The following is a 288,358-nucleotide window of genomic DNA, read 5'->3' on the forward strand; positions in this document are numbered from 1 at the left end:
GAAAGACGAAGGTGTTAAAATGGATATAATCTGGATGTCAGTGTTGCATGGGAAGCGTGACGATTACTTTGAATCGAGAATGTTGGCATTACCAGATACAGTGTCATAGCCGACGCCACGTGATGGATAGTGACGCTCTCTGTACTGCCTATATAATCAGCGCTACCTCGAGTTCTGATAAGTTCGCCGCTTTAGCTCGAAGGATGTCTCCCGCTGTCGGAGACGAAACGTCAGGGGAGAGTTTTATACATCGACCACGGCCTGTCAGCCCGGAAACTTTAACTGAAGGCAATACCAGCCATGAAAGCCTACATTGTAGGATCGTTGACAGGGTTGTTGGATGGCCTCCTCAGGTATACCGTATCAAATTCTGTCTGATTGGTACGTTAGATCGTCAAAATCCCGAGCAGATTGTAGGGCCCTGCCCACGATGTTCCAAACTTTCTCAGTTGGGCAGAGATCCGGCGACCTTGCTGGTAAAGGCAGGGTCTGGCAGGCACGAAGAAGCAGTAGAAACTCTCACCGTCTGCAGTGGGCATTGACTTGATGTCCAGGGAGTCTTGCGATGAAGACAGTCGCTGTGGTGTGAGGGTGACGCGGATGACAACTAAAGAGGTCCCGCTGTTAAACGAAATGGCACCCCAGATCATAACTCCTGGTTGTCGAGCTGTATGGCGGGCAACAATCGGATTGGTATCCCACCACTGTCGAGGGCGTCTCCAGAGACGTCTTCGACGGTCATCGGGGCTCAGTCCAAAGAGGGACGTCACTGAAGACATTCTACTCCAGTCAGTGAGATTTCAGGCCGAAGACGTGTGTGGAGACAACTGTATCAATCAACGGCAAGTCGAAGAACTGCTTGCTTTGGGGCCGGAGGTGGACCAGCGCGTAATTGGCTTGCTGATTTTGTGAAGCTTTTTCTCCTGATTAAATCATCCAATTTTCCTGAAACTGTAATCATTTGTTGTCTGTATATGTACTTCATATCTACTGATTTTCTTCCCATTCGGATAATTCCTTCTTGGTACATCGTTTTCTTTTTCCTTTCTCTTTCTAAAACCATACTCAATGTTGTAAGCATTGCTAATTAATTAAAACGTCGATAAAGATAAAACCATAACTGTCGTAAAAGCTATCCTGGACAAAAACCAATTTCATTTTGTTGAACCTCTGACCAAACTGAAACGTTTGACGTACGTGACAATAAAAATCCCTTCTTTTTTATTTTACCATTTTTCTAGTGCATTTTGTCTTTGTACAGTGTGTTTTCAGTTCTTCCACTACCCTCCCCTTACAGCGCCATTCGATCAATACACTGTTATCACGTTTTGCATGCGAACAAAACTGATAGTTTGTGGGGGACTCCGAATGTCATTTAGATGCACTGAATTACCCCATATAACTGGCCGTCAGCATAGCTGAAAATGATTAATTTCAATCATTATGACACGTCGTACGCAGACTGGGCTTGCTTCATGCCACGAGATTGACATCAGAAACCACCAGAGTAAAAAGAGAGGTCTCCGCTGACGGTTGTGTGGACAGCTTCGGAAATTACTGAGTTGCTTAGGCCAGTGGTTTTGATTCTTAGATCTTATTACATCTCTACTCTGAAAAGTTCTGGAAAGTGCATGTCAGAGGGTAGGTCCCATTGTACCAGTTTTAACGACTGTCATTCGCATGAAGTGTGTGGTAGGAATGATTGTTCACATGCTTCTGCGCCTACTGAAATTTATCTACTCTTGTCCTCACGGTCTGTATTGGATCGATATGTAGGAGGGTGTATGATATTCCAAGAGTCATGATGTGAAACCGGTTCTTGAAACTTTGTAAGTAGGGTTTCTCGGTTTAGTTTGTTTCTATCTTCAAGTGTCTGCCAGTTCAGTTTTTTCAACGTCTCTGTGACACACTTCTGTGGGTCACACAAACCTGCGGTCATTCGTGCTTCCTTTTCCTGTATACGTTCAATATCTCCTGTTAGTCCTGTCTGGTAGTTGTCCCTCAAACTTGGGTAATATTCAAGGATGGGTCCCACGAGTGATTTGTAAACAATCTCCTTTGTGGAATGACTGCATTTTTTTCTGGTTTTCTACCAGTACACGGAAGTCTGCTACCTGCTTTGCCCACGACTGAGCCAGTTGATCATTCCATTTCATGTCGCTCTAGAGTGTTGCGCCTAGGTATTTGCAAGAGTTTACTAGTTCAGACTGTGACGTCTACATCTGTCGATGACTCTCCTTCCAAGATAACTTGCTGCGCCCTCTCTACCAAAACATCCTCAGCCCAGTCACAAGTTTCACTTGATATCTCATACGTTCGTACTTTTGATAATTAGCGTAGGTGTGGTACTGAGTCAAACGCTCTTCGAAAATTGAGATATACGGCATCTACTTGACTGTCTTGATTCATAGTTTTCACATGATCGATGTTTTCGAAATCCGTGGTAGTTGGTATGGAGGAGATCATCCTGTTCGAGACACCACATTGAGCCCAGGAGATGTTATAAGATTCTACAACAAATGAATGTCAAGGATAGTGCATGGTAGTTTTCTTTATCACTTCTGCTATACTTCTAGTACACGGGTGTCACGACATATGTTTCTTCCAGTTCTTGTGGACGGAATTTTGTTCAAGGGATCTGCCGTAGATACAGGCAACAGAATGGCTAACTCAGCCTCTGGCATTAGTATCTATTTCGCTCTTTCTTCAGTTGTACGAGAATTTAATCGGGACAATACTAACTGAGTTTCTCTTCGCAAAGGACCTTTTGAAAAAAAGAGTTAAGCATTTCTGCTTTCGATTTGCTATACACAACTTCACTTCCTGACTCGTCCATGAGTGACTGAGCAATAACTTGGGTGCACTAACTGCCTTTACATACGACCAAAATTTCTTTCGGTTTTGTAAAACATCTTTTGGCAATATTCTGGTATGATAGACATTGAAAGCTTTACGCGTTGCTCTGTTGAAGAGCAAGCGTTTCATTCAGCATCTCTATCTATACCTTGTTTTATACCTATTGCCGGCCGCGGTGGTCTAGAGGTTCTGCCGCTGCAGTCCGGAACCGCGGGGCTGCTACGTACGCAGGTTCGAATCCTGCCTCGGGCATGGGTGTGTGTGATGTCCTTAGGTTAGTTAGGTTTAAGTAGTTCTAAGTTCTAGGGGACTTATGACCTAAGATGTTGAGTCCCATAGTGCTCAGAGCCATTTGAACCATTATACCTATTATCCAGTAGATTCTGCTCCTTGCATACTGAATGGATGCCATGGAGAGACCCTCCCATGATGAACTCTTCTACTGAGTAGATATCTACACAGTGTATGGTCAAGTATTCTCTTAAACTTGATCCGTAGTTCCTCTATACGCTCCTATCAAGAGCTGAAAGATTCAAGTTCCTCAGTGAGATATGGCAATACTGCTTCTCTATCAAGTTTGTTGAACACATTATATAATATGCTGGTAAAACTGGCTAACCAGGTGCAAGGTTGTGCGTTTCTGCACTCAAGAATAATAGACAAGTAATCCCAAAGTTGTTATTCGTTATTTATAAAGTCACGTCAAACAAAAAATGAATTCGTGAACGCGCACGCCTCCACAAGCAATACCCACAAGATTTGTGGATTTGGCAATCTGCTGATGCTGGCTAGATTTTGTAAACTTAACAACTAAATGCGTGTAGATATCAATAGCAGCACTTGACGTCATGAAATTTAATTAGTGTGGCATTGATGGCTGCGAGACACAGACGGGTGCTTCAGTCGCCCAATTGCAAATATTTTCTTTCTTAACATACACCGAGGCCACAAAACTCATGAGTTAGTGAGTTGCACATCTGCAGATGGCGGTAGTGTCACGTACACAAGGTATAAAAGGGCAACGCATTGACGGACCTGTCATTTGTATTTAGGTGATTCATGTGAAAGATTACTGCACGATGGGATCCAACAGATATTAAACGGGAAATGGTAATTGGAACTAGATGCTTGGGTCATTCCATTTCAGAAGTGATTACGGAACTGAGTATTCCGCCATCCACATTGTCAAGAGTGTGCTGAAAATGCTAAAATTTCACGCATCACCTCTCACAACGGACAACGCAGTGGCCGACGGCTTTCACTTAATAACCGAGAACAGCGGCGTTTGCGTAGAGACGTCAGTGATAACAGACAAGCAACACCGCGTGAAATAACCACAGAAATCAGTCTGGGTCGCACGATGAACGTCTCCGTTGGGACAGTGCAGCTATGGCAGCAGACAACCAACACGAGTGCCTTTGCTAACAGCACGACTTCGCCTGCAGCGCCTCTCCTGGGCTCGTGCCCACAGAAATCAGTCTGGGTCGCACGATGAACGTCTCCGTTGGGACAGTGAGGCTACGGCAGCATACGACCAACACGAGAGCCTTTGCTAACAGCACGACTTCGCCTGCAGCGCCTCTCCTCAGGTCGTGACCACAGAAATCAGTCTGGGTCGCGCGATGAACGTCTCCGATGGGAAAGTGCAGCTATGGCAGCAGACGACCAACACGAGAAACTTTGCTAACAGCACGACTTCGCCTGCAGCGCCTCTCCTCGGCTCGTGACCACAGAAATCAGTCTGGGTCGCGTGATGAACGTCTCGGTTGGGACAGTGAGGCTATGGCAGCAGACGACCAACACGAGTGCCTTTGCTAACAGCAAGACTTCGCCTGCAGCGCCTCTCCTCAGGTCGTGACCACAGAAATCAGTCTGGATCGCGCGATGAACGTCTCCGATGGGAAAGTGCAGCTATGGCAGCAGACGACCAACACGAGAAACTTTGCTAACAGCACGACTTCGCCTGCAGCGCCTCTCCTCGGCTCGTGACCACAGAAATCAGTCTGGGTCGCGTGATGAACGTCTCGGTTGGGACAGTGAGGCTATGGCAGCAGACGACCAACACGAGTGCCTTTGCTAACAGCAAGACTTCGCCTGCAGCGCCTCTCCTCAGGTCGTGACCACAGAAATCAGTCTGGGTCGCGCGATGAACGTCTCGGTTGGGACAGTGAGGCTATGGCAGCAGACGACCAACACGAGAGCCTTTGCTAACAGCACGACTTCGCCTGCAGCGCCTCTCCTCGGCTCCTGACCACAGATATCAATCTGGGTCGCGTGATGAACGTCTCGGTTGGGAAAGTGAGGCTATGGCAGCAGACGACCAACACGAGTGCCTTTGCTAACAGCAAGACTTCGCCTGCAGCGCCTCTCCTCGGCTCGTGACCACAGAAATCACTCTGGGTCGCGCGATGAACGTCTCCGATGGGACAGTGCAGCTATGGCAGCAGACGACCAACACGAGTGCCTTTGCTAACAGCACGATTTCACCTGCAGCGCCTCTCCTCGGCTCGTGACCACAGAAATCAGTCTAGGTCGCGTGATGAACGTCTCGGTTGGGACAGTGAGGCTATGGCAGCAGACGACCAACACGAGTGCCTTTGCTAACAGCACGACTTCGCCTGCAGCGCCTCTCCTCAGCTCGTGACCACAGAAATCAGTCTGGGTCGCGTGATGAACGTCTCCGATGGGACAGTGCAGCTATGGCAGCAGACGACCAACACGAGAGCCTTTGCTAACAGCACGACTTCGCCTGCAGCGCCTCTCCTCGGCTCATGACCACAGAAATCAGTCTGGGTCGCGTGATGAACGTCTCGGTTGGGACAGTGAGGCTATGGCAGCAGACGACCAACACGAGAGCCTTTGCTAACAGCACGACGTCGCCTGCAGTGGCTCTCCTCAGCTTGTGACCACAGAAATCAGTCTGGGTCGCGTGATGAACGTCTCGGTTGGGACAGTGAGGCTATGGCAGCAGACGACCAACACGAGTGCCTTTGCTAACAGCACGACTTCACCTGCGGCGCCTCTCCTCAGCTTGTGACCACAGAAATCAGTCTAGGTCGCGTGATGAACGTCTCCGATGGGACAGTGCAGCTATGACAGCAGACGACAAACACGAGAGCCTTTTCTAACAGCACGACTTCGCCTGCAGCGCCTCTCCTCAGCTCGTGACCACAGATATCAGTCTGGGTCGTGCGATGAACGTCTCCAATGGGACAGTGCAGCTATGGCAGCAGACGACCAACACGAGTGCCTTTGCTAACAGTACGACTTCACCTGCAGCGCCTCTCCTCAGCTCGTGACCACAGATATCAGTCTGGGTCGTGCGATGAACGTCTCCGATGGGACAGTGCAGCTATGGCAGCAGACGACCAACACGAGTGCCTTTGCTAACAGCACAACTTCGCCTGCAGCGCCTCTCCTCGGCTCGTGACCACAGAAATCAGTCTGGGTCGCGTGATGAACGTCTCGGTTGGGACAGTGAGGCTATGGCAGCAGACGACCAACACGAGAGCCTTTGCTAACAGCACGACTTCGCCTGCAGTGCCTCTCCTCAGCTTGTGACCACAGAAATCAGTCTGGGTCGCGCAATGAACATCTCCGATGGGACAGTGCAGCTATGACAGCACACGACCAACACGAGAGCCTTTGCTAACAGCACGACTTCGCCTGCAGCGCCTCTCCTCGGCTCATGACCACAGAAATCAGTCTGGGTCGCGTGATGAACGTCTCGGTTGGGACAGTGAGGCTATGGCAGCAGACGACCAACACGAGAGCCTTTGCTAACAGCACGACTTCGCCTGCACTGCCTCTCCTCAGCTCGTGACCACAGAGATCAGTCTGGGTCGCGCGAGGAACGTCTCCGATGGGACAGTGCAGCTATGGCAGCAGACGACCAACACGAGTGCGTTTGCTAACGGCACGACTTCGCCTGCAGCGCCTCTCCTCGGCTCGTGACCACAGAAATCAGTCTGGGTCGCGTGATGAACGTCTCCGATGGGACAGTGAGGCTATGGCAGCAGACGACCAACACGAGAGCCTTTGCTAACAGCACAACTTCGCCTGCAGTGCCTCTCCTCAGCTCGTGACCACAGAAATCAGTCTGGGTCGCGCGATGAACGTCTCCGATGGGACAGTGCAGCTATGGCAGCAGACGACCAACACGAGTGCCTTTGCTAACAGCACGACTTCGCCTGCAGCGCCTCTCCTGGGCTCGTGACCACAGAAATCAGTCTGGGTCGCGCGATGAACGTCTCCGATGGGACAGTGCAGCTATGGCAGCAGACGACCAACACGAGTGCCTTTGCTAACAGCACGACTTCGCCTGCAGCGCCTCTCCTCGGCTCATGACCACAGAGATCAGTCTGGGTCGCGCGAGGAACGTCTCCGATGGGACAGTGCAGCTATGGCAGCAGACGACCAACACGAGTGCGTTTGCTAACGGCACGACTTCGCCTGCAGCGCCTCTCCTCGGCTCGTGACCACAGAAATCAGTCTGGGTCGCGTGATGAACGTCTCCGATGGGACAGTGAGGCTATGGCAGCAGACGACCAACACGAGAGCCTTTGCTAACAGCACAACTTCGCCTGCAGTGCCTCTCCTCAGCTCGTGACCACAGAAATCAGTCTGGGTCGCGTGATGAACGTCTCCGATGGGACAGTGAGGCTATGGCAGCAGACGACCAACACGAGAGCCTTTGCTAACAGCACAACTTCGCCTGCAGTGCCTCTCCTCAGCTCGTGACCACAGAAATCAGTCTGGGTCGCGCGAGGAACGTCTCCGATGGGACAGTGCAGCTATGGCAGCAGACGACCAACACGAGTGCGTTTGCTAACGGCACGACTTCGCCTGCAGCGCCTCTCCTCGGCTCGTGACCACAGAAATCAGTCTGGGTCGCGTGATGAACATCTCCGATGGGACAGTGAGGCTATGGCAGCAGACGACCAACACGAGAGCCTTTGCTAACAGCACAACTTCGCCTGCAGTGCCTCTCCTCAGCTCGTGACCACAGAAATCAGTCTGGGTCGCGCGAGGAACGTCTCCGATGGGACAGTGCAGCTATGACAGCACACGACCAACACGAGAGCCTTTGCTAACAGCACGACTTCGCCTGCAGCGCCTCTCCTCGGCTCATGACCACAGAGATCAGTCTGGGTCGCGCGAGGAACGTCTCCGATGGGACAGTGCAGCTATGGCAGCAGACGACCAACACGAGTGCGTTTGCTAACGGCACGACTTCGCCTGCAGCGCCTCTCCTCGGCTCGTGACCACAGAAATCAGTCTGGGTCGCGTGATTAACGTCTCCGATGGGACAGTGAGGCTATGGCAGCAGACGACCAACACGAGAGCCTTTGCTAACAGCACAACTTCGCCTGCAGTGCCTCTCCTCAGCTCGTGACCACAGAAATCAGTCTGGGTCGCGCGATGAACGTCTCCGATGGGACAGTGCAGCTATGGCAGCAGACGACCAACACGAGTGCCTTTGCTAACAGCACGACTTCGCCTGCAGCGCCTCTCCTGGGCTCGTGACCACAGAAATCAGTCTGGGTCGCGCGATGAACGTCTCCGATGGGACAGTGCAGCTATGGCAGCAGACGACCAACACGAGTGCCTTTGCTAACAGCACAACTTCGCCTGCAGTGCCTCTCCTCAGCTCGTGACCACAGAAATCAGTCTGGGTCGCGCGAGGAACGTCTCCGATGGGACAGTGCAGCTATGGCAGCAGACGACCAACACGAGTGCCTTTGCTAACAGTACGACTTCACCTGCAGCGCCTCTCCTCAGCTCGTGACCACAGAAATCAGTCTGGGTCGCGTGATGAACGGCTCCGTTGGGACAGTGCGGCAATGGCAGCAGACGACCAACACGAGAGCCTTTGCTAACAGCAAAACTTCGCCTGCAGTGCCTCTCCTCAGCTCGTGACCACAGAAATCAGTCTGGGTCGCGTGATGAACGTCTCGGTTGGGACAGTGAGGCTATGGCAGCAGACGACCAACACGAGTGCCTTTGCTAACAGCACGACTTCGCCTGCAGCGCCTCTCCTCAGCTCGTGACCACAGAAATCAGTCTGGGTCGCGCGATGAACGTCTCCGATGGGACAGTGCAGCTATGGCAGCAGACGACCAACACGAGAGCCTTTGCTAACAGCACGACTTCGCCTGCAGCGCCTCTCCTCGGCTCATGACCACAGAAATCAGTCTGGGTCGCCTGATGAACGTCTCGGTTGGGACAGTGAGGCTATGGCAGCAGACGACCAACACGAGAGCCTTTGCTAACAGCACGACGTCGCCTGCAGTGGCTCTCCTCAGCTTGTGACCACAGAAATCAGTCTGGGTCGCGTGATGAACGTCTCGGTTGGGACAGTGAGGCTATGGCAGCAGACGACCAACACGAGTGCCTTTGCTAACAGCACGACTTCACCTGCGGCGCCTCTCCTCAGCTTGTGACCACAGAAATCAGTCTGGGTCGCGTGATGAACGTCTCCGATGGGACAGTGAGGCTATGGCAGCAGACGACCAACACGAAAGCCTTTGCTAACAGCACGACTTCGACTGCAGTGCCTCTCCTCAGCTTGTGACCACAGAAATCAGTCTGGGTCGTGCGATGAACGTCTCCAATGGGACAGTGCAGCTATGGCAGCAGACGACCAACACGAGTGCCTTTGCTAACAGCACAACTTCGCCTGCAGCGCCTCTCCTCGGCTCGTGACCACAGAAATCAGTCTGGATCGCGCAATGAACGTCTCCGATGGGACAGTGAGGCTATGGCAGCAGACGACCAACACGAGTGCCTTTGCTAACAGCACGACTTCGCCTGCAGTGCCTCTCCTCAGCTTGTGACCACAGAAATCAGTCTGGGTCGCGTGATGAACGTCTCCGATGGGACAGTGAGGCTATGGCAGCAGACGACCAACACGAGTGCCTTTGCTAACAGCACGACTTCACCTGCGGCGCCTCTCCTCAGCTTGTGACCACAGAAATCAGTCTGGGTCGCGTGATGAACGTCTCCGATGGGACAGTGAGGCTATGGCAGCAGACGACCAACACGAGAGCCTTTGCTAACAGCACGACTTCGACTGCAGTGCCTCTCCTCAGCTTGTGACCACAGAAATCAGTCTGGGTCGTGCGATGAACGTCTCCAATGGGACAGTGCAGCTATGACAGCAGACGACAAACACGAGAGCCTTTTCTAACAGCACGACTTCGCCTGCAGCGCCTCTCCTCAGCTCGTGACCACAGATATCAGTCTGGGTCGTGCGATGAACGTCTCCAATGGGACAGTGCAGCTATGGCAGCAGACGACCAACACGAGTGCCTTTGCTAACAGTACGACTTCACCTGCAGCGCCTCTCCTCAGCTCGTGACCACAGATATCAGTCTGGGTCGTGCGATGAACGTCTCCGATGGGACATCGCAGCTATGGCAGCAGACGACCAACACGAGTGCCTTTGCTAACAGCACGACTTCGCCTGCAGCGCCTCTCCTCGGCTCGTGACCACAGAAATCAGTCTGGGTCGCGTGATGAACGTCTCGGTTGGGACAGTGAGGCTATGGCAGCAGACAACCAACACGAGAGCCTTTGCTAACAGCACGACTTCGCCTGCAGTGCCTCTCCTCTGCTTGTGACCACAGAAATCAGTCTGGGTCGCGCAATGAACATCTCCGATGGGACAGTGCAGCTATGACAGCACACGACCAACACGAGAGCCTTTGCTAACAGCACAACTTCGCCTGCAGCGCCTCTCCTCGGCTCATGACCACAGAAATCAGTCTGGGTCGCGTGATGAACGTCTCGGTTGGGACAGTGAGGCTATGGCAGCAGACGACCAACACGAGAGCCTTTGCTAACAGCACGACTTCGCCTGCACTGCCTCTCCTCAGCTCGTGACCACAGAGATCAGTCTGGGTCGCGCGAGGAACGTCTCCGATGGGACAGTGCAGCTATGGCAGCAGACGACCAACACGAGTGCGTTTGCTAACGGCACGACTTCGCCTGCAGCGCCTCTCCTCGGCTCGTGACCACAGAAATCAGTCTGGGTCGCGTGATGAACGTCTCCGATGGGACAGTGAGGCTATGGCAGCAGACGACCAACACGAGAGCCTTTGCTAACAGCACAACTTCGCCTGCAGTGCCTCTCCTCAGCTCGTGACCACAGAAATCAGTCTGGGTCGCGCGATGAACGTCTCCGATGGGACAGTGCAGCTATGGCAGCAGACGACCAACACGAGTGCCTATGCTAACAGCACGACTTCGCCTGCAGCGCCTCTCCTGGGCTCGTGACTACAGAAATCAGTCTGGGTCGCGCGATGAACGTCTCCGATGGGACAGTGCAGCTATGGCAGCAGACAACCAACACGAGTGCCTTTGCTAGCAGCACGACTTCGCCTGCAGCGCCTCTCCTCGGCTCGTGACCACAGAAATCAGTCTGGGTCGCGTGATGAACGTCTCCGTTGGGACAGTGAGGCTATGGCAGCAGACGACCAACACGAGAGCCTTTGCTAACAGCACAACTTCGCCTGCAGTGCCTCTCCTCAGCTCGTGACCACAGAAATCAGTCTGGGTCGCGCGAGGAACGTCTCCGATGGGACAGTGCAGCTATGGCAGCAGACGACCAACACGAGTGCCTTTGCTAACAGTACGACTTCACCTGCAGCGCCTCTCCTCAGCTCGTGACCACAGAAATCAGTCTGGGTCGCGTGATGAACGGCTCCGTTGGGACAGTGCGGCTATGGCAGCAGACGACCAACACGAGAGCCTTTGCTAACAGCAAAACTTCGCCTGCAGTGCCTCTCCTCAGCTCGTGACCACAGAAATCAGTCTGGGTCGCCTGATGAACGTCTCGGTTGGGACAGTGAGGCTATGGCAGCAGACGACCAACACGAGTGCCTTTGCTAACAGCACAACTTCGCCTGCAGTGCCTCTCCTCAGCTCGTGACCACAGAAATCAGTCTGGGTCGCGTGATGAACGTCTCGGTTGGGACAGTGAGGCTATGGCAGCAGACGACCAACACGAGGGCCTTTGCTATCAGCACAACTTCGCCTGCAGTGCCTCTCCTCAGCTCGTGACCACAGAAATCAGTCTGGGTCGCGCGATGAACGTCTCCGATGGGACAGTGCAGCTATGGCAGCAGACGACCAACACGAGAGCCTTTGCTAACAGCACGACTTCGCGTGCAGTGCCTCTCCTCAGCTCGTGACCACAGAATTCAGTCTGGGTCGCGTGATGAACGTCTCCGTTGGGACAGTGAGGCTATGGCAGCAGACGACCAACACGAGTGCCTTTGCTAACAGCACAACTTCGCCTGCAGTGCCTCTCCTCAGCTCGTGACCACAGAAATCAGTCTATGTCGCGCGATGAACGTCTCCGATGGTACAGTGCAGCTATGGCAGCAGAGGACCAACACGAGTGCCTTTGCTAACAGTACGACTTCACCTGCAGCGCCTCTCCTCGGCTCGTGACCACAGAAATCAGTCTGGGTCGCGTGATGAACGTCTCCGATGGGACAATGAGACTATGGCAGCAGACGACCAAGACGAGTGCCTTTGCTAACAGCACGACTTCGCCTGCAGCGCCTCTCCTCGGCTCGTGACCACAGAAATCAGTCTGGGTCGCGCGATGAACGTCTCGGTTGGGACAGTGAGGCTATGGCAGCAGACGACCAACACGAGATCCTTTGCTAACAGCACAACTTCGCCTGCAGTGCCTCTCCTCAGCTCTCGACCACAGAAATCAGTCTGGGTCGCGTGATGAACGTCTCCGATGGGACAATGAGGCTATGGCAGCAGACGACCAACACGAGATCCTTTGCTAACAGCACAACTTCGCCTGCAGTGCCTCTCCTCAGCTCGTGATCACAGAAATCAGTCTGAGTCGCGCGATGAACGTCTCCGATGGGACAGTGCAGCTATGGCAGCAGACGACCAACACGAGTGCCTTTGCTAACAGCACGACTTCACCTGCAGCGCCTCTCCTCGGCTCGTGACCACAGAAATCAGTCTGGGTCGCGCGATGAACGTCTCGGTTGGGACAGTGAGGGTATGGCAGCAGACGACCAACACGAGATCCTTTGCTAACAGCACAACTTCGCCTGCAGTGCCTCTCCTCAGCTCTCGACCACAGAAATCAGACTGGGTCGCGTGATGAACGTCTCCGATGGGACAATGAGGCTATGGCAGCAGACGACCAACACGAGATCCTTTGCTAACAGCACAACTTCACCTGCAGCGCCTCTCCTCGGCTCGTGACCACAGAAATCAGTCTGGGTCGCCTGATGAACGTCTCGGTTGGGACAGTGAGGCTATGGCAGCAGACGACCAACACGAGATCCTTTGCTAACAGCACGACTTCGCCTGCAGTGCCTCTCCTCAGCTCGTGACCACAGAAATCAGTCTGGGTCGCGTGATGAACGTCTCCGATGGGACAATGAGGCTATGGCAGCAGACGACCAACACGAGTGCCTTTGCTAACAGCACGACTTCGCCTGCAGCGCCTCTCCTGGGCTCGTGACCACAAAAATCAGTCTGGGTCGCGCGATGAATGTCTCCGTTGAGACAGTGAGGCTATGGCAGCAGACGACCAACACGAGTGCCTTTGTTAACAGCATGACTTCGCCTGCAGTGCCTCTCCTGAGCTCGTGACCATATGGGTTGGACTGTAGACGACTGGAAAACCGTGGCCTGGTCAGAAGAGTCCCGATTTGAGTTGGTAAGACTAGATGTAAGGTTAGAAGGTGGCGCATCCCCGAGAAAGCCATGGACCCATGTTGGCAACAAGGGACTGCGAAAGCTGACAGTATCTCCATAATAGTGTGAGCCGTGTTTACATGATATTGGGCTGGATCTTTTGGGTCAACTGCGCCGATCGTTGACTGGAAATGTATATATTCGTATACTTGGGGATTTTATGCAGCTATTCATGGACTTCATGTTCCCAAACAACGATGGAATTTTTATGAATGATAATGCGGCGCGTCACTGGGTCACAATCATTCGTGATTGGTTTGAAGAACATTCTGGACAATTCGAGTGTCTGATACGGCAACCCAGATCGCCCGACATGAATCTCATCGAGCATTTATGAGACATAATCGAGAAGTCAGTTCGTGCACACCATCCTGCACCGGCAACACTTTCGCAGTTATGAACGACTATGGAAGCAACATTACTCAGTATTTGTTGAGTCCACGCTGCCTGGAGTTGCTGCAACACGTCGGCTAAATGTGGGCCCGATACAACATTAGTAGATATCCAACGACTTTTCTCACCTCAGTGGACAATAACACCTGTACTTCGCGAACTGCAATAAGTGCTGTGTATTAACTGTATCTTTTGCGTGCATGTGACTGATGAGTGTGTGGGTTAGGAATTTCACCCACTAGAATGACACGTAGTGTGGAGGTTAGGAACTGTTCGCCACTATCGCTCGTCGCTCCAGTGACCAAACACACGTGACGATAACTGTTTTCAACGCCAACGTTTGAAAGACTAGTTCCAGATCGAGTGTCACAGCACAACCACACACTATGGCTCTCCGTTTTGGAAATGGGTTCTCACGCGTTGTCTTTCGCGATATCAGCACTGGACACTGACAGAAAATTTGAATGACACGAGGTCAATCTGTATGTGCTTGAAAAGGTGACTCTTAGTCATAATTTTCCGAATGTACATTTACTTCTGCAGCCTGTATAATGTCCTCGTAGTGTTTCTGCTGTTAAGAATATTGCATATTGAGAGACACCTTTGTACGAGGTTTGCCTTGAAAGTAATGCACCGCATTCTTTTTCTCAGTCGAAAACAATGCTACGAATGTGAAACGTTATGTATGTACACTACTGACCATTAAAATTTCTACACCAAGAAGGAATGCAGATGATAAATGGGTATTCATTGGACAAATATATTATAATAGAACTGACATGTGATTACATTTTCATGCAATTCGGGTGCATAGATCTGAGAAATCAGTACCCAGAACAACTACCTCTGGCCGTGATAACGTCCTTGATACGCCTGGGCATTGAGTCAAACAGAGGTTGGATGGCGTATACAGGTACAGTTGCCCATGCAGCTTCAACACGATACCACAGTTCATCAAGAGTAGTCACTGGTGTATTGTGACGAGCCAGTTGATCGGCCACCATTGACCAGACGTTTTCAATTGGTGAGAGATTTGGAGAATGTGCTGGCCAGGGCAGCAGTCGAACATTTTCTGTATCCCGAAAGGCCCGTTAGGACTTGCAACATGCGGTCGTGCATTATCCTGCTGAAATGTAGGATTTCGCAGGGATCGAATGAAGGGTAGAGCTACGGGTCATAACACACCTGAAATGTAACGTCCACTGTTCAAAGTACCGTCAATGGGAATAAGAGATGACCGAGACGTGTAACCAATGGCACCCCATACCACCACGCCTCGTGATACGCCAGTATGGCGATGACGAATACACGCTTCCAATATGCGTTCACCGCGATGTCGCCAAACACGGATGCGACCATCATGATGCTGTAAACAGAACCTGGATTCATCCGAAAAAATGACGTTTTGCCATTCGTGCACCCAGGTTCGTCGTTGAGTACACCATCGCAAGCGCTCCTATATGTGATGCAGCGTCAAGGGTAACCGTAGCGGTCGCTCGGCTCCAGACTGTAGCGTCTAGAACCGCACGGCCACTCCGGCCGGCGTGTAGACTCAGGGATCGAGACGTGGTTGCACGATCCGTTACTGCCATGCGGATAAGAATGCCTGTCATCTCGACTGCTAGTGATACGAGGCCGCTGGGATCCAGCACGGCGTTCCGTATTACCCTCCTGAACCCACCGATTCCATATTCTGCTAACAGTCATTGGATCTCGACCAACGCGAGCAGCAATATCGCGATACGATAAACCGCAATCGCGATAGGCTACAATCCGACCTTTATCGAAGTCGGAAACGTGATGGTACGCATTTCTCCTCCTTACACGAGGCATCACAACAACGTTTCACCTGGCAACGCCGGCCAACTGCTGTTTGTGTATGAGAAATCGGTTGGAAACTTTCCTCATGTCAGCACGTTGTAGGTGTCGCCACCGGCGCCAACCTTGTGTGAATGCTCTGACAAGCTAATCATTTGCATATCACAGGATCTTCTTCCCGCCAGTTAAATTTTTCGTCTGTAGCACGTCTTCTCCGTCGTGTAGCAATTTTAATGGCCAATAGTGTTTTATTTTAAGTCTGCTGAGTGACCGCGCCAAGTTTCCGTCACTTCCGACAGATAGCGTAACTTCAGGACAGTTTCAAAATGGCGTCTGCAGGTGATGTGCGATACAAGCAACGTGCCGTCATTGAATTTCTCACTGCAGAGAAAGTAACTGTGGAGAATATTCACAAACGCTTGTGTAAAGTATATGGAGCATCTGCTGTCTAAAGAAGTACAGATAGTCGATGGGCACGGAGGGTGAGGTCATCAGAAAGTGGTTCGGCGGCGCTACACGATTTGCAGCGGTCGGAGAGACCATCCACGTCTGTCACACCTGACATGTCGCAGCGAGCTGATGATGTCACTGGCTAGGACAGGTGCATTACGACTCGGCAGTTGGCGCTGCATCTGTCAATCAGCAAAGGACGTGTGGATGCAATTATCAGCACTCTTCGATATTCGAACGAAAGAACTATCAGTTTAATAGGCCACGGCTGCAAAATACTAACACGAATTCTTTACAGACGAATGGAAAAACTGGTAGCAGCCGACCTCGGGGAAGATTAGTCTGCATTACATAGAAATGTTGGAACACGTGAGGCAGTACTGACCTTACGACTTACCTTAGAAAATAGATTAAGAAAAGGAAAACTTACGCTTCTAGCATTTGTAGACATAGAGAAAGCTTTTGACAATTTTGACTGGAATACTCTCTTTCAAATTCTGAAGGTGGCAGTGGTAAAATACAGGGAGCGGAAGGCTATTTTCAATTTGTACAGCAACCAGAAGTCAATTATAAGAGTCGATGGACATGAAAGGGAAGCAGTGGTTGGGAAGGGAGTGAGACAGGGTTGTAGCTTATACCTGTTATTCAATCTGTATATTGAGCAAGCAGTATAGGAAACAAAAGAAAAATTCGGAGTAGGAATTAAAATCCATGGAGAAGAAATAAAAATTTTGAGGTTCGCCGAAGACATTGTAATTCTGTCAGAGACAGCAAAGGACCTGGAAGAGCAGGTGAACGGGATGGACAGTGTCTTGAAAGGAGCATATAAGATGAACATCAACAAAAGCAAAACGAGGATAATGGAATGTAGTCGAATTAAAATGGGTTATGCTGAGGGTATTAGATTAGGAAATGAGACGCTTAAAGTAGTAAATGAGTTTTGCTATTTGGGGAGCAAAATAACTGATGATGGTCGAAGTAGAGAGGATATAAAATGTAGACTGGCAATGGCAAGGAAAGCGTTTCTGAAGAAGAGAAATTTGTCAACATCGAGTATAGATTTAAGTGTCAGGAATCCGTTTATGAAAGTATTTATATCTAGTGTAGCCATATATGGAAGTGAAACGTGGACGATAAACAGTTTGGAGAAGAAGAGAATAGAAGCTTTCGAAATGTGGTGCTACAGAAGAATACAGAAGATTAGATGGGTAGATCATATAACTAATGAGGAGGTGCTGAATAGAATTAGGGAGAGGAGAAATTTGTGGCACACCTTGATTAGAAGAAGGGATCGGTTGGTAGGACATGTTCTGAGGCATCAAAGGATCACCAGTTTAGTATTGGAGGGCAGCGTGGAGGGTAAAAATAGTAGAGGAAGACCAAGATATGAATACACTAACCAGATTCAGAAGGATGTAGGTTGCAGTAGGTACTGGGAGATGGAGAAGCTTGCACAAGATAGAGTAGCATGGAGAGCTGCATCAAACCAGTCTCTGGACTGAAGACCACCACCACCACCGCCACCACCACCACCACCACAACAACAACAACAACAACAGCAACAACGGATATTCAAAGTTTCCGCAAGATGGTCCTGCGGTGTCTAACGGTGGATCACAAATTACGCAAAAAAAAAAACATTTGTCTTGATTTGTTGCATTGAAGCATGCCATTCGTGGAGACATTTTGAGGACGATGAGGAGGTGATTGACACGGTGAAGCACTGGCTCCGCTACCAGGACAAGGATTGGTAACGACAGGGCATACATGCCCTTGTTTCGCGCAGGAGGAAGGCCATAGAAGGGGACGGAGATTACGTAGAAAAATAGCGTTTTAGGTAAAACGCCATTCTTTTGTGTGTGTAATTCTCATCATGTTCAATAAAAAACTGTTAAAGAAAAAAAAGTGCCGTGCATTACTTTGTAGGCAACCGTCGCACCCTGACGTTCTCTTAAAATGTGTAAGTGACTATCTCAACAGATTGTTGGCATATAAGGGAATGATCGTTCTCAAACAGCTGCCCAGTGGGGATTTCCAGAGCGCGATCTTCTGGCTTTTGGTGGAGGCAGGGCCAGGCATTTTTGCCACCGCAAGGTGCCCCCTCCCCTTGCCCTGATCTAAAGATCAATGAGCAGGCATAACGGCTAGCAGAAAATGTTACTATTATTAACGCTAAATCATATAGGGGTGTTTTAGGTGCAACAGAAAGTATTTTAGGAGATGGTATTATAGACTAATTCGAATAAAACATTCTATATGACATGTGTGCAACCTTTATTGGTTATAGACACATAGCTGGTTACAGATTTAAGTTTTCATTTCGTGTGTTGCTAATACAGCTGCTATTGGTTTATTTATCGATTTCATTTTCGTTTTAAAGTCCAAGTTGTGATGTTGTGCTTCAGTTTACATAACTGAATTTTTCAGCTATAACTGTGATTGTGATTGATTATCCATCGTTTAAGTATCTCTTACCTACTTATAAATGCTGAGTATGCCTAGATGATATCAGTGTACGGGTGTCGCAATGGCAATGCTGAAACTGCTGCTTGTAGACAATAAGGCAGACGACTTCCTAAACGCTGAGTACCAGGCTTAGGATTATTTACTCGTATTTCCAACAAACTTCGACAGACTATTTCATACAATACACAGCTTCCGTCAATACATCATCAGCGATTGATAGTAATGGTCAAAAGATAATTCTTAGCGGTCGGGGTCGACAAATGCTCAGGAATAAATGGAAGTCTAGAGTTTAAAATGAAATGCCCTTCTTGGTATTTAGAGGTGTAGCTCATGTCCATTTCAGACACCTGAGAAGGAAACTAACCATAGCTTTCTTTAGAGGACTATTCTAGCATTTGCGGAATAAAGCAGTTGTGTAGCTGAAGATTGGTTTAGAGTTTTAGACACCTTACGAGATGAAACGACAGCGATTGCTTTGCTTCTTTGTGAAACTGTTTGGACATGGATAGTTTTTGTAGAAACATCCAATTTTCGAGCTGCAGTGAAATCGAAGAATAGTTGTTTTCACTGTATTTTAGTAATGAAAAATGGCTCTGAGCACTATGGGACTTAACTACTGTGGTTATCAGTCCCCTAGAACGTAGAACTACTTAAATCTAAGTAACCTAAGGACATCACACACGTCCATGCCCGAGGCAGGGTTCGAACCCGGGACCGTTAGTAATGCAAATAGTGTATATGTACCCTGGCTGTCAGAATGCGCCAAGACAATAAAAATGGAATAAAGTTGACAAGCGGAAAAAGCTCCTATCGGAGCACCAAAAAGACAAACCTGTTTAAAATACATTGACTGAAAAGTGCGATGCCCGCTACTGCATTTCACCATTCTCAGCACTTTTAAAAAAATTCCCAGAAATATAATTGGCTCTTATCTACTTCACTTTCACCTTCTCTTTATTCTTCTCCTACTGGCACTGTCTCCCTCACTCTTTTCCCAGTACTGTTCTGTCACTGTCAACTATGTTCCACTGCCCTCTCTTTCTCTGAGACTGCCATTGTCTCCTTCGCTTTTTCTATACCACTGCCTCTGTCTACTATTGTCCAATATTTATTGTCTTTTCATCTCTTTCCCGCTACTATTGCCTACTTCTTCCTGCAAATAAAAAAAAACGGGAATATTTTCACATGTAAATTTTTTTTGGGAAAATCTTAAAAGATGACGAGGAAGGTAGAATGAGATAGCTAGTACCCCACTTTTCTGTCATGTCAGAGTCTTTTAAACAGCTGCATAATCACCTTTCTTTTTTTTCTAACAGGAGCATTCTTCCGCTAGTTCCCTTCTTTTTCCTACCACAGCAAGATATGTCACTCATATAAGAAGCACTTTGTGGATCAGTAAAATTTTGATAGTTTGCTTATGTGAGATTGAGGTAACGCAAAACTAATTTTACACCTCAGATCGGATTTTAGGCGTACAAAAATTCTGCATATGCGTAAATACTACGACATGGTTTTCCAGGAAACCTTCATTTCTCCATGCTCAAGTGGTTCAAATGGCTCTGAGCACTATGGGACTTAACATCTGAGGTCATCAGTCCCCTAGAACTTAGAACTACTTAAACCTAACTAACCTAAGGACATCACACACATCCATGCCCGAGGCAGGATTCTAACCTGCGACCGTAGCAGTTTCGCGGTTCCGGACTGAAGCGCCTAGAACCGCTCGGCCACCGCGGACGGCTTCTCCGTGCTTCGTCACTTTATAAACTACGTTTCCACCTCGCATCGGATTTTACGTCTGTATTTTACGTGTACAGATGCGGTAACATAGAACCTCTATATCTCAGAAACGGATAAAGGTTTCAAGAAAATTTTCAAGGTTGTTCGAGATCGGGATCTTAGGAAAATAAAGTAAAAATTGCAGCTGTTTGCGGCAGTCGTGGAATCCGTGGCTTGGTTTTTGTACAAAAAGTTAAAAGCCCTTTCTTCTGGGTTTTCTAAAGAACCACCCATGGTCTAATGGTGCCTACGTAAGCCCCTTAAGGCAAACCGTAGACCACATGAAATGCGAAAACGACCAACTGGTTTGCTCTGTTAGCCTAAGCAGGAAGAAGTGTGGAATATTCGTGCTTTGAACCTGTACTGTAGGCTAGTGACACCCAGAGGACACTTCTGTTGGGCATACATATGGTCCCTAGCCTGAGGGCTATCCAAAGCAGTTGACCTACTTTTCTATCACCAACACAGCCGAAGATATGAGCCCCGGAAGAATCCTGTTTTCACGCGCGACGGTTTGGAATGTAATAACAAGGGAAACTCAGTATCGCACTCCACTCAGATTTAGTGGCAAAATGGCCCACCGGATAGCCCATCGAAAACGGAACACAGATCAAGCTTGAAAACAGGAAGAAGTCGTGCTGCTCTGCGAAAACAGAAGCAAAATAGAAACAGTGGACAATCCGAGCTTAAGATGTACAACATCAAGCGAATTTGTAAATTATAATCCACCCAGGGACTCACACCTAGTGAGTACGTGGCTGGCGACCACGGGGTCCCGAGCTGAGTACTGGCATTGCTTCCACTTACTTATGCCAGGCTCCTCACTTTTATCTTTCCTATCTGGCCACCCTCGGCCAACTCTTGTTCTTTTCCGACCCTGACGCTATTAGGTTTCGAGGGCTAGGGGTCTTCCATTTCCAACCTATACTTCTACTGAGTCGAATATCTCCCGGGATAAGGAGATTACCTTCTATCAAGTGTGCCCCCATCTCGTGGTCGTGCGGTAGCGTTCTCGCTTCCCACGCCCGGGTTCCCGGGTTCGATTCCCGGCGGGGTCAGGGATTTTCTCTGCCTCGTGATGGCTGGGTGTTGTGTGCTGTCCTTAGGTTAGTTAGGTTTAAGTAGTTCTAAGTTCTAGGGGACTGATGATCATAGCTGTTAAGTCCCATAGTGCTCAGAGCCATTTTCTATCAAGTGCCAACGGCCTTCTAGGAGGGCGGATGAGCGGCTAGAAGGAAGGGCACTCTCTTGCCCTTGGGGGGGAAACTGCTCCTAAAGGCGGAGGAGCCACAAGGTGACCAACGGTATAGAATGGAGAAGGCAACGGGAAACCACTCCATTAAAGACCCGGGCGGGTATCCGAAGTATCAACAGCTTATGATGGAAAGCTCTTTGGTTAAATTCTTCGGAGGTAAAATAGTCCCCCATTCGGATTTCCGGGCGGGGACAACTAAAGAGATACCAAAATCCAAAAGCATTAATGTAAGAAGGATAGCAACATGGAACGTCAACTCACTTCTTAAATGTGGTAAACTGGAAAACTTGAAAATGGAAATGAAAAGAATGGATACTGATGTACTGGGAGTCTCAGAAACGAGATGGCCAAACGCTGGCGACTTTTGGTCAGGGGATTACAGAATTATACACACTGGAACAGCACAAGACAGTCCCGGGATTGCAGGAGTGGGAATTATCCTCAATAAAGAGATGGGGTTAAGAGTAAAAGGATTTGTTCAACATAGTGAGAGGATAATTTATGTCCGATTGGAAACTAAACCAAGAGACACAATCATAATCCAAGTATACATGCCAACTACGAGGCACGAGGATGACGAAATCGACATGATGTATGACCACCTTGAAGAAGTAATTGGCAGAATTAAAGGAGCTGAAAACCTTGTCATCATGGGAGATATGAATGCCGTTGTTGGGGAAGGTAAAGAAGAGGATGTGGCAGGGAATTTTGGATTAGGATTAAGAAATGAAAGAGGGGACAAACTTGTAGAATTCTGCCAAAGAAATAAACTTTGCATTACAAATACCTTCTTTAATCATCACCCAAGAAGAAGATATACTTGGAAAATGCCTGGTGACATTAACAGATACCAAATTGACTTCATATTAGTGAAGCAAAGATTTAAAAACCAAGTTAAGGACAGCAGAGCATATCCGGGCTGTGATGTGGAAAGTGACCACATACTCGTTATGATGACGACTGAACTAAAATTCAAGAACATTAAAAGAAGAAGTACATGTAAATGGGATTTGATAAACCTGAAAAACGAAAATACACTGAAGCACTATCAACTAGAAACAGACAACAAAACAAATACACAGGGTTGCAATGACATCCAAAGCAGCTGGGAAAAAATAAAATCTGGTATTTTAGAAGCAGCAGAAGAAGTAATAGGAAAAGAAAGGACAGAGAAAAGGAAGGAATGGATCACTAATGACCTACTAAATATGATGGAAGAAAGAAGGAAATTAAAAAATTCTGTGAAGAAGGAAGACCAAGAGAAATACAAGAGTCTGAAAAACAGAATCAACAGAGAGGCAAAACAAGCAAGAGAAAAATACCTTGATGATCTCTGTATTTCAGTTGAGGACAATATGAGCAAGGGAAATATCGACAAGGCCTATAAATGTGTGAGACATTGCTTTGGAGACAGAAGAAACAAATGTAGGGCTGTGATGGATGAAAATGGCAATATGTTGGATGACGATGATGAAGTTGCAAGAAGATGGAAACAATATATAGGAAAACTGTACAGCGGACCAGACCTGTCTGAAAACACCATGGAAGAAGAAACAGAAGTAGATGCACACAACATAGGTGAACCTATATTAAAGGTAGAGTTTGAACTAGCTCTGAAAAAATTGAAAAACAACAAATTGCCTGGTATAGACAATATCCCAGCCGAACTTCTGAAATCTGGAGGAGCAAAACTGAATCAGGAGTTGTATAATCTTGTTTTCAACATGTACGAGCAGGGTAAAATTCCTACAGACTTTGAGAAAAACATTATGGTCCCCATTCCAAAGAAGGCAAATGCTACAAGATGTGAAAATTATAGGACACTCAGCTTAGTTACTCACGCCTCTAAAATATTAACCTCAATTATCCTGAAACGCATAGAACAAAAAGTCAAAGCTACACTCTCCGAAGACCAGTTTGGATTCCGGAAAGTTAGAGGAACCAGAGAAGCAATATTTGCTCTAAAACTAATAATAGAGAAACGACTAGATAAGAACCTGAAAACATACATAGCTTTCGTAGATGTAGAGGAAGCCTTTGATAATGTTAAATGGGATAAGATGTTTGAGGTACTCAAAAAAGTAGGAATAGACCATAAAGACAGAAAAATGATATGGAACCTGTACAAAAACGAGACAGCAGTTATCCGTGGACGGACAAAACAAGAAGAGGTGCAGATACGGAAAGGTGTCCGGCAAGGTTGCGCACTATCCCCTGTTACCTTTAACGTATACATTGGTTCAAAATGGTTCAAATGGCTCTGAGCACTATGGGACCCAACTGCCGAGGTCATTAGTCCCCTAGAACTTAGAACTAGTTAAACCTAACTAACCTAAGGACATCACAAACATCCATGCCCGAGGCAGGATTCGAACCTGCGACCGTAGCGGTCTTGCGGTTCCAGACTGCAGCGTCTTTGACCGCACGGCCACTTCGGCCGGCTAACGTATACATTGAAGAGGCGCTGAAAAAAGTAAGGGAAAATTCACAGACAGGTGTAGTAATTCATGGCCAACGAATAGATATGATAAGATATACCGATGATATAGCTGTCCTGGCTGAAGGTGAAGAAGATCTTGTAGTCCTATTGAATAGAATGGCTAAAGTCATGGGTGAAGAATATAATATGAGAATTAATAAAGCAAAAACAAAAGTAATGGCATGCGACAAAGAAGCTCAAGTGAAAGTCCAAGTTCATGTAGGCAATGAATTGCTTGAACAAGTTGATAAATTTGCTTATCTGGGCAGTAATATTACCAGGGATGGAAGGAGCAAGGCAGAAGTGACAAGTAGAATAGATCAAGCAAAGGCTGCTTTTAACAAGAAGAAAAACATATTAACATCTAAGAGCATCAGCCTTGAAACCAGGAAAAGATTTTTGAAATCATATGTATGGAGTGTGGCATGCTATGGGTGTGAAACATGGACTCTCGGGACAGAGGAACAGCAGAAGCTAAATTCTTTTGAAATGTGGTGCTATAGACGCATGCTCAAAATAAAATGGATCGACAAGGTCACAAACGAAGTGGTTCTGGAAAGAGCAGGTGAGAAGAGAAGCTTCTGGAGTTTCATTGTTAAAAGAAGAGTGCAATTTACAGGCCATCTATTAAGACATAAAGGACTCCTGAACACAATAATAGAGGGATATTTCGAGGGAAAAAGACCAAGAGGAAGACCACGACTGAGGTACATGGATCAAATCGTGAAAGATGTGGGATGTAACACCGATAAAAAAATGAAGAGAAAAGCTGAAAGACGCACAGAATGGAGACGAGCTGCCATTGTAGCTGTTGCAAACCAATCCTTGGATTGACCACTACAGAAGAAAGACTAATTTTTTATGTTGTATTTTTGCACAAATTTTTTTAGTTTTTATATAGACTCTGAAAGCAGGACAACGAAATCAGATTGTATTCTCAATAGCAAACTAATAAAAATTCCGGTTTGATTGCAAAATTTACATACGCTCATGCGTATACAGGGTGGTCCATTGACCGTGACCGGGCCAAATATCTCATGAAATAAGCATAAAATGAAAAACTACAAAGAACGAAACTTGTCTAGCTTGAAAGGGGAAGCCAGATGGCGCTATGGTTGGCCCGCTAGATGGCGCTGCCATAGGTCAAACGGATATCAACTGCGTTTTTTTGAATAGGAACCCACATTTTTTATTGCAAATTCGTGTAGTACGTAAAGAAATATCAGTATTGTAGTTGGACCACTTTTTTAGCTTTGTGATGGATCGCGCTGTAATAGTGACAAATATATGGCTCACAATTTTAGACGAACAGTTGGTAACAGGTAGGTTTTTAAATTGAAATACAGTACGTAGGTACGTTTGAACATTTTATTTCGGTTGTTCCAAGGTGATTCATGTACCATTGTGAACTTATCATTTCTGAGAACGCATGCTGTTACTGCGTAATTACCTGTAAATACCACATTAGTGCAATAAATGCTCAAAATAATGTCCGTCAACCTCAATGCATTTGGCAATACGTGTATCGACATTCCTCTCAACAGCGAGTAGTTCGCCTTCCGTAATGTTCGCACATCCATTGACAGTGCGCTGACACATGTTGTCAAGCGTTGTCGGTGGATCACGATAGCAAATATCCTTCAGCTTTCCCCACAGAAAGAAATCCGGGGACGTCAGATCCGATGAACGAGCGAGCCATGGTATGGTGCTCCGACGACCAGTCCACCTGTCATGAAATATGTTATTCAGTACCGCTTCAACCGCACGCGATCTATGTGCCGGACATCCATCATGTTAGAAGTACAGCGCCATTCTGTCATGCGGTGAAACATCTTGCAGTAACATCGGTAGAACATTATGTAAAATGGGGGCCAATTATCCTTCCTCTCATAATGCCGCACCATACATCAACCCGCCAACGTCGCTGATGTTCCGCTTGTCGCAGCCCTCGTGTATTTTCCGTAGCCCTACAGTGGATATTATGCCGGTTTACCTTACCGCTGTTGTTGAATGACGCTTCGTCGCTAAATAGAACGCGTGCAAAAAATTTGCCATCGTCCCGTAATTTCTCTTGTGCCCAGAGGCAGAACTGTACACGACGTTCAAAGTCATCGCCATGCAATTCCTGGTGTATAGAAATATGGTACGTGTGCAATCGATGCTGATGTAGCTTTCTCAACACCGACGTTTCTGAGATTCCCGATTCTCGCGCAATTTGTCTGCTACTGATGTGCGGATTAGCCGCGACAGCAGCTAAAACACCTACTTGGGCATCATCATTTGTTACAGGTCGTGGTCGACGTTTCACATGTGGCTGAACACTTCCTGTTTCCTTAAATTACGTAAGTATCCCGCGAACGGTCCGGACACTTGGATGATGTCCAGGATACCGAGCAGCATACATAGCACACGCCCGTTGGGCATTTTGATCACAATAGCCATACATCAACACGATATGGACCTTTTCCACATTTGGTAAACGGTCCATTTTAACAATGGTAATGTATCACGAAGCAAATACCGTCCGCACTGGCGGAATGTTACGTGGTACCACGTACGTATACGTTTGTGACTATTACAGCGCCATTATCACAAAGCGAAAAAAGTAGTCCAACTAAAACATTCATATTTCTTTACGTACTACACGAATATGTAATAAAAATGGGGGTTCCTATTTTTTAAAAACGCAGTTGATTTCCGTTTGACCTATGGCAGCGCCATCCAGCGGGCCAACCATAGCGCCATCTGGTCTCCCCCTTCAAACTAGACGAGTTTCGTTGTTTCTAGTTTTTTAGTTTGATCCTTATTTCGTGAGATATTTGGCCCGGTCACTATCAATGGAACACGCTGTATATACATCTACACAGAGGTCTGAGGCACCTAGTCACGATCCGCGCGGCTCCCCCCATCGGAGGTTCGAGTCCTCCCTCGGGCATGGGTGTGTGTGTTGTCCTTAGCGTAAGTTAGTTTAAGTTAGGTTAGGTAGTATGTAAGCCTAGGGCCCGATGACCTCATCAGTTTGGTCCCATAGGAACTTACCACAAACTTCGAAATTTCTACACACATTTTAGAATAGAACTGAAGCGATTCTGAGTCAAAACACAGAACAAAAGGAGCAAGGAACTAACACATCAAATGAGAACGTATATAGCAAAGAAATCACCTAACCAGAATAATGATATTAACCAACACCTTGCCGACGGATAACAAGATTCAACAGGTTGAAGAAGAGGTCTCAATCTTCGCAAGCATGTCCAATAAGCCGTGATCATGTGCTGCATGAAGTTCAGGTCATCTTCCCCCTAGCCTTCTACAACGCAATGAACTAAGTGTCCCATCAACCACATTGCGGTATAGGTTTTCGACCGTGGAAAGATAGAAGAATCTGGGCGCAGTATGATGTCCGTAGTGTATACAATCTCAGAAAATCGAGTAAGGAAGGCCGTTGTGTCCCAATCTGCCATATGACCTCCACGAGTAAAGCGATGTCATATCGTATCTGTAGACGTACAACGGCTACACAAATCTGTGTCGCTCGTTCGTTGGATCAATGTTATTTAGTACCTAATACCACGAGGTCGGAACGCGCATCGGCAAAATCGAAGACTGGTTGTTTACGGCTACTCTCTTTCAATGACGTTCGGGCAAGGGACTACTTCCCAATGAGTCCTTAAGAATTTCATGGTGAGGACGGAATTCCATAAAATGTCAGCCCCTAAATAACTCACCGCAAGATAGAAGTCACGAATGTATTTTAACTTGTAGTTTATACGACCAATATCAATAGGGGGTTCAGGACTAGCAGGACGGACACAGAGAAATAAACGAGACGAGAATGTGTGAATTTCTTGAGTCATCGTCAAAACAATATGTCACATACGTAGCATCTGCCTCCGTATATCAGCGATGCCCAACCTCCCAAAGGCTTCGTTACCACCTCTTACTGTAAGCGAAATACATGTCTTTTCCGTAAGAAAAGGGGGAAGCGGATAAACTTGGTCCACATAATAAGCTTTGCATAAGACATAAGTATCCAGGATTCGGAGTTTCTGGAGTAGAGTAAGAGAATGCCTTTCATGTTCTCGTATCGCTCCCTTAATTTTTTCTGTAACAGACTTCCAGCTGAGTGTTGCTATTTTGAGTGGATAACGATCAACGATGGTCCAGAGAGACGTATGCCGACCCATTGCAGTAGCCCACGGAAGAACCACGTCATCAAAACCTCGCAAAGTAAACAGCCTGCATTTACCTTCATTAAGTAGTGGACCTGAACTCTGACAATAATCATCGATTATAGTCCTCGGTCGAGGTATCCCCGCAGAATTGTGGAGTAGAACAATCTCGTCATCCGCGTATGCACGAATAGCTGTAGTCCCTCCGGAAAGCGTCCAATTTTTCAGCTGGGATGCTAGCATCCGAAGCAGCGGCTCCAGAATCAACACAAAGAAAGTCATTGACAGTGGGCTTCCTTGAGGCACTTCCTGACGAATATTTATCAGGGGCATCAGTTGGTCGTTAAAAAGCACCGAAGCTGCAGTACTCATAAACAGATTTGAGAGCACTCACCGTGTGTCAACATTAAACCAACTGCCTCCAGAATTGGAAGCAAAAAGTCGTGATTAATACGACCGAATGCCTTATCAAAGTCTAGAAAAGCAGGGGCACAAGGGACGGACGCTACAGGAACAACCGAAACCACGTCACGACACTTGACTATAGGGGTAAGAATGGTACGACCAGGTACGCAGGTTTGATGTTTTGCAACAATCCTCTCCATCAGAGCAGACATCCTTCCATTAATTGCCCTCGCCACCCCCTTATAATCAAAGTTCAACAAATTAGGCGAAAGCTATCAGAGGCAGCCGGCCCAGGGCGTTTCGGGATTAAAACAATTTTCCCCACTTTGAACGAGATAGGCTCTACTCTACCCTGTAACACTTCATTTAAAAAGACGTAAAGGTAGCACCCAACAGCAGCCAAAATCGCACGTAAACTTCCTTGGGAAGTCCATCCAGACCGGGGACGTTTGAGAAGGCGATCCCACAATAAGTTTGTAAACTTCCTCAGGCTGATAGGCAGCTGTGAGCATTTCGTTATGTTCATGTGTAATTGTCGTATCCAAGATGCTGACTAGTGGGTCGTAAAAGGTTTCGCTGGACTTATCGATGTCGTAGATGTCTGCGTTGTTTTGGTGTAAGACACGCACTATATCAACTTGCGCCAATACTATACGTCCATTATTTGACGTGAGGGAATGAATACAAACGCGTCGGCAACGGGTCTGATGCCGAAGCAAATGGTGTGAGGAAGTTAGTTATTTCGTCACCAATGTACGTGACTTGGATCGCATTTTCAAACTATTCATATGCATTCTCTTCAAGCTCAACAATTTTGTCTTTACACGCCTAACATCTGCAATTCGCAGAGGGGTGTGATTGGCAGCAGCATAAAGTTCACGCAGGGTGGAATAGTACTAATCGTACGTTCTCCGAAAGTCTCGCGCTTTGGCAGCAAAAAAGTATCAAAATTGGCCTGAGCCTCGGTTTTACCAGATGTGTCCACCAGTCAAGGCTGGAAGAGTACTTCGCAGTTGACCGTAGAGTACGCTCTCACACGGCTCGCGTCACGTCAGAGAGAGAGAGAGAGAGAGAGAGAGAGAGAGAGAGAGAGAGGGGTCAACTAGGTGAGCGACGTTTAACATCCACGGAGTGCGAAACAATTCGACTGGTTGCCGTTCAAGATTGAGAGATGAAATTACAGCACAGTGATCTGTAAAGGAAGTCGGTACGACGCCAACATTAAGAGTACTATCGCGCAGGTAGTGTGATAAGTAAACCCTATCTAACCTGCTCCTTGAAGTCGCAGTAAAGTGGGTAAATTTAACTGAAGTCGGGTATTTACACGTCCAGACGTCTTTCAGGCGTAAGGAGCTGACCAATTCATGTAATTCACGACAGAAATTAAAATTTGATCAATCTGCAGGAAGCAACACACAGTTAACATCACCGCCCAACAGAATATACGGAAGACTTACGCAACGGGTAAACAAGTTCCTCTTTATAAAAAACGCGAACGATGCTCTGTGCGATCAGTGCCTGAAGAGGCGTGTAAAAGAACCAAGGTAAGATTCCCCTGCCAGAATCCAACATTTCCACCTCAGCAATAGGAATGCCTTCGCGAAAGAATAAGGCGGTCCCCGTAGAATATTCGGGTGCTGCATTAAAGATCACACGGAAACCAGATAAGGAGAATCGCCTAAATAACACTTCCTGTAAGAATAGTATGTCCGCACATGAATCATAAATGAAATGGCGCAACGAAGCCAATCGTAGTTCTTATTCCACACGATTGACGTTTACGGAAAGGAACGTGTAAGCAGCTGAGCGTCAAGGTCCATTGGGGGGTCAACGGCATCGGGAGGCCAGAACCCCCGTCATCGCAACCCTTTTTTTTTTATTTCTTACTCGCCACCGCACGGTCACATTGTTTACGCTGTTTCTGTCGGCCAATAGCATAGCGGTCTCTGCAGACGGAGATGTGGGAGGGGTCATAGGCACAGCTTCTTCCCCTCAGAGCAAGGGTCATGTAATGCAGGACCAGTCACTAAGGCGGAAGCATTCTCTAGAACTACCAATGCAACAAGTGCTACGTGGTCGCTAATTTTATTCTCCTCTGTACGCAGCAAATTCAGGAAACAGTAGCCAGAGGACACTGCATCGTCTCGGACTGTAACGGGGACGCAAAGATGAAATTGGGGGGGGGGGGGCGGGGGGGGGGGGGGGGGGAAGAGAACTCTGCCCCTCTCCACACACACAGGCAGTTCTGAAGGAGCCCCTTCGCGAACGGGAGGGATGCTGGAGACTTCTTCGCCACTCACCGTACCACGGACGGGAGGTATCGCAGCACCGAGAGGAACAGAGGCTGCGGAGGAGGCTGGGGCAGAGGGAGCAGCCAAATCCTCACCATCTTAAGTGCGACGTCGCTTGTTAGTAACTGTTACAGGTTCTACCGTGAGGGCAATAGGATTCTGAACCTGTCGCGGAGGTAAAGACGGAAATTCTTTTACACGATTATCAGAACCGACGTCTTTTCCTTATGATTCGAAGCAGAAGTAGGTCCGACGTCGGGAGTGGAAGGAACAAGATCAGCAAACGTCAACTGGCGACGCTGCACTAATGACGGCTTTAATACAAAAACCCTCTGCCGGTTATCTGACCGAACGTGTCCACTTCCAATACATAGAAAGCAGGTTACCCCTTGACCGGTAGACATGTGAAACGTCCCCTTTGAAAAATTATGAATGACAGTGCTCGAAAAACTCTTACGTTATTTGATACAGAAACAGCTGAGTAACTGACAACGAATTCCCACAGTACTTCCTTTCCTTATTCTGATCATCACTAAACTGACACACAATATTTTTAGTACAACGCAATCTGACTTTCAATAATCCCTACAAAAGAATGGCTCTGACTATCAATAACCTATACCTTTCATGAATCACTTATCTCTCAAAAATCTTCGTTACTCGAACTACTGCAATACAGCGAGCGCCAATACTGCCAGCTAAATAAAAGAGTCTAACTACTGAAGGCACTAACTACTGATAGGCACAGTTAGCAAATGAGAGATTTTGATAGAGAACAAACAATGTATTTACCTTAACAGCGTTCAAAAGTCATAATATATATTATATAATTTTGTGACATCTAATTAAGCAAATTTCCTTTTTCTGACGGACACATGTCCAAATCGTCCGCTCAAAACTCGGGCATCACTCTCCCCACATCCACCACTGCTGGCGGATCACCTCCAACTGTTCAACGCTACGCGCTGTTCACATCCAACTGCCCAACACTACACAAGCGAATATTCCAACAATGAGTCCAACCAGCCACAGACTGCACACAGCGCAGTCAGTGATTTTCATACAGAGCGCTACGTGGCGTTACCAACATAAAAACCTAAACAGCCTACTTACACATGACCTCTTGACTACCCTTATGCGAATACATAGAAAGAAGGATCCTTTATTTTATGATTATATGATAGCGGAACAAACACTGGTAGCAGTTACTTCTGTAAAATATCTGGGAGTATGCGTGCGGAACGATTTGAAGTGGAATGTTCATATAAAATTAATTGTTGGTAAGGCGGGTACCAGGTTGAGATCCATTGGGAGAGTGCTTAGAAAATTTAGTCCATCAACAAAGGAGGTGGCTTACAAAACACTCGTTCGACCTATACTTGAGTATTGCTCATCAGTGTGGGATCCGTACCAGATCGGTCTGACGGAGGAGATAGAGAAGATCCAAAGAAGAGCGGCGCGTTTCGTCACAGGGTTATTTGGTAACCGTGAAAGCGTTACGGAGATGTTTAATAAACTCAAGTGGCAGACTCTGCAAGAGAGGCGCTCTGCATCGCGGTGTAGCTTGCTCGCCAGGTTTCGAGAGGGTGCGTTTCTGGATGAGGTATCGAATATATTGCTTCCCCCTACTTATACCTCCCGAGGAGATCACGAATGTAAAATTAGAGAGATTAGAGCGCGCACGGAGGCTTTCAGACAGTCGTTCTTCCCGCGAACCATACGCGACTGGAACAGGAAAGGGAGGTAATGACAGTGGCACGTAAAGTGCCCTCCGCCACACACCGTTGGGTGGCTTGCGGAGTATCAATGTAGATGTAGATGTAGACACGAAAACGATAAATACGCATTTGTAAATGTGATGGAATATTGCGTTTGACATGCATTTCCACGGAACTAATTTGACTATAATACTGTCATGTGTGTCGCATAGACCAACGTTCGCGACTGACGTTTTTCACGTTGCCATAAGGAGTCAGTATGTCCTTTAGAAAGTTGTCACCAACCTCCTGCCGGAGGTTGAACACGCGAACATTTGTATGATCAGTTTCGGCATCTGCGAGTGGCACCGCGCGAACAGAATTATCGCGATGCCTGAACGGGACTTGAGAACCGCGTCGCGACGGTAGTTTTTCAACGGAAATTTCACGTGAAACTCGTCGGCATCAAAATAAGCTGTGTGAACGTGATCAGAGTTCACATTAATTGTACCGATAAGCCAGTTGTGGATTTCTGGAGACCCGGGCTGCACGTGTCGCGTTGTTTTATCGAAAGTAAAATTCACTGTACCTTTCCGTGGAATACACGTGGAAACCATGGTAGCCACAGTAGCTATAGAGGAGCGTCCGACGCCGCTGCAAGTAGACGAACACAGAGAGTAAAGCGGAGCGGAGGCGCTACGATTCACTCGGCAGACAGAACAACACTAACGAGGAAAACTTCACAAAAGCAACGCTGCAGTAAGCGATATAAACAAGGAGCTGCCCACTCGGCGCTCCAAGCGGAACTATCCGTCGCAATCAAACACGCTGACAGCCTAACCACGACACCGTGGCTGTTCAAATTCGCTCGATGTTTCACATCTTGGCTTGGACCGTTCATTGTTTCGATTTTGGTTCTTTTTTCACAGTTCAGTACACCTTCTTCCTGTTTTCATGCTTGGTATGAGTTCAGTTTTTGAGAGGCCATCCAATGCGCCAAATGGTTCAAATGGCTCTAAGCACTATGGGACTTAACATCTGAGGTCATCAGTCCGCTAGACTTAGAACTACTTAAACCTAACTAACCTAACGACGCCACATACATCCATGCCCGAGAGAGGATTCGAACTTGCGACCGCAGCAGCAGCGCGGTTCCGGACTGAAGCGCCTAGAACCACTCGGCCGCAGCAGCCGGCTCCACTGGGTCATATTACCAATAAATGTAAGGAGGTGCGTTGGCGAGTTACTCTTGTAAGCAGCGCATGCTGCCACACACGTACCAATAAGAGTCGTTTTTGAAGTAAAGTCCTCATTTCACTCAATGTAGTCCAGGTCCTGAATCAAATATTTATTAATTGTATTTGTTCAAACATATCCACTGCTTGATACAGGAAGAAGTATAAATTTTGAAGAATCGATTGCAGCTTTTTGTGAAATTAAGATAACGATTCACGAAATTTATTTTCTTATGAAATAGTTCATTTTACGAACGGTGGGAACGAGGTCTTCCAGGATACATTCGGCACATATATTTTTACAGTTGTACGCCGTTACATTACAGACAAGGACGAAATGCAAAGCTGGCATCAGTCGAGTGCCTAGTAAACAAAAAGGTCTTTCGGAAATGTCGTTATGAATCGCGGGTCGACGTCTTCAGAGCATTAACCGGATGGAGGCGAATGACTTCCTGGACACTGCAAGTACTGACTAACGTATTATTACAATGTGTCACTTATTTCCTAATGTTGCGGCAGGTTGAACGCTAGAAAACAAATTAAGGGCTCCCACATCTTGAGGAGATTTTGTGGCAAGATTATGCAACTTGTGGTTGCCTCCAAGGTTATTCTGCATGGTATTTACTTCTGTCCATGACTATTTCTTTCGGTAAGCGAAGTTTACAGGAGACAAAATGTAACAGTGTACTGTTGTCAGAAGTTTCCTGGAGACTACGAACTTCATTCCTATTGCACTATCTTACACGAAAAACGTTGCGAGGCATCTGTCGACGTTGTAAAATATTGAAAACTGTTTATCTGGAACCTATTTAGATTACACTTTTCTTTATAGTCCATTTTGGCCTGCAAACCCATTACATACAGTTACATACAATTTCTAATTCTTAGTACTTAATTCCTTAAACTTCTTAATGATTCTATCTTTCATTGGTCACGGTGTCGGGGATCTACCGTCACTGCATAACGCGAATCCGTTGATTTGGCTACTACCTGCGCAAGTAGTGACAACCTCCTTGGTCAGCAGTTTCAGCATGGCAGATGACAGTTGGATAGCTCTAATTGTAAAAGTGGTCAGAAGAGCCGCACTAAATGATTTTCGAATTATTTCTGTACAACGACAATATTAGATCAACTGTACCATTCAGAAATATCTTCTGGCCATAGAATAATGAATCCACAGAAGACGCTCCATAACTATTGGTCCAAGTGCATAACGATTGACTTGAAACCGGAAACTATGCTATGAGATAGCCATGCCAAATTAGCCAACGCAACGAAAGTGTAAAGAATATATTTTTGCATTTTCTTCTTTTGTTTGTTGCGCCAATGCATAGCTCGGCAATGAAACACTTGAAATAGTGATTTCGTTATTGTTACAAGCAATTGGGTTATTTTGAACTGTATCATAAGGAAAGAATTATTAAAATATGTACTGTTTGCTTCATTGTAAAGTCACGTACGTGAAATTAAACACGGTCCCCAGTGAATCTAAATCTACATGGATACTCTGCAAATCACATTTAAGTGCAGAGGGTTCATGGAACCACGTTCACAATTCTTTATTATTTCAATCTCGTATAGCACGCGGAATGAACGAACAAATATATCTTTCCTAACGAGCTCTGATTTCCCTTATTTTATCGTAGTGATCGTTTCTCCCTATGTAGATTGGTGTCAGCAAAATATTTTCGGATTTGGAGGAGAAAGTTGGTGATTAGAATTTCGTGAGAAGATTCCGCCGCAACTAAAAACACCTTTCTCTTAATGATTTCCAACCCAAATTCTGTATCATTTCAGTGACATTCACTCTCCCCTATTTCGCGATAATACAAAACATGCTGCCTTTCTCTGACCTTTTCGATGTTCTCCGTCAATCGTATCTGGTAAGGATCCCTCGCCGCGAAGCAGTATTCTCAAAGAGGACGGGCAAGCGTGGTGTAGGCAGTCTCCTTAGTAGATCTGTTACATTTTCTAAGCGCCCTGCCATTGAAACGCAGTCTTTGGTTAGCCTTCCCCACAACATTTCTGTGTGCTCCTTCCACCATGAGGCCTCACGGACGAATGATGTATGATCATTGGCATACAACCCAAGAACCCGTTTGTCCCCTTTTGCACTAATCCATTGAATTCACACTTAACAAGATACAGAATTAAGTCCAGGCAATTGACGGAACACTCCATCGCTGCAGTGATAAGTGTCTAAATTCTCAAGCACAGTCGAACGCTCGTTTCTTATCTAGAGTATTGGTGTACTTTCAAGAGGAATTTGATCCTTTGTGACCACCCTACGTGCACTGTTACTTATTGTTAAGCAATCACAGATAAATACAGATAAATTATCCAAGGCTAAAAGGTTTCTATTCCAGAATTCAGGGCCGTTTTTATGATATTTTGACGCCTAGGCTCAACCTGTCAAGAAAAATTTTGTATGAAGTTTTCGTTTTATTCTTCCTGGAATTTATCCGGTGTCTCCTCGGGGTCGCAAACTTATTTCAGATTCCGCATAGTTAGTGGTAAGGGGTGTCCGGATGCGCTTCTTTAGGCCACCACTTCCCCTCTGGAACAGAATTTGTGCACCCCAACTATCTGCATCTAGTGTTATCTGACATGAAACTGTGAGATCATTTTCCAAAGGTGTACAGATCATGCAACCGAGACGGGACGAGGATACCAGCCCTGTATTACCTAGTGGGATGTGAGACACCTGCTGAAAACCACATTCCGGCTGCCCTCGTTTTTAATCCCCCAGAAAGAGTCGATCCAGGGCTGGGGCGCCTCCCTCTGTTTATTATGTAACTAGCTCTGTTTATTATTTCACGACCTGTGTTTATTATTTAACTTGCTGTTACCAGCAGCTACCCTCGTGTATTCATAATTATGTTATAATGTTTGACGGTAAGTACGTAAACTATTGTACAGGCAATAACGTCAGCTGCTCTCACGTGTCTGCCTGTTTGGGTAAGCGTAGCCTGATAAATGGATGCTTGGCCCCTCCAAATACCCCAACATACGATAACGTGGCATGTGCGCAGGATTGTTGCCGAGCAATACATGTGCATGGTGTGGACATGTGCATGCATCTATACAGCGTGCTACAACAAATTTCATCTAAAGTGATTCAGCGCTTTATTCCTGAAAACGACGGAGGTACTTTCGCACGTAGTATGTTATAGCATGGAGGTACGGATTAAACATGTTGAGTATTGTTCAAGCATTGCGTTAATTATGTTGAAACATATGATGTAGAATATATCAATCAATAACAGCATTTTCGCAAAATGACAAAGTTTAAAAATCAAAGAATAAATAAATTTTTAAAGAGTAAATATATTTCCCTAAATCGCGGAATATTCACTAAATCAATAAATACTTACGCTACAGACTTCTTAAAGTAGCCTGTGTTCTTCCTCGGTGTTCAAGCTCTCTCGATATCAAATTTCATCGACATTGGTGAAGCTGTTTAGGCTTGAATAGATAACAGACGAACACATTTTCGCATTTATAAAACTGTGATACAATTCTGACGAAATAAAGCTTGTTTGTTGCCCCAAGCTACGATCACGTTAGCCGTGAGAAGCCTGTGAAAGCCTATCTAGTAGTTTTGGAGATTAGGGTGCTCAAGCATACGACCGAACGAAGGTTTCATATAAAACTTAAAATTACGACATATTATTCGCCGTGATGCAATTGTAATGAAATAATGCGTATACGTTGTGCCAAGTGACGCTCAAGTTGCCTGTGCCAACCACATGAAAATTCGCCTGTTTGGTTTGGAGATTAGTGTGTTCAAACAGCGGAACAGATGGACACACCGGTTTTACAGTTTTATTATTAGTGTAGACTTGCTGTCACCCGCAGCTGCGCTCGCAAATCAGTAGTTTCGTTATGATGAGTAATGGCGAGGAAGTATGCTCTCTCTCTCTCTCTCTCTCTCTCTCTCCCCCCCCCCCCCTTCCCCCCGTACTCTCAAGCTGTCACACTGTCACAGTACACGATGTGTCGGCATGCGGAGCACCACTGCCGAGCAGAGCGTACAGAATGGAGCATGGGCAGGAATGCGCCTCTATGCATAGTGCTTAACTTCTGATCAGTTTGCGTTAGGACGTTCAAACTGTGCGGTTGGCCGCGGGGCATTATGGGAATTAGTATGCGCTGCATGGTTTGGTTTAGCGAGAAAGCCCACTTGCATTTGGATGATTTCGTCAATAAACAAAATTGGGGTATATGGGGGGGCTGAGAATCCATATTTCGCGATCAAGAAGTCTCTTCACCCTTAACGGATGAGTGTGTGGTGTGCAAATGTCCAGTTACGGAATAATCGGTGCGGTATTCCTTGATGGCACAGTGACCGCCGAAAGGCACGTGAAGGTTTTGGAAGATAATTTCATCGCCACTATCCAAAGTGACCCTGATTTCGACAAGATGTGGTTCATGCAATACGGAGCTCGATTCCATCGAATCAGGAGAGTGATGTCCTGGAGGAGCACTTTGGGGAACGCATTCTGTCTCTGGGGTACCCAGTGGCCAATAAGATGCGCCTCAATTGGCCGCCGTATTTTCCGGATATGAACACATACTTTACTTTACATGTGACAAGGGCATTATCGACCATACGCCTGTTCTATGAGCCTCTTCCACTTCTGTCTGTCCAGCGCGCTGTTTATCCAGTTGCTGTTGATGTTCATCCTAGTTGTGTCGTCCCGAACGTTATCCCGCCATCAGATTCTGGGTCTTCCTCTTCCTCTTGTTCCATCCATTGTTCTGCTGAATGCCATTGTAGGTAGTCTATTCTCTGTCGTTCTTGCTGTCTGGCTTGCCCAATTCAACCTTCTTCTCTTGAGCACTTCGACGATGTTACAGTGTTTCTATAGCCCTCTTAATTCTTCATTTCCTCTTATTCTCAATTCCATGTTATTTTCGTTGTATACAGGTCCAAAAATTTTCCTTAGTACTTCTTTCGAATATTAACAGTTTTTCTTCATCTTTCTTTCTAAATATTAATGTTTCACATGCATATAACATCACAGGTATAATGCTCAATTGATGTAAGCGGTTTTTGAAGTTACTGCTAAGTGATATTTATCTTAGAATTTTGATGAAACTGAAAAGTGTCTTGTTTGTTGTTGCTAAACGGGCATCTATTTCTATATCTGTTCTGTAGTTATTACTAAAAAGATTTCCTAGGTACCTGAAGTGGTCAACAGTCTTGAAATTGAATCTATCTACAGTCAAAGGTGCATCTTTTCTGGTTTCCTTACTTATGGACAGGTATTCTGCCTTTTCTTCATTAACATGTATTTCTGTTTTCTCAACAATTTTGTAGTAATTTTGCATCATTCTGATTAATTCTGTTTTGGAACTGCTTATCAGCGCTACATCAGCTGCATAGGCAAGTCTTGTAATGTTCATAACCTGTAGCTGGATCCCTTGCGGACTGGTTTTAGAAAATTCTCTATCGATCTTCTTTAGGAGAAGGTTAAATACATAGGTGAAATGGCATCCTGTTGTTTCAGTCCAGTGTACGCATTTAAACCTTCAGTTTCTCCTACTGGCGTCTTTATGCGACATAAAGTTTCTTCTACACACATTTTAACTAATCTGATTAATTTTGATCGTATTTTAAATTCCTTCATTATATTTAAGAGTGTCTGTCGGTGTATGCTATCATAGGCTTTTTTAAAATCTACGAATAATATGTGGACATCTGCATTGAATTCCCACGCCTTCTCAGTTACTTGTCTTAGGGTGAATAAGTGATTTAATGTGGATCTGTTTCTACGGAAACCGCATTGGTAGTCCCCACTCAGTTCTTCTGTTATTGGAATCAGCCTGTTTAATAGGCTGCTCGATAAGATTTTGTAGGTGACATCCAGTAAGGCAATTCCTCTGTAGTTATCACAAACAAGTGGATCATTCTTCTTAAATATGGGGGACACAACTACAGTTTTCCAATCTGCAGGTATGGTTTCTGTCTTCCAAAACCGGCCGCGGTGGTCTCGCGGTTCTAGGCGCTCAGTCCGGAACCGCGGGACTGCTACGGTCGCAGGTTCGAATCCTGCCTCGGGCATGGATGTGTGTGATGTCCTTAGGATAGTTAGGTTTAAGTAGTTCTAAGTTCTAGGGGACTGATGACCACAGATGTTAAGTCCCACAGTGCTCAGAGCCATTTTTTGTCTTCGAAATTGTTTCTATTAACACCTGTATTTCTAATTCCAGTTGTGGACCTCCATTCTTTAATAACTCAGCGTATATCTGGTCTTCGTCACAAGCCTTGTTATTCTTTACTTTCTTTATTGCTTGCTATATTTCATTTACTGATGGGTAGTAACTGTATCAGCTGTAGCAATTGTATCAGGTTCTTCCAATTTAATGTAAGAGTGTGGGTCATTGCAATCAGAAGTTGTGAGAAATATGTCTTCCATCTTTTTTGTATGTCACTTTTGTTGGTCAATATTTTCCCATACTGATCATTTATAAACTGTTCCCTTTAACTGAATTTACCAAAGGATTTTTTTAAATATTTTGAAACATCTGCCTTGTCCTGTGATGTTGGAAATCATCCTCTGCTTCTCTGATCATATTGTTATAGTATTCCCTTTTCTCTTGTCTTAGGGTTCTTTGCTTTTCTTGGCGGTGTTTCTAGTATCTTTCCTTCAATGTCATACTGTCCCTTTCTGTAATCCATGCATTTCTCGCATTTCCTCTTTCGAGCACTTTTTCATGGCACTTTGTGTTAAAGCAAATTTTATTAGGTCGTTTTCTTTTAACTATGATTTTGGAAACTGCTTCTTGAATACAGCCCTTCAGGTGTCTCCATCTGCTTTCGACATCCTGTGGTTCTGTATTGGTCAGTCTCGGTTTTGTTTGATTGCTCTCAATTTCGTTTGTAAAATTTTCTTTTATATTCGCTTTCGCCAGGTTTCCTGTGTTATATCTTGTAATTTGTTCTCTATTTCTATTTACTTTCCTTTTGAGTTCCCTTTCAATTTTGATATGGTTAACATGTGGTCTGTGTCACAATCCGCTCCTCTAAAGGTTCTGACATGTTACCACTGTATTGGAATCGTTTCTGGATAGCTGCAAGACCTATTTAATTGACTACCTTTCCATCTGGTGATATCCATGTTCCTAAATGAACGCGTTTATGTTGAAATTTTGTGCTGCTTATCGTGAGACCATTTGTCATTCCAAAGTTTATAAGTCGAATCCCGTTATTTGAACTTTCCTCGCGTAAGCTGAAATTGCCGATGGCTGGCGTGTAGATTTCTTCCTTTCCTACTTTGGCATTAAATTCTCCTAACACTATTTTCACATTGTGCCTACTTAATGAATTTTTCGTTTGTTCCAGTTGGCTGTAGTATTCTTCCTTCGTGTTGTCATCTCTATCTTCTGTGGGCGAGTGTGTATTCAGAAATCACTGCGTCTGAATAGTTACGTATGATATACGGCTATTAACATGTTTGAACTCCCTTATCGCGTCATCTATTGATTTATGAATGTAGAAACCGGTTCCAAATTCATGGCGCTGACCGTAGTCTCCATAAATTATTGTCCCGTCTGCTATTTTCAGTGGACCTGTTCCCTGCCAACTTATTTCTTGGAGAGCTACCAGTTGCGCTCTATATTTTCTTAATCAGTTTGCTAGTATTTGGGCAGTTCCAGGGCACACATATGTGACTTCATTTTTGTGGGGCTATATTAAAGATAACGTGTACAGCAATAACCCCAAAAACATTGCTGAGCCGGAAACAGCCATTCAGGAGGTCATCGACAGCGATGTTCCGACACTTCAGCGGGTGATGCAGAATTTCTCTATTCGTCTGCACCACGTCATCGCCAATGACGGCAGGAATATCGAGCATGTCATAACCGAAATACGAATATCTGTAGTGACGTTCACATGTTGAATAAAGTATGTGCACGCCGTAGTTTGTAACTGATTTAAGTTTTTTCCATGTAGTTCAATAATTGTCACCCTGTATCAACCAGTAACAGCTTTTTCACAAATATGATAAAGATCGAAAGTCGAAGAATAAGTAGCTTTTTCAAAGAGTGAATATTTTCCCTAATTCGAATAATATTCTTCAAATCAATAAATATCTCCTACTTCACAATTTAAGAAGTAGCTTATGTTCTTCCTCAGAGTTACTATTGCATTTATGTTATTAGTATAGATAAAACTTCCCAGTTACGGTATCATTCTCCCGGTGATCCGATTTTGATGAAATAAAGCCTGTAGTTTGCCCCAAGCTATAGTTTTGGAGTATGTTATTCAAACAGATAGACAGACAGACTGAACAATTACGCAGATTTAGTACTAGCACAGATCGAATACATTTTTACTATAAAATTTATTACATAACGAACTGAAGATATTAAGAAATGAAAATAATTTTCCTTCGACTCTTCTATTATTTGGTTCCTTTTGCCTTTCTACATCCTTTAGTTTGTGTTTATGGTGGACCATGATTACAGATTGTACCACAAAATGTCTTGTTGCAGTAATAGCTCTACTTCGTTGGTACATTCTCATTGGCTTACAGTCCTCTGTACAGCCAAAACACCAGTTCTTAGTGTTGCGCTGCAATGTCTGACTATATGGATGTTGAGAAATTTTGTTGTTTCCAGTTTGTGGCAATACAATTATTACAATAAAAATACATCTATAACAATACATTCGTATTTAAAATAAACGTATTTGTTTATTTCACTTTTGAATTTCTCACCAAAAGGCTCACAATAGCCGCGTGACGATGCTCTGGCGTCACGAGTCAAACTATACGTCATACTCTGTGCATCTGAAGACATCTTCCACGACAGCTCCCGAATGAATAAAATTATCTGAAATTAGTTCTTCCCAGTTTCATCACTTCGAGAATACGTGTCCAGCAACGGAAGAAATGAGTGATGGAAGAAATTACCTTTCTGAAAACTCGAACTCACTTCAGACCCCCCAGAATTCCGGTAATCCTTCTTTTAAAAGTCTTAGCGGTTTTCCCAATTCAAGTTCCACTTGTCTGAACTGCCAATATTGGTAATCTAACATGACATAATTCGAGAGTTGAATGCTGACTTAAGTTATCTCAGCTGTCCACTGAAGCATCAAAAATCCATATAGAATAGTTACGTCTGCGCCTTTTACTGTTGTAAGAGAGCGTGTGCCACAGTATTAAAACAAAGACATTTTTTATTTTAAATGTTTTAGTGTGGGCCTCTAGGCTGCGGCCTACATAGACTGCCTGTAAATACGGCCATGCTAGCAACTACTAAAAGACGTGTCACCACCGCTATCGGTAATGAACATCGGTATGAATTCATTCTATTACCTACTTTCATTAATATTTCCATTTGTCTCCAAGCTGAAAATGTTCTGTCAACCACACGAGCAAGAAACTGATCAAAATAACAAACCAGTTTTCATTAACGTATAATGCTTGTAATTTATAACAGCAACTTTTGTGACAAAGATAAAGCAGCTGTTTCTGATTTACTTCTGAAACTGTAATCTAGGTAAAGATGATTTCAGTTAAGATTTGCCGCGCGGTCTAAAGGCGCCTTGGCACGGTTAGCGCAGCTGCCCCAGTCGCATGTTTGAGTCCTCCGTCGGGCTTGTGTGTGTGTCTTGTCCTTAGCGTAAGTTGGTTTTAGTTAGATTAAGTAGTATGTGAGCCTATGGACGATGACCTCAGCAGTTTGGTCCCATAGGAACTTATCACAAATTTCCTAAAATATAGATTTAAAATTACGTTTGACATCATTCACAATTTTTATGTGAATATGTAATGAAAGAGTTCAATTGCCACTAGCAATGTTATTTTAAGAAAACGTTACACGTGGTACAGGCTCTCTTACAGTAGTAAAAGACGCAGGTGTAACTATTTTGTGTGAACTTTTTGTTGTCTCAGTGTGACTGCTCATAAGAATGAAGTCAGTATTCAGCTCTCAAACTATGTCACGTAAAATTCCCAATGGCGTCTCCGTTCAAACAAGTGGAACTTGAATTTTATGAAAACTTATGGCAACGGAAAATCCTGACTGAAGGAGGAGGAGGAGATCACATCACATAATAATATAGTGGATTCAGTCAGATTAGAAGAACAGCATGTAGTTTTACAAGATATGAAAAACAAGAAAGCATGTGGTCCAGATAGTAATAATATGGAACTTCTAAAATATACTGGTCCCTTTGGTGGTTTTAGAGTATTACATTTATCTAATAAATGTTGGCGCTGGTGTAAAATCCCAGTCTCTTGAAAAATATAAGAAGTTATATCAGTTTTTAAACAAGGCCAAAGAAACAGTTGTGAAAAATTAGTAATTAGTCTCCTAAAATCAGTATTAAAATTTTCAAAAATAATCACTAATCGTTTAAGAACCCTTATAGAGACACTCCTATTGGAAGAACAATGTGGATTCCAGAAAGGTTATTCATTGAGTGATAATATATTCACCGTAATTTTTTTTACAGAAACTACGAGAATTCAGTTTAAAGACACGCATAGTTTTTATTGGCTTCGGAAAAAGCTTTCGACACTGTGAACAGAAAAAATTATGGAACTTGATGATTAAAGCTGTATGTCCTAGACATCTTATTGAAGCTGTAAAAAGCGCGTACATGGACAGAAAAATAACAACAAAGTTCGTAATAATAAAAATGAATGAATTATTACCAATAAGTGACTCAAAGGCGGCTGCAGTTTGTTACCAACCTGATTTAATGTATACATAAATGATGTGATTAAGAACTTGAGACAAGAAGTAAATGTGGGATACACAGATTAAGAGAAATAAGTATGTCAATATCCTTATGTAGGCAGATGATGTTAACATTTTGGATGAAAGTGAAGATGAGCTACAGAAAGCAGTCTGTAATTTACACCGGTTAGGGAAAAGAGAATACAACCTTCTAATGTCAAAAAAGAAAAGCAAAATCATGATTCATCATGGGAAAGTCCGCGGCTCGTGGTGCTGCGGTAGCGTTTTTGCTTCCCGCGGGGTCAGGGATTTTCTCTGCCTCGAGATGACTGGGTGTTGTGTGTCTTTTATCATCATTTCATCCTCATTCACTCGCAAGTCGCCGTAGTGGCGTTAAAGAACTTGTGAAGCGGCGGCCGAATCGCCCCGCTCATTATTATCATGGGAAACACCCCACGCACAAAAAAAATGATAGATAATACACCGTCTGATTTTGTCCATCGTAAATGGTTTTGAGGATGCATGTGACTGTGAAAACAATGGATTTGTTTATAAACCCGCATACATAATATAGGCCACCCGTTTGGAAGAGTAGAACAAAAGGTCAAAGTACTACGTCGACTAAACAAAGATTATAAAATAGATTTGTTACAAGAACGGGAGATACATTCACATTACGAAAAATACGAGGGCAAAATGTCGATGAAAAACTTGAATGTGAATCGGTAGATTTCTTCAGATGTTTTGACAATATACTTAAATAAAAATGGTGACACTCAGAAATAAGCAACAGTGTAAAATAAGTACAGCAAATTATGATCTATATTGTTATGCATATCACACTCTGCGGAAGACCTGTAACCATCTCCGTTAACTACATCTAAAAACACTTTGAAACTCTTTATTTATGTAAGTTAGTCTCGATAAATACTGTGCACTGAAAGTGGTGTGTAATGTTTAACGCGTGTGAGGCTCCGCGCAAATCGACCATAAGGAAACTGTAAGTACAAGTTCTTCCAAATTTCGCCACTACATATAAAAATCGATAACTTACTAACAATGGCGCGTTTGTTTACGTATTGGAGTAAAGTCACCAAAACAAAGCAGAATCTCCCACATCGAAAGCAATACATAGAAATGACACAGAGCAAAGACAAAAAGCACTTGAAACTGGGAATCAATTGCCAAAGCGCAATATGAGTAAAAGAAAATTGTAACTGGTAGCAGAAAAGTTAGTTATAAACAAACTCAGATAATACGCCACTTGAGCACCTCTCTTACTTTAATTTTGTAGGATGCAATGTAGTATATGACATGAACAAGTGCGCAGAAAATAAGATTAACAAGTATCAGTCAATATTTAGAATGATAAAATATTCCAGAACAAAATAAGGAAGGAAACAAAGTTAAAAATTTATAAAATCATGGCTACATCTGTATTGCTATATGAAAGTGTGTCATGGGTCCCTAAAAAAGAGATAAAAGCAAACCACAGACAGCAGAAATGAGGCTTCTTAGGAAAGTGAGAGGTGTTACCAGAGAGTACCACAGAAGAAATGAAAATATAAAGAATGAACTAGATATTTGTAAGAGAGGGCCTGGAGGCCCTAATCTTGCCAGGTAAAATAAATGCATAAATACTTGTACTGGTAGTAAAAAGATTGAACAATATAAAACGTTATGGAGACGTCGCCCACAAATAATACGCAAAGAGAATCCCACATTTGGCCATAATGTACCTGCCAAGAGGAAGAATGGACTTAGGAAGACTGAGAATGAGGTGGTAGTGGAAAGTGAAGGCACAAATTCCTGCACCTTGAAGTGCAGAAGAAGAATAATAAGATGTTAAAGAAGATAACGAATTTACATAACAACCGGAGATGTTAGGGTCATACGTCAAATAATATGTAATAGTTATAGACATAGCTCTGTTGATATTTTTTGTTGCGACAACCAACATATTAATGTCCCAACGCATTGTGACGAAGTTAATTGAAAAATATCTTCAGCTAATCACGTAAACGAACCATTCGAAGTGGTTAGCCTATAGCAACTCATTTCACTGTATCGTGGGCATATGATGTAGTTAAAACAGATCTACTATAGGTAACACACACCACACACATGCAAGCTGACCCACAACCAGCAGTATTAACTACGTGAAATTTTTTTTCACCAGGCTACCTCAGTAACTGATTAAAATGTGCAAGTGTTAGTAACTTTGTGTAAATGTCCTTTGGATATTACTGTTTACGATTTCATTTATTTGTTCATTCCTTCGCTTTATCTGTGGCTATTGTACTAACTTTAGAACAGGTTCACCATACAAATATTCTCGTGTTGCTTCAATTGGCGTCATACCTTCTCTTGAATGTAGTAAATTGTTTAAAATAATCTCTGCATTTGTACGCTTCATGACCATGGAGTGACTTTTTCACTACACAGCGCACTAAGAACCTTCGTCACTCTCACTGCTGGATTCCCTTGTGGGTGAAATTTGTGTACTTGCTGTATTCCTCATCGAAACATAAATTCCTTAAACATTCGGGATGTAAATTGTGGTCCATTGTCTGATAAAAGTTTTCATGGTTTTCCCATGGTGTTGAAATTCTCATTGCCCATCATTCGCATCACAATATTGATTTTAGCCTTGACAATGGGGTGTAACTTCATGAATTTAGACCACACTTTCATAACCACTAGTATGTACTGAACTCCCCCAGGTCCTCTTGGTTGGTGGTCTATAGAAATCAGTTGTTGCCAGATGCCAAATTCGCTTTCCCACTACTAGGTTACAATTGTATCTAACTGCCCGAGTACTACATTTAGCTTTTACCCATAGTTCCACTCCGCCCTGGGTGAGTAGCCTTGCAACAGCCGCTGGCAGTCCCAAGCCCAGATGGAGGAAGAGATCTGGGCATTGGGCTAACAAACCAGACCAGTAAAAAGTTCTTTGATATGAAACACAAACTCGCTTCGGACACTGATGGATACAATGGATGACGAAAAGTGCGAAGGAAAAAGAACTGCAATTTGGACATTTGACTTGGCCTGACCAGCTTTTTTAGGTCTTGGAGAACCTATCTCAACCCATTGTGAAGACTGAACATTGGTCTCAGCATCCTAATCGTAGGCCCACGTCTCATCACCAGTTATGATTCTCTTAAGAAACATTTAGTTCTTATTTGCGCTATCCAAAACCTCTTCACAGACTGCGAGGCGAAAGTCTTTCTGGTCCTGACTCATGAGCCATAGGACGAATTTTACGGCATCACGATGCATTCCAAGATGCGGTGCCTAGGTTTCATTAAATGATCCAACTGAAATGTTACATTCTTTTACAATCTCTCGGACACTCAGTCTTCGATTGGCACGCACAATTTCGTTGACCTTCCGGACAACAGCGTAGTCGGTAGAGGTCGAAAAGCGTCCTGAGCGAGTGTCATCTTTAACTTCCCTCCGACCATTTTTAAACCGTGTGAACCAATTGTAACACCTAATACTGGTTAAGCCCTCATCACCGTAGGCCTCCTGCATCATTCGGTGTGTCTGTAAAGGTTTTCTTGAGTTTCACGCAAAATTTAATGCAGTCGCGGTGCTCCTCTAACTCTGCCACCTCGAAATTCGCGAACTGCACGACACAACGTTCTACTCAATTCAACACTGAGCAGACATACAACAATGAAATTTCCGGCAGTTGCACCCTATATGTAGGCATATGCAGGGATGCCAACCGCATTTCGCTCCAACACACATTGGCGCGAAAATTGAAATGTTCCGGAATTTTTTGAACGGACCTCGTAATATGTTAATTATGTGGCACCATGGATAGTTACAGCAGTTGTCGAAATCCTTCCGGAAGTTTTTCATTCTTCCACGAGTCACTATGCTACACTACTGGCCATTAAAATTGCTACGCCACGAAGATGACGTGCAACAGACGCGGAATTTAACCGACAGGAAGACGATGCTGTGATATGCAAATGATTAGCTTTTCAGAGCATTCACACAAGGTTGGCGCCGGTGGCGACACCTACAACCTGCTGACACGAGGAAACCGATTTCTTATACACAAACAGCAGTTGACCGGCGTTACCTGGTGGAACGCTGTTGTGATGCCTCGTATAAGGAGGAGAAATGCGTAACATCACGTTTCCGACTTTGATAAAGGTCGGATTGTAGCCTATCACGATTGCGGTTTATCGTATCGCGACATTGGTGCTCGCGTTGGTAGAGACCCAATGACTGTTAGCAGAATATAGAATCGGTGGGTTCAGGAGGGTAATACGGAACGCCGTGCTGGATCCCAAACAACAGCCTCGTATCACTAGCAGTCGAGATGACAGGCATCTTATCCGCATGGCTCTAACGGATCGTGCAGCCACGTCTGGATCCCTGAGTCAACAGATGGGGACGTTTGCAACACAACAACTAACTGCACGAACAGTTCGACGACGTCTGCAGCAGCATGGGCTATCAGCTCGGAGACCATGGCTGCGGGTACCCTTGACGCTGCATCACAGAGAGGAGCGCCTGCGATGGTGTACTCAACGACGAAACTGGGTGCACGGATGGCAAAACGTCATTTTCTCGGATGAATCCAGGTTCTGTTTACAGCATCATGATGGTCATATCCGTGTTTGGCGACATCGCGGTGAACGCACATTGGAAGCGTGTATTCGTCATCGCCATACTGGCGTATCACACGGCGTGATGGTATGGGGAGCCATTGGTTACATGTCTCGGTCACCTCTTGTTCGCACTGACGGCACTTTGAACAGTGGACGTTACACTTCGAGATGTCTTACGACCCGTGGCTCCAACCTTCATTCGATCCCTGCGAAACCCTACATTTCAGCAGGATAATGCACGACCGCATGTTGCAGATCCTGTACGGGCATTTCTGGATACAGAAAAGGTTCGACTGCTGCTCAGAATGGTTCAAATGGCTCTGAGCATTATGGGACTCAATTTCTCAGGTCATCAGTCCCCTAGACTTACAACTAAGGACATCACAAACAACCATGCCCGAGGCAGGATTCGAACCTGCGACCGTAGCAGCAGCGCGGTTCCGGACTGGAGCGCCTAGAACCGCTCGGCCACGATGGCCGGCTCGACTGCTGCCCTAGCCAGCACATTCTCCAGAGCTCTCACCAATTTAAAACGTCTGGTCAATGGTGGCCGACCAACTGGCTCGTCACAATACGCCAGTCACTACTCTTGATGAACTATGGTATCGTGTTGAAGCTACATGGGTAGCTGTACCTGTACACGCCATCCAAGCTCTGACTCAATGCCCAGGCGAATCAACGCCGTTATTACGGCCAGAGGTGCTTGTTCTGGGTACTGATTTCTCAGGATATATGCACCCATATTGCGTGAAAATGTAATCACATGTCAGTTCTAGTATAAAATATTTGTCCAATGAATACCCGTTTACCATCTGCATTTCTTCTTGGTGTAGCAATTTTAATGGCCTGTAGTGTAAATAAAATCAATTGACAGGATTATTACTGCTTAGAGAGTTTCAGAATTTTAGATCCGATCCTGGAGCTCTTTGGATTTGTGTTAACAGCACTCAAAAAAATCACTTTGTATCAAATTTGGTGAGCATGGAAGGCATCCGGCGTAACTATGCGAGGAGAGGCTGGTTATCCGGGAACATTTCTCTGCAGAATACAAGAGACTGACAAATTGAGAAGACCGTTGCTCCATTTTGTTGAAACTATAAGGTAACTGAATCACGTTTATTGACAAGGTTACCTGAATTGATTTTAGAGTAATTTTCGTGACACTGCACGGTTATGAACACTAATCACCATAACAGTGTCGACGCCCTGTCAAAAAGTAAAAAATGGGATGAAGCGCCTCAGCACATGAGGAAGAAGAGAAATTGGGCTTGAATCAAGTTCTTATGGCTTATGGTGAGACAAATCTCGAAAATTTTGTTTGCTGGCTGAACTGGAAAGATGAAAATGAGCTTATCCGAAAAAGTTAACGCATGTGGGACGAACATTGCAAAGAATGTGATGACACCATGTGATTTCAAACAATCCAGCACTCAGTTCTTATCCGATAACAGCTTTGGAGGGGTGTATTTTCGATCCTCCGTGAATAATTCTCCCAAAACGCTTGTCTGATACTGCAACATAGTCGCGCGTTCTTACAGGAGCACCGTGGGGAATTCCGAACGGAAATTCTCAGCACAGAATCTCTTTCCGGATCTATAACAGTGCGGAGAAGGCTAGACTACTTTCATTCCCCTGCAGAACCTGTTTTCCTCAAGACTGAAGTCAGATTACAATGTTTTCTTGTCTGAAACGGAAACCTGACGGCCAGGTGCGAACTGGAAGCGAAACGCCCGCTGAATTCATGCTGGCTACCGACCATTTTTATTAAACCGTAAAAGAAATTATTGTCCGTTGTGGTCTGTAAAAAGCTCATCGTTTACTTGCAACGCTGTTGGCCAGTTTTGTTTGTGAAGTCTTTCCTAGCACATACATTTTGTCACTATGTATCATGTCCCATGTCTTAAGAAATTAACGCGATTCATTTTATGTGAGCATTCTTTAGTTAACCACCCGATCCGCTAGATGTCATTACAACTATAATCACAGGAGATCAAGATGTTTGGATCACTGGCAGGTGTTAGCATTACCTGACTGATTCTACTTGGGCGGTTTGCGGATCAATTGTTTAAGAGCCACATGCCTTGTATGCGGATGTTATGAGATTTCGTATAGTAAGTGTCTTTTTTATAATGTTGTTGACGCCGATGACGATGTTTCTAACACACGATGCAAGCTGAGGTGTGTTGTCCGTTTAGCGTGTGTATCGGTCTGTGGCATCGTAGCTCCCAAAGGGAAGGGCCGATTTTTATACACTTTCTTTTATTTGAAAGCTGGTGTAACCGGGATGGTTCTTAGCTATGTTCCATGAAATGTTCAGCCGTTTAAATTTCAAATATTCAAATGTGTGTAAATTCCTAAGGGACAAAGCTGCTTAGGTTATCGGTTCCCAGACTTACACACTACTTAAACTAATTTATACTAAGAACAACGCACACACCCATGCCCGAGGGAGGACTCGAATCTCCGGCGGGAGGGACCGCGCAGTCCGTGACATGGCGCCTCCAACCCCGCGGCCACTCCCTGCGGCTTTTAAATTTAATAAGTAAAAATGTTTTCCGCCAGTGCGCTCTCTCGGTATACGCTACGTAATATATAAAAGCTACATTCAGTCCGCGAGAATATATGTTTATCTTTTATTGTCGATCAAGAATGATGATTTTTTTTGTTTTGAAGTCGCTCTTTTCAGCAACTACAGAGCAGAAAATGCGTTATTGTGACTCAAATGTAAAAGATAAAAACATGCTCTCGCAGTCTTTTTTGTAGTTCTTTTTGAGGTCTACAATTCAGTACTTCGTAAATCAAATGATTTTGCCCTAATAGTTTAGGCAGCCTATTGCAGGAGAGCGCATTGGCAGCCCATATTCTTCCAATCTCATTCAGAATTATCACCATTGCGTTTTATTTATGTTACTCTAATTAGCTAAATATGTACTAAAACATAGTTAATTAATACATGTGTGAGTCAAAACAAGAAACACGCAAATTGCATTAGTGAAAAAGATCTCGTGTCGCAGTTTCGTGTTTCTTCCCGGAAAGTATTTGTGTGAAATGCGGGAATAGTGGTCGTTCATGCCGTGTCTACTAGTAAAATATAAAGTCTGAAAAGCATTGTGTATTTTGTAAATAACTCTTAAAACAGCAGAGAAAAAATATAACTGATAAACAAAAAGTACTGGAGACCTGGCAGACGTTTTGCGTTAAAGCCCCCTCTTAGTATGTTCAAATTTAGATCAGATCCTCACACTTATGGGCTTCGTTTAGCTTCCAAATTTCAGACGAAAAGACTAAATTTAAGACAAGTATTCCACTTAAAATTTTTTTCTAGTTTTGAAAGTTAAAGAACGCTGTCTCTTCAGTAATATTACTAGATACTACACAAATAGTATCTTCTCTGCTCCCGTATCTGTATTATGTAAATATTTATTACTACAATCGTAAAAAATTGCATTTTTTGCGAGTTTTTACGAATTATTTGCTCCAAAACCCCCATCCGAGAAATTTTGAGAATTACACAAAATATTGTTAGTTAAGATATTAGTAGTCAGTGCAAACACAGTGGGCAATATTTCTCTGTGTAAAGTGTTGAAAATTTTTCAGCATTCTGCATATTTCGCGTCTCTGAATTTATAGTGTCAAATTATACCATTCTGCATCGAGCTTTGTGTTTGGTTTGAACTTTTTGTTAGATACAATGTCGCTGACGCTGGAATGACGAGCCTGTCCTTGGCTCGTGGTGGTGCTGTTTAGACAAAATTTGTCATTCCTGCGGTTCCCGTTTGAGAGAGAAAGATGTATTACCACTCTTGTTGATTGGTTCTAGCTGGTGTAACCCGAAAAAGAGAAAGACAAACTCTGTTGAGGGATTAGTAAAGCTTAATCCCTCAACAGGTCAGGCCAACGCGTAGTTGGCCTGTGATGAGGTTGCTGGCCCAGTCCGCGGATGAGCCGGTTGCAGAAGCGTCCCGTCTTCTCGTAGAACTTCCTGGCGATGTCTCGGAACCTGTCTCGGAGAGGCAGGATCCCGGTGTCCTCGTGGAGTAGGCGCGTCGAGAAGCGCCTCGGAAGATGCATAGCAGTCTTCAGGGCGCGGTTCTGTATCCGCTGCAGAGTCGCGATGTGAGTATCTGAGGCTTTCCTCCAGACCACGACCGCATACTCTAACAGTGGGCGAACCAATATTAGGTAGTGTGATGCCGTGTTGCGGTGGCAATGACGACTGCGGGTTTAGCAGCGGATACAGGGCTCTCCCTTTCACATCACGGATGTGATGCTTCCAGGTGAGCCTGCGGTCTAGGGTAACCCCTAGGTATTTCGCCATCCCACTCCATGGGATAGGTTCTCCCAGGATTTCGACCGGCTTAAGCCCTGGCTGCAGAAGTCTTCGGGTGAAGACGACTGCCTGGCTCTTTGTGGCGTCGAATTTCAGTCGCCACTTTGTTGTCCATGAGCCCAAGGTGTCGCACCCGCGTTGGAGGAACGTCAGTGAGAAAATACAGTAGCGAAAGAGTGAGGTGTGTGGATTATGAAAAAAGACACAAGACGGTGGTGTTTAAGAAAAGTGAAAATCTGTCAGAAGTATTGCTGAAATATTTTGGGCCTCAGGTAACGGTATTAGCATCACACCCATTGTGCAGGAATTGCTACACTCATTAAAAGAAGAAAGTTAGTGTCAATCATCCTGAACGATCACCATCATCTAAATGCGAAACTGAAGAAGACAGTGTAGGTGTTTATATTCCTGGGTGTGAAGTCGTTGATGCGTTGAATGTTATCATTTCTGCTGTATCCCCTACCATATCTCTCCTTAAACGTCCATTAAGGGTAAGAATCGCAAGAATAGTATGTAAAAAGAAAAGTGGGGGAAATTGAGACAAGTTTTATACAAGCCACATCTTCAAAACCTTGTCAAGTGTATAATGTAGATACACTTGGTGCAGAACCTGAAGATAGTGATATGTGCACGGAATGTGGAGCCTGGTTTCAAAATCCAAATACTGCTATCTCAACAGCCATCTGTACTGAGACGGTACAGTTAATGACACTCATACCAGATAACTACTCTAAGCAGCAGATACGGAAATACATAACGAATTCTTCACATTATTGATTTCAAAAGCTCGTAAAATAAAGAATGAGAAAGGTATTTGGGCATGCCCAGATTCTTACTGAGGGCATCCGTTGCAAGATGATACGCTTGCTGTTGCTCTGAAACATTACATATGTGATCACAAAGATTGCAGCAGGCAGAGTCCTAACCAGACTGATGTTATCTCTGTTACTAAAAATAGTGAAAAAGTTAATGAGTTGACACGATATCTGACAAGATAAATAAAAGAAGCCTACCTCCTAATGAAACAGGACAACCCGAATTCAAAAATTATCTCTCAAAATTCTACTCCTTACGACCAAAACGGGTAAAATGCCAGCCAGTGAAGGAAATATGCACGTCTATTTACTGCACTAATTTAAAACTTGTTTGTTTCGCCATAACAAGTGTCACAGGAAAGAAGTACACAGAGATGGACCTGATACCTCTGAGTATACGTCCAGAGCCGCAAGATAAATGTTGGTTGTAAGAGTGTGCAGTGTGTCTCGGTGCTATTGCAGCATTGCGCCTTCAAGATACTAACAATAGCGTATTATATGCGTTGTGGGAGGGGAAAAGTTGGTGAAGAAGACAGCAAAGCCAGAGAAGTCTGTTACAGAGGGTAGACATTGGGTAATGTCTGTAGGATTCCAAGACAGGCCATAGCAAAAGTAAAACCAGCCACATCCTACAATACTAACACATTAGTTATTCATTTCGACTTTGCTGAGAACTGGTCTGTTGCTTTGCAAAACGAAATTCAAAGTTACCACTGGCACACGTCACAAGTATCAATTTTCACATGTGTTGCTCACTCCCTTGGAACATCACATTGTTTTGCTTTTGTGAGTGATGAACCCATTCATGACAGTGCACATGCATACTACGCTGTCAGCATGATAATTGATGACATAGCATCCAGAGGCCATGCATTTCGTAAACATGTGTAAGTGACTGATGGTGCAGCATCTCATTTTAAAAACCACTTTCTGCTTTATGAGTTTGGTCAACACTGTAGTACAGGAATTAAGTCAAACAATTGGATACCTTTAGCAACAGGTCATGATTTATTTTTCCAAAAAAAAGGAATAGTTCAAAAATGCATATGTATTCATCATGTCTCATAGTATTTGGAACAAGGTATTTATTAAAAGTAAATTCAGATCTCTACCACTTTCGGTTTCTTTACTATAATGTTTCAATTTTCCCTTTCGTTACGACATTTTCACAAATACTCTCATTTAGAGAGGTCTGTAGCGTTTTAACAAATCAAAGAATTGGATTATTTTCGGCTATAATGGCTTCGTTTGTGGATCATGACTGTATGGGATAATTATTTATTTATAATTTCTGCTACCAGTAACTTTTTTATTTTTTGTTTTATGTTTAATCCAACATAATACAACGCGTTTCGAACATTTTCTGTTCATCTTCAGGCGTTTAAACATACATACAGATAAATGTTATTTAAAAATAAACTGTCTTAAACTAGATTAACCTAGAACTTTTTGTCCATTTCTTGTTATTGTAGTGGCTGGGTGGCATTTGGGAGGGAGGACGGGGAGGTGGGCAATGGATAGCCAGAAATCGATGTCAGTGATGTCTTCAGCCGGTTTTTTTCTTTCTGGTTGACTACGTATGATATCACAGCCTGTATGCGTGGCAGATAGTCTTGCACCAGTTGCGTGTTGCGAAAATAGCGTGAACTAAGTTTATATGACAGTAGATCACTTACGATTTCATCACATTGCAGCTTCACTTCCATCACTGATGTAATGTCGAAGTTCTTGTTTAGTATTACACTGTTGCAATTGTATTTTGTCACTGATTTCCAGCGTGATTCACTGCACAAATTACTTCGATATACATGTGAACGTTACGCACGTAACACAAGATGGCGGACTTGTAGCATGTGAGTCAGCATCGATTATCGAGGCTTTGTATCGATATTCTTGGTACTAACAAATTTGCAGCCATATTTGAGAATGCAGGCTTTCTCGGCGAATCTAGATGATAAAATTTTCTCGAGTTGACAGCCGAGTCAATGTGAAACCTCCAGCAACGTTTCAGCAAGTTTCATACTTGCCACCCTCAGGCGAAGATGGCAAGTAAGAAACTTGCTGAAACGTTGCTGGAGAGCAAACACACTGATTCAGCTGTCAGCCCGAGAAGATTTTATCATCAGATATGTAGCCATTTATTTACACTGACACATCTTGAATCTATTGAGTTAGAACTGGATTAAGACTGTTAAAGAATGCTTCTGAATATCGTTATTTCAATCTTAATAAAATTTATTATAAAATGAAATCTAAAATTAGTGGACTAATTACACTTTATCAGATATCGATAAATTAAACTAGGAAATTTTGCGCGCTGGCTCCTGTGTCGGCAACTATTGAGACCATCCTACTAAACTCCCACAGTTTCTCATGGAACTGGTACTCTCTGCACCATATTTTATCTACCTCTCACACTAATCCTTACGTGATGCTTCAGCTATTGCAGTCTCCACAAAATTGAATCCCATGATGGACTACTCTGGCTCCAAATCCAGAAATCTCACGCACCCCACGGCATTGCTTTCATTGACAACGCAATGTATGACTGAAGCGTAAGTGAAATAATGCACAATTAATTTTCTGATCAGTCTATCAGTGTCCAAATCACACACAAATCTTGAAATTATATATCAGAGCAATCACCGCTTTCAACTAGTTCTGAAGCACTTCATTTTGTCCTTGTCCATCAAAATGGAAAAATCGATGTAATAAGCTCTGTGTCCTCAATAACTGATTTTTTTCATTTGCGTTGTAGGAAAACTTCGTGGTTGCCATTTTGTAACTAACCTAGAAACTAAGTACGAGGGTCTCTGGCGCACAAACCCAAACACCTGCAGTCCGATATCCAGTGAAGGCAGAGGTCACTGGTAGTTACTCTTTGTGGCATATGAACGCTAGATGGCAGCAACGCATCTGTTCTTAAAGCAGCATCTTTACTGGCAGAACATATACACATCGATGATCCATAACATAATGACCAGTGCCCAACGCGAAATATAAAGCTTCCTGGTGGCTTGCTGGCACATGACACGGCAGAGAGATCACTCATACAGAGTGAACATTAACAAAACCGACAAGCTGCAGGGATCTGTTCCTGAGTGGAAATAGAGGAGAAAAGGAGTCAGGAAACGCATCGTTGCCGCGGTAGATGGCGCTGACGAATGGAAGTTCTTCTGACCATGTGCCGTGTCTTGTACTCTGTGTGATTGACGTAGCGCACGGTAAGCAGCAGAACGATCCGGTATTTATGTCAGAAACAAGCCGAGATGGTGTTTGTGTACGGCCACGCAGATGGAAACTGTCGAGAAGTAGCACGTCTATACCGAAACAGCTAGTCTCACAGACACCTACCGTATCAAACAACGTTTGTCGGATCATGGGTCCTTTCATACAAGCGTGCAGGGAGGCGGCGGATTCTGCGTACACAAGATTTGGAGGACCAGGTTCTACAGGACAATTGGCCCGCCAACACGGTGAAAGGCAAAGGACGATTATGTGTATCCTGCATGACAACCCTTACTTCCCTATCACCTGCACGAAGCCCAAGGATTATCGGCAGCGTATTTCCCTCTACGGGAAGGATTTTTTCTATGGGTTTCGCACCAGGCCATCACAATTACGGGATTTCCGTAATCAGTTCTCTTTACCGCCGAAGCACCCTTCACCAGAACTGGCCATCCGTGGGCTACAGACAATCCTCGGAGAATGGTTGAGGTGTCTCATCAGCATGGGCTCTGCATCAGTGTGTGTGCAGGGATTCTTGGCAATCACATACATGGACCGGTTATTACGCCACAATGCATCGACGGAGGAACGAACCTGGATTTTCTGCGGAATGCACTGCTTGGGCTGCTTTAGAAGCGTCTTTGGGATTACAACAGGTTGTGAAGTTTCTGCATGCCGGTGCACCACCCCACTTGTGCATTATCTGAACAACATCTTCCCCGGGTGTTGGATAGGACGTGGAGGCCTTGTAACATTGACTACCAGGTCACCGGACTTAAACCTCCTGGATTTTTACCTGTGGGGGCATTTGAAAAGCGTTGTGCATGCTAAACCAGTTCCTGATGTGCAGCCCCTTCAATAGCGCGTTCACGACGTCTGTAATGCTATTCGGAGAGCGGTTGGAACGTGCAAAGGAGTGTGGCAGTCCATGATGCGACTTGTGGACGCGTACATTGCATTTCGGATGCCCCTTCGAACACCTGTGACGTCGATACGGTGCAGCTCTGTACTGCGTTCCGAGACGATTTGTTCCAGTTGCATGCACATTGTCCATTCCCGGACACTTATTCGAAGGACCTTTCTTCCTCCATTTCTGGTCACGAATCCGTTTCTACAGATCATCGGTTTTATTAATGTTCACCCTGTGTAGGTGGAGGAGAGACGAATAACGAATTGTACCAGCGAGAATACGGACCGCAAATCGGGAAATGCACTGATTCAAGCTACTCTGACGAAGGACGCATGGTTACAGCGCGGCGTCTGGGAAGGAGCATCTCCGAAACAGCTGGTCATAGTGTTATACGATAAATAAGGGCGGTCGGAGTAATAAATGTCCTCCTCTTGCCGCTCTCTGCTGAGGCCAGGATAATTATGCGGGTAGCCTGATATGTTCATTATTTTATTACTATGGCAAAAAGACTCTCGATTCTGCCGGAAGCTTAGGGGTATTTCACCTTGTCGGTTAGGGTGTTTGTTCAGACCATTAACCTTACGACGTGTTACGTTATTGCGTCTGGTTCACCGTTCTCTGTGGACACGCTGTACAATCCGCACTGGTACACTAACAAATCGAGTAACATCAATCACTTTGCGGTTATGAACGCGTCCAAACACGATACCTGCTTTGTAACATCCTGTCATGTCATCTTAAAGCGTTTGTCCATGCGGAGACATATAGACTATTTCGCTATCATGACACGTCAAGAATGGGGGGTCTCATAGCTGCTTGATATCTGATCTGGCCGGCCGGGGTGGACGAGCGGTTCTAGGCGCTACAGTCTGGAACCGCGCGACCGCTCCGGTCGCAGGTTCGAATCCTGCCTCGGGCATGGATGTGTGTGATGCCGTTAGGTTAGTTAGGTTTAAGTAGTTCTGAGTTCTAGGGGACTGATGACCTCAGAAGTTAAGTCCCATAGTGCTCAGAGCCATTTTTTGATATCTGATCTACGCCAGCCTCAGCGCTCCAAACCGACTGCTGATGCCTTCTAAAGTAGATCAGTACCATGTTATGAGCTAATTATTCTCAAGCTAGAACTAAAAGCTTAGTTCTACTAGACCTTGGTACGGGATATGACCCAACCAATTGTTGGAAGCCACTTCCTCTCACTTCTTTTACGTAACGCTATGTCGCTGCAACAATTGTGTAACAGGTAGCACCGCTCCTTTGTGGCGGTGCGCGCAAACCGGTATGCTGTGAGTTTTTAGCCGCGGTGGCAAGGCCGGGCGCCCGTGTCGGCGGAGGGGGCGCAGCGCGCCACAGCGCAGTCCGGCAGCTGGGCTGGTGGGTGACGGAGCCCGCGTTATCTGCACCGAGATGCCCGCTCACCGAGAGGCGCTCGGCTGCGATAAGCCACTGCCCGATGACCGCGATAGCGGCTGCAGTTCGTGTGTCTTGCCGGCTGGAGGGGGCGGCGCCTGCATTCCCGAAGTGGCGATCTGTGCGGTTACCAGGCAACAGGTGAGTACACAAGACTTCTGTCCGACCCCCTAAACACTGTGCGTGACGTATTCACATAACCTTTGTGCCGTTCGTCTCGCCGTTAGCCTCCACGTAACAGGCATCGGCAGAAGCGAAAATACTTCGAGCATCAGTTTTACGATACCTTACGTTATCACCTGCTCTCGACTTGTCAGCCAAGCGGTGGAGATGAATATATTTTGCTCACCAGGAATCAACCTTAGCGTCTCGTGCCACTATAGATCGCGTCCCAGGAAGAATGGCCATTATTCAGAGATATGACAGGAACGATCATTCGAAGCAAAAAAAGTTTACTAAACATGGGATCTAAAATACGTAACTTAAGAGCTACGATCACTTGTTCATCTTCGCTAATGTGAAAGGCATCACTACTGCCGAACAAGTGCTCATAGCGCTTAAGGAATGCATTTTAAAGCTCATATTTAGTAGACAGTTATTTTCTTTTTTTAGTCCATACTACCTCCTCCCAAAGTATGGAAAGCAAAGGAGCATACAGTACAAGAAATTTTTTTCACAGTATCGAAGATGAAGCAGTGCTCATGCCTGTTGGGGTATACATTTTAGAGTTCTCTTTTACTACTACCTTTTTTTTTTTTTTTTTTCAAATGAGTCCACGCGGGGTAGCCGCGAGGTTTAGGGCACCTTGCCACGGTTCGCGCGGCTCTCCCCGTCGGAGGTTCGAGTCCTCCCTTGGGCACGGGTGTGTGTGTTGTCGGTAGCGTAAGCTAGTGTTTAAGTTAGATTAAGTAGTGTTTAAGCCTAGGGACCGATGACCTTAGCAGTTTAGTCCCATAGAACTTACCACAACTTACTTTCCAACTTGCTTCAAATGATCTTTCCTGTCACATTCGTGTATACAAAAGGCAGTGTCCAGAATGGCTGACTCGTCATCGCCCAGCTCTAATCACTGAGCAGAGAAATTTGGAATTTGGATAGCGTGTTGTGCTGTACTGTAGGCATCGTTGAAGAAGAAATTTTTGTAAATTCCACCCCTAAAGTGGGAAAAAAAAGGTGATGAAAGGCTTTTTGAAAGAATGTCGCTCTTAAGGCAGTTTTGAAGCTAAACTTACCAGAAGTGATATTTTGTTTCTCGGTCAGCATTTATGGAAATTTAACCCTTATGGGCGCGGTACAATGAGTGAAAGTTTTTCTTTTAAATAAATTATTTAACAACTACTAATGTATTTTTAAGCTACACTCGGTTAGAAGTAAAAAAATTCGTGTTCCAGTGTTTTTGGAAATTCCGCCTCTATGAGGGTGAAACAGGCGATGAAATGTTTTATGAAAAGATTTCATTAGGAAAGCATTTTTAAAGCTAAATGTATGAAAATTTGAGTCTGACTTCTCGGTTGGAAATAAAAAATACGTGTTTCACTTTTTCTGGAAATTGAACTCCTTTGGGGGTGAAATGGGGGATGAAAAATTGTACGACAATATTTCGGTATTGTAAAACATTTACAAGTCTAAATGTATACATATTGGTATTTCTCTTTCAAAAAAGTATGAGTTTGGGGATAAAAGTTTCTATGGAAATAGTATCAAAGGAAATCCAAAGGTAGGACTGACGAAGACCTCCTGCTCCAGGCACCAAAATCCCTTGTTTGTTACAAGTACTTCAGGAAAAGACCTTGTTTCTATAGTCTTAATTGGTGTCAAAAGTTTAGAAGATGTTCCAAATCGTGACGAACATAACAATTCGATTAAATGAAAGCAAAACAAAATTGTGCAGACCATACAGTATATGCGAGAGGAGCAGCTGGGGATAATCGCTAAATATTGACCATTCCTATAGTGAGAAAGGGAAGCAGTGGTTGGGAAGGGAGTAAGACAGGGTTGTAGCCTCTCCCCGATGTTATTGAATCTCTATATTGAGCAAGCAGTAAAGGAAACAAAAGAAAAATTTGGAGTAGGTATTAAAATCCATGGAGAAGAAATAAAAACTTTGAGGTTCGCCGATGACATTGTAATTCTGTCAGAGACAGCAAAGGACTTGGAAGAGCAGTTGAACGGAATGGATGGTGTCTTGAAGGGAGGATATAAGATGAACATCAACAAAAGCAAAACGAGGATAATGGAATGTAGTCGAGTTAAGTCGGGTGATGCTGAGGGTATTAGATTAGGAAATGAGACACTTAAAGTAGTAAAGGAGTTTTGTTATTTGGAGAGCAAAATAACTGATGATGGACGAAGTAGAGAGGATATAAAATGTAGACTGGCAATGGCAAGGAAAGCGTTTCTGAAGAAGAGAAATTTGTTAACATCGAGTATAGATTTAAGTGTCAGGAAGTTATTTCTGAAAGTATTTGTATGGAGTGTAGCCATGTATGGAAGTGAAACATGGACGGTAAATAGTTTGGACAAGAAGAGAATAGAAGCTTTTGAAATGTGGTGCTACAGAAGAATGCTGAAGATTAGATGGGTAGATCACATAACTAATGAGGAAGTATTGAATAGGATTGGGGAGAAGAGAAGTTTGTGGCACAACTTGACCAGAAGAAGGGATCGGTTGGTAGGGCATGTTCTGAGGCATCAAGGGATCACCAATTTAGTATTGGAGGGCAGCGTGGAGGGAAAAAATCATAGGGGGAGACCAAGAGATGAATACACTAAGCAGATTCAGAAGGATGTAGGTTGCAGTAGGTACTGGGAGATGAAGAAGCTTGCACAGGATAGAGTAGCATGGAGAGCTGCATCAAACCAGTCTCAGGACTGAAGACCACAACAACAACAACATAGTGAGATACTGTATAGGCGTCCCCGTTTAGGCTATTCACACGATATGGTACACACATCGGTAACCGGCGTCACTAAAACGGAGATAGATGCACACAAAGATGTCGTAACCATGCAGCTAAGTACTACGTATCGGTTTACAATGGGAATCAATTCTGGGAACTCGGTGTGTGCCGCTAAAAAAAGAAGGCAAAACAAAAATTATTCCAGCACTCTGGTGCGCACATTTCGGAAACGTATTCCCAGCACAAAATAAATCTGCTTGCAGTATTCCTATCCAAAATCCATTTCCGGTTTCCACAAGGACAACCGCCCCTGCTGTTGCACAACTTAATGGCAGCAGTGGTTTTAACACTGATCTGTGGTCGGAGAAGAACCATCATGGCCTGTTGAGACCACACTCTGTTTTCGAATCGCTAGCGATTGTAGTAGACCATGAAAAATATGGTTTTGCATACTTCGTCTATGGACCCAAATGCACCGATAGAAAAGAGAAGAATTTCATATTCAGTAAAAAAAGGAAGGGGAAAAAGAGAAATTTCAAGGCAGAAAAATTTTCCACGCCAGGAATTGGAACCTTCTCGAACACCGTGGAGTGCAACAGATAGCAGCTATAAGATAACGAATTCAGAAGTCATGTTTTGACGGCTGCACGTTGTGGCAAACTAGGAAGAAGAAGATCATCTTAGTTCAGTCCTAGTCTGTTAAGTGGTTGTTTGGAGAGGCTGCCCGTATTCATCTCTATGAATACTGGTCTGCGTTACAATCAACCAAAAGAAACCGAGGAAAGGAGCTCTGAAAAATGATTTTGTTTAATTTAAGCTATGCTAGTCAACTCTGAAAAATTGAAGCCGTGAAAAAACTCAATAAATGTAGTAAAATGATGTGATGCTGAGTTTGTAGCAAACGAAATGTCGTAGAAGGCGTTAAAATTGAATAACCGTTTTTGAAGCAAACATCCTATTCCTCACTTTGAAGAGTATAAATCAGTGACATTTCTGCTGGTTGTCTTGGTTAATAACCAGCAAGGTTTTCTCAAAATGCAGTTTCCTTTTATTTCATCATTTTATTATTTTCCATGTCATACTAACATTGTTATCATATGTGCGAAAACAGTTATTGGGAATATTTCTAGCTTTGTTTTGCAACTCGTTGGATACGCTGGATTTAATTACATAGAAAATGTAATTTTAGATTTTTAAAACGAAAAGAGAGAATCTAAATTCATATTCATAATATGAAACATGTATTTTGCATATATGAATGAAGTATGCTTACCTTTTAGCTATCGAAGTTATCTACCTTCAGAAAAATATCGAGCTGAAACTACCAATCGTTTGACGTAATAGGTTTAGTATAATTTCTGCCAAATTATTTCATAAGCTAAATCAATTATAACAAAAATGTAATTTCCCCGTCTTGGATAAATTTCTGCTGACGCCATTGCACACGTGACGACTCACTTATTGAGGGATTCTTAAAAAACAAATTCTACACAGAGAAATATTTTTCTCCTAGTTTTATTGTTAAATTTGAAGTCAAGTTCTATGCGACGAAAAACTGACAACAAGACAGATAATATCAAACACTCGTGATAAAATTTGAAACCGAAACTATACCAGATGTAGGCAAAGTGGAGTCGGACAGATCCCGTTTAGTAAGAAAACCTGCTTCTGCATAGCTCAGTAATGGCGCACTAATGTCAAAAGCCCCCTACACAGGAATAATATCCACGTGAAAGTACTTCTAATAAAATGTTTCATAGTTGAAATAACAGTGAAGTCTAACTTGTTAAAACATCAAGAAAGAAGATAGCTGTCAAAAAATTCCTGATTAAAACTGTTTGCCGACCCAAGACTCAAACGTGGGACTTTTGCCTCTCGACGGCGGCAAGTGCTGGCAGAAATAAAACTCTGAGCAGGGATTGTGAGTCGTGCTTGTGTAGCTCAGTTTGTGGGCACATGCCCGTGAAAGGCAATGGTCCCGAGTTCTAGTCTCGGTCCGACGCACAGTTTTAATCTGCCGGGAAGTTTCATACCAGCGAATACTCTGCTGCAGAGTAAAAATTCATTGTAGATGGAAAACTTTCTTACAATCACCACATTCAGGATTTTACATCTAATTCTATATTACAAAAGACACCTGACGGGGAGTGGTGGTGGATACTTCTGGCACTACTGTTGTGTGAGGAAGTAATGTGTTGCCCAATTTTTGCAGGATCGTACTCTTTCGCATAATTCACTGTGTGATGCAAAACGCCTCCTTGTAGCTTCATCATCTCCGTAACTCACTCGCGCCGAATGCCGTGACGAAATGCGCTTCGTTTGACCCTGTGTACCTCTTCCATTAATCCAACGCTTAAGGGTGCACAGTATTCAAGAATCGGTAAAATCAGTGTTTTGTAAGCCTCTTCTTTCGTGGGCGAATTACATTTATTTAAGATTCTTCCTATGAATTTCAGTCGTGCACCTGTTTTCCAACTGCTTGCTTCACGTAATCATTCCAATTAGGGTCGCTCCGGATGGTTAATCGCAGGTACTGTGCTGTAGTTACTGTTTCCAGTAATTTGTAGTCAACAGTGTGATGGTGCAGTAGATGATTTCTTCTGCTATGTATGCTCCATTATTATTATTGTTATTATTATTATTATTATTATTATACACGTGTGGACCCAGTAGGACCACGCGAGATACAATCCTTCAATGTCACTTTTGATGGTTGGCCTTCCATGGTGTTCAAATTCGTTTCATCCTTGGACAATGAAGTCTCTTTCTTCCATCAGACCACGGTGTTCTAATCCGTTTTCTAATTTCCCTCTGACCAACTTTCCAAGCAAATATCCTTTGTCCGAATGTTTTTCTATCTGTAACGTATGCCTGAGTTATACCGGCTACTTTAAGATCCTCCTTAATCGCAGCGATCCATTTAATTGGCTCAGACACCATGCGTGTCCGTGTATTCTTCTGTTTCCTTATTACTTCTCAGCTTACAAGTCTCTCCATCAGTAATTTTGGGGCCTAATATTTTATTAATAATCTTTCTTTCTTTCGTTCTTTTGAATTTTTCAATATTCCTCTTTCTATATAAAATTAAAATTTCTGCCCCATAAAGACATTCAGGTTTGATTACAATGCTGTAATACCAAAGTTTACTGAATTTAGAAAGTGATTTTTTGTTATAAATATCTTGTGTTAATCTGAATGCAGTTACCATTTTTTGACAGCGATCTTCGTTTTCAGCTTTTTCCAGACCGGTTTCCTGTATGATTTCCCCCAGTACTTAAACTGAGAAACCGTTTTTATTTTCCCATATTTTGTGTTCAAAAACTTTGGTGCTTGTTTGTTGCCTGTCATATATTCCATTTTATGAATGATATTTGTAGTCCTACTTTTTCTGCAACTTCTTTAAGAATTTCAATTTGTTTTTGAGCTGTGGTAATATCCTTAGTTAAAATTGCGAGACCATCAGCAAGGGCGAGGCAATCTACTTTAATACTACTTATACCTAACTCGATTGATTGATCTATATTTTAACCTAACTTTTGCTCTCACCATCCTGTAATCACCTTTTCCCAATCATAGTTAAACAGTAATGGGGTGAGTCCATCTCCCTGTCTAACACCAGTCTTTCTATCGAATGGTTCAGAAATTTCTGCCATGAATTTAACTTTAGAGATACTGTCAGTTAACGTTTCTTTAATCAGTGTTAGAGTTTTATTATCTAGCCCTTGTTCCTTTAAAATCTGGAAAAGCTATTCACGATCAATTGAGTCGTAGGCCTTTTTAAAATCCGTAAATGTAGATACAGTACTTTAACCGGAAATCCTTTGAAAGTAAGGATTAATTTTAAATTAACAATTTGTTACTAACAGGATCTCTTTGGTCTAAAGCCTGCTTGGTATTCACCAATTTTAGGTTCAAACTGTTCTTGGGCTCGATAAAGTAACCATTGCGAGAGAATTTTGTATGTAGTAGGAGAATAGAGGTTCCTCGGTAACTATTAACATCGGTTCTGTCACCTTTTTTATGCAATGGATGAATTAGGGTAGTTTTCCATTACCCAGGTATTTTCTCAGTTTGCGAAATATGTACTGTTAGTTGAGTGAACTCTTTTATAGTGTTAGGACCCGTTGATTGTAGTAGTTCTGCAATTATACCGTCTTCACCGGATGTTTTATTTGTTTTTAAGTCTCTTAATTTGTTTAATTATTTCTATTTCGTCAGGTTCTTTAGTGTCAGGGTTGGTGTTATTAGTTTTCTGCGATTGGAATTTATTCACTGGTTCTGGACAGTTTAATGGTTTTTCAGAATAATTATCAGATATGTTATAATTTTCCTGGTTGTTAAGAACTAAATAGCCATTTCCATGTTTGAAGCAAAGACTTGCAGGTCGGTTGTTGTTGTTGTGGTCTTCAGTCCTGAGACTGGTTTGATGCAGCTCTCCATGCTACTCTATCCTGTGCAAGCTTTTTCATCTCCCAGTACCTACTGCAACCTACATCCTTCTGAATCTGCTTAGTGTATTCATCTCGTGGTCTCCCTCTACGATTTTTACCCTCCACGCTGCCCTCCAATACTAAATTGGTGATCCCTTGATGCCTCAGAACATGCCCTACCAACCGATCCCTTCTTCTGGTCAAGTTGTGCCACAAACTTCTCTTCTCGCCAATCCTATTCAATACTTCCTCATTAGTTACATGATCTACCCATCTAATCTTCAGCATTCTTCTGTAGCACCACATTTCGAAAGCTTCTATTCTCTTCTTGTCTAAACTATTTATCGTCCATGTTTCACTTACATACATGGCTACACTCCATACGAATACTTTCAGAAATGACTTCCTGACACTTAAATCAATACTGGATGTTAACAAATTTCTCTTAATCAGAAACGCTTTCCTTGCCATTGCCAGTCTACATTTTATATCCTCTCTACTTCGACCATCATCAGTTATTTTGCTCCCCAAATAGCAGAACTCCTTTACTACAGGTCGGTAACCAGTTAGTTTTGTTTTGAGTGTTTTAGTGGAAGTTTGTTGTATTGTTCTTTTGGAAGTCTTTTTCGATTTCCAGAGGTCAGGCATTTTCATAGTTTCTTTTAATCTGTTGGATTAAATTAGAAGTTCTTTTCTTACAGTTGGAAAGATGTTGTACGTATTTTCAGTTTTTTTACCATTCAAATTTTTGAATGCCTCATGCCTAGACTTACCTGCTGTTTCACAGACCGCTTTCCACCAAGGGTGTTTTTGTTTCTTTCGAAGCGGAATTAAATTTTGTGCTGTTGTGATTAACTTTTCTTTTAGGCTTTGCCAATTGTTGGATTGCTTTTTGTTAAGCTCGCTTGTTAGAGCTGAAGTTATTTTAACAGTGTAAAATTTTGGGGTATCATTTTTTTGTTTTGAAGAGTTTTTGAGGTAAAAGTTTTACTTTTATTGGCGTTAAATATGATCAGAATCTATATTAGGCCCTTTCGTAACTTGGACATTTAAAACTTCTTTGTTGTTTTGGTATGAAATTGCTACATGATCAATTTGAAATTCCCCAATAGATGTATTGAGTGCCCACTGAGTTTTTTTGTTTAGAAGGGATCCTTTTAAAATGTGTTGACACGATTTTATGATTGAAATTTTGCACGTTTCAACAAATCTTTGGCCATTTCGGTTTGCTCATTTATGCGCAGGAAATCCACCCACCGTTTTCTTATATTTTTTCTCTTTACCTAATTGAGCATTAAAATCATCCGTTAAAATTTTAACATGGTTTGATGGAATTTTCGAACTGATGCAATCTAATGTTTCCCAAGCTTTATTAACTTCTTAATATTTTTTACGGCAATCCTCACTGAATGGTACATGGGCATTAATTAAGTGTGTGTTATTTGCGCATTTAAGAGTAATTGTCATTAGTCTATAATTAATTGGTTTTATCTCCGATAATTGAATTTAAAATATTTATGGAGACTGCAAAATCAACTCCCAGATGTGATGTATTATTAAGAATTCTTTTATCAGTTTTACTTTTAAAAAGACGATAATTACCAAAATGCATGGTGTCATTGTCCGTCATTCGTGTTTCTTGGAGTGCCGAAATTTGAATCTTTTAATGTATCTCCCAATTTACGAAGCCTGGTTGCGAGAATGTTTGTGTGTTAAGCGTTGCAAAAAATATTTTGATTTTAAGTTGGCCAGTGAATTCCTACTTCCTCTGCTGAATCACACTGCATTTTAATCTGGCCACTCCAGAGCCCGGAGGACTAGTTGCGCCAGTAATAATGCTGGTGGATTTACCACTTTGGGTAATATTGTGATTATCAAAATGATCGATGACTATTGTACCTGGAATCAGGTGGCCTTGAGTAGACTCACTGAGTGAACTCAGAGTGTTAAGACTAGAAGCGTTAGTTCCAGAATATACATTTCAGCTGTACCAGTAGTGAATAGACAATTACCACTATGCCGCATCCTACAAGACAGACGCAAAGTGGATTTGGTTTTATTTTGCCTTGGTCCGGAACAACTTATTCTATATTCGTAGCCGTCCACCGTATCTGGTGGAACGTTCATTATCCGTCACCTGTGATCCGTCCAATATCCTAGACAAGATCGGCTTCTTAGAGTTTTAGTTACAAAGTCTTGAAGCCTGGAGTATGCTCTATGTGTCACATTTATTTAAGTTACGAGTCAGCTTTCTCGGTGCCAGCGATGGCCGTGTGATAGTTGTAAGAGAACAGTTGAAGGGCCTGCAACCAACCTGTCCACGGGTTAGACACTCTGAGCCTACACCTTGAGTTATAGTATCGGGTGCGATTTCATACGATAGGAGAAGCACTTTCATGGTTATCCCACGCACCCCGGCTGCAAATCTGTACGTCAGTCTGGTGATTCGACCTGTTGTGCTGCCGTTCATGAACAGCATTCCAGGGGATGTTTTCCGACAGGATAACGCTGGCCCACATACTGCTGCTCCAACCCAACTTGCTCTACAGAATATAGACATGTTGCCTTGGCCTGCTCGAACGCCATATCTGCCTCCTGTCGAGCACATATCGCACATCTTCGGACGACAACTCAAGCGTCGTCCACAAACAAAATTAACTGTTCCTGTACGGACTGACCAAGTGCAACAACACGGAACTCCATCCCGCAAACTGACATTCGGAACCTATACAACACAATTTATGCATATTTGCATGCTTGCGCTCAACCTCCTGGCGGTTACACTCGTTGTTAATGTACCACGAATCCGCCCCCGGTAGCTGAATGGTCAGCGCGACAAAATGTCAATCCAATGAGCCCGGGTTCGATTCCCGGCTGGGTCGGGGATTTTCTCCGCTCAGAGACTGGGTGTTGTGTTGTCCTAATCATAATCATTTCATCCCCATCGACGCGCAAGTCACCGAAGTGGCGTCAAATCGAAAGACTTGCACCCGGCGAACAGTCTACCCCACGAGAGGCCCTAGTCACACGACATTTACAATGTGTCAGTAGCATTTCACGTTTTCAATGGCTTGTCTCGCACTTACATTAATCTATGATTTTGCAATGTTAATCAGTTAAATATGTTACCTAGACAAATGTATGAGAGCTGGAACTTAAACAGTGGCAACTATTTATTCGCAACCGATACTAAAGAGTTACATGTTTGTACTTGTTACTGTCCTTCAAAGTAGTCACCAGCCTTGTGTAGAACCTGTCGCCAGCGGTGTGGAAGACGTAATACTCGTATACCATTAGCAGAGCCTGTTCTGTTTATGGTGCGAATGGAGCGGTCTACTGCCTGTCGAACAGTTCTGATGCGAATGCGACGAAGTGGTTGCTTCATCTTCGGAATCAAATCAAAGTCACAAAGACTTAAGTCCGGGGAGTATGATGGTTGGTACAGTACTTACCAGACCCATCGACCGAACAGAGCAGCCACATCTTGCGCTGTATGCGCTCGCGCGTTGTCGTGCAAAATGATAGGTTGGTTGCGCAGAAAGTGTTGCCGCTTCTTTCGCAAAGCTGATCGCAGGTGATGCCCACGATCGAACAGTAATATGACTTAAGCCCTTGTGACTGATTTGATTCCGAAGATGAAGGAACCACTTCGTGGCATTCGCTAGTAGTTTTGGGGATACAGCCAGACAGACACGACGGTTTTACAATTCTGTTATCAGTATAAGATTGGAAAATTTTATTTTGTTATTTAACTTTGTCGTCAGATGCTCTTACTGTCGCCACAATCGTCAAGGTAACCTAAACGTGCGTTTACACCTGCGCGCCTCGCAAATTGTACCCGCGCGACCGTGGTTACCTCACATACAAGTAGTGGCATGCGTGTAGGTGCGCGCCTCTTCCTAAGCACGTGCGTGCGAATGGATTCCATTCACACCTGTGTTCACACTGGACGCCTCTGCTTCCGCGTGCGGCAAGCTGCAGTCGCACGGCGACTGCCAGCGAGGCGCGCAAGTGTACACGCACGATAACGAAGGGAATTCCTGTACGCCGTCTGTCTATGAATCGCCTAAACTTAATTCTATGTGTTATCGTACTTCAGACGTTTGTGTAGCGTATTCTCCGAGGTGGGATTTGCGGAGCAGACTAATATTTGTCAAAACGAGCGTGGGAAACCGCATAGAAACCTCAGTCAGACTAGCTAGTGTACAGTGGTCGTCAATCCGTCCCACGGATTTATTTATTTATTTACACGTCAAGTTGCGTAGCCAAGTTGAGGAGCAAATCTCCAAGGTCATGGAACGTGTCAGTACATTAAATTACAACATAAATGTAATAAAATATTTATGACCCCGAAAAAAGTCAGTCCATAAGTTTAAGTAAACGCAATCAACAATACAGCAAGAATTAGTTCAATTTTTTAAGGAACACCTCGACAGAATAGAAGGAGTGACATATGAGGAAATTCTTCAGTTTCTATTTAAAAGCGCGTGGATTGTAGCTAATATTCTTGGTTTCGAGTGGTGGCTTATTGAAAATGGATGCAGCAGTATAATGCACACATCTTTGCACAAGACTTAAGGAGGGCAGGACGTCAAACGGGCCGACTTGGAGCAGGAGAAGCACAACACAACATTTTAATTTCCATTGTCTATACTTTTACAAATAAATTCATAAAACTTTGTCAATACGACCATGAAGGATTCAGGATTCAGACTCATAGCAATGTAAGTTCAAAAGCTTAAAAAAATAAGTTTTTTTACGTGTGAAATTTCATCATTTTTTCACTCACTATTGGCTGCATTGGTTGCTACAGGTACACTTTTCTTCACAAGTACGAAAGATTCTTCGATGAATTTTGCACAGCATACAAACCATACTTACAGGTGTATGAAAATCTAGAATTTATTTAATTAAACGAATGAGCTGTTACATTTTAAACTTCATGTTTAGAAAAAACTCAAATTTTATGGTTAATTATCTCAAATTTTAGCACAGTTTTTAATAGATTTGGAAAATTCTAGAGTTTCATACACGTGTAAGTATGGTTTGTATGCTGTGCAAAATTAATCGAAGAATCTCCCTTACTTATGAAGAAAAGTGTACCTATAGCAACGAAAGCAGCGAATAGTAAGTGAAAACATGATGACTTTTCACATGTAAAAAAATATATCTTGTTATATTTTTGAACTTCCACTGCTATGAGCGTCCTACCCCCCTTAAGGAAGTCCGATCCAGATGCAGGTTTGATATCTGCCGACTATTAAGTAAGTGAAAGCTGCTTATTCTTGGGAATAAGCTAATATTCTTAATAAGAAATGACAGTAAGGAATATACACTCCTGGAAATGGAAAAAAGAACACATTGACACCGGTGTGTCAGACCCACCATACCTGATCCGGACACTGCGAGAGGGCTGTACAAGCAATGATCACACGCACGGCACAGCGGACACACCAGGAACCGCGGTGTTGGCCGTCGAATGGCGCTAGCTGCGCAGCATTTGTGCACCACCGCCGTCAGTTTCAGCCAGTTTGCCGTGGCATACGGGGCTCCATCGCAGTCTTTAACACTGGTAGCATGCCGCGACAGCGTGGACGTGAACCGTATGTGCAGTTGACGGACTTTGAGCGAGGGCGTATAGTGGGCATGCGGGAGGCCGGGTGGACGTACCGCCGAATTGCTCAACACGTGGGGCGTGAGGTCTCCACAGTACATCGATGTTGTCGCCAGTGGTCGGCGGAAGGTGCACGTGCCCGTCGACCTGGGACCGGACGGCAGCGACGTACGGTTGCACGCCAAGACCGTAGGATCCTACGCAGTGCCGTAGGGGACCGCACCGCCACTTCCCAGCAAATTAGGGACACTGTTGCTCCTGGGGTATCGGCGAGGACCATTCGCAACCGTCTCCATGACGCTGGGCTACGGTCCCGCACACCGTTAGGCCGTCTTCCGCTCACGCCCCAACATCGTGCAGTCCGCCTCCAGTGGTGTCGCGACAGGCGTGAATGGAGGGACGAATGGAGACGTGTCGTCTTCAGCGATGAGAGTCGCTTCTGCCTTGGTGCCAATGATGGTCGTATGCGTGTTTGGCGCCGTGCAGGTGAGCGCCACAATCGGGACTGCATACGACCGAGGCACACAGGGCCAACACCCGGCATCATGGTGTGGGGAGCGATCTCCTACACTGGCCGTACACCACTGGTGATCGTCGAGGGGACACTGAATAGTGCACGGTACATCCAAACCGTCATCGAACCCATCGTTCTACCATTCCTAGACCGGCAAGGGAACTTGCTGTTCCAACAGGACAATGCACGTCCGCATGTATCCCGTGCCACCCAACGTGCTCTAGAAGGTGTAAGTCAACTACCCTGGCCAGCAAGATCTCCGGATCTGTCCCCCATTGAGCATGTTTGGGACTGGATGAAGCGTCGTCTCACGCGGTCTGCACGTCCAGCACGAACGCTGGTCCAACTGAGGCGCCAGGTGGAAATGGCATGGCAAGCCGTTCCACAGGACTACATCCAGCATCTCTACGATCGTCTCCATGGGAGAATAGCAGCCTGCATTGCTGCGAAAGGTGGATATACACTGTACTAGTGCCGACATTGTGCATGCTCTGTTGCCTGTGTCTATGTGCCTGTGGTTCTGTCAGTGTGATCATGTGATGTATCTGACCCCAGGAATGTGTCAATAAAGTTTCCCCTTCCTGGGACAATGAATTCACGGTGTTCTTATTTCAATTTCCAGGAGTGTATATATTAGAGGCCAATGTCAAAATACCCAGACTCTTGAACAGGGGTCGACAAGAGGTTTGTGAACTTACACCACTTATTGCGCGAACCGCCCTTTTCTAAGCCAAAAATATCCTTTTAGACTGGGAAGAGTTACCCCAGAATATAATACCATAAGGCATAAGCGAATGAAAGTAAGCAAAGTAGACTAATTTTCGTGTCGTACTATCACTTACTTCAGATACCGTTCGAATAGTAAAAATGGCAGCATTAAGTATTTGAACAAGATCCTGAACGTGGACTTAGCACGACAGTTTACTATCTATCTGAACACCTAGAAATTTGAACTGTTCTTTTTCACTGATCGTATGCCCATTCTGTGAAATTAAAACGTCAGGTTTTGTTGAACTGTGTGTTAAAAACCGTAAAAACTGAGTCTTACTATGATTATCGTTAGTTTATTTTCGACAAGCCATGAACTTAGGTCATGAACTTCACTATTTTAAACCGAGCCAAAGTTGCACACAACATCCTTTACTACCAAGCTAGTATCATCAGGAAACAGAAATATTTTAGAATTACCCGTAATACTAGAGGGTATGTCATTTATATAAATAAGGAACAGGAATAGCCCCAACACAGATCCCTGGTGCACCCCACACTTGACCATATCCCACTCAGACCACACAACACAGCCGTTCTCAACGTTGTGAATAATGAACTTTTGCTGTCTGCTGCTTAAGTAAGAGGTGAACCAATTGTGAGCTACTCCCCGTATTCTGTAATGGTCCAACTTCTGTAGCAACATTTTGTGATCAACACAATCAAACGCCATTAGTTAAATCAAAAAATATGCCTAGTGTTCGAAACCTTTTGTTTAACCCAACCAGTACCTCACAGAGAAAAGAGAATATAGCATTTTCAATTGTTGAACGACTTCTAAAGCCGAACTGTAAATTTGATAGCAAATCGTGTGATATAAAATGATTAATTATGCTTACATGGACAGCCTTTTCAACAACTTTTGCAAACACTGATGGCATAGAAATAGGTCTAAAATTTTCTACATTATCCCTTTGTGCTTTTTATAAAGCGGTTTTACTACTGAGTACTTTAATCATTTAGGAGACTGACCATTCCTAAAGGAAAAATTACAAATATGGATAAATACAGGACTAACATGTGCAGTACAATACTTTAATATTCTGCTAGACACTCCATCACAACCATGAGAGTCGTTAATCTTCAGTGATTACATATTGACTCCATCTTCCCCTTTGTCTGTATCTCAGAAGAGTATTTCAGACATCAATCTCGGAAAGGCATTTGCCAGGAAAGTTATATGATTCCCTGTAGGAACTAAATTTTTATTTAATTCACCAGCAATGCTAAGAAAATAATGGTTAAATACTGTACATATATCTGACTTAGCAGTAACAGAAATATTTTTACTACGAACTGACTCTATATCGTCGACCTTGTGCTGCTGACCAGACACTTCCTTCACAACTGACCATAAGCTTTTAATTTTATCCTGTGAATTAACTATTCTATTTGTATACCACAAACTCTTTGCCTTCGTAATAACATTTTTAAACACATTACAGTACTATGTGTAATAGCTTGATTGTGACTACTTCTAACATTTTGATATAATTCCCGCTTTGTTCTACATGATGTCCTTATCCCGCTAGTCAGCTACCCGGGCTGTCTATTACTCTTAGGATCTAGCTCACGTCGTTGTGACACAAGCTATCTCGCTGTTTATTATACTATAAGAGCAGGTGGTGGTGGTGTCGACAACAATAATGGCCATTTAACTTTTGGCCCTGAAGCTTCCATACAGCACTGCTCGTTTGTGTCCCAGGTTTGTTACTCGGCAGTGTTAGTTACAGGTTTACAGTGATACACGGCAGATGTCATAGGTTTACTGATGAAGAATTGGCCGATGGGAACCTCGTGCAGCCGGCCGCGGTGGTCTAGCGGTTCTAGGCGCTCAGTCCGGAGCCGCGCGACTGCTACGCTCGCAGGTTCGAATCCTGCCTCGGGCATGGATGTGTGTGATGTCGTTAGGTTAGTTAGGTTTAAGTAGTTCTAAGTTCTAGGGGACTGATGACCATAGATGTTAAGTCCCATAGTGCTCAGAGCCATTTGAACCATTTTGAACCTCGTGCATGGGTACACCAAACGCAGTGAACAGCGGCACAGCGACGCTAAGGTGAGCCGTTCCAACATCACAAGTAGTTCTGTACCTGAAAGTTGTTACACTTCTCTCTGCCTATACTGTACGGTTCGTTGATTATATACTACAGTCTTTTCCACTGTCGTTGAAACTTTTTTATATAGAAACAGAGGAAAATTGGTAACAAACCGAATAAATTATTTTATTACTACGTAACGAGCTACAGTAGATCACTGGTTCAATGTACCAACAAATTCAGAAAATATACAAGAATAACTTTCGAAAATTTATCGCTAGAATTGAAAGCAAACCAGCCCTCGGTCACTATTTTTAACAAATTAACCTGGTTTCAACACTGCTAGGAGTGTCTTCTTCCGAATTTAAAACAAAGAATGGTCCATATTCTATAACATGGTCACAGAATAATGACTAAAGACTTATGATAGGGTGCAAGTACGGAATCATCGTAAAAGACTGATAGTACTTATATGTCATTTATAAAATCATAAATATGCCAAAAGGGCATTGGTCACAAAGATATTTAAGATAAAGAAAACTGTGATGGCGATTCACTAAGGACTAAGTGCGTTTTGCAACCTGCACCACGCAAGTAACGAGCAGCCCTTAGCGGCTCGCCATCACAGTTTTCTTTACCTTAAATATCTTTGTGACTAATACCCTTTTGGTATAGTTATTATTTTATAAATGACATATAAATACTGTCAGTTTTTTACGATGATTCCGTTTTTATACCCTATCATACGTTTTCAGTCATTATTCTGAACCATGTTATAGAATATAGAGCATTCTTTGTTTTAAATTCTGAAGAAGACTCACCTAGCAGTGTTGAAACCAGGTTAATTTGTGGAAAATAGTGACCTAGGGCTGGTTTTCTTTCAATTGTAACTATTCACGGTCTCTGAACGTGCAGCCATCTACAACATTTTGTGATATATCGCTAGAATTAAGGTTCATCGTGTAGGCTAGATGTAAAAGAAACAATTGAGGCACTGAAACCGTAAGGCATCAAAGCACAGGAACAAGTTTTGCAAAAATAGATATTTGTGAAAATCAGTTTTATGGACAGACCACCAGTTTGATAGGTCTGAATCGTCTTTTAAACAAGTCCCAACATCTTACACTTCTTACCAAAAAAAAATAATATATTCACTTTATGTTATGTAATACTGATTAAAATTTAAGAACATATTTGTGATACGCATATAACAGCATGCGGTACTTACTGTGTTCCGAAACCCAACGCATAAGAATGGGATTCCTCCGGGGATCATACCTTGGATTCTATTGATGAAAGAAAGGCAGGGTCAAGTGATTTGGACAGCTTTTGGGCTAGGAACCGTTTCTGTGCCCGACTGAAGGAGCGTCGTAGTGTCTGAGTCCTACAGTGTAGGGTCAAAGTATGAATATCACACACATCCTCCTGCTTAGGGAAATGGAGCAAATCGGATGGTTCCTTTTGCATTATATGTGATCCACGGTGGGCATTAAGATGCTTATGGAGGCACCATTAGTTGATGGCCGTTTTTTCGTACCAAAACCGAGCCGCGGATTCCAAGATGACTATGCACTGTAAATGGTTGAAAATTTTAGGATATATATTTCTATGATCCCGCTCTCGCAAACCTTGAAAATTTTCTTGATGTCCTTATCCGTTTTCGAGATACAGAGGTTCAAGTTACCTTACACGCACGCGTAAAACACGCACGTAAAATCCGGTATGAGGCGAAACATAGTTTACAAACTGACGTTGGGGTGACTGAACTACATTTAGGGGAGGTCGTGAGAGTCACAGTGAGTTGGATTATAGAAAGAACACGAATATGAACGCATGTCAAAGATTTTGGGAAAATTTTTAAAGTCCTGAGGAAGGTAGGAGGAGGAGCTGGTACTCCACTTTTCAGTCAGTATCTTTTAAACAGGGGCATATTCGCTTTTGTTCGTGCTCCAATAGGAGTATTTTTCCGCTGGAAATGAATTACAATTCACAAAATTTCCACATGTGTGCTAGAGAGAATAGTGTCGTCTGACAGTTGTAAAGCTTTTAATTACTGTAAAGCTGGAATCAGAACGTAAAGAACAGATACTAAATGCACGACACAAACAATAACGATGTGTCCCAACACTTCATGGTCCTCGTTATCACCATTTTCATTAAGCACGTTCCATAGGTTGAGATTCTGGTAAAACTGTCGATACACCTCAGATTATGAAATATTTTTACAGCACATACTTAATTATGTTGACAAACCTAGATAGCAAATGAATAGCGCAGAGCAATAAAATTATCCTTTGTGCTTTGGGCCCATATGGAAATGAATATTCGTGAGATAGCTTTTCGTCCCTGTTCATATATACTGTATGGGGCTCCAAATATGGATAAATCTGGTTCACAGTAAGATCAACAGACCTCAGGAGCATGCATACGTACTACGGTGTCAAAATCGATGCGGTGCGCTTTAGGTCCTTACGATTCTCAGCGCCTAGTTACATTGATGCATTGTGTAGGGCAAGTCAGTACTGTAGGGTAATTTGCAAAGTGCAAAATGAGATACAAAAGACTACCACTACTCTTTATGAAGCACTGTTGCTAAATTCAAAGTAACTTAGCATTTTCTTCGCATCCATGCCCCGAAATTCAGGAATGCAGGATGTCGAACACCGCGAGTGATATTTATGTCAACAAAGCTAAGGGGTCGGTCACCCGCTGCAGAAAAAACCTTTACTTGGTTCACTTTACCCGTTTCAGCAGTTTAAACTATCATCTTTATAAGTGAAATAGGCTCCAATAAATACAGACATTTCCATTCTGTAACAAAAGACGCTGCCGTCCGATTCTTGTTGTGGCGGTGGCTTACCAATGACTTGAGCCTATTTCACTTCTAAAGATGTCAGTTTAAACAGTTGGAACCTGCAGCTGGTGACTGTCTCTCTATCTTCGTTGAAATACTTTGCAGCTGGTGAAATACAGCTACGTCCAATATCAGCATGCTGCAGGGAAACAGATCATCAACTTTTCCTTTATTGAAATAAATGGTTGCTGGTTCGTCGAATGTCACATTAAGAAGTGTCCTTTATTTATTGGTGGTGAATAGTTCCGTACTAAATGTCCATCTTCAAACCATCCGTTTTCGTAAGTAATTAAAATACAGTCAAATATGCATGCTTGTAAGCAGCAGAAAATCTAGAATGGCAGTCCAGATAGTTCAACACAAAATGAACGAAATAGTTCAGCACATAATGAACAAATTACGAGCAGTACAGAGATGTTTCTGACATTAATCTGGTGACAGGTTCTCTCTTTACGATATGACGAGAATAGTACAACCGTATGAAATTCCAAAATTTCTTTTAAGCCCTAGTGATCCTTTACGTTTTGTCCTGCTCTCTGAGTGATGGGTCCCACCAACAGCTGCGGCCAACAACTTGAGGCTGAAGTTAGCCGCAGTGCGCTTTTTACTTTCTCTTTTACAATGTGGCTTACCTAACGCTGACGTTGTGGTTACATAAAGGTTATGTCGCAAAAACTTATCGTCGTGTCTCGGTAATTGTTTTTGCTCTAACAACACTTCTGCGTACTATGTACTTTGTATCTAGATTTTCTCTCTCGCTTATCTACATGCCTGCTTATTATGCGGGCAGTACATCGTGGCAGTCGACCACGACCGTGAACAAACGAGAACTTGGACTGTCCGGGAGACGAGGGGTGCGAGGGACTTAGTCCCGCCTCCGTCTGGAAGGGCTGCCATCGACGTGCTCATTCTGTGCGTGCACGAAAGCTGAACTGACACAACGGTCATAGGGATCGGTAATTCCTATTGTTGTAGTCTGAGTCGATTTAGAATCCCTTTATACACCAGGGTCTTCAATCATTTCAAAATAAGAAAAACGAAGACAAGCAATCCACAACACAAAACAAACTGAACTACACAAAACGTGTGGTAGTGGCTACAGCACAATTGTCTGCTGCGGTTGGCAGTGGTACTTCATGTCCGACCTCAACCGCTTTCTCACACAATATCTCAAAAAACTCCCCATCTAAAACTGCCACGACATAGTGTCCACATAATATTGGAAGCATTATTTTCTTAGGGTTTTGAACAATGGATTTATTTCAGTCGGATGTTTGCTTCTACCATCCCTTTGCATTAGCGAAACTTCCTGGCCGATTAAAACTGTGTGCTGGACCGAGACTCGAACTCCGGACCTTTGCCTTCCGCGGGCTACCGAAGCACGATTCACGCCCCGTCCTCACAGCTTTACTTCAGGTCCGGCACACAGTTTTAATCTGCCAGGAAGTTTCATATAAGCGCACACTCCGCTGCAGAGTGAAAAGATCATTCTGTAAACATTCCCCAGGCTGTGGTTAAGCCATGTCTCCGCAATATCCTTTCTTCTAGGAGTGCTTGTCCTGCAAGGTTCGCAGGAGAGCTTCTGTGAAGTTTGGAAAGTAGGAGACGAGGTACTGGCGGAAGTAAAGCTGTGAGGACGGGGCGTGAATCGTGCTTGGGTAGCTCAGATGGTAGAGCACTTGCCCGCGAAAGGCGAAGGTCCTGATTTAGAGTCTCGGTCCAGCACACAGTTTTAATCTGCCAAGAAGTTTCATATCAGCGCACACTCCGCTGAAGAGTGAAAATCTCATTCTGGAAACCCTTCGCGTTAGTATTTAAGTTTTTAAAATACTGTTCATATTTGGCGCCGTAGCCGTAATAATCTAAGATTAAGGCACCTATTAGAGAGAAGACCGGCTGTAATACGGGGTGGTCATAAAGTCTCAATCCATAAAGCGCGATTCATCTGAAAAGGCCACCTGTCACCATTCAATGGATGTCCAGTTATTGGCGCGCAGGTTCCGGCCTTCGTCATCGACGAGCAGCAGTCATAGCGTATGCATAAACCAGACGCCTGCTGCGGAGCACCAAACTCAACAACATCCTCAGAATGGTCCTTTTTGAGACACTGTTGGTAGCCCTTTGGTTCACCTGGGCTGTCTGTTGCCCAAGAGTTCAACGTCTTTTCACCTGTTATGACGTCCCCTCTCCACCGCGTGCTAGTGTTGTCGACGCCGTGGAGCTGTTACTGCTACAGCTCGGTCGGTAGAGTCGAGACGCGGTGCACGATGATGGATGTCTCCGTCGGTTAACGAGAGATAAGATCTGAAAAAAGCTCTTAAGAAATCGTTCCTCGCGTAATGATTAAAGCTTGATTGCGAGTCCGCACAGTTTCCTTATTAATGCGAACTGCGCACTCTTATTGTCTCTTATGGTTTGAAGTTGAATTATTATGTGCCCGGTTTTTAGTGCAGTAACTGATGAAACTTCCCTCATGCGCATCGTCCACATCACCAAAAGCAAGGAAAAAGTTTAATTGCAGTTCGTATTGGTCGTTGTTTGTTCGTTGCTAAGTAAAATTGTTCGCTCTATATGACGCGAGATCCAGAGATACTCTTTAACAATGTCTTAATTATCTTGGGTCGTAATATTATGTATGTCCAAACCTTCCGTGTCACAACTAATAGTCCACGAATTTCAAGTTAAATAGTCACTGTTCATTAACTTTTGATGAGCAATTACCAAATATTCATAGAATGATAGAGGCGACACGGTGAATTTCCACTTTTGATGAACAATTTTATTGTTCCTTTTCGCTAAATACTTTATAAACCTCACGCCACACGCACACACGGTTAATTAGCACTGGCAGCTCAATTAGTTTCAAGTATCGTGAGAATCATGACAGCTTTAACCCTGGGCGTAATTGTATCTTCTTCATGTATTCGTGTCAATGTCTCCTACTCGAGACTAAACATGTATTATAGTCTTTTGAAACTTTGTCCATTCCTTTCTGTAAGTTCACTTATATGAATGTTGAGTCCAATATTGCCTACTTCCGTTAATAAAGTCCAACAACTCGGTATACACAGTCAGCATACTATCTCGGTTCAAGTCTCTAGTCTGAATATCAGTTCGCAAAATCCGTGCGTCTACGTAACGCAACAACGACTCTCGAAAGTAAAACAATCTCGTCGCGCTCCGTTCGCTCATCTATGGCAAGAGCTGCTCTCGTATGACTTGATAGCACTATAGCGACTTACTTTTTCTGTGAATGAGTATTGTAGACGCGTTGAATTTCTTTGTTGCGTATACAACTCTCTTCCACATAAAAGTTATCTCTGACCGACATTTCTTTGGACTTAACTTTCATGGTATTAATTTGCAATTATTACTTAGATGTGTCGCAAATAACTAAAGATGACCTTTCTCTCTTCATCCTTTCTACCGAAACACACTCTGTAATGCTTAATGTTGGTGTTTGTCAAGACTTTCTGGTGTTGATGATCAACAAAGTTGTCGTACCTGTCAGGATAACTTTCCCTACTTTACATTAAAAAACAATGTTCAAATGTGTGGGAAATCTTATGGGACTTCACTGCTAAGGTCATCAGTCCCTAAGCTTACACACTACTTAACCTAATCTATCATTAGGACAAACACACACACCCATGCCCGAGGGAGGACTCGAACCTCCGCCGGGACCAGCTGCACAGTCCATGACTGCAGCGCCTGAGACCGCTCAGCTAATTCCGCGCGGCCCTACTTTACATCATGATGGTCTTTCCTAATTGGGTTTTGGGGTTCATTAGGGTGTTACACTGTACACATCTCCATAGTCTTCGCTCACCTCTGTCATCTATAGCCTGTGGTGGACCACAGTTGACTCAGCGCAGTTTATAGATACCGCGATCTCGCCATGCAGCGGCGCCGAGTAGCCGCGTGGTTTGAGGCACCATGTCACGGATTGTGCGGCCCGTTCCCCCGGAGGTTCGAGTCCCTCGGGCGTGGGTGTGTGTGTGTGTTGTTCTTAGCATAAGTTAGTTTAAGTTAGTTTATGACAGCAGTGTGGTCCTGTACGAATTCACACACACACATTTGATTTCGCCATGCACACATTTGATTTCGCCATGCACGTTATGCTTTAACCATGGCAGCATGTGAACAGTTCAAAAACTTAGCAATTTCAGAAATGCTTACACCATTAAACCCAAAACAAATTATCGTGCCCTTCTGGACCGCGAGGTTTGCACATCACAGTAATGAAAAAGGGTACTTTATAAATTAGACCACACAAAATACTCATCTCGTCCAACTGTTTGTTGCGATTTTATAGAAGCTGCACACAGCGAACCCCTCATGGGTAACATTTTGTTTACTGATGAGGCGACATTCCATATCTTAGGAAAGGCTAACGAACATATCGGCAACATATGGAGTAACGTATGACCTCACGTTTACACTGAACGGCACCTTACTCTTTCACTGAATGGCAAAGAGACACATCGAAAATGATTGTGAGGCTGGACTCACGGAGACTACGGTTTATGCAACCATCATTTTGGCACGAGAGGCCATTACAGGAAACATACGCTCCAGCAACTCCTGGAACCAAAGCTATAGCAAGAAGGCATAGCTGACACTGTTGTACGCCTACAAGAATAAAGCCCCCTGTCATTTTTCCGCCGTCGGTAGGGAGTACTGAAACGTCCCCTTAGAAAAATTATACATGACTGTGTTTAAACTGACACACAATATTTTTAGCGCAACGGAATCTAACTTTCAATAATCCCTATAAAAGAATGGCCCTGACTAACATTGACCTATACCTTTCACAAATCACTTACCTCACAAAAATCTTCGTTACTCAAGCTACTGCAATACAGCGAGCGCCACTACTGCCAGCTAAATAAAAGATTCAAACTACTGAAGGCACTAACTACTGATAGGCATAGTTAGCAAATGAAAGATTTTGATAGAGAACAAACAATGTATTTACCTGAATAGTGTTCAAAGATCATAACATATATAGCTGTTCATGACACCCAGTCTTACAAATGTACTGTCTCTGATGGACACACGTCCAGATCATCCGCTCTCAAAAACCCGCCATCTCACTTCCCCACATCCACCACTGCTGGCGGCTCACCTCCAACTGTGCAACGCTAAGCACTGTTAACATCCAGCTGCCCAACACTACAATGGCATACAACAATGCAAACTAGCCACAGACTGCACACAGCACAGCCAGTGATTTTCATACAGAGCGCTACGTGGCGTTACCAATAGGAAAACCTAAACAGCCTACTTACAGTACCTAAATTGAAGATTCGCTAAGAGCTGGATAGGTTAGGACTCAGCAAGAATGCGGGCACCGCGTCCACATGGTTTGACCCCTTTGGATTTCTTTGCCTGGAGACATATGAAGGCAAGATTGCACGAAACGAAAGTAAGGAACCTCTAGGAAAGCAGCGTCGGGTATTCCACAAGGTATGCTTCCGAATGGTTACAGGTCTGCTCTTCAAGGATGGGAGCAATGCTTGGAAATGGATGGAGGCCATGTTGAAGTACAATGAAAATGTATACATAGACAGAAATTATCAATATATTGTGTTTCACTAGGCGTGGCCACCACCTAAATAGGTACGGGAGGCGGAGGCTGGCAAAGCAAGGTGACAGTGTAGTGGGTGGTAGTGAGATCACTCATGGGAAAATTCCTGTAGTAGTTGGTGTTACAGCTCCACCTTTTTTAGATTCAAGTCAGCTGATAGGTATCCCTGCTTAAAGGGAGTCCCTCTAACAAAGGAATCATCTTCTGATGAGGTCAGGTATCCAAGCAGACAAGGAATTAGCATTTTTCATCAAAATATAAGAGGTATTAGAGATAAGGTTAGTGAACTGACGATAGATCTTGACTCCTACATTACTGGTATATCGGAGCACCACTTAAATAATTTGACGATACGGAGGCTTCCTTCACCAGGATACAGATTAGCTGGCTGTTTTTCAATGAGTTCTTTGCGGTGTGGGAGAGTGGACATGTACGTAAAAAACAGTATTTCATTTGAGTCCGTAGACGTATCACGTCAATGCACTGAACAGGTATTCGAATGTTGTGCAGGGCAGTTGAATTTAGTAAAACTAAAATTCTGATTGTTGTTGTTTATAGGTTCCCTAACTCTGACTTCAGAGCATTTCTGCTCAAGCTACACTTTTACCAAAAATTAGTTAAATGTAGTGTCTTCAACATTAATTTTGCATGTGATTGTGCAAGAAAAAGGATGTTATAAGATGCCCTAAACTCATCAGATCTGACGCAGACTGTGTTTTTACCAACTACGGTGCAGGAGAACAGTAGCCCCGTCATAGACAATGTTTTTATTCGCTCTTCATTACTAGACGGACATTATGTTAGTAAAAGGGTGAATGGCCTTTCAGATCGTGATGAACAAATTTTAACACTAGTAGGTTTGTGTACTCAAACAAATGTTGCTTATAATTGAAGACTATGTGGAAAAGCTATCCAGCGGCAATAGAGAGTTTTGTAAGGAACAAGAGTTGCAGGATGTCAATAGTGCCGATAACATAGGTGACAAATATAATGCTTTCCTTAACACATTTCTCGTGCTCTTTGAAAGTTGCTTTCCATTAGAATGTTCTGAAAGAGGTACTAGCAGTAAAAGGCAGCCTGGGTTGCTGACTAGTGCAGTAAGGATAATATGTAGAACAAAGTGAGAATTATATCAAAATTTTAGTAGTCACTATCAAGATTTCTGGTACTGATAAGTCAGATATATATACAGTATTTAACAATCATTTTCTGAGCATTCCTGGTGAATTAAATTGAAACTTAGTTTCTACAGGGAGTCATGTAACTCTCTTGGAAGATGCCTACCCGAGACTGATGTCTGAAATATTCCTCTGTGATACTGACAAGGGGCAGATTTAGTCAGTAATTAAATCACTGAAGACTGAGGACTCTCATGGATATGATGGAGTGCGTAGTAGAATATTAAAATACCGTGCTGCACATGTTAGCCCTGTACTGAGGCAGATTTGTAATTTTTCCTGTAAGAATGGTCAGTTCCCCGGACGATTAAAGTACTCAATAGTAAAGCCGCTTTATGAAAGGGGAAAAGGTTTAGATCTATTTAGATGCCATCAGTGTTTGCTAAAGTTATTGAAAAGGCTATGTATGTAACGATAATTGATCATTTTATTTCACAGAATTTGCTATCAGATGTACAGTTCGTTTTTAGAAGTGGTTTAATAACTCAAAATGCTATATGCTCTTTCCTCTGTAAGGTACAGGATGGATTAAACAAAATGTTTCGAACACTAGGCTTTTATTTCCTTTATTTCATGAAAGTGTTTGGTTGCGTTGATCATATAATATTGCTACATAAGTTCGACCATTATGGAATACGGGGAGTAGCATACAATTGGTTCACATCTTACTTTAACAACAGACAGCAAATGTTCATTATTCACAGTGTTGAGAATGGCTGTTATGTGGAGTCTGAGTGGGGCACAGTTAAATCTTGGGTGGCCAAGGGATCGGTGCTGGGTCCACTCCTGTTCCTTATTTATATAAATGTCATACCCTCTAGTATTACAGGTAATTCTAAAATATTTATGTTTGCTGATGACACTAGCTTGGTAGTAAAAGGTGTTACGTGCAGCATTGGCTCTGTTTCAAGAAGTGCAGTTCATGACGTAAGTTCATGGCTTGCAGAAAATAAACTAACGCTATATCATAGTAAGACTCAGTTTTTACAGTTTCTAACACACAATTCAACAAAACCCGACATTTTAATTTCACAGAATGGGCATATGATTACTGAAACTGAACAGTTCAAATTTCTAGGTGTTCAGATTGATAGTAAACTGTCGTGGAAAGCCCACGTTTAGGATCTTGTTCAAAGACTTAATGCTGCCATTCTTGCTATTCGAACGATATCTGAGGTAAGTGCTAGTTCCACACGGAAAGTAGTCTACTCTGCTTATTTTAATTCGCTTGTGTCGTATGGTATCATATTTTGGGGTAACTCCTCCTATTCTCAAAGGATATTTTTGCCTCAGAAACAGGCAGTTCGGACAATAAGTAGTGTAAGTTCGCTAGTCTGTTGTCGAACCCTGTTCACCAGTCTGGGTATTCTGGCGCTAGCCTCTCAATATATATGTATTCTTCACTGTCGTTTCTTGTTAACAATTTGAGATTATTCCCAAGAATAAGCAGCTTTCACTCAGTTAATACCAGGCAGGAATCCAATCTCCATTTGGATCTCAATTCCTGACTCTTGTGCTAAAAGGTGTGCAGTATATTGCTGCATCCATTTTCAATAAGCTACCACAAGAGTTTAAAAATCTTAGCTGTAATCCACGCTCTCTCAAATCGAAACTGAACAGTTTCCTCATGGGTCATTCTTTCTATTCTGTGGAGGAGTTCCTTGAAAAATTAAGCTGATTCCTATGATATATTGTTGATTGCGTTTACATAAAGTTATGGCTTAACATTTTGGGTTCATAAACATTTAAATTAACTGTTATTATTTTCATGTTGCAATTTCATGTACTGACTCGTTCCATGACCTTGGAGATTTGCTCCTCAATTTAGTCCTACGGAACTAGATGGGTAAAATAAAATTTTAAAAAAAATAACATATGTACTTTTCACGTAAATGCAAGAACTTAAACTTTCTCGATTGGGATTGGTACCAGGTATTCTGTCGCCTGGAGGTAAGTTTTTGTAGAGCTATGTCAATCTGTTTCTAGCTGGCAAGATTGTTATCACTCAGGAGAAGCATATTCTCCTGCCGAGTAACACAACCATATAACCAACGCATGAAGCACATGTATACTTTCTCCTCAACTTCTCTCTTTGAGTTTTCTTAAGATACTGTTTGGTGCTGTGTTCTTCATTCTGTCTCTGTCGCTCTGTTCCTTGAATTTCAGACGCAAATCAAGGGTGGAGGTGTAATTGAGAAGTGTTCCTAGCCGTGAGGCTTTTAACTTGTAGTTCAAATGGTTCAAATGGCTCTGAGCACTATGGGGCTTAGCATCTATGGTCATCAGTCCCCTAGAACTTAGAACTACTTAAACCTATCTAACCTAAGGACATCACACAACACCCAGCCATCACGAGGCAGAGAAAATCCCTGACCCCGCCGGGAATCGAACCCGGGAACCCGGGCGTGGGAAGCGAGAACGCTACCGCACGACCACGAGCTGCGGGCTAACTTGTAGTTGACATGTCTGTTGCGGAGGTGCAAAGCGCTGACTAATGTTTTGCTACGAATTGGCTTCAGGGTGTCGGCTTCATAATAGTCTCTCAGGTCATGAAGAGCAGAAAGTTGTCTTCCGACGCCTTCAAATGACTTTTGCTAGATCGAGAGAGCCAGATCGTCGGCATCACCAAACCAGGTGAAGGCCTTGTTAAGTGGTTGGTCGTTGATGTAAAACTAAATAAGACCAATTTTAACTAAACAAACAGTTTTTGTTTTCCGCAATCGCTTTTCGTGTTTTAAAAGCTAACACAGAAATCTCTGTTGCTGTCCAGCTCTACGATGATCTTCATGAAGCTGTTATCTCTTATTGGAGTTGTACACGTTTGGTACATGTCTTCTGATGTTTGCCGTGTCGCAGGCCGCGCTCAGGTCGACAAAGGCAGCACCAGTGACGAGACCTTTCTCGAAGCCGTCCTGTATATGCTGCGTAAAATTCAAAGCCGGCCATTTAGAAACGTCCCAGGTCGGAATCATTAATGCCATCCAAAGATAGATATAGTAACTGAAATAAACGGGCAGTCTGAACATCATAGTGTCATGTGTTCGAGCGGTTAAAGGCGCTACAGTCTGGAACCGCACGACCGCTACGGTCGCAGGTTCGAATCCTGCCTCGGGCATGGATGTGTGTGATGTCCTTAGGTTAGTTAGGTTTAAGTAGTTGTAAGTTCTAGGGGACTTATGACCACAGCAGTTGAGTCCCATAGTGCTCAGAGCCATTTGAACCATTTTTTGCCATGTGTTGCAGACATCGTTACAGATCTAAGAAAACGAAACATGTTGATATACCGTGTGCCAGGACAATAAAATCTTACGTAAGGCATGTCACAGCGTGACTGGTTGTTTTTAGTTACATAAAGCTTAAACCCTACAGCAGGACAAACAACTGTGCGTATTTCTTATTTTCGCGGAGCATGATTATCCCATAAAACTTCGGACGTGCAGCCTCATAAATTTCACTTCTTCTTCTTCTTCTTCTTCTCCTGATGGTTCGACTGTATACCATCAAGATATCTCCAGTGAGGAGTCGGGTGACTGACGCCTCAGCTCTTGCTCCGTCCTTTTAAACCCGCGGACCGCGCTAATGCGCTTGCGGCCACAGATACACAAGGCGCCAGAGACGTTGATCGGCGGCAAAGAGGAACAACTTGTGCATAAAATAGGATGCACGGTCGACCCACACGGTGCTGTCGACCTATCACTGTCAATGGCATCATTGCGACGTCGTTGTGAGTTTATTCCAGAAAGTGCTGTATTCCGTACTTTGTCCAAGCTGAATCCGCTATCTCTGTTTATTAAATTCGTCTCCTACCGAATTCGTTTGGCTCTGTGCAACTCTCGTCGACTCTACCTGTCGTCTGCCCGATGTATGCTCGGCCACACTCACAGGCGGTCTTGTAAACTTCACCAAATCATCTTTAACGGAACCCAGGGGTGCTGCTGCCATTGGTGGACGGCGTAAAATCATTTTCGCTTTCTGTTTGCTGAGGATCCGTCCTGTATTTGACGTTCCCATAGATGGCAGAAAAGACAAGGATTTAAAAATTTCCTCGTCTTCTTCTGCATTCCTTATGTCCACTGTTGGTTTCATTCCTAGTGCCTTACATATCGGTTGTGGAGAATATCAAATGGCTTCAAAAACTCTTCTCAGTCGTAGAAGCTCGTCCTCGAGACTGCTCTCGTTAGCAATGACGGATGCTCTGTGTACCAGAGTTCTGAGAACACTGTAACCTCCCCACAAAATATAAAAAAAATAATATGAATAATATTCACATTTAGTGTAACCTTCCCACAAAATAACTTCCGTAACCTTCCAACAGTAAAAAACAATATAATTATTTATTTCATTCACATTCAGCATAACCTCCCTCAGATAAACTCTGTAATCTTGCAATAATACAATGTGACTAATCTCTCAATAAAAAAAATTGTCGCTCACTTATAACCTTTCAATAATGACTGTGAATTTAAACTGGTGAATTTTGGACGTCAGCAGTGCTGCGTCATGGGCCTGAAAGATCATTCTGAATAAAAAAGAGAAAATTCTTACGTCAATGAAGTCGCCGGATAACGCGTATGTATCTGCTCCTATAAGAAATTTTTCTGGCGCAGCCCTGTGCAATGCTGGCCGATAGATTTGTCATTTATAAAAGGAAACAACTGATTTTTCTTTTCAATAATCAGGATGACCAAGGATTAGAGAAATTAGTAAATTCTTTAAATTGAAATGAATGATTGTCAAAAATTACTTTTTATGAGAAAGATTATTATTAAGAGATTTTTTTAAACATTTACTTGGGACTTGATATAACAATACTACATATGCGCGAGGCTGCTTTTACCTTATATTATACCGCTCAGGCACCGCCATCGCTCCACCACGACCGGCCCAGCCAACACGATACACCAGACTGCTCGCTAGCAACTACTTACTCCTACTGCTGACAACACTGCTCTCTGGTCTGAGATTCTCTTATACCTTACATATCGCAGACAGTGCGTGAGCAATCCATTGAAATTACATCTGCTCGAGTGCGCCAGCAACAAATTCTTTAATCATGGACCTCTTACAACACTCATCGTCTGCGAAAGATGAGGGCAGCTATTTGCACGTAAATATAAATCTGTAATGGTCGGTTTCCGATATACTGCGTTCCTCAAAGTGTCATCATCTTTGGGTCGTACCAAAAGATCGGAAAACGAAAGGCAGCCAACTTTTTCGATTTTCATTGTGAACTGAATATGTGTATGGATGGAATTCATAGCTAAAATCTCTTTATCAAAGGTTTTGCCAATGAAAAATAATGATTCTGAAAGAAGAGCCTTTTCGAATAACGCTATATCGAAACTAATATATCAGAAATATTCAGTTTGAGTGATTTTAGTTTGACAATAAAGCCCTTAGAGTTATGTATGTGACGAGCAGACTCCGCTGACTTCATTAGCAAACTAAAATCACTGAGACTGGACACTTTTGATATATTGGTCAGTTTCGATGTAGTAGCGTCGTTCCTCTTTTAGAATCATTATTTCTAATCAGCAAAACCTTGCAGTACAAGGGAGGCGACACCTGCGTGGAGAGTCAACCGTACAGTCACCTCGAAGGCCAACACAGCCTGTTCTACATTTGTATCTTCATCTGCATGTACACCTACACAAGCCATGTGACAGCGTGTGGTGGGGGGTGGTCCACGTCTAGTACCACAATCAGTGTCCCCTTCTCCGTTCCATTAGCGAAAGCTCTGCGAGAAGAATGACGGTCACATGTCTGTCTATGGGCTCGGAACTATGTGATGCTCTCGTTGAGGTCATTTCGATAGAGAGACATTGGAGTAAGTATTGTCATCTTACAACGCACGCTCTCGGAGTCTGAAAATAAAGTTGTCTGTTGCGCATAACGTCTGTCTCGTGTCGTCTTATACTGGCAACTGAAGAACATCTTTGTAACGCTTACGAATCGAACCCGCGACGAAACATTCCGCTCTTCTTGGATTTTCCTCTTTCCTGTTAATCATATGTGTAAGAGTCCCAGACATGAACCGTATTATTGAATCAATCCGCTTTGCAAGCCGTTTATTTCACGAAAGAATTATGTTTTTTAAAGATTTTTTCACCGTATCTAAGCGTAGCATCTCTTATTCCAGAACAACTTTCTCTCTCTCTCTCTCTCTCTCTCTCTCTCTCTCTATCACACACACACACACACACACACACACACACACACACACACACACACACACACACAGCATAATGCCATCGTGTTCGACTAACACTGCGAAATTAAGATCAAGATGACGACCCTCTGAAGATAAGGGATTAGGCCGGAGAAAGAAAAGGGAGGAGGCTTAATCGGTCACCTGCCAGTTCTTCCAGTAATCGTCGATCCTCTGCCAGTCTTCCTACATTTCTGTTCCCAGAAATCCTGAAGGCAGACGTTGACTATGGATATTCTATCACAGACATAGTCCCTTTGACTGTTCAGAGATGTCACTAAAACCGCCCAAAGACGTAAACAACCATGCATGAGCAGTGCCTATGAGATGGAGGGGTCCGACAACCAATCAGTTCCAGTCATTCCAACAGGAAGGAGGTACACGGCTCGTTTTGTCTGTAGTTCAACCTTGGCTAGACGTTCAATACCGCGGTTCGATCGTATCTGCATTGTGGCAGAAAGGGCTCTCATAAAGGGAAGTGTCCAGGTGTCTCGGAGTGAACCAAAGCGATGTTGTTCGGACATGGAGGAGATACAGAGAGACAAATGGCTCTGAGCACTATGGGACTTAACATCTGAGGTCATCAGTCCCATACAGAAAGGCGGGCAATGCCTCGCTAAGCCGCCCAAGGCTATCAATGCAGTGGATGACCGCTACCTGCGGGTTACGGCTCGGAGGACCCCTGACAGCAACCCCACCATGTTGAATAATGCTTTTCGTGCAGGCGCAGGACGTCGTGGTACGACTCAAACTGTGCGCAATAGGCTGCATGATGCTCAACTTCACTCCCGACGTCCATGGCGAGGTCCATCTTTGCGACCACAACACCATGCAGAGCGATACAGATAGGCCCAACAACATGACGAAATGACCGCTCAGGATTGGCATCACGTTCTCTTCACCGATGAGTGTCGCAAATGTCTTCAACCAGACAATCATCGGAGACTTGTTTGGAGGCAACCCGTTCAGGCTGAGTGCCTTAGACACACTGTTCAGCGAGTGCAACAACGTGCAGTTTCCTTGGTGTTTTTGGATGGCATTATGTGGGGCCGACGTACGCCGGTGTTGGTCATGGAAGACGCCGTAACGGCTGTACGATAAGTGAATGCCATCCTTCGTCTGATAGTGCAACCATATTTGCTGCATATTGGCGACGCATTCGTTTTCATGGACGACAATTCGGGCCTCCATCGTGCACATCTTGTGAATGACTTTCTTGAGGACAACGACATCGCTCGACTAGAGTGGCCAGCATGTTGTCCAGACATGAACCCTATCGGACATTCCTGGGATAGATTGAAAAGGGCTGTTTATGGACGAAGTGATTCACCAATCACTCTGAGGGATCTGCGCCGAATCGCCCTTGAGGGGTGGGACAATCTGGAACAACAGTGCCTTGATGAATTTGTGGACAGTATGCCACGACGAATCAGGCATGCATCAATGCAAGAGTACTGGGTATTAGAGGTACCGGTGTGTACAGCAATCTGGACTACCACTTCTGAAGTTCTAGCTGTTTGGTGGTACAACATGCAATGTGTGGTTTTCATGAGCAATAAAACGGACGGAAATTATGTTTATGTTAATCTCTACTCCAATATTCTGTACATGTTCCGGAACTCTCGGAACCGAGGTGACGCAAAACTTTTTTTGACGTGTTTGTTATTCTGTCTGAGTTCAGCAGAGAGGTGACAGCAGCGGAGACAGCCAGAAACATTTACGCCATGTATGGGGATAGTGCCAACTGACAGAGCACGGCAAGAAAGGGGTTTTCTCGTTTTAAGGACGATCGTTTTGACGTTAGTAGCTTTCCATGTTCAGGAATAGCTTCGGAGATTGATGAAGATCGTCTAAACCAGTTAATCCATAATAATCCACGTCAGTGTACTCGAGAACTGGGAAAGGTGTTGAACTGCGATCACTGCACTATCGTGCGACATTTTCATGCAATGGGAAGCGTTCAAAAATCGGGTGTAAGGGTACCACATACTCTTAAGCCAAATTTACGAAAATCGGTGGGTGGCAATATGTGCATGTCTGCTGCTCGTGAACAGTACCGACTATTTCTATTCTGTATCTTGCTAATATAAGGAAAGGAAAGGTACAGCTGAGTCCAAACAAAGCAGCAGCTCCCCGTACAAAAACCTGGACAGTCACAAAACATAACGTTATGCACCTGGTGTAACAGTGACGGTGTGGTGGGCTATAAATTGCTTCTCCAAGGTGTAACAACTGAGACGTCTTGCAGACGCAATCCAATACCAACGACCAGGAAGGCTTCGAGAAGTGATACTACTCCACCATAACACCCATCCCCATACCCCCATTCTGCTAGACTGACAAAAACATTTTACAGGAGTTGGGTAAGGCCGTCATTCAATACCGACCTTATTTACCTTATCTTGCGCCCTCAGATTTTCAACGCTTCCGCGCTCTAGCAGACAACTTTCAAGGATGTAAATGCGCTCGCAAATGGTTCAACGAGTACTTCGCTTCCAAACCACACGATTTCCACAATCGCGGAATCGAAAAGTCACCTCAGCGTTGGCAGACTGTTGTCAATAGAGAATAAGAATATATTATTGATGACTCAAGTCTCTGTTACGTGTCTGTGTTCCGTTTATTAAACACAGGAAAAACGCTACGAACTTATGCACCAACGAAATATTTTTATGATTCACGAACAAACAGTACTTCTATGTCACACATTTACAACAGAGAAAGTTAAAATGATAGTTAGCAAATGTGGCAGATTGCTTACAAAAGCACATCAACAACTACTTTGCCTGACAGAAAAGTGATTTATCCAAAAAGGCACGAGGAAACTAAATGGAACTTCACGGGTTGAGAAAGTATGCGATGTTATTTCGGTGATTACACAATCGAGTCAAATTTACAAAGAACTTGGTTGTATGAGTCTAGTTATCGTAGTGACGCTGCCGTCTTGCCTGAGTGTGTGCACTGACTCGTTTGGCATTGGCGTCATGAAACCGTCGTGTCGTTTCCTGAGGCAATCTGACCCACAGCTGTTGTAACTGGTCTTTGATATCCTGGATATCGACTCTGAGACAGAGCAGACGTCCAAGCTGGTCCCCACATGTTCCCTGGGTGTCAGCTCTGGGGACCTAGCAGGCCATGGAACTACCTCTGCCCCACGCAGACGATTCATGGAGACACGTGTCAAGTGCGTACGAGCATTGTCCTGTTGAAAAATGGCACCACGGAACTAGCGCATGAGAGGTAACACATGAGCACACAGTGTGTCCTTAACGTACCGTTTTGCGTTCAGAGTTCTAACAGTCATTACCATTCGTGACTTGAAGTCATACCTCGTGGCTCCCCACACCATGACACCGGAAGTAACATCACTCTGAATCTCTAAAACATTGTGTAACGTATGTACAACTAATACATATATGTAACGTAGCTACAGCCAATATTGCCTACTCTAATGTCAGGTTGATGGACATTAGTGCAAATGCGTTTTGAATGAGACTGTCCTCTATTATTGTCGCCTATACGGTCGACAGGTATCTGACCTCTGACGCAATCCGATTGTTGCGTAATCACAATCTGTTTGCGCTCCAGTAGGAGCTGGCATTTTTTCAGCGTGAACAATTTTTCGTTCTAAAGAAATTAATCTATCTTTTACTTTCGCGTTGATGAGCACTTGCCCTTCCTGTACTGTTTCATTTTTAAATAATCAGAACTCTCCATTACATCGAAAACAATATAGTCAACACTATTATTTTCATTGTGAAAGCACTCAGATAACGATAGTAACAATCTGAGGGCGGCAGATGGGAGCGCGATTCTAAGCATTGTTGCCAGGCGTGGTCTGTCTGTGAGAGTGGCAGCTCTTGCGTCGGTCGAGAGCTCGGAGACAGAAAACGTGTCACGCTGCCTTCACGTCGGTGATGGCGTATCTTACCACACTCAAGAGCTAATTTCATTTATATAGCCAGGAGAGATTTAGATGGCTTAACTACGCTGGAAGATGGAATTCAAGGTAAAATTTGCAAGCATAGCACAAAACCAACTTCAGGGCTAGGCTCGTGATTGTTAGTCCGAGTTTGCAATAATCCCACGTTTTGCTTGTCAGTTAAAGAAGCCTCCTTATCCTCCAAATAATAATTATTATTCTCCACATATAATTAATTAATATGCTGTGGTTATTAAGTGTTACATCTACATCTACATTTATACTCCGCAAGGCACCCAACGGTGTCTGGCAGAGGGCACTTTACGTGCCACTGTCATTACCTCCCTTTCCTGTTCCAGTCGCGTATTGTTCGCGGGAAGAACGACTGCCGGAAAGTCTCCCGGCGCGCTCGAATCTCTCTAATTTTACATTCGTGATCTCCTCGGGAGTTATAAATAGGGGGAAGCAATATATTCGATACCTCATCCAGAAACGCACCCTCTCGAAACCTGGACAGCAAGCTACACCGCGATGCAGAGCGCTTCTCTTGCAGAGTCTGCCACTTGAGTTTGCTAAACATCTCCGTAACGCTATTACGCTTACCAAAGAACCCTGTGACGAAACGCGCGGCTCTTCTTTGGATCTTCTCTATCTCCACTGTCATCCCAACCTGGTACGATACTCAAGTATTAATGTAACTTTGAAATTGAAATAATTTGTTAATCTGGAGCTCAGCCATTATTGATACCTATGTCGCTGTAATTGTCATTGTCATTATTAATACTTGATTATGATGATTCTGAAGTTTTAAATAGACTTAATTTATGAAATTTCTCCTCACAAGTTATTTAGTAGTTAACAGGACCCAAACTAACTGCTGTTCATTAAATTCATTCTTAGTAACAATAACCTTTAGCCGCTGCTGATGCATGCTTCTGCGAATTGCTGTAAACCACATGGAAAAAGGCAGTCATCAAAAGATGTGAGTGCAAACTTAGGGTGAGAACAGAGACACTGACACACCACAACTTGTCATATACTCTAATCCAGTAAATTCCGTAGCACTGTATCACTTGTAAATTCTTGTTCAAATACGCTGTCAGCCAGCTGTTAGTTTTTCATGTAACGATATGTGGAGGGCTTAAATGACAGTGAAACTGACACACATACAACACGCACACAGTGTTACGCAGGTTAGATTACGATTGCTGACAGCTCAGGTTGCTTATCGAGTCATTTTCACAGAAAACATAGCCATGTGTTTGTTTTAGCCACGTTACATATTTGTTGCATATACGTTACAATTGGCAGAAAGGGACGTCTTCCCATACTCGCCATAGTCGTCGACGATGGTCAGCTGATGTAGTGCAGAACCGAGATTCATCGCCGAACACAATGGGACGCGATTCACTGCCTGTTCATGCTTCCCAGTCACGACACCATTCCAAACGCAAGCGTTTGTACTGCGTTGTTAGCGGCAGTCTACGCAGGGGACGGTACTTCTAGTCCTGCTGATTGATGGCTCAGAATTTGCAGGGTCCGTCACTCTCGGATGGAGGCGGCAGACGTGAAGGCGTTGCGAAGTGTTTGGCATACAGAACGGCGACCCTCCCTTGTGGTTCATCAAATGGTCAAATGGCTCTGAGCACTATGGGACGTATCATCTGAGATCGTCAGCCCCTAGACTTAAGAACTACTTAAACCGAACTAGCCTAAGAACACCACACACATCCATGCCCGAGGCAGGATTCCAACCCGCGACCGTAGCGGTCGCGCGGTTCCAGACTGAAGCGCCTAGAACCGCTCGGTCACAGCGGCCGGCTCCCGTGTGGTGGTTAGACGTTGTCGACCGGAACCTTAAAGACGAGTATAGTTGCCCTCACATTTCCATGCTGTCCAACATCCGGCCACTGTCACGTCTGAATGCCCTAGGAATCTGTATACTGCACGATTCGACCAGCTGGTCAAATGGAGACCCACAATGGGGCCCTTCAAACTGTGTCAGCTGTTGTTGACGCTGCCTCACAGGAGTAGGCGACTTATCGGTGTACTTTTCAGTGACCACTCAACATTTGACGCTTTTCACGCCCCTTGTTAACCTACCTGGCATGATAACAACACTAAGCACGAAAAACATTAATGCACTCTTGTGACCGTTCCACCACTCACAGAGGATTGCAGCTTTAATCATTTACACACCACATAAAATTAGTGAAAAACCAGTCTACACCGCGATATACGTCTTTGATAATGGCTAGCCATCTCACTACGTCTCCATAGCAATGGCGTCCATAGATAGCAAGTCAGGGCAGAAGCCGGCCGATGTGGCCAAGCGGTTCTAGGCGCTACAGTCTGGAACCGCGCGACCGTTACGGTCGCAGGTTCGAAACCTGCCTCCGGCATGGATATGTGTGATGTCCTTAGATTAGTTAGGTTTAAGTAGTCCTAAGTTCTAGGGGACTGATGACCTCAGAAGTTAAGTCCCATAGTGCTCAGAGCCATTTGAACCATGTGAATCAGGCCAGAAGATTGCGCCGGTGCTGCACTAAATTTTGTGTTGTAATTACAGCATAATTATCATAGATTATCATAAATCCATAGATTATCATAAAATCATTTGTTTATACACACATTCTACTGATTAAATAGCCGCTGCTATGGATATTTTGTACCAGTTAAATAAATTATTTTCGCCAGAAGATATTACAAGAAATAAGATAAATAACTTTTAAATGCTCTTATCACAGTTCCCATTTTTAACCATTTTTTCTGCCCTGTAGGCACTACTTTCTGTAATTATTCCCTTTTAGATAAACTGTATCTTCAGATGATACGTAATTTATGTAATCGTTCCTCACTGGCTGACGTTGACGTCATACAGCACAGACACGCCCTCACTAGACCTATATAACGCAATGCTGCCTAGCCAACAGCACGGTTTCAGCGACTGTGGTCTACTGACTGCTCTGGACATCGTCAGCTTCAGCAGATAAGTAGTGACTCTTCGACTTTAATAGCTATAAATTACTCTGTTTCGATTACAATGGAATGAATACCCATAGCTGCATACAGCCGTTGATATAAGTCAACGGGGACAGTTGAAAATGTGTGCCCTGACCGGGACTCGCACCCGGGATCTCCTGCGTACATGGCAGACGCTCTATCCATCTGAGCCACCGAGTGCACAGAGGATAGTGTGACTGCAGGGACTTATCTCTCGCGCGCCTCCCGTGACACCCACACTCTCAACTTATTGTCCCGCACTATATTCATAGTGCCCCTGCCCATTATACTCATTACTCGCGGCTTTTTGCCGATTCCCGTAAGAGTTCGGGCACTATTTGTGCATCCGCACGGAAGATGGTCAAATGGCCGGTGAGCCTTATATATATTAAGTCACTGACTTCTTAACTAGCACGTTTTCTATCTTTCACAGTGCTATTCTGGTCTAAGACTAGGCCGAAACCGGTCATTTTAAACAAAATATCCTTCTCTATCTCGACTGTTTTTCACTAATTTTATACATCTTTCAAGAGAGCTGTTTCCCGAAAAAGTTACCAAAAAGTTTGATTTACATATCAGTCTATGGAGTGTACGTGGACGAAGTTTCGCTGACATGTCTTTCGCGTGCTCCAAGGTTTTTGTCAGCCAGTGCGTAATTTAATTTTCAGTGTTAGTTACGTTTGACTCCGTGTTTGTACACATGTTGATAAGTAATATGTAAAATTCATCATAAAGGAAGATAAAGGTAAGAAGAAGTGAAAGATAGAATGACTCTACAGAACAGTTTCATATTAAGATTCGTCTTCGGAACGAAGAGCACATCAATAAGAAGAGCAGTGTGGCTCGCTCTACGGCTGATTCAGAGCTACTTAATGTCAAAAAAGGAAAATTGTGGATTAACGTACCGTCGACAACAAAGTCTTTAGAGATGGAAATCAAGCTTGGATTGCGAAAAGAAACCGGCTTTGTCCTTTGCGAAGGATTCATCAAGAGAACTGCATCAAGCGATTCAGTGAGTACACTGATGAAATCCGAATCTGGGTGGCCAGATTGCGATTTGAAACGGCGTCCACACGAGTTCGAATCCAGTATGAGCCCTTACCTGTAAAATAGTGTAAGCTTTCGTCAAAATGTGCCATGTGCAATGATTTCGTCGTCTTTCAGTCCTCTGCTCATTATAAGCAGGTAATAGTCTTTTCCATAAAGAAGGCACAGATCTGGTTCAGGTAAAATCCTGAAGATCGTTCTCAGTGATTTTCCATTCTGTTTTCTTTTTCTTTCCGATTATTTGTAACTGTTAGGATCTAGCATAGAAAGAGAGCACGTTAAATTTATCGAGGTTCAAGGAGAGTGTGTTCTAAGTAAACTCGATATCAAATTCAAAAATTCTTTAAATGTTACAGAACCATTCTCCGAATATGGGCACAACTGTGGAGCCGGTCGATTCCATTATGTCTCTACATCGATGAAAGGTGTACTTCGGAAAACAAGTGAAAAGCTGTCAATATATGTAGGTTTAACCACAGATCGCGCTCTTAGTCACCACATTGTGATTCCTTGTTTGCTAACTGTACAGAGATATCTCTAACAAAATTTCGTCTCGTAAGTGTAGGAAACTGACGTCAAAGAGGGACAGTTTGGTAATAATATAAATATATGTGCAGGTGCCTTTATTCAGTACTGCTAAGCTGTGCTGCCCAGTTAGTGAAAAAGAAGTCCCCATTAGTAGGACCCTTAATTTGGTAGAACAACTGGAGATATACCTCCACAAAACCAAAAAACCACAATCTATGTTAAATGAACAAACAGATTTCGCAAGCCAGTTATTTCAGTAATTTTGAAGACCTATTCTAACAAGTTATTCCCCGCGTATGTCAAGTGTTTAATAATTGGGTCTTTAATCGCACCATGTATAAAAACATCTGCGAAGCGTTTACAAACATGTGTATTTAACTGTGGCTCTTGAGTGAAGTGATATGTACGAACAGCATGGAAAAAAGAATGTGTGATGGTACTAAAACGCTAAACACGCTTTTCTTGGATCATGTGGTAAATTTACACAGTTCATCTTTTCCACTATTCCGAACATATTTTCTTCGTTTAACTTACGTACTCCATAATCTAACATTAAACCTTTTCATGACAGGAATATGCATTTTACCTGTTTCAAGGGAATAAATAAAGCATGCATTATGGCAAACTACAACTGAAGGTGGACGCACACAGCCGAAATGCATCGTGTACTTAATAAAACATGAAAAGTTATGACTGAAGGCGTTTTTTAATTCATATTTCCAGCGAATCAAGAAACTGTGAAATAAAGTTAAGTTCGTGAGCTACATAATTTTGAGTCTTCTGCAGGCGTAAAGCAGTACCTGAGTCGTTGGCTTAAAATGTATCTTATAACGAAATAAAAGTAAAGAAGGGAAGGAAATCCACTAACAAGCAGAGTGAACGTCTTGTCACTCTATCATTCTCTTCATGACCGCGTCGTCGTAGTTCGTCGGAGGTTGGCTAAAATATTATTAACACTCAGTCCACTTAATTAAAGCGATACAGAAGACTTGTCTCACTTGGGTTAGGCATGCCCGTATATGACAGTGCAAACTTAAAAAGTTTTGAAAGAGAGTTTTGTATGTGGGATAGTTTTGCAGTTTGTGATGCTCTCGAGCAACACTGAATATAGAGTCCTCTAGAATGGGTGATTTGTCAACTACGACGAAGTACACAAGGTGTCCCATTAGTCACGTGCAGTTGTGCTTTTCACTTCGGTAACTGTTCCAGGCGGGTTAAGGGGAGTCATTCACCTTTACGGTGGTCGCAACGCTTCTGTTCAGTAAAGATAGCTTTTTAAGGATACTTTTCCAGATTCTTTCTTTATTGCAGCAAAAAAGTAGTGTGGTGAGTATAGCTTGGTGGTACTGAATTGATACACTTGTAAGCCAAGAGACTACACTGTCCATTTTTACTAAAAATATGCATGAGACCAAATTGCAGTAAAGAAATTTTTGTACCGTTCTTATGCAAGGAATCGGGCTGTGGCATCCGAGAGCGCTAATTCGTGTTCGCTTTGGTTGAGTCGTCAGTCTTCTGACTAGTTTGATGCCACTCGCCACGAATAACTCCCCAGCGTCAACCGTTTCATCTCGGAGTAACACTTGCAACCTACATCCTCAATTATTTTCTGGTTGTTCCAACTCTGTCTTCCACTATAGCTTAACACTCTATACCTCCCTTTAGGGCAATGGAGTTTTCTCCCTGATGGCCCAGCACATATCCTACCATCCTACACGTTCTCTTTTTCTGTGTTTTCCATATATCTCTTTCTTCGCAGATTCTACGGAGAACGTCATTCCTTACCTTACCAGTCCATGTAATTTTCGACAATTTTCTGTAACAACACACCTCAAATGCTTAGATTTTCTTCCGTTCCGATATCCCCACAGTCCATTATTCAATACCATACAATGCTGTGGTACAAACGTACATTCTCAGAAATTTCTTCCTCAATCATAGCCTTAAGTCTACTTCGTCGTCACCAATTTTGATGTTAAGTCTCTCGCTGTCCTCGTTTCTGCTGCTTCTCAATATACACGTATTTCTTCGATTTACTCTTAGTCCATATTCTGTAGTCATTACATCTTTCATTCCATTCAAGAGATCCTGTAATTCTTCTTCATCTTCGCTTAGGAAAGCAATGTCATCAGCGAATCTTATCGTTGATACCCTGTCACTTTGAATTTTAATATCACTCTCGAATCTTCCTTTTATTTCCGTCATTGTCCTCCAAAATCTAGGTTGAACAATACGGATGAAAGACAACGTCCCTGTCTTACACCGTTTTTAATCCTGCACTTCTTTCTTGGTCTTCCATCTTATGGTTCCCTCTTGATTCTTGTACGTGTTGCATATTACCCGTCTTTCTCTATACCTTACTGCCTATTTTTCTCAAAATTTCAAACATCTTGAATCATTTGACACTGTCGAACGTTTCTTCCAGGTCGACAAATCCTATGAACGTGTCTTGATTTTTATTCAGTGTCGCTTTCATTATCAACCGCAACTTCAAAATTGTATGCCTGGTTCCTTTATCTCTCCTAAAGCCAAACTCATCGCCATCTAACAGATGCTCAATTTTCTTTCCCATTCTTCTGTATATTATTGTTGTCAGCAACTTGAATTCTTGAGTTGCTAAATTTATTGTGCAGTAATTCTCGTACTTTTCGGCTCTTGCTATCTTCAGAATAGTATGGACGGCGTTTTTTCCGCAATTCCGAAGGTATATCACGTGTCTTACAAATTATACACACAAACCCGAATAGTCGTTTTGTTGCCATTGCCTCCAATGATTTTAGAAATTCCGAGGAAAGTTATCTATCCCTTCTCCCTTATTTGCTCTCTAGTCTTTCAAGCTCTTTTAAATTCTGATCTTCTTTGAATTCCCTTCCCTGTCGACACAACACTGAAACTAAAAGAAAAGTTACCGATTCAAGGTGCTATAATTCAAAATAAAATTTTAGTTATGAAACAGAGTGAAAATTAGAAAAAAACTCTAATGATAAGTTTCTCTTTTTCTGCAAGTGAACGACCGATAACAGTTTTATGGTGCATGTTTTGTTAGACGTGACCAACGTTTGGTAGCGGGACGACTACAGCCCACATCTCACGGAGCCGTTCCAGTTCCTCGTTGACCTAATACCGCTGAGAGGTCGATTCAATGATTTCATCAATACACTGTACGCCTCATGAATAGATAACGAGTTTTAATAGGAGTAAAAGTCATGAAGACATTTCAGCTGTGGCGCCGTGCGCCAGCTCGCTGATGGCAGTCTCAGTCGAGTGGTGTACGAATGCAAGTCCTGCAGTCTCTGTATTCCGCTGGTTCAGTGGCATAGTTTGTCATTATAAGCACGACCAACACTCTGCCTGTAGGTAAGTGACGCTACCTAGCCTACTGCAGTGCCTTCTTTGCCTTAGTCCAAGATTGCTCCTATTCTCGCAGAAAAAACGAAGGAAGATTAATTGACATCTAACAGAAAAAGCAAGGAAAATTAGGGTTTACCAACTCTTCGACAGCAAGGTCATTAGAGACGGAGCACAAGTTAGAGATGGCTAATGAAGGTGAAGAAAATCGGCCGTACTCTTTTTTAAAGGAACCATCATAACCTTTATTTCAAGCGACCTAGAAAAATTACTGGTAACGTCAGTCTTCATGGCCTGGTGAGGATGTGGTCTTCAGTCCTTCCGGAATGCGATTCGAGTGCTTTACCACTGCCGTAGTCATTTCTCTCTGTTAATCTACTGAAAGCTATCTTCTTAGGCGTTAGTGTCTTGCCACTGTCCGGAACAAATTTTTTTGAAACGTGGTTTTAGGATATGCCATCTGTCACAAAATACTATAGTAAATGGAATAAAAAATGTAGCCCGCGTAAAATATTTTCTTTTAAAAAACAGTGGCTGTATGTGAAGGCCTGAGGGTGATCAGATATTGGTCGAAACCTGTCCCCGGTTTTTAAAATATTGTTTGTGGTCTGGACTCTTCGTATTAAAATTTGTTCATGTGTCTCGGAAGGAAACAGATTAGTTAATATTAGAAAAGGAGACTGCAAAACCAATAGATTTCTGATGTAAAGAGGTTCATCTTATACGCCAACACTCGTGGAATGCTTGCTGTACTCCATTCTTCAGCAAACGGTGATACAAACACTTACCAGGGAACTGAAATATTATGTAAAACATGAGGTGCTTCGAAGCGAGTGCCTCACTTGTCGAAACAGAGTCGTTAGATAGGTCAAGGAGTCACGATATAACCAGTGCTGTTTGTATACATGCAAAGCCACGTGCTTCCAAGAACGAACAACACAGCAAGCAGATAAATATGCTTAACGCCCCAAAATATGTTTGATGTTCACTATTTGAGAAACTTAGCAAGCGGCTATAAAGGGGCGTAATATACCAGGATTTCACAACATTCACAAAAACAAATTCACCAAAGTAGTTGGCCACGTATAATCGAATGATAGAGTGACTAGACGCTACGAGCGCTCATGGATGAATTAAGTATGACTGGATACTGCTATGCATGTGGATGCATGTTTCTCGACTGATCACGAAGGAAAACAAAGTGCCCTCTTAAACCGAACAAGCACACCTCATGAGAATTCACTTCAGCTAAACATGACCCGTAAACACACTCGTTCTACAGGCGTGGTTGGTTTGTTATTTACTTTACAAGTTGAAACGTTTTGTAGTCTTGTGCAATTTTTGGATACCTCAACCTTTTACAAGAGCCTAAGAACTGATATGCGAACAGTAAGAGAGAGATGGAGAACGTGCTATTCGTAGTGTTCTGTCCACAGGTCCACCATTCACCTCGCCAAAACTGAAATAAAATGCTCTAACTATCAAAGAATAATGCAAAGGAGTCAGGGACGACCGTGATTTACTGATCATTATATTGTAGCTAAATTTCACATGCATAAGTGTCAGTTTTACAAATACGATTTTGCAGTGTCTGTGTAACAACACCAGCACTGCAATATTGTATTTATCCGCCGATACCAGGCAATGACTTTCAGTTGATATGTCCTCCCCCGTATGGAAATTACATAATGTGAGTACATCGAAGGTTGTGACGCAGGAACTGTGACATATGACAGTTTGGTACTGGCCGTGGGTCTTGCACGGGTAGCCAAAGCGCTTGCCGGCAGAAGGTCAGCGTGTCCGATCAGAAGACTGACTGAAGTATTCAGCGATGAACTTGAAAGGGCGTCCTGTGACGCCACCGCATACCAAATGGCAATAACAGAGTCGAACCAAATAAATAAGAAAGGATAAAAGCTATTAAGGCGACCGTTTGTGTAAAGCGGGATATTCAAGTTCGAGTCCTGGTCAGACAAAAATTTTCACTGTCGTCATTCCTTTACACAGATGGAGGTTGTTCGTATTCGCAACTGCGAACACATTTCGTGTAGTTTCGTAAATCATTAAGACTTGTCTTATCGCACTCAGAACTCGACACAGTTCAGAAACGATTTCTACTTTTTGTTCCTAATTACGTAAAGTTGCCTTAAAAGTAGAGAATAATTAAAGTCAATAGCCACGTGGTTTTCTCTAATACAGCAGGCAGCACACAAAAACAGAACGCCGCGAACGAAACACGGAATTTAAAAATAAATTCTTAATTTAAGTTAAGTTCACTTTTACACAGTTTCACGAGATATAAATAATATATCATTCGACCGAAACACACTAACGTCCGTCATCGTTAAAGCCATTCGAAGCTTAAGCGGTTACTGTTCTGGACAAAATCACGGCACATTCTTATAGCGGAGCATAACACATTTCCATATGAATGACAACGATCGAATAATTTTCAGGTGCAGGCAACTCGTTCTTTAAATATGCTCGGTGCAAACGGCGAACGATGCAATCGCTCCGAAATCGCTTCTAGCTTAGACAGCAGCTCCTATCAACACTTTCTATGACTGCAAAATTATTTATATTGTTGTTAGTTGAAGAACTATAACAATCACAATTTTTCACTAAGTACATCTGTACTCTATTTATGTTCTGTCAAATTCTTAGCCCGATAACTTTTAAATTTAGAACAAAAGAATTTTTCAAATGGAACTGAAGGTGGATGTTGGCCTCCGAACTGTCTCCTTCTTTATTTGTTTACATTCGTAAAATTACAATGTTATCTAATCCCAGCTTCACTTCTACATGTAATAAATATATTGCTGATGTCTTGGCATTGTATCATAAAGACGAAGGTTACTTAAACTAACTCGTTTAACAAATTTCGGAAACGAAAATAGTTTTCTCGTAATAATTCAAAAAGCAGGGGAGGTAGCTCCATGAAAACTTCTATCATTTTTTGTGATAAACTGAACCTAATTCCAGGAGTAGAACTCTCTAATATTGTGCACATTTAAAATCTCGAAAAAGTGGAATAAATCAAAAAGTAAAAGAGGTAGCTCTATGGAAACTTCTACCATCTGTGCTAATGATAAACTGCATCTAATTTCAAAAGTAGAACTTTCTATATGTAATATTACGCTGCCCCTTAACATTTTACAAAAGGTGTATTTTGAAGTAACTACACTGAAGAACCAAAGAAACTGTTTAATATCGTGTAGGGCCCCCGAGAGCACGCAGAAGTGCCACAACATGACTTGGCATGGACTCAACTAATATCTGAGGTAGAGTTAGAGGGAACTGACACCATGAATCGTGCAGGGCTGTCCATAAATCCGTAGGAGTACGAAGTGGTGGAGATCTCTTTTGATCAGCACGTTGCAAGGCATCCCAGATATGCTCAACAATGTTCATGTCTGGGGAGTTTGGTAACCAGCGGAAGTGTTTAAAATCAAAAGAGTGTTCCTGGAGCCACTCTGTAGCAATTCAGGACATGTGGGTGTCGCGTTGTCCTTTTGGAACTGCTGGAGTCCGTCGGAATGCACAATGGACATGAATGGATGCAGGTGATTAGATAGGATGCTTGTGTACGTGTCACTTGTCACAGTCATATCTAGACGTATCAGCGGTCCCATATCATTCCAACTACACGTGCTCCACACCTTTACTGAGCCTCCACCAGCTTGAACAGTCCCCTGCTGACATGCAGTGTCCATGGATTCATGAGGTTGTCTCCATACCAGTACACATCCAATACAATTGGAAACGAGACTCATCCGACCAGACAACATGTTTCCAGTCATCAACGGTCCTATGTCGGCGTTGACGCCCCCAGGCGAAGTGTAAAGCTTTGTGTCGTGCAATCATCAATACCACACGAGCGGGCCTCCGGCTGCGAAAGGCCATACCGATCATGTTTCGTTGAAGGGTTTGCTCGCTGACACTTGTTGATGGCCTAGCACTGAAAGCTGCAGCAATTTGCGCAAAGGTTGCACTTCTGTCACTTTGAACGATTCTCCTCAGTCGTCGTTGGTCCCGTTCTTGCAAGATATTTTCCCGGCCGCAGCGATGTCGCAGATTGATGTTTTAGCGGATTCCTAATATTCACGGTACACTCCTGAAATGGTCGTACGGGAAAATCACTTCATCGCTGCCTCCGGAATGCTATGTCCTATCGCTTGTGCGCCGACTATAACACCACGTTCAAAGTCACTTAAATCTTGATAACCTGCTGTTGTAGCAGCAGTAACCGACCTAACAACTGCGCTAGGCACTTGTCTTATGTAGGTGTTGTGTACCGCAGCGTCGTATTCTGCTGTTTACATATTTTTGAATTTGGAATACACATACCTATAACAGTTTCTTTGGCGCTTCAGTGTAATTAGCGAATAGTGCTGAGATTCACAATATTTAACCTTTTCATAGTCTTGGATAATATTATCAGGTCTTGAAACATTATTTAAACATTTAATTTTACGTAAATACGAGTGTACCGTGTAATCTTTTCGTTAGCAGCTCACAGCATGTGCTAAACACTGTTGCCTCGACCTTGTCCGTACGACGAGGAAAAATCAATAATTCACGCACCTCTCAGCGCTTGTTTGCTTCCGCACAAGATAACACATTAGAAACGTTGCTTAACGTAAGAGCTCGTTCTGATCTCAGCCAACAGGTATGCCGCAGGTTGATGAAAACCGCAACAAGCGATCAACGCCTCACAGTACGAAATTTGGCTCCAGAGTGTGGCGTATGCAGGTGACATTGGATTTTTGGTAAGGTAATCAAGACATCCTTACTCGACAGAGCAATACAGATTTTCAATCACGTCTATCGAGCGCCGGAGTCAACACAAGGAAATCTGGCATTATGAACCTCGGACAGGGCAATCAATCCACAGCAACGTGGACAATTACCTGCCATAACAAACAAATTTGATTTCGGACACAGCATCAGCACACCATACCTGCGAACTATCGGAAGCCCCTCACAGCCCTTAGAGCCAGAGCTAAAGACCATAGTATTAGTCTGGATCCAAAGTGTTCATCCCGCACATGTACAAATTATATCAAATATCAATAACGTGGCGCAAATCTGCGGACAGCTCGCGGAACAGCCCAAAGAATTAATGCCGCATCAGGCTATTTCGTCAGCCTCGGCCACGCATTCATAGTTAGGTTTGACAGGCTCACGCTCACCACAGAAAATGAAGGGCTAAACCTCACGGATTCCTATAACAGGTCGCAATCCCTATATGGGTGCAATACGCACTGAATGTGGAAAAACCACGACACAGCTTAACAGCCCACCTGCTTAGTAAAACAGTTCCAACCAACGTTGATCCTCCCATATATGTTCAACACATCCCCAACGGACTTTATCATCTCAAACATTTTTTCTTCGAATACAGTTATGTGCAAATTAAACTTGGAGAAAAAGATATAATCAATGAAAAACTGATGGAATGCAAGCCCACAAATATTATTGAACGAAAGTATAAAGACAAAGACTGGGAAACAATATCGAAGAATATACACAGTAAAGATCTATCGCCAGAGGTCAAAGCAACGTGGTACACATTAGTAAACAGGAATATACCAACGAACGTCAAACGTCACGCCATCCTTCTCACGGACACACAACATGCATGGAAGTGAAAGAAATTTGGGCCCTAGTCAGACAGAAGTCAACACTCATCAACAGAACTTCTCCCAACGTCTTCACCCCAACACATTTCTTGGCCCCAGATACAGTTCCGTACCAAATGACGAAACGGAACGCTACTAATTGGGTCAAAGGGCACACCGAATACATCTTCAAAGAAGGAAACAAGATTTAAGATGATTATTGGGAGTCACTACCTAACGAAAACCAAAAACTACAAGAAAATTATGCAAATTTCTTAAGTAGAACCATCTAGAAACACGTACTGTGGTCATCTCGCAACAGAGAAAGAGTATTTCTGACTCTATCAGAAAGGAACATAAATTTCCGAACCAAGAGTCATTATTTATTTACTAATTTAATTTTTTGTTCAGTTCGTTTTATTAACGAAAGGAAGTTACAGTTTCCTTTTATTTCGCTAAACAAAGATGATATTTTAATTTTATAAGAATAAATATTTAGTCCTAAGAAGAAATCACCTAAAATACAGAGACAAAATTCTACATTCTTTTCCAGGAAGAAGCTTTGCGTTCCTTTTCTTCGTCAGCTTCTTCCCGTCTTCAAACACGAAAGATATGATTTGCAGTTTTCAGTGGCTTTCGTCTCTTCTTAAGAAGAAACACCAACAAATGCAGAAAACATTACAATTTTGTTAATGATCTTTCGACTTGCTTTTAATACAATATTATGAACGGCACTGAAGCCAGGCTAATGAAGGTAGAAACGGCGAGCACAATTGACGGGCAAGAAGAGGTGGATCGAGGCCCGACAGTAGGAAAAAAATTAAGGTTTGAGTCCTCCGTCGGGCATATATATATATATATATATATATATATATATATATATATATATATATGTGTGTGTGTGTGTGTGTGTGTGTTGTCCTTAGCGTAAGTTAGTTTAAGTTAGATTAAGTAGTGTGTAAGCCTAACGACCGATGACCTCAGCAATTCGGCCTCATAGGAACTTACCACCACCACAACTGTCCGATAACATGTGTTTTACCTCTGAGAAGCACAAAGCCACGTACAGGAAAATAAAGATTAAATCTTCTCTCTAACAGTTAAGTATTTAATACAGGAGTTGCTTTTTGCAGCGCGTAAGCTCTCTTTATTTTTGTAGACCGAATAGTTGATTTCCCTTTTTCAGCTCGCGTAAATTCGGGAGGATACACAAGTGTTAAATAGTTCTTCTAAGCTCTTTGCGATACTCTAGATTCTAGCCTATGTAGTATTTCCACATACAACATTCGAAAGTGCATCTAGGTCGTAAGTCGGTTCAAGAGGAAATAAAGCTTTGTTTTTGTAGTGCAGGGCCGGCCGCAGTGGCCGAGCGGTTCTAGGCGCTACAGTCTGGAACCGCGCGATCGCTACGGTCGCAGGTTCGAATCCTGCCTCGGGCATGGATGTGTATGATGTCCTTAGGTTAGTTAGATTTAAGTAGTTCTAAGTTCTAGGGGACTGATGACCTCGGAAGTTAAGTCCCAAAGTGCTCATAGCCATTTCAACCATTTTGCAGTGCAGGTCTACCTTACGGTGTACAGCTAACCAGCCTGGACCCTAAACCCCTGCTTGGCAGTGTTTGCACCGCAAATGCCGTTTCCGGCCATCGTGCTCTCACATTCTAGGACGTTTTCAAATATTTTACGACAGGTTTCGACGGCAACATTAGCAAACGCTATATCTCTGTAATTGTCTTCTCAAGAGCTATCGAATGCAATTATAAAAAGTATATGGTTTCATTTAAAAAACGTACTTTCTTCGGTATCTCAGCTTATACTAGGGCTAAAAACATTAACCAAAAAAACATACATGGCCCTCGATGCTCTAACATTGGCCGAAAACCGCGTTTCGATACGTGTAACCGTTCATGAAATAAAAGGTGTGTTACAGTTTACAGGACTCACCCTGTATATACACTACTGGCCATTAAAATTGCTACACCACGACTTGCTACAGATGCGAAATTTAACTGACAGGAAGAAGATGCTGTGACATGCAAATGATCAGCTTTTCGGAGCATTCTCACAAGGTTGACGCCGGTGGCGACACCTACACCGTGCTGACATGAGGAAAGTTTCCAACCGATTTCTCATACACAAGCAGCAGTTGACCGGCGTTGCCTGGTGAAACGTTGTTGTGATGCCTCGTGTAAGGAGGAGAAATGCGTACCATCACGTTTCCGACTTTGATAAAGGTCGGATTGTAGCCTATCGCGATTGCGGTTTATCGTATCGTGACATTGCTGTTCGCGTTGGTCGAGATCCAATGACTGTTACCAGAATATGAAATCGTTGGGTTCAGGAAAAACCCGTAGTCTAGGGGTAGCGTCTTTGATTCATAATCTAAATGTCTTAGGTTACGGGATCGATCCCCACCACTGTCTAAATTTTAATAAATAATCAGCATTGGCGACCGAAGACTTCCGGCATAAGAAGTCAGCCTCATTCTGCCAACGGCCTTGTCAAAGAGGGCGGCAGTACAGTTGAAGAGGAATGGACGTTTCTAAAAAGGGCCATCACAGAAGTTGGGAAGGAAAACATAGGTACAAAGCAGGTAGCTGCGAAGAAACCATGGATAACAGAAGAAATACTTTGGTTGATTGATGAAACGAGGAAGTACAAACATGTTCCGGGAAAATCAGGACTGCAGAAATACAAGTCGCTGAGGAATGAAATAAATAGGATGTGCAGGGAAGCTAAGACGAAATGGCTGCAGGAAAAATGTGAAGACATCGAAAAAGATATGATTGTCGGAAGGACAGACTCAGCATACAGGAAAGTCAAAACAACCTTTGGTGACATTAAAAGCAACGGTGGTAACATTAAGAGTGCAACGGGAATTCCACTGTTAAATGCAGAGGAGAGAGCAGATAGGTGGAAAGAATACACTGAAAGCCTCTATGTCTGATGTGATAGAAGAAGAAACAGGAGTCGATTTAGAAGAGATAGGGGATCCAGTATTAGAATCGGAATTTAAAAGAGCTTTGGAGGACTTACGGTCAAATAAGGCAGAAGGGATAGATAACATTCCATCAGAATTTCTAAAATCATTGGGGGAAGTGGTAACAAAACGACTATTCACGTTGGTGTGTAGAATATATGAGTCTGGCGATATACCATCTGACTTTCGGAAAAGCATCATCCACACAATTACGAAGGCGGCAAGAGCTGACAAGTGCGAGAATTATCGCACAATCAGCTTAACAGCTCATGCATCGACGCTGCTTACAAGAATAGCATACAGAAGAATGGAAAAGAAAATTGAGAATGCGCTAAGTGACGATCAGTTTGACTTTAGAAAAAGTAAAGGGACGAGAGAGGCAATTCTGACGTTACGGCTAATAATGGAAGCAAGGCTAAAGAAAAATCAAGACAATTTCATAGGATTTGTCGACCTGGAAAAAGCGTTCGACAATATAAAATGGTGCAAGCTGTTCGAGATTCTGAAAAAAGTAGGGGTAAGCTATAGGGAGAGACGGGTCATATACAATATGTGCAACAACCAAGAGGGAATAATAAGAGTGGACGATCAAGAACGAAGTGCTCGTCTTAAGAAGGGTGTAAGACAAGGCTGTAGCCTTACGCCCCTACTCTTCAATCTGTACATCGAGGAAGCAATGATAGAAATAAAAGAAAGGTTCAGGAGTGGAATTAAAATACAAGGTGAAAGGATATCAATGATACGATTCGCTGATGACATTGCTATCCTGAGTGAAAGTGAAGAAGAATTAAATGATCTGCTGAACGGAATGAACAGTCTAATGAGTACACAGTACGGTTTGAGAGTAAATCGGAGAAAGACGAAGGTAATGAGAAGTAGTAGAAATGAGAACAGCGAGAATCTTAACATCAGGATTGATGGTCACGAAGTCATTGAAGTTAAGGAATTCTGCTACCTAGGCAGTAAAATAACCAATGACGGACAGAGCAAGGAGGACATCAAAAGCAGACTCGCTATGGCAAAAAAGGCATTTCTGGCCAAGATAAGTCTACTAATATCAAATACCGGCCTTAATTTGAGAAAGAAATTTCTGAGGATGTACGTCTGGAGTACAGCATTGTATGGTAGTGAAACATGGACTGTGGGAAAACCGGAACAGAAGAGAATCGAAGCATTTGAGATGTGGTGCTATAGACGAATGTTGAAAATTAGGTGGACTGATAAGGTAAGGAATGAGGAGGTTCTACGCAGAATGGGAGAGGAAAGGAATATGTGGAAAACACTGATAAGGAGAAGGGACATGATGATAGGACATCTGCTAAGACATGAGGGAATGACTTCCATGGTACTAGAGGGAGCGGTAGAGGGCGAAAACTGTAGAGGAAGACAGAGATTGGAATACGTCAAGCAAATAATTGAGGACGTAGGTTGCAAGTGCTACTCTGAGATGAAGAGGTTAGCACAGGAAAGGAATTCGTGGCGGGCCGCATCAAACCAGTCAGTAGACTGATGACCAAAAAAAAGATGGGTTCAGGAGGGGAATACGGAACGCCGTGCTAGATACCAACGGCCTCGTATCACTAGCAGTCGAGATGACAGGCATCTTATCCGCATGGCTGTAATGGATCGTGCAGCCACGTCTCAATCCCTGGGTCAACGGATGGGGACGTTTTCAAGACAACAACCATCTGCACGAACAGTTCGACGACGTTTACAGCAGCATGAACTATCAGCTCGGAGACCATGGCTGCGGTTACCCTTGACGCTGCATCACAGACAGGAGCGCCTGTGATGGTGTACTCAACGACGAACCTGGGTGCACGAATGGCAAAACGTAATTTTTTCGGATGAATCCATGTTCTGTTTCTGGCATCATGATGGTCGCATCCGTGTTTGGCGACATCGCGGTGAACGCACATTGGAAGCGTGTATTCGTCATCGTCATTTTGGCGTAACACCCGGCGTGATGGTATGGGGTGCCATTGGTTACACGTCTCGGTCACGTCTTATTCGCATTGACGGCACTTTGAACAGTGGACGTTACATTTCAGATGTGTTACGACCTGTGGTGCTACCCTTCTTTCGATCCCTGTGAAGCCCTACATTTCAGCAGGATAATGCACGACCGCATGTTGCAGGTCCTGTGCAGGCCTTTCTGGGTACAGAAAATGTTCGACTGCTGCCCTGGCCAGCACATTCTCCAGATCTCTCACCAATTCAAAACGTCTGGTCAATGGTGGTCGAGCAACTGGCTCATCACAATGCGCCAGTCACTACTCTTGATGAACTGTGGTATCGTGTTGAAGCTGCATGGGCAGCTGTACCTGTACACGCCATCCAAGCTCTGTTTGACTCAATGCTCAAGCGTATCAAGGTCGTTATTACGGCCAGAGGTGGTTGTTCTGGGTATTGATTTCTCAATATCTATGCACCCAAATTGCGTGAAAATGTAATCACATATCAGTTCTACTATAATATATTTGTCCAATTTAAACCCGTTTATCATCTGCATTTCTTCCTTGTGTATCAATTTTAATGGCCAGTAGTGTATTGCACACGGTCTCCCGCGGCCTTTATCGGAAACAAACGGCGACGTTACAGAGAACAAATACAGTTGTGGTGACCAAGGAAAACGCATCACATTGCGAATGATTTCAAGATCGTTGTGCATATACTATCAAGCGGTTCAGCAATTCCTCGTGAAATATCACTATGAAATCTCACGATAAGCTGTACGAAGAGTCCTCACTCCAGCTGCAATAATACTGTGGTCTATTAATGCATTCGCTGTTTGTTCCTGAGTATTTGAAATGCCTTCTCCGGTTGACAATCCCGCCGACTGTGAAATATGCACTGTGTTCGTATTCTTAGTGTTAAAGGCGTGTAAACGGCTGAAATTCATTGTCATATCAGGGAATCGTATAGAGAAAACGACCTGGTGCAGAAAGATGATGGAAAAAGTGAGGGAGAGCGGACACTTCACGATTTCGACGTTATAAATTGCTTACTTACTCCTTGGCGCTACAGTCCAAATGGTTCAAATGGCTCTGAGCACTATGCGACTTAACTTCTGAGGTCATCAGTCGCCTAGAACTTAGAACTAATTAAACCTAACTAACCTAAGGACATCACACACATCCATGCCCGAGGCAGGATTCGAACCTGCGACCGTAGCGGTCACGCGGTTCCAGACTGAAGCGCCTTTAACCGTACGGCCACACCGGCCGGCGCTACAGTCCGTGCAGGGCCTTGGCCTCCTGGAGAAACTCCGCCCACTCTTCTCTGCTGGCTGCCTTGGCTCTCCATCTATGCCGTCTCCTATGCCAAGGCCATTACCTGTAACATCCGTCCGCTTTCCTTTGTCCTTTGGTTCCGTAACTACCTCTTTTTGCGTGATAGGCCTGTTAGCCCCATGCCCAACCCACCTTCTTTACCCAGGCTTGGGACTGGCACTATAATTTACATGGTATTTCCCAGTCGCGTGGTTATGTGATAAGTTTTCTCAGCGTCAAAAAATGTGCTTCATTTTGATGTTACAGAACGTTTAAACCATCGAAAGTTAAGCTCAAGCTGGGTACTGAAAATGCTGACTGGGGCGTAGAAAAAATTGACGTTTAGCTAGTTCTTTGACTCTCCTAGAACGCCACAGTGAGGAAAGTGACGTGTTTTTAAAGCAAATTGACACAGGTGATGAAAACGGGAGGTTAACATTGCACCTGAGCCAAATCAGGAACCCATGGAATGGCGACATTCAACATTACCAAAGTAAGTGAAGTTCAAGCAGTTTCAGGAGAGGAATGGAATGTTTGCTAGTAAATTTTATGCCTTACGGTGACGCCATAAATTGTACGACTTACTGTGACATCTGTTTTTCTTTTCTTCGCTGCCGAAGTACAAACACCGACAGACTTCCACCGCAGAGTGAAGAATGTATATCGGGCTAATTGTCTGTCGAAAGCTACCGTCGTGGAATGATGTACAAAATTCCGTCCTGGTTGCGGTTCTACATAAAACGCCGGTCAGTTTGGAAGGCCAGCCTCAACCACTACGGACAAGTGGGAGGCACTCGAGCACCTGCCTTGCAGTCCTCACCTCTCCCCATGCGATTATCATGCCTTCGGTCCCTTAAAAATAGGCTTCGCAACGTCGAAGATTCCTGTCGAAGGAGGGTGTGCGGGAGACAAACTTCTTCGCGCAACAAGACACATTGTTTTAGGGAAAAAAAATGGCTCTGAGAGCTATGGGACTTAACTTCTAAGGTCATCAGTCCCCTACACTTTAGAACTACTTGAACGTAACTAACCTAAAGACATCACACACATCCATGCCCGAGGCAGGATTCGAACCTGCGACCGTAGCGGTCGCGCGGATCCAGACTGTAGCGCCGAGAACCGCTCGGCCACCCCGGCCGGCATTGTTTTAGGAAACGGGCACTTTAATCTGGTGCGTCTGTGGGATGACTGCATCAATGCACACTGTGATTTTGCCTGATTGCCATTGCGATTCTGAACTGTACGGCCTTCGGACGAAAACATTTTTATCGTCCCTTATATTTTTCTAGAATGTAGCCTTCTACGGAAGTGAAACGTGGACGATAAACAGTTCAGACAAGAAGAGAATAGAAGCTTTTGTAAGGTGATGCTACATGAGAATGATAAAAGTCAGGCAAGGAGAGCGGGTAACTAATGAGAAGATACTCAATCGAGCAAGGAAGAAAGGAAATTAATGGCACATAGTGACTAAAGGCAGTTATCGGTTGAGAGGCATAAAGGAATTCTTAGTTTCGTAATGGAGCGAAGTGTGTGGGATAAAAATTGAAGAGTTTAACAATACCATCACTTGCAAAGTAGGTTAGAAATCAGATTAATAATGCTACTCACGCAGCATATGTTCGCGTTATCGGGCAACAACAAAGTTATTGACTGTGGATGGTATCGTCAGAATGGAAATAATGAAGTCACTGCAAAAAAAGTCATTAATTTTGGCACTTATCGTGAATGGATTCCCTTCGTCGAAGCTGTTATGGCTCATCTTGTTGATTCTAGGGTGATTCTTTGACTGATAGAAGGTCCAGATCTGTATTTTAGCAATATTTGAAGACCTAAGAAACGCGTTTTTCAGGAAATTCTTAGTGATCAAACAATGCCAGATCAGAAAAATGGAATGGAAGAAATAATTTTTGACTTGGTGTTCACTATCCACATTTTTATTACACTTCTTCTAAATTCACATATACTCCTTCTTAATTGTCACGTCATCAAGAAAACAGTTTTGTATCAATCGTCATCTATTTAATTTCCGCTTTAACCAAACGCAAGCCTTGATTGTTCTTTTACAAAGCGAAATAACAACTTAACTTCTGCAAAGTGAAATAAAGAGTGCTCTGTGCGCATTCGCGCCAAAACGGTTACAAGTAAGTCAAACATTATGACAGTCTCACAGAAATAAATACACACAAGAACCTTATCACTGTAATATTTCGATACATCGGAGTACCTATACATTAATAAAACCAAATGTGATTATTGTCACAAAAATATGTCTGTTACTTCGCAGAAAAGTAGTACGATATTACTGGTATCGAGAACTGGGGTTGGAGTGCCGTAATGGTCATGTAAATAAAGAACCATTACAAGAGGAAGGCTACGACTTAACTACAGAGCAAGATCCAAACCGATGTAGGGTACAGTAGTTTCGCAGGGATGAAGACTCTTGTACAGTATTGACTAGGGTGGAGGGCTGCACCAACAAGTCTTGAGACTGAAGACCACAACAACGCATCTCTCCATGTGAAGACAGTACTACATACTCACAAAATCCTTTCTTGTAGGATTGTAAAACATTACTTTCAGTTCTTTTCAAGAGACTGACGAGAAAACTTACGCATGTATTGGACATGCACATGCACATTTCAAAAGAATCAGCTAGTGTCTTTTGAAAAAACAGTGATTAAAGGCACACACAAATGAATCTAGTATAATCCGTCTTTGAATTCATGAACAATGGGTGCAACACGCCGTGCGAAGTCGCCCACTTGTCTGCCGGGGAAAGACGAGGCGTTCAGTGTGCGCAGGAGCGGTTAGCGACCATTACGTGGCAGGCTACACCTGCTCACCTTGGCTTTAAGCGACCACGGTCAACAGCGCGAGCATTAGCCAGTCCGCGGTCAGGCGACACGCCCACATATCATCATGGTGAGCAGCACGGCAACAGTTTTCGTGCGTTTTCTGCAGCAAAACAACTCTGGAGGCCGTTAGTGCAAGCTAAGGAGAGCGCTGCCAGGTTTTTAGATACACTGTAATCCTAATAATTATCTGAGAGTGTCTGCGCGAAGCGGCTCAGTGGCAATACACTGCACTGCTAGTCGGGAGGACGAAGTTTCAAATCCCGGTCCGGTCTAAATTTCCTTAAAAGCTTCCGTCTTTCCTTCCTCTCGGTGTTCACGCTATCGTTCCAGTAAAAAGAAAGACAGTCATATCCCTGTAAAGTACAAATGGCCTTCAGAACGTTTTGCACAGTCGTCTCTAATTTTTTTATTTTTTGGAGGAGCAGAATGAAATTTTTTGTAAACATACTTGGAACATTTAGCTATAATTTGGTGTATAAAAGTATTTTCTTTTATTTACAAGTGAGCCCTAATGGACCGTGAAGTAGATGTCAGGTTGCGACAACGGTCGGTGATGGAGTTCCTCTTCAAGACCGGCGATGACTCTTCCACATCGATTCACAGGAAGTTGCTCCATGTTTATGGGGAGGACACAGTGGATCGCAGTAGTATCCAGCGGTGGTTGCAGAGGTTTAAACAAGGTGATTTCTCTCTACTGGACAATCCACTATGGCGGTAGACAATCGACGGCAGTGACTGATGTGAATAAGGAGACCATTGATCAAATCATCCAAAATGTCAGATGTGTGACGCCATGACAGCCTACTGAAATGACTCGTTTCTCATTGGGTAGTGTGGTATCACTGGTACAATCTGTTGTGGATTGGCAAGACAGCCAACCCAGTATGAGAGGAAGCTGAAAGGCACGCGTTTTAGCTCACGCAGGCTGGCGTGAGGTCTGGAACAGGTCAAGGAAATAAGACTAACAAAAAACGTACGTAGCTGCTGGAATACTAACTTTAATCCATAATTGGTGAACATCGCTCTTGACGGTACATGTTTTACAGCATCAATAGTAACTGGTAATGGCGCCTTGCTAGGTCGTAGCAAATGACGTATGTGAAGGCTATGCTAACTATCGTCTCGGCAAATGAGAGCATATTTTGTCAGTGAACCATCGCTAGCAAAGTCGGCTGTACAACTGGGGCGAGTGCTAGGAAGTCTCTCTAGACCTGCCGTGTGGCGGCGCTCGGTCTGCAATCACTGATAGTGGCGACACGCGGGTCCGACGTATACTAACGGACCGCGGCCGATTTAATGGCTACCACCTAGCAAGTGTGGTGTCTGGCGGTGACACCACACAATCACTAGGGTACAGAAAAATCCGTGCACGTTTGGTGCCTAGATTTCTGACAAGAGAAATGAAAGCGATTAAGAGGAATGTGTGCGAGGGTCTCATGAAGACCCTTACTAAGGAGTGGAAACAGTGTTTTGACGGCGTCATTATCCAGGATGAAACACGGTTGTTTCTGTCCTAACCTGAGAGCAAAAGCCAATCCATGGAGTGGCGTCATCCGGGTTCGCCTCGGAAGAAGAAATCAAGACTTTCACGAACAGCAGGCCGGAAATTGATGGCCTCCTTCTTCTGGGATCAGTGTGGCGTCACTTTCATTGACTTTTTGGAACCCGGCTCTACATTTAACCAGAACCTTTAGTGTTTGTTACTAGGCAAGCTGCGACGTGCCATCAAGTCCCACAGACTACAGCTTCAGGGTCAGATCATCAGACTACACCATAACAATGCCAAACCCCATATAGCCCTTATGACGCAGGAGAAAATCAGGAAAATGGGTTGGAAAATTGTTCTGCATCCTTCCTACAGTCCGGACTTGGCTCCGTCTGAGTTTTACCTCTTTGGTCGTCTGAAGGCCCACCAGCGCGGCAGGGCATTTGATAATGAGGAAGACCTAATTTCCTGTGTCAAGCGATGGTGTAAAAGTCAATCCCCAGAATTTTACCAAAGTGCATTTTACGTTGGGTCAAATGCGTCACAGCCGATGGAGCCTACATTGAGTAGGCTCAATGTATAGCTAAATGTTCCAAGTATGTTCATAAAAAATTTCATTCTCCTCCTGCAAAAAATAAAAAAATTAGAGATGACTGTGCAAAAATTTTTGAACGCCCTTTGTAACATTCGTCAACCTGGGCAGTATAATGGAACCTTCTTCAGGGAGCGTAACACAGCGAAATTTTTGTTGAATAAATGCTCTATTTTTTTCTGCTTTGGCTGTTATAAACGCTGTGTCAATGACACATTAGATCTGAAGAAGGATGCAGAAGACGTCATTACTAATAAGCATGTACAGCTAAATAGTATGGATGATAAGACCAAATTTATCAGCAAGATGTAAATAGATAACAGTATCAACATTTTAGAAATACGAATAAAGAAAAAAGGATTCTAAACACAAATTAGGAATTTTTTAGAAACCACCCACAGACAAATTATTCACTAATAGATTATGTCACTCAGCAATCCACAAAAAAGTATACTTCCACACAGTCTTACGTGCAATGATAAATTTTCAGCTGGATGAAGACAAAGTCAACAAAGAAATAACAGTTCTTGAGTAGTTAGCCAAAGTTAACGTTTCTGATCTAGAAATGATTAAAAAAATGTACAAACAAAACTTAATAATTGCACATGAGCGAGCCACCAACAACGCTACTTTAAAAAGAAATATGGCACTTCTCCCATACTATTTACTGTATTTATTCATAGCTTATTTAGTTTGATCAGATTAAGTCTCCAAAGCCCTCTATTACATCTGACCAGAAACAACGCATACCAAAGATATTAAATCTTCCCAACAACAATAATAATACTAATAATATGGTGATATTTCACAGGTAATATTCACGACGTTTAAACATACGAGAATCGAAATTGTATTTGGCACATAAAACAATATTGAAATTATTATAAGAAATATCACCCAAAGAAACGGAATCATTTAATAAATACAGAATATACAAAAATAGATGTGACGATTGCGCCATAATATACATTTCCCGATCCGGGTGATGTTTAGTTTGGGCAGAGAAAACCCCCAACCCGGCCGAGAATCGAACGCGGCACCCTCTGATTCAGAGGCAGCAACGCTGGCCACTAGACCACAAGCCGCGGATTTCCCCAAAAGTGTAAGAATTTTAGGATTAGATTAAAAGAACACGCGAATTCAAATGAAAATAACCTAAGTGCTTTTCCCATGCATCTGATACACAACAAACTCACATCCAGAAACATTTTCAACAGATTTTAAATACACCAAGGTATAAAGAAATAAAACGAAATAGGTATGCTGGAAGAGATCGAAACTTTTATTCATATTTAAAATCAGGCAGATAAACGTATTAGCTAACAAACTGAAATGAAAAAGAAAACTATATCTTTATAGCTTTACTAGCATTCTGCCTACAGCTAACCAAGACTAAAATTACGAGTGCATTCGTAATACCCACACTAACTGTTAAGACTAGTTATACATAATTTCCACGCTAACGGATAAAATTATTCGTATTACCTACATACTAAAAGAAACTCAAATTTTCGAACTCCCCATTTTGTAACAACTTTTTATAATTTTATTATATGTTATTTTATTAGTTCCTTTCTTTACGTGTACATTTGGATTGTTACACACCCACACTTTCATTCCTTGGTCAACATTATATCATTGCAAATTTACCGCCTTATTTGCACAAACCAAACGCCAAAACTGTCAAAACATGTAGAACAGTTGCATTTTGTAAACAATACGAATGCAGACACAGACTGTGAGGACGGTGCCAATTTATAAATTCGACAAATTTAAAGCTAAATATTTTTCCACTAATTTGCCTTAACATCACTGTGTTCTCATATCGTTTCGATATCATAGCCTGCTTTTCCAAACAGATTATCGCTGGACAATGGCTTCATTAAGTCGAAACCGAATGTGAAAAAAAGAGAAACGTTACATTAATATTGGTTCAAGTAGACGAAATGCAGCCTTTGTACAGTATATTTGAAGTTTTTGTGAACGACTCGTCTTAAGCAGGGTGAAATAAATTTGGTAATTGTAGGACGATGTATAAATCTACATCTACATGTACAGAGTGAACATTAATAAAACCGACAAACTGCAGGGGCGGATGAAAAAAAAAAAATGATGCTATGAACATGTGTCCGGAAACGCATCTTTGACACAGTAGATGGCGCTGAGAAATGGAAGTTTCTCTGACCCTTGCCGTGTATTCCTTGTGTCTTGAAGATAGTGTGACTCACGCGGCGTACTGTAAGCAGCAGAATGGTTCGATATTCATGCCTGGAACAAAGCGAGATGGGGTTTGTGTACGGGCAAGCAGATGCAAACGGTCGGAGGTAGCACGGCTATACCGAAACAAGCACTTTCACAGACACCAACCGAATCACACAACATTTCAATCACTTTTTGTGCGTTTCTGTGATCGTAGGTCCTTTGAGACCATCAAACGTACAGGGAGGCGGCGGACTGTGCATACACCAGATTTGGAGGACCAAATTTGACAGGATATTGAGACTAACTTCAGTATAAGCCCAGACAAGTGGTCAGTCAATACGTTGGAAGCCAAAGTACGATTACGTGTATCGCGCACGACAGCCGCTACTATTGCTATCAGATGCAACGAGTGCAACGGTTGTCAGCCAAAGAGTTTTCTCTACAGGAAGGATTTTGTCGATGATTTTTGCACCAAACCATCACAATTACGGGATTTTTGTCATCAGTCCTCTTTACCGATGAAGCAACCTTAACAGAACTGTCATTAGTCTGCATAGTCGTCATATGTGGGCAATCCTCGGGGAATGGTTGAGGCGCCTCATTACTAACGGTTCAGCATAAATGTGGGGGTTGGGATTCTTGACGACCTTATGGATTCTTGGAGAGGTTATTATTATACGACATATCGACGGAGGAACATACATGGACTTCATGTTGAATATTCTGCCTGGGCTGCTTGACAATGTGCCTTTGGCAATACGACGGGCTATATGGATTTTGCATGACGGAGCACCACTCCAGTTCCACTTTACAGTCCGCCGACACCTCAGCATCATCATCCCCGGACGTTGGATAGGATGCAGAGGTCCTGTAGCATGGCCTAGTAGATCACTGGACTTAAACCCCTAGGACTTTTACCTGTGGGCCATCTGAAAAGCGTTGTGTGTGATGAACCAATCCCTGATGTACAGACCCTTCAACGGCGTGTTCACAATGTCTGTGATGCTATTATGAGGGAGGATGGAACGTGCGAAATAATGCGGAATTCCATGATATGACGTATGAACGCGTACATCCATCTCATGGAGACCACTCTGAACATCTTTTGTGACGTGGATGCGATACATCTCTGTACTGTGTTCCGGGACGATTTGTTGTCGTTGCACGCACACCGTCCATTTCCGGAGACACGTTTAGAGGACTTTTTTTTCCCTCCAGTTCCAGTCAGGAACTCGTCCCTGCTGTGTGTCAATTTTATTAGTGTTCACCCCGTATATTCTAGAAGCCGCAGTCAGTGCACAGCGGAGGTGCCCATCCTACCACACTACAGGTCATTAAAATTGCTACACCAAGAAGATATGCAGATGATAAACGGGCATTCATTGGACAAATATATTACAGTAAAACTGACATGTAATTACATTTTCACGCAATTTGGGTGCATAGATCCTGAGAAATCAGTACCCAGAACAACCACCTCTGGCAGTAATAACGGCCTTGATACGCCTGGGCATTGAGTCAAACAGAGCTTGGATGGCGTGTACAGGTACAGCTGCCCATGCAGCTTCAACACGGTACAACAGTTCATCAAGAGTAGTGACTGGCGTATTGTGACGAGCCAGTTGCTCGGCCACCATTAACCAGACGTTTTCAATTGGTGAGAGATCTGCAGAATGTGCTGGTCAGGGCAGCAGTCGAACATTTTCTGTATCCAGAAAGGCCCGTACAGGACCTGCAACATGCGGTTGTGCATTATCCTGCTGAAATGTAGGGTTTCGCAGCGATCGAATGAAGGGTAGAGCCACGGGTCGTAACACATGCTGTCAATGCGAACAAGAGATGACCGAGACGTATAACCAATGGCATCCCATACCATCACGCCGGGTGATACGCCAGTATGGCGATGACGAATACACGCTACCAATGTGCGTTCACCGCGATGTCACTAAACACGGATGCGACCATCATGATGCTGTAAACAGAACCTAGATTCATCCGAAAAAATGACGTTTTGCCATTCGTGCACCCAAGTTCGTCGATGAGTACACCATCGCAGGCGCTCCTGTCTGTGATGCAGCGTCAGGGGTAACCGTAGCCATGGTCTCCGAGTTGATAGTCCATCTGCTGCAAAAGTCGTCGAACTGTTCGTGCAGATGTTTGTTGACTTGCAAACGTCCCCATCTGTTCACTCAGGGATCGAGACGTGACTGCACGATCCGCTACAGCCATGCGGATAAGATGCCTGTCATATTGACTGCTAGTGATACGAGGCCGTTGGAATCCAGCACGGCGTTCAGTGTTCCCCTCCTGAACCCACCGATTCCATATTCTGCTAACAGTCATTGGATCTCGACCAACGCGAGCAGCAATGTCGCGATACGATAAACCGCAATCGCGATAGGCTACAATCCGACCTTTATCAAAGACGGAAACGTGATGCTACGCATTTCTTCTCCTTACACAAGATATCACAACAACGTTTCACCAGGCAACGCCGGTCAACTGCTGTTTGTGTATGAGAAATCGGTTGAAAACTTTCCTCATGTCAGTACGTTGTAGGTGTCGCCATCGGCGCCAACCTTGTGTGAATGCTCTGAAAAGCTAATCATTTGCATATCACAGCATCTTCTTCCTGTCGGTTAAATTTCGCGTCTGTAGCACGTCATCTTCGTGGTGCTGCAATTTTAATGTCCAGTAGTGTAATATTATCCATTTTCTCCCCTGTTCCATTCGTTTACTGACTGAGGGAAAAATTACTGTCCGTTTGCACTAGTACAGGACCTAATCTTTCTTATCCTACTCTCATCGGTCGAAAAGTCTCTTTCGAATACAGATTCCCTAAATTTATCCAACATGGTTTGCGATAAATTGGTAGTCCTTTCTTCGGAAGATTTCTGTTTAAATTCCCACAACATTTGTCACAGTTTCATATGAAACACTTCGCGCTGTTACGACCCCATAAGTGCGTCTCTTAATTTCCTTACACCTGTTTTCACGCCTACTTGACAAAAATTCCAAACACGCATGCGATCTTCTTAACAGATGCCCCGCACTTTCGTATAACCCTTCTAACAAATCAATGTCTTCCGATTGCTCATCACAACACAGACTTTACGTTACCGTCTCTTCTTATCACTTCTTAGTATCATCCAAAAATATTTACACAGTGTGGCGTCCTCTAGATGTTCGCCACTAACGCTGTAATCAGATACCACAAATTTTCTTTCTCTTTGTTATACTCATTATTACGAACGACTTTGTAAGTGCCTTTCCTTTGAAAACTGTGTATGAAGATTCACACAACATTATGACATTATGAACTCAGTTTGTGCCCTAAGACATCCCCCCCCCCCCTCCCGGACAGTGAATGTGGTCCATTAATAACGCAAATAATTTAGTTTGCGAATGGCAAAACTTGGGCATAGCGCAACGAAGGTCAGGGGGAAGTTACTCGAAACACAATTGTGCATTAAACCAAAAATCTGCAAATCTCTTTTTTTACGACCTCAAACGTTTTAAAATCATGCCTTATGGGTTCTATTCGCATAAGAATAATTTTTTTTTCATCTGTTGCCTACGCTATCGCATAACGTAAGAAACGAGAACCTGTCTGGTGGAAGTAATAATTTACGATACCGCCGTCTCCGCTGCCGTACAAGTTGAAGCTCTGCGCGTTGATTGTTGAAATTTCTTACGGCTAATAAAGACAGTTAGTAAGAGTATGCGGAATTTAGCCCCTGAGCAAAATGCAGTTTAAGCGAATGGAGCACATTTAGTATCAAACAAGATTATACTGAAACAGCTGGCAAGATACACGTTGTGTAACTTATGAACAAAAGAAAGGCGTGAGACATTAAATACAGCAAGGCTAAATGTATGAAAAATCGCATATAATCCACAAACAGGTATGGTACACAGGTTAATCGTGCCTACGAACAAATATCAAGTCAGATCATTTAACGTCCCTTCCGAACATCGTAGTAAGACATTGAGTAGCAAAACTTTATAAAGGGCTTAAAAGTATGCTTGCGGCTACGAGACTGTGTTTTCAAGCCACTTGAATTTACTGGTGGGTAACTCAGAGTCGATTATCAGTCACCATGTGTTCTGTCGGAAACCATAAATAAGAACAATGAGCCAGAATCATGCACGGCAAATGCAAAAGATAAACACTAAAAGCACACGATTTTGTCTAACTTTGATGGTATCAAGGTTCCCAATACTAAGAATGCGTCTGGAATACTTGCTGTTTGCTGTAATCTCATCGTTGTGCTGAAAATTCTGCGCCCATATCAAAATTAACAAGACTTCTGCTTCGGAGTGACCGGGTAGAATGACGAGATGAGAAAGACTTTATATTTCAAGCACCTTGAGGGGAACAACCGAACTGTAATTGGTCGGTTCTGCTCGAAGTTTTAGCCTCATAGTAAGAGATCCGTGCACTTTCCTGTTTTGGCAAAGATGAACCCCTCCCGCGAACTGGAACGACTGATGACCGACCGTCTGTAAGTGAACAACCTTCCATATTCCTAGATTTCCGGAAAGCTCAAAAATGGTTCAAATGGCTCTAAGCGCTATGGGACTTAACATTTGAGGTCATCAGTCCCCTAGACTTAGAAGTAGTGAAACATAACTAACCTAAGACTTTCACACACATCCATGCCCGAGGAGGGATTCGAACCTGCGACCGTAGCAGCAGCACAGTTCCAGACTGAAGCACCAAGAAACGCTCGGCCACAGCGGCCGGCTTCCGGAAAGCATGACATACTGTACCTCTCTGCAGACTGCCGACGAAGTCCGAGCATGTGGTTCCAGGTATGTAAATGGCTCGGACCGCTTTTATTCAAATGTTCAAATGCGTATGAATTCCTAAGGGATCAAACTGCTGAGGACATCGGTCGTCTATACTTATGCCAAGAACAACACACACACCCATGCCCGAGGGAGGACTCGAACCTCCGGCGGGAGGGTCCGCGCAGTCCGTGACATGGCCCCTCAAACCGGGCGGTTGCTTTTATTCTCTACATACATAAATGACCTGATGGACAGGGTGAGCAATAATTTGTCAAGCTGATAAAAACAATCACCTTCTTCTAATTGTTCCTACACTATACGCAATACGCAATGCTGTAAAATATGATCACATTTTCCGCATCTACTGTTCAAATGATTCAAATGGCTCCGAGCACTATGCGACTTAACTTCTGAGGTCATCAGTCGCCTAGAACTTAGAACTAATTAAACCTAACTAACCTAATGACATCACACACATCCATGCCCGAGGCAGGATTCGAACCTGCGACCGTAGCGGTCGCTCGGTTCTAGACTGCAGCGCCTAGAACCTCACGGCCACTCCGGCCAGCTCTACTGTTTACTTAAGAACAAGGGGACCACATCCTAGTCACGGAAAACACTCCCATATGGTAATACCACCTCTTCTATACATTATTGTTGTCGATATTGATACTACACATGATGGCTTCTAAAATTCTCGTGGCATTCCCCACAACCAAATCATTTCGCATTGTACAAGGTATAGCTTGATTTATCGTTACATATCAATTGTGTCCACTCATTCATTGCCCAGCGGCGTCAGTATTTACACCCTCTCAAGTTTCGCTTAACATTAACTATAGAAATGTGTGGCTTCCGAGGAACTGCCCTACCACTGTATCCCTACGCACAGGCATTGTGCTACGTGGATTGCTGCTAACATTTTGGAACTCTTCAGTGATTCCTCCCGCCGATTTCATGCTATTTTTGACACACATCCTGCGCAACGCATGACGGTCCCTGTCCATCATTACATGAGCTCTGCTTGTTCTTGCTTTAGCTGTAGTTTTTCCTTCGCGTTTGCATTTCACACTAACATCATCATAAATGGACTTGGGCAACTTTTTAAGGGTTGAAACGCTCCTTGGTATTCATGTGACATCCGGTGACTACTCCACATTCGAAATCACTGACTTCTCCTGGCCGACACAATCTACTGTCGCTGCTTCTCTACTGACAACACAACACTCCCCGCCTCATTTTATACTGGTGGGTCTGCCTCTCGTAGCATCTAGTGGTCATCCTTGCATTGCATACGGGTGTCTGGGTACTTCTGATCGGACAGGGTAACTACTTTGGGCCTCGCGGTCGTACTACCACAAACAGTCTTACTGCGCACATGCGAGATGCTGTGGAGTGCAGTTTGCCCCCCTTGGACCTTGCACTGACCGATATGAATTGTAGTGGGCGGCTACTGAGCCGTAAGGTATCAGCACGACCTGTCAGGCTCGGCAGAGTGACAGATAACGCTGCACCGTAGTAGGGAAGTGTAAATTGATGTACAACATTAATTATAAAAGTCAGTAAAAGTTTGTAATACAGTTAAGCGTTTCACAAATACTTTACAAAGTGTGTTGTACATTTTGGTACGCGTGTAGCCTTGTTTGATTCGCGGTGAGTCTGTATACAGCCTATATTAATGTGCAATTTCTGCAGTATTAACTGATGCAAAGCGAAGAGAGCACCATTGTTAGGTATTATTATCTGTTGGGTGCTGAATATATTTCTACTGAAAACCATTTTATTATTACCGAGACTTTCTCAAAATTAAGTAAACACATGCCTGATTGCACGAGATCCAACCATCCGCCCTTCCTGAAGGCGGGATTTTCTTTTCTTTTGGATACTAATCTAACTTTATAGCAATAACTAAATGCTTGATGCGTTTGAAGCCAACTACAGCACACAGTTTTTAGATAAATGGTCCAATAACAAAACCATCCTGTGTCTGATGCTTTACTTAATTACCATGTTACTAGAGTCTACTGCGAAGGAGAATCTTTAGATGTGTGGAACAAACAAAGAACATACTTGATAACTGTTCATGACGCGTTTCGAAAGTTTACACATTTAGGTGGATGCCATGCTGCACAAAAACCGATTTAAGCAGACGAATGGCTGCGAGCTACACGCAAAGCACTGTATCCACCTACGGACGATGGTGCAAGCGCACAAAATATATCGTAGATATTAATTATAAATGTGGCGAACGCATCTGTTTTAATTTGACTCGTGTGTGAGAACATGACTACGTAATAACACGTGTACTTTTTCAACGGCAGAGTAAAAATTACGATGAAAATAGCTGTTCCAGCAATGTCATTGTTTAAATTATGTCAATCCCAAATCCTGCATCATTTCAGTTACGCTCTCTCCCCAATTTCGCGATGATAAAAAAACGTGATTCCCTTCTTTGAACTTTCTCAATATACTCCGTTAATCTCATCTGGTCCGCCCCTAGTAGGTGACTGGTGAGCGCGACGGAATGTCATACCTAACGGCCCGGGTTCAATTCCCGGCTGCGTCGGAGATTTTCTCCGCTCAGGGACTGGGTGTTGTGTTGTCTTTATCATCATCATTTCATCCCCATCGGCGCGCAAGTAGCCAAAGTGTCGTCAACTCGAAAGGGGAAGCCCTAGCCACTCGGCATTTTATCATATCTGGTAAGGAGCCCAGACCGTTCAGCAGAACTCCAAATGACGGACAAGCGTAGGGCAAGCAGTCTCTTTAGTAGATCTGTTACATTTTCTAAGTGCCCTGCCAATAATCGAAGTCTTTGGTTTGCCTCTCACAGCCATTGCAGCATTTATTTTAAGCAAACCTAATATGGATCCTCATAGTGGCGCTAAATCCACCACTCTTACGCGTCTGGCACGAAATCTGAATAAACGTCGTCTTTCAAATGTAGAAACACTGTTACCAACTTTAATTATGTCGCATAAGTCCTCCTTGGTGTTGCGATTTCTTTTCCGCTAGTGTATTCACTGGAAGGACGTATCCTGGTCGAAGGACTTCAAATTTAAAAAATGTAGTTCTTCCTTAAAATGCTTAAATTCTAGTAGAAGATTATGCATGTGATGGAGTGCGGCACAAGTTTTCGGACAGTTTTTAACGATAAGATCTTTTTTTCTGACTTGCAGCCAGTGAATTTTTGACGTTTTTTCTCTGAAAAAAGTTATCAACCACAAATACTCATCTCGTTAAGTAGAAGCATTTAGACGAGTCACGGGTTAATATGATACATGAGCCCTTTCTGCTTAAACTGATTTTCTACAAAATATTGTAGGAAATCTCATGAAGGAATGAGAATATGCGATGTCATAAGTTTCAGTGTATCTTTGCTAATCACTCTGAATAGTAACATAATCGCACATGTGGCCATATTCAGCTTCTACAAAAGGTCATTAATACATTACTATCCCGAGAGGTTACCGTCTACCGTCAGTCTATGATCCCTGGTGTCTTCTGCTTAGTTAATTGTGCCACCATTCTGAGAGTGTTGAATGATAGCGCGATTGGAATTGTGAGTGTTGAAATGCTGAAATGTACTTTCATTGCATTTACGAAACACCCTGTGGGTTATTAAGCAAACTCGAAAACTTTTTTTGGCGTATTGCGCAGATGTTGACATGAATATGGAATGACTATGCCATTACCATCCATAAAAAAAATGCGATTATGTGCTAGAATTGAAGGAAAGACATCAATCTACCTGCATCAGTAACAGAAGTTAAGTAAGTATGAAAGTCTGTGAGAAAACTCGACGTTACAGTGCAGAACAACCTTCCGTTTCCATCTGCTCATATGACAATCAGACTTATAAAATACTGCTGGCAAATCCATAGCGTTTGTAAGTTGATTGACTCGTTTGAATGGGTGTCTACCAAGTCTTCCTTCCTGAAAGCCAGTTACGGTTGGCTAGGTGCTTTCAGTAAATCTTGAATAAATGTACACAACATATTCAACATTGATTTACATTTCATAGTTATTTATTTCCATTCTTCAAATTGATGGTGATCAGATTTCATAAATTACATTTTACCCATGTAATTCGAAAGATCAGTAAAGTACATAGACATCGAGGAGCATAACATAATTTAACAAGTGGCTGTCCATAATTAGGCAGGATACTGACTTTATGTAACTTTACTGAACACACATTATATTTTACTTTACTCTTCGAATGCTAAACAAGAACAGACAAAGTAAGCGGATACTGTGAGCAGCAATCGACGGTTGTTTGCTGACGATGCTGTGGTGTACGGGAAGGTGTGACATTAGGTGACTGTAGGAGGATACAAGATGTCTTAGACAAAATTTCTAATTGGTGTGATGAATGGCAGCTAGCTCTAAATGTAGAAAATGTTAACACAGATGAGTACGAAAAACAAACCCGTAATGTTCGACTACAGCAGTAGTAGTATGGCGTTTGATACCGACAAGTCGATTAAATATCTATACGTAACGTTTTACAGCGATATGAAATGGAACGAGTATGGTAGCTGAATGGTCGACTGCATTTTATTTAGGAGAGTTTGAGGAAAGTGTGGTTCATCTGTAAAGGAGACAGCATACAGAACTTCAGTGCCAACCATTCTTGAGTACTACTAGGGTGCTTGGGATCCCCATCAGGTCGAATTAAAAGTAGACATCGAAGCAGTTCAGAAGCGGTAGGTCGATCGACAAAGTGTTACGGAGATGTTTCCGGCACTCAGATGGGAACCATTGCAGGGAAGGCGACATTCTTTTCGAGGAAAGCTGTAGAGAAAATTTAGAGACCGTCATTTTGACTGTAGAACGATGCTACTGCCGCAAATACAGGTTTCGCGTAAGGACCACGAACGTAAGATACGACAAAATAGGGTTCGTACCGAGGCATATACACTCATGCTCATAAATTAAGGATAATTGCAGAATGTCGTGCCACACAACGTGGCACTACACAAAACTGGCGCTAATAGCGTAGGTACATAGGGAACACACACGACACAGATCTGTAAGTCTACGGTATTGGTGATAAGTTGAAAAAACTGTCGTGAAACACATGTGCTACAAAACGCCACTGTTTCCTGCGCACGTACCCCGACATCAGTACGGGATATGATCACCATGCACACGTACACAGGCCGCACAACGGGTTGGCACACTCTGGAGCAGGTGGTCGAGGAGTTGCTGGGGTATAGCCTCCCATTCTTGCACCAGTGCTTGTCGGAGTTCCTGAAGTGTCCAAGGGGTTTGAAAACGTGCAGCGATACGTCGACTGAGAACATCGCAGACGTGATCGATGGGTTTAGGTCTAGAGAAGGCAGGCCACTCCATTCGCCTGATATCTTCTGTTTCAAGGTACTCCTCCACGATGGCAGCTTGGTGGGGCTGTGCATTATCATCCACAAGGAGGAACCTGAAAAGGTGGACATACTGGTGCAAAATGACGGCCCCATACACCTGACTGTTACAGTTCCTCTGTCAAAGACACGCAGGGGTGTACGTGCACCAATCATAATCCCGCCCCACACCATCAAACCACGACCTCCATACAGGTCCCTTTCAAGGACATTAAGCGGTTGGTATCTGGTTCCTGGTTCACGCCAGATGAAAACCGGGCGAGAATCACTGTTCAGACTATACCTGGACTCGTCCGTGAACATAACCTGGGACCACTGTTCCAATGACCATATACTGTGTTCTTGACACCAGGCTTTACGGGCTCTCCTGTGACCAGGGGTCAGTGGAATGCACCTTGCAGGTCTCCGGGCGAATAAACCATGTCTGTTCTGTCGTCTGTAGACTGTGTGTCTGGAGACAACTATTCCAGCGGCTGCTGTAAGGTCCCAAGCAAGGCTACCTGCAGTACTCCGTGGCCGTCTGCGGGCACTGATGGTGAGATATCGGCCTTCTTGTGGTTTTGTACACTGTGGACATCCCGTAATGTAGCGTCTGGACACGTTTCCTGTCTGGCGGAATCGTTGCCATAATCTTGAGATCACACTTTGTGGCACACGGAGGGCCCGTGCTACGACCTGCTGTGTCTGACCAGCCTCCAGTCGCCATAGTATTCTACCCATCATAACGTCATCAATAAGTGTTCTTTGAGCTATTTTCAACACGCAGTCACCATTAGCACATCTCAAAACGTCTGCACACTTACTGGCTGCACCGTACACTGACATGCACTAACACACCTCTTCGTATGTGTACTGCTGCCAGCGCCACCGTGCGACGACCACAGGTCAAATGGTCAATGCACCGTATGGTCATACCCTGAGGTGATTTAAACCCGCAAACCGCCAACCAGAGCGTTCTTTCACCATGTATCAGCATTATCCTTGATTTATGAGCATGAGTGTAGATAGTCGTTTTTCCATCGCTCTACTCCAGTGTGGAACAGGAAAAGAAATGTCTGGTAATGGCACAAGATACCATCCGCCACGCACGGTACGACAGCTTGCCGTATATGTATGTACGTGTCGAACATTACTGCATGTTTGTGGACTGACTGACACGGATCTTTACAGAAGGAAGGCTAAACGCGGACTGATGTCTCAAGCTCGGCGGCGATTTCACGGCATAGGACGGTTTTACAAAATGTGAAAATGTAGAGTTATTGAACTATATTCATCGTGGATGGTGAACTGCAACTGTGATTTAAAATGGATGTTTATGTGGGGTATAGTATTCGCTCTGTCGTTTTTTAAATCTTGATTCGATTTATTGAACCGTTAACTACACTACTGGCCATTAAAATTGCTACACCAAGAAGAAATACGGATGATAAACGATTATTCATTGGACAAATATATTATACTAGAACTGACATGTGATTACATTTTCACGCAGTTTGCGTGCACAGATCCAGAGAATTCAGTACCCAGAACAACGACCTCTGGCCGTAATAACGGCCTTGATACGCCTGGGCATTGAGGCAAACAGAGCTTGGATGGCGAGTACACGTACAGCTGCCCATGCAGCTACAACACGATACCACGGTTCATCAAGAGTAGTGACTGGTGTATTGTGACGAGCCAGTTGCTCGACCACGATTGACCAGACGTTTTAAATTGGTGAGAGATCTGGAGAATGTGTTAGCCAGGACAGCAGTCGAACATTTTCTGCATCCAGAAAGGCCCGTACGGGACCTGCAACATGCGGTCGTGCATTACCCTGCTGAAATGTAGGGTTTCGCAGGGATCGAATGAAGGGTAGAGCCACGGGCCGTAACACATCTGAAATGTAACGTCCACTGTTAAAAAGTGCCGTAAATGCGAACAAGAGGTGACCGAGACGTGTAACCAATGGCATCCCATAACATCACGCCGGGTGATACGCCAGTATGGCGATGACGAATACGCGCTTCCAATGTGCGTTTACCGCGATGTCGGCAAACACGGATGCGACCATCATGATGCTGGAAAGAGAACCTGCATTCATCCGAAAAAATTACGTTTTGCCATTCGTGCACCCAGGTTCGTCGTTGAGTACACCATCGCAGGCGCTCCTGTCTGTGATGCAGCGTCAAGGGTAACCGCAGCCATGGTCTCCGAGCTGATAGCCCATGCTGCTGCAAATGTCGTCGAACTGTTCGTGCAGATGGTTGTTGTTGTCTTGCAAACGTCCCCATCTGTGGACTCAGGGATCGAGACGTGGCTGCACGATCCGTTACAGCCATGCGTATAAGATGCCTGTCATCTCGACTGCTAGTGATACAGGCCGTTGGGATCCAGCACGGCTTTCCGTATTACCCTCCTGAACCCACCGATTCCATATTCTGCTAACAGTCATTGGATCCCGACCAACGCGAGCAGCAATGTCGCGATACGATAAACCGTAATCGCGATAGACTACAATGTGTCCTTCATCAAAGTCGGAAACGTAATGGTACGCATTTCTCCTCCTAACACGAAGCATCACAACAACGTTTCACCAGGCAACGCCGGTCAAGTGCTGTTTGTGTATGAGAAATCGGTTGGAAACTTTCCTCATGTCAGCACGTTGTAGGTGTCGCCACAGGCGCCAACCTTGTGTGAATGCTCTGAAAAGCTAATCATTTGCATATCACAGCATCTTCTTCCTGTCGATTAAATTTCGCGTCATCTTCGGGGTGTGGCAATTTTAATGGCCAGTAGCGTAGTTTTAAAGCCGCTGAAGGCTCATTCTCAGTAAGGAGGTGTTTCTGAGACATATTCTGGACCAAATGCAGTTAAACGTTATGGTCGTGGTGCAGTAGGACAAAACGGAAATTCAATAAATGACGAACTTTCGAAACAAAATCGTCTATCTGCATTTGGTTCAGATAATGTTCTTGTAATGGGTTGACAACTAGTTAACGGTACAATAAATCGTTTCAGAATTTAAAAATGCGCTAGGTTACACCCACGTAAATTGCCAATAGATGTAGCACATTTTCAGTACTGGTTCAAAAGTCGAGACTACATACATATTAGGTAGTGATCTTAGTTCGATTAACAATTGATGAAATGCCCTTAAAATATCACAAGTAGTGGGTTCTGATTTTATGATCGGAACTGTAGACGTGTCTTTTTGTCCGGGGAATCTTGCAAATGCTCCCGATGTATTCCTGGAAATTAAAATTTTCTTAATGAACACGGAAAGATTACACTTTAAGATTCGAACATTCTAGACTTGTTACGAAAGCAAAAATTTTGAATACGTATAACTTTTGAAATTCCTAGTTTCCAGAAAAGATAAAGACGTAAGACAGAAATACTGGGGCTTTCGAATAAGGTATGTCGGTTCAAAAGTTCAAAAGCACCAACTATTTTAAACGCTGTCGAATTTTTGAAGAGCACTTTATTTTCATTCATGGATCGTAAAGTTCAAACGTTTCTTTAAATAATATGTTTCCACACAAACTATTATCACTGCTGTTTTCAGCAGGCTGCAAATTATACACTGAATAGGAAGATTTAAAATTTTGGAGCTTGAGTAAGAAGTTGGGGATTTAATACGTGTATATTACGTGTATTACTTAAGGGAACGGCATTAGAATAGGAAGAAAATAGTACTTAAATTATCAGTGGTATTATAGTAGGTTGCTTCAGTTCTTGTTTTATTTTCAAAAAAAATGGTTCAAATGGCTCTGAGCACTATGGGACTCAACTGCTGAGGTCATTAGTCCCCTAGAACTTAGAACTAGTTAAACCTAACTAACCTAAGGACATCACAAACATCCATGCCCGAGGCAGGATTCGAGCCTGCGACCGCAGCGGTCCCGCGGTTCCAGGCTGCAGCGCCTTTAACCGCACGGCCACTTCGGCCGGCTTTTATTTTCAAAGCCATAAACAAAAGACAAGTGTATATAAAAATATTTTTTGTTATTAATAGTTACGTTCGCTTACGGTTACTTTCCGACATAGTCAGCGTAACGCTAGAGACACATGTCGTACCTATGGACAAGCTTTCCGGTACCCTCTGCCTAAGATGTTGCAGCCATTAAAATGATGTGAGTCTTGACCGTGTCTTGAAGTACCTTGTTAGTTTGTAAGCACGGCCCTCTTAGCCACTTCTTCAGTTCATAGAAAAAATGCGAGTTATTCGCCGCTTAGTCGGGACTGTACGACAGACGACAGAAAATGTCCCACAGAAATTGCTCAGAGAGCCTTTGGATTCCACCAGCATTGTGACGACGTACATTGTCATACAGTATGACGATTCAAGAATTCAGCATGCTTCTCGTTTTCTACGCCGTAAGACATATACACAGTTCCTAACTATAATACTTGACTGCCTATGCCTAACTTTGAACATCTTTAACATGTTAGTCAGCATTATAAATATTTAAATTCGGTCCATAAATATATGAAATACTGAAAACAAAATTTGGTTACTCCTGAAAGCTGTTAGGCAGGCTTCCTGCAATTGAAACTGATTTAGCTGTTTACTACTATAGATAAAGCACGGGAAAATGCTCATACTAGAGCACAAAAAAGACGAATATGCTCCTGTTAAAAAGACCGACTGAAAAGTGGAGTACCAGCTGCCTCATTCTACTTTCCTCAGCACCACTCCAAATTTTCCCAAATATTTTAGCATTCGAACATTTTCGCGTTCTTTTTAACGTGCATCTCACTTCTCCCATTACCGAAGTCATACACACCCACTAGTCCATCGATGTAAGTAGCTTATACCCATCCAACCCCGCTTGCCATTCTCACTCAGTCATTCAGCCCAACTCATTGTCATTATCTCTTCCTGTCTCTCTACTTCTCACTGTGTCCCGATTCACAGCCACTGTCCTCTTCGCTCTGTCCCTTACTATTACCTCATTTCACAGTCACGGTGTCCCTCTTGCTCTCTCTTACTGCTACTACCTCATTCAATCCTTCCCGTTGCTGCTGCCTCTTCTCACTATCACTATCTCTCTCTTCATCTTTATCATTGTTATAGTCTCTGTGTTCCATTATCATTGACTCTCAATTACATCCACATTCTCCTTCTTTTTATTCCTCCGCCACTGGCACTATCTCCTTCACTCTTTTCCTGACACTGTTTTCTGTGTCTAGCCCACTCTGAATCCGTACTGGGTTTTGTTACCGAACAAATAAGTTTTTGGTGTGTTTCTCGATAAATGATAGACATTTTTGAAAACAGGAAGACGCCGTTAAAATTTGAGCAATTTCCAACGGTTATTTATTATTTAGATTTCACCTTATACCGGATTTTACGTGTAGAAGAAGGTTAACTTAGAACCTCTCTATTTCGGAAACAGATAAAGATATCGTGAACATTTTGATGGTCTTCGAGATTTGGATCATAGGAACATATAGGAAAATTTTCAGCATTTGCTTGTATAGCGGTCTTGGAATCCTCGGCTGGAACTTCGTCCGCTATTGACGGTGAAAGTATAATAAAAATACCCATTTGTGGGGTTTTCCGAGGAACCGTCACGAACTAATGGTGCCTCCATAAGTCCTATAAAGCCTACCGAAGACCACATGAAATGCAGAAAGAACCAACAGACTAGCTCCATTTCCCTAAGCAAGGGGAACTGAGTAATATTCGTATTTTGATCCTGTATTGTGTGATAGTGACACAAAGACGATCCTGTTGTTGGGTGTACATATGGTCCCTAACCTAAGCGCTACCCCAAAGACTTTACCTTTTTGTCACCAACAGAACCAGTCCAGGAGCAACGAAAAATTACGTTTTTAGGCGCGGCCTTTCGAACATGTTAAGTACGTATTTTGCCGCACGCATACTGATTTAAATTCAGGCAACATTTGTGTGATACACGGAAAATCAAATTTTGTTGGCTCTGGAAGCCACACTGGACTTGCATTCGGGAGGACGACGGTTCAATCCCGCGTCCGGCCATCCTGATTTAGGTTTTCCGTGATTTCCCTAAATCGCTCCAGGCAAATGCCGGGATGGTTCCTTTGAAAGGGCACGGTCGACTTCCCCGTCCTTCCCTAACCCGATGAGACCGATGATCTAGCTGTTTGGTCTCTTCCACCAAAGCAACCCACCCCAACCAACCTTAACCTTAAGACCCTGGAAGCGTTTAGATACGCAATGTGCAACTGGAACCGGCTGACAGTTTTAGCCACTTAGTAATGCAGATGAATATGTACTGACGCATTTTGTAGTGAGTACAGTGGCACAATAGCCGAAATCGCGATCGCAAATAAGCACATTTAATAAGGGTCGAAACGAAACATGCTGTCACTCCTGATAGAACTGTAACAAACTTTTGCTTTTCGACAGTTGGTTCAGTTGGTTAGGAGGTAGTATGAACATTATGGGTGCATCTGGAGAAATATTCCACTACGTAAGCAATCGTATATAAGCTCACCAAGGAGAGTTGTTTTCGCTTAAAGATTTAGCTTAACTTGCTACTCTATTTTAATCTAATCTGTTTACTCCGTATCACATCAACGTAGTTCTTTTTTTCCCTGTCCGATGAAACTGCTTTAAGACAGACTGAATTAAGGGCGGAGTTCACGCTTATCTTACAGTTCTAGATACCGCCTGGTGCCTACACTCGAAACGCATTTATCTCGTGGGTCGACATTAAGGTTGATGATACCGGTGTACAAGATGGCTTGCGGGTTCTACTGGTACATTCAAGTCAGCTGGGAATCACAAAAATATACTGACTACAGAACTTCTGACTGGTCTCATAGTTGTCGTAGTGTTGTTAGTCTCCAGCAGACTATAAATTCTTCATACGGAGTACTGCAAGAAAATTCCAAACGACTTGTGATCACTTGTATGTAGAATTTTAAAACTTTATAAGAAAGGAGAATATAAGCAAAAACTGATTTATTACTGTGATTCTTGAAACTATCCCAGTGCAAAGAGTATTCCACGAAGTTTCGAAACTGAAGTCGAGTAACATCGACTTCTTGCCTCTATATTTCGGCTTGCAACCGTTCAGCCGTCTTCAGGTGAGTGTTTTGCTCTGGAGATTGCTAGTTTCTTTTCAAATTGTTATTTTATCCCCTCACGCACCATATGGGAGGAGGGGAGGGCGGGGGGTGTTGATGGGCTGTCAGCGGTATAGGCAAGCCTTCCGCCAGCACATTAATAGTAATAATTTAACTGGATGAAAAGGAAACAAGAAACAAATAGGAGAGATATTTACGTTGAATTTAAAATCTTCTTGAGGGGCAAAAATTAATGTGAATTTTTAGATGTATGAGTGATATCACTTCTTGCACGAGTAGTTAAAAACAGTAATAATCTATCGTAAAACGAAACACAATAAGCGTGCATTTAAGACCCTTTATAACTTGATGCCGAAACACTGGTTTCTAAAGGGAACACTTTTCTGTCACTAAGAACGAGAGGTACCTGTTGTGAGGTAGGGAGACTGTTGCTGAAGGGGGAAATTTTGGCTGTCGAGGAATGTAGATGCGGCATGCTATAAGGATGAAGGACTGTCGCATAGCAGCGAAGGGGTATGAGTGGCTGTTGGGATAGAAAAAGGAATTGAGTAGACGGGGGAATTGGGAACAATGATAACTGATGCGAAAAAAATGGTTAAAATGGCTATGAGCACTATGGGACTTAACATCTTAGGTCATCAGTCGCCTAGAACTTACTTTTGTGGACTGGCAAGACAGCCAATCCACTAGGACGAGAGGCCGAAGGGCACGCCTTTAAGCTCACGCAGGCTGGCGTGAGGTCTGGAACAGGACACGGATTTTAGACTTCAGAAAAAAGGAGGTAACTGGTAGAATACTTAACTTTAATCCATAATAGGTGAACATCGCTCTTGACGGTACATGGTTTACAGCATCAATAGTAACTGGTAATGGCGCCTTGCTAGGTCGTAGCAAATGACGTAGCTGAAGGCTATGCTAACTATCGTCTCGGCAAATGAGAGCGTAATTTGTCAGTGAACCGTCGCTAGCGAAGTCGGCTGTACAACTGGGGCGAGTGCTAGGAAGTGTCTCTAGACCTGCCGTGTGGCGGCGCTCGGTCTGCAATCACAGATAGTGGCGACACGCGGGTCCGACGTATACTAACGGACCGCGGCCGATTTAAAGGCTACCACCTAGCAAGTGTGGTGTCTGGCGGTGACACCACACTTACAACTACTTAAACCTAACTAACCTAAGGACATCACACACATCCATGCCCAAGGCAGGATTCGAACCTGCGACCGTAGCGGTCGCTGGGCTCCAGACTGTAGCGCCTAGAACCGCAAGGCCACTAAGGCCGGCAGGGAGAAAAGGAAATGTGAGGAGGAGATGAAGCTCTGATGAGGTGGAATGGATGGGGTGGACTTAGAGCCAGTAGGATGGGTAAAAAAATGTCGGAGCGGAGTTCATCATCTAGAAGGGGAGAAGGCTGAAGTTTATGTGGAAGAGAAGGTGGAGGATGTGTGGATGTAGGGGTGGTGGAATGTGTTGGTAAAGGTGCGGCAGCGTATGATAACTGGATAGTAGAGAGTAATGAGATTATTGCAATCGAGCTTGCGGATGGTATTCAGTATGAGTGAGGAGAGGCGGTATTGTAGAGGATCCTTGTGGGGGAAGGTAAACGTATGCGGCAAACGAGGTAGAGTGCATGCCGCTCGAGGATCTGGAGGAACTTACAGAACTTGGGCGGGGCAGATATACGTGTAACATACGGGGAGCAAACGATGGGGCAGATCAGAGATCTATATGTGTGAATACAGAAATATAAGTCGCTGCTAAATGAAATAAATAGAAATTGCAGGGAAGATAAGGGGAAATGGCTGCAGAAAAAATGTGAAGAAATAGAAAAAGAAGTAACTGTTGGAAGGACTGACTCAGCATACAGGTGAAATTAAAAGCAAGGGTCGTAACATGAAAAGTGTAGCGGGAATTCCACTGCAGAGGAGAGAGCGGATTGGTGCGAAGAGTACATCGAAGGCCTCTATGAGGGGGAAGATAGGTCTTCTGATGGGATAGAAGAAGAAACAGGAGTCGATTTAGAAGAGATAGGGAATCCGGTATTATAAACATAATGTAAGAGAGATTTTGAGGACTTAAGATCAGATAATTCAGAAGGGATAAATAACATCCATCAGAATTTCTAAAATCATTGGGGGAAGTGGCAACAAATGACTGTTCACGTTGGTGTGGAGAATGTATGCGTCTGGCGACATACCATCTGACTTTCGGAAAAATACTATCCACACAGTACCGAAGACTGCAAGAGCCGACAATTGCGAGAATGATAGCACAATCAGCTTAACAGCTCATGCATCCAAGTTACTACCAAGAATAATGCACAAAAGAATGGAAAAGAAAATTCAAGCTGTGTGTTAGGTGACGATCAGTTTCGCTTTAGGAAAGACAGAGACACCAGACAGATTGGTTCAAATGGCTCTGCGCACTATGGGACTTAACATCTGAGGTCATCAGTCCCCTAGAACTTAGAACTACTTAAACCTGACTAACCTAAGGACATCACACACATCCATTCCCGAGGCAGAGTTGGAACCTGCGACCGTAGCGGTCGCGCGGTTCCAGACTGAAGCGCCTAGAAACGCCTTGCCACTCCGGCCGGCGCTGAGGATGACATGGCGGTTGAACAGTACCATTGGACTTATGCAGATGCAGTTTAGTTTTTGTTTAGTAGATTCGTTAAATACAAAGCAACAGAGTACTGAAGAAATTTATTATTTTTCAACGCATATAAGGTTCTTTTACAAAGTAGCTAAGAGAATGTAATAGTAAGTAAATCTAGCTTCGTTAGTGTTGTAAGATGATGGTCTTTTGAAAGACGTATAGCAACTGACGAAATGAACTATATTGGCTGATGTCCGGTTAATACATGTGTAATATTGAGGATACTCAGCCCAGACGTAAATCGTATGATTATTGCCAAAACATGATAACATTATCCTGTTTTCAAGTGCTTAACATTTTTTTATGCCTGTACGTCTCGTCACAACATGAAAGTAAGCTGCACACGTGTATTGTCAACTCAAAAAACCATAAAACATAAAATATCACAAGCCGGTGCATCCACCGTTCCCGAGGTACAATTGCAAACTGAAAATACATGTGTGATAAGGGACAGTTGACGGTGCACTGTGAACTGAACGAGGTTACTAAGGAAAGTTGTACACACCCTGCAAGCTGAATGGTAACAAATGAACACTAACCGTTAGTTGCGCTGTTGTATATGAAAAAACTGGACACTTTTTGAGCGACGTTCGAGTGAAAGCAAAACACCAGATGTGAACAGCAACCGCAGTGTCTATCAGGGAGAACGGTGTGTCTTCCATGAGCTGCGTAGCCAACAAAGAAACCGGAATTGGCTAGCGCCAGATGGAACAACCACGACAGCCAATTAACGACGTGATCACGGAAACACACTAAAACAGCTGTTTCTAGAGTGAGCTACGTGCACCAACCAAGTCTAATGGGAAAGCGGAAGGACGCATGAAAAGTGAGTGTAGTGACTGCAAAGCGCTGGGGCGTGTAAATAAAAACTGTGTCTGAGCTCTATGAGAACTGATATTGCTACAGTAAACTGGCTTCCTTAAATTCATTAACAGACACATATTTTGATACAACAAATGCCAGAATTCAGTTTATTGCACGAAGCAGAATAACATAGTAACTCTACCCATCTCGTTGTTTAATCCAGTTGTGTTCTTTCACAGGACGTTTTTTTATGTTCTAATTTTATTGTTTGAAATGTTTTATGTACTTCACCTCCGCATGTCGAGTGGTGGGTCAAAAGTTTGTACCACGAAAGATCTACCCGCATGGACTTCACAACACCTGCATGAAACCAAACAGCCTGCACCATCCGACTGCATACAGCCGCATCTAACTGCTTCCATCCGCATTTTCTTATTATGTACCACTTTTATGAAATATTGTTGTTAACCACAAACTTTTCTGTAACCATCGTATGTCAAATCGTGTAAACAGGGAAGAGAATGGAAACAGTGCACTAATGAAATATTTATTATTTTATAATTGTAACTTCTTAAAACAAAAGGTCAAACCGCTATTACATTGTGTATCCGAAATAAACTTAAATTATTTCAAAAAAGGACTCTTTTAATGCACATGCTGAAACTGGAAAAAATACACTCCTGGAAATTGAAATAAGAACACCGTGAATTCATTGTCCCAGGAAGGGGAAACTTTATTGACACATTCCTGGGGTCAGATACATCACATGATCACACTGACAGAACCACAGGCACATAGACACAGGCAACAGAGCATGCACAATGTCGGCACTAGTACAGTGTATATCCACCTTTCGCAGCAATGCAGGCTGCTATTCTCCCATGGAGACGATCGTAGAGATGCTGGATGTAGTCCTGTGGAACGGCTTGCCATGCCATTTCCACCTGGCGCCTCAGTTGGACCAGCGTTCGTGCTGGACGTGCAGACCGCGTGAGACGACGCTTCATCCAGTCCCAAACATGCTCAATGGGGGACAGATCCGGAGATCTTGCTGGCCAGGGTAGTTGACTTACACCTTCTAGAGCACGTTGGGTGGCACGGGATACATGCGGACGTGCATTGTCCTGTTAGAACAGCAAGTTTCCTTTGCCGGTCTAGGAATGGTAGAACGATGGGTTCGATGACGGTTTGGATGTACCGTGCACTATTCAGTGTCCCCTCGACGATCACCAGTGGTGTACGGCCAGTGTAGGAGATCGCTCCCCACACCATGATGCCGGGTGTTGGCCCTGTGTGCCTCGGTCGTATGCAGTCCTGATTGTGGCGCTCACCTGCACGGCGCCAAACACGCATACGACCATCATTGGCACCAAGGCAGAAGCGACTCTCATCGCTGAAGACGACACGTCTCCATTCGTCCCTCCATTCACGCCTGTCGCGCCACCACTGGAGGCGGGCTGCACGATTTTGGGGCGTGAGCGGAAGACGGCCTAACGGTGTGCGGTACCGTAGCCCAGCTTCATGGAGACGGTTGCGAATGGTCCTCGCCGATACCCCAGGAGCAACAGTGTCCCTAATTTGCTGGGAAGTGGCGGTGCGGTCCCCTACGGCACTGCGTAGGATCCTACGGTCTTGGCGTACATCCGTGCGTCGCTGCGGTCCGATCCCAGGTCGACGGGCACGTGCACCTTCCGCCGACCACTGGCGACAACATCGATGTACTGTGGAGACCTCACGCCCCACGTGTTGAGCAATTCGGCGGTACGTCCACCCGGCCTCCCACATGCCCACTATACGCCCTCGCTCAAAGTCCGTCAAGTGCACATACGGTTCACGTCCACGCTGTCGCGGCATGCTACCAGTGTTAAAGACTGCGATGGAGCTCCGTATGCCACGGCAAACTGGCTGACACTGACGGCGGCGGTGCACAAATGCTGCGCAGCTAGCGCCATTCGACGGCCAACACCGTGGTTCCTGGTGTGTCCGCTGTGCCGTGCGTGTGATCATTGCTTGTACAGCCCTCTCGCAGTGTCCGGAGCAAGTATGGTGGGTCTGACACACCGGTGTCAATGTGTTCTTTTTTCCATTTCCAGGACTGTATTAGTGAAACGTCAATTTATAACAGAACATTGCTCATTATGGTAATATTTCATGAAGTTGACGCCAAAGTCCTTGGTTTTCGCCTGATTATCCGTAGGAACCTAGCCAAAATGGGAGGCGAATCAATAATTACTACGCTGGTTTGGTCAGAAGCATTCAAGTGCATGAAGAGCCAATAACGAGGACAGATACTGAGTATTGTAACTCATTAAATATAATCATTGTTCTAACGCTAATGGAAAATTTATATGAACACCTAACAGACTGCATCCAGAAAATTTCAGAAAGGAACATTATCTACCACTATGTAATATTATCTCTTGTTAACATGAACCACAAAATTAAAATGGTGCTAACAAAGAAATGTATCCCGAACCGATACGAAGAATGAAACCCTGTTAAATATTTCAAATAAAATGAAGTCGCAATTATGTGTGGGTGTAGAATGGCTCGTTCCTTGGCTATTGTCAATAACCAAATTGATCACGATTAGGGGCAAATGTTCTGAAATAAATTAAAAATATGTACGAGTGCGCATTTCATTCGGCAGCGAGGTGTTTACTTTGGGCGGCTGCTATCCAGAGAAGCTATATCAGTTATCAATGTAGGGATTCCGTGCTACTAACGGCATCCAATCGCTGGTTCTCTACTTATTATAAAATGGAATGTAAAATGGCTTGAGTGCTCGCTACAGCCTTCTTCTTCCCTACTTCTTATTAATGCCGACTTCCACTTTATAACTCACGTTTGTTAATTGTTCAGGTACAGTATTCTGAAGAGACAATAAAAAGTGTTACCCTACGTGCTTGTTCTTCTTTGGCAATACACAGTTAACGACGACATTTATCGAAGAGACTGAACTTTATGTTACTCTCTGTGACATATGAAATTAAGCAAATAGCGTTCAGCTATTAAAATGTAATTAAACTGACGAGCTTTCAGCTCTGTTTGAATTTAGATTTATGGTGTGCTCAGCTTCGTGCTCTTATCTGGAACTCATAATTAATAACAAAGTTCAGTTATATGATTCTTTTTACGACACAAAGTAGAAAATTCATTCCTTTGCGAAGACCAATAGCCAATGTTTGCTGACATACTACGAGATTTAACATTATTAGCAACAGATAGGGCAGGAGAAGTGGAGTAACACTGTACCAGCCCGCACGATTCGTCCACGAGACCCAGAAAGCAACAGGTACCGACGCCCAGGCTCATGTCTACTCCTTATTCCCGGAAGGCATTCCGTATAGTTTCACGCTGCTGCCTAATGGACAAAATACGAACATATGGTCTATCAGACCAGATGTGTGACTGGATGAAGAGTTTCTTGCAAACTGAACACTGCATGTCATTGTCAACGGACAAAAATCTTCAACGGTAAAGGTAAATGTCGTGTGACTAGGGCCTCCCGTCGGGTAGACCGTTCGCTGGATGCAAGTCTTTCGATTTGACGCCACTTTGGCGACTTGCGCGTCGATGGGGATGAAATGATAATGATTAGAACAACAAAACACCCAGTCCCTGAGCGGAGAAAATCTCCGACCCAACCGAGAATCGAACCCGGGCCATTAGAATTGACATTCTGTCGCGCTGACCACTTTTTTTAAAAATTTTATTTTTTTCGCTTTTGTTCGTTGCATCTGTTCGGGGCGGACGTCGTAAGACACCCGTTGAAGTTCGTTGTCGATCGATTAACTCAATTTTTTTATTAAAATGGGCAGATAACCCTCTGACCGAACACGCTGAGCTACCGTGCCATTATTTTTTTTCTTTTTTGTTCGTTTTTGTTCGTTGCATCTGCTCGTGGCGGACGTCGCAAAACACCCGTTTCACTTCGTCATTGATCCATTAACTCAGTTTTTTTTTTTTTTTTTTATTACAGAGGGCAGCTAACCCTCTGACCAAACACGCTGAGCTACCGTGCCGGCGCCACTCAGCTACCGGGGGCGGACAGCGGTAAAGGTAACCTTGAGCGTCCCCCACGGGAGTATTATGGGACCATCACATTTCACAATTTATGTAAAGACGTAGTGGATAATGTCGGAAGCTCCATGAGGCTTTTCGCAGATGATCCCGTTGTGCGTAGCGAAGTCGCAACTCTAGAAAATTCTAGCGAAATGCAGTATAACCTCCAGAGGATCGATAGTTCGTGTAAGGATTGGCAGTTGACCCTTACTTAAATAAATGTCGTGTATTGAACATAAATAGCTGGAAACACCTATATGGGGCAGTCAAATGAAAACGACACAGATGGAAAGAAAGCAAACAGTTTATTATTTCAAAATTAATCACCGTAACTGTTAGTATACTTGTCCCATCGTGGAAGAAGACTGTCAGTTCCTTCATGGAAAATATTTGCGGTTGCCTACGGAACCATGATAGTACCAAAGCATGCACCTTTTCGTGCGAAGCTAATCGGCGGCCATTAACGTCTTTCTTTAGGGGTCCAAACACATGAAAATACGAGCAGGGAACTGGACTGTACGGCGGATGTGTCAGGCCCTCCCAGCGATACTTATGCCGCGTATTCGAAACAATTTTGACAACATAAGGGTGGGCGCCTTGTTGACGGATTGTTTTGACTACGCTGCAGATTTTTCTTTGCAATTCGGTACACGTCCTCCGTAAGGCCCTTCGCAGAGGTACACGCTCGGATACAAACATGGTTCCGTAGACAGTCGTAAATATTTTTTCCATGAAGGCGCTGACCATCTTATCTCAGAGTGGGACAGACGTATTAACAGTACGGCGGTTACTTTTAAAATAATAAATGGTTTACGTACTTTTTCTCAATCTGTCTCGTTTTATGTTACTGGCTCTTATATAACTGGACAACTACACTAAAAACAGTCAGTGGAAAGGGTAACAATAGTAAAAAAAATCTGCGAGAAACCGTTACGAAGAATTTAAAGTGGAAAGCCTGCGAATGTCAAGCTGTAAAATAAGCGTATATCGGAACGATATTCAATAAAAGTTTCTTATAACAGTAGAGCTAGATTACAAAACAATCGTCCCAATCGTTCATCTGTACTCCACATACTCTTGGACTCTTACAATGTAGGATTACACGGCAGTACAGGATTGATGCCTGCTTATTACGCTACTGCTTCTTACTGCTTACCCAGACCTAGCAGCATAAACAACGGCGAACGTTAATTGTAGTTGTCTCCTAAAATGTTTGCGAACGATGCACCACTCCAAATCGACACTCTCCTTCACTGATCACTCCTAAATACCACTCAAGTCACCTTAGAAGACTGATTCACTCTTGATAGTTTCTACGAGCCGCCTCTCCTCTTTAGGAAAGTGATGCGTCGTCCGTACAGAAAAAAATTAGTGTTGAAAGCTCACAGGAAAGTTCCCGCAATCAGCAGTTAGCATCAGCTTACGAAGTTTTGTCCTTGAACGCTGAACTGCATTTAAACAGTGTTTATTAACCGCTGACTCTGCTACATTTCTGCAGATAAGCATAAAAGTCATAAACTTGCGGATGATGCAGATGGAAAATCCGAACGGGCAGCGTGTGAAGTCAGACAAGCGCTTTATGACGAATACAGTACAGACATCTAATTTTTTGATGTCAGACACTCACGTGCTTCATTATCTGTTTACTTTTGAATGTAATCCGTATCTTTAGCACGACCAAGACTTCGGAATCGCTTTCTTGATTACTTTCATAATGGGGAGAGTTTACAAGCTACTTTTATTTTTGGGGAATGTTGTGTGTAAGAATCAATGACGTCATGTGTACGTGTGTAGTATACTACACTGTTGTTCAAAACTTAAAGACGAAAGTAACTTTCGCACGATATGTCACCGCCGAGTAACATTTCTCGATGAAACTTGGACCATGCCTCGAAATAATATGCTACAGTATAGTACAGAAGGTAACTGAAAGAGATACTCAGTGAGACGAAGGCAGAAAAGACTCTTTTGTCAAAGAAAAGCTTTCGCGATTTATGATGGTTCCCTGTACATTACAATAGGTAGTTCAAAAATGGTTCAAATGTCTCTGAGCGCTATGGGACTTAACTTCGGAAGTCATCAGTCTCCTAGAACATAGAACTACTTAAACCTAACTAACCTAAGGACATCACACACATCCAGCCCGAGGCAGGATTCGAACCTGCGACCGTAGCGGTTGCGCGGTTCCAGACTGTAGCGCCTAGAACCGCTCGGCCACACCGGCCGCCTACAATAGATAGGACATGATTCTTAATAGAGTATGTGATCACCATGGACTGCAATGCATGCTCTGCACACGCTTCCTTGTTCGTCACAAGATTGGTAAGGAGTTATGATGGTAGGGCATTTCATTCCTCCATCAGCACGGCTGACAACTGCTAGAAGGTTAATTATTTATTTGCTATTTCTGCTACAAGTCACTTTTATTTGTTTTATGTTTAATTTAATATAATACAACGCATTTCGAGCATGTTCTGTTCATCATCAGGCGTTTATACATACACACATACAGGGAAATGGTACTTAAAAATAAATTGTCTTAAAACTAAATGAACCTAGAACTTTATGTCCATAGTTCATTACTGTAGTGGCTGGTATGACAATAGGCGGGGGGGGGGTAAGGGGGAGGGGGAGGGAGAGGGGTGCAGTGGATGGCCAGAAATCGATGTCAGTGATGTCTTCTGCTGGTTTTTCTTGTTGTTTGTTGTGAATGATATCACAGCGCGTACAGGATGCATATAGTTTCGCGTCAGTTGTGTGTTGCGAAAATCATGTGAAAGGCTTTTACATGACACTTGATCACTTACGATTTTATCGCCTTGTAGCTTCACTTGCATCGTTGGTGTAATGGTGAAGCTGTTGAGTAATAGTATACTATTGCACTTTCTATTTTGTCACTGTTTTCCGACGTAATTCACTGCACAAATTGTTTCAACATACATGTAAACATTATGCACATGCATTTAACACAGATGGCGGATTTGTAGCGTGTGAGTCAGTCCCGATTATCGAGATCTATCGATATTCTTGGTACTGACAGATTTATAGTAGTACATTTACACTGTCATATCTTGAATCTATTGATTTAGAACTGGCTCAAGACTGTTGAAGAATTTTGAGTTTTCAATTCGGTTATCTCATGAAGAATGTTGTCTCCATGTTTTGTATTATGGATGAAAATTTAATTTCTTCCATGATATCCGTTCTTTTACTTTTTTTCTATTTTGTGTAAAATTTCGAGGTTTTCTTCGATTTTGAAAGGGTGGCCTGTATCCCACAGAGTCACAGTTTACAAATGTGGCCATTATGACCGACAATAATAATGCTGGATGGCTTTTGGTGCATGTGGACGTATTGTAATACGTCTCTGCAATGCACCTTACACATGCTCGATAGGACTGAAGTTGGATGAAAGAGCAGGCTATTTATTCGCAAAATATCCTCTCGTTTGAAGAACCCCTTCATCAGGGCTATTCGATGAGGTCGCACAGTGTTATTAACAAGAATGAAGTAATGCCCGGACGCACCCCTGGAAAGACACACATGGGGAAGAAGTACAGTGTCATAATAACGTTGATCGCTGAGTGTACTGCGTTGAAAGGTTTGGAGGTTGGTGCAACCATGCAGCATTATGCCTCCCCACACCATCAAGACGTTCATGCTCAACAATGTCCTGAGTGCATTGTGTACTCGCACCTCTCGCTGTATGACTATACGTCCAGAAACACTAAACAGACTGAGTCTGCTCTCATCCGAGAAGAGCATGCGTACCCACGTCTCGTTGGCCCAGTCCCCATGTCACTAGAACTTGCGCAAACATTGCCGTAGATGTGCGTCTGACAACGGAACACAGTCTACTGGTCGTCGGGCATAGAGATCTCCCCCATGCAGCCACTGAGCCACTGTGGAGCGTGAGATAGCGATCCTTTCAGTACTGTCAATTACTTTTGCAGTTGCATCTGTTGTTTGACGATGGTCCCTTCTTGCCTCTTTCACAATGTAGCGGTCATCTGCTGCTGTAGTTGATCGTGGTCGATTACCTCATCTCCTTTAGGCGCAGCGGCTGTGATCCTGAAAGCTCCTCATGCACGTAAAACAATGCTATGAGCAACATGAAACACCTGGGTTACACTCGTCGCACGTCATCCTTCTTGCATTTCCCCGATGTACTAAAAGGCTCGCTATCTCACGCTCCACAGTGGCTCAGTGACTGCATGGGGGAGATCTCTATGCCCGACGACCAGTATACTGTGTTCTGTTGTCAGAAGACATCACTGACATCGATTTCTGGCCATCCACTGCACCCCTCCCCCTCCCCCTCCCCCTTCCCCCTCCCCCCCCCCCCCCGCCCCGCCTATTGTCATACCGGCCACTACAGTAATGAACAATGGACATAAAGTTCTAGGTTCATTTAGTTTAAGACAATTTATTTTTAAGTACCATTTCCCTGTATGTGTGTATGTATAAACGCCTGATGATGAACAGAACATGCTCGAAATGCGTTGTATTATGTTAGATTAAACATAAAACAAATAAAAGTGACTTGTAGCAGAAATAGCAAATAAATAATTAACCTTCTAGCAGTTGTCAACCGTGCTGATGGAGGAATGAAATGCCTTACCATCATAACTCCTTACCAATCTTGTGACGAACAAGGAAGCGTGTGCAGAGCATGCATCGCAGTCCATGGTGATCACATACTCTATTAAGAATCATGTCCTATCTATTGTAGGCGGCCGGTGTGGCCGAGCGGTTCTAGGCGCTACAGTCTGGAACCGCGCAACCGCTACGGTCGCAGGTTCGAATCCTGCCTCGGGCTGGATGTGTGTGATGTCCTTAGGTTAGTTAGGTTTAAGTAGTTCTATGTTCTAGGAGACTGATGACTTCCGAAGTTAAGTCCCATAGCGCTCAGAGACATTTGAACCATTTTTGAACTACCTATTGTAATGTACAGGGAACCATCATAAATCGCGAAAGCTTTTCTTTGACAAAAGAGTCTTTTCTGCCTTCGTCTCACTGAGTATCTCTTTCAGTTACCTTCTGTACTATACTGTAGCATATTATTTCGAGGCATGGTCCAAGTTTCATCGAGAAATGTTACTTGGCGGTGACATATTGTGCGAAAGTTACTTTCGTCTTTAAGTTTCGAACAACAGTGTAGTATATTACACACGTACACATGACGTCATTGATTCTTACACACAACATTCCCCAAAAATAAAAGTAGCTTGTAAACTCCCCGATGTTTCTTTCCCGTATGGAGTCATCCAAGCGTTCGCACGAGGCCATGTTTTAATAGAGAACGCCACCACAGTGCATTGTAACAGCTCCCTGGCTGTCTTCTAACGTTTGTTCAGCTGCCAGCCTGTTGCAGAGCCAGCTCCATTTGGCGCTATAGTCACGCTCACCTCACCTCAAGCGACTTTCTGTGCAGGACTGAGAGAACTCCGGCAACATGCTCCCACACCCATTTCCACCTAATAGTTAATATCTTATGTTACTTCACCTTCCGGTCCTTAAGTGTATTAATGACAAGGTAAAGCTGATTCCCAGTGTAACGATGGATATGAGTGGAAGCATGGCCCAATCTGTTCTAAAACAGGTGAATATCAGAGACGTAATCAATTGTGTAATCATCTGATTAAATTAGATTATATTACATTAATACTTGTTCCACAGACCTTGAATACGACACCTCGTAATGATGTCGAACGTGTCAGTTTAACAAAAATTTGTTTGTAAACTTCCAGTGTTACAGTGTACATGCGGCGTTCGTATGAGTGGTTGCCAAAGCTGCTTCCGCAACGGAAGTATCACCCCTATGAATAATGAAAAACAGCCTTGACATTGACAGTCTACACGAAGAGCAAGACATTAGATGATATACCTAGTCGTGATGTCATTCTATTCTAGCTTAATCAGGAATTCGATAATGCCGAACATATATCCTGCTAGAATGCGTACAACTAATTAGTGTAGATTGTTTATTTCCAAACAACAGAGAAACGAATTAATTGTATAAAATCAATGCAGACTGTTAAAACTACTCTTAATATACATTATTTGATCAGAAATATTCGGAAACTGGCTGAAAACGACTTACAAGTTCGTGGCTCCCTCCATCGGCAATGCTGATATTCAGTATGCTGGCAGAATGAGATTTTCACTCTGCAGCGGAGTGTGCGCTGATATGAAACTTCCTGGCAGATTAAAACTGTGTGCCGGACCGAGACTCGAACTCGGGACCTTTGCCTTTCGCGGGCAAGTGCTCTGCTAACTAAGCTACCCAAGCACGACTCAGGCTGTGAAGCTTTACTTCTGCCAGTACCTCGTCTCCTACCTTCCAAACTTTACAGAAGCACTTGCCCGCGAAAGGCAAAGGTCCCGAGTTCGAGTCTCGGTCCGGCACACAGTTTTAATCTGCCAGGAAGTTTCATATCAGCGCACACTCCGCTGCAGAGTGAAAATCTCATTCTGGAAACATCCCCCAGGCTGTGGCTAAGCCATGTCTCCGCATTATCCTTTCTTTCAGGAGTGCTAGTTCTGCAAGGTTCGCAGGAGAGCTTCTGTGAAGTTTGGAAGGTAGGAGACGAGATACTGGCAGAAGTAAAGCTGTGAGGACCGGGCATGAGTCGTGCTTCGGTAGCTCAGATGGTAGAGCACTTGCCCGCGAAAGGCAAAGGTCCCGAGTTCGAGTCTCGGTCGGGCACACAGTTTTAATCTGCCAGGAAGTTTCATTCAGTATGCTGTTGGCTCACCTTTAGCCTTGATGACAGCTTCCACTCTCGCAGCCATACGTTCAATCAGGTGCTGGAAGGTTTCTTGGGGAATCGCAGCCCATTCTTCACGGACTGCTGAACTGAAGAGAGGTATCGATGTCCGTCGGTGAGGCCTGGCACGAAGCCGGCGTTCCAAAACATCCCAAAGGTGTTCTATAGGATTCAGGTCAGGACTCTGTGCAGGCCATTTCTTTACAGGTATGTTATTGTCGTGCAACTACCCCGCCACAGGCAGTGCATTATGAACAGGTTCTCGATCCCGTTGAAAGATGCAATCGCCATCCCCGAATTGCTCTTCCACAGTGGGAAACAAGAAGGTGCTTAAAACATCAATATAGGCCAGTGCTGTAATAGTGCCACGCAAAACAATAAGAGGTGCAAGTCCCCTCCATGAAAAACACGACCACACCACAACACCACCGGCTCCGAATTTTACTGTCGGCACTACACACGCTGGTAGATGACGTTAACCGGGCATTGGCCATACGCACACCCTGCCATAGGATCGCCCCATTGTGTACCATGATTCGTCACTCAACACAACGTTTTTCCACTGTTAAATCGTCCATTGTTTACGCTCCTTACACGAAGCGAGGCGTCGTTAGGCATTTACCGGCGTGATGTGTGGCTTATGAGCAGCCGCTTGATCATGAAATCCAAGTTTTCTCATTTCCCGCCTAACTGTCATAGTACTTGCAGTGGCTCCTGACGCAGTTTGGAATTCCTGTGTGATGGCCTGGATAGATGTCTGCCTATTACTCATTACGACCCTCTTCAACTGTTGGCGGTCTCTATCAGTCAACAGACGCAGTCGGTTTGTACGCTTTTGTGCTGTAAGTGTTCCTTCACGTTTCCACTTCACTATCACATCGGATACAGTGGATCTAGGGATGTTTAGTAGTGTGGAAATCACGAGTACAGATGTATGCCCCATTCTGCTCTCTCACGATGTCTAGTGACTACTGAGGTCGCTGATATGGAGTACCTGGCAATAGGTGGCAGCACAATGCAGCTAATATGAAAAACGTACGTCTTTTAGAGTGTCCTGATACTTTTGATCACATAGTGTAGGTTTGAGATTGGGAGAAAATCTGAGACTTTCTTCAAAATCGCGCTCCCGTTTAATTATTAGGCTGTTGGACAAGGTTAGCTGGTGCTGAGTAGCCCCGTGAAACGGAAGACCTCCACCCTGACAGGCACCGACAATAGAGAGTCGGGGAATAAGCAAACGGAACTCAACACATTTACTGTGATTGATTCCCTGTCTGTCGAGCCATGATACGTGTATCACTAATTACTTTGCTGCGAGACGTGGTACTGCAACGTCGATCTGCTCGGTGCCGTTGGTCGCCGTTGCGAATCTATAAATTTTGTCTACACAGTGGACGTAATATACCGCCCGCAAACTCTAATAGTTGAGCTCAAACTACTTCAATATGTTACATCACACGAGTCGATATTTCTGCAATGGAAACTCAAGTACTCGTTCGTAAAAAAAGCACTTCAGTATGCCTAAGACTCCACAGAGAGCCAAAGAATCGTCACTCTTCTTACGGAGAAGAGATTTAACTCGCTCTTAGTGGCTTCGCAAATTATAACAGTGAGACTGTTCACCGAGACTCTCGTCAGTGAAGTCTCTGGCTCGTTCCCCGTGCAATGCGTCCTCTTTCTAAACCCGCAGGGGAGTCCACTTTACACGCCGTACGCCGGCTTCCAGTAGGCTTGCGGCGTCCACGTGTGCTCTCTCTGCAAGGAATCCTCTGGCCGTTAAAATAAGAGTGCCTCCCACTGGACGGGACATGAAGCGCAAGCCGGCCTGGGTCATAAGCAGTCTACTTCCGGACAATCTTCCAAGTTTGCCCGCCTGTCATCAACGTTAGCGCAAGAAGATGCTTTTTGACGCTCCGTGGTGAATTTTACGGATAAAGCTTTGGACAATATAACGCTGTTAGTGGTTGGGAAACGCTTGAAATTCCCGCCTATGCCTAGAACCTTGCCTTTGAATGATTTCATTAGTGCTGTTGAAGAAGCTCTTATACCTATTCCCAATGACGCTTCAGAAGAAATGAGACGTGAAACACGTCATGCACTTACGAGTGCTCCACCCCCAAGGAGTAACGTTTCCTCCATGGAAAGCACCGCAGTACGAAGACTACGAGATGATCCTCACACAGTGGTCCTTCCAACGGACAAGAGAAAGAAGGGAAACGCCACTGTGCTGTTGCCACGTGAAATCTACGACCAGAAGATTTGTAGTTTGTTGAGTGAACCAACGTACCGGAAGGCTGATAAAGACCCCACAGGGACAGTACAAAGAAAAACGACAACATTGCTGAATTCTTCTTCCCTTCTGCAAGAAGTTACGAAAAGATTAAGACTTCTCAGCTCTGTTCCACCACGGTTATGTGGTCTTCCAAAAATACACAAAGAAGGTGTTCCCTTACGTCCTACCGTCAGCAATATCGGCACTCCAACGTGTGACTTAGCTAAACACCTTGCGCCTTTACTAAGACCTTTTGTGGCGAAGTGCTCACATAATATTTGCTACTCCGTTGACGTTATTAATTTACTGACGTCACTTGACCTCAACGAGTCGGATTTATTAATAAACTTCGATGTCGTCTCACTCTCCACTAGGGTCCCTGTCATGGATTCATTGTTGCTCGTCAGCTGTAAGTTCAATGCTGATATAACAGCGATATCTCATCATGCCCTTTCCACACGGTACAGTGAATATTATGAGCAAATTGACGGCGTTCCCATGGGTAGCCCTTGACAGAATTTAAACCGCAAGTCTTCTGATGATGTGTGGATGATACTTTTGTAGTGTGGCCCCACGATGCAGAAGGACTGTCACGCTTCTTGCAGCATCTGAATTCCATCCACGAGAATATCAGATTTACGATAGCAGTGGAGAAAGGCGGCTGTCTGCCGTTTCTGGACGTCTTGGTCCGTAGGAAAGTGGATGGATGATTGGGCCATTCCATTTACCGTAGTCCATCAATAGGGACCTGTATTTGCAGCCACCGACCGTCACAAACTGCGGGCGTTCTTCGAACGTTGGTGCACCGAGCACATATTGTATGTGATGAAGGCAGCCTTGCAGAGGAGCTGGAGCACTTACAGTCAGTGTTCAAAGATAATGACTATTCACCAAATCTTATCAGCACAGCATTAAGGAAGAAGGAACGCGGCTATCCACTAGCTCAAGAGGAGGCGCAGCAGTTCAAGTCCAAGGTGTTCCTCCCATACTTCGTCAATATTTCATCGAAATTAGGCAGAATCTTAAGGAAACATCATGTAAAAGTAATCGCCCCCCTCCGTCCCCGCCCCCACAACCTCCAAAGACTCGTGCTCTTCTCGCTTCCCCAAAGGACGATCTGGAATTCAAAGACTCGTGCTCTTCTCGCTTCGCCAAAGGACGATCTGGAATTATGGACGGCTGGAATCTATAGAATACCTTGTCAGAGTGGCAAAGCCGACATTGGTCGCACAGTGCGTGAAAGATGCTTCTCTCACGCAAATCTTGGCCTCGACGAGATCCTTCTAGTTATTAAGTTATTTGTGGAAATACATTTAGCGCAAAACCTTATTAATAAAAAAAATGGCTCAAATGGCTCTGAGCACTATAGGACTTAACTTCTGAGGTCATCAGTCCCCTAGAACTTAGAACTACTTAAACCTAATTAACTTAAGGACATCACACACATCCTGCCCGAGGCAGGATTCGAACCTGTGACCGTAGCCGTCGCGCGTTCCAGCCTGTAGCGCCTAGAACCGCTCGGCCACTCGGGCCGGCCCTTATTAATCGTGATGGTGGGTTTCAACTGGATGAGGTGTGGGACCTGGTGATTTCTTTAACTTTTTCAGCAAGAACATATTACACCGCAGAAACTAGACACGCTCATGTAGTGGCTGAATTTCATGTCGGTGATCTGACGGTAACCGTTATTACTACTGCTGACTCTTAAGGAATGTACCATTGTGTGAAGTAACTTATCGTTTCATTTAAAGATATGAATACCCCATGGAATACTTTTTCTAGTACTTATACCCTGTCAGAAAGAGCAGCCTGTATCAAGATTCATGCTAATGGAGGCGAACAGTTATCTAAAGTGAAAAGTACCCACCAAAAATATTTATAGGGCTAGATGCTCCTAACCTATCGGTTGCTATACAGTGTCTCACAATTGGATACTAGAGTATACTCGATAGCTTACATGTCAGCAGCAGTTACGCTGCTTGATGCTTTATTCTGATCGCCAATCCCAGCGAAACTAAATCATATTTATGTCCTTGCTGGAAAATCCCACAAACGTCTTCATGCATACTTATTATTCCTTCTGTCTGTATAACTGTACTTGGGAACAGCATTAACAAAACAAAATGAAATTAATTCTGTTAATAGTTCTCTGCATAAAAGCACGAGTCTAAGCTATCCAACTTCTCAGCAGTTCATTTCAGATCTACATTTAAATAAACCTGCATGATCTTTTAGTTTTGATGAGAATTATTGATTTTCTTTGGGATTAATTAATTATCCTCTCTTACTAGGAGTTTGAACAAAACTTGACACATATCTATCTGTACACATCAATATTATGTTAATGACATATAAAATGGTACATGAAAGAACTTAACACTTAATTCTACATTTACATTCACACATTTATAACATTATATCACTTCCTGTAAAGCTGTTATTCATAATGCCTTTTCAAATTCGTACGTACATACAGCCCCTTTATCCTTAATGTAAGTGGGTAAGAGATTAGGTGGGCACCATCATTTACCGCTTTTGGTTACACTTGCCCAATTTAAATGGTCTAGGGTGCTTACGAATGAGTACTTTATCAGCTGTTATGTTCCTTTGTACTCGTTGTATCCTAACATCAAAATATTGTTTTGTATGGTTTACTTTCTGTGTGACAATAACCAAGCTTTGTGTAATGTTTTCCTCAAGGTATGGTTAACTCCATGGTATCTTTGGTTAAGATTTTACACATTTATTACTTTCCTTCTCTCTGAACATTAGTTAATTTGGACTACACCGTGTAAAGGTATGGTATAGATTATTAAAAATTTCTTCAAGTAATGCCAAGTAATTAGACCACAACGGTTCTCATTTCATCACGGGGGGGGGGGGGGGGTAAGAGTCACTGTTGACACAGCAGGTAGACACAGGTATAAGGGGCGATCAAAAAGTTTCTGTCTGAGGACTTTGCTGCAACATATACGCAACGTAGCGGGACTCCGATGCTGGTATATAAGCACAGACATACATAGTGAATGAAACATGCCACCCTTTGCGGTCGGCAAGCGATTCCTCATCCCAATTCAAGACAAAAGTGAATGTAGCAAAATCTAGACCTGCCAACAAGTGTAATAGAAATGCGATTAAAAATCGAGGCTCTGGCAATGCCCTAAATGAGTGGAACGTTGTCAAGAACAGGTAGCATGAGATCTCCACTGTGCTGGAGCTGCCCCATTACCTCAGTGAGGCGATACAGTGCCGTGGGGAACGAAACACATACTCACCAATGCTCTAATCCAATTCATGTATTTTCAGTCAGTTTGTCCTTTACTTGTGGACGAATATTGCCGGTTTCCCGAAGGCATTGCTCCAGGTGACGAAAAACATTCTTGATGGCGCCTTTGATGGTACGCCGCCACATACGCAGTTGCAGTAGCAGCAGCAGCTTGGTTGTTGGATGCCCCCAGCACCTGAAGCATATTGATGTATTCGTCGTTTGTATACTCCATCGGGAAGCCGCCCTACGTGAACTTGACGGTACCAATTATGGTTGTGGATTGGGCGGTTAGTAGACACGTGCTTGCATTTTAAAAGGATCCCACTTTAGTGTGATAGGCTATTGTCATGTCACAACGTGATGTCCTACTTATTAATGACGAGAGCTAGGGAATGGAAGTCTCAAAAACGAAGAAAGGAACCTGATGAAAATTCGCTCCATGGTGGATGTACGTTTGACGTCCCGGCAGGCTACCTGGTAAGCTGTGATGGCTAGTGCGGTAGGACAGGATGACAAACGTTCCTCGTTAGATTCCGATGAGCTACGCGATGCGACTGTTTCCAGCCGCTACGATTACTCAGTATTCTCATAAATTCAATTTAAATGGTTCAAATGGCTCTGAGCACTATGGGACTTAACTTCTGAGGTCATCAGTCCCCTAGAACTTAGAACTACTTAAACCTAACTAAACTAAGGACATCACACACATCCATGCCCGAGACAGGATTCGAACCTGCGACCGTAGCGGTCGCGCGGTTCCAGACTGTAGCGCCTAGAACCTCTCGGCCATACCGACGGCAATTCAATTTACTTTTGTTATGCCCATTAAAAAAGTCGTTGAGTAAAGTAAGCGTTCTTTGTCTGGAACATTTGTGCAGTAAGGCTGCCTTACTAGTTCGGAGAGTAAACATTGTATATAAAAGGGAATTTGTCTAAACTCGTCGCATATTGGGACTTATTTCACAGGTAATTCGCTTGTCAAACCCACATCTACATGTACATCTACATTTATACTCCGTAAGCCACCCAACGGTGTGTGGCAGAGGGCACTTTACGTGCCACTGTCATTACCTCCCTTTCCTGTTTGGTTCGCGGGAAGAACGACTGCCGGAAAGCCTCTGTGCGCGCTCGAATCTCTCTATTTTACATTCGTGATCTCCTCTGGAGGTATAAGTAGGGGGAAGCAATATATTCGATACCTCATCCAGAAACGCACCCTCTCGAAACCTGGCGAGCAAGCTACACCGCGATGCAGAGCGCCTCTCTTGTAGAGTCTGCCACTTGAGTTTGCTAAACATCTCCGTAACGCTATCACGCTTACCAAATAACCCTGTGACGAAACGCGCCGCTCTTCTTTGGATCTTCTCTATCTCCGTCAACTCGACCTGGTACGGATCCCACACTAATGAGCAATACTCAAGTATAGGTCGAACGAGTGTTTTGTAACCCACCTCCTTTGTTGGTGGACTACATTTTCTAAGGAGTCTCCCAATGAATCTCAACCTGGCACCCGCCTTACCAACAATTAATTTTGTATGATCATTCCACTTCAAATCGTTCCGCACGCATACTCCCAGATATTTTACAGAAGTAACTGCTACCAGTGTTTGTTCCGCTATCATATAATCATAGAATAAAGGTTCCTTCCCAGCGGAACCTTAGAAACGTACTCCGTTTTCTTTTTCATTACCCTGTCATAATATGTGAAAATAATGTGTAAGTTGTATATTTACGTAAGAATAAATACAGGGTGACTCCGTGATGTTACAAACTTCCATGGATGATGGAGTAGAGCTATTTGAGATGAGGGACATTGGTCCGGAAATGACCGAGTTGAAAGTTACAGGGAAAAATCGCTCTGATACCATTGACAGTGGAATACAAGTACTGGTACTGTTGTTGCAAATATTGTAGGGTAGAAAACTTTCATAGGTGGTTGCATGGACCAAAACAAGACAAAATTATCTAGTAAACATGGGCTCTAAAATCCATACCTTAAGAGCTATGAGGTCTTGCTCTTCTTCACTGCTGTAAACACATCTCTTCTACTGAATATGTACGCATAGCTCTGACGGTATGATTTTAGAGCCCATATTTACCTCCTCCCAAAGCAAAGTGCTTACATCTACATCTACATGGATACTCTGCAAATCACATTCTACTGCCTGGCAGAGGGTTCATCGAACCACCTTCACAATTCTCTATTCTTCCAATCTCGTATAGCGCGCGGGAAGAATGAACACCTATATCTTTCCGTGCGAACTTTGATTTCCCGTATTTTATCGTGGTGATCGTTTCTCCCTATGTAGGTCGGTGTCAATAAAATATTTTCGCATTCGGAGGAGAAAACTGATGATTGGAATTTCGTGAGAAGATTCCATTGCAACGAAAACGCCTTTCTTTTAATGATTTCCAGCCCAAATCCTATATCATTTCTGTGACACTCTCTCTCATATTTCTCGATAATACAAAACGTGCTGTCTTTCTTTGAACTTTTTCGATGTACTCCGTCAGTCCTATCTGGTAAGGATCCCACACCACGCAGCAGTATTCTAATAGAGGATGGACAAGCGTAGTGTTGGCAATCTCCTTAGTAGGTCTGTTACATTTTCTAAGTGCCCTGCCAATAAAACGTAGTCTTTGGTTAGCCTTCCCCACGACATTTTCTATGTGTTCCTTCCAATTTAAGTTGTTCGTAATTGTAATACCTTGGTATTTAGTTGAATTTACGGCTTTTAGATTAGAGTGATTTATCGTGTAACCGAAGTTTAAAGAGTGCCTTTTGGCACTCATGTGGATGACCTCACACTTTTCGTTACTTACGGTCAACAGCCACTTTTCGCACCATTCAGATATCTTTTCTAAACCGTAGGGGAGATGTGTTTTACAGTATTAAAGATGAACAAGTGGTTATAGCTCTTAAGGTATGCATTTTAGAGCCCACGTTTACTGCACTACTTTTCCTGTTTTGGCCCATATTACCACCTCTGTAAGTTGCATATCCTACGGTCATTGGAACAGTATCGGGACATGTATTCCGCAGTCGCAAATATCAGAGTGATTTTCGCTCGTAACTTTCGACTTGGTTGCTTCCGGACCAGTGTCCCTTACCTCACGTTTATACACTTACCCTTCACCATCATCACTAAATGTTTGTAACATCACTATGGGATCAACCTGTATAACGTCTGTGCTAGTGGCATTTAATCAATGTTACTCTAATTTTTTTTCGTAATTTCCAGTTTGGCGTTATTTTCGACAATCCAAATGACCTCTGGTCCCGCTTAGTCCGGACAAACCAGATTCCACTGTAGCTGCAACTGAAAGCACGAGTTAATCCAGAGAGGCAGTCTCTGACAGGAAATTCCTTTTTCTCTCTGCAGGAACTGTACTCGCCAATGGCGTACCGCGCTCTCCCACCGGAGCTAGAAGAACGGGCGAAGAAGGAGCTGAACGAGGACCCCAAGAGGAGGGACCAAGACATCCAGCACATCAGGGACTGGCTCAGCAAGCAGCCGCACATCAGGTCCAGGACTGGTAAGTAAACGTGCGACCAGCGAGTACTTACCGTCTCTCCACTGCCACGGTAACGCTGCTGAGTGAGTTCCGTAAAACGCCCAACACTTTAGAGAGGGAAAGTCATCTTCAAAAGAGACGGAATGGAAATTGTAAAACTGCAACGTGAGTCAGTGAAGTATCACTCCTTCTGAAACTTCGTGGCACATTAAAACTATACTCCGGACCGAGACTCGAATTCGGAACCTTTGGCTTTGTGGAGCGAGTGGTGTACCGACTGAGCTACCCAAGCACGCATCACCAACCCTACTCACAACCTCAGTTCTGCCAGTACATCCTCTCCATTCTGGAATCATTCCTTTTAATGAATTTAGCATTCTTAACTCGCAACATATCTCACATCACCTACAACCTCTCAGCATAATGGGTGCAGTAAAGAATTTTGGTCTTCGCTCAACGGTTGTTTTTCTTAAAATGGAGGTTTTGCCACTTTATTATACATACATTCGTGTGTGAAAAAAATTATCTCGTACCAAATTAAAACTGGCAGCTGTCCGCCCCCGGTAGCTGAGTGGTCAGCGCGAGAGAATGTCAATCCTAGGGGTCCGGGTTCGATTCCCGGCTGGGTCGGAGATATTCTCCGCTCAGGGACTGGGTGTTGTGTCGTCTTAATCATCACCATTTCATCCCCATCGACGCGCAAGTCGCCGAAGTGGCGTCAAATCGAAAGACTGGCACCCGGCGAACGGTCTACGCAACGGGAGGCCCTCGTCACACGGCATTTACATTATTTACTGGTGGCTGCAGCCCTTGTCGAAGTATCCGCCTCTCGGCATGTCCTTATTTCCGCGAATCGTTGTACACAGACTCGTAGCTATTTCTGAAACCCATAAAAACAAAAAATTCTTAAATTAAAATGAATTTTGGAGGCTATGACTATGGGATTTTGAAAATTACCTCGAGAAACATTTCAATATCTTGGCATGTTTTCCTAAATTCAATTGTTTAAAAAATATTAAAAATTTGACAAAAGTAAACGATCTCACTAAGGCACCGTAAATTTCATTACCTTTCGTTTTTAAAAAATCAGTCGTGGTTCTAGAGCGCTTTACGCGCTGAAAAATATTGTTTCGAAAAAAACGCGTGTAAAGTTGGCAGTAACAAAAGAAACGTTGTTTCGAAACATATTATTCTGCGATACCAGGACCTTAGAGGCATCCTTCCTTTCCCTCAAACATGCTCTGGTTCTGAACTTGGTGCTATAGTTTTTCAGCCCGAGCTCTTTTAACAAACTGAAATATTCGTACTACGCTGCGACCATACGTTTCCTGTCAGATAACTCCACAAAGTTCTTGCTGTTCGTTTCTGTGACGATTTCTGACACATTTGTGGTCTTCAGAATAGACGAATAACCTTCGTTGAATATAACTGCAGCTATATACGTTGCTATTTCAACAGTTTGTGCCCCACGATGAAGATATTTCGGTATCAGTTTTCACATACACGCGTTGTCGATTTTCTTATTGGCACCGGTGTATATTTTAAGCAAATTTTAATTGGGCAGATATTCGCATATTGCTTGCATCTTATCTTGAAATAGTCTTGCCTGATGGTCCGTAGTTGCAATGGTTCCACGCTATAAGTCGTTGCCACCCCGGGGCACACAGTTGGTGTTACGTACTTTTTGTCTACTCTGTTTTATGTACTGGACAAGTCAATTGCCGTCTGTCTTTTATGAATGGAGTGTATTCTCGTAAATTCATGGACAGTAATATTACACTCATGTTAAAAAAAAACAGAACACTAGAGATAGGACGTTCATATTCACATGATATGTACAGTAGTATGTTCTGCAGAAGTGATTAGCGTTTGTCACCTCGGTTCAGCGTATGTGCTGTTGCCTATACTAGGGTCCGCTATGCGCCCTGATAACTGACGTCCCACGGTACATCATTCCATGCTGTTGTCACCTAGTTACAAAGTTCATCCGTGGTGATTGGCTCTGGGTCACAGCACTGCACCCGTTGTTTCACCGTATGCCATACATTTTCGATTGGCGACCACTACGGTGATCTGGCGGGCTAGGGGAATAGGCCGGCGTCATGTGACACCAAGAAAGCACGTGTTCATGCAAATGGTGATGGGCACTATGGGACTTAACATCTGTGGTCATCAGTCCCCTAGAACTTAGAACTACTTAAACCTAACTAACCTAAGGACATCACACACATCCATGCCCGAGGCAGGATTCGAACCTGGGACCGTAGCGGTCACGCGGTTCCAGACTGAAGCGCCTATAACGGCACGGCCACGTGTTCGTGCAGCAGCATGTAGTCGTGTATCGTCTTGCTGAAAAATGGCGTCTCGGGTGTTGTGCATAAAGGGCATGGCTACGGGTCGCAGGATGTCATGCAAGGACCAACTGTGATTTGTGGTTGTACCCAATAGCATCCCACACCATAAGGCCTTGATTTGGTGCTGCATGCCTTGTGCGAATGAAGTCACTGTGATTCCGCTCTTACTGTCTGCGGTGAACCAGAAAGCGGCCAACGTTTACGAATAAACAGAACCATCTCTATATAATGCCATTCCTGTCTCCAGTGACATCGTTCCGTACACCATTGCCGCCTAGCATGTCTCTGCACCTTCGTCAAAGACAGGCCGAGAAGTCGACAGCATGCACGTTACCCATGCCGCAATAAACGGTGACGGATTGTCACCCTTGATAGTGTACGGTATGTTCCACTGTTGCGTCAGAGCCGAGCAGGAGTCAGATCTGTCCTGCAATGCTATTCGGATGAGATGGCGAACTTCTCAGGGGTTGTCTAGATGTTGCGGCCTGACCCATCTCGTCGTGTTCTAAGGCCTACCGTTGAACCATTCTGTACGCACCCGCCCTACTGCCGAAACACTTCGTCCTACACGAGCAGCAGTTTCCCGGAGGGATGCGCCCTCTTTCGAACTCACCGATTCGACGTCAGGGTTCGCGCATACGTCTGCGAGGTATTCTGCGCGTCTGCTCAAGTCACTGATCCATTACCTTCGTTTTATAGAGACAACGAGAGACGCAGGTCCATTTTACCTTTAGGTGGTGTTGCGCTGCGATATCGATGTTGACCTTGAATCCCAGGGCCGATATGGTTGAAATGCTAATAGTTTCTGCTGAACGTACTAACGTAATATCCTGTGAATATGAACGTCCCATCTCCAGTCGTTCAAGGCGTTCTGCTTTCTGAACATGAGTGTATTTGCAGGAGACCGAAGATGACAGCTAGACCTGTCGAAACTGATCAATGAGGAACCAAAAATATTCAACAAGCGATGTTGGCTGCAAAAATTCTCATTTATCATTGTGAATTCAATGAATAATGACTGTATGAGACGGGACTCATTCTCTTCGTCTACGGGAACCAGAAGACAGTAGACCCGTCACCCAGATTAATGCTGTTTCCCTTGACTTCCTGACGGGATTCGATATAGTTCCGCGCTAACGAGCAAAATGCGAGCGTGCGGAATATCGGCTCAGCAATGTGATCGGATTGAAGAGTTCTTACTAAACAGAACACATCATGACGATTCCAACGGAGCCAAATCTTCGGACGTAAAAGTAACTTAAAGCGTTCCCCAAAAGGGTGTTATGCGACCATCATATTTCACAATATTTGGATAACATCGGACGTCCCATGAGTCGTTTTGCTGATGATGCTGTTATTTATGGAGAAGTGGCAACCCTAAAAAATGTAGCAAAATGCAGAATTTTGCAGAGGTTCGGTACATCGTTAGAAATTGACAGTTGACTCTCAACATAAATAAACGTAATGGACTGGCCACAAATAGGTACAAATACTCATTACTGTGTGATGGCACTATAGCAAGACAATTACTAGAAGCTGTAAAATCCACTGCACATCTGAAAGTTTGCGTACAGAGCTATAGAAAGTTGAGTTTTACTACAAGAATCCTCAGGAAATGTAGTCCACCCTCAAAGGAGGCAGCTCACAAAACCCTTGTTCCACGAATACTTGAATGTTGCTCGACAGTCTAGAAGAATTACTAGATAAGAGTGGTCTGGAAATAGAAAAGATCCAAAGGATCGAGGATTCTTTCTTCACTGGTTCATTAGCAAACACAATAGTGTCACGATTATATTCATTCAACTAAAAAGACAGGTGCTACAAGACAGGAGTTGTGCATCAATTGTAGGCAGTACGAAAAGTAAATGTTTACATTCCTCCGGACAGAATAAGTTATTTCGTACAGGGAAAAGTATAGGAATTTCATGAGACCTTATCAAAATGGTTCAAATGGCTCTGAGCACTATGGGACTTAACTTCTGAGGTCATCAGTCCGCTAGAACTTAGAACTACTTAAATCTAACTAACCTAAGGGCATCACACACATCCATGCCCGAGGAAGGATTCGAACTTGCGACCGTAGCGGCCGTGCGGTTCCAGACTGTAGCGCCTAGAACCGCTCGGCCACTCCGGCCGGCAGAGCTTATCATCCACGTCTTGATATAGGGGGTATCCTAGAAGCAGTGGTCAGTATTCAGGACTAAGACAAGAACTATAAGTCGAAGGAAAATAGAAAACATGGGCTCTAAAATGCATGGCTTAAGTGCTAAGAGCACTTCTTGATCTTCGATACTGTAAAACAAGTCTCCTCTACAGCAAGCTCTTTGTTTTCCGTATTTTCAGAGGAGATGGTATGAAACAAAACAAGAAAAAGTTGTATAGTAAGCATGGTCTCTAAAATGCATACCTTACGAGCAATGAGCAGTTCTTCAGTAGAATAAATGTGTTTCACAGTAGCGAAGAAGAACCAGTGCTAATTGCTCTTAACGTATTTTACAGCCCTTGTTTACTAAACATTTTGCTTCGAATGATCGCTCCTGTCATATCCCTGAATACTGACCGTTCTTCCTGGGACACCCTGTATACTTCACATGTTACCGGTGCATAGTGGGGAGTACTTCATTCCAATGTTACCGATTTTGTGCCTTATTGCATTAACGTATTGAGAGAGTGAGAAAATGACTGTTTAACGAGCGCAAAAATGACTGTTTTGCAAGGTTACAGAGGGTAACCACCAGGTGTGGCAATTGGGCCCTGTATCTGACATACATCAGTTAAACACTCTCTAAAATAATTAATTTGAAATGAAAAGGCTGTTAAATGAAGCAAGAATCACAATTAACTCGGTCTATTCCGTCGAAGAAAACGTTTGACAAGAAATGATAATATTAGTCTAATAAAACTTTGGCACATCTGATTTAAGGGTCTGAGAAAAGATTCTAATAATAGTGTAAATGAAGCAACTGCCAACGTGAAGTTGTACCGTGATTCTCGTGACATCAGTAGAGAAGACAGATTGTTCTACAGAAAGGAACGCATTGAAACTGTGGCCGAATTTGAAAGCAAGCTGGTACTGAATCTAAATGCAGATCTTCAAAGTGAAGCTTGGAGTTACATAATTCTGTAAAATAGCTTTGATTACCGTACGCATCACAGCTGCGGCTCGTTCTCATCATAGTTAAGTTGTAGGCGGAGCCTGAAGTAGCTGCGGAATCGGTCATTGGCGGCACACTAACGAACCTCAACAGCCGTTAAATGCAGATCAGCCCGAAATCTCTATACATCCTTCAATACATTGGTCCTGCGGTGGATCCAGGCGATCGAGAACCTTGGGGGTGAAACGATGACAATTTTCTACGAAAAATTAATTTTTTTACCGAATATTCATCAGGAAGAAAACACACATTTCCATGTAATCACTCTTAGTCCGTTTTGATTGACTGAGGTATGGATCTTCCGAGTGCCGATACGTAAAAATTTTCTTTAGAAAAAGCTGCTGCCCTCTCCTGGGCTATTCTTTAGGCAGTTAGCCAGTAACGCGCATCCTACCATTTAACAATGAAAATACATCTTATTCTCTTTCCATCTGTATCTGTGGCCAATTGGGGTGGGCCCTCATCGATACAGTCGAATTTCTCTTTCTAACCTCCGGTTTACTCATTTTATCCAGTCATAGGAGTACTTACACGCTGTAAAGATTTGGTTTTTGTGAAGTTAACGTTCGGTGGCATCTGACGCCTGCAAAGCATCCCAAAACTGCGGGTCTCCACTGTTTGCAAGATGGCGTCCGTAACATCAGGCATATTCTGGACAAAACGTTTTGTGCGAAATAGTGCCTTCTTGGACCTTGCTAAAAAAACGACATTCTTTCTCATTTCGCTTCTGGGTTGTAAAACCGGTCACGTCTTGCACCACATAAGATCTTATCTCTGTTAGCCCATAGTCTTCAGGCGTCCAATCGCGGCACTACAAAATACTGTCCAGTGGCGAGCAAGACAATGACCTACGCACCTCCCAGAATTCCCTCCCAAAAACCGCTCCAAGGGAGGTGACCTACGTAGCTCCACAGTGTTTTCCCGTTGTCCAATCTGCTTTCAACAATCTCTCATTTGTATAATGCATGCAACTTCGATTAAAAGAGTAAATGAAGAGCAAATTACATTAGTCACCTACCGAAAATCACTAGCACTGCTATATATCACATTTCTAGGTATTGATTAATTATTGCGATTCAGTGGGATTTTTCGGTATGATTTTATGCGTGTCGTGGGACTGTTTCCGAAAAAACGGTGATGTAAGGCCTTGTTTTTCCTACTTCTTCATGGGCTCGGCATAATAATTATCGGATCTGGTAGCGTTCATGGTAGAGTTACAGCAGATGCCCTTTGTGTTGCAGTCCCCTTTTCCTTCCTCACGACGGTAATTGCGTATTCCAACAGTCTCTGTCTGGAGTAAATTTAAGTCCAAGACTTCGAACGTTTTCCAAAAGTTTGCAAATCGTATAACTGAGGCGTGACGTAGGTACTAGCCTGGTTTTCACCTAGTCGTGTGGGGCAACCCGCCCAAAAACCGGCTGCAGGCAAGCCGGCACACAGGCTCTCATCGGCAACCAGCAGGGCGGATTAGATGTGGGGCCAGTGTGCCTCAGTCTCCCGAAAGTGGCCTGTTAACGCGCGTCGCTGTCCAGGAGTGTTATTTTTGTATGTCTCTTCAGCCGTCTTAATCTCTCTTCATCTTATTCTCTTCATCCTTGAAATTTACAAGTGTGGCAGCATAACGGTCACACAGTCTTCTTCTAATACTTCTGAATTTACTCATCAGCGTTCCACAGGAAATAAGCTACCGTTAAAAAAAAATGCAACACCCTAGACCGTTTCCAGTGACCGCTACGGTATATTACGCTGAAGAGCCAAAGAAACACATCTGCCTAATATCGGGCAAGGCCCCCGCGGGCAGAAAGAAGTGCCGCAACACGACATTGCATGGACTCGGCGAGTATCTGATAGTAGTGCTGGAGGGAATTGAAACCGTGAATCCGGCAAGGATCTCCATAACTGCGTAAGAGTACGAGGGGGTAGAGATCTCTTCTCAAAAGCTCGTTGCAAGGCAGTGCTCAATTATGTTCATATCTGGAGAGTTTCCTGGCCAGCGAAAGTGTTTAAACTCAGAGGAGTGTACCTGGAGCCACCATGTAACTATTCTCGACGAGTGAGGTGTCCTGCTGGAATTGCCCAAGCCGTTACGCACAATTGACATGAAAGGATGCAGGTGATCTTACGTATCACCTGTCTGAGTCGTATCTAGACGTATCGGGGACCCATATCACTCGAACTGCACACACCAAACACCATTACAGAGCCTCTGCCACCTTGAACAGTCCCCTGCAGACATGCAGGGTCCATGGATTTATGAGGCTGTCTCCATGCCCGTACACGCTCGATACAATTTGAAGTGAGACTCGTCCGACGAGGCAACATGTTTCCAATCATCAACAGACCAATGTCAGTGTTGACGGGCCCAGGCGAGGCGTAAGGCTTTGTGTCCTGCAGTCCTCAAGGGTACACGAGTGGGCCTTCGGCTCCAGAAGCCCATATCGATGATGTTTCGTTGAATGGTTCGCACGCTGACACTTGTTGATGGCCCAGCATTAAAATCTACAGCAGTTTCCGGAAGGGTTGCTATTTTGTCGCGTTGAACGACACTGTTCAGTCGTCGTTGGTCCCGATCTTACAGGATCTTTCTCCGGCCGCAGCGATCACAGAGATTTGATATTTTCCTGATATTCACGGTACAGTCGTGAAATGGACGAGCGCCGACTATAACACCACGTTAAAACTATCTTAAATCTTGTTAACCTGCCATTGTAGCAGTAACCGATCTAACAACTACGGCAGACACTTATTGTCTTATATAGGCTGTGGCGACCGTAGCGCCGTATTCTACCTGTTTACGTATCTGTATTTAGATACGCATGCCTATACCAGTTTCTTTGGCGTTTCAATCATGTGTACACTGAAGGACTGTAGTGTTAGCTATTCATTAGTCATCGTCATCGACGATCAGATGTTTCTTAGTAGGCATGTCTGTACACCCTGCGTTTTTACTCTGCTTTTAACAACTGTGCTGAGGTTTAGAAGTAAACAGTGTTTGCAACATTTATTCTAGGGTACAACCATGCCCCGTTTAAACGGGGTCACACTGCGGCTCTGGAGAAGCTGGATAGAGGTATTAACGGATTGATGTTCGTGTTGGTGGTGTGTCGCTGTTTTCAGCAGTGGTCTTTGGAACAGTCCCACAGCTGTAGACCGTGTTCTGGAGGACTAAGGTCACGTGTCCCTCTGGCGAGGCTACCAGTGACGCCGCGAGAGAGCCAAGCATGGCTATCCTGCTGTCGACTGGAGAGTGAAGAAATGGCGTTCTGTTGTCTTGAGTGTTGTGAGTGTGTCTGTATGCGAGTGATGGACGTACACTTGTATGGCGTACACGAGGTGAGCTGCCTTCTTCAGAGTATTTTCGCTCACGACACACAGGACCCATCCTAAGCTTCATGGTGTGCTTGGTCATCAGATACAACTCGCTGTCACATCTGATCTTTATGAAGGGTGTAGTGACGAGTGCCCTCTACCCTGCAAAGGCTATTATCCTCGTGTTGCTTCCATTTCTTCGATATGATGGTGACGTGCTTTTTCAGCAGGACAATGCACGTCCACATACGGCTGCTGCGACACATTGTGCCCTGCGTGATGCACAGCTGCCCTGGCGAGCAGCCGGCCGCGGTGACCGAGCGGTTCTAGGCGCTTCAGTCTGGAACCGTGCGACTGCTACGGTCGCAGGTTCGAATCCTGCCTCGGGCATGGATGTGTGTGACGTCCTTAGTTTAGTTAGGTTTAAGTAGTTCTAAGTTCTAGGGGACTGATGACCTCAGATGTTAAGTCCCATAGTGCTCAGAGCCATTTGAACCATTTTGAACCTGGCGAGCAAGATCACAAGATCTCTGTCAACTGAACACGTATTGGACATAGTGAAACGGAAACATATAAGTTCTTCAGCTTCTCCAAGCACCATTCACGAATTGCGACGAGCTGCCTGGTACAGTCTATCGCGATTTGGATTGTTTGGGGGAAGAGGCCAAACAGCGAGGTCGTCGGTCTCATCGGATTAGGGAAGGACGGGGTAGGAGGTCGGCCGTGCCCTTTCAAAGGAACCATCCCAGCATTTGCCTGGAGCGATTTAGGAAAATCACGGAAAACCTAAATCAGGATGGCCGGACGCGGGATTGAACCGTCGAAGTCTATCGCGAGATGGCACCTTTAAGATCGTTTGCATGTGAGAATATCGCCATAATTGCCGTCAGAAAGGGCTACCCTGCGTTTTTAAATGACTGTTTGGGCACCCTATACCGTGACACCTGTGTTTCATTTGGTTTGGGTTTGTTATCATGTGATGAGCTCTACGATAGTTGTGTGTGTGTGTGTGTTTAGAGTTTCAATATGAACTACCTGTTACCTCACTTGTCAATAAAATGACCTATTTTTATCAAAAAAAGACAAAAAGAACAGTCGAGATCACAATAATATTACTTTATTAACCGGTTTCGGCTTATCTGCAAGCCATTTTCAGAATTTTTAGGCCCCATATGGCTGCAGATGGCTTATAGCTAAGTCGAAACCCGTTAATAAAGAAATATTTTTGCGATCTCGACTGTTCATTTTTCAATATACAATCAGGTCGCTGCTCTCTGTGGACTATGTAGTCAAAATTTATGAAAGTGACCTTGTCCTTGATCGTATAGCTTTTTTTACGACAGTGTACATCGCCTTTCAAACAAAGTTTTCCCATCACGAAGCCCATCAAAAATGGCAGATGGTGTTTTATTTCCATGAATTGTTTTCGCTCTTGTTACAATTAGTTTGACGATTACGATGCGATGCATGTCTTATATTGAAATTGCTTTTCACAATATATATAAATAACCTAGTAAATAGTGTCGGAAGTTCCATGTGGCTTTTCGCGGATGATGCTGTAGTATACAGAAAAGTTGCAGCATTAGAAATTTGCAACGAAATGCAGGAAGATCTGCAGCGGATAGGCACTTGGTGCAGCGAGTGGCAACTGACCCTTAACATAGACAAATGTAATGTATTGCGAATACGAAGAAAGAAGGATCCTTTATTGTATGATTATATGATAGCGGAACAAACACTGGTAGCAGTTACTTATGTGAAATACCTGCGAGTATGCGTACGGAACGATTTGAAGTGCACTGATAATATAAAATTAATTGTTGGTAACGCGGGTGCCAAGTTGAGATTCATTGGGAGAGTCCTTAGAAAATGTAGTCCATCAACAAAGGAGGTGGCTTACAAAACACTCGTTCGACCTATACTTGAGTATTGCTCATCAGTGTGGGATCCGTACCAGGTCGGGTTGACAGAGGAGATAGAAAAGATCCAAAGAAGAGCGGCGCGTTTCGTCGCAGGGTTATTTGGTAAGCGTGATAGCGTTACGGAGATGTTTAGCAAACTCAAGTGGCAGACTCTGCAACAGAGGCGCTCTGCATAGCGTTGTGGCTTGCTGTCCAGGTTTCGAAAGGGTGCGTTTCTGGATGAGGTATCGAATATATTGCTTCCCCCTCTTTATACCTCCGGAGGAGATCAAGAATGTGAAATTAGAGAGATTCGAGCGCGCACGGAGGCTTTCCGGCAGTCGTTCTTCCCGCGAACCATACGCGACTGGAACAGGAAAGGGAGGTAATGACAGTGGCACGTAAAGTGCCCTCCGCCACACACAGTTGGGTGGCTTCCATGGGAAGGAATGTATGAATACAGTGTAGTCCTCAAGCAGCCACAAGTGGAGAAAGATTCAAACAAGTTTACGCGCTAACGTCATTATGAAATATTTGTAGTGCGTTACTTGGATCTACAGAGGTGTTAACCCTTTTCCGCCGTCGATGTTTTCCAGACGACCAGTGGCTGCTGACGTTCCTACGCGGCTGCAAGTTCTCGCTGGAGAAGACCAAGCAGAAATTGGACATGTACTACACGATGCGCACCGCGCTCCCAGAATTCTTTACCAACAGGGACCCCTTCTCCGAGGAGATGCAGGCCACCATGAAATCCGGGTAAGCTCTTCCAAACTGTGTTATTACCTTGTCTGACAGTTACTCAGCCCTATACTTGGGAGAACTGGCCTTCTTTCCGGTTACTCTCATACCCTGCTAGTATCTTGTTACCAACTAGCTAAGTATCAGGCATTGCCCGAGTGTGTATTTATTCCAATATGCTATTGTTCCATCTCCTCCTCTCCCCCTCCTCTCTCCGCCATTTCGTCCTTCACCTCCCCTCTGTCCATCTCCTACACCCCTCTTTCTGTTCACCTCCTCCACTCACCACTCTCCATCCATCTCCTCCTCCCCCTTTCTCTGTCAATCTGCTCCTCCTCTCCCCTGTCCACCCTCTCTTTCACCTCTCTTTCCCTCCTCCTCCCCATTACAGTTACTTCTCCTGCCCCCACTCTTTGTCAATCTCTTCCTCCCCTTCCTCTGTCCATTTCCTCCTTTCTCCTCCGTCCTCCATCTCCTCCTTCCCTTCCGTAGACCCCCTTACCTCTCTATCTCGATCTCTTCCTCTCCCTTCTCTCTGTCCTTATCCCGCTCTCTCTGTCCATGTCAACCTCTTCCTGTCTGCGCCTACCTTCTCTTTACCACTCTCTCTGTGTCCATTTCCCCCTCCCTTCCCTCACCCCTTCTCAACCCTGCGGTATTACTTTCCAGATTCTAACTAAAATGTGTACAAAACTTAGTGACGTCGTTCCGGGGGTTTAGGATAAGCTTTTTACCCGTAGATTTGCCCACATACGCACCAGTTGAATATATTTCACATATATTTGACATTTTTCACACGTATTTGTACACATATTTCATCTGTAATCCTAATGAATTTCTCTGTACAGTTTCATAATGCAGCTCAATGTTTGTTATATATCTACTGAATTATGTGTTGTGCAGTGATATAATTTTGCAGGTATATCAACTGTCTGAGAATTGTATTGTGGTTAGAGTTAGTAGTAAATAAGTAATAAATTAAAACTCCATGAATGATGTGGCTGTTTTTCGTGTATCTCATTATTTATGACGTCAAATCTCCTGAAATCTGTGTCGTAAAATGATATATTTTTGTAGGTACATTTAACTTCAGCTGTGGATATTTTCCACGAAAAGCGTTGCGAACAGACTTATTAGCAACAAAGCACGATGCCGTAAATTTTTCACGTATCTCAGTGTTTACGACGTCATATCTCCTAACTAAGTGCCGTACAATGGTGTAATTTTTCTGGTACCTCCACTGGTATATACGATTATTATCTGCAGAATGTGTCACATATACAGTTGATAGTCAAGAAGTAACAACATAAAACGTCATGCATCATGGGACAGTTTTACTGCATGAACAGCCAAGATGTAGTAAGAGATAAACTTTTGATATGTGCTATACCACAACCCAAAAGCCAATTTCTGTCCCTCCAAAATTTTAAAAAAAAATGCTTATAGCCGACGGACAATCGCAAAAGGCGAAATACTACAAAATATACTTTTTCAATCAAAAGTATGTGTAAACCTCTCCAAAAGTTGATCATTGTAGTGCCTGAAGGTACAGCCAGCACCCAACACACATCATAAAGCCCTTTAATTTCTTACAAGTTTTATGTTGTTGACATACTAATTCCTTTGGCTCTGTGATAGAAGTATTACCTCAGTTTGTTACAATAAGATGTAAATCATGAATTTCGTAACTGGTAATTGCACAACTTCAGATTAGCAGCTTATGAGTGGTGTGAAGAAAATTTCTTTCGTTCTCAAAAGTTATCTTAAAATATTAAAATAGTGTCAGCAAACATCACTGTTATGTTGGCAGTGTGTTACCGTTTAATAGTAATTATCCAAAAAATAAGGAAAAACTTCATGATTGTTATTATTAATGATAATTTTACTTTAGATATCTTTATTAGTATTTAACATCTATAAATAAGATGATAATATTTAATGTTTAAAATTTGAATATACTTCGAGTTTAATACCAGTTATTGTTTATGAAAGAATTGTGATTGCTGTTTCAAAGTATTATGGGCAGTATGTCGAGCGAACTATGCACTTCGTAAGTTGGCAGATGTCTATTGATGAATGTCCTCTCAAACAATAAAACACCGAATCTTCAGATTCCAGTGTTACAATAATTATTTGTGAGGTACCGTGGCGTCTGTCCCTTTAATCAACTGTTTCGTAAATCCTTATACAGAACAATCAGTTTATTCCACTTAGGATTAAGTTTGTGTATAGAGAATGTACAAGCACCTCCATGCATGCGTGTGTGTGTGTGTGTGTGTGTGTGTGTGTGTGTGTGTTTATGTTTGAGTTTCTGTGTGTGCTTATGAGTGGTGAGTACATTTACTGCATAATTTAGTACTGAGTCCTTTTCCTTTGTTTTGTATATTTGATAATTTTCTAATAAAGTAATCAGTGATCTTTCATTATTGTTCTAACTTCTCTCTGTCTTTCGCTCGCGTAATTGGGTTTTGGTTCATATATCTTACTTGCCCTGCAAACGATGAGTGACTTGTCCCATATTTCCAGACCCTGTTATGTCTTCTTTTATCTAGTGACGAAATTTCTTCCAAATAACCTTACGCATCATCTCTCACGTGTGTTGCATAGTAGCTGGTATATTTCTGTTTCTGGTAGATGTCTGCGTCTATTGTTATTTTTAGGGCGTATTTTTTAATTGAATTGTCTATTTGAATGCTATCTTTACTCCTGGTCTTTTGAAAATGTTTTTTTGTTTTATGTAGGATTTTGTGCTTGTGTATCACTGTTACCAACTTGAACCTTTTTCCTTTTTGTCACGTATATTGTGTGCCATTGTTGTTTTGTCGCTGTGTGCTCTTGTTGATGTGGAGTTTTTTTGTGTTGTCATTTGTGGTTGTGTGTGTATTGCGATTACTGACTGCATTTGTTTTTTTTTATTTTTTTAAATTTTGTGATCAATATTGTACCCATTGTTTGCGGCTGTTTGTATGACAATGTCTAGTTCTTTCTGGCAGTCTTCTGTGATGAGTGACACTGTATTAGGTCTACAAAACATGTGTTTTAAAGCTACTTGTTTCTGTGAGCGTGGTTAATTTGAGATCTGATGTACGAATGTGTCAACTGTTGTAGGTTTTCAGATTATTTTGTATCTATTTACGATTACGTTTTTAAGAATCACATCTTCTACATGATCTCTGAAAATGTTCACTAGAGCTCCTGACAGTGGGAAGTCACTTGGTAGCACATCTTCTTGTAAATGGTATTCATTATAACTAAAAGTATTTTCATTCCATTATTAATTCGATATTTATGCGCGTTTATCTAGAAACTCATTGTTATGTTTTTGGTTTTGTTCCGTGATAGTTATTGTCTGTGTTACTGGTATGCTTGAGTACATGCTTCCATCGTCAAAAGAAAGAAGAGCAGATTTGTATAGAATTTTTACATCTTTCATTAGTTGTCTTAACTGGGAGATGTTCCTTATGGTTCTGTCATCTTTTGTTTTCAGGTACTTATTTTAATACGTGTCTTGTGCGTTTATAATTCCCACTTATAAACGCACAAGACACGTATTAAAATAAATTTACAATGGGTATTACAGGGATGTTTGGTGTTCGAATTTTTGGTTGGCATTTGAGGATAGGTACAGTGGGTTACTCTGTATTAAGATTTTCTCTCCAATTTAGTGTGTAGTGTATATTTTTAAAAGTGTTTTTAGTTGAAAGACTTTAGTTGAAAGTCTGTCTGGGGCTGATTTCAAGTTTTAATATTATTTTATATATTTAACTTATGTGTTTTGTCAGTCTATTGTTGTTTGTCCATCAGACTTATTGTTTTTCCATTTTCTGTTTTAGAAATAGTGACACTTTCATTTTTGAGTTTATATCTGAGTTTTTTGACTGATATGGAGTCAGTGTTCCAATTGTTTTTGTTTCTTCATATCTGTTACAATTTTTTGTATATATTATTTAACCAGTTCTCTTGTTAGCCCAGTGTTCACATTGTCACTTTACTTTTGTCATTTTGGAATAGTGTCTGACTGTATTATGAGATTTTCTATGCATTTTTCATCTAATTTAGTTTTCACATTATGTTCCACTCCTTTTGCTAATAGCTCTCCTTTTTCATTGTTTAGTTGTATGTTTTTGAGATTCATCACTCCAGGGTAAAATTGGCGCATGTGTTTTTGCTGTTCACATTTTATTTTTCTGTGTTGAGTTTGTCATATCACGAGCTCCATTATAGCCCCATTATATTTTCGTATGTTTTCTTCGATTTCCCCAATGACAGTCTCTGCACAAATTCAAATCTTGTTGAGTAGCTAAGAGAAAAAAACCGTATTTGCAAGGTATAGATTGATTATATATAATTTTTTATTTAAGTATTTTTAACTCTCTCTGCTAATTTCATTGTTTAAGACCACTGGTTGGGCCATTTTAATATTTATACTGATCTTAGATACAAGAATACTGAAATGACAAATACTGTTGGAAGGTTTTATGGAGCCTAAGATGTAGTCTTCTGAATCTATAATAGTGGTCACCTACAATTGCGTGGTGGAGATTATGTGACAAGATCCTTGTGATGATCATTTTTCGCACCAGCTATGTATAAATTGGAATAGTTTATAACAAAAACATATTTTGATTGCTGCACATCAATTTTTTTGTTTTATTCATGCACCCAGACATGTTTTACCTTTCTAACAAAGCTTCCACACGAGGTAAGATTACACGGGTTTCAGGTAATGAATCAGATACTGTGCTGTGTCTACGTTTCCTTTTTATTACGCAAAACTTATATGAACAATTTTTACATCTATACAGTACCCTATGTACGGCAACGAAAAAATCATGTTATATTCCAAGACAGCCACTGAAGAAGCCTTTTTAAAAGGTTAAACGTGTATGAGTGTACAAATGAGATAACAAGTTAATGTTCAGCATGCAAAAGACGTTTTTTTCATAATTTACTGCAATTTATATACAGCTGCTGCGAGAAATGGCTACCACAAGAATTTTGTTGTTTAACGTTAGTATAAAATCGACAATAATTTAATTTCCTGCGATTGTAATACCATACAGATCAATATAAAATATGGAACATTGCTACATTTTATTTATTTTAAAAGTGCCTATTAATATCATTGTTTAAGAAATAAACCATGTAGGTAAAACTAATACTGATGAACTAAAGCAGATATCAGCAAGCTGTCTTTAGATGGCACTTGGAAAGCGACTATCTGCTGTCGGAACTACATTTAAGCTAAACATTTTTATGTGGCCATCACCGTTAACAATCACTGAGTAATATTAATCAACACCATGAAGTTAATACACCATATTCTTTGATTCTATAGTGTAGTGAGTATGTGCAGTTATGTTTAGTTAACTCTCATTATCCTACTATAGTGATTCAGTTGCAAATAGTGTAAGAAATAAAGCTTTACTAGCATCAGACGAAACGCAATGAAGAAAAAATGTAAAATGATGGTTTACAGGATGTTCCTAGTGAAAGTAATTATAAAATTTATCATTAAATCACTATGAACTTACTTACTTATATCACTTTTTATACAAATGTGCTGAGTGTGTGAACTTCTTTTTTTAATTCCATACCACCCTATCGGTTTTAAAGTTGAGAATTTTACGAAATTCATAGTCGCTTGTATCGAACATGACTGTAGTGAAGACAGAACTGGTTTTGGTCACGGGGACAAAGGTACTTGTATGTTGGTCGCGGTAGAGTGAAGACGTTATGGGAATTAGTTTAAACAGATTGGTACAGACGCTTGTGTGAACTGTGGCATTATAAATGCTGGAAATGAATTTGAGTTATGAGCTTAACAAAATTCAGCGACCTTGGTGACAGTTTATGAAGCAGCTTAACAACGAATCTTAATCACGAACTGTAACGTTTATGGACTAAGACCGCTGCGTCTGTGCAAAATACTAGAGGAATACGACCTCTCACCAGGTCGCCGACATACTCGCCGACTATGGTCATCCAGGGAAAGTGCAGAATCATGATTCACCGCTGAACACAATGCGAAGCAATTCATCAGGAGGCTATGACTTCTGTTCACGGCACCTTTCCAAACGCAGCTGTTTGTGTTGAGATGTTAACGGCAGCCTATGCATGGGATGGTAACTTCCTGATTCGGGTACAGCTAGTCTCTGATCAGTGGTACAGAATGACACAAAACCTTGCAGTGAGTACATTACGTGTTCTCAGACTGCAGACGCAGCTATTAGTCGTTTGGTGCAAAACGCAGCGAACCTTACGTTCCCGTGCAATCCAGCATCGGTTCACTGTTACATCCTAATGTCACAGAAGTCTGGATATTATACAGTTCACCCAGCCAGCCAAATGGTAACCTACTATGAGACACCTTTCAAACTGTCAGATGATGCTAACGCTCTCACACACGAGTACGTTGCGACTTCGTGTCCTTCATGCAAAGCACTCAACACCTGACGCCGTTCACTATGCCCCTATGTCCTACCAGCCCTGGTAACAACACCAAACACGAACAACACTAATGCGTTCTGGTAGTCGTTCTACCTGTCGCAGATAACTACACCTCTTAATCATTTATATGCCTGTCTATGGTGTGTACGTGTACGAAGTTACACTGAATCCGACCATATCTTCTGGATGCTTCACTTTTACTGTCAGATAATGCACAGTTTGATAGTTCCGTGAAGTTCATATTCTACAGTGAACAGTATACTGAGTTGACAAAAGTCATGGGATAACAATATGTTCGTATACAGATGGCTGTACTGTCGCGAACACAAGGTGTAAAAGGGGAGTGCATTGGTGGAGTTGTCATTTGTGCTCAGCTGGTTAATGTGAAAAGATGACCGACTTGATTGCGGCGGCACAATGGGAACTGACAGTCTTTGAACTAAGTGTTACCAAATGCACTACTGGCCATTAAAATTGCTACCCCAGGAAGATGACGTGCTACAGACGCGAAGTTTAACCGAGAGGAAGAACATGCTGTGATATGCAAATGATTAGTTTTTCAGAGCATTCACACAAGGTTGGCGCTGGTGGCGACACCTACAACGTGCTGACATCAGGAAAGTTTCCAACCGATTTCTCATACACAAACAGCAGTTGACCGGCGTTGCCTGGTGAAACGTTGTTGTGATGCCTCGTGTAAGGAGGAGAAATGCGTACCATCACGTTTCCGACGTTGATAAAGGTCGGATTGTAGCACATCGCGATTGCGGTTTATCGTATCGTGACATTACTGCTCGCGTTGGTCGATATCCAATGACTGTTGGCAGAATATGGAATCGGTGGGTTCAGAAGGGTAATACGGAACGCCGTGCTGGATCCCAACGTCCATATATCACTAACAGTTGATATGACAGGCATCTTATTCGCATGGCTGTAACGGATCGTGCAGCCACGTCTCGATACCTGAGACAACAGATGGGGACGTTTGCAAGACAACAATCATCTGCGCGAACAGTCGACGACGTTTGCAGCAGCATGGACTATCAGCTCGGAGACCATGGCTGCGGTTACCCTTGACGCTGCATCACAGACAGGAGCGCCTGCAATGGTGTAATCGACGACGAACCTGGGTGCACGAATGGTAAAACGTCATTTTTCGGATGAATCCCGGTTCTGTTTACATCATCATGATAGTCGCAGCCGTGTTTGGCAACATCGCGGTGAACGCACATTGGAAGCGTGTATCCGTCATCGCCATACTGGCGTACCACCCGGCGTGATGGTATGGGGTGCCATGGGTTACACGTCGCGGTCACCTCTTGTTCGCATTGACGGAACTTTGAACAGTGGACATTACATTTCAGATGTGTTACGACCCGTGGCTCTACCCTTCATTCGATCCCTGAGAAACCCTATCTTTCAGCAGGATAATGCACGGCCGCATGTTGCAGGTCCTGTACGGGCCTTTCTGGATATAGAAGATGTTCGACTGCTGCCCTGGCCAGTACATTCTCCAGATCTCTCACCAACTGAAAACGTCCGGGTAATGGTGGCCGAACAACTGGCTGGTCACAATACACCAGTCACTACTCTTGATGAACTGTGGTATCGTGTTGAAGCTGGATGGGCAGCTGTACCTGTACATGCCATCCAAGCTCTGTTTGACTCAATGCCGAGGCGTATCACGGCCGTTATTACAGCCAGAGGTGGTTGTTCTGGATACTGATTTCTCAGGATCTATGCACCCAAGATGTGTGTAAATGTAATCACATGTCAGTTCTTGTATATTGTATTTGTCGAATGAATACCCGTTTATCATCTGCATTTCTTCTTGGTGTAGCAATTGTAATGGCTAGTAGTTTATAGGACATTACCTCTCAGCAAGGATAATTCAGTGGCTGACGGCCTTCACTTAACGACTGAGAACAGCGGCTTTCGCGTAGTGTCAGTGCTAACAGACAAGCAACACTGAAATAACAGCAGAAATCACTGTGAGATGTACGACGGATGTGTCCGTTATGACAGTGCTGCGAAATTTAGCGTTAACGGGTTACGGCAGCAGACGAAGGAGCCGGGTGCCTTTGCCTACAGCACGACATCGCCTGCAGCGCCTGTCCTGGGCTGTGACCACATCGGTTGGACCCTAGACGACTAGAAAACCGCGCTCTGATCAGATGAGCCCCGATTTCAGTTGGTAAGAGCTGATGGTGTGATTCGAGTGTGGCGCAGACTCCACGAAGCCAAGAACCCAAGTTGTCAAACAAATAGTTCAAATGGTTCTGAGCACTATGGGACTTAACATCTGAGGTCATCAGTCCCCTAGACTTAGATCTACTGAAACCTAACTAACCTAAGGACATCACACACATCCATGCTCGAGGCAGGATTCGAACCTGCGACCGTCGCAGCAGCGCGGTTCCAGACTGACGTGCCTAGAACCGCTTGGCCACATTGGCCGGCAAGTTGTCAACAAAGCACATTGTAAGCTGCTGGTGACTCCATAATAGAGTGGGCTGTGTTTACATGGAATGGCCAACTGAAACGATCACTGACTGGAAATCGTAATGTTCAGCTACTTGGAGATCATTTGCAACCATTCATGGACCTCACGTTTTCAAACAAGCATGGTATTTTTGTGGATGACAATGCGCAATGTCAGAGGGTCACAATTGTTTGAAGAACATTTGGGGGAAAGATTGGCCACCCAGATTGCCCGACACGGGACATAATCGACAAGTCACTTCGTGCACAAAATCCTGCACCGGCAACAATTTCGCTATTATGGACGGGTACAGAGGCAGCTTGGCTCAATATTTTTGCAGAGGGGTTCCAACGACTTGTTGCGTTCGTGCCTCGTCGAGTTGCTGCACTACGCCAGGTAAAAAGAGATCCGACACGATACTAGGAGGAATCCCAAGAACTTTGTCATCTCAGTGCATGTACTATATGGACTGGAAGATTTTTCTATCCATTTTCGACCGTATTAAGACGAGTTGACAGACGGGAAAAGACCTATAAAACTCAATGGTGCATTCAAATTAGTTGCAAGCAAAAAAAATGGTTCAAATGGCTCTGAGCACTAAGGGACTTAACATCTGTGTTCATCAGTCCCCTAGAACTTAGAACTACTTAAACCTAACTAACCTAAGGACATCACAAACATCCATGCCCGAGGCAGGATTAGTTGCAAGCAAAAGTTTAGTTAAAGAATGGGTGGAAGGTAACTGTAATGGTTTGCATCCGCTGTTTGTAGACGATGTAGACAGATGTAGGGTTTACACTGGTGCTGCCTGTTTGCAGGGTGATAACGATGCTGCCTGGCCCGGACTTGGAGGGCCGGTTGGCGACGGTGGTGCGCGCCGGCAGGATGACACCGAACCGCGCTGGCGCCGAGCGCAGCTTCAAACTGAACTTCATGTCCATCGAGGTGATGATGCTGGACGAGGACGCGGGCGTCATCGCGGGCCAGGTGGCCATCATCGACCTCAAGGACGTCACCCTGGGCCACGCCACGCCGCTGACGCCGTGGTTCGTCAAGAGAGTCATGACGTGCAGTCAGGTAAGCTCGTCGTATACTGTGAGCAGCTTCCTGTTTTCGCGGTCTATTGACTGGTCCATCAGATCTCGGTCGTGCTGATACTGTAAGGAGCCTGTTTAGGTTTTTATGTTGGTAACGCCACGTGCTGTGTGCAGTCTGTGGCTGGTTTGTATTGTTGGAATTTTTGCTATTGTAGTGTTGGGCAGTTGGATGTGAACAGCGCGTAGCGTTGCGCAGTTGGAGGTGAACCGCCAGCAGTGGTGGATGTGGGGAGAGAGATGGCAGAATTTTGAGAGCGGACGATCTGGACATGTGTCTATCAGAAAGAGTAAATTTGTAATATTGGATATCATGGACTGATATATATATTATGACTTTTGAACACTATTAAGGTAAATACATTGTTTATTCTCTATCAAAATCTTTCATTTCCTAACTATGCCTATCAATAGTTAGTGCCTTCAGTAGTTAGAATCCTTTCATTTAGCTGGCAGTATTGGCGCTCGCTGTATTGCGGTAGTTCGAGTAAGGAAGATTTTTGTGAGGTAAGTGATTCATGAAAGGTATAGGTTATTGTTAGTCAGAGCCATTCTTTTGTAGGGATTATTGAAAGTCAGATTGCATTGCGCTAAAAATATTATGTGTCAGTTAGTGTTGATCAGAGTAAGTAAAGAGTGAAATGTCTGAGTACATTCAGTCCTGCTCAGTTGTTTGAAAATCAAATAACGTAAGAGGTTTACCAGCACTGTCATTTATAAATTTTTCTAAGGGGAGGTTCCGATACAGAAACTCTATTTATGTAGCTCAAATTTAGGCCGTACATCTTTCTGCCATCTGCAGAGTGAGCCAACAGCCTGAAGCTACATTGCGGCTCCTATTGATGCATCCACATCCCAGTATAGATTAAGTGTTTAACAGCAGATTTAACTCATGCAAAGTTCTTTGCTGCCGAACAACGTCCCTGGTCCTTCTGTATCTGTTGCCACATGGGCACTTCGCTTCTTTTATGAGACAGAACTGTTGATAATCCGGGCGATCAACCAATCTCTTATGTTTACTTTGTTCTTTGTAGACTTCATCTTTCAATCATGCCTGTAGGCAAAAAGCCAAAAACGTAAAGTCGGAGTACCTTGGTTACAAGGGATCGTGAACATTTCTGCCAATTCACTTTCCAGGGAATATCAGCTGCAGATGATGTGTCACTTGACGAATAGAATGTGCAGGACTCCGTCAAATACAAAGGTCATACCCACACTCGTAGCCAAAGGAACATCTTCTAATAACGCTGGAAGCTCATTTTCAGGACTGACTGGACATGTTGTGTTGCCATAATGGCGTACAGGGACCCGCTATCTGGGATGGTTAAAAGGGGAAATGTACAAACATAAAGCATACACAATAGTCGACCTGATCGTTCGGATTACTACTAGCGCCGCCCCCCTTAAAGAGTATCAAGGTGATCACAGAAGTGCTACACACTAGAGATGGGCAGAGCCGTTCATCCTTGGGAACTAGTTCACTGGTGATCGCTCTTTTTTGGGAAACGTTCATTTTTACTCGTTCACCGTTCATTGTGCTTGGTATATGGCTCTTATGCAAAATTGAAAATTAGTAGCATAGGTGACTGAAGATGGAAGGCGCCAAGAGGGGGCACTTGCCTCCCCCCTGGAGTACAGAGCCATTATTCATAACACAATTCTCACACACTTGTAATTTTCATGATTTTGCCAAACATCTCGATTAGCCAACTGCAGCGTTATGTCTGATCGCAGTGAAATTATGTAAGCTGGCGTACGAAAACCCGGCCCCGAGTACAGTATGCTCGCCAATTACGCACTATTTGTTTTCCGCTACGAGCAGAATAGATAAACATGTAATAATTAGGCAGTTAAGAAATAACAAATAAGCTAATGAAAACACCTTCGAAACAATAGATGACGATTGGTAAGCGACAATGAGCAGTCTAGTACTCGGGGCGATTTTTCGTGCACCGTCCTGTACCACTGAAATAATATTGGAGTAGTTATCATATCCTCCTTACAAAATGTAACACCATACACTCTATTACGAAGCGCGGGCATCATTCGGTTGCTCGTATGTTGGTCTGCCTTCCATAACCATGAACATGCTCTTTTACCTTGGATCAAAAAAAGACGGAAAATGGCCACTCGTGTGTGCCTTAGCAACATCCTTTGCATGTATAATAACAAAAAATCTATCCTTTTTATAAGTATTTCTTCTGCTGTTTATCGAAATAGTGAAGTAAGCTGATACGCCGTTTTGTTACCTGAAAAGATGTATGTATTACATACTACGTAATTTTATGTAATTATAAAATACATTTTAATTACCAGTCGTGAACGCTGAATAGCATACGAAAAGAACCAGAAGTTCAGAGTTCAAAAAAGGGTTGTAACAGATCTAGAATGGGCGTGCGAAGCGAACGAAACGAACAACTCGATACTGAACTATGAGCAGTCGGCAGTGGAACTGCAACGAGTGGCCACGCGAAGGAGGACGAGTCCGACCGAGCGAGGCCGAGACAGACGGGAACGGGACCGAGGCTGGAACGAGACCGGCCGACGTGCCGTTCGGGAACGAGACCGACCGTTTCCCGTTCCAGGAAACTATAAGTAGAAAGCCACGACCGAAGTGGACTATGAAAGACCGTTCCTTAGAATTCGTTCCTCGCTCGTTCCGTTCATCTTGGTGAACCGTTCCTTTGGACCCGTTAGATCACGAACGACTCATCTCTACTACACACTGTGTTTTCAAGAGCATTCGAAAAAATGGTTCAAATGACTCTAAGCACTATGGGACTTAACATCTGAGGTCATCAGTCCCCTGGACTTAGAACTACTTAAACCTAACTAACATAAGGATATCACACACAGCCATACCCGAGGCAGGATTCGAACCTGCGATCGTAGCAGCAGCGAGTTCCCGACTGAAGCGCTTAAAACAGCTCGGCCACAGCGGCCGGCTAAGAGCATTCGAAAGTGCAATAAAATCAGAGATGGATTTTATGAAAATAAACTATGAACTTTCGTGGTTAGCCTTATACTTAACCCCTCTGTGTGTATTTGTTTGAGCTATATCTCTGTAAATACTAGAAATCAGACATAGTTATACGAAACCTTTCATTCGACATAGTCGAAGCAGCACGTCCTAAAACATTTACTATTTCGCTTTGAAATCCCTGTATTGTTAAACACGTCCAGAGACATCTCCACAAATGAACCCAATTGCGCACTGTAAGCGAGGTGAAATTCAGTCCTAAAAAACGCCCAACAGTTTCGTTCAACACCAAATCCGCGATCTCAGAATTGGTGGAACGGACTTACTATAGACTACAGTCTTGCATATCGCAAATAACCAGTGCGGTCAACAAGGGTTGCGGCCTATTTAATATCTGTACCCGCTCTGTAAGACTAACGTCATATCAAACGACACAAATTTGTCAGTCTTGGGCAACATCTTATTTTCAGCCACCTCCTATGGTTCGAAGGTGTGGTCAATGGCTCCGACACTTAACTGAAACGTCCGCAAGGCCTTCGAAACAAGATATTTCACGATAAAAGAAATTCTCCCGGTTTTACACTCAACTTAGGTAACACTAAGGGCAACCATCAATCAACAAAATGAGTTAATGAAAATTCATTACAGTATATATGAAAACAAATTTTTCGTTCCGTAACCTCATAAATTTAGTACACCAACAGCCCCTAAATTCAATTCATAAAAAAACCAGAGGTGATTCTTACATGATACTTTAAGAACTCATATGACACATACTTGCAGAGAAGAGCCAGACATATTCATCGCAATGTTTACGCTATGGCGGGAGCGATGGCGCCACCAGCGCAGATGTTGACACCACCTGCGACAGCATGACGTAATTAACGACCAATCAGAATCCGTTTTTGCGCTGTATGAGGCAACCACAGCATTAGTTCTAACAGTGATTTGCTCTTGACGAAGACGATAGAGGTAATCGTCGAAAGCTCGAGGTTTCACCCTGAATTGACGCGACAAGTCCGAGAATGTTTTATGCAACAGCGCCATCCCCAAAGACGTCGTTCTCATACACACAAAAAGTAACGTAATTCGCAGATCGTTGCGCCAGATTTTTTGTGATCAAGTGCAGTAACATGGGAGAGTGCCCTGTGGAGCTATTTAAGGGACATGTCTCCTCGTGTATCTTTAATCTGTAGTTTCAGTCGGAAGATGGCCCCGAGATATAGGCTCGAGGTATTTGTTGAAGAAGTTGACTTCCTACAGCTGCAAGTCTTAAGTTTGACGGAACAGCTTACAGTAATTTTGTGATTCTTCTAAGACGGTAAGACCACCCATGCTCATCTACATTTCTGAGTCACAGGTAACTGAAAGAAATGTGTAGTGAGACGAACAGAAATGGCACTCTTATTCATAGACGATAATTTCCCTGAATTTACCGCTGATTATTATGGCCCTCTGGACGTTAAAATCGCGGGTGATGGTTCTTGATAGGGTGTGTGATCGCCACGAGCGGCAGTGCATGCTCTTAACGTGCCTCCATGCTGGGCACAAGGTTGCTAAGGACTTCTTAATAGTAGAGTGTCTGCTCTTCTACAAGCGAGGTTAATAACCCTGGATGGTCGTCGATGCATCGAACGTGCTGCAGTTCATCTGCCCAGCGCAATATAATTTACGAAGAGGACGAGTGTATCAGCACCATTTGATTGTAAGCATCTTTTTGACCTTGGTAAAACTGTCTTCGAAATCGGTTGTGTGGTAAACAGCGCGACGTCTCCGTCAGGAAACATACGGGATGTGTTGAGTTTTTTACCTTAGGGTAAGAAGAGGCTAGATACAAGGCTATAGTTAGTTCATTTGCATCTAGTGGCTGTTCCTAAAAGGACTGAGGACATCCTGTAAAATTTCTTTACTGGTTGATAGCATGTATTCTTTTGATCTTACATGCTGCTCTCGTCTACAAAATGGCAGTAACTTTACAATTAATCATAATGGTAGTCCGTAGTTAAACGTACAAAACATAGTCCTACAACTGCAAATTACTTCCACGAAGCTAATGCTGAGCAATAATGTTGTGCTAATAGTTCACTGCTGAGAATCGATATAATCTGTTCTTTCTCATTTACTGAGTTATTTGTTTTGTCTTTCAGGAAGGCTACCCACTGCGGCTGAAGGGCATCCATTATGTACACGCGCCACCCTCTTACGAGACTGTGATGAACCTCTTCCAGGCCGTCATGAAGGACAAGCTCAAGAAGAGGGTGGGTACCGCACGTCTGTCAGGCGGCAGAATGAGTTTCTCCCCCTGACATGGTCCGCTACACTCGTCTGCTTTCTGTACTGTATACAAGTGATTCTTCTATCTTTACACAAAACTCACATCCAAGCAAAAGCGTTTTATGTGTTTGTGTGTCTTTGAAAGTGAGAAAAAGAGAGAGGGAAAACAGTGAGAGAGATAATGTTTACAGGGATAGCGATCCGAATTGTTAAAAGATAAATCAAAATTGGTGGTGTACATCGAAAGTTACGCATGTACGTTAACAAAAGTGTATTATAAAAAGATGTTGTCATACACTTTTCTTCCATTTTAAGAGTCCATGAAGACATAATGTTGGCAACTACTATAATGGTAGTGACATTAATTACAAGCTATTTTTGAACAGTTAGTGGTGATTTAAGAGACTGAAACAAGGTAAGTTACGTAAGGCTATATATACTTCTGCTAGCACTTCGTTTCAGGATAGTAGCTACCTACAGTTACCAGCATCAACCAGACAGAACAGACATCAAATTTGCCACGTTCCACAGACCATATATACAGAGTGTTTCAAGTCTTTGCATCAAACGGCGAGAGGTGATAGATCACATCATGGGGAATAACTTTAGTTAGAGACGGAATGTTCACTGACTCTTCCCCGTAACGCTAGGCATCCTCCTGTATTGGTTATGCCCCTGAGAGGAGTCAGAGCAAAGGCACTCAGCTGTGTTGGTATGCCTTCTGTGCTGCCTATAATCCAGTCACCTGCTCCGTTTGAAAGATGGTAGGCCCAGGAATATTAAATTTCCTGATTGGCTTCTAAAACATCTTTTCCACTTATAAACAGACGCAAACCAATCGGATTATTGTAAATTTTTTTGTGTATTTACCTTATGAGAAGCTCAGAACTCCAATAATGACACTCCCCAACAATTTGACGGAACACTCAAAAATTCTCGTAAACTCGACTGAAGTTTTCTAAGCGTCTTTAAAAACTTAAAGTAAGGTCGACTTTTTCTATGGCCTGTGTGTGTCTGGTAGAATGCTTATCTACCACGTGGCTGCATTTCTGTCAGCCGTAAAATACATCGAGATGCGTAAAATATCAATAGCGCTCGGACTTGCAACCACTGGATCGAGTTTCCATTCTGTCATTATCTTTTTTCTTTTTTTTCTATTAGGTTCACAAACCTACATTACATGAATGTAAAATTCGTCAAATGTGTTCTTATTAATACATATCTAATTTTCATTTTTCATGAAAATGTACACCCACAAAACGCCAGTTTCCATAAAAAGATTTTTAATAAAGATTGTTTCAATTAAAACATTACGGACTGATTTTTTTTATCTTTAAGTATTTCACGATTCGAGTAAATACTCGTGGAACAGGTACCTTGGTCCGCCCAGGAATCGAACCTGGTCCGCCAAACATGGCGGGCGAGCATTGTGCCACACAGCCGTGTGGCCTGTATAGAAATCGAACTTAGTGTAAGGCCTCAAAGACGTTCGGAAAACTTCAGACTCGATTTTCTGGCGAATTTTTAGAGTTACTTCGAACTGCTTTGGCTGATTTATATTTGAGTTAACTTCACGTCCCGTAAATATAAAATATTACGAAAATCCGAAGGCTGTGTTGTCTCCTTCTTAGATATATTCATTCTTAAGGTTTTCTGATTGAAAAGCTCTCCATCAATTCACTGGGGCAGGTAGTTTGCAGCACATGTGGTTAATAGACCCTGTTATTTCGGTGCAATCTCGTCGTCCAGGGCCGCTGTATACTAAAGGAGGCATAACGTCATTGGAAAAAGTCAGCGAACATTTTGTCTCGAACAGAAGTTGTTCCGCATCATTCTAGACAACTAATGCAAAGAATTTTAAACACTCTGTATATTAAGCGATTGTCTGAATTTCGGTTTTTTGTCACTAAGCGAGAATTAAAAAGTTCGGAGATGAAAGAGAAGACACCTGATAACATTACAATATTTTGTAGACACTAGTAAACCGTAACTACGCTGGTGGAAAATTAACTCTGAAAAGACCGCACTTTAACCACATTTTATGTACGCTGTATACTAGCGGAGCACTGACTATGAACAGAATTACTGCGTCAGATGCGTATCGACACAGTTCAACATAAGCGGATTGTATAGCCTTCTATAATTGCACTAGAGTGTTTCAATTGTGCATACTATAGAAGAGGTGTTGACTGCCATCTTAGAGGATGTCGCCCCATGCTACTCCTATCTACAGACGCTAATCGTCAAGAGATGCTTCCAACAATGCAGAAAACAACATGTTATTCATCGTCATATTATACACAAACGATGTTCAGTAGAGAACAGGTCGAGCAAAAGTACTGCCCGTGCGAGTTAACGAACATTAGGGGGAAAGTGTCAGTTGTGTGTTCGAGGACACTGACCCACTTGAAGAAAATCTCCATTATTATTCAGGAGTAACATAGAAATAGGATAGATAACATTCTATGTTTATCCCACACTGTTATTTTCGGCCACACAGTAAACGACAGAGGTTTACAGCCGTTGCACATTATCGCTGCCCACACTGTGATTCTAGAGTTAAGTCCTGCATGTCGATGCCTGGTCAGCAGAGCCCTCACAAACGACCACTACCAACTTCAAGACATAATCTGATGCCTTTACTAAATACACATAGGTGCCTTTCGTCCTACTAGTTGCATCTTCCACTGCAATCCAGGGGAGTGTTGCATAGTAATGAGATGTGAGAAGACGTACGACGAGCGAAACCGCTGGTCGCGGCACAGATTCCAGAGAAAAAAATTCCTCCACTGCCATCGCTCATTGTCTCCCAAACAGTAACTGCTCCCAGGATGTTCTTTTCTGGATACCTCATGCGTATTTCCAAATGCCGGCACAGGAAAGCAACTCTGTAGTGTGTACCACTTCAAGAGAGTAGAGAACCAGGTCTCAATAAATCAGTTACGGACGTAGCTGAAAATGGTACACAAGGCACACAACTAGCTAACTTCTTGCCGTCCACTGTGCTCTGTGCGGCACTTGATGGTGATAAGTTTAAGCATCGTTAAAGTCAGAAAGTAACCAATTTTCAACAGTGGTTCAAATGGCCCTGAGTACTATGCGACTTAACTCCTGAGGTCATCAGTCACCTTGAACTTAGAACTATTTAAACCTAACTAACCTAAGAACATCACACACATCCATGCCCGAGGCAGGATTCGAACCTGCTACCGTAAGGGTCGCTCGGTTCCATACTGTAGCGCCTAGAACCGCACGGCTACTCCGGCCGGCAATTTTCAACAATCTTTTGATTTCTGTGCAATCCTTGCTTGTTTAATGTGTGAAAGTAGGATCTGATGAAGTGACTGTCTGATTAAATCTGTTGTAGTTGCAACAGGTCCTCGACCCGCCAGGTTAGCTGAGAGCGCTAATGCGCTGTTTCCTGAACTCGGGTAGGCGCGCCTTCCCCGATAGAATCCGCCCAGCGGATTAACGACGAGGGCCGGCGTGTCGGTCAGACTGGATTTGGTTTTTAGGCGGTTTTCCACATCCCACTAGGTGAATACCGGGCTTGTTCCCACGTCCCGCCTCAGTTACACGAATCGCAGACATTTGATACACGTTTGCACTATTTCATGATTTACACTAGACGCAGACAGCTGATGTCAACTCATTCCATCCCGGGGGTACGCAGGGTGGCGGCAGGAAGGGCATCCTGTCACCCTTTCAGATTAACGATGCCAAATCCGATTGTAACAACGCCGACCCTGCGAAAACTGCGGAACTAAGGCACAAGCAAAAGAAGAAGAAGAAGTTGCAATATGTCCCCGTGCTAGGTGAAAGGGTTAGGAGTCCTTGAACGCCTTCAACTGCAATAAATACCTTTCCTTTTAACGCCTTCAACCGCACTATGTACCTTTATTTTCCGTTCTGAACATCTTTAGGACTTACGACGCTTCTCAAAAGTGCTCATCGGCAGGACACAGAACCGCGTGATCTACATTTCGAATTTATGTCCACAGGGAATGTTGGAAATGGTAGTAAGTTCGAAACATATTCAATACGGAAACTGAAGGAGATGCGGCAGGCTCTCCAAAGCAACTGTTGCTGGATGCAAAGCGTAGTCATTACATAACATTTAAAATAAGCGATCAGTGAATTCTACAACTACTCATTTCAATCTCTTATCATCAGCGTTACGGCTACTAATGAGAGCCCACTCTCATTTAAGAAATTATTTATGAACTTCGTGAATGCTGTTTCGGCCTTTAGCCATTTTTAAGTGGAATACAGCTTTGTGTGCTTTATGGCTGAGGAAAAAAGAAAAGCCACTTTTATACGCATTTCGAGAATGTAACCGAAAAGTGAGTGAGTTGTTGCTTAATTCCAAATCTGGTTTGCACCAAGAGAATCCATAATGCTTCGGATATTCTCTCTGTATTCGTCGGTAGCCCACAGGATTCGAGACTCTGTGGAATGTAGAAAACAGAAATTATTGGGGGTGCTGTGGAGGTCAGTGACGCCGTATGGTGACTTTCTCAAGGACATACCTCCAACACTCTCTGTACGCATGCCTCTGATCCTGTCGAATCCCTTATATAACTCAAACTATTACGATATTATGAGAGACTACTGCAAAATCGTAAACATTTTATGTGTAATTCCGTCTCCCGCTCTGAAATTCATTAGCTGTTAATCCTACCGTGATTAAAACAGATTTTGACTGTATATGCTCACCGATACTGCCTTCAGTAGCCTTCACTTCTCTGCTGCCTGTGACCGCTTCGTAGCCTACCTGTCCTTGGGCTGCTGCTTACCTCCGTGATGTCAAACGCTCGTTGACCTTCGTTTTTATATACTTCGTCTTCGTCTATCAATTCGTAAATTTACATTTGGGACTCACAGCACACTGACGCAAAGAGCAGAAACACAACTCACAAAGAAGGGGAGTTATTTGACCAGTTAATGTGATTATGGGTAGTTCTTCCACTCGGTTTTCATATTTATTTTCTTTTAAGTTAGAATCGTACTTCTACCAACGTGTACGAATTACATCTCATACAAATGTGATTTGCGTTTGAATGCATTGGTTTGACGTACAAAAAAATTAAGTACTTTTGCGACAGAACAGTTTTAAATTAGTCCAGTATGTTTATGACGTGTAGGATGAATACGCCCACATTTCTTCATTTTACGCTGTTCGGAACAGGAATAAAACGCATCTTGTCTAGCCAAAGCATTCATTTCTCCTTATTTGTACACCTGCGTAACATCTCTATTATTATTCTAATCCCAGAAGCCTGTAGATTAATTTTCTCACCGTAGGACTAAAGAAAATGCATTGTGTCGTTATCTTTTACCTTATTACATCATTCTTTTAACTTCGTCTCGTTTTCCACGTATCATTTTGTGTACCCCATCTATAATGAGTCGTCGACGACACGACACAGTTAGCTTTTAAAGCAAACTTTGTTGTTTTTGTGTCATTTCAAATCAGCGGAGAAGCCAGTGGCAAGTGATCTATGAGTTTTTTCGGCCACAACAACCTGATCCTTCTCCTGATTGCTGCTCAAATAGTATACATATCACTGTAACCATTCTTCCGTTAGGAACTTAGGACTTTCTATACACTAAGAGCAATGTATTTTATTTCTACCAGACACTTTTCGCCTTTTTTGCTTTAACTCATTATCAGTGGAATTTAGAAAGATGCAGTTTTGTTTTGATTTGTCTTATTTGTAGGTTATAAACCAGTTGACGTCTCGTTTTATGTGTGAATAAGTGAGTCCTTACAGTTCTTCGACTTCCTGATTGGCATCTGCGTTTTCTCTCAGTTGGTCACACGCTGGAGGTCGCACTACAACTTAATTTACGGAACATAAGCACCTTTTATGTTCCGAACCTGAAACATATAAACTTCGTTATGTTTCGTAAATGAAGTTGTGGTGCAACCTCCAGCATATAACCAGATGACAGGAAACGCAGATGCCAACCAAAAAGTCGAAGAACTGTAACTAATCACTTACCTACAAAGGAAACGAGAGTGGACTGTTTCACCAGCTGCGACATAGTCGCGTATATGAACAGTGATCCAATACTATCAAACTGTCAAATGTTTTTTATTCCAGTATTTGATCACAATATCAATTCTTTTGACGATTACCGGTTTCAGTCAGTAATGACCATCCTCAGATCTACAATATAAAAATATATACACCTAGTGAGCAGTGTGTCTCTCAACACAATACAGCATTACGTATCACAGTATACTATTATACAACCAGGGAAATGTACAGATAAAATACGGTAAAACGTACTTTTTCCTACACCATGTCCTAAGGTGATAAGACCGAAATGGCATCGTCAAAACATATAAGTATATTCAGCACAGCATCGTCACATAGATCTAAAATAAGGTGTAGAATAGGCCACATCGTCCACACAGTCGTTTTCACAACTGGCTACTGAAGTACGGTAGCCACCAGAAATATGTTTGCCTAGATCCTGCATAGATTTCGCTACTGTGGGCTTGGATGAAGACATCATTTACGTAATAAACATAATCTGATAAAACACGCCGCGAGGGATTAGCCATCAGTATAGACCAGTTAAGCTTATGTGTATCTATTACTCTGTTTTCGGTGAAGCACAGTGATGAAACTGGTATAAACCCTTTGTGGTGTCACCGCCAGACACCACACTTGAATGCCGGGATGGTTCCTTTCAAAGGGCACGGCCGACTTCCTTCCCCGTCCTTCCCTAATCCGATGAGACCGATGACCTCGCTGTCTGGTCTCCTTCCCCAAACCAACCAACCAACCAACACCACACTTGCTAGGTGGTAGCTTTAAATCGGCCGCGGTCCATTAGTACATGTCGGACCCGCGTGTCGCCACTGTGTGATAGCAGACCGAGCGCTACCACAAGGCCCAGTTGTACGGACGACGTAGCTAGCGATGCACGCTGACGAAGCCTCGCTCATTTGCAGAGCAGATAGTTAGAATAGCCTTCAGCTAAGTCAATGGCTACGACCTAGCAAGGCGCCATTAGTAACATTGCATGTATCTAAAGAGTCTCACTTGTATCGCCACAATCTCCAGATGTACCAAAAGGATGGATTAAAGTTAAGTATTCCAGAAGCTACGTACTTTTCTTTATAGCATTCATTACGTATCCTGTTTCAGACCTCACGCCTTCCTGCTTTAGCTTAGTGCGTGCCTTTCGGCTTCCTCTCATTGTGTCTAGGCTGTCTTGTAAAGACACAACACCCTTTATTTAGTTTCTGTCTTTCTTTCCTTTTCTTTTCACAATAAGACACATTTACGTTAATTATGTGTAAAATCAAGCAGAATAAGCCTATTTTACTTTATTACCTTCTGAAAAAGGAAATTTTACTGATCAGCAATAATGAGTTGCTTCTTTCCGTTTTTCCGCGCACGGAGAACGAAATTTACAGATGCAGTTACATTTCCATAACAATTATGTGACTGCCTTCTCAATGGAATTTACATTTATTTTTATTCAAGCCATGTTGCAAACAAAGGCAACAGAAGGGGCATACTTCGTTTGTCGTTCAGAAGAAGCGTGTTTCCACATCATCAAGTTACATTCATTCTTTAAAGGCGGAGAAGCCAGGCCGAGAACGCAACACTTGGCGAGCGTAAAGGACGGGTTGAAGGGGAGGAAAGAGACCCGAAATAAAAAAAAAAAATCCAACAAAAAGAAAAAACAAAAACAAAAAAAGCGGTCTCAGGCGCTGCAATCGTGGACTGTGAGACTGGTCACGGCGGAGGTTCGAGTCCCCCCTCGGGCATGGGTGTGTGTGTTTGTCCTTAGGATAGTTTAGGTTAAGCAGTGTGTAATCTTAAGGACTGGTGACCTTAGCAGTTAAGTCCCATAGGATTTCACACACATTTCAACATTTTTGAACATAAAAAACATTAGGTAAAATACATGTAGCAGACTTTTAAGTATTGATACCTATTATAGAAACCAATTGTGATACAGTAAAAGACGAATACAATACCCATATACAATTATTAAAACGACATATATAAAGATAATAGGTCTGACACTTTACGGCCTTATCATTTTCGGACACAGTGTAGAAAAAGGTACGTTTTACCGTATTTTATCTGTACATTTGCCTGGTTGTGTGATAGTATACTGTGATACGTAATGCTGTATTGTGTTGGAAGACACACTGCTCACTAGGTGTATATATTTTTATATTGTAGATCTGAGGATGGTCATTACTGACTGAAACCGGTCATCGTCAAAAGAACTGATATTGTGATCAAAGACTGAAATAAAAAACATTTGAGTGAACTGTTTTATAATCTACAAATAACACTTATCAAAATAAAACTGTATCATTCTAGATTCCACTGAAGATGCCTTAAACCTAAAAATGCGAATCGTGTCTGGGAGAAATAAAATATAGTGCAGCAATAAAAGGCTGTTTTTATTTACAAAACAAAAATTCACGGTTAATAGATTCGGTTCAAAATCCACGAAGTTACTCCAATTGAAGCTCTAGCAGACAAGCTTCCCCCCGAAACTACAGATTTCTTTGAATGGATTGACGCAACTCTTGAATGAACTGGAAATAAGGATATTAAATTGTTGATGTAGTCGTCTAGTTGTATTTATTTTGTAAAGTTACACTGAGGTGACGAAGGTCATGGCACAGCGATATGTACATATACAAATGGAGGTAGTGTTGCGCACACAAGGTAAAAAATAGCGGTGTATTGGCGGATCTGTCATTTGTACTCACAGGGTTAATATGGAAAAGTTTCCGACGTGGTTATGGCCGCACAACAGGGACTAACAGACTTTGAACCAGGAACGGTTGTTGGAGCTAGACTCATGGGACATCCCATTTTGCAAATCAATAGGGAATGCAATATTCCGAGATCCACAGTGTCAAGAGTATGCCAAGAATACCACATTTCAGGCATTACCTCTCACCACGGACAATGCAGTGGCCGTCAGCTTAACTTAACGACCGAGAGCAGAGATGTTAGCGTAGAGTTATCAGTGCCAACAGACAAGCAGTACTGCATGAAATAACCTCAGAAATCAATGCGGGATGTACGACGAACGTATCCTTCAGGACAGGGCGCAAAATTTGGCGTTAATGGGCTATGGCAGCATACGACCAACGCGAGTGCTTTTGCTTCAGTCCGGAACCACGCTGCTGCTACAGTCGCAGGTTCGAATCCTGCCTCGGCCATGGATGTGTGTGATGTCATTAGGCTAGTTAGGTTTAAGTTCAAATGGTTCAAATGGCTCTGAGCACTATGGGACTTAACATCTGTGGTCATCAGTCCCCTAGAACCTAGAACTACTTAAACCTAACTAACCTAAGGACATCACACACATCCATGCCCGAGGCAGGATTCGAACCTGCGACCGTAGCAGTCGTAGGTCTAAGTAGTTCTATGTCTAAGGGACTGACGACCTCAGATGTTAAGTCACATAGTGCTTGGAGCCATTTGATTTGAGCGAGTGCCTTTGCTAACAGCACATCATCTGCAGCACGTCTCCTGGGCTCGAGATCATATCGGTTGACCCTAGCCGACTGGAAAGCCGTGGCCTGGTCAGACGAGTCCCGATTTCAGTTAGCAGGAGCTGATGGCAGAGTTCGTATGTGACACACAGCCCACAAAGCCATAGACCCAACGTGTCAACAAAGCACTGTGCAAGCTGATCGTGGCTCCGTAATGATGTGAGCTGTATTTACATGGAATGGATTGAATCCTCTGGTCTAGCTGGACTGATCATTGACTGCGAATGGTTGCATTCGGCTACATGGAGACCATTTGCAGTCATTCATGGACTTCATGTTCTCCAACAACGGTGGAATTTTTACAGATGACATTGCGCCATGTCAGTGGTCCACAATTGTTCGCAAGCTGGTCTCAGTAACATTCTGATCAGTTCAAGCGAATGATTTGGCCACCCATTGAACATTTATGCGACATAATCCAGAGTTCAATTCGTCCACAAAATCCAGCACCAGCAACATTTCCGCAATTGTGGGTGGCTATACAGGCAGCATGGCTCAATATTGCTGCAGGGGACTTCCAGCGAGATTCTAAGCCTCGTCGATTCGCCGCGAAATGGAATCTTCACATAGATTCACTCGTAGTAAAGCAGCGAACCCCAGCTTGCGCAGTGTCTTATTGGAAATTTCGGTCGACAGCTAAGTGGGGTCTGCACCACATTCGAACCCCACCATCAGCTCTTACCAACTGGAATCGGGACTCATCTTACCGGGCCATGGTTTGCAGTCGTCTAGGGTCCAAACGATATGGTCACGAACCCAGAAGACGCGCTGCAGGCGATGTCGTGCTGTTGGCAAAGGCACTCGCGTTGGTCGTCTGTTGCCATAGTCCACTAAGGCCGTATTTTGCACATGGTCATGACGGATACATTCGTCATACTTCCCACATTGATTTCTGCGGTTATTTAAGTCAGTGTTGCTTGTCTGTTAGCACTGACAACTCTGAGCAAACACCGCTGCTCTTGATCCTTAAGTGAAGGCCGACGGCCCATGCGTTGTCCCTGGTGGAAGGTCATGCCTGAAAGGTTCACATTAATCACCTGAGTACAGATCACAGCTCCGCCGATGCACTGCCATTTTACACCTTGTGTACACGGTACTATCGCCATCTCTATACGTGCATATCCCTATCCCATGACTTTTGTCGCCTCACTGTGTGATACACACAATATGATTTTACGTTTTGATATTTACAAGTTAAAGCCATGATTTTTAGCCGCGTGGGGTAGCCGCGTGGTCTCGGGTGTCTCGCCACGGTTCGCGCGGTTCCCCCCGTCAGAGGTTCGAGTTCTCCCTCGAACATGGGTATGCGTGTTGTCCTTAGCGTAAGTTAGTTTAAGTTAGATTAAGTAGTGTGTAAGCCAAGTAGCAGTTTGGACCCATAGGAACTTACCACCAGAATTTTTTTGCCAAATTGACGGATAGTTTACGTAGGGTGTTTTTACCTCTTGTTTACATTTTCTGAAGCTTAATAACAAGTGGGTTCAAAAAAGACGGAGTATTGCAATAAGTGAATGTGCAACAAAATTTTCGCAAGAGTCTCCGCTAACAACAAGGAAAAATATATACACAATTGGAAATTAAAAATGCTACACCACGAAGATGACGTGCTACAGACGTGAAATTTAACCGACAGGAAGAAGATGCTGTGATATGCCAATATTCAGCTTTTCAGAGCATTCACACAAGGTTGGACACGGTGGCGACACCTACAACGAGCTAACATAAGGAAAGTATCCAATCGATTTCTCATACATAAACAGCAGTTGACCGGCCTTGCTGGTGAAACGTTGTTGTGATGTCTCGTAAAAGGAGGAGAAATGCGTACTATCACGTTTCCGACTTTGATAAAGGTCGGATTGTAGCCTATCGCGATTGCGGTTTATCGTATCGCGACATTGCTGTGTTGGTCGGGATCCAATGACTGTTAGCAGAATATGGAATCGGTGGGTTCAGGAGGGTAATAGGGAACGCCGTGCTGGATCCCAACGGCCTCGTATCACTAGCAGTCGAGATGACAGGCATCTTATCCGCATGGCTGTAACGGATCGTGCAGCCGCGTCTCGATCCCTGAGTCAACAGATGGGGACGTCTGCAAGACAACAACCATCTGCACGAACAGTTCGTCGACGTTTGCAGCAGCTTGGACTATCAGCTCGGAGACCATGGCAGTGGTTACCCTTGACGCTGCATCACAGACAGGAGCGCTTGCGATGGTGTACTCAACGACGAACCTGGGTGCACGAATGGCAAAACGTCATTTTTTCGGATGAATCCAGGTTCTCTTTACAGCAGTATGATGGTCGTATCCGTGTTTGGCGACATCGCGGTGAACGCAAATTGGAAGCGTGTATTCGTCATCGCCATACTGGCGTATCACCCGGCGTGATGGTATGGGGTGCCAATGGTTACACATCGCGGTTACCTCTTGTTCGCATTGACGGCACTTTGAACAGTGGACGTTACACTTCCGATGTGTTACAACCCGTGTCTCTACCCTTCATTCGATCCCTGCGAAACCCTACATTTCAGCAGGATAATGCACGACCGTATGTTGCAGGTCCTGTACGGGCCTTTCTGGATACAGAAAATGATCGACTGCTGCCCTAGCCAGCACATTCTCCAGATCTCTCACCAACTGAAAACTTCTGGTCAATGGTGGGGGAGCAACCGGCTTGTTACAATACGCCAGTCACTACTCTTGATGAACTGTCGTATCGTGTGGAAGCTGCATGGGCAGCTGTACCTGTACACGCCATCCAAGCTGTGTTTGACTCAATGCCCAGGCGTATCAGAGGTGGTTGTTCTGGGTACTGATTTCTCAGGATCTATGCACCCAAATTGCGTGAAAATGTAATCACATGTCAGTTCTAGTATAAAATTACTGTCCAATGAATACCCGTTTATCATCTGCAATTCTTCTTGGTGTAGCAATTTTAATGGCCAGTAGCGTAAATAAGTATGCATTGTCGGAATGTTTACTTTTCGTATACTTTTGACTCTAAAGGTCTAGATAGTTGGGTGCTCGTTAATACGAAAACATAACATTTTGTGAGGACACATTAGAGGTTCGAAATATGTAGACGAAAATTACAAGAAAGAAATACTTTTCTGTTGCATTTCTTGTGAAGGGTTGAGTTATCGAAAATCTTTGTCACAATATTTTATTTTTTTATGAGATGTGTGGCACAGCAAATATTCACTGAATAACCATTATCACGCGTTAGTGTCATATATAATTGACTGTTATGGTATGTTGTGGAAGAGGGTTGATAATCATGTTACATTTGAATGAATATGAAACCTGGAGAGGGTTGATAAGTATATTATATTTGAACGTATAGTAAACTGTGGGTAACAATATTTTGTATTGTTGGTTGCAGATACACTTACATACGACTGTAGACACGCTTCTGGACTTCTTCCCGAAGTCTTCTTTACCAGAGGAGTATGGTGGAGACGCTGGAACATTCGATGAAATCGCAGGTATTACTTATTATTTCTTCATGCTAGGCATCATAACCATAAACTATTTAAATGAACGTGCCATTTATCCATTGTGGCTCTAATTTTATTTGAGAGCCCAGATATAGTATAGAAGTTCTGCTAGTTTGGCAACAACATAATTGACGATGCCCAAAGTAGAATAGATGTAAAATGCAGACTGAGAGTAGCAAGAAAAATAGTATTGAAGACATCGAATATGCATTTAAGTATCAGTAAGTCTTTTCTGAAGGTATTTGACTGGAATTTAACCGTGTGCGGTAGTGAAACGTGGACGATAGTCGATTCAGATCATTTAGAGAGGAACAAATATTAGGGTTCAGCGTCCCGCCGACATCGAGTTCATTAGAGATGGAGTACAGGCTTGGATAGTTTCAAGGATGAGGAAGGAAACAGGCCACGCCCTTTAGAAGAAACCATGCCGGCATTTACCTGGGGCGCTTTACGGAAACCTCGGAAAACGTAAACTGGAATGGCCGGACACGGATCTGAACTGTCATCCTCCCGAATGTGAGGCCAGTGTGCTAACCACTGCGCCTCTTCGCTCGGTTGTTCTGACAAGAAGGGGACAGAAGCTTTTGAAAAGTGGCGCAACAGAAGAAGTCTTGTGTTCAGATGAGTGCATCAGGTAATCCATAAAGGTGTACAGAACCGAACTGGAGAGAAAAGAATTTTGTCGCACAGCTTTGTTAAAAGAAGGGATTCGTTGAGAACATGAGCATTCAAGGTATCGTCAATTTGGTAATGTAGAAAGTCGCGGCGGGCAAAAATTTTAGAGGCAGACCAAGATTCAAAAACGGGAAGGAAGTATGTAGCAGTAGTTATACAGAGATGAAGAGACTTGCACAGGACAGACTAGTGTCAAGAGCTGCATTAAACCGGTCTCGTGACTGAAGACCGCAAAGGCAAGAACAAAAACTACAACACATTTAAGGACGAGTATGTGTGACAGATGTATGTATGTACTCATTATAGACACGTCCGCACTGCCAAATTATGAATAAAATTAAGAATCCCGATATAGATTTTCGCCGACAGCTTCCCTAACAAGTAAAAAATTTCCGTAAAGGTTTTTTTTTAAATTACCGGTACCAGTCACAAACTTAGTCAACTACTGTATTACTTATTTATTTAGCGACATGTTTCGAAGTAATACCTCATCTTCAGGCTAAATGGCATTACAAAAACAATTTTATAATAAGACCATATTGACGTTGCGTAGTCTTTTCGTAAATGCTGTGGTCATCCTGTGGAAGAAGAGAAAACTTAGCAAGAGGTGATGTAACTTTGTAAGTTGGACTGGTGTTTGCACGAAAATATTTTGTAACGGTCACTCGCTTTTTTCTTCTGGCGTTGCAATCTCGTTGTGATGCGCTGGGATGCCTCCATTTCCGTGGCTCTGCTGGCCACTGTTCACAAATTGTCAGTAACTTAGCAGTTACTTGGAAACACGATCACAAACAGTTCTGTACTGCAGTGGACAAGATGGCGGTCGAAATACAGCTGGTTTCGATTTGACTATCGATCTATGTGGGCGCCAGATATTTACCTGTCATAAATTAAATCAGATTAATTATTCATTCCATAGACCCGTAAAAGAGGGAATCCTCCTGGGTGTGGAACATGTCAGATAAACACATTACAAAAAATGTAATTAGAAAAACCTGAGTTTCATTAATTTTGATGATCCTCAGTCAGTAAACGGTAAAATTATGTACATGAATTAAATGTAAACTTATAATATTTACAGGTTTAATACTTACATCTGCTTTCATTAAATCCATCATTCAGACATTTGCTAGTTTCTTGGCTATTAGAACCAAGTATTGTCAAAAATTAAAGTAAATTATTCATTTCAGTGATCCTCAGTTAAAAACAGTCAGATTATGTACAAGATTTAAAATTAAACTTCGACTATTTACAGATTTAAGACTTACATCTGCTTTCCATACATCCATCATTCACAACCAAGTATTGTCAAAAATTAAAGTAAAATAATTTTCGTTAAAATGGTCTACTGCACTTGTTGAGAAACTCATGTATGGAATAGAAGGAATTGGCCACCAAAAATTCTTTTAAATTATGTTTAAATTGTGCCTTGTCTGAAACTAAACTCTTAATGTTTGCTGGTAACTTATTGAAAATATGCGTTGCTGAATACTGGACTACTTACCGGGCAAGAGTAAGTGATTTTAAATCTTTATGTATATTATTCTTATTCCTAGTATTGATACTGTGTACTAAGCAGTTAGTTGGAAAAAGAGATGTATTATTTTCAACAAACTTCATTAAGGAATAAATATACTGAGGAGCTGTGGTTAATATGCCCAATTCTTTGAATAGATTTCGACACGATGTTCTTGGATTTACGCTACTCATTACTCTTATTATACGCTTCTGTACTCTAAAAATTTTTTCTCTTGTTGTGGAGTTACCCCAAAATATGATAGCATATGACATAATGGAGTGAAAATAATCAAAATATGCCAGTTTTTATATTCTGGATGTCTTCTTATAGTATTACAGATGTAGGTAGACAGAATACATTACAAATTGAGCAGGATGACCACAGCGTTTACGAAAAGACTATGTAACGTCAATATGGCCTTATTGTAAAGTTGTTTTTGTAATGCCATCTAGCCTGAAGATGAAGTATTACATCGAAACATGTCGCCAAACAAATAAGTAATACAACAGGTGACAAAATTTGTGACTGGTAGCAGTAATTTAAAAAAAACCTTTACATATTCCTTGAGACAGTCACGGTCGAAAAACAGTTAAAATGGGTTCAAATTCTAAAAAATTTCTGTTCAGCTCCTGCAGGTACCACTCTCCTAGCGTCCCTCCAGCCTCCAGTTCGCGTCCCTGTCCGCAGACCCAGCTGCGCCGCACACTCTTAATGCTTCCTGCTATCTCCGCAGCCGCGTGCCAGAAGCGCCTCGAGTCGCACGCCGCCTACTTCAGGGAGGACGAGAAGTTCGTCGTGGACGAGTCGAAGCGGCCGGGCAAGCCCAAGTCCCAGACAGACCTCTTCGGCCTGGAGGGCTCCTTCCGGCAGCTCACCGTGGACTGAGTGCCATCCGGCTGTTCCTTTTTTTAATTTCTTTTATTTAAGTTCAATTACCGTATAAACATATCTTCCCGAATCGAATGAAATCAGACCGTAATATGATGTATCATTAAATGTGTGTTTACATGCAAATATCAAAAATAAAGACATGCATTTGAGTAGAACTAATTTTATTATCTAAATTTCAATCACTATTTTGAAATTCTAACACATAGGCTGATAACTGTCCCCGCAAGTCCCAATTCAGAATATTAATATTGCAACGACGAGCTTTGAGGTTTAATAGAAGTCATTCCGAAACTGATACCTGTTGTCAATTTGTGTTGGCTTTCAGGGCCCGGACCATTTTATGTTGGCTTAGTACCAATTTTTGAATCCTCTCGCTTCTATCCCGTTGACAAATGTTGATGGTGTTAGGACAGCAATTAGCCACAAATTTACTTTCAGTTCCTTTATTCAAAGGGTACCGTTATCGGTTTCGAATCGTTGTGATTCATCCTCAGACGGTTTACATGCTTTCTTTATGACATGTGGTGTGTTTTTTACAGATTAATTATCCTAAAATATAAATAATACATAATTATAAACACGCCACACACAGATGGTTGCGTTACAGATTTTCGTTGCATGTGACTTGTGTGAAACGTCGGTTTCGAGTGTTTGTTTTCATAAAATTCGTCCAACAGATGTAAATTCATTCCCACTGCATTCTTATTGTTGCACAAGTAAAGTATTCCCACTGCATTCTTATTGTTGCACACGTAAATTGTTATCACTGAACAATTTACGTGTGCAACAATAACAAGGCAGTGGGAATGCAATTCAAAAATCTTAGCGTAATCCACGCGCTTTCAAATCGAAACTGAAGAGTTTCCTCATGGGCCACTCCTTCTGTTCTGTCGAGGAGTTCCTTGAAAAATTAAGCTGAAACTTATTATATTGCTGATAGCGTTTACTTACACTTATGGATTGACTTTTTTCAGGTTCATGAACATTTATTTTTATCTGTTATTACTTTTATGTTGTAATTTCATGTACTGACACGTGCCATGACCTTGGAATTTGCTCCTCAATTTGGTCTTACGGAACTTGACTTGTAAATAAAAAATAAAAAAACACAACGTAACACTATACACGCATCCATTACACTCACCTACACCCTAAAAATACATTTACGACACAGTCATTATCATATAACAAAAACTTAACACTATACAGGCATCCTTTACACTCACCTACACCCTATAAATACATTTAAAGTGTGGTTCTCATATATCTGCAAGGAAATGGAGTGGTATGCATGTAACAAGAACGTCTTTTTCGACAGGCGGCTGAAGCCATCCTATTTGATATCCCAGCCAGGATTGTCATACGACATTCACGCAAGTAACAGTGTTGCCATCGACTCATGTAGGATGATATGCGGACTACTACCAAGGAATTGTGTGCACAACAGGATACTCGCTGTAATGTCTTAGACAAAAGATGTTACACAGTCTTAGTTATCGTTAGAGTCGGAATCACGAACTACGGTGGTCGAGTTTAGGCTCGTTGTGCGCACCTAACGTCGAGCATCCTCCAATGGAAATAGAGCATGCACTATTGGTTTCAGCGCTTTGCTGTCAATGCCGTAACCAGTGCGATGAATACACACGTCCGTTGCGAATTATTTAGTGATTTTTTGGTCCGTTTCTTGCGAGATGTGATGACTGATGTTGGCGGTGGGCGACAAATTGCACATATGCGAGCGAGAAACACAATTTTCAGCATATATATTTTTTCTCAAAGAGCAAGCAAGAATCTCCATGCAGGTACCGCAACTGTCGTTTGGAACCGGCAACGCTGAAATCCCCATCCTTGCCTCGACCTGCGGGGGCCGCCTTCGTATGTCCGTCAGAGTGTCGACGTGTGCGAGACGGGCCATGTGGACGTCCAAAAGTGTCTTCGAACGGAAACTTACTGGTCTATGCTGGACCAATACGAGAGTGAAGGTGATGAAACGTGATGTCATTGACAGGAGCCGCAATCCAAAGGACAGTCCATGGATTGAAGACATGTGACTTAAAAGGATTCCAAAAAAAATGTTCAAATGTGTGTGAAATCTTATGGGACTTAAATGCTAAGGTCATCAGTCCCTAATCTTACACACTACTTAACCTAAATTATCCTAAGAACAAACATACACACACACATGCCCGAGGGAGGATTCGAACCTCCGCCGGGATCAGCCGCACAGTACATGACTGCAGCGCCTTAGACCACTCGGCAAAAGGATTCAACTTCATGGCATGTTAGTACAGCAATTAGTATGCAGAATGTGATTGAAACAAGTCTTCTTTTGCAGAATTGATTTTATTCCTTTATTTATTCATGACGCGCGTTTCGCCTAGTATAAAGATTCTTGAGACCGACCAGTATAGTTTTGGTAAATGGCTTCTGGGTGATCGGGGGATCAGCAAAAATAGATTGCCTTCATCACATACAGTAAAATAAACCGTAGAAAGTATGTGCTCACGTAATGTACTACTAGGGTAACACGTGTAATCCTTGCAAGTCTACGTAGCATACATCACTGGATGTACGGCAGGATCAGGCCTGTACAGGGTTATTACAAATGATTGAAGCGATTTCGCAGCTCTACAATAACTTTATTATTTGAGATATTTTCACAATGCTTTGCACACACATACAAAAACTCAAAAAGTTTTTTTAGGCATTCACAAATGTTCGATATGTGCCCCTTTAGTGATTCGGCAGACATCAAGCCGATAATCAAGTTCCTCCCACACTCGGCGCAACATGTCCCCATCAATGAATTCGAAAGCATCGTTGATGCGAGCTCGCAGTTCTGGCACGTTTCTTGGTAGAGGAGGTTTAAACACAGAATCTTTCACATAACCCCACAGAAAGAAATCGCATGGGGTTAAGTCGGGAGAGCGTGGAGGCCATGACATGAATTGCTGATCATGATCTCCACCACGACCGATCCATCGGTTTTCCAATCTCCTGTTTAAGAAATGCCGAACATCGTGATGGAAGTGCGGTGGAGCACCATCCTGTTGAAAGATGAAGTCGGCGCTGTCGGTCTCCAGTTGTGGCAAGAGCCAATTTTCCAGCATGTCCAGATACACGTGTCCTGTAACGTTTTTTTCGCAGAAGAAAAAGGGGCCGTAAACTTTAAACCGTGAGATTGCACAAAACACGTTAACTTTTGGTGAACTGCGAATTTGCTGCGCGAATGGGTGAGGATTCTCTACCGCCCTGATTCGCACATTATGTCTGTTCACTTCACCATTAAGAAAAAATGTTGCTTCATCACTGAAAACAAGTTTCGCACTGAACGCATCCTCTTCCATGAGCTGTTGCAACCGCGCCGAAAATTCAAAGCGTTTGGCTTTGTCATCGGGTGTCAGGGCTTGTAGCAATTGTAAACGGTAAGGCTTCTGCTTTAGCCTTTTCCGTAAGATATTCCAAACCGTCGGCTGTAGTACGTTTGGCTCCCTGCTTGCTTTATTCGTCGACTTCCGCGGGCTACGCGTGAAACTTGCCCGCACGCGTTCAACCGTTTCTTCGCTCACTGCAGGCCCACCCGTTGATTTCCCCTTACAGAGGCATCCAGAAGCTTTAAACTGCGCATACCATCGCCGAATGGAGTTAGCAGTTGGTGGATCTTTGTTGAACTTCGTCTGAAGTGTCGTTGCACTGTTATGACTGACTGATGTGAGTGCATTTCAAGCACGACATACGCTTCCTCGGCTCCTGTCGCCATTTTGCCTCACTGCGCTCTCGAGCGCTCTGGCGGCAGAAACCTGAAGTGCGGCTTCAGCAGAACAAAACTTTATGAGTTTTTCTACGTATCTGTAGTGTGTCGTGAGCATATGTCAATGAATGGAGCTACAGTGAATTTATGAAATCGCTTCAATCATTTGTAATAGCCCTGTACATGGTCCTTCACATGGTAAATACTCTGGAGGCACCGTTATTCGCTTTCCGGTCGGATACACTATACTAAGGCGGACCGTAATTCACGAATAAATAAAAGAATAAAATCAGTTCTGCCACGAAGACTGTCGTTTCCACAACGACGTTTGAATTCTTCAGTGAAGTTGTAGGGGAAGTGAGCGATCTATAGGGAAAGTGATGCACACTATGTTCTGGGTCAGTGTACTGTTCTTCTGGAGGTCTTGGAGCCTAAAGTAATGTCACTTACTAACAGTACATGACGACATTGACTAGTCTGAAAGCCCGAATGTTGATAGTCAGGCCAGAGAAGAAGATAAATTCCGCTTGCAATACGATGATTCCAGGCACCACAACAGCTGTGTGATAACGGAGCTCATTGTCAGATTTGGCTGCACTGTCCTACCACATTCACTGTGCAGTAGCGATTTAGGACCTTCTAATTTTCATGTCCTTGGGCCTATGAAATACCGACTACTTGGCCAACATTTACGTATGCAGATGCTGTCGCGAAAGCCGTAACACAGTTGCACGCCCCAGCTGGTCCAGGTCATCACTAGCGCTGTCGTTCATCGTTGTCAAAAGTGCATAGAGAATTGTGGCGACTATGTAGTTGAAATCTTGCACTTTTAAGTGAGTTATTACTAATTCTGTATCTGTTGTAGCATCCATGACAATAAATTGGAACCGTTATTTTGGGAGACGTTATCTCGCCTTCATATATGACAACATCTGACTTGGTTTCTTTCTGTGTGACATTCTGCACTGTTTCCCATCCCTAGATCTGGCCAGACACACTGTCACATCACTAGGAGGGCGTGCTGAAAAGTACTACCACCAAAATTTTTATGTGAACACTCTTGAACCACTTACGTTACTAAATATTATTAACATTCCACATCTTTATTCTTCGTGTCTACACAATTTCCCGACGTCTGTCGCTAGAGAGCTCCGAACTGTAATGTGTAACGTGGCAGTGTGTACCGTAACTATGTCGGTGCCTGAGAAACAGCGTGCTGTAATCGAGTTTCGAATTCGAAGAGTTCGTCCACACATCGAGCACCGTGTCCTTCAGCATGACAATGCGAGACCATACACGAACCCAGCATCTGCAGCTGTCCAAGGCTTTGGTTTCATTGTCATCTTTCATACAATCCCAACATAGCCCCACCCGATTTTGATCTGTTTCGAAAACTTAAAGAGCACCCTCTAGGATTTCACTTTGACAATGGTGAAGCGGTGCAGAGGTGAGGTTCCGACTCCGTCGATAGAGTGAAACATTCTACAGTGGCGGTGTCAACGAACTGGCCTCTCCTTGGGAAAAATGAGTCCGTCGCCAGGTGTCTACGTTGAGAAATAAATTTGTAAACATGAAGAATAAACATGTAGACTGTTAATAAAATTTGCTTTATTTAAAAAGTGTTAACAGTCTTCACATACAAAATTCGGGGGCATTACTCTTCAGCACGCCCTCGTATAAATGACCAGTGCACATGTGACCACCATGTGCGGTTATCATCGCTCTATGCAGTGTAGAGATGCTTTAGCAGTAGGCCAGGGAGCACAGAGATTAGCGTACTCACTTCACCTTATGTCGTTCATGTTGCATTGTAGTTAGTAAATTGCGACTGGTTACTACATAAACCAAAAATTAAAATCATTATCTGTGTAACCACTTTTATTTTCGTCAACGACGCATTTCGTGGGCTTTCATTCTTATATTCAAATGGATCAGTGGATTAAAATTCAATTTATTCGTCCGGAAGTAATCAGTTGTCTGTTTTTAACTTCATTTCGGAAGTATTCCATCAAAAAGAAACCTGAGGTACGCTGTAACGTACATTTTAAGTCTTTGGGCTGTTTGTGTGACGTTCAACAACGCAAATTAATATTTATAACGATCTTTGCTGGAATATTTGTGAAATGAAACTCAAAACAGACGACTCAGTGCACCAGACAAACAAACCGTAATACAGTCCACTAATACACCTGAAGATGAGCGTAGATCCTCAAAATGGGTCGTAGAACAAAATATAATTAATTGGTTTACTTTCACTTTTATACTCGTACCAGCACAAACAATGAACGTTTCTAGTGTCAAGAATGTAAACATGACGCGCTGCAAGTGTTGTTACACGCTTATGACTGGCAGGGACATACTCTGTGGTGGCTATTGTGTGCAATGAACCATGTCCCCGCAGTAAAAGAATCTAAATACACATGACTTAACGCCATACAGCACGTTTCAGTGAAAGCGTTTGCCTCTGTAACTTACAAAGTAATAGTTGACGGGAAAATCTATTGCGGCAGGTCAACAGTGGAAACGTTACACTTCCTGCTGAGAAATGAACATAATTTACTGTGTTGTTTTCCAAAGAGCTTTAGAAAAGAGATACAGTTTTTTTAAATCGAACAGTTTTTGGAAATTTGTGGTAAGGTCTTATGAGACCAAACTGCTGAGGTCATCGGTCCCTAAGCTTACACATCACTTAATCTAACTTAAACTAACTTACGCGCTAAGGACGACACACATACCCATGCGGGGAGAGGGAGGGGAGGGGGGTGCCGCGCTGACCGTGACAAGACGCCGGAGACCGCACGGCTACCCCGCGCTGCTAAATAGAACAACAGTTGTTTCTGTCATCCATTGGAATCATTTAAACGATCAATGTACAAACCAATTAAAATCACATTCCTATCATGTTTAGTTTGGGAGCTACAACCCTTTCATGTTTCAGCAGCGAATACCACATGCTGTACATAACACAATGCGCCTTCTAGAAGTCCTGCGGACTATATGTAAAGTAGCCGGTGTCACGCACCGACGAACTTCCTCGATGCGCTGTTAGACTGCCGACTGTCCCCGCACACGGCCCTATACGTGACAGGTCGAACCACAAAAACAAACGGGGTTTTGTGTGCCGTGCCTACTGACGTCAGATGGAGACGGGCGAGGACCGCAAGAAAGACAGGCCGCGGCGCTTACGTCACGAAGGTAGGCGTGAACTCGCTCGCTCAGCTCAGCAGACAAAATGCGTTTCTGAACCGGTTAACTCGCAGCTGAGCGTGTACGTACTAACGAGAATTCCATGTTCTACTGGAATATGCTATTATGAAGTATTATTAATTTACAGTACTACACTAAAATTTAAGACCAATACTCGATATAAATGGTATAAGGCTTGTTTATAGCATTTAGTGCAAATGCAAATGGCTCTGAGCACTATGGGGCTTAACATCTGAGGTCATCAGTCCCCTAGACTTAGAACTACTTAAACCTAACTAACCTAAGGACATCACACACATCCATGCCCGAGGCAGGATTGGAACCTGCGACCGTAGCAGCAGCGCGGCTCCAGACTGAAGCGCCTAGAACCGCTCAGCCACAACTGCCGGCCTTATAGCATTTAGTCTACTCTGCTTGACAGTCCTCATTTCACTCAAGAAGTGGTGCCTTATGCAAATGATAATAATTTTGGGATGATTTTAATTTTATTGAACCCTAGTACAGCCCTAACAAATTATAAGTAGGCCTATGGACTTTCGGTCATTGCAGGACTAATAGCAGTAAGACTCCGTAATAGTGGATTCCAGTAGAAGATGCGCTTCTCGTTTGTACGTACACATCTAGTTACAAGTTAACAGGTGTAGAAACGTAGTTTGCTTGCTGAGTTGAGCGAGCCAGCGAGTTCAGGCCTACCTTCGTGACGTACGCGCCACGGCCTGTCCTTCTCGTAGGCCTCGAAGACGGGATACACGTACAACGAGTACTCGACATGTTGCTGATGCTCGGCGAGTGCCGACACGATGCCACTGAAGCAGCCGTGGCGTATGCCGTGAGATATCCTAGGAGCAGAGCTCCTGCGGCCATTACGTTCTTACGTGCTGAACAATGATTTCGGGAAAGAGGCAGCTTGCGAAGGCGCAGAAGTAACAGAGGAAGACCTGCAAGAAGTGACTAGACGCAGATGTTTGTTCTAACTGCAATTCACCGTGATTCACATGTCAGCTTACGAGTCGTTGCTGTGGTCGTTGGTCTCAGCCTCACATCTTTGTGGTGTATAGCGCAGGGTGACAGATTTCACTCATACCGCCTGTTTTTTCCAGGTACATACTTTCCTTGAGCAACTTCTAGATGGTTGATAGGAGTGGAAATAATACGTGCGCTAGAGCCTTTGTATTTTTCTCATGCCTCTCGATGGGACATTGGTGTAACTTGATACGCTTGTGCTCCTTAAAGAATCATAGATGATTTTTTATCCCTCAAATACACGCTATATTCTCTTATAACCTGTTTGGAAAATAGATACGTGTAATAGTTGTTTGCTCAAATTTTTTTCTTAAACGAATAAAGGCCTCAGCTGCTACAAATCCCACTACCATGTGAGAAAAAATTCAACATACTGTTTTGGTGCATTGAATACAATGCGGAACGCTACAACTGAGCCCATACAGACATCTGGTAGATCATGCATTGGCACCAGGCAGGCCATATACTAGAAAAACTCTCCTACAAACAATTTCCCACAGTGGCAACAGGCGACCATCTTAGAGAGTAGGTTGTTATGTTCTACATCAGGATTGTTAACAGTGCACAGATAGGAGAATCGCAATATATTTAACACTGGAAGAAGGTAGGCAGGGTAGATAGAGAATTATAGTCGATCGGGATGTCTGAACTGCAGCAAGTCCTAAAAGCAGACACCTGGTATTCACCTCCAAGTTTCAGTTTGGGACATAGTTTCAGTGTCTCGTAAATGCTGCAAAGTGTAAATACCATGTCAACGTAATTGTTTTGATTTTCATACTGTGATTTTAGTCATTCTTCGGAGTTACATGACCCGCGCGCGCGTGTGTGCATGTGCATGTGTATGTGTATGTGTATGTGTGTGTGTGTGTGTGCGTGCGTGCGTGTGTGTGTGTGTGTGTGTGTGTGTGTGTGTGTGTGTGTGTGTGTGTGTCTGTGTGTGTACATGGTGTGTGTAGGGGATGGGAGTGAACTAATATGAAGTGTGGCAGCTGATTACCCTCGATATCCATAAATTGCAAACATTATCGAGAAATATCATTGTCTAGACTACAATTTTAGCAGGAAGGTTAAATAACTGCTACTACTACTACTACTATAACTACAACTACTACTACTATAGTACAGTCATACACCGAAAACTACTGTGAAGTGCATTGCAAAGGGAACTTCCCATTGTGGAAGTAATGAGGGCTTCTTCTCGTTCCATTCATGGAAGGAGCGGGGCAAGAATGATTGCGTAAATGCCTCTTTGTGCGCTGTAACTAGTTTAATCTTGTACTCGCAATTCCTAAGGGAAACAGTAAGCAGGGAATTCATCAGTTAGAGCTTGAAAGTTGTCTGCCTCTGACACAACTTTCAGAATTAACTTTCTTCCACGCATTCTAAACCGCATACTCGCTGCAACGATACTTCTGTGCCGAGCAATCGATCTCTGAAAGAATTACTGTCTTTGACGAATTCAGTTATGATATAAACTGATAAGCCAGAATATTATGAACGCCGACCTACTATCGATATAAACCCGTCCAAGTACAGCTGCTTCACCTGTCGAGGAATGTCTGCTAGTACGACACACGCATGTTGCATGTAATATCAGTGAACGCACTGTCCGTGTGTGGAATAGGAAATGCGAGCGATCTATCTGAGTTTGACCGAGGACAGATTGTGATGGCTCGGAGGCTCGGCACGAGCGTTTCGGAAACTGTACGACTTGTCAGGTGTCCGAGGAATGCTGTGATGGATGTCTTCAACATGTGGCTAAGTCAAGGTGAAACCACGTCCAGACGTCGTGAAGTTGGGCGGCCACCCTCATTACAAATGTAGGACGTCGTAGGCTGGGCAGACTGGTAAAAGGGGGCAGGCGGCGAACTGCGGCGGAACTAACAGCACACTTTGATGCTGGGTAGAGTAATCGTGTGTCTGAACAAACAGTGAATCGAACACTCCTAACGATGGGCATCCGCAGCCGACGACCCATGTATGTGCTAATATTAACACCACGACATCGGTAACTACGATTGGAACAGGCACGTGACCATAGGCACTGGATGTCGGCGCAGTGGCAGAGCATTGCATGGTCTTGTGAATCCCGATACATTCTTCATCATCCCCATGGGAGAGTGCAAATTCTTCGACTTCCAGAGGAACAGCTCCTTGACACCTGTACTGCGAGCCGGGAACAAGTTGGCGGCGGCTCCATTATGCTCTAGAGAACGTTCCCGAGGGTATCCATGGGTCGTGCAAGGCACTATGACAGCCAAGGAGTACCGTACACTGGTTGCAGGCCACATACACTTCATGACGATCATGTTTTCCGACGACAGTGAAATTTTCCAGCATGATAATGCGCCATGTATCAAGGCCAGGAATGTGGTGGAGTGGTTGGAGGAACACAGTGGTGAATTCCATTTGATGTGCTGGCCCCTTACCGAACCAGATCTGATCCCGATCAAACATATGTGGGATGTAATTAAATGTGGCGTCAGAGCTCATCGACCCCCTCCATGGAATTTAGGTGACTTAGGTTACGTGTGTGTGCAGATGTGGTGCCAGCTCCCTCTATAAACCTGACAAGGGTTCATTTCTTTCATGCCACGATGCGTCGCCGCTGTTATCCGTCCCAGAGGTAGACATACCGGCTATTGGGTAGGTGGTCGTAATGTTGTAGCTGATGAGTGTATAAGGCTGTAAGGCCAGCCAGTCAGAGAACTACGCACCATATATTCAGGTGGGAACTTTCGATTTAAACGGACCGAAGGCTGACCATGCTTGGGGTTCCGATCGGCGCTGAATTGGTTCCTTTCGTATAAATTGACTTATTTCTAGATTATAAGTATCATAATATTTCAAACAAAAGGATAAACTCAAAAGGCGTTGAAAAAGGGAATGTGCAGTTGTTTTCATTTCTAACTGAAACTGTTTTAAATGTTGATTATATTTTACTTTAAATAACATTATACTGATTAAGTTTAATAGAATGAATAAAAGTGAGCTTCAGTGCAAAAAGTGACCGTTGGTAAATGGCGTGCTTGGTTATGAATGTACATGTATTGGATTGATGTTCATACAAAACAAAACATTTTGTAACGAGTTAATCCGTCGTCGAATTAAGATGCGGGCTAGACTTTTCTAGTAGCGTAAAATAACTAACGATTGAGTCCTTAAGACCTCCGCACGTTGGATCATCAAACAAGTAGCTTCCAGTTTAATTTAAATGCCCAGAAATTAATTTATTATTTCACTTAAAACATGAGAACTGAGAGGTTTGTCGTTTTACATAATGAAAGCAAGTTTGAAATAGAATGGTCCAATTATTTTAGGCAAAAAGTTACATGGAGTACTCCTAAATGGTAGAAACGATCTAGAGTCGGGTTTTCTCAGATAGAACAATTACAGTTATCGAAGAACAAAGACTGGTATAACACCAGTTTCTAAGACCTAGCTTTTACAAAAGCACAGCAGAAACAATTAGTTATTTGCTGTTCATTCAATGTAATTCGCGCAATCTCGCAAGCATTTCACTGAAGTAATATTAGGAATTGTTACGTGTCAATTCATAAGCAAGAAAATTACTTCACACTATTATTATCACGTCAGGCACAAAGTTTCACCATTGCGACTTTATCAAAAAATATGTTAATATATCCCCCTTGAATGATGTAGGCTGTGTTCATTAGTGTAACTTGCCTTCAACCATTTGACTACATGTTATTCACTTCAGTTGTTACTAAAATTTTGGAAAGGTACAGTAAATTTTGGATACTTGGTTATTGTAATTGATTACTTAGTTTATAAAAGGCATGATAAACCAATGCTGACTTTATTTATATTTTATTTCTACCGGTTTCGGTCATAAGCCATGTTTATGGTCGTCGAAAAATGAATCGGCAGCCAACAGTATGTGTCGTTCATTTCGAACATTACAAATATGATATTTGTGTGAAGAGTAACTAACTGAAGAGAACCAACATGAGAACTCCTCAGTCAGTTGCTCTTCACACAGATATCATACTTGTAATGTTCGAAATGAACAATAATTTTAGTTTTGATAAGTAATGTTGGTTGTGGATTAGGTTTTCGCTGTCTGTGCACATCGTTTATGACAAAAGTGGGGCGATATAAAATATAAATAAGTCAACTTCTGTGTGCCATCCATTTTATAAAGTATTTACATGCTAATAACTACCTTAACAAGATAATTACGTAGTGTTTGTGATAAAAGAATTATTTGACTAAACAATATTCGTAGTCGTTCGAATGCAACTTTGTTAAACAGTGCTTATCATTAGGATCTTTCCATGTCAAGGTACCCACCACATTAATTAATTACAAACCTGATAAAGTCTGCGTTAGACAATTAAAGGTCACATCTTATTGTTGAATCCCAGATTACTTTATCAACACTCTAGATCATATTTAATATGTTTGCCGCCCTTACTCAGGTGAACTCCATGTGCAACCTTACCTAAAAACTGGGACAGAGCCAACAGACTTTAACATAATTGATGATTATAAGTAGCATATATGCCAAATAAAGTTTAGAATTTATTTTGCACGCAACTGATAATGAAATTAAGATCCTTGAAAACCATTGTAGTATATGGCTTTTATATAAAGTTCATATGCTTCAAGCAAGATTAGTAAAAGTACAGACATTTCGCAGTACATAGAACACAAACAAATTTTAAATTTTATCATGAGCAGTGAACATACAGTTCTGTTAAGTATGTTTTGTCCAAGAACAAATAACTAAATTATATGGAGTTCGTTATATCATAATAGTTTCTACAAAAGCAGCATACATTTGCGTAATGTAAGAAGGAAAATTTCTTTTTGTTCGTAGAAGAGATGAGGAGAGGTTTTACAAGAATAATGCTCTTTTGTTAATAAATGGGCAAGAGAAACACACATTGTTATGAATGTTAGAACAATTGATTTGAGAAGTTTAGACGTTTTGAACGATAGCTGTCGATGAATGGTGTTCCGTGTTAAGATGATCTTGGCCCCTGGTAGGAAGGAAGAGTCGGTCTTCACCAGCAGGACCAATTGTAGAAGGGTAAGGTTCTGGACAATAAGGCCTATGAAGCGGTGGGTCGTCAAAGATCTCTGGGTAGTTTGGTTTCATTTCAAGCAGACGTCAGGAAGTTCGTTAGATATGGATTACTTGAAAGGGTTGTACGATTGTACCAATGACACATAACATGAGATTTACATTATATTGTTCTGAACCTAAAAATCTCATTAATACATACATAAATTTACGTAAGTACATACACAAATTGTCAATTATTTGAACAAATTGAAAAGTTCCATAGTTTTATTGGGGATCCGATTTTCTGTTGTTTTAGACTGGCAAGTCTGGTTACCATTCATCAACACATAAATCTCCTGTGTATTGATCTAATTTATTGTCTATTACTCACAACCTGTAGCATATTACACAGGCAAGTCTTATAAATGCAAATGTTCACTACATGGACTGGATGAGTGTTTTTGTATGGTTAAATTTAAAAATTGGCACGGCAAAGTTCAAGTGATTAATTGTTACGTACGCAACGTTCCATTTCAACATGGTTAGGTAACCAACATTCCATTTCGACAGTCAGGTACTCTGCAGACACTAATGTCGGTTATAGAGAGCGTGGGTACAGTGGCCATTTACTATTCGCTCATAGTGATCTTGTGTATGCTTGCTCACACAAAAAGTTCATTCACTTGTATCAGTTTGATGTCTGTCACTAGACCAGAGACCTAAATACATTTTACTAAAAACTTGAATAAGGCGAGTGAGAAGTCACAGTTTATTTATTCGTGTAGTAGACTTGCTGTATGTGGTAATACCTGATAGCATCACACAGAGAAGAGTCTTAACCGTTTACTTCGCAAAACTTAAACCCAAGCATTTCGAAATAGATTTCGTAGTAGCGACGACTTACTTTTCTCAGGAACTTTAACCTAGGAACTTGATTGTATACATTTTTAAAAGTATGACATTTTGACCTGAACTTTACGGACATGAACACCGTCAGAAACTTATTACATTTACTAAAGGATTTGGACATCATTGTTTATTTTAAAAGGTGTAAAGCCTCTACATACGCTATACCTGCATCAGACTACATTATCCTTGCACATTCCTTTTGTGTCAGTTATGCCCATCCTGATAGTAGAAATATGTCTTTTACTGGATGTGAATGGTTCCTAATGGAGCATAGTTTTTATAACAGTTATTCTGTATATTATCAGCCCCTCGCTTTCACTGAAGTGGCTACGGAGTAGGTGTCTGCCATTGTCTTATTGAATATATGTTTGAGTGTAAAAACCATTTGAAAATTTACATAGCAAAATACAATGGCCTTTGTCTTAGCATTCATTTGCATTTTTGTAAGTGAACACATGAATACGTTGTTGAACTGTGCAAAGCTCATCTGTGTCGATAGCTCAATCAAATAGTGATAATTACCAAAAGAGACACAGCTTTTAGTAACACTGGTGGCAGCCATTAATAGCACAGTTCTTCTCCTGCCTGAAACGCTCTAAAAAGAAAATACAAATACACCAAGTGTGAAAAGGAAATACAAATACACCAAGTATGAAAAGGATTAGCTAGTCACTCACACACACTGTTCAAAGCTGAACTATGTTTGTGTGTAACTGTCATTTAATTGAAAGAATACATTTTTCATTTATGGATATTCTTTGGACCACAAGCTAATTAAATACAGAACACACTTATATTCTATGTACAATGTCTACAGGAGCACAGGTCATATTAATTACTGCAGCTTACTTGTACCCTTGTACTTCCTCACTTAAACCATGTGATTAGGTTTTTTGTCAATGCTCATAAAGCAAGTAACGTATTTGTAACTCAAAGCTTCCATGTGTCTACACAAATTGCTATTTGTAAAAAAACTTAAAACTACATATATATTTCTTCAAGTCCTGGTGGGGGTATAACTGTTTAATCTTGTTTAACTCAGTGTAACATAATAGTAAGCTCCCTTCATGAGGTATTCCGACTATTTTATATGGACTTGAATACAACAGTTGCTAATTTTCCATTTTTACTCTTTAAGAAAGACGGTTTTTGATGTGTCATCTGAAGTATTTTATTCTCCACATGGAATTCTTGCATATGTGTTAACTTTATGCCAGAGTATTCTTTTCTTAGGTGAGCGTTTTCTATTAATGTAATCAATGTGTGTCATATTTTCTCTTCTCAGTAGCTTTCCTTCCTCAGAATTTGGGGAAGTGGGTCGATACACTTGTTTCATTTTGATTCGCTAAGCATTTGTTCAGGTGCTATATATTATGTAATGGTGTGTAATAAATTATTGCCTATTTGTTTCAAAGGCCAATGGTACTCAGCCCACTGTGTTTGGCGAGTGGCAGTGTAAGCACTGATGTATCGATTAAGTTCTGTAAAAACGTTTCACAGAGTTTGTCTCTCATTGAAGTTGTGCAGTTAATTTGATGTCACTGTAGGAATGCTTTTCAGTTTGCTCTAGTATAGTTCTGATAGTAATGTATCAGGCATACCAGTCCTTCAGAGTTATTTATTATCCTTTCAATAATAAGTATTACTGTGGTAGATTTTGTTTTCGTACAACCTGAATATTTGGAAAAGATACTATAAAGAGTGACCAAGCATTTTACTCCATCCAAAGCTTGTGGCATGGAAATGGAAACATCAATCGACATCATTTGTCGTGGTTTAGTTACCAATTCTGAATGTAGTTCGTTTCGACAGCATTTATTTATCTTGGAGAGTCTCCATACTCTTACTTACGTCTATATAATATTGCCTGTAAGTGCTATCCTTCTTTATACGGAAGATTCTGTAGCCTGAAGTTTGTTCAGTTAATTCTGGGAATTGTGGAAGTTCTTGTGGAAGGCAAAATGAGGCATATACCACTACATTACTGTTTCCACTAATTTGAATTATTTAAATCACATTCCAGCAAAAATAAAGACTAGCATGCTAGCTGGGTGTGTAAGAGTTTGCAGCTTAAAAGAAAACTCAGAGACTAATAATCACAAAATTTTTTTTGACATGATTACCATAAATGCAATAATGGGTCATTTTAAAAGTCCATGTGGCTAAAGTCTCTAATTCAGTTGTAGAATCGCCCCTTCATACACACAAGGGACATGGCTAACGAATCCTATGATGCAAATGTAAGGTTTGCCCTCAACTTTATTGGTTCAAATGGTTAAAATGGCTCTGAGCAGTATGGGACTTAACATATTAGGTCATCAGTCCCCTAGAACTTAGAATTAGTTAAACCTAACTAATCTAAGGACATCACACACATCCATCCCCGAGGCAGGATTCGAACCTGCGACCGTAGCAGTCCCGCGGTTCAGGACTGAAGCGCCTAGAACCACACGGCCACCGCGGCCGGCTCCTCAACTTTATCGATTTGGAATAAGCAGGTTCTCAAACGCTAGAAGATAGCACCTGCTCCAATTCAGATGTTTTTAGATACATCATGATGGTGCACTCGTTAAGGATTTATCAAGGCTAACTTAATAGAATGAAAAGATACTTGACAGTCTTTGGACCATAAACACTCTGTTTTTTTTTTCAATAAATTCAGGAGTGCCTCCCAGTTTTGTAACTGACTAGGTACAAAATGCCCAAAATCAACATCAAATGTTGATCGGATAGGATGAAAAAAGTTTGCATTTGTGAAATAGTGAAGTAGTATCATTGTCGTTTCAGATCTGAAGATGGTTCTAGATGAAGCGAAACCGGTCATGTGAATAAAAATTTTTGCAGTCAAGACGGATTATAAGTAACATAGCATTATTTCTGTTTGATTGATCATGATTTCTTAGTACTCCACCAATTGTGATAACTGTTTTACCACTCATTGGCAAAGTAGCCGGGATTGTACGACTGTTGTGTCGTCTTCTTTTATTTAGGTTTGTTGGACTATGATTTCCTTGCATGAGGTTATTCATCACAGGCCCAACTGACGGTGCTACACAGCTGTTGTGGCAATCGTTTGTTATTCGTTGATTGTTGATACGGTTACTCGGTGGAGTGGAGTGACCGGTGCAATTGATATTACTTCTTTTACAGTCCTCATGTATAAAGTCAGCAGAGTCCAGCATCGATATAAAATGCTGTAATCAAATCAGCAGAGTCCAGAATCGATATAAAATGCTGTAATTTTGTTTCAGGAATGTGTACTAATTTTCCTCTGATACCTTGGAAGAATCCGCAGCATTTCTTGGTGCGAGATCGGTTCATACCAATTTTATGCTTCGGTCAAATATTTTTCGAAGTATTTATGTGAACTACCTTATCGGCTACAGAAGGGCTCTGGATTATAAACTTCTTTTCTGAGTCTTTCCTGTACACATGTAGACCAATATTAGAAAAAAAGGCCTTTTTGAATTGTTTACAAGACTGATGACACTCGGCAGTTTCTATTACCAATTGTGTTACTATTCCCTGTAAATCCTGTAGTGAACGGCATTTTTTTTTTTTTTGTAAATAAGACCACGTCTCAGATAAAACTCATTTAAACAATATTATGAAAATGACTGGATGCGTGCTTTTTTTATGAGGTGAGAAGACCTGGAACTGCCCACGCTTTAGCAAACATTCCTGCAAAAGAACATACGACAAAGTAGAAGCTACCCCAATTATACGATACACGGTTAGACGAAGGGCTAATATGATCTACGTCATCTCGATGTATCCTATCAAACTGATCCGGAATGCTTTAAGCAGGACCTGTCCTATTACTAAGGGGTGGTATGTCACACGTAGTTCATTTAACAGTGGAAAACATTGTGACACAAATCAGAGAAGTCCCTACTTCGTGTTGGGTTAATCTGATACACCTCAGATTGAATTAGTTCTCCTGAAGCATCTCATTCTGATGATGCTCTAGTACTGTACTGATGTACAGCAACTTGTAATTCAGCTTCTCATTAATCTGTGCATCTTTTTCAGACATCCATTTCGCAAATTCACGAGTAAATTCTGTCTTTGTATATCAAATTGTTAGGCGTCCAGTGTTGGACTGAAAGGAGTCCTGCTTTAATGATAATCAATAGAAATCTGCATTCGTCGTTGTTCTATTCTTTTATACAACTCCAGAAACGGGTCTGCAGTGTGACTGGTTTGTGGAATAAACTCCTCACCTTCAACCTCTTGAAGATTCTACGTTACAAATTGTCGGATCAGTAAATTCCCTGCCATCGGTATGTGATACGTGACCGTTGTTTTATATAGATTCCATATTTAGAATTTTACCTATTTTTACTGTGCCATGGATATCTGAAATCGTTTTAATGAGTCTTGTATATCCTTTTTAAACACCAAAATACAATTAATATTGACTCAAATTGCGAATTTTCAGCAAGAAAACATCGATCTGCAGAAACAAGATACTACAGCTATTCCATACTGTCCGCACTGTGCATAAAATCAGCCGTATTGTTGACTTTGTTATTTCGTGAATAACGTAATTAACTAACAAATTCCCAAGATAGACTTGAGACAGACTATGGTCCGGGAACTAACTACCTGATTGATAAAATTTTATAAAATATATATGCAGAGAGATAACCAGTGAGATCTTTACCTTATGTAAGTCGGCGTCATTAAGATTGTATCATATCATCCGTATCAGAAAGTTTTATTTAGATACTGTTTTGAAAGTTTTTGAACTTTAGTTTCTTTATATTTCTTACGTATTTACTTCGTTACTCCACACCAGGTTGTATCACTGAAAATGTATCTGAACATGACAGTGAAGAATACAATTTGTAGTTACGTAAAGACAAAATTTGGGATGTACAGAAAACTCAAAAAAATTACATTTAGTTTCTGATAAACGGACGCCACTTTAAGTGGTTCCTTTCGTATAAACTGATCAATTTTCCAGGTAATAAGTACCATAAAGCTTCAAACAAAAGGCTCCACTCCACAGGCGATAAAAAAGAATAAGTGCAGTTATTGTCATTTCTAACTGAAACTGCTGCAAATACAGATTATTTTCTACTTTAAATGAAAATATATTCATTGACTTTAACAGAACGATAAAAATGAGCTTCAGGCAAATAAATTCATTCTTGGTTAATGACGTGCTTGGTGACGAATGACCATGTTTGTAGTTAATATTCATACAAAAGAAATCATTTTGTAACAAGTTAATCGGACTTCGAATTAAGGTGCAGGCTCGAATATTTAAGGATAATAATAATTAACGATTCCGTGCTTAAGACTCTTCATTGTTGTATCACCAAAGAAGACATATCCAATGCTGTGTAAACGGCTGGAAACTAAAAGTATATTTCAGTTAAAACAGGAGAAGATTCTCGTTTTACAGTATGAAAACAAGTCTGAAATATAATGGTCCAATTTATTATTGGCAAAAAGATACATCGAATAAACTTACACCCCTGCTACGCCGATGCCAGAACAAGAAGGAGGAGCCGATCTAGTGTCGCATTTTGTCAGATAGAGCAACTACAATTGTTGAAGAACAGAGATGCTATAAACATCAGTGGTTTACAAATATTAATTTTTCAAGTACTTTACCTATGTAGAAGCATATCCAAAAGAAGTAGATTTTTACTGTTCATGAATGTAATTGGCGTAATTTCGTAAGCATTTTAACTGAAATAATATTAGGAATCGTTATGTGGTAGTTCACAAATAGGAATATTGTTTGACAAAAGTATTATCATGTCCCTCAAGGACCATTCAACTAGGCACAAAAGATAACCCATAAGACTTCATCAATAGGTCTGTTATAGCGAGTTTCGGAGTGCAAGGGCGCTGTCATGGTTGAGTAATGTATTAATCCCTAGCCTTACCGCTTAGTTCGACGAAATTCGTGCTATAGCAGTCGGAGACGAAGCGTCTTCAATAGGCCAGCATGATGCACGAGAGAATCACAATAAAAGCCGAAATGTGGATGCCTGATAAGTGGCTACACGCAGATGTTTTCTTTTTGTATGACACGATATTGCCCTTCCGGCCGTCAACACTAATTTAATTCTTTTTCCTTATGTGAAACAATACTTCAAAACACCAAAATATCTAGAAACTGGTGCATATAAACAATACTTTAATCAAAATTATAATCCTTGCAAACTCGGCATATTCTTGTTGCCAATCTTTTTCTAGGCGTCAAATCAATATGTTTTGGGAAATGGTGCCAGTGTTGCGCTTGGAGTCGAATAGGTGTTACACCTACAGAAGGTTTTGCACGTTTTTCGTAATGAGGAAATCGTACATCTTTAGAATTGCTTCTGCTATTTTTATTCAGTAATCAACAAACGTTTTCTTTGTTTGTCCGTGTATTGTTTTGTGCACGACGTACGTACCGAATAGAGTCGTATAAGACATACAAAAAGGTTGTCGGTACCGTCTGACGAGTTTCTTTATAATTAGAAAACAGATCAACATCTGATCTTGACTATCCATTCCAACCATTCACTTAATGTATTAAGGGTTACACTTGCGCTTCATTGTTTTTCTAAGCTGTTGGTCAATGTGTTCAGTCATCTCTAGACTTTAGTGTTTCGTTGATAGCATACACACGTCACGTTTGTCTTTCCATCTCAGAGTCAACAAAATATTACAATTTCTCCATAAACATTCGCCTTTCTTTAAAGTTTGTTTTTGAATGTTTTTCGCATATTTCACTTTTGATAGGTACTCTCCCGATAACTTTTTTTTTCTAGTGTGAATTTAAAGAAATGATGTGGGAGGAGTACCAGTTGCGAATAAACAAAATATATCCCTTATTCAAAATGGATTTGGTAACTCCACGACAACGTTCTCTTCCGCACAGTTATCCCGGTCGGTTTAGTCCTGGACAGCACATGTTGTGACTCCGAAACAATAAGCGGTAATTTGTGAATTTTTAATCATAATCTCGCTCTTTTCAGTGGATTACATTGTTTACGTGCTAAACGCCCCCTACAAATTGAAGAGCCAAAGAAACTGGTCATCTGCCTAATATCGTGTAGGGTTCCCGAAAGCACGCAGAAGTGACGCAGCACGTGACGTGCAGTCGACTAATGTCTGAAGTAGTGCTGGGGGGAATTAACTACATGAATCCTGTAAGGCTGTCCATAAATCCGTAAGAGTATGAGAGGGTGAAGATCTCTTCCGAACTGCGCGTTGCAAGGCATCCCAGATATTCTCAACAATGTTCATGTCTGGGGAGTTTGGCAGCCAGCTGGAGTGTTTAAACTCAGAAGAGTGTTGCAGGAACCACTTTATAGCAATTCTGGACGTGTATTTATCGCATTGGCCTACTGGGATTGCCCATGAACGGATACAGGTGATCAGACAGGATGCTTACGTACGTGTCACCTGTCAGAGTCGTACCTAAACGTATCTGAGGTCCCATATCACTCCAACTGCGCACGCCCCAAACCATTACAAAGCCTTCACCAGCTTGAACAGTCCCCTGCTGACATGCATGGTCCTTGGATTCATGAGCTTGTCTCCATATCCATAGACGTCCGCTCGATAGAATTTGAAAAGAGACTCGTCCGACCAGGCAACATGTTTCCAGTCATCAGCAGTCCAAGGTCGGTGTTGACGGGCCAGGTGAGGCGTAAAGCTCTGTGTCGTGCAATTATCAAGGGTACACGAGTGGGCCTTCGGCTCCAGAAGCCCATATCGTTGATATTTCGTTGAATGGTCCGTACACTGACGCCTATTGATGGCCCAACATTGAAATCTGCAGCAATTTACGGTAGGATTGCATTTCTGTCACGTTGAACGATTCTCTTCAGTCGTCATTGGTCCCTTTATTGCAGGAACTTTTTCCGGTCGCAGCGCTGTCGGAGAACTGATGTTTAACCGGATTAACGGTACACTCGTGAAATGGTCGTACGAGAAAATTCCAATTCATGGATACCACGGAGATGCTGTGTCCCATCACTCGTGCGTCGACTCTGACACCACGTTCAAAGTCACTTAAATCTTGATAACCTGCCATTGCAGCAGCAGTAACCGATCTACCAACTGCGCCAGACAGTTGTTGTCTTGTATAGTGTACCCTGATACACTGTTTATAAGCAGTATTCTGTTCACGGATGAGGCTGCATTTACCCGTGACGGTATTTTCAACTGCCACAACTGTCATATTTGGGCCGATGTCAGTCCTAAAGCAACACACGTATCACGATATCAGCAGAGTTATTCGTTGAACGTCTTCGCAGGACTGCTCGGTGACCTCACAATAGGAGCATACATCCTATCTAACCGGATAACAGTCGGTTTCTGCGGACTGTACTTTACATGATGGTGTTCTACTGAAGGAACGCCTGAACAGGTGATTCATGAATGACGATGCTCCAGCACATATGCATTTATGAGTCCGCCTGTTTTTAAATGGTTCAAATGGCTCTAAGCACTACGGGACTTAACATCTGAGGTCATCAGTCCCCTAGAACTTAGAACTACTTAAACCTAACTAACCTAAGGACATCACACACATCCATGCCCGAGGCAGGATACGAACCTGTGACCGTAGCAGTCGCGCGCTTCCGGACTGGAGCGCCTAGAACCGCTCGGCCACCGGGGCCAGCGCCTGTTATTAACTTGGACGGATGGTCAATACTGGGTAGGTAGAGGAGGACTTGTGCCATGGTCTCGAAGGCATCAGGATTTAAATCCCATTGATTTCTCTGTACGGGATCATGTCGCCTGGTCTACGCTACCGAGGACAACTCTCTTGAGGAATTACGCTTGCGAATTGAGGTAGCCTTCTACTGTGTGCAGAGTTCCTCAGGATTGCCTGAGATGACTTGCAACTCATTTCAGAGACGAGTTCAACGTTGCAGTCAGACGCATGGACAACAATTCTAACACCTATTTCAACGTTTAGAGACGCCATCCGTTTCTAGACACCGATGAACCGCAACACAAAATGTGTTCCATCTCGACCACGCTTTGTTTGTGGAACAATGTTTACTGGAGTTTTTTAGCTACTTTTGGCCTGTACTTTACCTACGTGAATTATTGACCATCACTTCTGAATAAGCCTATATGCGGTCTTGCGTTGTCTCATTACGTGACATTGTCACAGAGACATCCAAAATATGGCAAAATCACTGACCTTAACATGGCTGAAATGTAAAGCTTGCGGACTGAATTACAGAATTTGTGTAAGCCTATCGGAAGCGACGGTTTTGTAGCCAATGACACCCCATACCATCATGAAGGGTGCTGGAACTAAAGGAACGCAGTCTGGCCAGATTCGTTCTACTTAGAGCCTTCATACACAGATGCGTCCATCGTGATGCTGTACGCAAGACAGAGACTTCTGAGGAAGACGACGTAATTGCATTTCTGTGACAAGTGTTGTCTTAGAGCGCACCACTGTAGCCTCCCTCTGCTAAAGCCTCAAGGAAACCGTGGCTATTGTCTCCGTGCTGACAGTTCTTGGTGCTCCGGGCGTCGCATTATCCATGATGCCACTTCTTTTGTTGCAGAAAAGCCCATTTCCTGACTGAAGGTAAGTGACGTGGCTATACGATTGTGTTCGACCGAGTGAACACTGTATCTATCCTTTCGAGCGCTAGTCGCGTGGAACCGTTCAGATCGTTCGTGACGTTGTGTAAGACCCTCCTGAACTCAGTGATGCCATATAATCGAATTCCGACACGTGCTGGTAGACGTTTCGGCTGAAGCCTAGATCAGACCGAGCGGCAGTCATAGCGGTGCGTATCTAATCCTCATAAGTTGGCTACGCCTCAGTTTCGCGTAGCCAGTGGAATGATTCTCACAATCAATGGAAGGTGAAAACAGATGCAATGTATTTCTAGCGCCAAAATTGAAACTATTTTCTTGTTTGCTGTTTTTTGTCGTATTGGTCAGTTCTGAAATAAATATTTTGTGATTATGTCAGCGAGTTCTGTAAAGTCGATTGATTTAAGTGATTTAGTTCTACACGGGACGTCGTCCGTTGGTGCATGTCTCATGGATTAATTACAGAGACACGAAAATGAACCGAATGTGGTGGTGAAATGTCTCTCAAAGACTGAAAGGTTTGTATGGATGAAATCATCTGGAACTACAGCAAAAGCCGCCACTTTGAGTTAAGAGGATCAATGTTTTCTTAATTCAATCATGGAAGAAGGTACGTGAATCAATGTTTATTAATGATAGATTCGCACATAAGGGCGCCCATACCTAAAATCAGGCCTCCCCCCCCTTCCCACACCTCTCAGGGAAAAGAAGAGGTATAGCGTTTTTAGGTGTTTTCTTTCAAGAAAAGCATGTAAAGGTCAGTATTACACAGGGTTCCCCCTTCCCCCCTCACAAACTATCGTATGGGCGCCCTTGGACGCACGTTAGATTTATTAATAAACATTGATCCACCTACCTTCACCCATGATTTAATTAAGAAAACATTGATCATTCTACTTTCTCCCACGATTTAATAAATAAAATTGATCCACGTACTCAGCGTGCTCGTGCAGATCGATTGCAGAGCTAAAAAAGAGCAGAGAAATACGAGAAATATTTCACTGCTTTGTCTAATACGTCACGGGTCGCGACGCTGTCCTTGGTTTGCAGATACTAGCACAGTTTAAACGGCTGCGACTCAAACGGGGAGCAATTAAATTTACGTTTACAGCAGTGTCTCACTCTTTCTTTCAATGCATTACTTCTAAACACGTCGAGTGCCTGCTGTTCTCTCGGTGGCTACGTAACAGAAACAGCTCACACATCTTCTTTTGTTCCCATCGTACCTCACGCCAAGTGCTGACAAGATTCCCGCAGAAAATGCATAAGTTGGCCACTGGTCCTATTCTAGACTTTATCCGATGTTTCTCCCTTACACTTGAGAAATAACACTATCTTCTCATTAATATCTGAATGAGAAACCAGCTGCGTAATCTGTCCTCATATACAGAATGTAGATGATGTTACTCCCACCTACTTCCAGTGATTTTACTGAAATACTAAACACTTGCACATCTAACCACGAGGCACGTTTTAGGCCATTCTGACGTTTTTTGATGCCATATTTTAATTTATCAGTTTTCTTACCCACCAGTTTGCACCATTACAATAGATGTAATTGATCTGATGAAGTGTGTACCTACTCTATAAAATGAGAGATTCGACATGGTCGTTGTGTAGGGGACATTGTCGTACCTGAAGGATAGTATAGATAGAAACACATTATGTTTCGTTGTCAGTAGTTTAATAAAACGATTAATTTTGGGAAAAAAGGGAGGAACGCGCTCTAAAAGTCGTCATAAGCAGCTACTGGCATTTTCTTTTGTTTTTGTTGTTGTGAGACAAGAGACTGTATTTTCTGCAGCGTGTGAAAATGCACACATAAAAAAAAAGTGTTGTATCACCGCGGTCCTACTATTTCCTGACCTTAAAACTGAATAGTTATACACAAAACAACATTTCAGTTCTCTTTATTGCCCATGAAAACAAAAAAAATTGTAAGTTGTTCAGTAATAATGTAGACTTTCTGAATTTGTGTTCTAGATTGCAGCACACACCAGTACCTCTAATAACCGGTATCACGCCCTCTTGCACTGATGCATGCCTGCATTCGTCGTGGTATACTGTCCACTATATCATCAAGGCATTGTCGGTCCAGACTGTCCCACTGCTCAACTGCGATTCAGCGTAAATCTCTCAGATTGGTATTTGGGTCATCTTGTCAAAAATATCCCTTTTCAATCTATCCCAGGCATGTTCGATAGGGTTCATGTATGGAGAACATGCTGGCCATTCTTATTCTTTCGTTGTCATGAAGGAACACATTCACAAGACATGCACAATGGGCTTTAGAATTGTGTCTATTATGACGAATCCCTCTCCGAATTGTTGCCGATATAGTTGCACTATACGCTGGATGATGTCTTCCCTGTATTGTATAGCCGTTTTATTGCGGTCAGTGACCAGTGGCGTACACATAGCGTCATCCCAGAAGATCAGAGAACCACCATCTTGCGGATCTCGCTGGACAATGTGCCTAAGACGTTCATTCTGACCAGACTGCCTCCAATAACTTCTCCAACAATTGTCTGGTTGAAGACATATGAGAGTCTCATTTGTGAATAGAACTTGATGCCAATTCTGACAATGTCCATTCAGCATGCTGTTGGGCCCATCTGTACCACGCTGCATGGTGTCTAGGTGTCAAAGTTGACCTCGTCATGGACGTAGGGAGTAAAGCTGCACATTACGCAGCCTATATCGTAGAGTTTGAGTAGAAACACGATGTCCTGCGGTTGCACTAAAATCTTTATTCAGCATGGTGGCTTTCCTCTCAGGGATCATCCGAGCTAAAATCCGCAAGTAGAGGTCATCAGCTGGAGTAGTACCCTTTGGGCCGCTTGAGCGAGGCATGTCATCTTCAGTTCCTATATCTCTGTACCTCCTCTATGTCTGAACAACGTAGCTTTGATTCACTCTGAGACGTCTGGGAACTTCCCTTGATGAGAGCCCTTCCTGACACATCGAAACAGTTTTGAAATGATCAAACTTCGGAACTGACCTCTTCGGCATGGTGGAACTACGGACTTCCTTCGTGGTTTTATGACTGGGACTGACTGGCTGTCTTACCCACTCCGTCGCATAGGCGGTACACATGAATGGTTGTTCACATTTTTGTGTGGATTGAGTGACATTTATGGGAAATCTAGAGAACTGCGTTATTCGTTATTGACACATTCGAGGCCAATGTTCAGGAGACCTTGGAACCGAGATGATGCAACACTTTTTTATGTGTGTATTATCAGTTCTACATATTTAACTGTTGTATAATATGTGAAATCTATTTGGAGGATTCTATTAATTCTTCAGTTACAGAGTTTATTTATGAGTGAAATTCTGTATATCTTTAAAACTAGTTACATAACGTGGGATCGGTTAACCTATACATTGTCCCTTGAAACTGGAAAAGGTCTTCTAGCACAAAATAGTGATATCTGCAAATTGACTGAATTTATTTAATGTCTTAAGAGTTTCCCCTGTCTTGAAAATGGGAATTTATGTTAGGTGCCAATAGCTACTGTTTCAAAATGTTTTAACTTCTGACTGTTTCTGATAATACTGGTGCTTAATTTGATTTCAATTACTGTTTGTTAGTGTGTAGCAGTGTAACGATGTAAGATACGAATGGTTGTGTACATGTACATTACTGACAAACATTTTCTCTATAGCAACAAGATTAAATTTGAATAAATGGCTCTGAGCACTATGCGACTCAACTGCTGAGGTCATCAGTCGCCTAGAACTTAGAACTAATTAAACCTAACTAACCTAAGGACAGCACACAACACCCAGCCATCACGAGGCAGAGAAAATCCCTGACCCCGCCGGGAATCGAACCCGGGAACCCGGGCGTGGGAAGCGAGAACGCTACCGCACGACCACGAGATGCGGGCAAATTTGAATGGAATATTCGTTTCTGGGTGCAGTAACAGGTTATAACTTGAAACAGTTTTTTCACATTTTGAAAAATCTTACTTTTCAGAAGTACTTTTGAGGTTTCAGAAAAAGACTGCACCACACATAAAGAGAATTCTATAATTTAAAAATGGAGTAAGGAAATATAGTAAACTTATGCTGCAGGGATAGCAAGAGGCGAAGGTCTGAAAAGTGTTCCAAAGTACAGTACTCTCCCCTAGCATACTTTGGAAAAAAAAGTCTGGACTATTTTACATTTCACTTTTTTTCACCGCATGGATACAAAAATCGGTTTTAAAATGATGTATATTAAATTACATTTTGCAATGAAATTTTTCAGTAATGTTTTCGTTGTAGTATGGCCCACAGCGTTGTCAGTTCGCCTGCGTGATGACGTCCTGCCACAATGGCGGCCACTGGGTGGATGAAAATTTTTTTTCGCTTACCTTTCCACATGGTAGTCACTACAATATTTGTCACGGAAGTACTAGATGTCATATATTTCAATGTAAAATCCGGCCAACCCCTTAGGGCCTTTGTCCATTGCATTACCCTTCATGAATACTGTACTGTACCTTCAGTATGTTCTTCTGACGGATTGCATTATACAATAATTTGAAAAAGGCCACATAGCTGAAATTGTACAGTAATGAAAACGGAATGAAAGCCAGTCCACCAAATGGCAGAATGTTATCATTCAAAAAATTGCGCTATTTGTTAACCTTCCTCAGAAATCTGTACCAAGGAAATTCAAAATACGTGTTCCCTGTTACATAATCCTCCTTTACAGGTTACGTGAAAAATTCTGCATATAACTTCTGTAACACACTGTAGAGTGTATGAAACGTCCCCTTTGAACAATTTATACACGACTGTGCTTAACCTGACACACAATATTTTGTTAGCGCAACGCAATCTGACTTTCAAAATTCCCTACAAAAGAATGGCCCTGACTAACATTAAACTATACCTTTCACAAATCACTTACCTCACAAAAATCTTCGCTGCTCAAGCTACTGCAATACAGCGAGCGCCACTACTGCCAGCTAAATAAAAGATTCAAACTACTGAAGGCACTAACTACTGATAGGGATAGTTAGCAAATGAAAGATATTAATAGAGAACAAACAATGTATTTACCTTGATATCATCATATATAAATATAGCAGTTCATGACAAATTTCAAAACTCCGCCATCTCTCTCTCCACATCCACCACTGCTGGCGGCTCACCTCCAACTGCGCAACGCTACGCGCTGTTCACAGCCAGCTGCCGCTGCCCAACACTACAATGGCGAGTATTACAACAATGCAAAGCAGACACAGACTGCCCACAGCACAGCCAGTGATTTTCATACAGAGGTGGCGTTACCAATGAAAAAACCTAAACAGCCTACTTACATAGCCCCCATGCTCCCCACAAAAAATTTTACAAAATATTTTTGGGCAGTGGCCAATAATGATTTGAAAAAATTTTTCATAATTACAATAACAAAGATATCAAATGCACACACTTATTTATACAACGTTGGTCAAAAGCTAAAATTTTGTCACAGTCCATAAAGACGGTCCTGATCATTCATTACGGTAAAATATAGTGTTTTTCTCAAAGTCTGAGCAGTAGAAGAAAATGCACACGGAAGTAGTGGATTTCCATGCAGTCTTGAAGAAGTAGTGTTGTCCTTCCAACGGAAAGACAGTGCTGACTCTCGACATGCAGACAAGTATTGGGTCACAACAGAGCAAACCCACTGCAGAGTCAGTCGAAGTTTTGATGAATATTGGTAGGTCATCACAGAGCAGACCCACTGTAGTCCTGGTAAAGATTACGATATTGGTGGGCCACCAGAGGCGCAGACCCACTGCAGTCCTTGTAGAAATAATGGTACTGATGGATCATCAAAGATGTAGACCCACTGTAGTCCTTGTAGAGATAATGGTATTGGTGGGCCACCAGAGGTGCAGACCCACTGTAGTCCTTGTAGAGATGACCAGCAGCCATCTGTTGCGATTGTGCAGGTGCACATTCACCATCGAAGAGTCTTGCGGAGAATATAGCAAGTCCATAAACCACCACTTGTGCACTCACAAAGTTTTTGGAATTGTCCTTAGAACCAGCAATGCTGTTATCCAGTCCCTTGCTGAATTATCAACACACGTGCAAACACCAACAGTCCCTACTTCTCACATATTGTCCATATACTATGACCAACAGAAACGTGTGCAGTGAAATGTAACTAACAAGTTAATAATATCATGAACTGGTGACAATTACAATTTTATAACATAATAATACAATAACAAAGGTACAGAATACATTATTAAAAACATAACAATGCAGATAATATCTGTAGTACAGGCTTTGCAAAAGAATCGAACTAACATATACATCAGTGGAATTATGACATGAGTACATACATAAAAGATCACAATAACTTTTGAAACATCAACTTCACACATGAGCATTAAAACAAAACAGAATTAATAATATCTAACATCTTTACAAAGTAAATAACATATTATTAATGCCAATTATATTCGAGGATAACAGTATTCCTCATCATAGTGAATGTAGCTTAATATTAAAAGAAGAAAAAATTCTATGAAACTACACAGAGACAGGAAGAAAACAAATACTCAAGGGTACACAAACACATAATGGGATAACACAAAAGGGAAAGGACAGGGTTTGTTTTCAGTGTAACATGTGGTACTGCAGTCCAACCCAAAACTTCATATATCTTTCCTCTTATTTCATCCTTTGTTTCCACCAAAAAAATTCTATCTAAGCATGTTTTCTGTATTCTATTCATATTTCTTTCAATATAATTATTTCTCAGTGTACAATACTCATTTTGGCCCAAATCTTTTTCATATTGTCCATAGTCAGTTTCTTATATAGTCTACCCCCTCTTAAGCTAACTTAAATCTACTGAGCTCAGATGCTAAACTAAGGAACGAGGCAATGCAGCAGCACAAAACAATTAACACAAGCAGCAATGACAAAAAATACAGATTGGCAAAGCTAGCAGCAGCAAATGTAATAACTTATTTCAAAACATGACATAGCTCAAGCAGAAAAATATTACAGTAAAATGGCCATGTCTAATACCTATGTCACATCTTAACATTAGAGTGATGCATCACAATTTATTCTACAAAAGAAATTACCAAGTACTTGAAAAGAAAATTATGAATGCAGTTCCTGTGAAGGTAAATGTCGCTTTGTGCTCCCTCATTTTTTTGAAAAAAATTATTATATACTCGATCTGTAGACAGAAAATATTTATATTAGTACATCTATAAAATTTTATTTTAACCAATGCTGCAGTGCAGCTAGAAACTTGATATTAAACAAAATGTGTAAATAAATACATAAAGCAAGCCATATGGCATTTTTCTTAACTAGCAAGGCAATAGCTGTGAAATGTTTCTCATCGTTTCATTAGGCATTTCAGTAAATATCATAAATTACGAGCTCCACAGTATGCTTTCAACAAGGAGATGTCAGTAGCGCGGACAATGGCCTTCCCTTTCTTTTTTTTTCTACCTGTGCTTCTGACGAGGCACTCACACTAATGGCTTGTTCTCCAGGCGTCTGACACACCTGGGTGCCCACGACGCATTATGTGCAGGTGGTCACTTAACTTTCGTACGGAAATATTTACGACAGCAGTTTCCGCTACAGTAACAGTCATATATACAAAATTTCACAGGTCGAGAATTTACTTTGCAAATGTGTAGAAACAAAATCCTATGAATATAACAGTGTCCAAAAAAATTTTCAGTGGCATTGTGATACATTCACACATGATTCACACATGTACACACATTTCATAATTCTAAAGTACGATTCTTGGTTTCCAACATCCTTTTCCATAAGTCAGAGTCCCTAATCACTATTCATTACTCCTTACCTTATTACACATATTTATATTCGTCGACACGTCAACCTTGCGACGACACTTCAATATTTCATCGTAATAAATACATAGCATAACCAAATTCCTTATATAGCACCAGCTTAGTAATCATAAACATACCTCAGCAGCATAATACACATCGTCGTCGTAAAAAATTTCATAACACCTCAGTCAAATCTCAAAATCGTCATAGCTTCCTCCAATAATTAAAAAAATTCTCTGCTCATGTCAAAAGTGTCATCTGCCTCAAATGTACTTTAAAAATCATGAATCCATACCAAATACATCATTCAAAGCTCTCATAGTATCACAATGGTTCCAAAAAAATATGAGCATTTCACAAAGTACAGACAAAATACAATTTCATAAGTGTGAAGTTATCCAACTGTGTAATTGCGTAAACATGTGTCACTGACATAGTAAAAAGAATGTTTGTTTCTCTGTCAAATAATCAGATAGCTGTGTAATTCTGTGTTAGAGAAATGTGGTACCGATGTGTAAAGTTGTATAAGCAAATACCATATTAGCTAGGGCTCCTTGTGCTTGCCAAACACATGGTACACAAAGCAAGCGTGTACCCCCCTGAGGATTAATGTAATTATACCCTCAGGTGTTACAGATTACAGCAATGTATTGAAATGTATCATGGAAAACTTTCTTTGTAATTCAAAAATCTTTAAAAATAAATGTTTTAAGTACAAAATTAATCACTCAAATGCGTGTCCTGTAGCGCTAAATGTGCGTCTTGCTGTAAGATAATTCTGTGGAAGTGTCGTAATTATCGTCCTCCGAAAGCTAAGTTCTGCAGAAGTCAATGTACTTACCCCATCAGAAACGAAAGTGAAATGCTTTGTGTATAGATATCATAATTATTATGCACATTACTGTGATCAAGAAAATACTATACTGTAAAGTATTGTTGTGCTAAGAAAAGGGCCTCACATTGTAGCTTACTACTAAAACATGTTTTGCTTTCCAGAAGAATTCAGAAAAACTGTGCGGATATAAAACAGAAACACTGCAAAAGCAACATTGTAAATTGTCACTCATTAGTAGCGTCATGATAAAATCGTGTAACTGTCACATAAACTAACACTGTGTCATCTGGTATCTCACAGAAAATACTTTAAATCCAGAATACATTTTCAGGTCAACCAAAATGTTGCCTTAAAATCTCATTAGCAGTACTGGTAAATGTTCTAAGTATGTGAACCTTATAGTCGTTACGTAATCGTGCAACAAACAAGCAAGAATGTACAAATACAATACTGTGTCGTCTGTTCACTATAACAATGCATTCGTAATTTCTGTTTAAAATGTTCCCTAGGTTCTAGACTGGATATTGTACTTCAAAAATTGTTGTATGTTAACAGTTTCTTAAGCATACTAGTAACGTGAAGTGAAACGTTTTATGGCAAAGACAAAGTTAAAAGGCAGATTATCTCTCAATAAATGGTTTTACATGTGAAATGTGGTGTAAACCTTTACTCTTCCTAGTACGCAGAGTTTCAACTTCAACACAATTATCATGTGGTATACGTCGGATTCTGTAAGGTCCATTGTAAACTAGAAAGAATTTGTGACTCAAGTGTTTCTTCTTATGTGACAATGAATGAGCTTTAATGAGAACTTTCTGACCAATATACAATTTCTTTGCATTTGCTTTACCGTGTAGTTTTCTCCTTTTGTCTGCTGCAGATTTTATATTTTTAAGAGCCAAATCAATTATGTCTTTGTGTCGAAGTTTACGTGTATTTGGGAAAGGTACAAGCTCTCTGATTCTGTTCGGTGGTTCTTCATTCTTTAGTACAAGAGTAGGTGGTAAAGCAGTGGAATCATGAGGCATTTCATTCAGCACATTTTGAAATAAGTGTAAATATCTGTCCCAATGCTGATGCTTTCTGTGACAATAAAGTCTGCAAAGCTTATTGATTTCTTTCATAATCCGTTCGGAGGGGTTACAATGTGGTGAGTACAATGAAATAAAAACAGGTTTGATTTTATGGTTGCGAAGCATGCGTGACCAAACAGCAGATCTAAATTGCGGTCCGTTATCTGAAATGACTTTAGCAACGTGGCCAACTTCACGTAAGAAATTTTTAACAAAGGCGTTGGATACAGACCGTCCAGTGGCTTTACGTAACGGAGTGAAAGAAACAAATTTTGAAGTAAGTTCAACAGCGACTAGAACGTACGAAAATCCATTAGATGTTCTGACAAGCGGTCCCAAGAGATCAACAGCAGCAAATTCTTTTAATTTAGAAGGAATGATAGGAAATAACGGAGCACGATGTGAGACAGTAGATGGTTTCGCCTTTTGACAAAGTTTACAAATAGACAAGACTCTTCGAATTCTCTTTTCCATATTGTTAAAATAACAAGTCGTTCGAAGAATATGATAACATTTTCGTGGACCAAAATGTGCGTAGCTGAAATGAATGTACCAAATGAGCTTATTAACAAAATCGTCAGGAATGCAAAGTACCCATAGCTTGTCATCAACAGTGCAGCGTTTGAACAGTATGTTGTTTCTAACCAGATAATAATGCCGAATCTGTGTGTGTGTCTTTTCATGCCATTTGCTCTTGATGTCTTTCCAAATCGGATCTTTATCTTGTTCATGAGCAATGTCCTTTAAGGATGTGGTGATGAAGTTTTCAAAGGCGACTTTCTGAATGTAAAGAATACTGAAATTTTTCTCGAGGTTGCCTTCTGTGTTACTTTTCTCAAGCCCAGCCGGTGCGCGTGACAGTGCGTCCGCAACAATGTTCTCCTTGCCGGGAATGTAGACTATTGTGAAGCGGAATTCTTGCAGAAACAATGCCCAACGTTTTAACCTGTCATGATTTAATTTTGAGGACATAAGAAATTGTAATGCACGATGATCACTGTATACTTTTACGTGCTTACCAGAAAGAAAGAAACGGAATTTGTTAAATGCCCAAACGATAGCTAAAGCTTCTAATTCAGTAACGGAATAATTTTTTTCAGATTTTGTTAGCACTCGGCTAGCAAAAGCAATGGTTTTCTGAACGGTAGTGTCATTTTCTATGGCTTCTTGAAATAAATGGGCACCAAGACCGACTTTAGAAGAATCCGTGCTAAGGCAGAAATCTTGTGACAGATCTGGATGAGCTAAGATTGGCGCGTGAAGTAACGCTTCTTTCAAAGAATTGAATTCCAATTGTGCTTGTTCGTCCCAGTTCCAAATAATATTTTTTCCAGTGAGAGAACAAAGTTTTGGTGTAACAAGAATTTGCATATTCAGAAAACGACGGTAAAAATTTACGAGACCTAGAAAACTGCGGACTTGTCTTTTTGTAGATGGAACTGGAATGGCTCTGATTGCTTCTAACTTTTCAGGATCCGGCTGAATGCCTTCAGAAGAAATAATATGTCCCAAAAACTTCACTTTTGTCCTACCGAATTCAGACTTTTCCAAGTTAACTGTAATTCCAGATTCTGCAAAAATATGTAACAAACTGTTGAGAATGCGATTATGTTGTTCCCATGAAGCTTCTGCTATCAGAATATCGTCCACATATAAGGTGATGTGACGTTTTAAGAACTCAGGTAATATGCAATTTAACCCACGAATGAATGCTGCCGAAGAAATGTTCAAACCAAAGGGAAGTTTCCGAAACTGATAACAAACGCCGAAACAAAGGAAAGCTGTGTATTTTCTACATTCTGGATGAAGTTCGATCTGATAAAAGCTGGATCTGAGATCAATGGAAGACAACACTTTTACACCATTAAAATTTTGAAGAAGTTCTTCCAACGTTTGCGGCCTGTCTGTTTCAGGAATAATGATCGTATTGATTTGTCTCGAATCTAAGACAAGCCTGATCGATCCATTTTTCTTCTCAACAACATGTAACGGATTGTTGTATGAGCTTACTGCAGGCTCAATAATGCCCTCGTCAAGCATAGATTGTATTTCTGTTCTAACACGGTCCCTATAATGCGCCGGAATTACGTATGGTCTAACACAAAATTTAGTATGCTCACGAACACGAAATTGGTATTGAAATCCCTTGATTGTTCCTGTTTTGTGAGTAAAAACTGTGGAATGTGCTTGTAAAATTTCAAAAAGGTCCTGCCTATCAGTGTCATTACAATTCTCAATTGCTTGAATTTTATTCTGAATTAACTCATTAATTTCAAATATGCCGTCGATGTCATCCCTGTCAGTACTTGCAGAGTGATTGTTAGTGTCAAGTTCCGTCGAAAATTCCGAACTGTTGTCTAACAGAAGGTAAAGCCGATTAATTTCCTCGTCATGGTTTGAGAGCCAATCTTCAAATTTCAAAGCTACTGACTTACCTTCTTTTTCTAAACTTATTTCAGCATCGTGAAAGCTTAAGATTGCTTTGTATTCATTTAAAAAGTCTACTCCCAGTATAATTTCCGTCGACAATAATGGAACAATAAGAAAGTTCATAGAGAAGCTGTGGCTTTGACAAAAGAATTCTAGGTTGGTTTGTTGGCGTACATCTACACTTTTTCCAAAGATTGCACCTTGCAATTTAATCTTACGTAATGGAAGTGTGGGGCAATCGTTCGATTTGTTGCATTTGCTAAAGGCTGTTTCACTGATTACTGAAATGGGACTGCCAGAGTCAAGTACTGCCGTAAATTTTACGTCATTTACTGTAATGTGAATCACAGGATATGCAATGTTGTTATGTTTTACGTCGTGTTCTTGGAGTAAGATGTCCCTAATGTCTTCCATTTTTACGTAATTACTAGCTACGGCAGCTGCGTCGTTAGTGTCATAAGAACGTTTTGTGGCTGCCAGCGGTGTGAGTCATTGCCTATTGTCTCTTTGTTGGCGAGCGTCGTTATTGGGATTTGGAGACCTAACTTCTACAAATTCACCGTGACGAGAGGGCCCTGCCCTGTTTAAATCCCGCCAGTTCTGATGCAATTCAGGTCTGTCGTTACGATCACATCGTCTGTCGTCATGTCGATAGTTCCTGTAGTTTCTTTCTTGTCGGTTAAGTGGTGGAGAATTTCTCCCTGAATCGTAAGTGCGCGCTGGACCGTTGCGTCTAAAGTTATTCTGTCTCCCTTGAAAATATTTGTTTTGGTTCCCATATTGTCTGTTTCTCTGATTGTCTCTGTGATAGTTATTACCACGGAGAGGTGATCTTTCCCTGTAATTATTACTACTCTGCCAACGGTTGTCATACGGGTGGTGTCTGTTTTGGTCACGATATGTGTTGTGAGAATAGCCTTGTCGTGTCCAGTTATTATTTCTTTCATCGTGGAATTGTGACAGATGTGACCTGTAATTGTTGTGCTCCTGTTTCCGCGTTCCCCGATTGTCAGTGTCAATTTCCAGTTCTTGTAACAGACCCTGAAATGCTTCAATGTCATCTTTGCAACGTCCTGCTAAAATAATATGTCGTAAATGTTCAGGCAATTTGAGTAAGCAAAGGCGGATGAGTTCTGAGGGGCTGTATGGGTTTGAAAGATATTGATTCTTATGCAACATGTCTTCAAAATATTTGACAAGACTGGAAAATTCAGATTGTTCAAAGTGTTTCATCATCATGATGCTATGTTTTACACGGTCTTGTGTAGCTTGAGACCAATATGCTGAGAGGAAGGCATGGTAAAACTCTCCTTCACTGTGGCAATCGTGAATTACCGATCGCATTCTTACAGCTGGTTCATTCTCTAAGTAGCCACACATAAATTCTAATCTGTGTTCCAACGACCAGTTGGGAGGAAAACAATGAGTGAATTGATGGAGCCATGCTTGTGGATGAATGTCGTTGCCAGAATTCTTAAATGTTTTGAATTTACGTGTAGTAATGAACAGCTTATAGTCAAAATCATCATGTCGGCGAGTCACATATCGGTCATTGTTAGGTCGTGTCGGCCGTTCCATCTCAAAATTCGGTGCACATTGCCAATTTCTTTCATAACTTCCGAAATGCCCTGTGTTATTATTTTGCGGCTTTTCCGTATTTCTAAGTCCCTCTTCCCGTGTTGGAGCGCGAGTGTCCTCTGAAATACGTAATTCTTGTATTACCTGTGTCAGCTGATCTTGTACTTCCCGGATTTCTCTTTGGTGTTGCGTATTAATTTGATTCTGATTTTGTTTGAATTTCCTAATTTGTTCATACTCTTCTGTGTCAGTGAAGGCTACAGGTGTTGTGTCATTCAGATCATCATCTACCTTTGTAGATAAGTTAGTGAACTGATCTGAAAGTTCGGCTACTTTATCCGATAGTGTACTTATTTCCTCAGTGTGTTTTTCTGAACCAAGTTTCAGAGTATCTACTGTGTCCTTTAAGTTTTCCTGAGTTTTTGCAAGTTGCGTAACCGAATCGGTAGATGCAACTGAGTCAAATTTAGCTTGCAAGGTCTCATGATTTTCATGAACAATAGTTTGCAGTTCTTTTATGGCTGCTTCATGATTCCGTAATGCATTTTCATGCCGCGAAAAAATAGGTTGAAAATGCTCACAAATTTGTGTTTTTACGTCATTACAGACTTTTTGACATTTCGATTCAATGTTACGTAACTCAGTAGTTAAGTCTTCACGTGTTTGTTCAAGAGTTTGTTCCAATGAGTCTAACTTTTTAAGATTTTGTTCCACTGTGTCTAACTTTTTGAGATTTTGTTCCACTGTGTCTAACTTTTTGAGATTTTGTTCCACTGTGTCTAACTGTTGCTGTGTTTGTCTCTGGTGTTGTTCCATTGTGTCTAACTTTTCAAGCTTTTGTCCCATTTGTTGCATTAATTGTAATAACAATGCACTGGTGTCTGAAACATGTTCCTCAGTGCTTTTCGGGAGTGAAGTTGCACCGGCAACATTCACATTTTGACAAGCGGAAAATGTGTCTTGACTCATTTGAGAAAACGGTGAGAATCCAAAACCTGAATCTACAGTATTTGCGAGATCGTGTCGTGTCATTTCGGCTTCCTGAGGCGAGCTATTGCCGACCGATCGGTCGATAATGCTTCCCTCTTCACTAATTGTTTCACTGTCCGTGCCATTGTTTGCCGCCCGCTCCATTTCCCTGTGCACGATTACCAAATTACTACTTTGAACATCAGTTAATTCATTACTCGGTGGCGCTAACACACTGCTTTCATTTTCACTGTCACTTCTCAGTTTACTTTGGAGCCTAGTATTACGTTTTTCACACGCCATTATTGTCACAGTATTTCACACGACAACACAGAAAAACACAATTTGAAGATCAAAAATAAGAGAACACATTAACATAGCACTGAAAATAATATCTAGTTAATTGCAAGCGCAGCTGCGAAATACTTGGTGCAAATCTACATGCATGCCACAACTGTTTTACTATACAACAATGAAAGACTGCAACTACAAAGGAAATTCTCTCTATAATTACGCGCTAGCAATAAACAAAATCTACACTAATTACACAAACTACAAGAAAAAAATCAGAAGATTCCAGTGAGGTATCCTAGGCTAAGGGTCGACATATGAAACGTCCCCTTTGAACAATTTATACACGACTGTGCTTAACCTGACACACAATATTTTGTTAGCGCAACGCAATCTGACTTTCAAAATTCCCTACAAAAGAATGGCCCTGACTAACATTAAACTATACCTTTCACAAATCACTTACCTCACAAAAATCTTCGCTGCTCAAGCTACTGCAATACAGCGAGCGCCACTACTGCCAGCTAAATAAAAGATTCAAACTACTGAAGGCACTAACTACTGATAGGGATAGTTAGCAAATGAAAGATATTAATAGAGAACAAACAATGTATTTACCTTGATATCATCATATATAAATATAGCAGTTCATGACAAATTTCAAAACTCCGCCATCTCTCTCTCCACATCCACCACTGCTGGCGGCTCACCTCCAACTGCGCAACGCTACGCGCTGTTCACAGCCAGCTGCCGCTGCCCAACACTACAATGGCGAGTATTACAACAATGCAAAGCAGACACAGACTGCCCACAGCACAGCCAGTGATTTTCATACAGAGGTGGCGTTACCAATGAAAAAACCTAAACAGCCTACTTACAAGTGTATTGTGGAAAGTTCATAGCAGCAGTATCACCGATTGGCTTTCCTACTCCAATCGCGTATTGAGCGAGGCAAAAATGACAATCTGCTTGAACCTGTACCTACCTTAATCTATCTTATCTCACTCCCATGGTCCCTGCGAGCGACATACGATGCTGCACCATAATATTTGCTAAGTTTTCTTCGAATATAGCTCCTCTAAATTCATCCAACATGGTTTCGCGAGATCGACGTCATCTTTCTTCTAACGATTCCTGTTTAAGATAGTCCAGCAATTCTGTTACAGTTTCATATGGGTTTTACCGATCTGTTACCATCCTAGCAGCGCGTCTATGAATTCGATGTCGTATCACATTTACTTGACAAGGACTCCAAACATTGGAACAACGCTTTGTAATTTGTCGTCCTGGCGGTTCGCTTGGGATTTCCTTCAAAGACGCACCACACATTCCGAAAACTCTTACAACAAATATAAGTATTCCATTCACTGTACCTATTACTTATTTTGTAGTGTCATCTCATTTGGTGTCGCTTCTTAGTATTATCTCTAAATAGTGATGATACATGATCAAGGTCTTGTAATCAGATACTGTCGGATTTTTTCTGCTTGATGTAAGCATAATCTATTAGCTTACATTTATTCACACTCCATCCTCTGCACTAAGTGTAACTTTTGTCCAAGTCTTCGTGCATTTTGTAACGGTCATCTAAGGACGATAACTTCCTGCAAATACCGGTATCACCATACGATGATATGAGATTGTTGTAGATACTGTCTGATAAATCGTTTCTGCACAGGTCACACCTATATTCAAGAAAGGTGGTAGGAGTAATCCACTAAATTACAGGCCCATATCATTAACAGGATTTTGAAACATATATATTGTGTTGGAACATATGAATTGCCTCGAAGAAAACGACATATTTACATACAGTCAACACGGATTTAGAAGGTATAGTTCTTGAGAAACACAACTAGTTCTTTACTCGCATGAAGTGTTGAGTGCTATTGACAAGGGATTTCAAATGGATTCCGTATTTCTGCATTACCGGAAGGCTTTTGACAGCTTACCACACAAGTGGCTTGTAGTGAAACTTTGTGCTTATGGAAAATCGTCTCAGTTGTGTGACTGGATTCGTCATTTCCTATCAGAAAGCTTACAGTTTATAGTAACTGAAGAAGAGTCATCGAGTGAAACAGAAGTGATTTGTGGCGTTCCCCAAGGTAGTGTTATAGGCCCTTTGCTGTTTCTTATGTGTGTAAAAATGGTTTGGGAGACAATCAGAGCAGCTGTCTTAGGTTGTCTGCAGATGATGCTGTCGTTTATGGAGAAGCAGAGTCATCAGAATATCAAAACAAACTGCAAAACGATTTAGAAAAGATATCTGTATTGTGCGAAAATTGGCAATTGACCCTAAATATCGAAAGATGTGAGCTCATCTACGTGAGTGCTAAAAGGAATCCTTTAAACTTCGGTTACACCATAAATCAGTCAAACCTAAAGGCCATAAATTCAACTAAATATCTAGGAATTACAATTACGAACAACTTAAATTGGAAGGTACACATAGAAAATGTTGAGGAGAAGGCCAACCAAAGACTGTGCTCATTGACATGTGACAGTTCTACTAAAGAGACTGCCTACACTATGCTTGTCCGTCCACTTTTAGAATACTATTGCGCCGTGTGGGATCCTTACCAGATAGGACTGGCCGCGTACATCGAAAAAGTTCGAAGAAGGGCAGCACGTTTTGTATTATCTGTGAAATAGGGGAGAGAGTGTCACTGAAATGATACAGGATTTGGGATGGACATCATTAAAACAATGGCGTTTTTCGTTGAAGAGGAATCTTCTTACGAAATTCCAGTCACCAATTTTGTCCTCAGAATGAAAAATATTTTGTAGACACCGATTTACATAGGGAGAAACGATCACCTTGATAAAATAAGGGAATCAGAGTTCGCACGGAAAGATCTAGATGTTCATTCTTTCCGCGCACTATATGAGATTGTAATATCTGAGAACTGTGAAGGTGGTTCGATAAAGACTCTGGTAGTCACTTTATTCTGATTTGCAGAGTACCCATGTGGATGTAGACGTAGCTGTAAACACAGGTTTTATTACGTTTCTGTGTGGGCACTCTCAACGTTATCCTCATTCCTGTGGAACATTTGTCCACTTTCTAGTGATATATTCCCCGATCAGTCATCCATTTTGATTGTTTGGCAGTCGACAATGTGGCAGCGTCGAACGCTTTTCGGAAATCGAATTTTGTAGATAAGCGCATCTTATACGGATTTTCAAGAATGCCACTAGCAAATTGGGACATGTGCCTTAAGTAAACCCACAGCGATAAATTCCGAGCTGGTCGTGTAAGGGATATTCGGAAAGTAAGTTGCGATTGGTCAAGAAATGGAAACCACAGTGAAAAATCTAATAAAGCTTTGCACATATGTTGAGAGGAGGCATGAGCCCCCTCTCATATTTCTATCTTATGATTTTCCTCTCTAGTTGCATGCAGTGAAAAGTCGCTATTCCTTCACACGCGAACTTCCCACGCAGCATCTCTCGTCACCCGGGTGGTCCGGTGACAGGCGGGCTCTGCTGATCTGGAAGGGTTAAGCCGACGGGTGTGAGGAAGTCGAGTGAATGCTTTGCAGACGCCAACATTGTCAAAAGACACGCCCGGAGGGGTCTGAAGTAGCGGCTGGGCTAGAGGTTCCGTTACTTCGCAGAAACTTAGCGAAAACACTTTCTGGCGGGCTACCAGCGAGGCGTGGGAATGACTTGTGTACCCAGGCAGTTGTGGCGGGAAAATTCCCGCGCTTTCTGCAAAATAGTAACTGTGATTGGCTTGCTCAGGGCATAGCTCCGTGACGTAGCAAAATCAGCGCAGAAATTGGCGCCAAGAATCTCCATTGGTGGAATGGTAGTGCTCCGGCAATGGAGTGGAATTTTCCGCCGGTTTTCGAGTTGCTGATTGGAACGTTTAACCACGGCCACTGTCCTGGGGGCGGGAATGTTGTGTGTTCGGCCTGTACGGGTGCTCTTGTGTGGAGTCGTCTCTCGCCTTTCGGTGGAAGTAGGTTACAAGACTGAGCTCTCGCTGCTCGGGTCAGCCTGCCTTCCGTGGGCTGCCTAATATACTTTTATTTAATTGTAACTGTTTGACGAAGTTGCTGAAGTTTCGACTTCAACGTAACTTTCCGTGTACAGTTGGCAATTGAGCGTTCTGTGTACAAGAGGCCTATGTTGTCTGTCTTGAGCAGTTTTGGCTAATGTTGACTGTACCGGAGTTACTGGGTGACTTTGCTTGTTAAAATCAATCACTGTGCCGTCAGTGATTGTGTGGCGAGCTTTCTTCGTCTCCCTCAGAGGCGCATTTGTATTGCTAGGAAGTCTTTAGTCTGGAACAACCAGGCCAGGATAATTTGTTTCGGGCTATACTCGCGACGTTATCATCACCACGACGGGCCGTCGAAGAAACCAGCCATCGCCTCCGGTACGCCAAATCGTGTTCTTGCAGTTAAGAAGACAGATTGGTAATGTATGTCCGCAGCACCGGCAGACAGGGATTTTCCTAGGTGATAATCAGAGCTCAGCAGAGCGCACCTGTTCGTCTTTTTTCTAACTTTGTTCTGTCTTGGGTAGCAGCAATTAATGTTGGGTTGGCTATGTGTTTTCTCTTAAGATTTGAGTTGCAAGGAATTGGCTCCACATACCACTTCGTCATAATCCTCACAATCTAGTTTAGGCACAACTTCACATTCACAGCGTTTGTTTGAGTATCCAATTTGAGCCAATTTGATGTATAGTAAATGTTTCAGGTGTTTTTGTTTATTATTTTGTGTTTAGTCTTAATAAATCATATTGTTATTTTGGACAGAACTTTCATTCTGTTAATCGGTAGAGCAACCCTATCATTCCTCACTATGTTAATGAAACCTTCGTTTATTTAACTTATTTATCAAATTAAATTATTGCAGGTGCCAAACTCTCTTCTAGTCCACTGGCAGGGTTGATTAGAGTCAGTTCCCGTTTTTTTTAAATCCTTGTGCAACAGCAAAAGTCGGAGTTAGAATAGGGGGGGCTTAGAGCATCATTTACATATGTAGATTCTAGAAGAATTTAGTGGTAAATACACTGCTAGCCCCGGCACCTCGCAATGTGTTCGACAGTGTCTCTAGTATGTCTGTCGGTTACATCACTCGTTTCAGGTCTGAGCGCGTGGTGAGCACATAAAGATGCTTAGAAAATATTATCTTTCGCCAAGTAAGAGGTCCAGGTGAGAGCTTTCGCCTGATGTTACGCAGCCTGCATTACAGAACTGTCAAATGGTTCCTACTTCGTGACAATTCTCGGTCGAAATCTGCAGGGCCAATGAAAATGCTCCTGCAGCGTTTTCGATGGCAAGTATTTGAACACCCGCACAACAGGTCGTAATTGGCTCCCTCTGTGTTTCATCTCTGCTCACAAAAACTACTGGCTATGAAGACAACATTTTCGCACAGACAACAAGCTATAGATGAGCGTAGAGAATTGGCGGGAAGCCCAGGCGGCTGCGTTCTATGACGAGGGTATTGGAAAGTTGGTACAACGCTACGACAAATGTGGTGACTATGTAGAGCAGTGGCAGGAAGCAGTCGCTAACTGTTTCAAATAAAATATTTCTGATTATGACAGTGGTTTCCATTTCGCGAAGAATACGAGCTTACTTTCCGAATAGCCCTGGTATTCCAAGTTAACGCCTTGCAGGTCGGCAACCAAACTAACATAGTTGCTCGGTAGGCAGCCTCACTTTCATCTTGTCCTCTCATGCATGACTGGGAAGGCTTGTGTCGCGCCACACTCATTCGATGAAGAGCCAGCAAGCGAAGTCCGAACAGAAAATATAATGTCGGGTATGACTGTTCGATGTCGTAGGCCACATTATAATCATGTGCGTGACTTCTGAAAGCCTGAAATATCGGCCTCCACGAAATAGGTGTCACGCTCTTTTGGGAGTATAGAGTATATTCTGTTATGATGATGATCAATGTGTGAAACTAACAGAGACAGATCTTCGTGTACAAAAGTGATTTGGTATATGCCAAGTCAATGTAATCAGATTACGCGATAACCGTCGTTTTTCCCAAATGAACTTCACAAGTTGTACAAAATCCTTCACAGCTGATGGGCCAGCCAGGATGGCCAAGCGGTTCTAGGTGCTACTGTCTGGAACCGCGCGACCGCTACGGTCGCAGGTTCGAATTCTGCCTCGAGCATGGATGTGTGTGATGTCCTTATGTTAGTTTGGTTTAAGTAGTTCTAAGTTCTATGGGACTGATGACCTCAGAAGTTAAGTCCTATAGTGCTCAGAGCCATTTGAACCATTTTTGAACATCTGATGGCTGTAGAGTTAGTGTGTATTTCATTTCGCACGCCTCCGTCGTCCACGATCTTCATGTACCGCAAACTTCGATAAGTGTATGACCGGTGTCGCTTGTCTGTTGAGGGACAAAACGTACTATTTTCGAAAAACACTACATTCAGATCGTGTTCGTTCTTTGGTGGCATAGTGGTTCCATGTCAAGTTTGATGGTTCGATGCGATACAACAAGCAATCTTGATTCCTGGATACTGTGGGAAATCTTAGTAGTAACCACACTATCATAGAAAGTTAAAGGCCATGGTTTCGCACCTCCTGCAGGAAAGTTAAGACGCAATGTTTCAACACGACAATTCCCGGTCACAAGTGCCGAGGAAAATGTTACCTGTCATCCAATAACGATGAGTCCAATTGATTTCATTGGGTACGCATCTGTTTGACACGTCGCCATTCGAACGTTTCTGAGATAAAGTTAATGAGTAACTAATTCCTCACAGTACCTCCAAAAACAGCTGTTGATGCTATGTGGGCTTCATGGAAGCCAAATAGAATTATGTTCGCTTGAAATGTATCCATGCCTATCTTGATTACATACTGCATGGATGAGTACAAGGTGATCTCACTCCATGTTGATTTTTTTCTTCGGTCTTTTGACTGATTTGACGCGGGCTGCCATGAACTTCTCGAGCCAAACTTTTCCTCTTAGAGTAGCTCTTGCAACTTACGTACTGATTTATTTGATCGATGTATTTCAATCTCAGTCTGCCTCTACAGTTTTTACCATTTACAGCTCCCTCCACTACCACGAAAGCTATTCCCTGATGTCTTGACAAATGTCCCTTCTTGTTGTCAGCGTTTTCAAAATATTTTTTACCTCACTGAGTCTGCGGAGAACATCCTCATTTCCTACTTTATCAGTTATTTTAAACATTCTTCTGTAGCATCACATCTCAAATGCATCTAGTCACTTCTCTTCCGGGTTTCCAGAGTCCATGTTTCACTACCATACAATGCTGTGTTGAAAACGTACAAGCACAGAAATTTCGTCATCAAATTAAGGTCTTTTTTGATGCCAGTAGACTTCTCTTAGCGAGGAATGCCCCCTTTGCTTGTCCTCGTCTGCTGTTTATGTCCTCCTTCCTTCGTCCATCATAATTAATTTTCTGCCTAGGTAACAGAATTTCTTAACTTCATCTACTTCGTGATCACCAGTTGAGTATCCCGTTGTTCTCATTTCTGCTCCTTGTTATTACCTTTGGTTTCTTAGAATTATTCTCAGCACATATTCAGTACCCATTAGATTCCATTCAACACATCCTGTAACTCTTCTCCACTTTTGTATAGGATAGCAGTGCCATCACCGTATATTAAATCTAGTATTCTTTCACCTTGAATCTAATCCCACCCTTGAACCTTTCTTTTATTTCCGTCATTCTTTCTTCAATGTACAGATTGAACAGAAGAGGCGAAGGGCTATATCTCTGCCTTACTCCTTTTTAATCCGAGAACTTCGTTCTTGGTTTCCTACTGTTATTGTTCCCTCTTGGTTGTTGTACATATAGGATTTCAGCCGTTTTGCTCTGTACCTTACCCTGCTTCTCTAAGAAATATAGGTTTCCACGAAATAGGTCGAGAAATTCTATAAACGTGTCTTCATGTTTCTTTAGCTTTGCTTCCATTATTAACCGCAACGTCAGAAATGCCTCTCTCGTGCCTTTACCCTTCCAAAAGCCAAAGTGATCGTCACCTAACACATCCTAAATTTTCTTTCCCATTCTTCTGTATATTATTCTTGTCAGCAAACTGGATGCATGAGCTGTTAAGCAGATTGTACGATCTGTTAAGCAGATTTGTAGAATTTTGCTATCCACGGAATTGTGTGGTTGCTGTTTCTCCGAAAGTCTAGTGGAATATCGGCAACCTCATAGATTTACCCACCAACGTGAATAGTCGTTTTGTTGCCACTTTCCCCATGACTTTAGAACTATCGTTGATATGTTATCTTTTCCTTCTGCCAAAACCCTTTTAAATTTTCTTGTAATAATGGATTCACTATCTATTCCCTTTCGTCTCCCGTTTCTTCTCCTATCACATCTGACAAGTGCTCCCCCTCATAGAGGGCTTCAGTGTCCTCTTTCCACCTATCAGCTCTCTTCTCTGCATTTAACAATGGAATTCGTATTCCACTCTTAATGCTACTGCTCTTACTTCCAATTTGACCGGTCGTTTTGACTTTTCTATATGCTGCTTCAGTCCTTCCGATAACCATTTCTTTTTCGATTTATTCACATCTTTCCTACAGCCATTTCGCCTTAGCTTGCCTGCTCTTTGTGTTTACTTCATTCCTAACTGACTTGCATTTCTGTATTCCTGAGTTTCCCTGAACATTTTCCTACTTTCTTCCTCCGTCGATCAACTGACATTAGATTTATTACGTTACCCATGGTTTTCTTGGAGTTACCTTCCTTGAACTTTGTTTTTCTCTTCTACTTCCTTGATTACCCTTTTTAGATGTGTCCACTCTTCTTCAACTGAACTGCTTCTGAGCTATTCATTACCGTAATATCTACAGCCTCAGAAAACTTCAAGTGTACCTCTTCATTCCTTGGTACTTCCGTTTCCCACTTCTTTGCTCACTAATTGTTGCTGCCTGGTTTCTTAAACTTCAGCCTACTCTTCATCGTTACTAAACTCTGATGTGAGTCTGTATCTGTTTCCTGGGTACGCCTTATAATCCAATACCTGAATTCGGAAACTCTTCCTGACAACGATATAGTCTAACTGACATCTTCCCGCATTATACCTCTTGCGATTCTTGAACAGAGTATTCGCCATTACTAACTGAAATTTATTGCCGAACTCATTTAGTCTCTCTCCTTTCATATCCATACTACCAAGCCCACATTCTCCCGTATCCCTTTTTTCTGTTACTTCTTCTACAACTGATTTCCAATCCCTATGTCTCCTAGATTTTCATCTCCCTGTAAGTACTGAAATACTCTTTCAATATCCGCTCATATTTTCGCTCTCTCTCTTCATCTTCTGCTTTCGACGTCGGCATGTGTACCTGAACTATAGTCGTGGGTGTTGGTTTGGTGTCGATTCTGATGAGAACAATTCTGTCACTGAGCTGTTCACAGCAACTTATTCTCCTATTCATAACGAATCCTACTCCCATTGTACCATTTTCTGCTTCTGTTTATATTACCCTATGTTCATCTGACTATAAATCTTTGTCTGCTTCCCATTTCACTTCGCTGACTTCCACCATATCTAGATTGAGCCTTACATTTCCCTTTTCAGATTTTCTACGTCCCTACCACCTTCAAACTACTGATATTCCACGCCCTGACTCATAGAACGTTATCCGTTCGTTGGTTATTCAACTTTTTCCTCATAATCACCTCACCCTTGCCAGTCCCCTCCCGTAGATACGAATGGGGCACTAGTCGGGAATCTTTTGCCAATCATGACACTTCATCAACTACAGATCTCAGGTCGTGTAGATACATATATTGTGTTTTTAATGCAGTGGTTTTCATTTCTTTCTGCATCCTCGTGCCGTTGATCACCGCTGTTTCTTCAGTCTTTAGAGGCAGTTCCCCACCAGAAGGACAAGAGAGTATCCTGAATTTCAGTTCCCCCCCTCCGTCCTCTTTCACGTGACCAATGGTGGAATGACGGTGTCTTCTTGCGGCTGAAGTCATCGGCCACCATTCCTGATGCTTTTTATTTATTCTTTAGACAGTGGCGTGGTTCGAATCCGGGACAGAGGGCGTTATTAGTCAAAGGACTATTAATCAAAGGCGCTAACCTCAGACCTCGGGCGACTGCCACCATTCCGCATGGAACTGATTTCTAGCCATTTATGTATTGTGATGCAGCTAACATGTGGTATAAGGTTCATTTCAATAGTATGTTTCTCACTGTACAATACATTTGCGGCTGGAACGTTCTTCGGTTTTGGTATCGCTTCATTCTTGCACAGAATTTTTCGGTCTAACGTTTAGGCCTTGTTGTTGAGATCATCTTCCTGGAGATGGCTGCACACGGTGCGAACTGTCAAAATTTTGCAAATTTACGGTGAGCAAATTCCGTTGTTCATCTTTGTAAAGGAACGTGATTGACTATTCAGTGCCGCTGGCGTGAGGCTACTGTCAATAATGACCACGTCACTGAACAGTTAATGTTCTGGTGGTCAAGAATTTCACACCACCTCCTTACCCCACTTGCAAATCAAATGCCGGCAGTGAACATTTCTTCCACCGGGATTCGAACAGGTAGCTGCGAGCGGGAAGAGTGTCACAGCACTGGCGTCCGTTAGTGACGGATGCGGAGGGAGAACAACCTCGCAAATGTTGATCTTGGGTAAAATGAATGATCAATATCATATAGCCATCATTTTAGAACTGAAACTGAAAAAAAAATAGAGCGAAAGTCGAAATTCTGAATTCGGCCTTCCAGAACTGATTCACTGAGGAAGAAGATTATATTGTGGCCGCTGATTCCAATCATCATGCAAAACGCTGAAATGAAAGACATTAAGGTAAGTGACTGTGAAATAGAAAATCATCCGAAAATCTCTCAACAGCGAAAAGGTACCTGGATCTCATGACACACTTACTCTATTCTGAACAGATTAATTCAAACACCTTTGTTGTCTTTCAAACAGAAGTTTATAGTGGGTCGCTGGAACAATCAAAGACACGAAGCGATTGGAGGAAATGGGTAGATCACTATCGTTTTCAAGAAGGATCGTCGGACCGTTGCACGTGGTTATCGGTGTTCCCCGCAGTCGATAAAGTTTTGTGGAAGTGTGGAACATACAATGCTATAGCATTATGATTCTCTTGAAGAAGAAGAACTAAAACCGTCTTTGCACGATGAGAGATTCCATGCCCTCATTTTCGGGTCTCCTCTCATTCTTATCAGTTTTATTCACGTTCTATGTCATTGCGCAGTAGTAACAGACCACATAAAGTTATTGTAATGAGAGTATTTGTACTGAGATCTCAAAAAATACTTTTCACTTGATTCCTAAACACGTTGTTTTCCTTCCCTGTGTGGCCTGTGCGAGGCGAGCATCGGAGGACGCGGCACACTGCGTTTCCAGTTGGGGGGCTGCACTTCCCTGAATTCTGAGGGGTTCGTACAATAGGCTTAAGCGCCTGGCGGAACGACTAACGTCGGTCAAGTTACGCCTATTGTATGCAGAGCGAAACGACCTGCGAGACGTCTGAGAGTCGCCGCAGTTTATGTGTTTACCGTTCCGGCGGGTCCGGAACAAAGATTCCTGGCACCGACTGACTGCATTGTCTTCTTGATTCAGAGAAAACTTGTGGACTGTGCCCTGCTGAGTGCGACTGTCTGGCACCGGATGGCCGGTGGTCTAGGCAGGTTGATTTCGTAGCAGCTCAATAGCAGAGGCGTGATTGGTCAACTTAAACTGAGGCTAGTTGACATCATAAAGCCCTGCTCGAAATTGAAGAGAAGGGTCGCTATTGGCGCGAATGATGTTTTGAGACAGTGTGGGGGAATTTTGCAATCAGAACTGAATGATGATTCGCGGTTTTCGAGGAGAGTAGGGAGTTGAGCAGTGCTGGCTTCGCTCTAGCATCGGATCACAGGCGGATTCGGGGATCTGATCTTCCTCGGAGTCGGACGGTCTTGCGACTTGGTCGCTCGTTTTCGGAAGAACTTAGAATTTTCGGACAGCCTTCGCAGCCAGGGGCTGACACAGTCGCTGCACGGCAGAAGTCGGCGCCTGCATCATTAGGACGCTGCCTACCAACGACGTTCTGCAGATTTCAGTACTGGTACAGTATTTTGCAGCTCCGGCATTGTAGGACCTTATGAATTTTATATTGAATCCCTCAGCAGCATGCGCGCTCGCTTTGCTACAAGTCCACCTTGCTTGTCTCTCCATGTGATCCCATTTGAGCTCTCGCTACTAATTGCGATACTGCTATATAGTCAGGAGATTAATATTTGATTCATTAGGACCTCCAGTCATTATCGTCAATCTATTGCATCACAGAGAGTAGGAGCCCCTTGTTCTCGAGCCAACTCCTATTCTCATAATATTTCAGTATACCCTATCCTTTGACCTACTGCTTGTGTCGATAATCATGTGCATTTATGTTCTGATGTGTAATAAACCTCATTGTAATATTTAATTGGCATATTATTTCGTAGATATATGCAGAATCCCATTCCCTGTTATTTATTATGATAAAGCTATCTTTCTTTCTGAGTAGATTACGATTTTTATTAAATTATTGTGAGTGTGCACTCCTTATCTTACCAACTAGCAGGGTCCACCATCATTTTCTTCCGTTACCATTGTGCGCATTATTAATTAGGTAGTAGATAAGGAGGGGGTCGAGTGCATGTCTCGTTTTCATTCAAAATTCGTCTGAATTAAGAAGGTACAAACTCTTCTCCGCCCTGGCACCTTGCAACGATTCAACATGTCTCCCCCCCCCCCCCTCCCCCTTTGTGCGCATACTGGAATCTTGTGAAACCCATCATATTCTGTTCGTACATGAGATCCGGATGACCGCAGATAACGGTGCCAAGACTGACGCCGTTTTCCTTGAATTATGCAAAAAAATTCTCAACTGTGTGAACTAAATACGGGCTTTCTAAATGTGGGAAAAGGATTGCATTCAGGGCAATCCGGCAGACAGAACTCAACGTGTCATTTTCAAACACGCGAAACTCTCAAATGTTAATGGATTTTTTTTTCGGAATACTCCAGCGAAGTATTAACGAACAATTGTTATTAACTATGTTTGTAAGTAGCATGTCGGACAACGTAGGAAGACCCATCAGGCCGTTCGTAGTTGATCCAATGGAATTTTAGATAGTCGTAAAGCAAGATAATCTTAGCGAAATGTGCGAAATCATACAGAAGATTGACGTTTGGTGAAAGGACTTGCAGTTGACCCATAAATAAACAAATGTAATGACTTTCAAATGAATAGGTGGATGATGCACTGTTGTGCCATTACGCTATTGTCAATAAATCACTGGAGACACCAACAACTGTAAAACATCTGGGAATAGTCGTCGGGTACGACTTCATGTAGAACGACCACGTGCAACTAAATTTAGGAAAAACACGTTTCAGATTGAAATTCGTTAGAAGATTCCTGAGAGATGTAGATCTTGACCTAGGAACACAGAATAGTTGGTAAAAGGAATGTGTGTATAACTTGCCCAATATAAAGTAGCATCAGTGTGGAAGAACACTAGTTTCCTACATATTCTGATTCTATTCTCGGGCAAAAGGGTATTTCAGATGAAATATTCAACAGTGCCTGATGTTTACTTCTGCCCACACTCGTCTAATGCAGCCAATCAACATTAAATAACAGCATAAACGTCTACGTTCTATCATTCTGGAACTACTCTATTATTGAGTAAACTGTTCCTATAATTTTGCTGTTTATATTTTCACAAATTTATATTTGTTCTTAGGTGATTTTGGTTTCGAACACTAACTTCAGATCTGCTGCACCTATGCTACAACGGATACACGTGTAATGCAATGCAATTAAGTCAATAACAGAATAGGAAACGTACGTCACCAGTGGGTATCGATATCTACTGATAGATATAAATAACTTCACATATACACATCTTTAAAAAAATGTTTCATATCTATACTTTTATGTTATACACATTTGAATTATATTGAAGCATTTTATTTAAATTTCGATAATTAGTTTTTACTAATTACTTCGAAGATGTACCAGTGTTTACTATCGACAATGTGTAAACTCTATGATTTTATATTACATAGCTATTCTTCTTCGTTGTGCACAGTCTTGTCGGGAGAGTGGTTTTAAATGGACAGCCTTTGTGGGAATTTAATGTGAAATGGACGCTCTTGGCGGAAGAGCTATTGTAAATGGAGCTAAAGTGTCCTTGTAATACTACTGAAGGCAGAACTATCTTCTGTTAATGGTTCAGTGTCAGCAAATATTAGTGAATACAGTTGTTTAAAGGTTCAGAGTTCGCAGTTCGTGGTCTCGCAGCAGCGCTCTCACTTCCCTAGCACGGGCTCCCGGGTTCTATTCCCGGCGTGGCCAGGGATTTTCAACTGCCCCGAGATGACTGGGTGTTCTTGTGTCGTCAATATCATCATCATTCATCCCCATTACGGTTCTCCTACACTCTGTCACAAAGCATGGGACTTCATTTCCAAAGGTTCAGAAATATTATTTAATTGAATAATGTTTGCAAGCCACCTGAATAACACAATCCTTTCACCAGTTAATGTTTCTTCATATCAGAAACAGGATCCGGGACGAGGGTCTTATCCTACGAAATCAGTGAGGCCACCAACGAAATCCCAAAATAAGTAATATTTTATAAATTTAGATGTGGATGAGGGATTCGATATAACTCATTTAAAATAAATGATCAACGTCTGTTTCGAAGACAGAACGTTGAACGTTAAGCATTGACGATCTCACTATAGTAAGGCATAAATTTCGATATTATTTGCAGTTAACTACCTCTTATTTTGTCTGCGGCAAGCATGTATTACTTAGTGTTGATGGAGCGTCTTTTGATTAAATGAAGATGAAACCTTGCGAGTGATAAACGATGTTATGTAAATGCAGCCATATAATTGATTACACATACACTGCTTTAATACAGAGGGCATAGTACAGACTCACCTGTTTAGTGCTTTATCCATCTTCAGCAACTGCAGTCGTATATAATGAAATAACAAGCAGCCACTTTCTTTAAAAAAAATTGTTTACAGGTCCCGGGCACTTAGTGCCCTTCATCAGAATGTTGTGCCTACAGCATTATTTGCGAGTGTCAGTAGTAAAGTACATACAGTAAAATGCCATGGTCCTAAAAAGTACATGCAGGAGCAATAAGTACTGTATCACTTATTTCTCCTGCATGAACTTTGTATGACCATGGCATTCTGCTGTATGCAATTTATTACTGACGCTCGCAAATAGTGCGATAGGCGTAACCTTCTGAAGAAGGGCGCTAATTGCCCGAAACCGGTAAAGAAATTTAACCTCCTTTATGCAAGTGGTTACTTATTATTACAGTACAGAATCGCCAGTTTAACAAGTCATGGTTACGAAGTACTGACATGAAGTGAATTATTTACAGAAGAATGGAAAAATGATAGAATCCGACCTAGGTCAAGCCCAGTTGGGCTGCAGAGAAATATAGGAACTCATGAGCAAATACTGACCCTATGCCATATCTCAGAAGAAAGGCAAACCTACGTTTATGCCATTCGCTTTTGATGACATTGACTGGAATACAATCTTGGAAATTCTTAAGGTAGAAGGGATAAAAAAATACACTTAGCGAAACGTTATTTACTACTTGTACAGAAACCAGATATAAGTAATAACATTCTAGTAACATGAAAGGGTGGGAGTGATTGGGAAGGGAGTGAGACAGAGTTGCAGCCTATCCTCATGTTAATCAGTAATAAAGAAAACCAAAGAGACATTTAGACACAGAATTAAAGTTCTGGGAGAAGAAATAAAATCTACTACGTTTGCAGATAAAAGTCTGTTGCTGTCAAAGACAGCAAAAAATTGAAATATCTGCTGTATCTCGAAAAGTGTTTGTAAGATAAATCTAAAATGCGTCCGAACAGGCTAACAAGTCGTTATTCTTTTCTTGGCTACCGAAGGACAAACACAGGTAGACATCCATCGGGGAATGAAGAATCTGTATAGGGCAGCGTGTCTCTGTTGAAGACCTCCGTTATGGAGTGGTGCGCCAAGTTCCGTCCTCATCGCTGTTCGACACAAAAGACGCCGGTCGATCTGGGGAACCAGCTTCATCCATTACGGACAAGTGGGAGACATTCGACCACCTGCCCTAAAGTCCTGATAACTCCCCATGCGATTATCACGCCTTCGGTCCCTTAAAAAAGATCTTGAAGGGTCGACGATTGTTGTCCGACTAGGATGTGCAACAGGCGGTTAAGGACTTCTTCACGCAGCAGGACGTGATGTTTTACCAAACGAGTGTCTTCAGCGTGATGCGTTAGTGGAACGATTGCCTGAATGTTCACGGCGATTTTTCTTGATTGGCATTCAGACTCTGGACTTTAAGGCCCTCGAACGGAAACGTTTTGATCGACCCTTATATCAACACAACTAAAATAAGGGTAATGGAATGTAGTCGGTTTAAACGAGGCAAAGCCGACAGAATTAGATAATGAAATGAGACATTAAAAACTGATAGATAGGTTTTGGTATTTGAACATCAAAATAAATGATAATGGCAGAAGTAGAGAGGATGTAAAATGCAAACTACCAATCGCAAGAACAGCATTTTTTAGAAAGAGAAATTTGTTAGTAAGGTATAACAATTTAAGTATAGACTTTTTCAAAATGTGCTTGTCTGGAGAGAGGCTTTGTACGGAAGTGAAACGTGGGCTATAAACAGTTCAGGAAAGAAGAGAATAGGAGCTTTTGAAATGTGGTTGAACAGAAGATTGCTGAAAAATAGATAGGTAAACTGAATAACTACTGACGTATTGAACTCGAGTAAGAAGAATATTACGGGATGACTTGACTAAAAGAAGGGATCGGTTGATAGGACATAGCCAGATGCCTCAAGCAACTGTCGATTTGGTAATGGCGGGAAGCCTGAGAAGTAAAAACTGTAGAGCGAGACCATGGAAACCGGATGATCAGTTGCAGAAATTTCTTGAGGTTAAATTCCTCAGTATAATTGTTTACAAGACTTAATGAGGAATCTGGGAAATACCTATGTGGTGTCTGTTCTCTCCAAAAGAACAGACACCATTTTGATCCTGTATACACTAGAAAATCAAAACACAAGGGAATTAAAGACGCCATCTGCCAGTGGGCACTGATTTATATCAATAGAGCAACCAGAAAATTTGTGACAGACGGAATTTGAAACCAGGTCTCCTGTTTAGTAGTTATATGCACACACCACTTCACCATCGGGACACGTGCGATTCTGCGTATATATAATAGTCCGAAAAGAACTTGTAGCAGAATTTCTTCTGTTTATTTGACAGATGGAAAGGCTATCCTGGACTTCCTGTCCTACATGGTACTCCCTCACTTGTGCTGGTTTCATCAAGTACTGTATTGCAATCATCATCGTACTGAATTGTGTAGGTGAGGCTGGGTCTCATAGATGTTGTGGGTGTTATATCTGCCCCCACCTAACTATCCTGCCGCCAATTTCTAGGAGGATTTAATCACCTTTATGGGATTGCCGGTTTGGTCCTCGTATTTTCACGATCTTACTCTGTCTTGGTTCACCACACCACCTCTGTTGTGATTCAAAACGTTCTCCACATTGATTATTCTCTGGATTGCGCCACCTGGTGCTTTTTAGTCCACTATTGCAGTTTATTTGGCTGTTCCAACCTCCGTTTTGGAATACATTATGTTTCTTCTGTCATCATTCCAGTCTCCATTCTTCGGCCCATAATTGTTCCTGCAGCTTGCTCCTCCTGATGTACTCGAGTCATGGTTTCCATTTACTGAATATCCTCTCGTATTATTGTAATTACCTTGCCTCTGCCGAAGCGACTGTCCTTCAACGTTTCCTTCATAACCGTGTCTGCCTTCACAGCATTAAAAGCAAACTCCTATTCATCTAGCGTATTACAAGAAGTATTTATCCATATCGAATCTCCCAGTTAAAACTTCTTGGTGATATGGGGGAAGTTTCTTATATCAGTGCCTGACTATCTACCCTGGTTTGCATGGCACGTTCAGAAACGGATTTTTCTTCATCACGAATTCTGAGAATTTTACTTGGCTCTTGAATCCCAATCCTACATAATCTTTTTGTTACGAACATCTCTTGTTTATACACTATGTATTGTGTATTTATATGTTTTGTGACAGTTTTGTTACAACCTTTCGAACGAAAATGTTTTTCAAATTCTTTGGCGTATCCATAGGGATGAGGACCGTTTCATGTGGCATCTGTAAAAGAGATGCTGGCATATCTTTTTTTCTGTAGATACGTATTATGTATTCTTGTTTTATAACATGTTCTATATTCTTGAGGATCTCCTCACTACGGATCTATGGAACAAAATATTAAATTTAATTGAAACTAGCTTCCATCCCCCAGTTTTGATCAAGGCTTCCGGTGGGATTCCCTTTCTTGTAATGCAAATGCTCAAACTAGGATTACGCCTCCAAATATTCCGAACTAGGATCCCTTATCGTTCACCACCAGCTCGCGTGGTAGTTCAGAAGAACCTGCTTACAGTGGGTTCCATCTCGGACAGTCAGTTCTACATAGATAATGAACAGTATGAAAACCACAAACAATTTACAAATGTAAATATGTTACAATGGAAACATAAATCACATTGCAAACAGGTGCTGTTATAGAAACAGCGAAAACTTTTTGGCAGGTTTATAGTGTTATCTTCACACGTCACAATACAAGGTGGTAGAAGAAATAAGAAGTTGTAACAGACCTAAACGTCAAGCTCTGAAGGCACTGCTGTAGGCGCGTCTGAATATGTTTTATCTTAACCTCTGAGAGCACATTCCTTGCAACAGATAGAGCAATACCAGTACAAATTAAAATGACTGGTGAATGAACTACACACTTCGATATACGTTTTTCAAGAAAGGAGTGAAAGACACCAGTGACAAAACAACGAAGATTTCAATTCAGGCGAACGTCCACAATAGACTAAGACACGACACGATATTACAAAAACTACATCTCTTTATGCATTAAACAAGTGGTCGGACACTGAAATGTAATTGAAACTCGTTTACACGTGTTCGAAAGCTGTTTTTCAGAACAATTAAAAATGTCGTCCTCTAATAAGAGCAACCTCTCACCGTTAACACAGAAATCATTTCCTCGGTGAATACGAAACATGTTGCCTGGGAGCCAGGCCGCCCGCACTACCGTCGTGCACAGCGTGTGAACTGATATCCTGGCGGGTTGTACCATTCAGCGTGATATAGACGTAACCAATCGACAGCCTGGTCTCTAGTTTGATACAAATGCATCTAATCAATTTTTCATTAAATTGTGTTACATTGGGATGGACAAATACTAAAATACGTACAAATTATAAACAACTGATTATCATTAATTTCGAATAGAACGCTTTTTTGTGGTTAAAGCATACAGTATTTTTAAGAATGATGCAACCATTCCCACGCATATAGGACTGTGACATTGTTCTCGTATATGAGTTGTTGCACGTTGTAACACACCGAGATCAGCTCGATCGCTATGGCAAGTACTGCAAATACACTACTGGCCATTAAAATTGCTACACCAAGAAGAAATGCAGATGACAAACGGGTATTCATTGGACAAATATATTATACTAGAACTGCATGTGATTACATTTTCACGCAATTTGGGTGCATAGATCCTGAGAAATTAGTACCCAGAACAATCACCTCTGGCTATAATAACGGCCTTGATACGCCTGGGCATTGAGTCAAACAGAGCTTGGAAGGCGTGTACAGGTACAGCTGCCCATGCAGCTTCAACACGATACCACAGTTCATCAAGAGTAGTGACTGGCGTATTGTGACGAGCCAGTTGCTCGGCCACCATTGACCAGTCGTTTTCAATTGGTGAGAGATCTGGAGAATGTCCTGACTAGGGCAGCAGTCGAGCGTTTGCTGTATCCAGAACGGCCTGTACAGGGCCTGCAACATGCGTTAGCGCATTATCCTGCTGAAATGAAAGGTTTCGCAGGGATAGAATGAAGGGTAGAGCCACGGGTCGTAACACATCTGAATTGTAACGTCCACTGTTCAAAGTGCCGTCAATGCGAACAAGAGGTGACCGAGACGTGTAACCAATGGCACCCCATACCATCAAGCCGGGTGATACGCCAGTATGGCGATGGCAAATACACGCTTCCAATGTGCGTTCACCGCGATGTCGCCAAACATGGATGCGACCATCATAATTCTGTAAACAGAACCTGGATTCATCCGAAAAAATGACGTCTTGCCATTCGTGCACCCAGGTCCGTCGTTGAGTACACCACCGCAGGCGCTCCTGTCTATGATGCAGCGTCAAGGGTAACCGCAGCCATGGTCTCCGAGCTGATAGTCCATGCTGCTGCAAACGTCGTCGAACTGTTCGTGCAGATGGTTGTTGTCTTGCAAACGTCCGTATCTGTTGACTCAGGGATCGAGACATGGGAGTAAGATCCGTTACAGCCATGCGGATAAGATGCCTGTCATCTCGACCACTAGTGATACGAGGCCGTTGGGATCCAGCACGGCGTTCCCTGTTACCCTCCTGAACCCACTGATTCCATATTCTGCTAACAGTCATTGGATCTTGACCAAGGCGAGCAGCAATGTCGCGATACGATGAACCGCAAGCGCGAGAGGCATCAATCCGACCTTTATCAAAGTCGGAAACGTGATGGTACGCATTTCTCCTCCTTACACGAGGCATCACAACGACGTTTCACCAGGCAACGCCTGTCAACTGCTGTTATGTAAGAGAAGTCGGTTGGAAACTTTCCTCATGTCAGCACGTTGTATGTGTCGCCACCGGCGCCAACCTTACGTGAATGCTCTGAAAAGCTAATCATTTGCATATCACAGCATCTTCTTCCTGTCGGTTAAATTTCGCGTCTGTAGCACGTCATCTTCGTGGTGTAGCAATTTTAATGGCCAGTAGTGTACGTTTCCACTTATACAGCAGATTCAGTTGTTGACTCGAGTTTAATACACCTATAGTTTCAATGACGCCGCAAGTAGATGTTAGCATTATGACAGATATTGGCCAATCCATCGCCTTAGGTACGGTGCATTAACGGCCTTACTGTGCAGCTGAATGCTAGTTGCACTTTGTCATACATGTACCACAGTTCAGTGTGTAACTCCTGAGGCAGGTAGTCGTTCTAGGAGCGTAAAGAGGAAGGAGGGCACGGCCGCGAGGAAGGATGTGTGACTCATTTACAATCCCACTGTCTATGTCTACACGAATATTCAAAGAGACCATTTGTCAAAAGAAAGATTCGTACGCCATACGTGAGTTCATCTGCGTCCACACATGCCATTAATTTGTGAACGCTGAAAGCACATTATGTAGTAGAAACTAGATACCTTCAACTCGCCTGTAATATTGTGGACGTTTAAGTTGGTAAGAGGAATAAGATACTTGTGCTAGGGCGTCCGCAGTTCTGGAAGGCGGATACTTCGTAAATATTTGTACTACAAACACAAAGAGATAGTTACATGGGTAAAATTCACACACTTTTACTTACAATATCAATATGTCACTGTTCTTGGTTCTGACTAGCTGCTTCTAGTAAGGGGGCGTGCTGCAAAGTAAAAGCTCTGAACGTTTTTAAGCGAAACTCTTAGCATTTTGACTAAAACAAACGTAATGAACATTATACATCCTTATTCTTCAACTTTACATACTTATATCTCAAAATAGTCACCTGGTGACGAACATAGTTCTCCTAACGAGAGAGCAGATTGTTGATACCATCACTGTAGAATGTTTGACTTTGTTGACGGAGCCATAACCTCACCCCTATTGCACCCCTACATCACTATCAAACTAAAGTTCTCGAAGGTGTTCTTAAAGTTTTCGAAACAGATGAAAATCATATGGGACGCAGTCGCGCTCTGCATAGAGAATGATCGACGACAGTGAACCCAAGGCAGATGTCGCAGCGCTCGTGTGTGATTTGGTATTGTCATGCTGCAGGAGAGGGCGCTCCATGTGTGGACCAAGTTTTCTGCCGTTAGAATCTCGATTACAGCACGATGTTTCTCACTCACAGACAATTACACTACTGGCCATTAAAATTGCTACACCACGAAGCTGACGTGCTACAGACGCGAAATTTAACCGACAGGAAGAAGATGCCGTGATATGAAAATGATTAGTTTTCCAGAGCATTCACACAAGATTGACACTGGTGGCGACACCTACAACCTGCTAACATGAAGAAAGTTTCCAACCGATTTCTCATACACAAATAGCAGTTCACCGGCGTACCCTGCTGAAATGTTGTTGTGGTGCCTCGTGTAAGGAGGAGTAATGCGTACCATCACGTTTCCGACTTTGATAAAGGTCGGATTGTAGCCTATCGCGATTCCGAATTATCGTATCGCAACATTGCTGCCCGCGATGGTCGAGATCCAATGACTGTTAGCAGAATATGGAATCGGTGAGGGTAACAGGGAACGCCGTGCTGGATCCCAACGACCTCGTATCACTAGCAGTCGAAATGACAGGCATCTTATCCGCATGGCTGTAGCGGATCGTGCAGGCACGTCTCGATACCTGAGTCCACAGATGGGGACGTTTGCAAAACAACAACCATCTGCACGAACTGTTCGACGACGTTTGCAGCAGCATGGACTATCAGCTCGGAGACCATGGCTACGGTTACCCTTGACGCTGCATCACAGACAGGGACGCCTGCGATGGTGTACTCAGCGACGGACCTGGGTGCACGTCATTTGTTCGGATGAATCCAGGTTCTGTTTACAACATCATGATGGTCGCTTCCGTGTTTGGCGACATCGGGGTGAACGCACATTGGAAGCGTGTATTCGCCATCGCCATACTGGCGTATCAGCCGGCGTGATGGTATGGGGTGCCATTGGCTACACGTATCGGTCACCTCTTGTTTGCATTGACGGCACTTTTGAACAGTGGACGTTACATTTCAGATGTGTTACGACCCGTGGCTCTACCCTTTATTCGATCCCTGTGAAACCCTACATTTCAGCAGGATAATGCGCGACCGCATGTTGCAGGTCCTGTACGGGCCTTTCTGGATACAGAAAATGTTCGACTGCTGCCCTGGCCAGCACATTCTCTAGATCTCTCACCAATTGGAAACGTCTGGTCAATGGTGGCCGAGCAACTGGCTCGTCACAATACGCCAGTCACTACTCTTGATGAACTGTGGTATGTTGTTGAAGCTGTACCTGTACAGGCCATCCAAGCTCTGTTTGACTCAATGCCCAGGCGTATCAAGACCGTTATTACGGCCAGAGGTGGTTGTTCTGGGTACTAATTTCTCAGGATCTGTGCACCCAAATTACGTGAAAATGTAATCACATGTCAGTTGTAGTATAATATATTTGTCCAATGAATACCCGTTTGTCATCTGTACTTCTTCTTGGTGTAGCAATTTTTAATGGCCGGTAGTGGATATTACGCACCCCCACGTTACGCCGTAAGTTCGGAGATCTCTAGCCGCAGAGGGCTGAAAATACCTAGGCATGATGAGTATTGTTGTCCTCGTAATTGAGTTTGCAGAGCAGGCATCGATGGCAGTGCACCAGGGTTCGGCGTATTTCCTCTTTGTCTTTCCCGTGTCTTCTTTTCTATGTTGTTGTTGATGGAATTCTCAACACTTTCGTGAGCCATAGTTCCTGGATGTTGGCGTGAGGGTTTTAATTCTCTTTTGTTAATCTCTTGAGATTGACTTTTAAGGACCGAGAAGCTCCCTAATTCTGACCCTATATTTTCGTTTATTCAGTTGCCTATGTTTCCTACTTTTTGTATTTAGTCAAGGAGCGAGAAATTTTAGTGTATTATGTATGTGTCAAAGTGCTACAGCGATGACTCTGATGTCCTGAACATGTATGGATGAGTTTCTAAGCTGATCTAGTCGTAGCTGTATTGCGTGGTTCAGTTCTAGATCATCTGATCTATAGTTCGCACATCTGTCTCCACATATAAATATGTTATTCTGGGGTATAGGAATTCTTTCAGAATCTACCTGAGACATTTTTTCTGCAGACCGCATATCTTTTCTCCTTTGTGTGTCGCTTGTCCGATCCCAGAATATGCTACCACACAACATTTTTGGATGGCAATAGCCGATACAATCGCAGTTTGCTGTGGGGAGGAAGCTCAGTATACATAAATATGGGAAGCAGTTGTTTTGCCATCACGGATGCCTTGTGCCATAGGTCTTGTATATGATTGTGGAATAAGGGTTGTTGTCCCTACAGTTACTAGGAGTCCGTGGGATGTCCTGTACTTCAAGATTTAATGTTTGGTCTCAGTTAGGATGTTTCTTGCTAAAGTAAACAGCTGTTGTATTCAGGTGGTTAATTTTAATTTTGTTGTTACCTAGCCATTGAGCTATTAAATTAAGTTCCGCCTGCAACCTTTTTGGGTCTTCTCTGCGTGCGTCGACTTATACAAAGGGCAGAACGATACAGTTTAGTCTATTCTGGGAGTGGTCGTTTGTGACGGTCTCTGCCTTCATGTGAACTGCCACCCATCAATGTTGCGGTGAATCTGGAGAGAGCTGGGCGTCCACTAGTGGCCAGCCTGGAGTTACTATAACCGACTGACTTCGAAGCGGTCCTCTGACAGTGAACTGAACGGTGGGCATAATCACTGCCGATCCAGTAACAGGCAGTATATCCATACATACTGTCTCGATAGAGACTATATGATGTTGTTGTTTGATGTGGTCTTCAATCCAAAGACTGGTTTGATGCAGCTCTCCATGATACTGTATCTAGAGCAAGCCCCTTCATTTTCGAGCAACTACTGCAATCTCCATCCTTCTGAATTTCCTTATTGTATTCATCTCTTAATCTCTCTCTACGATTTTTACACCCGCCCCCCTCCCAAGCTTCCCTCCACTATTAAATTGGTGCTCCCTTGAAGGCTGAGAAAACGTCGTACCAACTGATCTCTTCTTCTAGTCAGGCTCTGCCACAAATTTCTCTTCTCCGCAGTTCTGTACAGTACTTCCTCATTAGTTACGTGATCTACTCATCTAATCTTAAGCATTCTCCTATAGCACCACACTTCAAAAGCCTCTATTCTCGTCCTGTCTAAACTGTTTATCGTCCATATTTCACTTCCATACATGGCTACACTCCATAAAAATTCTTTCAGAAAAGATTTACTGACACTTAAATGTGTACTCGATGTTTAAAAAATTCTCTTCTTCAGAAATGCTTTCCTTGGAATTGTCAGTTTTCCTTTCCCCTGTTCTTATCAGTCGTCTCCCAATGCTCCCTTCGAAACTCTCTACAACCATTGGCTCTTTCAGTTTATTCAGGTTTCATCGGCTCAAATTCTTACCTTTTTGCAGTTTCTTCAGTTTTAATCTGCAGTTCATAACCAATAAATTGTGGTCAGAGTCCACGTCTGCCACTGGATATGCCTTACAATTTAAAACCTGGTTCCGAAATATCTGTCTTACCATTATAACGTCAATTTAAAACCTTCTGATGTTTCCAGGTCTCCTCAACGTATGCAACCTTCTTTCATGATTCTTAAACCAAGTGTTAGCCATGATTAAATTACGCTCTGCCCAAAATTCTACCAGATAGATCTCTCTTTCATTCCTTTCCCCCAGTCCATATTCACATACAACTTTTACTTCTCTTCCTTTTCCTATTATTGAATTCCATTCTATTCCAGACTATTAAATTTTTGTCTCCCGTAACTATTTGAAATATTTCTTTCCTCTCGTAATACACTTCTTTAGCCTCTTCGCCATCTCCGGAGTTAGTTGGCTTATAAACTTGTAGTACTGTGGTGGGTGTGGGCTTCGTGTCAATCATGACTACAATAATGTGTTCACTAAGCTGTTCATAGTAGCTTATTCACGTTTCTATTTTTTTAGTCACTATTAACCCGACTGCTGCGTTACCCCTATTGGATTTTGTACTTATAACCCTGTATTCATCTGACCATAACTCCTGTTCCTCTTGCCACCGAATTTCACAATTTCCACTATATATAATTTTAAGCTATCCTTTTCCCTTTTTAAATTTTCTAACCTACCTGCCTAATTGAGGGATCTGGCATTCCACGTTGCGATCCCTAGAACGCCAGTTTTGTTTCTCCTGATATGGACGTCCTGAGTAGTCCCCGCACGGAGATCCTAAAGGGGGGGGGGGGGGTGACTTTTTATTTCTGGGATATTTTGCCCAAGTGGATGCCATAATAATTTAACAATACAGTAGAGCTGCGTGCCCTACGGAAAAATAATTGATGCAGTTTCCCTTTGCTTTCAGCCGTTCACAGCACGAGCACAGCAAGGCCGTTTAAGTTGATATTATAAGGCCAGATCAGTCAACTATCCAGACTGTTGCCCCTGCAACTGCTGAAAAGGCTGTTATTCCTCTTCTGGAACAACACATTTGTGTGGCCTCTCAAACAGATACCCCTCCATTGTGGTTGCACCTACGGTACGGCTATATGTATTGCTGAGGCACGCAAGCTTCCCTACCTACGGCAAGGTCTATGGTCATTGGGTGGCAGTAGGGGACGGGAGTAGGGTGTGACACTTCAACAGTGGTTTCCTAAAGTGCTGGCACATGAACAGCTTGGCACTCAGTGTTAAAGCTTGGGTGGTCAAAGTCATGAAAATTTACCTGAGCATTAAGTTTCGTACAAAAGCCTGTGAATTACAGAGAATCACCATGTATCCGCAAAAAGTCGAGTTGGAAAAGTTTTGGATTGTCGGTGACGTGTAACTTCATCACAATCTATCAATTCCATACTGTGTCAACTACACAGCTATATTAAGAGAAAGACAAACTCGGCAGCACTTCGTCTAATAATAATACACTGAAGTGCCAAATAAACTGGTATAGCATGGATACTCAAATACAGAGATATGTAACAGGCAGAATACGGTTCTGTGGTCGCCAACGCCTATGTAAGACAACACGTGTCTGGCGCAGTTGTTAGATCGGTTACTGTTGCTACAACGACAAGTTATCAAGATTCAAGTCAGTTTGAACATGGTGCTGTAGTCGGCGCCCGAGCGATGGGACACAGCATCTACGAGGTAGCGATGAAGTGGGGATTTTCCCGTACGACCATTTCATTAGTGAGCTGTGAATATCCGGAATCTGGTAAAACATCAAATCTCCGACATCGCTGAGGCCGGAAAAAGATCCTGCAAGAACAGGACCAACGATGACTGAAGAGAATCGTTCAACGTGACAAAAGTGCAATCCTTCCGCAAATTGCTGCAGATTTACGTGCTGGGCCAGCGTGTGAACCATGTAAAATTTGAAATTTTTCCAACGAATCAACTGTTCAAAAAGATTTCGGGCTTGCAGCCGGTCGTCGTAAACTTCATTGCACGATAGAGTTTTCAGCAGGCACAGCTGAAGTCGACGGCACCTGTCCCGCAGCAGCAGCAGCAGCAGTCCCGGCGTCTGCAGTAGCGCCAGCAGTTCCAGCAGCGCCTGCCGGTTCCAGCACTGCCAGCCAGTTCCAGTCACGCTGCCAGGTTCCAGCTCCGCCAGCAGGTTCCAGCAGCCCTCGCAAGTTCCAGTACCCCTCGCGGGTTCCAACAGCCCAGCAGCAGCGGCGGCGGCGGCAGCAGCAGCAGGGGCTCAGCCCAGCAGCAGCAGCAGCAGACATGGTCCAGCCCATCGCCGCCCCCAGCAGTGGATATTCTTCCTGCAACCGCCCTCCCGTCGGCGGCAGCGGAGTGCGGTTTCGGCCCCAGCCAGCGCCTTCATCTTCGTCTTCGTTTTCATGTGTGATTCGTTGCTGTCTTCGTCCATTTTTTGTTCCGTTTCTCCTGACCTTTTTTCCCTTGTAACCCTTACCATGACTACCCCCACCATCACCACAACCACCACAGCCATGGTCTACACCCCCCCCCTCTCCCCCTCTGCCGCCACCACTACGTTTATGTGGTGCATACAGTCACCTCCTCCCCAATCCATCCCCCGCTTCTCACCCTTCCCACTCCTGCACCATTCATCGCCTCATCCACTTCTCCTTCCCCTCAACCCTCCTCATCTGATGCCTTCCCTCCACTCCGTCACACTTTTATGACCACTCCTGCAACCGCTGCCAAGCTGGTCGCCTGGAGGGCCACAGCTCATTCTACAATAGCACCAACGCCGGGACCTGCCACCTCCCACCATCTCCCTGTTGCTCCCATCCCGCAAGTCTCCTCCCACACTTCCGCTGCAGTTAAGCATTCCAGTGGCACCCCCACCTCCTCAACTCCTAAAAAATCCCAGCCTCTCCCTTCTCCCCCCCCCCCTCCACGATGCCATGGATGTCTCACCGCCTGCCACTTCTGCCCCCCTCTCTACTGCTCCCTCTCCTTCCCATAAATTCCCATAAATACCTCCTGTCCAGTCCAGATCCTTCTCTCCTGGAGGCCCAGAACCTCACCCTGCTCCTCTGCCAACACTTCCCAGGAGCCCCTATCTCCCTCCTCACCCCTGTAGCAACTCACCCCTGTAGCCCCACCCTCCATAACGACATTTCCAGAATCCCTATTACCTGCTTTGGCCCAAATGCCTCCTTCACCCCAGCTCCTTCATCTTCCTCCTCCCGCCAACCCCAACCCCTGCGTCACCTGCTAACCCTCACTGCCATGATCACAGAGGACGAGGTGTTGGTGGAGCTCAGGGCACATCCCTAACTGGACATGCGTGCTGTCTGCCGGATCTATAATCCTGCCGGCCCCACCTGCTTCATGCAGGTCTTCTGTGAGCACATTCCCTCCATTGATCTTTCTCCTAAAAGAGAGCGCCCTCCTGTTCCACTGTTGGTACAAAGAAGACCCCTCCTGTTCCCCTCCCCAATCTGTCCACTGCCAGAGGTGTTTGCACTACAATGCACTTCAAACATCTGAGTGCCGCCAATCTCCAGTCTGCCCACACTGTAAGCAAGCACACTTCCTCCAGCAGTGTCCCAATATCCAGTCCCCCCCTTCCTGTAACACTTGCAACTTACCCCACCCCACCTACTCCCAGAAGTGCAAGGCCCAACCCCCCCTCCACTCCTGAACTCACTGTCCCCATCCGACCTCTGGATGCCCCTACCCCTCCTGGCAACTCCCGTCATCCCAGATCCTGATGTTTCTCAAACCTGACAAACCTCCATCTGGTGTCTCCTCCTGCCATCCCATCAGCCTTACCTCGGTCTTCAGCAAGATCCTGGAATCCATCCCCACCTGACGCATCCACCAGCACCTCCACAGCACTGCCTCCTTCCCTCTACGTAGTGTGGCTTTCGGTCGTCCTTCTCTACCGATGACCTTCTCCTTCACCTCACTCACCTCCTCTCCTAACAACTAAATTCCCCTCGCTCTGCCATCATCCTCTCTTTCGACCTTGAGCATGCCTACGACCGTGTATGGCATTCCTGTCTCCTCTTCAAGCTCCAAACCTTCGCCCTTCCTATTAACTACGTCTGTCTGATCATCTCCTTACTTTCTCGCCATCCTTCATATGCCACCATCCATAACTTGGGTTCCTACACCTTCCACCCCTCCACCAGTGTGTCCGAAGGTTCCATCCTCTTCGCTCTTCTCTACCTTCTTCACACCGCAGACATGCCACTGCATTCACTCCCCTTACACCTTCTCCAATACGCTTATGACACCGCCATCCTGGCCTTCACCCCCACCCTGCAACGCTCCCAGCACCTTATCCAATCCCATCTTGACCAATTCACTACTTGGTGTAACCAGTGGCTGCTCAAGGTCAATCCTTCCAAAACCCAGGCGATCATTGTAGGCAAAACCACCCCTTCCATCTGTCTCCTAGATTTTTATCTCACTGTCTACTGCCATCCTATCAACCTCACCCCCACCCTCAAGTACCTTGGCGTTACCCTTGACTATAGCCTCTCCTAGATCCCCCATCTCCAGATGATCCAAGCCAAGGCACGCTCCTGACTACACCTCCTCAAGCTCCTTTCTGGCCATACATGAGGTCTGGACGCCTCCACAATCCTCCACACCTATAAACCCCTCATTTCCCTATCCTCTGTTATGCCCATCATACCTGGGTCTCCGCCCCTCCTCCCTTCTACAAGTCCCTTCAAATCCTGGAACACCATGCGCTCTACCTTGCCTATTGCATCCACCTACCATCCCACATGCAGATCCTCTACGACTTAATTCCTTTCCCACACCTCCTCCTCTTCCTTGATGGATGCATCCTACCTGCTCTCCATCTTACCACACTCCATACCGTTGCCCAAGTTGGCTTCCGCAAACTTCCCCTCCCAGATGATGCCCTCTTTCCCTTCGTCTACCCCCTCCTACCAGATTTAAGCCTCCCCTTCCTCATCCTGTGTTTTCCTCCAGGGCACCCTCTTTCCCTTCTCTCCCTCCTCACTTCCTCCCTCATCTCTCCCTCTCCTCCCCCTCCCCGGGCTTCCACAACCCCCCATACCCTCTCCCTTCTCCCTCCCATCTTCTCTCCACCTGGTATCTTTCTCCCCCACTCCCTACCCTCCCATATTTCCCTGTGGCAGCCCTTTTTTAGTGCGACAGTGTGTTTTTAGTGCGCTGAAGATCGCCTTCATTGTGTTCGTGTTCCTCTTCGTCTTAGTGCAACGGTGTTTCTTCGTCAGTGCTCCTACGTTCACGTGTTCAACCGTCTGTCTACGTTTGTGCACTGAGCTGAACTTCCCTATGCGAGCAGTGCCTTTCGTGAACACCTTCATTTCTTTTTCATTTGTCTGTCTCCTGTTTTTATCCTACATGTACATCTGTTTTTATGTCTTCATTTTATTGTATGCTTTTTTCTGTGGCCGAAGAGCGACGTGGATAGGCCACTGCCGGCCTACCTTTTGTAAAGGTTTAAAATAACAATAAAGAAAAAAAAGTCTTCGTCAGTCCTCGTTCGGCGCACCTGAAAATGGCTGGCAGTTGTCCAATGAAGTTTACGACGACCGGCTGCAAGCCCGAAATCTTTTTGAACAGTGTGCGAACCATTTAGCGAAATATCATCGATATGGGTTTCCGGAGACGAAGGCCCACTCGTGTTTCCTTGATGACTGCACAACACAAAACTTTACACCTCGCCTGGGGTCGTCAACACCGACATTGGACTGGTGATGACTCGAAAAATGTCGCCTCGTCTGACGAGTCTCGTTTCAAACGGCATCGAGAGGATTTACGTACATGGGTATGGAGACAAGCTCATGAATCCATGGACCCTGAATGTCAGCAGGGGACTGTTCAAGCTGGTGGAGGCTCTGTAATGGTGTTGGGCGCGAGCAGTTGGAGTGATATTGGACCCCTGGTACGTCTAGATATGACTCTGACAGGTGACTCGTACATAAGCATCCTGTCTGATTACCTGCATCCATTAATGTCCATTGTGCATTCCGAAGGATTTGGCAATCCCAGCAGGAAAATGCGACACCCACACGTCCAGAATAGCAACAGAGTGGCTCCAGGAAGACTCTTCTGAGTTTAAACACTTTCGCTGGCCTTCAACACCCCAGACATGGACATTACCGAGTATATCTGGGATGCCTTGTGACGTGCTGTTCAGAAGAAATCTCCATCCCCTCGCAATCGTAAGGATTTTTGGACAGCCCTGCAGGATTCATGATGTTAGTTCTCTCCAGCACTACTTCATACATTAGTCGAGTCCATGCCACGTCGTATTGTGACAATTGTGCTTGCTCGCGGGGGTGCTACACGGTATATAGCAGGTGTACCAGTTTCTTTGGCTCTTCCGTATAAGAACCAATAATAATAAAATAAAGGCGTGTGACGAGGGCCTCCCATCGGGTAGACCGCTCGCCTGGTGCAAGTCTTTCGATTTGACGCCACTTCGGTGACTTGCGCGTCGATGGGGATGAAATGATGATTAGGACAACACAAAACCTACTCCCTGAGCGGAGAAAATCTCCGACCCAGCCGGGAATCGAACCCAGGGCCCTTAGGATTGACAGTCTATCGCGCTGACCACTCAGCTACGGGGGCGGATATAAGAACCAATGAAGTCAGGCCTTAGGACAGACACTATAGGCGTGGTGTCAGATCACTTTATACGCACGACAGTATTGTGAGTTGCCAAGATCCCAGGCAACAACCGATCGCTTTCCTGCCGTAGAATTTCTGCATTAACCATGCGGACATCACTCATGAAAAATTTCCTGTTTTGTTGCTTTTTGTACGGTGCTTCCTAATATGCACTGTTACCTTGCTTATGATCCAGAATTACAGAAACATAAATAATTCTTGCGTGGGAAGTTCTGTTTAACACAAGAATTGCTGCATTGTCGATAACAGCTAGCTGTATGATAACATGTATTATGAACATTTGACTACATGCCAATTTTCGTCGCAAGCCGTTTCAAATTCATCAATGAATCATTCCAAGTCATTATTTCTTGGGACGCCTATATCCTGTATTGTAAATACGATTCCCCATTTGTTTATTCTAACGATCTGCTAATGGTAGATTAACACATAAGAATAAGACGCCGCTTATAATATCTACAGTTCGGATGTGGTTCCCCTCTTTAAGAGAGTCGTAGATTCGCAAACCTTACAACCAATTGGTGAAAGGATCTCTGATTATTTCGTAATCCTGCAGGCGCTGTCTCACATTAAAAATTTGTTTTTGTCGGACAAAATTGTAAAAAAAAAAAAGATGTGGTAGCAATGGACAATCTCATCACCTGTTAGGGTGAACAACGTATGGAATATTTGAGGCAAATAAGCTAGAAGTTTAAGGCGAAGTTTGCTGTAGAAGGATAAAAGATGGAGATTTAATGTTCTCATGGACAATGAGGTCATTACAGGCGGAGCACAACTGCGTGTCTGAAAACAAATCGGCCGTGTCCATACGAAGAAACCGTGCCAGAATTTGCATTAAGCGATTCACGGATGCTACGAAAGACCTAAACCTGGTACTCCAAACAGTGGTTTGAAACGTCGTACACCTGAAAAGTGCGACCAGGGTTTACCACTGCGCCATCTCGCTCAGTTGTGTGTATCGGTACGTGGAAGACACGTTTGTGGAATACCCAAATGGAACAAGAATCTACTGGATTTTTTTCTAACATTTAAACTTTACTCTTTTTTGTCATTAGTCTCCTGACTGGTTCCATGGCGCCAGCTGCGAATTCGTCTCTTGTCCCAAACTTGTCATTTAAGAGCAGCCGTTGTAGCCTACGACCTCAGTTAGTTTCTCTGTGTTACAATATTTGCCTTCTCTTATACTTTTTACCCTCTACAGCTCCCTTAGAGAAATCACGGAAGCCTTAAATGTGCATAGCAGGATCTGGATATGAACACTGGTCCACCTGAATACCAACTCAGTCCCTTATCACTGTGTCCGCAGCTCGTGGTCGTGCGGTAGCGTTCTCGCTTCCCGCGCCCGGGTTCCCGGGTTCGATTCCCGGCGCGGTCAGGGATTTTCTCTGCCTCGTCATGACTGGGAGTTGTGTGATGTCCTTAGGTTAGTTCGGTTTAAGAAGTTGTAAGTTCTAGGGGACTGATGACCATAGATGTTAAGTCCCATAGTGCTCAGAGCCATTTGAACCTTATCACTGCGCCTCCTCGCTCAAACACAGTTACAGCGGAACTGAGTCTCTTAAGCGCGAGACGTAGATTCAAATAGAAGTACTTCGGCAGTGGTCTAAATTGCTAGTTTGCTCTAAGGTATATGTTTACTCTTACAGTCCGTAACAAATGGTTCATGGGTGAGGAACCTACATAGAGTGCCAGTAACGATCTCTGCAACTGATGTTTAATCTTCATAACCAGTCTTATTAATCCCAGTTGTAGACAGTTAAAGCAATTGCGTAAACGTAGGTAATGTAAAATTGACTTACGTTTTGCAACTCAGTATCTTATTATGGAATTAATACATCTTAAAGAGTTACACGCTTAATATAGAGTGTCCGTGAAGTCTTGCAATCATTTTAAAATTTCATAACTTGGAAACTATTAGAGATCACATAAATTTTTGTGTCTGTGACATTCATATCTGTTTTGCAACACGTACACCGTAAACAAAACCGTCACAGTCGCAATCACTGATCGAAGGCTTGCGCGACTGGAGTCGCTGAACACAACAGTTTCGGGATCTGAGCCCCATCATCAGGTGTATCTGAAATCTGAAGTAAAACAACAGTTGTAACCTGCTCCATTAAGCAATTAAAATATTATTAAAAAATAAATGAGCCGTGCACGGCTCGCGTTTATCCCATTTATTGTTTGCCATCTTCTATTACGGTACTGCCGCCTTTTTTCCTTGTTCCGTTTACTGGCGTCACTAACTGCCTGCCTTACTTGCCTATGAGCGGCAGCAGCAGCGCGTATCGATAAGTGCGCTGTCGTACCGTCTCTAGAGCGACCGATAGTATTTCCGGGTCGTCGTGTGTCAGGGAGTCGGTTCGGGATGGACCAGCAGTGCAGTCGGGACGCAGCAGCAGTGAAGTCGGGGACGGAGCGCCGGTGAAGCGCCGACAGCCAGTGCTCGCCGACCGCTGGCGAAACACATGAACTGTCCGACGGAGGGAGATTGGAGCGGGACGACAGTTGGTTGGTCGTTAGGTTGGTCGTCTCTACGGCCGACGTATACTTGGTCCTTTCACCGTTTCCGGGCCTGGCAGTTGGTCGGTTGGCTTGGAACAGCGAGGAAATCTCCGCAGTGCGTGGTTTGGCTGAGCCCACTGGTGGCCTCTATGCGGTGTCGTAGTGTGTGGTGCTGTTCCCACTGCTACGAGGTTCGTAGATCACCAATCCTGGACACGAAAGTTGAGTTTTAACTTAATCTACCAGCAAGTCACGACTGTTCACATTGCGTCGTTTGGAATTCGTTGTCAGCTGTTGGATATCCCCGCGAGAAACAACGTGTGTTTTCAAGTTGGCAAATTTTGGCCACCCTCTGGTAGAGTATAACTGTACTTGGTTATTTGAATTGAAGTGCACCAGCGGAATCTTCTGCCTTGTGACCGTCAAGGTTCCGGTTACCTGCCCTAGCCTTTGACGTAAATTCAGGCAGTGTATTTTCCTCATCGTGTTGTTGCTGTGCAGCATGGTGTATAGCTCAATGTACATGGTGTTTCAAAAATGACCGGTATATTTGAAACGGCAATAAAAACTAAACGAGCAGCGATAGAAATACACCGTTTGTTGCAATATGCTTGGGACAACAGTACATTTTCAGGCAGACAAACTTTCGAAATTACAGTAGTTACAATTTTCAACAACAGATGGCGCTGCGGTCTGGGAAACTCTATAGTACGATATTTTCCACATATCCACCATGCGTAGCAATAATATGGCGTAGTCTCTGAATGAAATTACCCGAAACCTTTGACAACGTGTCTGGCGGAATGGCTTCACATGCAGATGAGATGTACTGCTTCAGCTGTTCAATTGTTTCTGGATTCTGGCGGTACACCTGGTCTTTCAAGTGTCCCCACAGAAAGAAGTCACAGGGGTTCATGTCTGGCGAATAGGGAGGCCAATCCACGCCGCCTCCTGTATGTTTCGGATAGCCCAAAGCAATCACACGATCATCGAAATATTCATTCAGGAAATTAAAGACGTCGGCCGTGCGATGTGGCCGGGCACCATCTTGCATAAACCACGAGGTGTTCGCAGTGTCGTCTAAGGCAGTTTGTACCGCCACAAATTCACGAAGAATGTCCAGATAGCGTGATGCAGTAATCGTTTCGGATCTGAAAAATGGGCCAATGATTCCTTTGGAAGAAATGGCGGCCCAGACCAGTACTTTTTGAGGATGCAGGGACAATGGGACTGCAACATGGGGCTTTTTGGTTCCCCATATGCGTCAGTTCTGTTTATTGACGAAGACGTCCAGGTAAAAATAAGCTTCGTCAGTAAACCAAATGCTGCCCACATGCATATCGCCGTCATCAATCCTTTGCACTATATCGTTAGCGAATGTCTCTCGTGCAGCAATGGTAGCGGCGCTGAGGGGTTGCCGCGTTTGAATTTTGTATGGATAGAGGTGTAAACTCTGGCGCATGAGACGATACGTGGACGTTGGCGTCATTTGGACCGCAGCTGCAACACGGCGAACGGAAACCCGAGGCCGCTGTTGGATCACCTGCTGCACTAGCTGCACGTTGCCCTCTGTGGTTGCCGTACGCGGTCGCCCTACCTTTCCAGCACGTTCATCCGTCACGTTCCCAGTCCGTTGAAATTTTTCAAACAGATCCTTTATTGTATCACTTTTCGGTCCTTTGGTTACATTAAACCTCCGTTGAAAACTTCGTCTTGTTGCAACAACACTGTGTTCTAGGCGGTGGAATTCCAACACCAGAAAAATCCTCTGTTCTAAGGAATAAACCATGTTGTCTACAGCACACTTGCACGTTGTGAACAGCACACGCTTACAGCAGAAAGACGACGTACAGAATGGCGCACCCACAGACTGCGTTGTCTTCTATATCTTTCACATCACTTGCAGCGCCATCTGTTGTTGAAAATTGTAACTACTGTAATTTCGAAAGTTTGTCCGCCTGAAAATGTACTGTTGTCCCAAGCACATTGCAACAAACGGTGTATTTCTATCGCTGCGCGTTTAGTTTTTATTGCCGTTTCAAATATACCGATCATTTTTGAAACACCCAGTATAATTGTTTGTGGGCGCCAATAGCTTCTACCTTGTTCCATTGAACTCCCTGTTGTGTGCTGGTTGGGTGAAGCGGAGGTTATCTTATCGGTGGGTCCGTTGACTGTCTGTCGGTTGGATTGTCGTCAGATCGGCAATGGTTGGGCCGACTGCCTGTCTCACCTAATCGAGCGTTAGTGTTTGAATTCCAGGCCGTCCCTCGGAACTTCTGAGCGCCCTTGGGTGTACTGCCTTTTCTTGTTTGTTCTCGTTGTTTCTACTTGTATGGCTTCTACCCGATTTTTAGAGTAAGGTTGTTTTGTCCTTAAGGTGTCAGGTGGTTTGGGCCTTTAGCCTAATTTAAGAACTGTTTTACGTAAAGCCTTTGGCATTTTTTAAAATTAATTTTATTGAGTCTTATGTGTTGGGCCTTCATCCGAATTTGAATTTAAGTTGTTTTGCTCTTAAAGTGTCAGAGTCTTCGGGCCTTCAACCTAATTAAGGAACTGTTTTAAGATAAGGCTTTGCCTTTTAAATTTCTGATTTTGGCTGAGCTTTAAGTTATTGGCTTTCAGCCGTTTTTAAGTTAAAGTGGTCTTGCCCTTAAGGCATGAAATTGTACGGCGCATTCAGCCCCTAATTATGTTCCAAAACAAAAGCTGTGTTTTTTTTTTAAAAAAAAGAAATTTCTTGGTTCTTGTAATATTTGATCAAATAAAAGGTTGTATGTTCGAGTGTAACTGACAGCCACTTATTTTGGCCCCTTTCCACAACTTAAACTACCTGTCCCGTCCTGCGGGTTTAGCAAGGTGTCTCAATAAAACACTGACATTCAGAAACTGAAAAACCGGATAAAACGATTGAACGATACCTAACGTAGCAGTAGTAGCACGCCATGTCCGTGCCCCAACAACTAACAGACAAACATCTACAATAGGTGGACCGTCAAATAACATCCCAAATTGTGACTGCAAAGAACTCCAATTTTCAATCACGGCCTGCTAAAATTCCTCTTGCACCAAAATTCCACCGGGAATGCATGCAGTCTATAGCAATAAAGTCACCATAGGACATTTGGTGGAAGTCACGCGATAACTGAACTAAAGAACGATCGTATGCTGCAGAAAGCGTAAGTCATCTTACAATCTGATATGACGAACCGCGCGAAAACGCCTACATTCGAGGCCACCAGCTGCCAAACGCTGATGCAGCGCGCCTGTGAGATCCGCACAGCTACGGCAGGCCGACTGAACACTGACGCTGCAGGCCGAACTCGTGGTAAACAGCATCAAAACGGAGCATAACACGGCATGGAGAGGAACTAAGGTACAACCACGTACAAACGCCGAAAAAATATAGAAGCAGTATAGATAATAACCGAAAGTAATGGCAGTCCATGAAGAGAAAAAAAAATGGTTCAAATGGCTCTGAGCACTATGGGATTTAACATCTGTGGTCATCAGTCCCCATGAAGAGAGACGTTCTCCTTGACAAACAAATAAGAAAATGTAGCATGACTTTCGGTTATTACCTATATTGCATCTGCATTTTTCCCGCATTCGTAACACCACAAAAAGAAGTTAATGCGTGACGCCGGGAGAATTTGGAGACCCTGCATCACCACCCACCTAACTCTCAGGCATGGATCTTTCTTATTGCAGTTCGTGTAATGCACGATAAATTGATTTCTCGGGGCTGCGTTGAAACGCAGTTTGCACTCGGTGGGCACGTTCTTGAGACACAGGGCGACGTGCACTTCGAGGAAGGTTTCTCACGCTGACTTCCCCTTTATAGCTTTTGAACCACCTACACATTGAGTCTTCTCTATTGGTCCAAATCAAATGTGCAACAAAGCACTAAGGAAAAAACTCACAACAACTACGATTCTCTATCTCTAATAGTTTCCACGCTATTTTCATGAGGGCCCATTCTGAGTGACTTAATTTTCACTTGTAGCTAGAGTGTTACGGTCGACTGAAATACGTCACTATTAACCCCTGCCGCACCGGCCAAAGTTCGTAAGAAACTGAACTTCAAGATGCTGCCCAAGAGCTGCTCTTTGTTTCTGAATATTAGCTTTTGTTAATTTCTTTGTTTACTTGAAAAATTTGAAGAAAATTAATGTTTACATATTAACTAAAACCTCTGAACGGAATGTAATTATTACAAAGGAAAATATGTTAATATATCAACAAAAATAATGTTGACGACATTTTACGTCGCAATCAGAAAGAAAATAAAAATTTAATTTTTTCCGAGTTAACTGCCATTTTATAAAAGTGGTTAGTGAATGTGGAATTTAACATTGTATATATTTATATGGGGTCCGGCTCCGTTTCTGATTGGTCAGTGTAGGTGGCTGCCATGCAGAAGATCTGAGTTCGATTCTACGTACTGCCAAGGATTTTTCCTGTCTGACTGACAAGCTGCGGCTCCGAATTCTGAACATCGACAACGGCTGGGAAGGCGGTATGCTGACCCTATGACAGTCCATTTCGCATCCTCATGATGCCACATGGCAGAAGATGACACGGTGGTCAGTCGTCGTCGCTTTTCTTCAGGGTCTGGTCGCGGAGTTTCGTTTTTCGTTTATATTTATTATTAGAAAGAAACACTACAGTCGGTTAATTACTTCACAGAAGGAAGTAATACTCAAGAGTGGATGAACGACGTCCCATGTAAGCTACATTTATTAGTAATTATTTAATGAAACTAAGTCAGTTTTCTATATGACAATTATTTATATTTTATCTTAAATCAACAACTGACAGCTGCAATTGTCATATCAATACAGACATACCAGAGTGAGTCAAATGAAAACCATAAATAATTTTTAAATATTATTTATTGTGCAGAAGTGGTACAAAGCTGTATCACTTTTTAATATAATCTCCCCCACGCTCAATGCAAGTCCTCCAGAGCTTACAAAGTGCGTAAATTCCTTTAGAAAAAAATTCTTTTGGTAATCCGCGCAACCACTCATGCACTGCGTGACGTACCTCTTCATCAGAATGGAACTTCTTTTCTTCTATTGCGTCTTTGAGTGGTCCAAACATATGGAAATCACTTGGGGCAAGGTCTGGGGAGTATGGTGGATGAGGAAGACACTCAAAATGCAGGTCTGTGATTGTTGCAACTGTTGTACAGGCAGTTTGGGGCCTTGCATTGTCATGTTGCAAAAGGACACCTGCTGACAGGAATCCACTCCGCTTTGAGTTGATTGCAGGCCGCAGATGATTTTTTTAGGAGATCTGTGTGTGATGCACTGGTGACAGTGGTCCCTCTAGGCATGTAATGTTCCAAAATGACTCCTTTTTAGTCCCAAAAGAGAGCATAACCTTCCCTGCTGATGGTTCTGTTCGAAATTTCTCTGGTTTTGGTGATGAGGAATGGCGCCATTCCTTGCTCGCTCTCTTCGTTTCTTGCTGGTGGAAGTGAACCCAGGTTTCGCCCCCAGTAACGATTCTTGCAAGGAAGCCATCACCTTCTCGTTCAAAGTGCCGAAGAAGTTCTTCACAAGCATCAACACGTCGTTCTCTCATTTCTGGAGTCAGCTGATGGCACCCATCTTGCAGACACTTTGTGAAACTGGAGCACATCATGCACAATGTGGTGTGCTGAGCCATGACTAATCTGCAAACATGCTGCAATGTCATTCAGTGTCACTCGACGGTTTTCCTTCACTATGGCTTCAACTGCTGCAAAGTTCTGTGGAGTCACAACTCGTTGCGCCTGATCTGGACGAGGAGCATCTTCCACTGAAGTCACACCATTTGCGAACTTCCTACTCCATTCGTAGACTTGCTGCTGTGACAAACATGCACCACCGTCGATGAATTTCAATAGGTTTCACACCATCACTACGCAAAAACCGAATAACAGAACGCTGTTCTCCCCTGGTGCACGTCGCAAGTGGGGCGGCCATCTTTATACTGATACTGCGACGGTATGTGTGCATCTGTACTATGCTGCCACCTACAGGAGATTCTGCACGCTGTTTGTAGCACGCTTACCAACTTACAGGATAACGGCGCGAAATTTCGATTTGCTATTACAGATTTATGGTTGTCATTTGACTGACCCTCGTATATTGTGAGTGCAAACAGAAAAAAATATTTTGCTGACATTTTAACCAGGTAATTTTAGAAGCGAGGTGTTTTGAACTAAGGTGCCACTAGAGATCGGGTCTGAACTACTGCGTTTAGCAACCTAAGCAAGCGATTGCGTGATAGCCGTTACCAAAAGTATTATATGGAGGCGTCCAAAAGAACGGGCACCACGCATTCATACAGTTGATTCGCCTCCATGGGAAATGAATTCACAACCTTCTGTGCGGCTGTGGAGGACATGAACGGGACTGCGAATAGCTGGCGCTAGGTGGGAATGTGCGTCGGCCGGGGGGTATGCCGAGGTAGTCCGAGCATCTGTGATTAACACTGTACCTGTGTGGAGCAGTGGTTAACGTAACCACCTAGTAAGCAGGCGATCCCGGAATCGAGTCACAGTTCGATACATATTTTCAGTCGTTGCCACCGATTCCACATGAAGTCCCCATGCAGCTGATACCATCAGTTCCTACTCTTTTCTTTCGTTTCCTTTCTCCCTCTCCTCATTCAGTGTACATAAAAACTTTATCCAAATCTTTGTGCACTCTGAATTCCTTTCGGTTACGCTTTTCTCGTTACTGAAGAATGTAATCGTGATCCATCGTGGGGTTTGAGTACGATTCCCGCAACAGCAGAAGGGATCGGCGATTGCTATGACCGTGTGTGTTCTGCGGTCGCAGAAGCGCAGGTTACGGACGGAGGCTGCCAGCCTGTTGAGAGGCAGGGGGTACCTGTTCCCCGCATCGTGCTTCATCCCTCAGGCAGTTCTCATTCGTTTACACACGCAGCCGACTGTCACGTTATTGTCCCGTTCACGTGTATCACTCTGGCTTGGTTCGAAACAAACCGCAGCAACCAACCATTGCAACCAAATGCAAATCATTTTCAAATCTTCCTACAGTTTGCAACATTAGTCTGTTGATGCCACCTCTGTGTACAACACTGCAGTTCATAAAAACCCATGGAGCGAAACCGACGGCATTTAGATAGCGGCATTCATATGTATGATGTTTCAGATAAGGTGTTTTTTCTGTAATTTACAAAATAATATGACAGAAATATACAGGGCGATTTCGTGATGATATTACAAATTTTGCGGAAGGATACAGAAGGGTAAATGTATCAATATGAGGTGAGCGACCTAGTTGCGAAAACGACCAAATGGAAAAGTTTAATCGAAAATCGTTGTGATACCTCTTACGGTGGAGCTCTTCTATTGCAAGTGCTTTGCGTTTCATATTTTAGGAGGAGGTAGTATAGCCCAAAACAACAAGAAATTGTCTACTAAATATGGGCCCCAAAATGCATACCTTAACTGCCGTGAACACTTGTTCCGTAGAAGAGATATGTTCCACAGAGATGAACAAGTGTGCTCATAGCTCTTAAGGGCCGGCCGGAGTAGCCGAGCAGTTCCAGGCGCTTCAGTCTGGAACCGCACGACTGCTACGGTCGCAGGTTCGAATCCTGCTTGGGACATGGATGTGTGTGATCTCCTTAGGTTAGTTAGGTTTAAGTAGTTCTAAGTTCTAGGGGACTGATGACCTCAGATGTTAAGTCCCATAGTGCTTAGAGCCATTTGAACCAGCTCTTAAGGTATGCACTTTAGAGACCATGTTCATTGGACAGTTCTTTCTTCTTTTTGTTCACACTACCTCCTCTGAACAAAAGGAAAGCAAAATGCTAGTAGCGAAAGAGGTCCATTGTCAAAGGTATCAGCACAATTTTCGCTTATAACATTCGACTCGGTGGTTTCATGACAAGGTTTCTATAGTAATCCAAGACCTTAGGTAACGTCTTCCAGAACACAGAAACTTACGATATCTCTTTAAAGATGTGCTTAGTTTCTGAAATATAGTGTGCGTTTCACGTTTTTGGATATTTACTCAATGTTTTACAGACTGGCGAAGTTCTCCCGTAGATACAGTTAGCTCAGTTTGCATACCGATATTTAAATACGTCGCCGAGTTATGCTACGAATCTTAGTGTTTCTATAAATGCCATAACAAAATCTAAAATACAACTTCGTTTTCAATTTCATTTTATAAAGTCAAAACACAGTCATTTATGAAAAATGTTACTTAATTTTTGGTTAATTTACCAACATACATTTTTTCCGATTTTGTTACGTAACTCAACATCTCTATTTTTGAAAAACTGCTAATTTATCTCGTCTGTTTCGTAAATATCTTTTATCTCCATCATAATTTTAAAATATTTTCATGTGTGAAACGCATGCAGTTATATTAGTTTCAAATGCCTCATAGTCTTTCGACCATGTGCAAATGCTGTACAAAAAAATGTTCAAATGTGTGTGAAATCTTATGGGACTTAACTGCTAAGGTCATCAGTCCCTAAGCTTACACACTACTTAACCTAAATTATCCTAAGGACAAACACACACAGCCATGCCTGAGGGAGGACACGAACCTCCGCCGGGGATGCTATACACTCAAGACGCTTTGTGGTAACAAATATTTATTACGCAGTGAACCGTGGTACTACTCAATTCATTAGAAAATCAAAAATTACAATCTCACCACAGTTATTTAAAGGAAATAGGAAGCCCGGGATCACTGGCGATGAACAATTTTAATTTGACTCAAAACAACCTATTATAAACTCCAGTTCGGACATTTGCTCTCTTACAGATGCATTATTCAAATCTTCACTTTAACTGGATTACATAAATACGAATAAAGATC

General features: G+C 43.0%; 1 protein-coding gene across 2 annotated transcripts; it reads left to right on the forward strand.

Annotated features, from left to right (window-relative positions):
* Positions 1–59,982: 59,982 nt before the first annotated feature.
* On the forward strand, positions 59,983–206,614 carry LOC126418837 (alpha-tocopherol transfer protein-like). 2 transcript variants are annotated; one of them, XM_050085814.1, is made up of 7 exons: positions 59,983–60,193; positions 163,457–163,610; positions 174,905–175,064; positions 184,797–185,055; positions 190,200–190,310; positions 203,260–203,362; positions 206,302–206,614. In XM_050085814.1, exons 1-7 carry the CDS (start codon positions 60,050–60,052, stop codon positions 206,451–206,453), a joined length of 1,083 nt encoding a protein of 360 aa, XP_049941771.1. In that variant the 5' UTR covers positions 59,983–60,049; the 3' UTR covers positions 206,454–206,614. The 2 variants fall into 2 exon arrangements, with proteins under 2 accessions (XP_049941771.1, XP_049941772.1); XM_050085815.1 differs by lacking the exon at positions 59,983–60,193 and adding an exon at positions 103,887–104,001.
* The last annotated feature ends 81,744 nt before the right edge of the window (positions 206,615–288,358 follow it).

This window comes from Schistocerca serialis, chromosome 9 (genome assembly GCF_023864345.2).
Source record: "Schistocerca serialis cubense isolate TAMUIC-IGC-003099 chromosome 9, iqSchSeri2.2, whole genome shotgun sequence".
Taxonomy (NCBI): Eukaryota; Metazoa; Arthropoda; class Insecta; order Orthoptera; family Acrididae; genus Schistocerca; species Schistocerca serialis.

Excerpts from the sequence above, each read along its gene's own strand:
- LOC126418837 (XM_050085814.1), top strand. The coding sequence starts at position 60,050 with ATGCCCGCTCACCGAGAGGCGCTCGGCTGCGATAAGCCACTGCCCGAT. Across the intron at positions 60,194-163,456 it reads GTGCGGTTACCAGGCAACAG|GAACTGTACTCGCCAATGGC; the intron begins GTGAGTACACAA and ends TTCTCTCTGCAG. Across the intron at positions 203,363-206,301 it reads AACATTCGATGAAATCGCAG|CCGCGTGCCAGAAGCGCCTC; the intron begins GTATTACTTATT and ends CTATCTCCGCAG.